This window comes from Gobius niger (genome assembly GCF_951799975.1).
Source record: "Gobius niger genome assembly, chromosome: 2".
In the NCBI taxonomy this organism is placed as follows: Eukaryota; Metazoa; Chordata; class Actinopteri; order Gobiiformes; family Gobiidae; genus Gobius; species Gobius niger.
Window position 1 is genome coordinate 14,141,123 of NC_136853.1, and position 235,358 is coordinate 14,376,480.

Below are 235,358 nucleotides of genomic sequence, written 5' to 3' on the forward strand. Positions count from 1 at the left end.
CTCCCACAGCTCATCCAATCTTGCAACTGAGATACGATTGACTGTGACGTCAGGCTGCTCATACTGCTTGTCCACTTGGCAATCTCCTCTGAGCGGACCATTCACCGTCCAACCCAGGATGGTCTTGATGGCATAAGGGCCCCCGTCCACTGCACGTACCACCTCCCAGGGCTCCAGCGCCTGAGGTACGTTAGTGCCAATAAGGAGATCCACATCTGCTTCAACCTCTGGTATTTTTATGTGCCTCAGATGCGGCCAACGTTGGAGGTCCTTTCTTTGTGGAATATTTCCTCGGTGGACAGGCATGCTCCTTTGCGTGAAGATCTCCGGCAAGTCGCAAAAGTTGTTTGAGTCCAGACCAGCCACTTCCAAATCTGTCAACATGTAGCTGTCCACAACTTTCTCTTGCCCCATCGTTCTGAGGAGGATCCCGAGCTTCCTTCCTGTGAGGTTGAGTCGATTCATCAGACGTTCGGTGCAAAATGAGGCCGTGCTCCCTGGATCCAAGAACGCATAAGTGATCAGAGTCTCTTGTCCCCTTTTGGACTTCACCTTCACGGGCAGTATTGACAGCGTACAGTCTTGCTTGCCGGCCCCAGTTACTCCACTGGACTGAACAGACACCACGACACCTTCTCTGGCACTCTCTGAACCACCATTAGCCTGTGTAGAACTTATTTGCCTTGTTTTGGAGTGGATATGCAACAACGTAGGATGCTTCAGGTTGCATACTCTGCACGTGAGACGCCTTTTGCAATCTCTGCTTCTGTGCCCAATGCACAAACAACCGAAACACATCTTGTTTTCCTTCAAAAAAGACATTTTTTCATCTTGAGTCCTTTTATCCAACAGAAGGCAAACATCCAAAGAATGTCCAGCTCCACAGAACAAGCACGACCTTTCAGGTAAGTTCTCTTCTCTTTTGTCTACAGGCTCCATTTTCTTCTCAGCAGGTGCTACATTGGTGGCAAAACTACTGCCTCGAGGTTTTGTACTTGTCCGGAAAGATCCAGGTGTTGACTCTTTTCTTCCAGTTCCAGGTGAGTCTTGTATATCTCCAAAGATAGGGTCACTTGCAATCTTAACTTGCCTCTCGATAAACTCCACAATGTCGTAGAATGTTGCTCTGCGATTAAACCTTTCTTGCAGATCGCAGGCCACACATCTCCACCGATCACGCAGCTTGTAAGGAAGCTTTTTTACGATAGTTTGCATGTTGGTGGGCACGTTCAGGTCACCCACAGAGTCTCCCATACAGTTGCAGCACTCACGCAGCAGTAGACTGTAGGCCTGCAAAGCCTTAAGGTCTTCTCCCTTTATCAAAGGCCACAACAGTACCTTGTCCATATAGGCGGAGGCTACTTTGAATGGATCTCCAAAATGCTCTTGTAGCAGAGCCTTCGCCTTAATGTACCCATGAGCAGCTGGCAGGTGTTGACAGCTTCGGACTAAATCCTGAGACTGGCCTCTAGTATACTGCTCGAGGTAGTACAAACAGTCTTTGTGGCTGTGAGTTCGGTCTTCAATGTTGTGTTCAAAAGCTCTTATGAAGGCTCGATACCGAAGAGGATCACCGTCAAATACTTGCAGGTCTCGTTTGGGTAACAGGTAAAGCGACTGTTGTTCAACTAGTAGAGATGTAATGTCATTCTGCTTCTCCAGCACTGTAATCAAACGCTGATCGGAAGTGTGCTTGGTTGTAGGTGAGATTTGGTCAAGCTGGATAGGAGGAATGGATTGATGGAGTGCAACTGATGTTAATGCTGGCAGGCCGGCCCCAGTCAGAGTAGAACGAAACTCAGTTTGGTAACTTGATTTGGGCTTAACTGACACATTGCCTGCAGGTATCATGTTCTTCGTGACCTCTGTTTGCGATGGCTGTGTGCTGTATGCAGGCACAAATGTAGGAGCATCCACGTTTAAGTGTGTATTTTTACTCTTTTGTAAATAAGAGTTCATCCCATCAGATTTAGCTGACACACGAGAACCTTCAGAAGCCTTTAGCACATTCACTTTAGCCAAAGAAGCCGCGAGTTCCATGTCCAAGTCCATCGCCTCCATGTTTCTCCGTAGCTGTTCTTGCTGTTCCTCCATTTTCCTCCGTAGCTGGTCTTGCTGTTCCTCCATTTTCTTCCGTAGCTGGTCTTGCTGTTCTTGCATAGCATGTTTTTCTTTCAACAGTTTTTGACGTGCCATAAGAGCAGCGGTTTCTGCTTCTGCTCTTATTCGGGCTGAAGAGGTACTTGAAACAGACTTGCTCACGACAGTACTGCGCTTGCTTGTTTTTCCATTAGATGCATTAGAAATACTGTCGATTGGTCCGATATCCACTGCAGTACTTTTCAGATCCATTACAGTTTTCAAAATGCTTGTTGTATCGTCATTGGAAACAGGATCTGCATGTGGGAGGCATTCTTGGTCGACAGCGCCCTCTGGTGGAATCTGTTGCGCATCAGTGACTGTAGGCAGTTCCAAGAGCCATTTATTTGCCTCTTCCACACAAGTAGATTTATGCTCTTCAACGTGGTCAAACCATGCATTCTGTTTTTCTTGTTCATCAGACGGCACCATAGGAATGACCACATCATGCAGTTGGCTTGCTTCATTAAACAGACTGGACATATTTTCAATACATGAGCGGACTTGTTCAGCATTCTCAGCACTTTTCATCAGCTCTGTTATTTCTTTCATTGCAATTTTTATCTGTTTTACTTTTGCTTTTCTTTCATTTTGAAGCTTTTCCAGTTTCTGTTCAAAAGCTTTAAACGTAAGCTTTCGTTGTCTCTTAAAAGTTTCATTTTCATTTGACTCGTCTTGATCTGACATATTTCTTTCACAAAAAATCCAGAAATCACAAAAATCTGCAGTACACACAGAACACAGCGCTTTATTTCCTTTTCCTTATTTTTCTTCTTATTTATTTTTGCTTTATCAAGGTACAACGACTTATTCTTCACCCCAACCATTCACGAGGCTTAAGCTCCACCCTCGTTTACTTTGCGTAGCGGTGGATGCTAAAGTCCCAATAACAAACAGCACTTCACCTTTTGTAAAAGCACCGTAGCGTTCAAAGGGGAATAGCACATTGACAAACAATCCAAAATGTTTACGAAAACATAGCGCGGCTTGTAGCCGAAGCGGCTGTGGCAAACAGCGTGTGCAGCGTAGCAGCAGATTTGTGAATGAATGGGCACTGCATAGGATCCATGCGCGTTCACGTCTATCGTTCACAACTTTGATAGCGATCGTAAACATCCAGAGTTGTTCGACACTACGTTGATACTGCGCTTCAACAATTGAGTTTTCTGTTGACAAAATGTTGTGGCGTATGACTCCAAACGTATCCAAAACGCCACGGTAGGCTAAGGCAAGGGGGTTGGAACACTGATGACGCGCAGTCAGAACAATTGCACAGCTTACGAGGGTTTATTCGGGTCAAAGCAGTAAAACAGGCACTTACTTTGATGATGTTGAATTGAAATGCCAAACCTCAATAAGACAGTGCAAATCTTTCTTTTGATGTGAAAATACTACAATACGGTCAACAGAAAGTTTCTCCCCAAGCTCACCCCACCGCCATGATGCAGGCCCAGCACAAACACACAGCCCAGGTGAGCGCGCGCACTATATAAACCACTCCCACGGTGCCACCAATCACCGTGGTGCAGAAGCACGTGACAAAGCGCGTGCACGTACTCACTCACGCGCCATTCATTCATTGGGGAAACCACCAAAACCTCTATATGGCTCCTACAGGTGGTCTTGTTTTAACGTGATGTGACCCGATTCATTCTTCTGCAGGCAGAACTTTGCATCTTTGCATGCATCAGTGATTTTGATATGCTTATGGTTGAATGGACATTTGACCTCAATAATGCCCTCACCACAGCAAGAACAAGAAATCAAACCATCAGGTGATGCACCTAAGTAGGGATACTTTGGGTTCACCTTAAACCCTGATTTGCTACAGTACCAATTATCGTGTACACTTAAAACAGTATCACAATAGAACTGAACAGCATTTTTCTCTTCTGTACAACCCCAAAATGTTGCCTCACTTGAAAATGTATGCACTTCGGGGTTGCAAATTTTAGACACAAGTGACACAGAAGGTTTCACAATACTTGTGTGACAAACAGCATAAACATTTGAGGCTGTGATTCGTCCAGATCGCTGTTGCATCCATAGTTTACTTTTTGATTGGTCTTTGGTAGCCTCTTCAATTAAATCACAGTCGGCCACTGTAATAGCCATATTATTAAAAACATTGTCACAAAATTTCTCTAGCTCTTCAGAGGACATAGTTCTATTTGAAGGATCATATAAATGGGAAAGAGGAAGAGGCAGTTTACAGTTACGAGGTTGGTACCTTTCTGCATGACCAGGAATAATGGATAAAATTGCTGCCTTGGTGGGTTTTTTCTCTGTTTTCTCTGTTTCCGCCAAGGCAGTGTACATCTGAGCCTCTTCCTCAGCTGACATAGTTGGAATTACACAGTCCGAAGTACTCATTTTACTTCTCTTTGGTGATGTGAACATCATGTCCTTCCCCTGTTTTGGTTCCACTGTTTTAATGGACGAAACACCAGACCAGGAACATGTCTTTGACGTGCACGATATGGATTTCCGGTGATCTGAAGCAGCCATCAGCACAAACAGGGTTGCGGCAACATGTGAGCAGCATTCGCCTAGACCAGCCATACAGTTACAGTGGGCTGTGCGGACTTGGCCATCCAGGTTGACAGCTATCCAAGGCCTGAGAGGTGGTTCGCTAGTCTTCATTGAATGCTTCACCTGAAAATACAGGATAACTACATTAATTTCAGTTGATAAAATATAGATGTACAATTCCACATTTTAGAGCATAGGGCCATAAATTTTCTTAGAGGCCAGGTCGAAAAGTTTTTGAAGTTGAAACTTTTCCACAAACACTTTCAATGAAAGTGCCATGGGAAGCACTTTATAATTTAGGTCTACTAATAAAGGAATCAGACTTGAAATCCAAAATATGACGTTTACATAACTCAAATTAGTGGTGTCAGAATTTCTCATGTCTTTACTCTTTTAATGGGGTCCAATTGTACTTTTCAATCGCATTTGCATATCATAAAATTATTAGCCAACTGAAAACTGTTGTAGCATATACGAATTTACTGTCAATGTAAGATTTACTGTTCGCTAATCTGTGAAAGATATCTTTACAACAAGATGGGTGTCCAATCCAATGTGTTTTACAGTATTATTAGCCTACTGGTTTAGCAAAGTGCTTACCTTACTCATGACAATGAGAATATCCTTTCCTTTTGGTCGCCATACAGTTGTATTTGATACCCATCCTGACTCAAAATATCTGTATGCAGAAAGGCTTTTATATGCTTTTAATGATTTTCCTGTGTATGAAGACGGAAAGTCTATCAAGTAGCTGTAAATATCGCCAAACTCGAGTGAAGGGATGTTGACCGAGAACTTCACGTCAGTAAATAACTCGGACGGAAGCTTGTATGGGTCTGTAATATCCAACAGTGACAGTTTGTTTGCGTATCGAAGTGCCGCATTTCCTTGTAAGTGAGTTGTAACAGATGGAGGTGAAAAAACACTGCATAATTGTGTTGAATCGCGATCGTTTTCTGTAGTATTCGCCATTTTTGTTTCCCTTCAAAATGTCGCGCGCTTACATTTCCAGTCACGTGACTGGGAGACACCTATAGATACAGACGGCATCTCGTCATAGAAGGGGGCGTGGCTTCGCCGAGGGGGAAAAAAGAATCTTCTAGGAAACACAATTTCCCACTCTTTTAAGCCATATTCTGGTGGAATATCAACTTATTTATCACACATAAATAAAGTCAAGTGTAAATCGGGCCCATATGGATATTTTGTCGCTCCAGATTGTTCAGTAGAAGTGAAAAAACGGCAGTTGTAGCAAGCGCTAGCTAACCGTTAGCATTAGCCCGATGCTAACATGTAGCATCAAGTTAGCATTCTCCGTATGGGCTGTTGAACCACTTTGCTCCTCCCTATGTCTTTGTATCATTATTTAGTAGAAAACTATGTTCATAATTCAGCATTTGTTAAAGTAGTTTTTGAATAATTAGAGAAAGTTTACATTAACTGTTTTAAAAAATGACCATATATGGGCTATTCCAGAGATGCCGTCTGTATTTCCTGTCTTTTTTTGCACACAAAGTGTTTCTTGAGAACTGATTTAACTTGTGAATTTCTCCACTGTGAGATCAATAAAGGATTATCTTATTTTAAATGGTTTGGCCTATGCTCTTCTGTTGTGAGCACTGTGGTGCATTTGCTTGATGTAGTAGGTTTGTGTAATTACGAGGTTATAACTTCGCATGTGTGTTGTATTTATGTAATTATGATTCCACATTGATGTTGTACAATATGTGGCAATGTGTTTTTGTTTCTCCCATTTGTCTCTCCCATTTTGCCATTGGAGCTGTTCCGCCAAGAGGGCATTGCTCGGAAATATAGAACACTAATGATTTTAGTGGTCTACTTTAACACCAATAATGTTACTTTTCATGTAGGAAATTGCAAAATAGGCTACAGACTAGGACTTACTCCTGTTATAGAAAGGAAGCAACAACTTCCGCGTTATTCTGGGTGTTGGCTTTTTGAGACATATGCAACGATCTGTGTGAAATAGATGCTTAAAGCAAGGATGACAATAATCCGAGCGGCCCTGAACGCCTCAGTGTACCGCGGTGACCTCCTCGGGAGAACACAGCGACGATAGCCGCGGTGATACAGCAGTAACCTGAGCTGCAAACGGTCATCAAGGTGCTGACATTTGCTCACTTTGTTCACTTTTTTGCGACTTCTTGACTTTTTTTTTGCACAGTGCTGGTCACTCAGGTGAGTTTGACTGTGCCCGCGGCGAAGGCTACCTGAATGTCGAAACTACCTGGAAATGCGGGCGTTACGGTGCTCGGCGACAAGTCTCTGGAGTTTTACCGTGACCCAGTGACTTTTTACCGGCAGAGGATGGACGCGCACCGTGTGTTCCAGAGCCGCGTCCTGAACCGGCCCACGGTCTTCGTGTGCTCCGTCCGTGGCGCGCGAGAGTTGCTGTACGGTACGTCGTAAGCACGTAAACACAACTCCTGCAGCTGTGCACGTGCGGAGCCTTTATATAATCAGGGGCGCAGATAGGTTTTTGAAACTGGGGGGGACAAAGCTGCTCAGGCATGACAACCTATCAAACTTAATTGCCCATCATTGCAAGACAATAATGCGTATTGGTACGGTTTCTAATCACTCACCAAGCATGCCACATGACGTATGAAAAAGCAGTTTTATTTAAACATGAACTGACTTTAAGTGCACAGATTCTTTATGTAAACCAAAATAGCAGGCTGTAAAAACACACAAACACAGATTCTATATGCCAACACTATTGTGTTGCTATGGGGGGCTTCCTGTCTGTAGCCTGTATATGAGTGTCAACCAGCATCATAGTAGAAACTTTTTTTCAAAATCTTCAAAATAATAAAATATATATTTTGTGTGGTGCATTTTTGTATATAATGGTCAGTAGGCCTAATGCCTACAAAGATCGATTCTGGACTATTTCAGGACTATTAGAAATATTCTGGAATAGCCTAATGTGTCTGCAAGATAATAAGCCAACAGGCTCAGTCATTCAAATTCAATGGAGGTTCAATAGGTAGGCTGGGCTAGGCCAAATGCCAACACTGATTCACCTTAAATTGAACACATGTCAGTCTAAATTATTTTATTAAATTTTATTAAATTATTTAGAGCGCAATGTGTTCAATTTAAGGTGAATCAGTGTTGGTGTTTGGTTAAGATAGCCTAATTATTATAGGCTATAAATAGGGCCTACTTAGACTAGGGTACGAAATACTACTAGGCCTACTATAAATACTACTTGTATAAAAATATTAACCATGTCAAGTTCAGCTAAGACCTCAGTCACGATATCTGAGTCTGACTGAGCGTTATAGTTAAAATTACTAAGTTAAAATGATCACGTTAGCGTCAGTGGCATTTGCAGACATGATTCCAATTTCCAAAAACTCATTTCAGGGAGATTCTTATCGACTGATACCCCCGACAAACAAAACAGCATTAGTGTTAAAACATTTGTATTTTCATGCCCTTTCATATTTTCTGCAGGGCGTCCTAGTAAGTGTGCTCGCGCAATCTTTGAAGTATTCCACGCATGTCGCACGAGTCCAACCAAAAATGACAACCAAAAATGCAAATTGATACCGTAATTAACAGTTTACTTACAGTTGTTACTTTTTGGAAAAAGGATGCAATTGTTTTTTGCTTCTTCGGCTTGGATGGCTTCATCATTCAGCGTTGGTGTTCTGAGAGCAGTCCCCCAACTGATGCCTGTCATGTAGGCTACGCGCCCTGGGTAACCGTGGAAACCATGCTCGAGACGTAAACGCCAGACCGGATTACTTTTAGACAAGATTAAAATAGAATATCTACAACGCAGGCAGCCTGCCCAGTTCAACAAAATGAGTGTCCGTTTATGATCTGGCTGTTTTATGTTGTTGCAAAGCAGTAGCCTATATTAGAACTAATCTTTTGATTTTCTCTGTGAGTTTCGCCTTTTAGAAAACTTTTTTTTTAATGAAAGTTGGGGGGGACGGATTGGAGCAAAGAAGGTGGATCCACCTTCTTTGATTGAGGGTCATTCGTAACTGTGTCAGAACCCTCCTGACGTAGGCTACACTGTCTGATAACCAACAGCTCGCGTTTCGCATTTTGACACACGCACAGCCCAGTCAACACAAACACATGAGCGCAATACCGTTTCTCGCCGCATATCAAAGTGAATGGTCAAGGGAGGCGCTGTTTCGCACATTGCAAAATGCTTGCAAGATATTTTTCTTCATAAAAGTGAGGGGGACGGATCCAGGTGAATGAAAATCTGGGTACGTCATGTCCCCCCCGTCCCCCCCGCTATCTGCGCCCATGTATATAATGAGTTCGTCTGTTCCACCAGGATGATTGTTATTGTTTCCAAGAATAGAAATAACGTTGATAGTTATCAGGCTCATAAATAATAGCCTTTTTTTCTTTTTTGTGTGCTTTTTTTAAGAAAATAAAACAAAAAACGACATGAGGCTTTGAGACAGTTGACTTTGTGTATTTTTGGCCTTATTCAAATTCCATTGATAAGCTTGTTCCCTTTTGCCCCAAGTATAATTCTTTAAATAGTCTTAATTGAGACTTCAAGAGAATAAATCCTACTATTAAATGGGAAACCATCAGAGGTGTTCTCAGTTTATTTATTTGTATATTTGTTTATTGCTTTGCCTTTCCTTCTTGGCATATCGGCTGTATTATTTTCATGGATAGACTTCTTTCCTGCTTTGGCTCGGTTCTGTGAGCATGTTCTCAAAAGACAATATCTTAAAATCAAGTCATCCAAAACATTTTCCATGCATCAACCTTTTCCCTTTTCTATATCTACTAGCTGAGACCCGGCCTTTGGCCGGGTCTCGCTAGTCTCCACATTTGATATTCTGAGATTATGAGTGATTACAAAGAAATGTCCAACCCGTCACACAGTTCAGCTGTAGACCAGTGGTTCCCAACCCATTCCAAAAACTATGGCCACTACAAATGTTTAAAATAATGAATGCTAAAAATAATTTCAAACAACCTGCAATTGGAGTGTTTGATGCACCCGTACTCTTTTCTTATATACTACAACGACAATATTTTCGCTAAACTCAGGGAATAGAATTCAAGAGACAGTGGAATAAGTATGGATAAATATTAGGGGTTCAGCTCTAACGGTTTGGTTCACGGTGCAGGACCCGTGGTTTGGTGCATCATGGTAGTGTGCAATCAAAAAAATAATGCGTAGGTTTTGAAATGAAATAGCCTAATGATCGTTGTTAGACAGTATTTATAACTTTACAATAAAATTGGCAATGCGTTCAAAGCTGCTTTAGAATAAAATGTACCTCTGGGCTCACAATACGTGAAAGCAAAATAGAAAACAAATGGTACAGCAGCAAAGAAAAAAAAAGAAAAAAACTACGCAGTGCAGGCCATGCGCTCGTTAAGTTGTAGTTTCATTTTCGCTGTTACTCACACGGAGGAGAAATCAGTCGGAGCAGCGCGTTTGATTAGAGGCTTTTGGGCAATGTTGTGCGTGTACTGTTTTTCGGAGACAAAGCTTTAGAGACGGAATACTGCCTGGATCTATAATGAACCACAGGCTCTGTCACTGCAGGAGAGACTTAAACAAAGACGCGCAGATGTCTTTTGGAGGATGTAACTGTACCTGTGCGGAGCTTCTGCAGGTTAGCGGTGAGTGACGATGACACACATCGCCCTGTTTGGATGCGCGCGCGCACACATACACGCGGGCGCACACACGCACACACACACCGCCCTGTTTGGATGCGCGCACACGCACGGCAGTGAGATCTCGTGCACTCGCGTTGTTGTGACGGCGGGTTGTCCTCGGACAGCAGCACCGCGGTCCATATGGACCCGTTGTCAATGGCCGCGGCTGGTGGGACCGTCACGTGGGGGCCGGCCGCGGATGTAATAATAAACGGTCTCCCATCCCAGTCCTAACCAGGCACTTCCCTGCTTAGCTTCAAAGTCGGTATGGGAAATAAACATGGCGGCGCCCAGGCGGCGGCCATTGAAATAGCGTTTTCTATAATAGATTGTAAATGTGGCGCTGAAAACTCCCCAAGGATTAGCCTGATCAGTCATGGGAGAAACTTGTGACCGCGCTGCAAAGTGTGGGTGTCTTTTGTAGTCAGTCATCTGCAAGAAAAGGGTTTGCGGTATGGAGGACCGTGGCTGCCAAAACTATAAATATATACATAAATAAATAAATAAATAAATAGATTTAAAAAAGATAAAATTTGCAAAGAAATGCGTGCAATTATGAGAATAAGTGCATTTATTTCTGTATTTATTTATTTATTTACATATTTATTTATTTTTGTATTTATTTATACATTTATTTCTGTATTTCTCTATTTATTTCTCTATTTCTGTATTTATTTTTGTATTTATTTATTTATATATTTATTTATTTATTTCTCTATTTATTTTTTTATTTATGCATTTATTTATTTATTTCTCTATTTATTTATTTATTTCTCTATTTATTTATTTATTTCTGTATTTATTTCTCTATTTATTTATTTATTTCTCTATTTATTTATTTATTTATTTTTGTATGTATTTATTTATTTATATATTTATTTATTTATTTCTCTATTTATTTTTTTATTTATGCATTTATTTATTTATTTCTCTATTTATTTATTTATTTATTTCTGTATTTATTTATTTATTTCTGTATTTATTTATTTATTTCTGTATTTATTTCTGTATTTATTTCTGTATTTCTCTTAATGAGATGCAAATCATGGGGTGGGTCGGGATGCCTCTGCTGTAAGCTCATTGGTCAATCTTTTTCCTTGCTCCAGAGCTTGTCCAGCATAGACGGCCATGTTGAGATCACTGTGTTCTCGCTATAGCCATGTCAGAACGAAAAAAAAAAAAAAGCATTCTTCCATATGCAGCAATTGCATTGTGTGTGTGTTTTTTAAACAAATCAGTAAATTATCCTTTGCTCTGGGTCGCTGAACAGCCTCCATTTTGGAGTGGTGAACGGTTGCATGTTGGACCTCAAGCATATCTAGTTGGGGACTGCTGTGCTATGTTCTAATGAGCTGAGAAGACTGGCGGACAGGAGAATCTGTAGTGTTGACTATATTATTTTCCGTTTGGATCAGTTACGTAAAGTCCCGTCGCCAGACGTCAGTCTTAAGGCGGCATTAGTATTACTATAAAGAACATATTTTTCGGTATTCGCGTAGCCCTGGCGCACACTGATCATTACATTAAACATAATCAACAGCAAATATGACCAGACCAACTACAGCTGTAACATCAGTCCTCGTGGCGGAAACGTCAGTAGGCCTACATGCATTAAATGCCGCCGGTCCTCTCTCTCCGTGAGGAGGAAATAGTTAGGTTACTTGTGGAGTTTGGGCTGGTCTAATCGGGCAGAAAGCGCGAAAGTAACACTGTGCAAATGAGTGATCTTTTCCCACTTTGTAGTGGTTATACAGCAGTTCTGCAGGCCTTCTCGTGGTTATACGGCGTATGTCTGCGTATCACGTAGTCTACTACACCACATCTGTGTCAGGGGGGGCGGGCATGGCCCCGTATGGCCAGCCCATAGCGACGGGTATAACCGCTAGAAAACATGCAGGATGGCCGGATAACCACGACAAACCGGGCCAAGATACGTATCACTCATGTGCGAAGTGTTACTTTGCGCTTTCAATCGGTTTAATACACCGCACGCGACGAGCTCTCGCGCAAAGTCCGTACATGTACATTACAGGCGTGCGCTGAGAAGCGCCATGCTGTCAAGATGCGTGTGCCCACTACAAACCACTACAAATTGGGCAAAGATCACTCAATTGCACAGTGTTACTTTCGCGCTTTCTGCCCGATTAGACCAGCCCAAACTCCACAACAAGTAGCCTAACTATTTCCTCCTCTAGCACGGAGGCGGCATTTCATCCCCCTCTCTCTTTCTCTGGCACGGTTCCTTCCAAGCTGCGCTCGTGCGCAATTGCGCACGGCTCCCGTGTTGTCTGGGCACAAAATAAAATATAGGTGATATGATAGAGGGGCATCAACGATCATCCTCCGCCCTGAGAGTCCACGATGCTCGTGAGAGGCAAAGGCAGTGACAGGTGCTCGTGTGTGTTTTACTACAAAGCGCTGAAGCCGAAAAGTCCCCGCGTTCGAAGTGTGCGTTTTACACTCAGACACTGGAGCTTTCAGTGAAGGCTGAGAGAGACTGAAAAGTGGACGCGGCCACAGCACTGACCGAGCCATATTCATGGTACAAACGGTGGCGCGAGTGTGGGGGTGTGTGGGGGGAGTGTGGAGGGGAGTGTAGGGGTGCAGGCGCTCGTTCTACAGCCCCAGAGTCCGGTCGTTTTCCACGCTCAGAAACGTGTTTTCGTTGCATCGGCGCAGTATTCTGCACAGACGCAAGGCCCAGCTCATTCAGCTGCTTTTGAAAAGGACCTCACTCATAAGTTCAAGTCTGAGTAGAAGGATGTGTTGATGAGGAGGCTCAGCTCGGAGAAACGCATGTAGGCCTACTGACGTTTCCGCCACGAGGACTGATGTTACAGCTGTAGTTGGTCTGGTCATATTTGCTGTTGATTATGTTTAATGTAATGATCAGTGTGCGCCAGGGCTACGCGAATACCGAAAAATATGTTCTTTATAGTAGTACTAATGCCGCCTTAAGACTGACGTCTGGCGACGGGACTTTACGTAACTGATCCAAACGGAAAATAATATAGTCAACACTACAGATTCTCCTGTCCGCCAGTCTTCTCAGCTCATTAGAACATAGCACAGCAGTTCCCAACTAGATATGCTTGAGGTCCAACATGCAACCGTTCACCACTCCAAAATGGAGGCTGTTCAGCGACCCAGAGCAAAGGATAATTTACTGATTTGTTTAAAAAACACACACACAATGCAATTGCTGCATATGGAAGAATGCTTTTTTTTTTTTTGTCGTTCTGACATGGCTATAGCGAGAACACAGTGATCTCAACATGGCCGTCTATGCTGGACAAGCTCTGGAGCAAGGAAAAAGATTGACCAATGAGCTTACAGCAGAGGCATCCCGACCCACCCCATGATTTGCATCTCATTAAGAGAAATACAGAAATAAATAAATAAATAAATAAATAGAGAAATAAATAAATAAATAGAGAAATAAATAAATAAATAGAGAAATAAATAAATAAATAGAGAAATAAATAAATAAATCCATAAATAAATAAATAAATAGAGAAATAAATAAATAAATAGAGAAATAAATAAATATATAAATAAATAAATAAATACAAAAATAAATACAGAAATAGAGAAATAAATAGAGAAATACAGAAATAAATGTATAAATAAATACAAAAATAAATAAATATGTAAATAAATAAATAAATACAGAAATAAATAAATATATAAATAAATAAATACAGAAATAAATGCACTTATTCTCATAATTGCACGCATTTCTTTGCAAATTTTATCTTTTTAAAATTTATTTATTTATTTATTTATGTATATATTTATAGTTTTGGCAGCCACGGTCCTCCATAATGCTTTTAGGTGCTGTGGGAAGTGCTTTGTCCAAGCAGAGTCACTCATGCTTTTATTATGTTCCAGAAAAGTCCAGTATTTTCCTGAAGGACCCCACTGATCTCATGACAAACATGTACGGGGACACCATTGTCACCACCAATGGTACAGTGTATTTCTCCTATTTTAATACGTAAATAACATTGTCACAAACATTGTAAACTATTGTACAATTTCAGGTGAAGAGGCAAGCCTCCTCCGTTTGTCATTTTCCAGTCTCTTCACAGGAAGTAGTTTGGAATCAATGAAGGAGCATATAACGGGGTAAGGATCAATGTACACTTTCTAATGATCTAATTTGTGATCTAATTTGTTCTTCTTCTCAGGGTATGTGAGCGCCATCTAAAGAACCTTTCAAGGTAAGCCATTCTCACAGTGGTTTTCAAATGTCTGCTCTTTTTTTAACCTACTTTAGTCCTGGTTAAAAAAGGGAAAAGTCCTTATGGTTTATATCTGTTTATCAAAGTTATTCCTAGTTTAGTCCGAGATGATCGTTTAGTTTCATTCTATTTTAGTCCTTCCCCCAAGTTATGACAACGACGCCATATTAGATGCATAATAACTGACATTTATCGACACTAACTTCTCAGCGGCCAGCCGGAGTGTGCTTATTCAGTTTTTAAGTCTTTGGGGACAGAGTTGGTACTTGGACTTTTCCTGAATGTTCGCCCAGAGGAGCAGCCTGAACTTTATGAAGAGATCTCTCAGCTTTGCACGCTGCACTGGCATGGTATGGATTATTTTACTGTTTAGAACAAGTCATCTGAGCACAAGAATAGCAACAGCAATGGTTTTACAATGTAGTGTTGCAACCTTTCTGGTTGGTTCCTGTAACAGTGAAGTGCCGCTTTCTTTTGCAGGTCTGATCTCAGCTCCTGTCAGCGTCAAGGTCCCCATGTGGTCATCGGGTTTCTCCATTGCACTCGACGCCCGACAAAAGCTCATGGCTATTATCAAAGACAAACTGCAAAATGACAAAGTTGGGTAAGCTACTATATATCCTTCATATACAATCTAATTTTGTACTTTATTTCATGTTTTGTCTCTTGAATCACTTCTATACATAACTGTACTGCATTAATCTGACTTTTCAAACAGTTAGTCAGTTCTCAACTAGAATTGTTCCCAATGTGTGTTTTATTTTCTATTTTTCTTGATGATTATTTGAGTTGCTGCTTGAGTAGAGTTATTTTAAAGTAGTCTTTCTGTTATTATTGGCCTCTCTACCAAGATCTGATTAGTTTTGTTTGTGGCATAACTATAACAAGGATTAATATATCAAATATTGTGCAACATTTCTAGTAGCTCGGTTTGTTGCCATTTTAGTACAACTTGCTTTTCCACATCTGCAGTTTTGTTGGTGCGCTGGGATCCTTGCCTTTGCCTGACTCTAGCTCGGCCTCTCAACATCTTCTGCTGTTCATCTCCGCTCTGATTCCCAAAGCTCTGGCATCGCTCCTCACCTCCTTCACACTGGCGCTCAGTGGCAATGAGCAGGTGGACGAAAAACAGCTACAGTATGTCTCTTGTGTAATTCAGTAATAATCACTAAGGCATGACCTGTTATTCCTTACAGGAAGAAATACGCAGAAAAGCGTTGAGAGACTGTGATTACTTGCATTCAGCTCTGCTGGAGGTCCAGAGACTGTGGCCCCCTTTTATCGGCGGACGCAGGATAGCTAGTGAGGTACTTTTAGAAATTACCTTCTGTTTTTTTCCTCTGCATTGCTTTTTGTTTGACCTACAATTCTGGTGGTTAGTACACTGCTGTCTTATGAAGCTTAATGTCGACCACACATTATGGTTTCTCCACTCATTCCTAAACGTACGAGCTATTACCTCAGAATATTCCTTTTAGATCTTTCAAACTGAAGTTTACTTGCATGTGATATTGTCCATATTGCAGTTTTATCTTGATACTGTGAAGTCCACTTGTAGTGTGTGGAAATATCTGTCACTTAACGTTTTCAGTGATTACTAAGTGACAGATAAGAAATTATAATGCAATCTTGCCATTCTAACAAATTTATCAACAGTTTGAACATTTTAAAGTTCAATAAGTTCCGCAAAAGCTTAATGCGTGATACCGCCCACGATGTTTATTAAAGCTGAAAGAAATAAAGCTGTCCCTCCGCTCAGCTGCGTGCAGCCACTCGCAGCAAAGTCAGATCCGAGATGAGTGTGAGGCAGCAAATTTACCAAATGAAAAGGATTTAATTGATCAGAAACGTCTGATCACGACGTCTGCGGAGAAGTTGCAGAGTTATGTAGTAGTTGCAAGGAAATTGTCGCTTATTTGTCCAGTTGCAGGATTCTTGGAGGGGCCGAAGTGATGAAAGTTTGCGATGCGCCCTGTTTGTGAAATGCGCTCCTGATGCTCTCACACTTACACACGTTGTTAATACAGTCTTTTCTCACTCTTTTGCATAACAAATGCAGCGCTCATATCAGCTGCTTGTATCCATCCATGGACATGAAAGTGTAAGAGCCCCTTAAAGGAGATTGAGCGAAGGGAATGCAGCAGCGCTCACTGAAGTCCGTGCTGCTTGTAGTACACGCCTCAGCCGACCCACTCTATTTCCAAAGTCTACCCACGAAAGCTCGAGCGCAAAGTAGTATATGCGCAAGATCCGAAACCTCCCTTTGACCAAGAATGTCCTTGCCAGGTACAAGATCTGGCCCTTTATTTTTCCTCCTTTCGTTTTTCTTCTTTTGTTGTGTTTTGTTTTTTGTACTGTGATTTTTGTTTTGTGTAGTATTGCAATTTTTTTAATTGAAAAAGCAACATAAATAAAACTTCCCAGTATCATCATATCTTACTGGAGTTTTGAGTAAGTCGTATAGTGAACAAACCATCAGTCAGCAAACCTACCCCTGTGAGGGAAACTGGCCATGTGTTCAACTATTTGTGATATGACAAATAGTTAATAGTAACAAATATGTGTAATCCTCATATAAAGATATTGAGTTAGAAATGCACTGCCTCTACATTGTGCGCACTGTGCTGCACAATTGGCCACTAGGTGGTGATAGAGAACTGCATTTGCATCTGTTGGGTGCCAAGTCTTGTTTTCTGTGGCAATGCTTACAGCACGACTTCCGACACAGTTTGAAAGCAACAAAACCTTAACACACATTTTGTCTGGTAATGTAGTTGCATTTCCCACCTCCCACAAAGAACAAACTCTACTTTCAATAGTGTTACTTACTTACTTACTTATTTACTTTTATACATGTGATATTTATTGACCTTTCCTCTTGTGTTAAATTGTTGTTGTACTAATGGCTTGTGGCTATCATGTGTTGGATGATGAGAATTTAAAAACATATATATAGCATAGAAATTTCGTATAAAAAATCTTTGGTTTCCTTTTCTTCACTCCATGTGTATCAGAGGAAACAATATAAAACAAAACAAATCTGATCAGCAGGTATTGTACTATACACTGGTGGCCTCTAGATCTAGTACCATCCTTTTTGATCCACGTTACCTCATCAGATAGACTTATGCAAGAGCTCAATCAGGGGCATTGATCCGGCCCAGTGATTGATTGGCTCAGGGCCCCGGAAGCGCAGCCACAGCCGGTTGTGGTGATGGTGGGGAGGGTGAGGGGTGGGGGGAGAGTGGATGCAGTAGTGACGCTGTTAAGCCAAGTGAAAAGTCATTTTATCACTTCCTGGAAAGGCACCAGCACACTTTTTATTACACATGACCTTCACTACTGAGTTCACTACTCGCTGCTGCACTTTGGTGCTGAACTTACGTGTCCTCCTCACACATCATCAGCTTCATATCTGCCTTCTTCTCAGCTTCTTCCCATGTAGTTTCCATTGTTGCAGGCCTTCTATTTGTGCACAGCATTGTTTTCTTCTTATCTGTCAGACAGGAGCTTTTCAGAATAACTTGTACTCCTCAAAAACGTTCCCTTTGAATAATGGTCTGCCCCAGGGCTCAATACTGGGACCTACGCTTTTCTCCTTTCATTTGCTCCCTTTGAACACAATATTAAAAAGCACAACATTTATTATCATTGTTTTGCTGTTGATATGCATATTTACCTGCCCCTCTCATCAAATGACTACTCCTCTGTCAAGCATCTTCAAAAATGCATAGAAGCTTTTTAAATCTAGACAAAAGCAAAAGCGGGATTGCTGTCTTTGGTGCCCCTACCATTTGACATGTCTTTGACAGTGTTATCGGCCCTTTCAGTGCCTTTGCTCAACCTGTCACCAAAGAAATACATCCCCCGAAGAGAACTTGAAAAAACAGTGCATGCCTTTACAACATCGAGATTGGACTATTGTAAATCACTTAATTATGAGTTTGACCAGTGCAGAACGCATGAGAGCAGTGCTCCAAAGAGACTGGGTTTTGTGTTGTTTGTGGACAATATAATATTGCTTCCTTCGCGATTTGTCGGGGGTGTCATTCCCAAGATAAATGGAGAGATGTGAAAAAATACAATGGTAATCACATTATGTTTTTTACCTTACCATTACCCTACCATTTTATAAATCAAATATTAGTAAGAAATCAAAGTCCAAGTCCAAATGTTTTTGTAATAGCAAAATTGTTCTGCACAATATGAAAATAAGTATAGCATAATATCTCTATTATGAGGGTATGACATGAGAACACGGCTAAAAGCTTAAAAAGAAGTTAATCAAACTCTGAGCTGAAAGAATGACACGTCTCCTTCCCACCGTCTGAGAAAAGCATCATTTACAAAAGGCAAAGCAGCAGGAAGCTGTGGTAATGTGTATGCGCAGGCAGTGGCAGATGATTAGTATTCACTATCAGGTGGAAAAGTTGAACTCTTTCAAGTGGAACTAAAAATGCACGAGTGTCACTGTGTGTTTGAAGAGGCTGAACTCAGCAAGGGTAAAGACACCTTTCAGTGTGGGCCACAAAGAAAAGAGATTTGTGAAGAGATTTTCCACTTCAGCAGAAAGGGTCTGAGAGAAAAATGAGAAAGAGGAGAAGAAAGCGAAATGGCAATTATGTACTCTGGCTGTGCATTAGAGCAGCGCATAATGGAAGGACTGAAAGAGTGGATAAACAGGGTAACAACTGCCTAAGTGCTTTTTTTGCCCCAAGGTGTCTGCTTTCACAGGCCTATGTGAAAAATGAAATCATAAATAAAAAAAATCATACTTTTTCTGTCCAATAGTACACTAAATCATATATTTATTAGAGTTTATTGTAATTTATAAACTAGTAAAACATGTTCACTTTTCAGCCTCGTGTACAGGCATCGAACAACAGAGGGTTAGGTTCATAAAGGATCCATAGACCCCTCGATTTATTCCTGTGTTATGTTGCAGTTAACACTGAAAATATTATTACTACTATTATTACAAACTAATACAAGCGAAGGAAACGATTCGTGGCGGCAAACGTGGGAACTTCCAGAATAAGGCGTACAATACAATTAGCATTCCGTCACTTTCCTGGATGACTGAGAGCTGACACAAGCAAACTAGAAGTGAGAACAATGGTCTGCAATTGTGCATTTGTGTCTGGACACTTTTGTATTTTAGTTTTTCTCTTATTTTTCTCTTATATTTTCAGATTTTTTTTAAATCTTCAGTTTCATTGTGAGATAATCAGAACAACATATGAGACACACTGATCATCAAAAACTATATGGGACACACTGAATAAAATTAAAAAGTGGGGAAAAAAACTTTCAGAACATGTTTGAATAGGCCACTGGCATAATAAGTTACTTTTAGAGAACATCATATCATATACCTGCAGTGTTTACGATTGGCTTATTGCCATTATTAAAGTTGCAGTTTTGATTTGATTTTGATAAACCTTGCAACACTAGCATAAAATGATCAAAGCGTCAAAGTGTTTCTGTTTCTCCTCTTGCAGGACTGTACCATCGCAGGCTTTCAAGTTCCTAAGAATTATGGTGCAATATATATCAGCCACGCAGTGCATCGGGACCCAGAGGTGTTTGAGCAGCCTGACAGCTTCCTGCCGGAGCGATGGAGCGGGAGGTGAGATTCAAACCCCTGCTGCCTCACAGAGCAGCCATCGCTAAGTGAGGAAACAAAGGCTTGGCTTTTAAGGTCTGTTATGCTGCATTTAGTAATGACGCCTCTTAATGTACTCTTTCAAATGTAATAAAAGTTTCACTTCATTATAGGGTATTATAAAAATAGGGTATTATAAAAACACATTTTGTATTAATGTGCTGCATTTTATAATGCACTCACATGTTGTTCTAGATTTGATGACTTCACACTATTAAGCATTTGCGATACATTGATAATGCTTCATAAAACAGCATACAGGTCTAATTATTGTAATAATTGATTAAAACAGTGCCTTAGTGACAATGTGCGTTATCCATGTGATTAATGGTTGAGGTTAGGAAAAGTCTTATATAATCATACTCCAAACATACTCATAAATGTTTTAGAAATCATGAAGTAAGTATTTACAAAAGGTAACTCAAATACTCATTCATAGTAATTTAAGGCTATGAACTCATCATGAGTAAATAATCATGATCATGATGAATTTGTTTGTGCTCCAGATACAAACAGGGACAAGGACCAAACTTTGTATAAACCTGCAAAATGTAGCTCATCATGAGTTCATTATGAACGTGCCTTAAACTAAATTATTAACTTAAACGTATATAAAGCTATGATTTAAGTGAGAAACTAAACTAAATCAATGGATTTAACACTTAGTTATGCTTTATCTAATGTGGTATAATCACAAATACCAAAAACAGAATTACCACTGAAACAAATATGATGCTTTAGATAAATGACAAAGGTGAGTAACATATGTAATGTAACAGTAATATGTAGCAAATTTGAACGATGACATGTGAGAGAATGCTCCTCAAATATAGTAATATTGTGTATTATTTGGCCTTTTTAAACTTCTTTGAACGCTTTAGCAGTGGTTAATATTAGGCCGTACAAGTTAAATATACAGATAGCAAGAAAACTTCCAGGACACCAAAATAATAATAATAATGATCTGTTCCTAATAATATGTTAAAAAGAGGAAAAAACAGGACATTTGTTCATTTTTGTGAATATTATGTAATGATATGAATATGCTTGAACATGTCTATGAAAAATTAGTAATTAATAAAATGATAATAATAACAATAATAATAGTAAAAATAATAATGCTGAAGGCTGACAACTAGAGCACCTGGTGCTCTCATCAACCCCACCTGGCTGCTCCTGTTTTCCTAATGCCAGCAGACAGGACCATTAAAGGTGAATACTGTCGTGGGAGTCTCTGGGGTGGGATGAGTCAGAGCCAGGCACAAAAGAGGCAGTAGTCACCACAGTAACAAGCCACACATTAAACCACTACTCTCCTAGATTTAACTGCAGCTGCACTCGGGAAGCTGTGATTTCTATTTTACTGAATAAGAAACGTTTTTTGTAGGAGGTTTTCGGAAGAGGTGCATTAATACATTGCATTATTGTCTTTTTGCAATTATATCAACAAATGTTACCTTTTTTTTTTTTTTTTAATGAAATCCATTTAAAATATTTGTATATATATATATTTTTATATGTATACGATGATGCCACTGTCAAGCATTGTCATAATAGGGATCAATACTAACTGATTATTTTGATCTATGTAACCCTTATTCACACTGAATGTCTAATTTGCAAGAAAAACAAAGCTGCCACTTCCTCCAAATCAATCAACAGAGTATGGCAATGAAAGTACATTTTTAGTCCTCTATCAAACAGTAACCATGTGTACGTGTGCTACGGTAAGCGCGTGGCTTCATGCTTTGCTGAGACGCATCATGTTTGTCTAGACAGCAGCTTTCAGAAATCACAGACAGTTATGGTTGTGTACACACGCCTAGTACATGATTGCTATGGAGATCGTTCCAGATAGATAAACAGTGCAGCACAAATCTCCCTCCATCAGTCAGTCAGCGCTGTCATTTCCACAATAGCCCACCCATTTAAAAACAACAATACACAGATTTCATTCATATATTTTCTCATTCAGGCTCATGACCCATTCAGGCTGCAGAGCGCTTGGTCACATGGAGGAGAGGAAAATCTATGAATGCATGCAGGTAGCCGTTGTCATGGCTACTGGTCACGTGAGCCAGTCTTTACCAATGGGGATTCCCTCTTTATCTGTGAGCGTGTTAGTGAGCAGGGGGGAAGCCATGATGCCCTGCGGTGCGTTAAGAGAGACACAGAAATGACTCATTCCCACCATCCTATCCTCTGTGTGTCATGTAATAGAAGAAGGTGATTCCTCAATAAAGAAATAGTCCCTTACATTGGAATTAGGAAAACCCCAGCAGGCAATTGATACTGGCATCACCATGAATTAGGAGATTTGTGGCAAGGCTGAAAATAAGTTTTAGTATGAATTTACACTATGCTTTCTAACCCAGTCCACAGTCCACAAATTCAGAGCAGTGCTTTGCAGGATGGTGACCTCTTTTACAGTGCTAGGTAGAAGCTAAATATATGTGTTGAAATATCTTTATTGCAACCATTTTGTAGCATCAGAAATTTGACAATATTTCATATTTAGTCAATGGGAGTTATGTGTGGTATGCAATAAATGAAGAGCTGATTCCAATGTCCCCGTGGCACCAGTTCACCAGCAGGGTTTCCCTTCTTACCTCAGTCTGTATTCTGCCAGCAGAAGAGTTTAGGATATGACTCATAAGATATTTTCTGTGCAACAACAGATTGCGTCATTGCAAATCTATTGGCTATAGGGGAACACATAAACTACTAGTCACTGTGACTTATGACTTTGTGTCTCTTTTGTTGGCTGCAGCAGGGGTTTTACTAGAAATAGGAAGATCAAAGATAATCTCACAAACAAAAGATCAGTGAGAACGTATTTGTCACAGACGTGCATTTTAGTCGTTGCAAAGTGAGCTTTATAATGTAGGGGCTTTATTGCACATTGCCACTGATAAAAGTGAAAGATTATACATTAAAAGTTGCAAGGACAGAGAAGAAAAAAGTTTATAATGGAACTTTATTGTCTGTTGCCATGGTAACCAGCCATCTCACACCCATTTTACCAATGGGGATTCCCTTCTTTTTTCATATTTGTGCTAGCGTGTGTGCTCTGCTGGAAAGGTTAAAGAAATGAGTCATATGGTATTTTTCTTTGAGACAGACTTCATAATCAGGAAATCGAGGTGGGAGATGACTACTGTGGAGTATATGTCAACAGTACAGCTCCATCCCTACAAACAGCGATCCTTGAGTGCCAGAACAACAACTAACTGTTTTAATTCATAACTTTAAAACAGACAATTATTCATTTTCTCAGACATGCAGGTCTGTGAGGTATAATAAAGCGTTTTATACACACATCTTGTATTTAAACAAAATAAATACAGTGTATTTCCTCCGGCTTTATTTATCTACTATTTCTTTTTCTATTCTGTATGAATGCCAGGAGAGGATGATTGTTGAAGTTATATTTTTCATGCATCACTGGTTTGCATCCACCCTTGGATGGTTGATTTTGCTGAGTGCAGTGATTACCCTGCTGTGGCCACATATCCGGATGCAGCTCTCACGGCACAGTTTCCGGCGTACACATAATGGTTTGCGGGTCGCACATTTACTGTGTTAATTGGGCCGTGTATCGATCTATCTGAAGTGTAAGTGGTTGTATGGGCGAGCGCGCTACAAGCTCATCACTGATTGTTGTTGGACATGTTCATCACAAGTGCATAGATTTCCCTGTGGATAAACAAATCACCTGCCGGTCTAACTACCCGTGTGTGTTTTGAATACGCTTGTTTATTTTCTGGCGCTGGGTTCCTTCCTCTCTTTCTCTGATCATCCATCTGGGGACTGCCACCTGCCTGTTTAAAATAATGGCTGCAGTCTTGTTATATAACCAATATTTTTGAGTCTCTGCATTCCCATCGCTTCTTGCACTTATCGGATCCACTGGGCTAGCGTGCACCTTCCAGGCAGACACCCACGCAGGCTCTGGACAGCAGATAAATGAATCGGAAACACAATCGGAAACAGAATAACAGCGTTCAGCCACTGGAGCAGGTGGACCGACTTTTACATAAATCCCAATGGAGCGGGGAGCGCTCTCTCTAGAGTCCAGACTCAATTGTCTGACTGGAAATTTTAGCTTGTTCATTCATCCAGATGTGAGACACTCAAGGTCACATTAAAATAAGATCTATAACATACTCTGCCACTCTCTTGTGCCTAAGTAGTTATCATTCATCGCACGGCCTTCAAACCACCACATCCCAGTCAAGCACAGCGAACAACCAACTGAAAACCCCATTATGGAAACTAATAATTGGATCATTTTGATTAGAATGTTTGTTTTGTCTTACATTTATATTATAACAATTACGCTGATTATGTGTTAAAGTACCCCTCCTGGAACCGCCACGATAACGTGGTGGAGGGGTTTGAGCACCCGAATGATCCTGGAGCTCTGTTGTCGGGGGCTTCGTGCCCCTGGGAGGGTCTCCCATGGCAAACAGGTGACGGGTCAGACAAAGAGCGGTTCAGAAGCTCCTTATGAGAGACCAACAGGCCCAGTTAATCGTGAGGTCGTCCTTCTGTGGACCCACCACCTGCAGGGGGAGCCATAGGGGCTGGTGCAATGTGATTTGGGCAGTTCGGACAGCGGGCCCCACGACCCGGAAATGGAAAAGTTGAAGAAAATGGATGGATGGATGTGTTAAAGTACTTGGATTATTTACAGCTTTATGAAAGTGTCCTGTTTCTTGAAGGCCTGTTCCCTGTTTTTTGTAGTAGTAGTAGTAGTTGTAGTAGTAGTGGAATTAAATTAGTATTTCCTCCGAAGTGAGCTGTGATCTAATTATAAAGCCTTTTTGCATCCAATCAGAAAGCAGAATGAGCCCCACACTTAGGTGACCCGATGGTGTGTCAAAACCAGCTTTAAAATTAACTGAAATGGACTTAGGGTCAGTGCAGGCCTCCAGTAGTTAAAGCTCAGTGACTGAACTCTGGAGGTTCTTAAGCTTCAAATGTTGTTCAGGTATGGTGTACACAGCTTCAGGCAACCCAGGCCTTTTTAAACCATCCTACAAACATTGCCCCTCTCAACATCTTTCATCATTGAGAGGGGCTTTGCAGACAGGGGTCTTTTTTATTATTACTGGGTTCACTGTTCTCCTGCTCTCTTACCACACAGTTTTGTGTGCATTACACCATACGCGGATGCTGCGGAGGACATTCTCAATATCTCCTCCTCTTCTAATGCTTCCTGTTTGACTTTAATCAGAGCTCAGGTATCAGGAAGACAGGATGCATTAGAGGACTGTTAGGAGGTTTGCATCAGTGCTATAACGGCTGGAAGGAGATGAGTAATGCCGGTTATAGATTATTGCTCCTACCCTATAAAAAGGAGCAGCACATCAGCACATCCCAAAGATTCTCAGTGGGGTAAAGACGATGGTTCCCCACTATCCTCTCAGTTTCAAATAACACCAATTTTCGTAGTTTCTGCAATCTCCTTAGTCTGCTTGATGCAAGGATTTGACCCTACTCAAACATACTCACATCTTTTCAATGACCATGGAATTTTTCATGGCTGTTTCAGAAATGAGAAGCCACTGACTGCATCCATTGGGGTCAGGTGAAAGACACCCATGCATCAGATCTCCATTGGGAGACTTGCTTAGTGAAATACAGGTGGCGACTTTACTTTTGTAGTGGTTTAGATGAGGAAATGGTGATCATTTATTGGAACTTAGAGGTTTTGAGGAACGTTGTCTATTTTCTGTATTTTACAGGAATGCTGGCCAGGAGCACCTTCTATGTTCTTTTGGAAATGGACCAAGAAGCTGTATAGGAGCTAAACTTGCCGATGTTTTCCTGAAGGTGACTCCTTTAGTGTTACACCGTCCCTCCAGGATTTTGCGATGTTGCAATCGCAACTATTAACACAAAATCAAGCAAACGCCACGAAGTCAAAAGGCTGCAACTTTTCCAGCAATTATTCCAATAATCTGCTATTTCCTTCGCAGCTATTCCTTAGCCCCGCAACTTTTGCAGAACTAAAGTGTGTTTTTGATCAGTTAAATCTAGTTTACTTCTTATATTTGCGAGTAGGAAGTGTCCAGCGCATCTACGAGTGTCATTCAGACTGACGTTATCGCAAGGGCTGCTTCTTCTGCTTCGTAGACAAAATAATTTTATTTGATTTGATCGATTCCCACGGACAGACAGTGCCACTATCTTTCAGATGTATCGGCAGTATAAATTATAATTCCTGTCTTGCTAATTGTGAGCAGCTGTTGATTTTCGCTTACTTTTCAATATTTATAGGAGGCCAAAGACATGGCCTCCTATAAATACAGGTACCTAGGCTTGTAGTCCTGGGACTTATTAACCTGTTTACATTCTAGCTTTTTTTTCTACTGCTGTTGTTTCTGTTATTGTGAGTTACTGTTTCTTTGAAAGCATGAAAGGTTACCTTTCTATTAGTGAATTCAAAAGTGTAGCTGGGAGGAGACAAAGTACATATGTATATTAAGTATAACTGAGCTGAACTTTTAGTCTTTCAGATATTATGAGCTGGTAGTCTCCGAACAACTTATTGCACTTGACGTAGCCCCCAGCTACTTCAGCGTGGCCAGGGACCCCCAGTGCTTGAAAATGTGTCTTAATATAAAACCAGACCAAGAAATCCCTCATCGTATTGCTTCTGTTAATCTTGCAAATGGTCTCAGATGTGCCCATGGATAAAAACTACAAATGTCACTTGAAGATTTCTAACTAATATTGGCTAGTTTCATCAATTCACATATTGCGTTGAAATAGTATTGACATTCCCATCTCTATCACTTTTCTGTGCTTTCTCCTGCACCCAGTGAACCTCATCTCACTTTGATAAATGCATAGCCCTCTCGTATACGTCTGTACTCGGCACGCTCTGATTGGCTGGTGACACGATGGCCACTGGCACATGCCGCCACATCCCTGGGCGGGACGTGACCAGGGTATAAAGTAAACCACTGGGATGTAGGTCAGAGGAGTGACTCATCCTCCGCTTCCTTCCTTTCTTCTGATCCTTCCTTCATAGTTATCCTTCCTCCCTTCTCTTATTCCCCCTCTGTTCATTGATCCTGCTCCCCTCCATCAGAAAACCCCCATTCACAAAATAAGATTGGCTTGGGAACTGCGTGCAAGCCCGTATTAGCTGGCTGAGAATGAGTGTTAAGCCAATGCCTTTTACATCACCAAGCTTATGGGTTTTGGCGGCAACCAGAACTAAAGATAAGACGACAGATAGTGCAGTCTATTCCTTATCATATGACTGAACCACTGAATGTTCTCAGTGGAAATGTTTTTATACCAAATTTGTTTGCACAGAATGTCTGTAATCCATCCATAGTTGATCATATGCTAATGTACTTTCTGTGCCACTTCAAAGCAAACTCTAGGGGTGCTTTCATGTGACAAAAAATGTATTAATCTTTTGAACATGGAAATTCATGCATATTCGGACAATGTTGAATTCCTAACACCATATTATTGATCAAACAGAATAATGTGGGTTTCCGAAGGATCCCAGAGGCTTAGCTTAAAACAGGTGCTCTTCAAAGACTGGGCGTAATAACTTTGATCAGTGATGAATTTGACTTAACTGACGTAGTAAAGCTACTGTGACCAGCAGTAAAGCAATCCAAAAAAAAGTATTCTATTGAAACATGGACTAGCCCAGTCGTTCTCAGCTGGTGGGTTGAAACCCAAAGGGCAGAGCCATTTTCAGTGAGTGGCACTGGCAAGCCTTTCCTTGGGAACATACTCTTCAAAATGTATCTACTAGGTATGCGTACACTTCCGGCCTCTGATAAAATAGCTGGTGCTGAGTTCTTTTGATTATGTGATTTCAGCTTGATAAATTATTTGATGTATACTTAACAATTATTTCTGGGGATTATTTACATTAAATATATACAAATTTGAGTCATGGCTTCTCATTCAATTCAAAGATTCAAGAGATTTTATTGTCAATTCATATGAGTCCAAATTTTCGTTTCTTGGGGAGAGGAAGCCTAGGGAGGGCAGGGAAGGGAGGGACGTCAGCTTCCCGATAGCCTGGTGGATAAAACTGTTCTTCAATCCTCTGATACTGGCCCGTGGATTCCGCAGTCTCCTCCCTGAAGGCATTACCTTAAAGAGACTGTGTGATGGGTGCGTAAGGTCCTTGATGATTCTGAAGGCTTTGTGGGTGAGACGGTGGAGTACATGTTCTTAATGGACTGGGGGAGAGGGGCTTCGCACATCTTCTCTGCCGCTCTCTCGATGCGCTGGAGGCTCCTGCGACAGGCTGCAGTGCTGGCGTCGTGCCACACAGTGATGGAGCTGGTCAGCTTGCTCTCTATAGTCCCTCTGTAGAAGTTGCACATAACGGAGGCTGGGACTCTGGCTCTTCTCAACTTGTGGAGAAAGTAGAGAGGCTGATTACTTTTCTTGACCAGTGATGTAGTGTGCATGGTCCAGGAGAGTTTCTCTGTGATGTGCACACCCAGGAACTTAGTGCTGGTCACCCTCTCCACTGCAGCACCGTTGATTATTAGAGGAGCATGCAGGACATGCGGTCTTCTCCTTTGGTTTCTCCACATTTAGAGAGAGATTGTTCTGTGTGCGCCACATGGCCACACTGCTCACCTCACTCCTGTAGTTTGACACGTCTCTGTTGCTGATGAAGCCCACCACTGTTGTGTCGTCTGCAAACTTGATGAAGAGGTTTGAGTCGTACTTTGGAGTGCAGTCATGGGTCACAAGAGTGAACAGGAGGGGGCTCAGCACACAGCCTTGGGGAGCCTCAGTGTTCAGTGTGATGGCTCTGGAGGACACATACAGCCTGTGGTCTCCCCGTCAGAAAGTCCAGCAGCCAGTTGCACAGTGATGTGTTGATCCCCAGGTGGAGCAGTTTGTGTATTAGCTGCTGTGGGATTATAGTGTTGAATGCTGAGCTAAAGTCTAAAAACAGCATTCTAACATAGGAGTCTTTTGTTTCAAGGTGAGTGAGGGCTGTATGAAGCGCAGTGGAGATGGCATCTTCATTGAGTGATTGGACCGATAAGCAAACTGGTCTGGGTCCAGGGTGGGAGGGAGAACAGACTTGATGTGGTCCATGATGAGCCGCGTGAAGCACTTCATAAGAGTGAATGCTACTGTGTGCAGTAGTTGTTAAAGCAGGAGGGAGGTGACGTTTTCAGTATCGGAATGATGGAGGTTGCTTTGAGGCCCAACCTGCTGCAGAGATGTTCTAAAAATGTCTGTGAAGACTTCAGTAAGTTCAACAGTTCTCACACTCTCTGGAGATAGCGTCAGCACCTGGTCTACTGGAAGAGGTGTTGACTTTTGTGCTGTCAAAGCGAGCAACTAATTCATTCAGCGCGTTCAACAGAGAGGTGTCACTGTCACAGGTATGTGGAGGAGGCTTGTAGTCTGTGAGGGTCTTTATCCCCTCTCACAGACTCAAAGTGTCTCTACTGTCTCTGAAGTGATCAGTTATGGTGGCTTTTGCCATACCAGTTGAGAACCATTGGACTAACATACACGTTTCGACACAGTGCTCCTGATCCAAACCACATCATTGATTTGAGAATCACATTCTTTACCGCTTAGTAATAACATGGTAATACACTGCCTGGTAAAAAAGCAGCTGCCATTATAAAGTAGGTCACACACTCAAGTATTTAATTGAACAACGTTTAGCTTTGATTACAGCTCGTATTCACTGTGGTGTGATTTCAATAAGCTTCAGCAAAGTTACAAGATATTTTTCCGTTCAGTGCTGTATTCATTTTTCACCAAGAGCTTGTATTGAAGGGAGAATCACACCACAACCACACATCCAAAGGATTCGAATGAGGTTAAGGTTTGGACTCTGTGGTGGCTAATCCATGTGTGAAAATGTTGTGTCACGCTCCCTATAGAGAAGGGGGGAAAAAACTAATAATGGAATAAATAAATATATGGTCATTCAGCACAGGTAGTCTGCTGACCTCTTTAATTGGCAACAACCCCAGACAATACAAATCCAGGTGGTGACTTTTTTGAGGGTTGGCAGTGTAGGAACTTGACTTGAGTTAATTTATTGAAAAATCATGAGCCGAAAGTATAAATAAAATGATCCACTATGATATTTGTTGTCCAAACGATTGTACTTTGTGTTTTGAGTGAGAAAGAAATCTTGAGTGAGACCGAGAGTGTAGATCTTTTTACTCCTCCACTTTAGTAATGTGCCAATGTCACATAACACTGATGAGACTACGAACCGTTTACAGTGGCTGGTGGCTGTTAAAAAACCCGAGAAGCATGGGTCTCTGCTCCTAAAAAGTACTTTGCTGCCTGGCCTTTTTGGAGAACTGTAAACAGAAACACAAGAATCGGTGCAGCTTTTCAGCGGAGGCGTGAGCTTTGGCAAGTGCCTTTCCACACCTACCGTTTGTTTTTCTACATATAAAATTAGTACGACACACACTCCCACCTGTGAATGTGTCATGCGGTCTAGCTTCGAACTGTGTTTGTTATCACGGCCGTTTCTCTGTATGTTATGAAACAGGGAGATGAAGTGCGCGGCTCGCATGTAAAAGTTGTAAGTGCTGATGTGTGGGCAGTGCTATTCCCAATCCTGGTAAACATTACATAAACAAAGTATCATGAAGGCAGCCTCTTCTGTAGGAGGGGAGTGCTCTCTACTTTATATTTAGAAGCATACACCCACATGGAGATGATCCCACCTCCTGAAGGTGCACACTGCCATTGTGTCCTTGGGCAAGACACTTCACCCATCTTGCCTCCAGTGTCTGCGTACATTGGTGTATGAATGAGAGTGTCTTATGTAGGTGGAAAAGCTCTATATAAGTTGAGACCTTTTATCATTTACCATCTGTCAGCTCCAAACCAAAACATTTATTTTTTGGTCATTTCTTTACAGATCCTGTTTTGTTTGCTTTTTCAGCGCTTTCTTGTCGTTTGTTTGTTGCATTTTTGTCTCTCTTTTGATGCCTTTTTTGCTGCGTTTTCATCCTCATTTAGGTCTCGTTTTTTTCAAGAAGCTTTTAGATTTAGGTAAAGTCAAACTGGAGAAAATGGTTAAATTACTGCGGCATTACATGGCGGCAGAGCGGTGTTGATCAGTGGCAAATCGTTTTTGAGCTTTTGACTCTGATATTATGGTGTATTTACTGATATTATGTACATTTGGTTTCACTCCTGCAAGTCTCCCTCCTCTGCAGTTGTTCTGATGATGTCCGTGTTCAAACCGTCTTTCTTGCATGTTAGCATGTTTGCTAACAAAGATACCAACATAATTCCAAGTTTCATTTTGCACTGCTTCCCTTTTCACCACAGCAATAGGATTAGATTACCATGTCTTGGAGTATTTCCTAGACATAGGATATTTTGAATTATACTACAAATAATACCGAGGTTCCCTAGTGTTGAAAGCCAGGAAGAAGCATAATATTGGATTTTTAACCGTACACAGTAGAACTGCATCGTGCATACAGACTACGCAGACTATTTGACTATTGAATATTGTGGAGTGAATGTTTTAGACATTAAAATATTATAGGATTATTTTAGATATTATGTTTGTTTGTTGTTTTTCAGGGCACGTGCACATACCTGTTAAAGCACTACAAGTGGTGTGTGGACCCCCCATCCCAGGACCTCCAGTACAAGTGGTTGCCTGTGTCCCGACCGGCCAACCGCCCCTCTCTCCTCTTCAGTCGCCTCGATGTGAGCAAACTTCCTGACGACAGCGCCGCATGATATGGAGGTCCAGTGTAGTTCGAGGTGAATTTGGAAGACCAGTCTTAGACCTGTTTTACATATCAGAAAGTAAATTGGCAGGTTATTTCTTTGATGCCTTCATCTAGTCTTATTCAGTTCTGCCAAGAAGTCACAATTGAGCAGTGTATTGACTTAAGCATGGACTTTGTTTACCATTTAGCCATGTGATCCGGTGCTCAGCATCTTTTTACAAGCCTTGGTATCAGGGCGTTACTCAGTGTCGGCAGCTATACCCAGAGCTGGAACGGATTAGAAAAAATGTTATCTGACCAACTCAGCTTTCAAATTCATATGAGTAAATCTATGGCATTAATGATTACATGCAAAAACCTCAGAGAATGTTTATAATAAATTTCTGTACTACAAATGATGGAAGTACTGGCATAATCCTTGTATATATTAAAATATATGAATAAACTATAACTACTTATACTAAATACCATCAAACAGGATATGTCAGTCGTTACCTCCAGAAAGCACATGGAGAGGTACGGCTTGAGATTCCTTCACAGTAACGGACCGCAGGACCTGTCTCCCCTCCCACTCCAACACCTAGCAACCAGTGCTTAGCAACAGTTCGTCATCTCCACGCTCCCTCATCCGTTTAGTATGCCAGTCTCATACACGCTCAGACCTGGTTATTTTTGAACGCACCCTCTCTCGCACGAGCTGGTGCCGATGAGCGCTCTCTTCCAGTGAATCACATGCGAACCCGGCCAGCGGGACTTTGAAGTACAGGCGCCTCCAGCTGACCCGTCCCCAACACTTTGTAGCATATGAATCACTGTGATTATTAATTAGAACGGAGATATTTAAATTCAGTCAGAAGTGCGTATGTGATGGGATGACTGCCATCGCGTTATTTCATCTGTAACGTCGCTCCAACAATCCTGACTCGTGCTGCTCTGTTTTGGTGTATACTTAATGCAAGATAGTTTGAGTGTAAAGTACAAATATATATCATTGTTATAAGTTTGGAAAGTTTTTGAAGGAGGAACTAAATGCACCAATGTTTAATGCAAATGCAAAATCTGTACGCGTGCACCTATGGCTCTCGGATAAGCTGAATTGTAGCATATTGCCGTACCCACTTTTACGCTCTCACAGGACACCAAACTGCTGTGTTTATCACTCTGTGAGTTAAACACTGTCCTGAGAGAGAGGGGGTATACTGATGGTCCCACTGTAGCGCTGCTATCAAACCACTGGGCTCTCCATGCCCATTAACCAAATTTAGCACGTTTCTGTTGGTTTGATTTATTAAGAGTTTTTGAAAAATGACCCCCAGAAATATGGTTATTTACTGTGTGTGGGCTAACCTCAGGTCTGAGAAGAGGTTAGCAGCGAGCGGAATCACCAGCTCATACTTATAGAGATGTTGCTTCTTTGCTTTGACTGCAGTTAGTTAAAGATTAGGTCTTATGGTCACAGACTGCTAAAATAGCATTGCTGAAGAATTGAATTTTACAACAGTTAAGCTGCTCTTGGGACACATTACCTGAAATGTCTTGCAGTGTGCCTTTCATTAGTAGCTGGTATAGTTTTTTCTTTTTTTACATACATAAGATGAAGATTTGTTTGATTTTAAAATATGTTTGAAATGATTTTGTATAGGATGTTATCGAGATTGATAATAATCAATAAAGCTCTTCAAAATGATGAGTTATGTTATTGTTGTTAACCAGTCACCACACTGGCTATGTTTACATGCAAACAAAAAATCTGATCATGATCTGATTTCTGGAGTTTTCAGATTAGTGAAGTGGCCTGTAAACAGAGTAATCTGATATACATCATCTTATATTGATATAATTTGATTGCTTTCTGATGTTTCACACGTGCATAAACTAACCAGGAAAATATAGTGAAACGGCCCATTTTTAGTTCAAGGACAACATTACATCGCTATTTATCATACTGGGTCAAGCTGTACAGTCGTACTATCTCTGTCATAACCTTGACTGTGAGGCTCAGGCGCCCACTCTCAGCCACAGAATGTTTGCTTGTGCATCAGTATGACGCTCTGAGAGGATATTTATCCCTTTTCTGTGGAAGCATAGACAGACTTGAATGGTAGGACGAGCGCAATGTCTCAAGTTCATGTCTCCGGGTCCAGCACTGATGGTAAATAAACATCTCCTGTATAAGACATCCAGACTGCTGCCTATCCTTCATCTCTTCTCGAACACCATTGTCAATTCTCTAACAACTACCATATATCATATCTAAGTCTCAAATGTTCACCTCTATGGTTAAGTCTTGGCTGATACATAGCATTGAGTCTGTGTGTAGGAACGAATGTGTTGTTGACTATGTTGTGGTCAATGTGTGTGATTGAAAAACTTGTAAATATGAATATTCTCTATTTTATTATTGTAAACTGTGTAGAACATGAGCTCCGAATGAACACAAGCTATAAGCTCTTTCTGCCTCGCATCAGCTGCAAACCTAAAATTTTACCTACAGTGCCTCTCGAAAGTATTCATACACCTTGAACTTTTGCACATTTTGTCATGTTTACAACCCTAAACATAAAGATTTTATTTTTATTTTTTTTACTGAACGTTCACACACAAGTAACCGACAACTGTGAAGTGAAAGCAAAATGATACATGATTCCGTTATTTTTCAAAAAATAGAAAAGGGAAAAGTGGGGCTTGCATAAGTATTCCTACAGCATGAGTGAATACTTTGTGGAACCCCCTTTTGCTGCAAAAACAGCACAAGTCTTTTGGGGTCTGACTCTACAAGATTTGCACATATAGAGACTGACATTTTAGTCCATTCCTCTTTACAAAACAACTCAAGCTCTGTCACATTAGAAGGAGAGCGTTTGTGAACAGCAGTTTTCAGATTATTCCACAGATTTTCAATAGGATTTTGGTCAGGACTTTGACTGGGCCATTCTAACACATTAATATGTTTATTGAACCATTCCATTGTAGATTTATCTTTGTGTTTAGTGTCATTGTCCTGCTGAAGGTGAATCTCCGCCCCAGCCTCAGTTCTCTTGCTGACTCCAGCAGGTTTTCCTCCAAAATGTCTCTGTATTTGGCTCCATCCATCTTCCCAACTATTCTTACAATCTCCCCAGTCCCCACTGAGGAAAAGCAGCCCCACAGCATGATGCTCCCCCCCGTATATTTGACACTGGGGATGGTGCACTCAGGACAATGAGCAGTGTTAGGTTTGCTCCATACATAACGTTTTGCATTTGGGCCAAAAAGTTCAATTTTTCTCTCATCTGGCCAAAGCTCCTTCTTCCACATGGAGCTGTGTCCTCCATATGACTTCTAGCAAACTTCAAACGGGATTTCTTATGGCCTCCTTTCAATAATGGCTTTCTTCTTCCACTCGTCCATGAAGGCCAGATTTGTGGAGAATACGACTTATAGTTGTCCCATGTACAGTTTCCCCCAGCTCAGCGGCAGGACTTCACAGCTCCTCCAGAGTTATCTTGGGGCACTTGGTTGTATTTCTTACCAGTGCTCTCCTTGTTCAGTTTGTTAGTGTACGTGAACAGCAGTGTCTTGGTAAGTCTGCAGTGGTGCTTTACTCTTTCCATTTCTGAATGATGGATTGAACAGTTGCTCCGGGAGATGTTTAAATCTTGGGAAATCTTTGTATAACTTAACGCTGCTTTAAACTTCTCCACAGCTTATCCCTGACCTCTCTGGTGCACCTTGACCTTCATGATGTTGTTTAGTGACCAATACACTCCGACCACAGCTCTGAGGGCCTAAAAGAACAGCTGAAATTATACTGAGAGTAGATCACACACAGGTGGCCTCTATTTAACCATTAGGCCAAGGTGTGAACATTCTGGAGTCATGAGGAATGTTATAAAGGCAATTTAATGCACTCAGAAAATGCTGTATGAATACTTATAAACGCCCCACTTTTCACTTTTCTATTTTTTGAAAAATAACGAAATCATGTATCATTTTGCTTTCACTTCACAGCTGACTGTTCAATAAAAAAAATCAAAATAAAATCTTTATGTTTAGGGTTGTAAACATGACAAAATGTGCAAAAGTTCAAGGTGTATGAATACTCATGAGAGGCACTGTATGTTGATTGCATTGCCCCAGATAAATAAATTGATAAATAAAACAAAAGTTATCCATGAAATAGATCCCAAAGTTGTTTGTGAGTTCAAGTCCTAAAGCGCTGATTATTTACTGAATTGTCAAAGTTAAAGCACTGTTTATGCTAATTGGGTTTTCATTTGCAGAGAAAAGCACAATTACTAAAGACAATAATAACAGTTAACTGGGTCTGAACCCTCGACCTTTGAGTTACTAATCCTGCGCTGTATCCACTGAGCTGATGCCACATGGAGCACTTTGGAGGTGCAATCATTGTTCGCCTGGTCCTGGTCCTGGTCCTGCTGATGGCTCTGATTGAAGGGAGGGGTTGCTCTCAAAACCCACATCTGCTCTGAATAGATTTCTGAAGTCAATATAAACGCACCAGATCTGATTATTGGGTTATCGGATTACTCCAGATTTTTCGGACCATGTAAACCTAGCCACTGATACAAGGACGTGCGTCATAAAGCGTTTTATTTACCATAGTTGGAACACTCATGCTTTGTATGCGGGTTCTGCTTGTCTAAGTGGGCAATGTGAAGAATGTATGGGATGCTGGGTAATTTGTCTCTGCCGTCTCCATTACACGCTATTAGGCAAATGTACAACAATAGCACTTTTGTCCTTCAGATTGCCTTGGCACAGGGATTCCGTGTTCTCAATGCAAAAAAGAACAAGTCCGAACATTATTCATCTTCAAATTGGTTCATTGTCTCCCTTTCAAACGCACTGTATGTCACACCAGGCCGTGCTGAAAACTGGGTAAAGAGCAGGCCGCGCTTCATGTCCATTAATCCAAGCAGTTACTCTCAACAATTCATGAAAAAAATCTTTGTTTTGTGGTGTGCACAAGGTCACATCAGCTTCATTTGCTTTCAGCTGATTTCTGCGTGTGGTTGAAATCATCTCTCTCGCTCGCCCCTCTCTTACCCCTATGATCCTATTTGACACCCTTTGAGGAGTAGATTGAATTTCTATATTCTGGATGCAGGAAGCAGAGGAGTTTATCAGTCGTGATGTAGTTATGGCAAGGGTGGAGATTATATTATCTGTCATGTACAGTACTGGAAAGGTTCTGTGTGCCTGGACAATGTTCAGCAGTTAATCCTGTAACAGCATGGGAGGATAAAGGTGGACTTTATTTCTACAATGTACAATGATGCAAAGATTTTTTAAATGTACTACATAATACACGAATGATAGTGTTCGTCAGCTCGTCAGCATTGTAAAGTGCAATACAGATCTCATTATAATGCAAGAAGCTGAATACAGCATGTGTTCGAAAAACATGGAACAATTCTTGTTTCCTTATGTTATAGTCACTCAAATTGTCTTTGTCAATATCATAATGATTTGAAATAGTAACTGATCCAGTATTGGTTTGTACTTCAGCAATTGCAAAAAAGCAGAAATACGAGTCACCTGCAAAAGAACATTTTAAGTTCAATTCCTAATGTGTTTCCTCAGGATACGGGGCTTCTCTGGCAATCTGACATTTTCTTTGTGAGAGGCTCATTCAGACACTGCTGATCCTTTTAAATTCTTTCCTTGGCGCAAGAGTTCTGTTTTATGTTTGCGATTCGCAAAGCACAAGATGATTGCAAGCTTAGCCTTGTCCTTCGGTGGCAGACTGTGGCACGCCGAGATGGCATTCAAGTCCAGGTAAATCTCCTTTTTTGAAATTCCACAACTTGCCCTTGTAGTGTTGGCTAATCTTCGGTCTCCGCATCTTTGCTTATATTTCTGCCGTCCTTTGGAGCTTTGGCATTAGAGCGGGGTTTGATGGTAAGGCCTGTAATTATTACATCTTCCACTCTGGTGTGCTGCTCTAGGTTGTCAATTCTTCTCTCGAGCTCATCAATGATTTTGTCTTTTTCTCTTATGGTGTGTTTGTGTTGTTTCCGTCAGCTTTGCCAGCTGTTGTCAGGTGTTACTGTAGTTAGCTCCCATATGACATATGATTGAGAGACTTTAAGCAAGAAAATTGTGTTTTTGATACTGAAGGCTTCAGCTCTTCACAGGGGGCAGCCATCTTTAAAAGGGTGAGATTGAAACACAGATCATATAAACTGCTCACTCACTGAACACCACCTGATCACCACCGGTCAGGTTTTTTGTAGGTTTTTTGTACCTCATGTTTAACTGAATCCTTTTACCAGGGCAGTACTGTAAGGTCAAATCAAATGATGCCAACTTTGTTCCATGGCACCAAGTTTTGCTGTACAGATTGTTGTCCGTAAACTTTGTACATTAATTGCTCAACATTTACTCTCTAAACCTTTCAGTAATGGCCCATTTAAGGGCAAGTAGTAGTTACTGTAGTTACTCATGTTGCACTCAGTGAGTTTTCAAACGCAAAAGCAAGGGGTCCTAACTTACCCCCATGGTCTTTAGAAAAGTCTGTGCCCCAAACCCCCATGACTTGCATCTACCTCCTAAAAAGGGGTGCTAGAAGTCTACATAGACGAGAACAGGAGTTATTAGAGCGATATTGAGCTTAAGAAAAAGTGTTTAAATCCAGAGCTCAGCTAACGGCTTTTTAGATGTTTTACCCATCCAGGGTTGAGAAGGTTATACCAAGCAATTCAAAGACTCAGCCATATTTTAAAACCTAGCATTAAAATGTCTACAGTATGAGGCAAAACCTGTCTGCAGCGTTTATACTGTTAGATGACTTGGATATAGTAGCTATAAGGACGACCCAAGGTCTTTATTGTCTAAAAAGCACACTACACTTAAAATCAGAATAGATTTAATTATATTGCATTCTAATTATCGGTAGTCGACCTCAATCAAAGGAGATGGAGGTGGACTGTGAAAGATCACCAATAAATAAAAACATGTGTTGCCAGTTTAAAAAAATGGCTGCTCAGAAGGACAACAGCACTTAGTCAAGTGTTTTGTAGAGTATGGAAGATATAAGCAGAACACAATGTGTACTAAAGCATGTCTGGGTCTGAGAAGGCTACAAAACATGCCTTGTTAATAGGTGAACATCTTTTTAGCCTGATGCCGGGAATAGCTGCTGGTGTTTTGTCGAGTTTATTTTCCCTTTTTCTCAGTGAATATACATTATTTTCAATTATAACATGTGAAATGCCAATGCTAATGGTCCAGAATCACTTTAAAAGCTCTTAATGGAGCATAATGTATTTGTCTCAAATTGCTCTTATTCTCTTTGCTTTTGTGGATGTGCACAAAGAAGTGACTCATTCACCGCTTTCTTGTTTGAACGAGAGATATCTATATTTATATCTATTTTTCTTCGATTTATATTGTTGCCTCTTAAAGTTATTATTCTTTGTATAGGATATCTTACTATAGCTTTATTATTGGATTACACACTTACCTTTGTTTTTTGACTGTACTGTCTGTCTGCATCTTAGAGCTGCGTGTGAGAATCTGAGAATCTATAAAAACTTTAAAGCAGTAAAAATATGAGGCCATGCATAAAAACAGATTAAGATAAAATATGGTAAAATTACAGTTAAACACAGAATAACAGCGTGAATGGATTTACAGCTGTGTGTGTGTGTTGGATCAGGGTTAACTTTTGTAGAAGTGAATGAAAAACATAAAGAAAAAGATATGTTTCTTTTTACAAATTAGATCTGTGTTGGACCGTCCACATTGAAGCCATAAAGAGCCAATTCTGTCACAAACATCCCATTACTGCAGGGAACAGCGCTGGACCTGCTCACAGCAAACAAGGTAAAGGCACAGTTTCAAGATGAGGAGGTGAGAGACCAACGGAGAGGGAAGGCATTTGGAGGAAGCATCCAATGAAAATTATAGGTGAAGTATTCTATTCATAATGGAATTTCATAATGTTAGACTCTTTTCAAAGGAGGATGAGGGCTTTTTATCTGGGTTTGGTGAGGGTTCAATATTGGGTTGTATGTGTCACAGCAAAGCAGGAATATTATTGTGCCATCGTGCCTGTCAAAATTAAGAAAAACTGTGTCAAGCAAAAGGTCCAGACCATAAAAGGTCTATTAATCCTGTAATCCTCATCAAATAGAAATTGTTTTGGCTTGATAAAACGTTTTCCTCCGTAATAGCATTTAGAGTTCACACACTGTTGCCAATGCAGCTCCAGACCTTGAGCCAGGATCTTGGAAAGGATTACCTAGCTGACCGTTTTATCCTACAGTGCATGAGCGGACTATAGGCAGCCTCACTTCCCACACAACCTTCGGAAAAAAGGGCAGGCGCTTCAGGCTTTCTGTTGAACGCCTAGTTATCCGCTTTACCCGTCTCCAACAGACCTGAGGGATGTCAGGACTGTTCAGGGTAGGCTGGGTATTGTATTATATTCTGAAGGAATTAGTTACATACTGTATATTGTGACAATAAAAGCATTAAACAAAGTTGCAGTGGATGTGTCAGGACCAAATTTCAGTCAATACAATATTTATAATCTTGAAAACAAAACATTACAAATCAATTGTTTTATAACCAAACTGCAAAGTAACAATGGTTGTTTCTCTCGTTATTAAGGGGTGCTTGTTAGTATTAATAGGGTATTAATATGAATTAGTAGTTGCTAGGCCATGAATAATATGCTTTTAAAGATATTAAAAAGCTTCTTATTATACCAACTAACCATGCTAGCCCTAAACCTTTACCCTTAACCATTTGGGACTTAATCCTAAACAAAAACCTTGGACCCAAAGGTAGCACTCATCCCAACCACATCTTAAATAACCCCAGCCCAGATCCTTGTCCTAACTGTATCCCAATATACTACTTACCTATAATACAAAACCTTTTTACCATGTTATAGTGTTATATTCTCATTAAAAACACACCTACAGTTGTGTTTTTTCATTAATTCCAGCACTTTCAGTCCATGTCCCTCTCCAGAGTTCAAATATACAGCTAGGAAAATTAGAATATTGTTAAGTGCATTCATTTCTGTTTTTCAGCTTAAAATGTGAAACTGATATATGATGGAGTGAGATATGTAGCCTTTATTTGTTATAATTTTAATTATTATGGCTCAGTTTGTAAAAAAAAAATAAAAATGCATGCATGTCATGAGTCTATATCATATATTAGTTTCACATTTTAAGTTGAATTACAGAAACAAATGAACTTTTGAACGATATTCTAATCTTAGTATTCAGATTAAACTTTTTTAAAAATCTGAAATTATTCCATGTATCCCAAGGTACCCTTACCCCTGGTTGGGAAACACTGAACTAAGGCATAGAGGTATTTTCTTGATATAGGAAATAGATCTACGAACATATTGTACATGTTTTTGTGGTAGGGGAAACCTGAGTACCTGGAGGAAGCACAGATATGGGGAGAACATGCAAACTGCACACTGACAGGTCCCGTCCAGGTGGATTTGAGTCCAATGTGAAAAATTCACGTAACCCTGCATGCCTGTGCAATAGACAACAGTTTCCTGGCTGTAGCTGGTGCAGCTATTCTCCGATAGGTCAGTTCGACCGTGGAGCGCTTTCTCTGCTGACCATGACTCACCTAAACTTGAGTGGTCAGTTTTAGCCAAACAAACAGACTGATGGTTTGCTGCTGAGTCATTACGTTATATCACATTTTACATAAGATTGAATATTTTAGAGCATCGAAAACGAAAGACAATATTTCAAAGTTTATGTTTCTAACTCAGTGTGATGGGATGAGGCCTGTGGTACGTGATGAAGCTTAAGCGTAAATTCAACCTGTAAGACCTGCAGCCCTCCATTCATCGTCCATCCACACCTCACCATCATCCTGTCATCGTTTCATTCCCAGCTGCACCTCCTCAGCTGCCAATCTCTGCAGCAGCAAAACTCTCGCCAATCATCGGCCAGGACTCCTGTCCTAGAATACGGCAAAAAAAAAAGATTGACTCAGGCCAGTCATTCTCATTCACACATTCGATTGCTTGAACCTGTCAAAGCTTTTTGTGATGGTCACTTCAAAACATTGACTGTTTTCTTTAAGCCACTTTGTAACCAGTATTGGCCATATCTTTTGGGTCATTGTCTATTTGGAAAATCCATCTGCGCCCAAGCTTTAACTTCCTGGCTGATGTCTTGAGATGTTGCTCCAATATTTCCATACAGAGTTCTTTCTTCATGATGTCATCTTTTTGTGAAGCGCACCAGTCCCTCCCGCAGCAAAACAACCCCACAGCATGATGCTGCCACCCCACTATTTCACAATTGGGATGGTGTTCTCAGGCTTGCAAGATTCCCCCCTTTTCCTCCAAAGGTGACAATGGTCATTATAGACAAAAAAAAAATTTTTTCCCGTCAGACCACAGGATATGTCTCCAAAAAAGAAAGTCTTTATCCTTTTTTTATTTGCAGACTCCAATCTGGCTTTTTTGTGTTTCTTTTGAAGTAAGAGCTTCTTCTACCCTCTTAGCCCGTTTTCAATACAGCACTGTGGATAATGACAAACTCTTGCCAGTTTGCATTGTCACCAGGTCTTTTGCATTTGTTCTTGGGTTGATATTCTCATTTCAGACACAGCACGTTCATCTCTGGGACACAGAACCCGCCTTCTTACTGATCTGTAAGAGGTCTGGTCATTTCTTTCATTGTTTGAATCAGTGGAAGTGGCACCTTCAAGTGTCTTGAAATTGCACCCAAGGATGAACCAGACTTGTGTTCAAGCACATGACATCATGATCTGGGCTTTCCCAAACTGTTTAAAGTTATAGTAATCTTAGTGTATGTAAACCTTTGGTTTTGTATAAAGTATTGAAACATTGTGTAGAAAATTCTACCTCTCATTCTTCTGGAATTTGACAAATAGAAATATTTTTAAAAATTCTAATTGACCTAAGAAAAATAAAGGTTCATCCTGGTTTTATGCCTGACAGTGAGGGAAAAAATGCAAATGTGTCTTTTTATGAAGAGTATGTAAACATATGGTTCTCACTGTACATTAGGCTCAAAGCACTTTACATCAAGGAACTACTCACCCATTCACACTCTCATTCACAGTGTGAAGTGTCTTGCACCTGCAGGAGCCGGTAATCTGCAAACCTTCTGGCTATGAAATGACGCGCTCTTCCCTCTGAACCAGTGTCGCAGCGTTTTGGCCTCTGGATTATTCCAACGCCCCTAGTTTTGCAAATCCACAATCTGATATTAAGAGCAGATTTTGTCAAATGAAAAGCATGCACACCCTTTCTCATATTTTAAAAAGAACAGAAGTGATATTGAATATTACGAGAATAAATTTTTTTTACTATGATGAAAGAGGATGATGCCCCGCGTGCCTCCGGGCGACACTTCCACTTTTTTTATGAGTCAGAGAGGATCTACTGCTTTCCCTGGAACAAACCAAACATCCATATGTGATTTTCAATAATGATGGCCTTAAATAAATACATGTGCCGGTCTTCCATGAAACTAGAGTACCCTGGTAAATGACATACAAAAAGGAGGGTGTCTCTTTAGCTAGAGTTATAGTCAATTCTAGCGCAAATAAAGCGAATAGATACAAAAATAACTTGCTCACTATCCAATGCTTAAACCATGGTCAAGTAAACGTTTTTTACTTGTGCGTCTGGCTCGGGTATCTCTGTTTACTTTTTACACCACCTGTTGAGATCTGGATCAGAAAACATCCCCATAATTTTGATCAGGCATTCACGTTCATAAATGAAGCTTTGCCTACACAGGTCTAGCAAATCTTCCACACAACACCCCAAGTACTTTAGGATGCCAATATTAGCCCATAACATACGTGAATATGAAAATAAAAATGCTTAACGATTGACTGGACATAGTAACATTTAGTATTGTTAAAAGCAGGGCCTGTGCAGTTCACTGGCCACTACCACAGTTAGTCAAATATCCTCAGGAGCAGGAAGTGACAGATTGTGGGGAGAAAATGTTCCAACGTGCACCAACAGCGTGATGATTTGTGTGCACAGTAACAGAGCGCACTCACACCTCTCCGCTCGTGTGTTTTGTAACTTAGTCTTGTTAGCTGTTGGGCTGTAGGCAATTGTCACAAACAGGAACGCCAGGGAGACACAAGACATTCAATCATGTGAATGTGTCACATTAACAAGGACACGGCACTTCCTCCAGACCCTCCCCCAGAGCTCATCCATCTCTGCTGAGCTGGCCCTCACCACATCTCCAGTGACTCTGCAGAACGTCATGTGACCCAGAGCGCCGCAAAACAGCAAAATAAACAGTACAAGGACAGGTCTGACAGCTTTGTATCAACTGCATGAATACAATCTGGCACCCAACCCTAAACAAGACTGTATTTCCTTATTTGCTCTTTCCTCTTGGGTTCACCAGTCACCTTTAAAGCCAGTTTTATGCAGTAAATGCAGTTTCTTCTTGAGAATTGGTATTGGGAGTTCACAGAGCCCACCAGCCATCACAAAAAAAATCATTATTGCGTTACAGTATTTCACAATGCTTTGCGATAAAACACCATAATGTGAAATAGCACAAAAGTACTTGGGTAGAGAACGAGGCCATCTACAGCACTATCATCCTCCACCACACATGGAGCTTGAATAGGGGAATTCAATTGACCTTTATTTCAAATTGGGTTTAAAATACAGAGAATTAAGATTAGTGCTGGCCAACAGACATGGTATTAATGTAAATGAAAGGACATCTTATTATGTGGAAGCTGTACAAGGTTTTGGAGGGTGTCCCGCAGTCATGAGAGGCGATCTTGGGACAGACAATTGTTGAGGATTTCAGCTTAGCACAGCCAGGCCTTGAGATGAGAGCACTGCTCCAGGAGAGAGGGCCACTCTCCTACCACTCTCTGGCTGTGTGGGGGTGTCAGCCCCAGATGGCTGTGTTGCGCAACCCACGTCCCATGGCCTTCATAATACGTAAAGATTCAGCATTCTGCGACTTTCGGTCAGTCTCTGCACAAAACTGGCCTGAATTTACGATCATCTGCCCACCAGTCCCGGGGTGAGTTTTGTCACTTGTCCCCAAACAGCTGTGTGCTCCGCCTTTACGCATCTTACCCACTCAGCGCCGGTCCCGCTGTGGCGCGGGTCGGCCCTCGTTCGGACGGAATTTTAAAAAAAGCACATGTTCACCCCCTATTCCCCGACAACCCCTTCCCGGCTGCTGAGTCTGGCAGGAGGAAAAGGGCAGCTGTACATGGGTGCCATGGGTGTTTCTCCACCCCACGTACTTAATGCGCTATTTGTCCTTAAAACAATATCTGACAAAAGTACAATATTTAAACTTTCTTGTTGTCTTTCTTGTTGTTTCTTTTACCTCAGCACATCGCTTTTGTCTTGACTGGTTTGCTGTTGCGGCTGTTGCCAAACTGATCATATGAGAGAAGCCAACCAAGTGTCTGAATGATGAAGATTCCTCCAGATACTTCATAGGTATTGTTTAGCAGAGTGTGCTCATGAGACCCGTACGTAGTATATTAGGTTGCAGATGTGGATTCAAAGGTTTGAACACGGTCTACTTCCTGTCTTTAATCCCTCAAACTGCCCCTCTTTGACCCACCCATAATCCTCTGCTGTCTTCATTCACAAACATGCTGCGACTGCTTGCTCACCATTTAGGAAACAAAAGCTATCTGTGGCCCTTTTACAGCAAAGAACACTTCTCACTTCAGGCAATGACTGTTCCTTTTTGACAAAACTAATATTAGTTTTGGGAGGCAGTGTTTTAACTTGAAGTAGCTGACTGAAATGACTCTGCATCTGTGCTACTATGTGCAGCATTAGGCAGTTGTAAATAAATAAAACGATCCGAAGAGTCATGTTTGATAGTAGATACGCAGTTACCAGGGCTTGACTTTAACCTAAGATCATTGTCTTCTGTTTTTCAATTATTAGCCAGTTGAAGTTTTTACAAGCCATAATTTTACTTTTGATAATAATAAACAAGTAATTAACTACTTTTGGAGGGGCCTTCCCTTCACACAAGCAAAACTGCAGAAACTCAGGGCAACTTCCATAATACCATATACTGAGCTACCGGTATATTTTACTTGCCAAAATACTTCTGTCCTCGCATTTGGCGTTGGTTGTTCATGTTAAGTATAGTCACCATAAAACAGTCATTCTCAACTTCATGGCTCAACAGTAGGGTTGTTCTCCACTCGTCCTCTGGGGGCACTAGATTTACCATAAAATCCTTTCATTTCTCAGCCGCTTGCACTTCCCTTTTCATGCATTCCGAATAATTAACTAATTAGTCCAGATCAAAGCTTTCCTTTGTAGTGTGGCTTTGGTTCAGGCGCGTGTCAGGCGCATCCCGACAGCAGCTCGAGATTGGGTGTGCGCCGGGGTGCTGATGGTCCTGTACTGTGCGGGACATTTGCCTTGTAAATTAACGTAGGATGGAGTACGCCGGCCGTGTCATTGCAGAAAAGAAAATGTTCTACTTCTTAGGTTCTGTCCTGTTCAAATCCCTTTCCAAGCGAAGACACACCGTGGCCGCCTTGGACATGGAACTATTAATCCATGTGCCCCCTGTGCTTAGAAAACGTGAAAATGGTCAGTCATTGTGAACAAACGAACAGAGCATGTTGAATAAAACTAAAATGTAATGGAAACAAACACAAAACAAACAAAAATGCTAAATATTTAACACATTTTGGCTGTGAAGTTAGGTTAATTTCAAAATCCTGTTAAAAAACTTCACTAAAATGAGTCGTTATTTCAGCCATTGTTCTGTATCCTGTTGCTAATGTTCTGCATCCAGTCTTGCCTAATAGTCGTTAGTTGCTTATGAAATATAAACAGCAACACGCAATATCATTTCACATTACATCTAAAGAGGATCTTCAGTTGTGACTGTTGACCAATGTTAGTTTTGGCAGGGCCCACAGGTTCAGCAGTTAGAAACATTATGAGTATGTTTGTGGACTCAAGACACAGTTTCATCCTATTTGAATATTCAAAACATGGACATTTGCGTATGTAAATACACGCACATCCCATACCTAACGCTTACTACAATCATGCACATGCTCATATCAATATCATTAATTCATGCCAGCAACGAGAACTTTGATTCCATTTTAAGAAGGGAATGAACTGCTGTGGAATCAATTAACGCTGTTAATTTTGCACATCAAAATCCCCCACATAAATTATAGCACTCGCCATAGTTTTCTGTGTACTTGGAAGTCACATGCCCTGCACTGTCATCACTCACTTGTGGACTGGTGGCTGGGGAGGAAGTAGAGGAGTCTGTGACCATATATGGAGTTCCTGCTTGGTCCCTGATAGGCCTTGTGAATGAGCAGAGAGAGCAGCAGTGCACTGAGGCGTATGTGGATAAGCAGTGGTTGACCCGTGCTTTTAATCTCTTATGAACAGTAGCGGCAAACGGGGCAGGCGTTTGCTGACCTCAATAGACCACTGGGTAAACTCACTGGGAGGAGTGCACAATATCACCACTGTAATTAGAAGAATTGCTAAACTATAACAAGAATTACAGTGCCTCTCGAAAGTATTCATACACCTTGAACCTTTGCACATTTTGTCATGTTTACAACCCTAAACATAAAGATTTTATTTTGTTTTTTTTACTGAACGTTCACACACAAGTAACCGACAACTGTGAAGTGAAAGAAAAATGATACATGATTCCGTTATTTTTCAAAAAATAGAAAAGTGAAAACTGGGGCTTGCATAAGTATTCATACAGCATTTTCTGAGTGCATTAAATTGCCTTTATAACATTCCTCATGACTCCAGAATGTTCACTCCTTGGCCTAACCATTAAATAGAGGCCACCTGTGTGTAATCTACTCTCAGTATAATTTCAGCTGTTCTTTTAGGCCCTCAGAGCTGTGGTCGGAGTGTATTGGTCACTAAACAACATCATGAAGGCCAAGGAGCACCAGAGAGGTCAGGGATAAAGCTGTGGAGAAGTTTAAAGCAGCGTTAAGTCATACAAAGATTTCCCAAGATTTAAACATCTCCCGGAGCAACTGTTCAATCCATCATTCAGAAATGGAAAGAGTAAAGCACCACTGCCAACTTACCAAGACGTGATCGTCCACCTAAACTAACAGACCGAACAAGAGAGCACTGGTAAGATATACAACCAAGTGCCCCAAGGTAACTCTGGAGGAGCTGTGAAGTCCTGCCGCTGAGCTGGGGGAATCTGTACATGGGACAACTATAAGTTGTATCTACACAAATCTGGCCTTCATGGACGAGTGGAAGAAGAAAGCCATTATTGAAAGGAGGCCATTAGAAATCCCGTTTGAAGTTTGCTAGAAGTCATATGGAGGACACAGCTCCATGTGGAAGAAGGAGCTTTGGTCAGATGAGACAAAAATTGAACTATTTGGCTCAAATGCAAAACGTTATGTATGGAGCAAACCTGACACTGCTCATCGTCCTGAGTGCACCATCCCCAGTGTCAAATATACGGGGGGGAGCATCATGCTGTGGGGCTGCTTTTCCTCAGTGGGGACTGGGGAGACTGTAAGAATAGTTGGGAACATAGATGGAGCCAAATACAGAGACATTTTGGAGGAAAACTTGCTGGAGTCAGCAAGAGAACTGAGGCTGGGGCGGAGATTCACCTTCAGCAGGACAATGACCCTAAACACAAAGATAAATCTACAATGGAATGGTTTAAAAATAAACATATTAATGTGTTAGAATGGCCCAGTCAAAGTCCTGACCTAAATCCTATTGAAAATCTGTGAAAAGATCTGAAAACTGCTGTTCACAAACGTTCTCCTTCAAATCTGACAGAGCTGGAGTTGTTTTATGAAGAGGAATGGGCTAAAATTTCAGTTTCTAGATGTGCTAATCTTGTAGAGTCAAACCCCCAAAAGAGTGCTGTTATTACAGCAAAAGGGGGTTCCACAAAATATTCATTCATGCTGTATGAATACTTATGCAAGCCCCACTTTTCGATTTTCTATTTTTTGAAAAATAACAGAATCATGTATCATTTTGCTTTCACTTCACAGTTGTCTGTTACTTGTGTTTGAACGTTCAGTAAAAAAATCAAAATAAAATGTTTATGTTTAGGGTTGTAAACATGACAACATGTACAAAAGTTGTGTGCAAAAGGTGTATGAATACTTTCGAGAGGCACTGTAGATGCATTTCCAAAAATGTGGGTCTAAACTGAACAGCAAGTTTGAACTGTAACAAGGCCTTGTGGTAGGGCGGGGTACAATACATTTATTTCCCAATACCAGTACTGAAACAATACTTGTTTCACGATACCATGGGTCAGACACTGTCACTTTAGCTGCAAAGATGAGGCCGAAATACATCTTTTTCTCACTTTTTTACTGTGACAAATGCAGCCACTCAACGAACCGTGCTCAAGGGGCTTTCCATGCTTGGGCCGGGTTTGGATGGACAAGTGTACGTGCGCCCTAGAGGAGATCGAGCAACAAGCACTCGTATGCATGCAAGCACTCGTAGAAGTCGGCGCTGCTTGTAGCACACGCCTCCCCCGACCCACTTTCTTCCCCTAATCGATGCCCTGCAGGCAACCGGCGAAAGCACTAGCGCAAGGTTGTGTGCGCACAAGATCGCCGCCTCGCCTTCACCAAGGCTGTCCTGCGCCGGGCGGAAGATCGGGCCCTATTTCTTCACATTTGTATCATTTAAACAACCAAGTAACTTTTGATACGTGTTGGGGTTTTTGTGTAGTACCTGAACTCTTTTTCCCATATCATACCGGTTTCGTTTAACAGTACCCGCCCTACCTTGTTGTGATGAGATATTTTGTTGTTTGCCGAAAGGTATTTGGTATTTTGCAGCCGCACTGCCTGGAGTGGGATGATAAAATTAGGCTTTGGGCTAATGATGGGGTTTTATGATCACTGTGTTAAAAAGGTAATTAGATTAATAATTGTGTTGTGAGTGGCTCCTGTGGTCAGGGCTCTTGTCTATCCAAAGTGGTTGAATCCTAGTGTCTGTGTTGTGTCACTTCAGTCCTCTGGCCAATGTTTGAATGAGGGATTGGTGGTGGTCAGAAAGGCAGATGCAGCTGAATGGCAGCCACACTTCCATCAATCTCTCACTCGTGTGTGTCAATGACTAATGCTTGAAATTAAACAGCAAAGAACTTTGACGGTCTATATCTGATTATGAATTTTCATCGTTATTAGCAGAGATATTGTTGCTGTTTGTAAGATTCAATGATTGAGCTACGTTGACAACGTAATCTCCCTCGTGGATCAATAAAGTTTGTCTCGGTCAAAGTTATACCCAAGTCTTTGATTTTTCACACCCTTCCTCCTTCACTGCCTCTCACATTGAGCATGTCAGTGTTGGCGACAGACTCATTCATAAAAACGCTGGGTGCTCAGTCCTGGTTTAAGCCCCGCTGGATTAGGGGATTACGGAGGAAGCAGATTTAAACTGGTGCACTGCACATGGACACGTTCACATTTCATATTCAGACTTATGTTTTCACATTATGTACTGTTTCAATTGTTCGGATGGTGGATTTTATTTGACCCACATGTTGCAGAGTAATTTGTTTTTAAACCATGGATAAAATTAGACAGACGGATAGAAGAATACTGTTTGGAGAACACTGTAGCCCAGGTGTTTAAATCACTGAGGAATAAATAATATATATATATATATATATATATATATATATATATATATATATATATTTATATACAATTTATAGATGCAGGCAGTTCCAGGAAACCACTTCTTCAGGAAACCAATCTTCAGTGAGTGGTGGATATCTGACCCATGTCCAGCCACTAGAATCAATACCTCTGTAGTAACTGGCAGGATCTCACAGCAGCCATTGTAACAGATATCCGATCGTCTTTGAGCCCTTGGATCAATACTGTCTGGCCAGTTTCCATGTTACATTCTTATTCCTTGAAACATATTGAATATCTCATTCCAATGTGTGAAAGTGAATGCAAATCATGCCTTATCTCTATAATGTATAATTACAAATACTTATGTCTACGTCTAGTATTTATAGTTTATATAGAGCCCCTTCACCTCCTTCTTCATCCTCCTCCTGCGCAGCTCCCTCCGCTCCACCACGGTCTTTCACCATCTTCTCCTAGTTCGTCGCTTTTTGTTTCCTGTAGCTGGTGCCTCTTCAGTGTTTCAGAATTTGTTGGTCTCAAATGTCTTTAGCTCGTATGCTAGCTAGTTTGTTGGTCCTTCGTGGCTATAGTACGGACTCTCTGCAGTAAAAAAAAAACACTCAACCTCACAAAAACACAGCAAAGATTAACAAAATCATCCAGTAAAGCAACGTGGAACACAGAAACTCCAAATGCAGTTCACAGACAAAGGCAAAAAACGCCGCTGTACCAAGAGAGAGGGAGGTTGCTGCTTGTCTGATGAAAGAAGTGACATAATTCGGGAGACAAAACATTACATACTGTGAAAATTAGATGTTATTTTATACAATGCTACATAAAAACATAGATAGATTAAATACTTTTAATGCAAGATACAATAATTTACAAACATTAGCTCCGCATTCATTCATCCATTTCTGCAGACGAACTCCCATCTGGGCCTGTCTGTCCATGGGAGCGAGATAGTTCACCTCAAGGTTTCTTTTGTCTCCCACAGGGTTTTAGAGTTTTCCTTGCTAAGGCCAAATATCATGTGCTTCGCTGCTGATTGATTATTTGGACATTCCATTTGTCTGAGTGATGAAACCAGCGTATTGAGTAAGATGTTTTTTTCAAAAATGACTCTTGTATTGTGAAAGGGACTAATTGGGAATACGCTGTGCCTCTGTCTCCTGTATACGTATAAGTTGAGTGTTGCTGCGTTCGCTCTCTGCCTCACATTAATAAACGGAGTGAACACATCATACTTCTCATCTCTCACCTGCTTGGTCCGCTACATATTGGTATATACTGTATATATATATTTTTGTCATTTTCATATTGAGGTTCAGCGGATTTTTATTACTGGAGCGAGTCCGTACAAGCCATTTAAGGAATAGGCCACCGTTTTTCCATACTGAGATATGTTCCTACCTTAGCTTTGACGAGTTCTTTAGGACCTGTCTGATCTTCACCCGTGCCTTCAATCACGTAAACACAGCGCAGCCTCTCCCCCTCTCCACTATAGCTCCAAAACAGGGCAAGATAGAAGCTACCAAGCTCTTCCACGTTTTCCCTATTTAAATATGGTTACGTGAAGTGTTCCACTACAAAACATAATTACACAAAATTAAACAATGTGGATTTTCTAAGCGGATAAAAGGGGGAACTATATTGTAAGGCGTAATAATACCAGGAGTAGGTCGAAATCCGTGCAGTAATCTTCACTTTACTGTGTGGATGCCAAATTACTCCTGGTATTATTACGCCTTACAATATAGTCCCCCCTTTTATCCGCTTAGAAAATCCACATTGTTTAATTTTGTGTAATTATACTTTGTAGTGGAACACTTCACGTAACCATATTTAAATAGGGAAAACGTGGAAGAGCTTGGTAGCTTCTATCTTGACCTGTTTTGGAGCTATAGTGGAGAGAGGGAGAGGCTAAATGCTAACGCCGTCTGTGCTGTGTTTACGTGACTGAAGGCACGGGGGAAGACCAGACAGGTCCTAAAGAACTCGTCAAAGCTAAGGTAAGAACATATCTCAGTATGTAAAAACGGTGGCCTATTCCTTTAAGGGCTGTGTTTAAAAGTAAACAAACAGCTAGTTTATGGGCTAAAGACATTTGAGTAAAAGTTGATGGAGGGCATGAGGCCCAAAACGTCACATACTATGTTGTAAGAAACAATCTAAAAATTGGGAAACTTCCACTGCTGTGCGGACCCCTACTTTCAACTTCTAAAGACATTTGAGACCTACAAATTTCTTTTTCTCAAACACTGAAGTGGTACCGAGAGCCCTCCACACCTGCAGAAACGAGGAGGTATCCGGGCAAGACTCACAAGGCACTTGTTCATGATGAGGACAGGGTTTTAAGTCAGTACTGTAAATATGGATTTTGTGCGCTCTCACTGTGTCCAGGTGGGTTTCCTATGGGGCCTCACAAATCCTGCAGCCAGGTACCCCTGATCATGGATCCCCGAATGCTGCACTGGGGGGGTCGTGACGGGTCGTGACTGAGGCATTGAAGGACTGATCAAATTTCCATACGACATAAAATAATGCGTTCATCTTTGCTTGTCAACATGGCTTTGGCGAGCACAGAGGCGGGATGGTCGATGCATTGGGATAATTAGGTTCAAGTGAGAGACGGCAGCTCAGGGGAAGATGGAGGTAGACAGAGGAGGGAAAATGAGAGGGCGCGGGGGGAGCAGGAACAGCCTACATCTACACAATTGACAAACTAACAAGGCAGACAGATGGACTCGAAGGGGCAACAGAGATATTTACCAACACACCTCCCTCCCTCCCGCACAGCTCTGCCTCGCTTGACAGATGACGACATGCAGTGTGGGCAAGGGAGGGGCCGACTTGACTGACGGGGCAAAAGTGGTGACATCAGTGCATAGTCAGCAGTCAGCCAATCGGCTCACGGCAACCCTAGATGCTGCCCCCGCCTCCCCGCACCGCTCCCTTGTTGCTACGGCAGCTGTTCCGTCCCGCTCTGGAGGGGCACTGACCGGATTCACGAGAGTAAGGTAGCGGGTTTAGGGGTTGCTTTATTGAGACCAGTGCATAGACAAGGCAACATAGACATTTCATACACAACACTTTGCAGAATAATCAAATATAGGTGAAATATTCTAAACTCCAATTATTTAAACTTTTAACATTGTAGCATTTAATGTAGCAACTAACAATGAAACATGAAAAAAAGAGTCATTTTCGTTCCAATGGATGGGTCAAATAACACAACTGTAAAGTCGATGTGCAACAGGAAATACAATATACCATACCATACATTTAAATCCATTTTTAGGATTTTATTGCTGAAACACTTGTTAAAGCCTACACTATTTCCTTCAAATTGATGTCTCTAATTTTTGTTTTTCGTGTTGAGATGTTTTGGCTCTCGTCTATTTCAGGTTGATCCCTCCTTCGCCCGGCTCTTTCTCTTTCCGACCCGTAACCATGACAACGGGATCAACATGCAAATGCTTAAGCACAGTGATAGAAGATGCAAATAGTGTTTCCGCTCGCACATTCTCACACACACGGCTGAGGAGGATGTGGGTACATACGTGCACACGCATACCCGAGTGCCCCCCCCACCTGTTCAGCCTCTTGTGTCAGGCTCTAACCACAACAACTTCAGGAGAAAAACATCTAACATGTACTTGTAAAGCAGTCTTTCATAATCACTAATACATTTGTTTTCATTTGAGTTAAGTGGTTGCATGCAAATAAATGGTAGCGAGATGCCTTTCCTCCGTGTGTGACCTTGGTGTGGGAGTGGCCTGTTTCATGCTCTGTTTAACACGTTTGTTTACTCGGGACTTCAATTCAATACTCATGTAGACTTAAAATATTGCGAGGACTTTGGCAGCTGGTTTAAAAATGCATTAAGTGACTCAATCTCATAAATATGTCGTTAATGCATGGAAGAATAACTGCAACCCACCTTGATGCCCAATCCTGCCCCGATAAGGAAAAGGAGAATCAAATGTATTAAAATTAAATAATTAAGGAAACACTGTGCATCATTCCAGGTCATATTTATTTCTCATAAGAAAATAATTGACTGGATTGACTGGATTGATAACCCCCCACCCATTTATTGTGTTCACTTAAACAGTTTCATTCATAAAAATAGTAGTTGTGTAGATGGAAAGATATTTAAGCTGAGGGACCTGATCTATTTCACACTGTATGGCTTCAAAGTTTTGTCTCCCACCTCTGTAGTGAGACCTGTGTACCCCCAACCTACAATGTTTCTCTACTTTGGCAGCTGAATTAATTCACGACAAGACTTCCAACTCCGCCTCCATTAGCCGTTTCCTGTAGCAGGTGGAGCGGGGCAGTTTTCCTGTAACACTATCTTTACCCGGGGGCTTGTACACCCTGAGGAGAAGGCTCTTAATTGCAGGTCTGACAGGCAACTACTCACTCCCACATTGTTTCACTTCCACCAGTTTACAGTCACCAATTCATGAGTCTTGGGACAGAGGAAGCTACCTGGAGAGACCCCATGTGACGGTGACGGACAGACATTGATGAGGTAAATTGGATTATCCGGGGTCAAACTAAACAGTAGCCTAGTGTCTTTCATTGTGTCGTTTCATTACCCCTCCGGTTCACCTGAAGGAAGCTTCTTTATAAATATAGGCTGCGTGCAAAAAAATGTGGTATTACCCCTTTTTTTCCCCCCTTCTTCCTTAGTTTTGGGGCAGGGGCGGACTGGGACTGAAAAACAGCCCTGGACTCTGACCAGCCTGGCCCAAATTAGAGTAATTGTGCACTTCCACAAATACATATTTTAACCTCTTACCACCCGCCTTAACACGAACAAGTGCATTTTCCCCAGTTCGGCTTTTTTAAATTATTTTTTTGACTGGTATCATGAGCAAAAAGAACGGGAAAGGTGGTCGCAGAAACAGAAGCAAAATCATTAATATAAATAATAAATAATAATGGTCCCAAAATCGAACCTTGTGGTACACCATACTCCACGGAATTCCTTTTAGATTCATGTTTTTTTTTATACTGGGCTTTACCCAAATCTAAAAGCTTCTCGATTGGAGAGCAACAATGTAACGCCTCATTTGAAAGCTAAGACCCACAAAAGTGATGGAAACTTTTCGTCACGTCGCCACATTTTTGTCATATTTTTGTTGTTGTTTTTTAAATTATTTTTTCCATCATTTTTTGTCTGTGTTTTTCTCATGTTTTTGTTGACTTTTCATCCTCTTTTTTTCTCGCTATTTTGATGCTTTTCTTTTTAGCTTTTAGATTTGGGTAAAGCTCGGTTGAGGCGGGAGTGGTGGCCCTAGAGCCAGTGGCCCTTCTGTGCTCTTCCAGAATGGACATATGGCCAGTCCGCCCCCTGTTTTGGGGTGTTATGGCTAAAAACGTAATCAGTAATCTATGCTATACAATTGAGGTATTTTGTTTTCTATCTGCAGGATTATCATGTTTTATTCCGCTGTTGTGAAGCTTCGAGCAGCAGATGACCGTATCTGCCCCCTCTGGACTTTGCTGGGCTCATTGATGTTTGCAAGTTTGTTTTATGAATGAGCGGCAGAGGGGACGAAAGGGGCACGGGGAACTGCGCGCTCTCCGATTGGCTCTGGGCGGTTGACGTCACCTCCGCTGTGACGCCATGCACCCATTCATGAAAAAAAAAAGAAAGGAAAGAAAGAAAGAAAGCAAGAGGAGAGAAACTGTACACAGTGAAAGGAGACAGAGGGCGAAGGCAGCCGAGATGCGCGGATAGAACCCCGAGACCGGACACAACGCAGTTCCCCTTCACGACGCGCCAATGGACGAGCTGTGCGAGATGGAGTGCCCGCTCCTCAAGAGGCTCCTGAAGGACGACGGGGGGAACAAGGTGCTGATTTTGGACTGCCGCTCGTTCCTCGCCTTCAGCGCGGGCCACATCCGGGGGGCCGTCAACGCGCGCTGCAACACGATCGTGCGCCGACGGGCCAAGGGGTCGGCGCTGAGCCTGGACCAGGTGCTGGCCGGGGACGAGGAGGTGCGCGCGCGGCTCCGCTCCGGGATGTACTCCGCGGCGGTGCTGTACGACGAGAGGACGCCCGACCTCGACGCGGTGAAGGAGGACAGCACGGTGACGCTCGTGCTCAACGCGCTGTGCAGGGACTCCGCGGGCACGCTCGTGTACCTGCTCAAAGGTAAAAACCAGACGTCAATGTTATTCCGAGCGAAAGGGGGATTTTACACTCTGTTTTTTTTCTTTTTTTTTCGTAAGGTCTTATGTCAACAACGCAACGCACCGCTTTTGTTGAGCAGATTCACTCCAAAACCTTGCCCACACATCCAAGGTCTTAATGGATGGAATTCGATTTTTTATTTTATTTTGATACCTTTAATTTATTTGTGTGCCACATTTCTGATTGTGATATTTTTTAGAACCTTTAAACAAGATGAACCAAAAAACATTGCATGATTTAAAGGGGTTTTGTAAGCAATACATTGAAATGATCCAAAACCAGAAGGATTAGGCCCTATAAATGAGAATAAAAACCAAAAAAAACAAAATATAATAAAGGCCTCCGACAATTTGCATGGTTGTCGAATGATTCACAAGAGTTTAGCCACATATAAACGTACTGTTATATTAAAGCCTGTATCATTCACCTTCTGGGACAAAGCCCCGGAAGATATGTATATACCCTATAATGCAATAAAAAAAAAAACATTATCTATACAATTGGAAACAGTATAACATGCTGTTCCACTGGGGCCTCGCAATATCTAAACCCCATTATCTTATCCTCCTCTTCCTCACCGGACATCCTTTCAAGAGCATCCATTTGACTCCCCAGCTTTTTACAACGCACTGGTGTAATGTGTTTTTTTTTTTTTTTTGGGTCCCACACACCCTATACTCACAATCTCGCGGGCCAATAGCAGCGAGCCCAGCGGATGAGGTAATGCTGATGCACATCGGGTGTCAAAAAAAAAAAAAAAACGCAGCTCCATCATTAACACCGAAGCCCAGAAATAATCTTTTGTCGATGCCGCAACAGAGTCAAATGATTTTTTCCTTTTGTTTTTTTCTACGGTCAATGTCACATTCTGTTATAGTAATGGGGTTCGGATGACGCACTTCTTGAGAGCGTTGTTGTGCAGCGCCGTTTGGAATTGCATAACAACTTTCTGGAGAGTTGGAGAAGTATTTTGGTTATATTGTGATCGAATAGTGATGAACGTGGATTCTGTCTTGGTGTTACAAAATGCGGCTCTAAACTGTAAACTGAAAGGCAAAGCAATTCAAAGTTCAGTTTATTAATCCGGCTGCAGACGGAGCAGACGTGGGTGTTTTTTTTCTTCTTCTTCCATAAGAGCATTTTGATTAAGCTGCACAGACGCGATAAGAGAGTCTAATATGGTTCTTATATTCTTACATGGTCTGTGTTGCAGGTGGCTATGACAGGTTTTACACGGAGTACCCGGAGTACTGCATAACCACCAAATCCTTATCCTCCCTCACCAGCCAGTCCAGTGTGGACTCGGCGTGTTCGTCGTGTGGGACGCCGCAGCACGACCAGGTGAGACAATGAAATGAATAGATATTGTGCCATTTTCAGTAATAGAATAGAAATATTGTGATTAAGGGGAGACACTACAGGCAAATCTCATTTTTTTCAGATTTCAGGTTTTGGGCCAAATTGGTCTCTGAACATATAAGCTTTCACCCGGAAACAGAAAATATGCCTAATCTTCACAACAACATGTTTAAATATTGCGCTGATTCAATGTTCCCCCATAGACTTATATGGGAGAACACAATTTCAAGGGCCTTTTTCTCAAAACACATTTTTCTGTCATAGTGGCGACACTATGTCCACTATGTCAGTAGGACCTAAAGACTTCACATTTTCCAGCCTTGGACTGAACAATATTTGGAAGATTTTTTCAGAGGGATGTTTTATTATTTAATCCCAAGCCCCATTTATTGAGTTTTGAATGTCAAAAAATAACGCGAAAATTAAATTTTTACAAAATTTTCCACTAAAAACAGCTTATTTTAAAACTAAGAAATCCAAAATCCCCTCTGAAAAAGTCTTGGTAACTCATTCATCAATAAAATGAAACCATAAATTTGAATGTAGCTCTATCCATTATTCAGATTACGTCGCCGAAAAGATGGGAAATTTGGGGCATTCCCCTCAGAACGCACAATACGCCGTCTGTGTGTCTTTGAGGGGAAATGGTTGACCATGGTGAGCGCGCTGCTCGCTGAACAGGCCGTGTCTTGTGCAGAACTGGATGCAACTGGAAAATACCAAATCTTATCATTGATAATTGAAATGATTAATCGGGAAGTTTATCTGTGTGGTTTATCGGGAGCATGAATTCAGTTGTTGTTAGCAGTAGAAGATATGATAAACAGCCTTACACTCTTTACACTCCTACACTGCAGCCATAACTACAATTGCAACTCTCCTTTCTACTTTTAGAACTTCTGTTTTCTGTTTTTATAACGACATCTATCACTATCTACTGGTTTTACTGCTCTAACACTATTGCAACTAATACTAGAACATACAACTAATACTAGGCCTGGTATTGCTTTTACTTCTACATTTATTTACTTATTTGGTGTCGTAGCCTAGACTTACGAAACACTGCAGATGTATTTAAAATCTTTTCTTGAACTATATGGCCTATTTCGAAAAACAGGACACAAACACAAAATACTCCAAATATAAATATTCACTTGACAAGACCCAAAAGGTTGTCTACTTGCAATTTAACACATCTGTACAAAGCAGGCTTACAGTGATATATGCTATTATTCAGGGCCTGTATGTGTTACATCCATCAGGCACATACTGAATGTTTGCACCAGTATCTTATTTGTGGTCATCAGTCGAAGGAAAGGGAAATCCCGTGACTACAGTTAGCCTAGGCTACGACCATCACCCTCCACCGTTCCCTCAGAAATCCAATGTTTTCTAAAGTAATAAATATGATTTTAAACCATACGTCTTGCACGGTCTGCACTGACAAAGTGTGTCTTGTTGTTATCCATGTCCTTTCCGTCTCAACCCCCCGCCTCCCTGTCCCCCCCCCTCCTCCTCACATTACATTTCTAAGCACTATCGATCATTTCCTGATGCCGTGTCAGTAGCACGCTCCTCGGCGGCAGTGACATAAGCGCTGGACTGAGGCCCCGTCAATAAATCTCACTGCCGGTATAGACTGTAGACCGCAAGGAGAGCGCCCGCCCCCCACCCCGCGCACATAATCACCCGAGCGCCCACGCGGCATCAGGGACACACGGACGCTTACATCACTGCTGACTTGAAAATGTAATTGAACACTTTGACAGTCTGATTCATAAGCTGCTGTTCTATCATTGAGCTCCTCGGCGCCACCAGGAAAATGTCACTGATCAGTCACACGATATTTTTCTGAATATTCGTCTGCAACGTTTTAGAGTAAAAAAAGATCTCTGCAGGATTTTCGAATGATCACACACTATTGCGCGTTTGTATTAGTGTCAAATATGAAATGATCTTAAATGCATGGGTGTCCTTGTTTTTTTTGTCTCAGGGTGGCCCGGTGGAGATTCTCCCCTTCCTGTACCTCGGCAGTGCCCTCCACGCCTCGAAGAAGGAGGTCCTGGACGCCATAGGAATCTCAGCCCTTCTAAACGTATCGTCCAACTGTCCCAACCACTTCGAGGGCACCTACCAGTACAAGTGCATCCCCGTGGAGGACAACCATAAGGAGGACATCAGCTGCTGGTTCCTCGATGCCATTGAGTTCATAGGTCAGTGGCTAAAGTCGTTTGCTCTAACAAGTGGTTAGATTTGTAAATATTCTTTTTGTAGTCAGAAGCATCTCTAGAAGCAGTGACCTTTGAGTGCACATAGAAATACGAATCACAAAACAAATAGTAAGAATGACTGTAGAGGTCACAGTTTGCACAGACACAGGCGGCATGTTTGGAGTCGCCCATATATGGTCATGTTCGAAGCAGCCAAAAGGGGAAAACTTTCCACCACTACTTGAACAAATTCTGAATAAATGTGTTTTTTTTTCTAAATAAAGATACAAAAAAACATGGATAGGAGCAAAAATGGTCGATGCTAACCAGGACGCTAGTTTAATTTTAGTTTATTATTTATTTAGTTAGTTTATTTGAGCAACAGATGCATCCAGGTATAGTAGACATATAACATACATAAATTATTCACAACATAAGAAGTATTAGTGAAGTATTAGTTATAACTTATAAGGCCCTACCCCCTCCAAGCTACCTTAGCTTCATGCTACATATGCTAAGTTTAGCAACGATTGCCGTTTTTCGCATCTACTGAACAGTTTGCTGTGAAGAAACCTCCATATTGGCCCAATTCTGACTTGACTTTATTGGTTTGTGATAAATATTTGTATTCTGTCAGAATACGGCTAAAAAGCAGGAAAAATTGAGAGGTTTTCTTCCCCCCTCGGCTCGGCCACGCCCCCTTAATTGTGTTGTATGTTTGCGTCTGTATCTATAGACCGAGTTTTTATGCATTGGGCTTTATATGTTGCAGCATCTAATTGCAGCATTTGCCTTTTGAGATAAATCAAATAGCAAGTAGGTAGATAGTCCTCAACATAATCAATGGTGTCAAGTTCCTGCAAAAAAAAAGGAAAGAAATCCCATTGTATGCATTGTAAACCTTTGGCGATCGCCTTCACAAGACAAAGACTTACTCCCCGCTCAAGCCAGATCAGCTTGCACGTCACGTACAGCCGGTACAGAGAGTCCAAAAAAATGATTCACCTGACATTTTCCCTACACAAATCTGCCGGTGTAATACGTTATGGATTATCTGCACGTTCCCGCAACGCCAATCACCGTCATCCATACGGAGGCTGAGCGGTGTCACCCGCCAAGGGAAGGCAGTGACACGGGACTTAAAGCGGGACACATCAAAGCGCTTGCATACGGGCGCCATGTGCAGAGGCATCGGGATGGGGTGGGGGGTGGGGGGGGGGGGTGCGTGTGCGTCAGAGCTGCTGTGGGACAGAGTCTGAGTCATCCATCCACTGTTCACTGTTGCCGGGAGAGTGGACGCCGACGCCGCGGAGCTACCTGAAATGTGTCCGCAATGCTGGAGGAGGAAGGAAAACACAACAGACCGGGCCAGGATTTCACATGATCATTTATGCTAAAACTGGGACGCCTGATTCTTCTTGTTTTCAGAGGGAGTTCAAATTGTTTCACAAAGAGCGGAAAATGTCCTGTCTCTCTGGAGGTCTTTTTCAAAACCGGCCAACCCTGTGTTTGGGAGCTTGCGATCACAAAAGTTGTCAGATAAATTGCAAACAGACATTTTATCCGAAGATTCTGCAGCCCCAGTGAGCAGAATGGATATACAGTGTTTAGTCGTGATTCCCGCTTACTACAAATGAAACGCATTTCGTTCAGTGAAATGTGACTGAAGTTAAGTTCTTTTAGGGAAAAAAAAGCTTTTTTTAGTCAGTAAATTCCCTTCTGGCCACGGCTCACACAGCCACACTAGGAGTATTGTTAAACTCATCACGCCGACGGAGCTCATTGGGGAAATTGAATTAGCGATAATAAATAAATAAGCTGGACTATTGCCTCGTGGAATGTTCTGCCTCAGCCCAAACACAGAGTGAGAGGAAGAGGCAATGGGATAGAAGAAACCCGTTTTTTTGTGTGTTTTTTTTACATTTTGCACTTGCGTCTGAATGTGATTTGCTGTTTTTCTCACTTGGAGCTTTGGTGCTGCTGGGAGAGGCAGAGAGGAGGAGGAGGAGGAGGGATGGGGGAAGTGTGATAAGGAAGGCATCAGTGTGCATTTGTACAAGCTATTTTAAAGGCGATATGTGCAGATATGCTCGACACTTTGGAAGAAAGCGAGAGGCGATGGCCTGGAATAGCAACAGCGCACGTAAACCCCTAGGTTTCCATGCTGTGTGCTGCGAGGCGGTGTAGTTCGACCGAGGTCACTTGGAGTGGGAAATCAACACTTCGAGCACTTAGCTTGTATGAAAGTCATGTGATTGGCTGTCACCTATCTGTCCAGTGCTGGGCATGTTCTATGATCACAGTCTCTCGCCTCCATCTTTGATCCAATTTCTGGGCTGTATCTCTCACCGCAGCAGAACCAACAGCAAACTCTCCACCTTCTCCTCTTCACCACCACTCATACCGCCCATACATTCACCCCCACTTATTTGTTTCTGGCAACTTTTCACATTCTAATTTGAATTGGTTTTACAGTAGGCTATAACTACTTGGCTTTAATGTGTGGGAGAAATATGAATAAGAAAAAAAAAAAGTCTGCGTATTGTTCTGACCTGTCGCTTTCCTTTGTGTCCCTCCAGACTCGGTACGGGACTCCAGCGGCCGCGTGCTGGTCCACTGCCAGGCCGGCATCTCCCGCTCGGCCACCATCTGCCTGGCCTACCTGATGAAGAGGAAGCGCGTGCGTCTGGACGAAGCCTTCGAGTTCGTCCGCAGGCGCCGCAGCATCATCTCCCCCAATTTCAGCTTCATGGGCCAGCTCCTGCAGTTCGAATCGCAGCTCCTGGCCACGTCCTGCGCCGCCGAGGCCGCCGCCACCGCCAGCCCGCTCCTCGCGCCCAAGTCCGCCAACCCCTCCGGCACGGCCACGCCCACCTCGCCGTTCATCTTCAACTTTCCGGTGTCCGTCGTGAACGCCGCCTACTTGCATCACAGCCCGATCACAACGTCCCCCGGCTGCTGATGGACGGATTGGACAGACACTTTTTTTTTTGCTCACAGCTTTTGGACGCGTTGGACAAGACTGAGCACACGCCGGGCTGTGATTGGCTGGTGATGTGGACAGCTACATCTTTCACTCGCCCAAAAGAACTTAACAAAAATGGCGGGAGAGTTTTGAAGCGTCATGGTGCCTGATTTACAGCCATAGACAGTAGTAGTGGACAGGGGGTCCCTCAATTCTAATGTTTAGTTCATCACATTTAATCACTACAGCTGTATGGGTCACATTACATGACAAAACAAACTGTTGGATAGTCAAGTTGATCTCTGGCAGCTATCTTACAGCTATTATGGTTTTTGTTCAGGACACAAACATGACTTCTGTTGTTTTGGGTCTTGTTTTCGCTGCCCTCCATTTTGAATCCATCTCAATTAGGCCAAAGAAGAACTACCCATTAGCGTTATTAGCTGTTTTTGGCTACACCCATTGCACTTTTACAACAGGTGACCCCCCCCCCCCCCCCCCGTCCACTGCCTCCTCTGTCTTAACGCTGACACTCAAAAACTTTGCGACGGCAGGCTGCACAAACTAGCCGCTCCTCCTTCTGTCCCACTGCAGCTTTTTGTTACGATAGACAAACAAACCCTGGCTTTAAGAAAAAGGAGAAAAAAAAGAAAAAGTATTTCTCTGGACCGGAGTGCTCCACCGACGCCTCCCCGACACCTCTCCGTCCCTTTCATTCATGCCGACCAAATGAATAAGCTCAGTATGGGGAGGGGTGGGGGTGGGGGTGGGGGGGGCTGTTGCTCCGGAGACGGCAGGAGATGGACACAGGAAGGAAGGAAGAATCTCAAGCACCCGAACTACACCCCACCCCCCCCTCCCCTCCGCTCGCCACCCAATCCCGCCTTCCCTCTCTTCCTCCCTCTGTTCGGTGACAAAAGAGGATGGATGAAGGAGTGATGGGGAGCGGTGACAGGTGCTCCGCTGGCTTCCTGTCTCCCCCTTCCTACACGTGATGTGTCCTTTTGTACACCTATTCCCCCGCCCTCTCCTCTCTCATCTTTCTCTCTCATCCCCCCCCCCCCCGAATAGAGGATACATAAATTATACAAGATGCCAAAAAAAAAAGAAGAAAAATGCTGCTTAAAGCCGCGCAGCAGAGCATTTCGATAACCTGCAACTTTACCGGGAGTGATTAGCGTCGAGCTGATCATTTGGAGGACCGTTCGGCACATGACTCCAAATGCTCTGCAGTGCGGCTTTAAGACCCAAAATGGCCTTGAAGGATTTACGAATCGTGTACTCTTTACCTGTGACCATTTCCTCAAAACACGCCGGATGTTTCACTTTTTTTTCTGCAAGTGGCTTTTTCAAACTACTTAGGGAGATGTTCAGAGTCAGTGGCCTCAACTGTGCACCGCCACTGGTTCACTAAGAGGTTTGTGCCTTGTTTTTAAAGGTATAACGCAGTTCAAAAGCGCCTCGGGTTGACTTTGGAGCCACAGCCGGGGTTAGCACACTTTCACGACAGTCTCGGTTTATGTCACGATACCTTATGGTGACAGATCTGTGCCGTGACTCCACAAATCATTACCTAACTAATGGCCAGCGGTCTATCAAAACAACAACAAAAAGGACCGTATTGTCTGTTATAGCAGCGCTGGTGGAGAGAAAAGATTTAGCAAATAATCAATCCCTAAGAATTTCTCTAAACCAATACTTTTGGCAGTGCTTTTCCAAATCTAACTGTGACATACAAAGGCTTCCCCAGCAAGTTGAATGGTCACAATCAGCAAATCAAGACCCCTTATGTTGGCCGTACATATCCTTTGCAAAAAAAACAACATTTTCAGTCTAAGTATGAGAGCTTCCTAAATAACCTTGAGTCTAATATAAATGTGAGATGAAAAAGGTAGGAAACCACTGGCCTACAGACTCATCTCATTAGTTCGACCTTCTGCCCACTTGGCGTTTGTCCGTATTTCTTTCCGTCGCACTTTGAACTGATGCCACACTGGATCAGGCTCGACAGAACGTGCTGCTGTTTGCTTTAGAGAAACGCCTGGCCTGACCGGCTCTCCAAAGTCCACCCAGGGGCGCTTTTCACTCAGTCCCCACCAGGTCAAACATACACAGACACAATGTCACAATAGAAACTCCACCTCGGTGTTGTTTTGGACAGTCGCCGGCACCTCTTTCTGTAGCACTTTGAAGTGATGCAATACTGTATTTATAATGAATGATCCGTGGAGAAGGTTGGCCGATGAGACGCAACACGATGGAACAATCAGAGGTGGGTAGAGTGTAGCCAGAATATTTACTCAAGTAAAGAGTAGCGGTAATTTATCGTCATTTGACCCCGAGTGGAAGTGAAAAGTAGTGACCCGAATCATGGCTCAAGTGTGATGAGTATATAAGTATGCGGTTTTAGTGTTAGTGTTGTCGTAAACGGACAGACAAAAACATCAGGTAACGCCATGAGGAACGTGAGAGAGAAATAAAATTGCAAAAAAGTTCCTCATGCGCAGGTACTTGAGTAAATGTTGCGACCCCGCCTCTGGGAATGATGAAGAAAAGAGCCAGTCAGTGGTAATCGACGCAATACTAAATGTCTCCGGTTTGTCCATGCGTGTCTGCGAGTCCGTCCACATGAGTGCTGTTCGACATCATGGCAATATTCCAATCACTGCTGGGACGTGTTCAAAGAGACTCCCTCACTTTTATTGTGGAATGAATGATCTGTGCATTTATTTATTACTGAGATTACAATGTTGAATAAAAAAATATTCTTAATGAAATCACTCTATGTCAGCGTTTTTGTTGTTGTTGTTGTTGCACCAATACCTTTACTGTACGGCCCGTTGTCTATGTGGGATAGCTGTAGTGTTGCAGACGTTTTGCCTCTCACTTAAATGAGCAGTTTCTCATAATGATGAAACGCAAGTTACGTATGTAACTATGGTTCTATGAATCCCGAATGACCGCCAGAGGCGGTGCTTCAAGCACTGAATGATCATCCTTGAGCATGCCCAGGTCGAGAAAATAATAACAACACAGTCACCTGTGACATCCGGTGACCTACGTGAGTCTATAAAGTCACGTGACACCGGAAACACAGTCCCACAATCTTCTCGCACAACGAGAGGATTCCGAGGGACTGAACGCTCTGGCGGTCATTCGGGATTCATAGAACCATAGTTACATACGTAACTTGCGTTCTATTTCATCCCTTCTGACCGCCAGAGGCGGTGCTTCAAGCACTGAATGACTAATGTCAACAAGGTCCCGAGGAATCCACGGACCCAAAAAAACACTCACCTCCCTCAAGAGCGGTGTTGACGGAGGACGCCCTCCAACGGATGTGGAGTAGCCACATTTACCCTGTAGAACCGGGCAAAGGTGCTCGCAGATGTCCACGAAGCCGCAGCACACACCGTTTCGAGTGGAACGCCCGTCATTACAGCCCAGGAAGTGGAGACGCCCCTGGTGGAATGACACCTCACTCCTGCAGGCAGTGGCCGACCACACTTCGCATACGCCTCCGCAATAACCCCGACGACCCATTGCGACAACCGTTGTTTAGACAGCGGATGACCCACTCGGGGTCCCGCAAAGCACACAAACAGTTGATCAGACTTACGTATCGCCGCGGTCGCCCTCACGTAAGCGGTCAGCGAGCGGACAGGGCACAGATGCTCGGAGTCGGACTCAAAACGGGCGAGGTTCAAGGGCCCGACAGGAGTTGCAGAGGGCACCTTGGGAACAAAAGAAGGATTAGGCCAAAGAGTGACCCCCGAACCATCCGGGTTCCATTGGCAGCAGGAGTCCTCAATAGAGAATGCCTGCAATTCACCCACCCGCTTTGCCGAGACCATCGCCAAGAGGAACGCAGTCTTCATTGACAACCACTTAAGGCTCACCTCTGACAACGGTTCAAACGGCGCAGACCGTAGGGCCTGGAGTACCACGTCCAGGTCCCACGAAGGCACTATGTGGCGTCTGGGAGGATGCAGTCTCCGGGCGCCCTTCAAAAACAAAGAGATCGCCTTATGACTGCCGACAGTCGCACCGTCTATGTCAACGTGCCAACATGAAATAGCCGCCACATATACCTTCAGGGTAGAAGGAGACCGCCCCTTATCGAGCAGGTCCTGCAGGAACAAAAGGATGTCCGGGACAGGACAGCGTACAGGGTCCAGCCTACGGTCACAGCACCATTCGTCAAACAGTTTCCACCTGTTGGCGTATAACAAGCGCGTGGACGGCGCCCGGGCGTTGCACATAGTGTGACCGACTGCACCCTCGAAGATGGAGAAGTCTATGCCGGGCCTAGCGGCCAGACCCAGAGCTGGAGGCGAGCGGGATCGGGGTGTAACACTCGGCCCCTCATTTGGGACAACAAGTCCGCCCTGCAAGGGAGACGCATTGGCAAGGCACAACAAAGCCTGCGCAGCAGTGGAAACCATGTCCTCCCCGGCCAGAATGGAGCCACCAGGAGGAGCCGGTGTCTCTCCTGAAGGACTCGGAGAAGCGTCGGGAAAACGAGCGGCAGCGGTGGGAAGGCGTACAGCAGCACTCTCGGCCAGTCGTGTGCCAGCGCGTCCTGGCCCATCGGACAGGAGGCATCCGCCAGCGAGAACCAGAGTGGGCAATGGTTCGCCTCTCTCGAGGCGAAGAGATCCACCCCTGCCCTGCCGAAGGATCTCCATATCCCGCTCACCACCTCCGGATGGAGCATCCACTCCCCGGCCGGCATCGAATGGCGGGACAGGAAATCGGCCACCTGATTTTGCGGTCCCGGTATATGGGTTGCCCGCAACCCCGCCAATCGAGGCCAAGCCCACGTGAGCAGCTGACCCGTCACCTGCGTCAACCTGACCGATCCGGTTCCCCCCATGTGGTTGATGTGGTAGACCACCGACGTGTTGTCCGACCGTATCAAAACATGTCGGCCCCGCAGATGCAGCAGGAAATGACGAAGAGCAAAATGCACCGCAAGCAGCTCCAAAACATTTATGTGTTCCCGCCTCAACTGAGGGGACCACACACCCTGCGCTATCCGGCCCTGCCACGTCGCACCCCAGCCTGTGGACGACGCATCTGTACATACAACTTCCCGCCGAGACGGACAATCCCCCAGTCGGACACCCTGTTCGAGCCAAAGCCTGTCCCTCCATGGAGCAAGAGCCGCCAGACATGGACGAGACACCAGCAACGGCACCCGCCGGTGTGAAAGCCGCGACGGATCCAGATGGCGATCGTTCAGCCATATTTGCAGGGGGCGCAGACGGAGCAGTCCCAATGGAACCACACTGGAAACCGACACCAGCTTGCCTAAGAGCCGCAGGTAGTTGATAAAAGGCAACCTGCTGGTCCCTTGAAACGCAGAGAGGGCCTCCATGATGCCGTCGACTCTCAGAGGGGAGGGTCGAGCGGTCATTGAGACCGTGTCTAGAGCAATCCCCAGAAAAACCGTGGCCTGGGTCGGAACCAAGTTGCTCTTGGGGAGATTCACTCTGAGCCCCAACTGGCATACGTGCGCAAGTACAGCCTCCGTGTCCCGAATAGCCTGTGCACGGGACGGTGCACAAACCAACCAATCGTCTATGTAGGGAAGTATCTTCAAACCCTGCGCCTGTAACGGTGCCAATGCCGCCGCCACAAATCTCGTGAACACACGGGGGGACAGCGAGAGACCGAACGGGAGAACCCTGAACTGATAATGGCGGCCTTGAAACGCGAAGCGCAGAAACCTCCAATGAGGAGGAGCAATCGGGACGTGAAAATACGCATCCTTCAGATCGATGCTGGTGAACCATTCGCCCCTCGCAATAGTGCGAAGCACTTCCGCGGTGCGCAACATGTGGAATGGTAAGACCTTTAAAAACATGTTGAGACCTCTCAGGTCCAACACGGGACGCAGATCCCCGGTCTTTTTCGGGACCAGGAAGTAGCGTGAATAAAAACCCCCCGGATCCCGCAGGGGATCCACAGGTACAATTGCGCCCTTGTCCAGCAAGGTCCCAATTTCCCGTTGTAGTGTCATGGCTTCGGCCGGGTCGCGGATGTGAGTGACCCGGACCGGGCCAGAAGCCGGAGGCCGGCGGCGGAACTGTAGCCTGTAACCCCCGGATAATGTGGTCAACACCCAGGCGTCCCGGGTGTGATCTGCCCAGTAACGGAGTTGTTCCGGGGTGAAACGACCGACCGCCGGCCTGCAGGTCTCACTGTCGACCCCCGCGGCCCCTAGCGGACCGGGAGGGTTGCCGAGACTGCTGCCCCGTGCGGGGCGGACGAGAAGCCTGCGTCCTAGGTCGATCGTCGCGAAACCGGTCAGATCTCGGAAATGGCCTCTGAGGAACAACAAAGGGGTCCTGCGAAGGAGGGAACGCCCTCCGAGACGGACCAGGAACAGACGTACGCGGAGGAACACGCCGGTGAAGGCCCGCCAACTGCTGACGCGTCTGGGTGGCCTGCACAGTCCGCTGTAGAGCCTCCAGCGCAGCCGAACCAAAGAGTTCCCCCGGACGGACCGGGAGACTGCGCAGAGTCCTCCTAGACGACTCAGTCAGAGGAGACTGGGCTAACCAGACCTGCCTACGAGCCTGCGTTAGACTGGAGAGCAGGCGGCCTAGTTCCCTGGACATGAAGGCAAAAGCCTGCAAGGACGTGTCCACCAGGCCTTGCGTCGGGGACTCCAGGCCGACGTCCTCCAAAGACGACGCCAGACCCAGCAGCAAATGGGATAAGGAGTTCCCGATGCGCCCCATGCGCGCACCGGCCTCGTATGCCTTGCACAATAGCTCATCAGTGGCGCGACACTGAGGACGTGGACACCTCGCATCAGACCTCAGGGCCTCATCCGGAGACACTATCAGTGAGGCCACCCCAGGTTCGACAGATGGCATGCGGTCCAGCCCAAACTTGGCCGCCTCCTGCATGGACGCAAGCGCCCTGCCGTCAGCCGTCGGCTTTGAAAAAGCCTTGGCCTCGGTCCAGCATGCCTGAAGCTGGCCGATGTATTCCATAGATGGGGGAACCAAAAAGGCAGCAGACGATGCCTGCCGCCGAAAAAAGGCACTGGGGGCAGCCGACTGCGCGGGTGGAACGTCCAGCTGCAAACGCGCAAGCGCGGTGCGCATAGCAGAAATCGCCGCGCCGTCAACGTCCCTGGCGGAGGAGTCAGAAGTACCGCTGCCAACTTCAGACGCCCCGTCCACGGGGTCAGGGGAACGTGGATCCACATCCCGAAATTGGGAGTCCGATGCTGCAACCGATAGGGCGTCATCGTCGTGAAGGGACGCCACATCCTCCTGCCGCAGCTCTCCCCCCTCTAGACGCGGACCCTCCCCGTGAAGGGCCTGAAGGAGAGCCTTCATCTGGGCCAGTTCAGACGACAAACTGTCGACCTTCATCGCCAACCCAGAAGGACGACCAACCTTGCATTTTTTCCGGGCAGAGGCCTCAGCTCCTGTAGCGGAGCGTTTTCGGCCAGCGGAGGTAGGAGCTCCAGCAGCGGAGCGCTCCACGTCCGCTGCCCGCTGAGCAGGAAGCAGAGAGGAGACCAGCCCCTGCGTCCACGTCTCCGCGCCCCCGCTTGCAGCCAGGCGAGCCTCACGGAGTGACAGCGGCATCACCCGGCAGTCCACGCAAGCGGCCTCGGTGAGGCCCTCCCGAAGGTGACCAACACCGAGGCACGAGGCGCATAGATCGTGCCCGTCGTCCAATGCCAGCGGGGCTACACAGTCCTTGCAACAAGGTGAGCCCAGCATGTCTCCGGGCCAATGCGGCCGTAAACGGCACTCACGACCCGTAAAAATAAATAAATAACGAAACAAATGAATACCACACGAGCGAGTACGCTACTGGTGTAGACAAAACAACGCGAGCAGGGGACAAACCACTGCCGATAAAGATATCACGAAGACAAACGAAAACAGGACAGCCGAACACGGCAGTGCTGTTCCGAAAGAAAAACAAGCCACAAAACTGGCCGCAATATAACGTCCCGCCGAAAACGGCACCAGACACAGAAAACACAGCCCAAACCGTAAACGGCAACAGGGATACTCACCGGGACGCACACCACGCGGCGACAACAGTCCACGCAGCCCAGGAGGGCGAGACACGCTCGCAGCTCCCACCACGGTGAAGGGGCCGAAAACAGCAGTGGAGTCAGAAGAAACGCAGCAGTGGAGTCCGTCAATCCGATAGCACTCGACCATGTGCGAGAAGAATGAAAGGGACTGTGTTTCCGGTGTCACGTGACTTTATAGACTCACGTAGGTCACCGGATGTCACAGGTGACTGTGTTGTTATTATTTTCTCGACCTGGGCATGCTCAAGGATGATCATTCAGTGCTTGAAGCACCGCCTCTGGCGGTCAGAAGGGATGAAATAGAACTCCCAGCGATGAGATGACTGCAAAGAGCATTGCATTGGAGAAGTTAAACAACAACTGCATTGAAGGATGTACCAACACCAGCAGAGCCCTCAGCCAGACGTCCATCTTAATGCCACCATACACTCCTTTGATCAAATTTTAGGCAAGGAGATGATCATTTGAAGGAGGGGTGAAGTAAAGAAAGAATGCAAGCGGCAACGGGTGTTAACACTTAAAGGGACTGTACAGAGTTTAAAAATGTTAAAAAATAGAAAAATCGTCACGTGACGCCACGACCAAGATGGCTGCTTAGACCTCTGGCTAAAAACGCCACTCCTTCATTTATCCTTAAAACGCGATTGTTTACCGGGATTTCTTCGATGAAGCAACTATTAAATAAGATTTGAACTGAGAAATGCCCAAAAAACCGAAGAAAACATCAAAGGATAAAGAACAACGAAGTACGAGGACCACACGAGCTACAGCTAAACACCTGGCCGGTATGTCTCATCAGGAAAGTGATTGCTCTGACTCGGATCTAACGCCAAAAGATATGGAGAGCGTCACTAATAAAAACCTCTTTGATATGCTGCAGAAAATGGCTGTGGACATGGAAGATTTAAAGACAATTAAGAAAACTACGTCCTCAGTGGAAGAGAAACTTTCCGGCCTCGTGAACAGAATCACTGAAGTTGAGGAGAGGGTAAGCGGGATTGAAGACACCCTCGCGAAACAGAAAGAAAATCCTGCTGTTTCTAAAGAAGAATGGCGCACGTTGCGAGACAAACTGGCCCTGATGGAAGACCGATCCAGGCGCAATAACTTGAGATTCGTTGGCTTCAACGAAGGATCTGAACAAAATGATACAGCTGGATTCCTGAACCGGTTCATCACTACGGCGCTGGGCATCACCGCCGCGGCATCCCATGGCGTCGAAATAGAAAGGGCGCACAGGATCCGAGCGCGGAAAGCTGGCACCAGCGAGAAACCAAGGACCATCATAGCCGCCTTCCTGCGACACCAGGATTGCCAAACTATCCTGCGGACCGCTCGAGAGAAGAAACGGATCATTTGGGAAGGGAAACACATAATGATCTTTCCTGACTACTCCCGAGAGACCCAGGAAAAACGCGACGCCTTTCGACCCTGCAAGAAAGCTCTGCATGAGAGAGGAATAAGGTTTAGCGTGTTGTACCCAGCCCTACTGGCGATCTACGAGGGAAGTAATCCGCCGCAAACCTTCTCAGAACCGCTAAAAGCCATGGACTTCATCGAGAGGCTGTAAACCTGCCTACAACAACTACAAGTAGTCAAATGGTTTATTATGATGTCGAGACTCATGTTGCCCTGTGCCCACGGAACGAGCAGGTAAATCTACGGTGACGCACAGTTCTAAAATGTAGAAGCTCGGTGTGTTTAAATGTACTGAGACCGCAAACACGCTACATAAAGTTATTGGTAGACTGTTTATGTCCACATAAGTGGTGTTTAAACAGACTGGGCAAGCCACTTGGCGTTAGAGTTACGGACATTGACTTTGGGAACATTAAGTCATGTGTGCTGCATCTGGGAGTGCGACACATGATGTAAATATAGATTGGGTACTCCTAAAAATTCCCCCTATTTTGTATGTCTGTGTGTGGATGTGTGTATGCGTGGGTTTGCGTGTGTGTCTGCATGTGATTCTTTGTTTTGTTGCTCCGTCTATGTTGTTTTTTTCTTATTTTTTCCTCTGCAATATAATAATAATAATATACCTTTGGACAATGATACAAATAGGCATGACACTCCCTTTAAGATTTTTGATTGGTTAGATGACAATACCTAAACAAAATAAACTAAACCTGACTACCTGGAACGTCAAAGGACTTGGAAATGTTGTCAAAAGAAAGAAAGTTCTTAGCTTTCTGAAATCTAAACACTTCGATATAGCGTTCTTGCAAGAGACCCATATAAAAAATGAGGAGGCCATCAAGCTATGTAAAGACTGGGTGGGGCACTCGTTTTCTAGCGAAGGGTCAAGTAACAGTCGAGGGGTAGTTACATTAATAAATAAACGCCTCCAATTTAGACTCATTAAGAAAATTACAGATGAAGAAGGCAGAATTCTGATTACACTAGCAGAGATTCAGGGGCAGGAATTAATGTTAATAAATATATATGCACCTAATGGTGACCATCCAGATTTCTTCATTAAACTTGAAAACATGATAAATGATGTAGGAGACTTTCCTCTTATCATTGGGGGTGATTTTAATATTACTTTAGATAATGTAGCAGATCGAAGCGGAACTACTTATTGTCGAATTACTAAATCTAGCCAAGTGGTTAAAGAGGTATGCTCTACACTAGCACTCGCCGATATATGGAGACTTTTATACCCAAGAGAGCGGAACTACACCTTTTTCTCTAGTGTGCATAATGTTTATTCAAGAATTGATCTATTTTTGATCTCAAAATCACTGATACCATCCATATCTTCATGTGACATTGGTAATATTATTATTTCTGACCATGCAAATGTATCATTAGAAATGCTCTTACAGTACAATAACCCTAGGACAAACAGATGGAGACTTTTAATAACTCCCTTCTCCAAGATAAAGATTTTGAGGATAAACTAAGGGAGGAAATACAATTTTATAAAGAAACCAACATCCCAACAGCGCCCTCTCTAAGAATGGCCTGGGATGCCATGAAGGCCTATCTTAGAGGATTTATTATTCAGTATGCCTCCCATAAAAAGAAACAAAATAACATTCACATGGCAAACCTGGAGAAAGCAATCCAAAAAGAAGAAGGCATGTTAAAGAAAACAATGACGCTTGGTAGACTAAAGAAATTAACCCAACTTAAAATGGAATATAATGAAATATTAACAAATAAGACTGAGTTTATGCTACACAGGGCAAGACAAAGTTACTTTGAATCTGGAGAAAAAGCAGGGAAGTTATTAAGTAACTACATCAAACAAAAACAATTCAATTCACTTATTCCAGCAATACAAACTAACGAAATGAGCTTAGTAACAGAGCCCGCAAAAATCAATCAGAGATTTAAAGAATACTATAAGGAATTATACAGCTCTGAATGTACCACAACGGATGAAGAAATTGAGGCCTTTCTAGATGTGGATCTGCCCAAGCTGGATGAAAAACAAAAACAGGCTCTGGATTCTCCTATTACCCTTAAGGAAATACAAAAAGCAATTCAGGAACTCCCACTAGGGAAAAGTCCAGGCCCGGACGGCTTTACAGCTGAATTCTTTAAATGTTACTCCGCTGAATTATCGCCATTCTTACTTGAACTATACATGGAAATGTTTAATGAGGAGAAGCTAGCACCCTCTTTGGATCAAGCTATTGTTACATTGATACTCAAACCAGGGAAAACCCCCACAGAATGCAAAAATTACCGTCCAATCAGCCTTATCCAAACTGATTGTAAGATTCTCTCTAAAATACTGGCAGTCAGACTAGATAAAGTGATTAGCAGTCTTATACATAAGGACCAAGTCGGGTTTATTTGTAAACGCAATTCATCAGAGAATATTAGAAGGCTAATAAATATTATTTGGGCTGTACGAGAATCAAACTCTCCAACAGCTGCTATCTCACTCGACGCGGAAAAAGCCTTTGACCGCGTCGAGTGGCAGTACATGTTTCGGGTCCTGAATAGGTTTGGGTTTGGACAAGTCTTCATGAGGTGGATAAAAATTTTATATACAAATCCTGTAGCAGCAGTACAGACAAATGGAATTATATCATCCTTCTTTAGTTTAGGCAGAGGAACGCGACAAGGATCAAGTCTATCCCCAGCCTTGTTCAATCTGGCATTGGAGCCCCTGGCACAGGCTATTCGTAAAAACTCACAATTCCCAGGAATAAAAATTGGTAGTACATCGCATAAATTGATTTTATATGCCGATGACATTTTATGTTTTGTCACTGATCCAATAACATCTATTCCTATTCTCCTGAATATTATCAACGCCTTCTCCAAAATATCAGGGTATAAAGTCAACTGGAATAAATCTGAGGCTTTGCCCCTCACTTCATACTGCCCTAAAACATTATTCCAAATGGGACAGTTTCAATGGCCTAGGGAAGGTATTCAATACTTGGGAATCCTGTTTCCACCCAAACTGGAGGAAATTATGGAGAAAAACTTGGACCCTCTCATAAAAAAAATTACTTTGGATGCTGACAGGTGGTCACTACTTAATTTATCTTTATGGGGAAAAGTAAACGTTATAAAAATGACCTGTATACCAAAATTTAACTACCTCTTCCAATCTCTCCCCCTACACACTCCAATGAAATACTTTAAAATGTTTGATGGATTGTGTAAAAAATTCTTTTGGGGAAATAAACGTCCGCGACTAAGAATGGATAAACTACAAGTCCCAGTAGATCAAGGAGGTATGGGCCTTCCAAAACTTTTATATTACTATTATGCATTTAATCTTAAACATTTAGCACACTGGTCTTTACCACCAGAGAGAGCACCTCCATGGTTAGAAATTGAAAGTGAAGCTAGTATGCCTCTCAAACCCTTAACATGTATGACCACTCGCTTGACCCCTAAGTTGAAGTCCCACCCAGTCTTTGCCCACTTACAAGATATATGGAAAAGCATAGCCAAAATGTTCAAAATTGATGCTTTCCTAAACTCAGAAGCAAGCATATGGCAAAACCCAGCTCTCCGTATTAATAAAGCTCCATTTATATGGAAAATCTGGTTAAATAGTGGTATCAAAACTTTTGGTGACCTATTCGAAAACGACATATTGAAGTCTTTTGAAGACTTAAAGCAGGAGTTTCACCTGCCTCAAAACTGCTTTTGGCAATACCTACAACTGAGACACTCATTGAATTCTGTGTTAAGCCACTCATCTGGTATACTAGACAAAACTACCCTGCTCAATGATATACTTAAAATGGCACAATCAAATCATTCAGTCTCCAAGTACTACTACAAAATTATTCAACAAAATTGTAATCTCCCATTCATCTTAAAGAGTATTTGGGAGAAGGACCTAAAGATTACATTCTCAGAGTTGAACTGGAAAAAAATCTGTCAAAATTTTAAAAAAATGTCTAGAGACATGAGGGTTAGGCTGATACAATTTAAAATTATGAATCGATATTATTGGACACCAATGCGGTTGCATAAGCTTGGCCTTAAAAATACTCCAAACTGTTGGAAATGCCAAAGCTTAGATGGCACACTGCTCCATGCATTGTGGCAATGCTCCAAAATTCAGGATTATTGGAATAAAATTCACAGTTGTATTGAGGAAATTACAGGAGATATCTTTGAGTTTTCTCCTAGGCTCTACGTGCTTGGAGATCCGGCCGTTGTAGAGTCCTGCCAAAACGCACAATTCATCCAGACGGCATTAATGATAGGTAGACAGGTTTTGTTAAGGGATTGGAAAAATCCCAGAAATGTTCCCTTTAAAGATTGGTTTTGCGAATTAGGACGTGTGGCTACATATGAACAACTTTTCTACAGGATAAATGATAAATGGAATGAATACGAGGACAAATGGAGAAAATATTATATGTACATTGGACATCAGCAGTAACTGAGTGCTGTTTAATATCCGAATGTGGCACTTGACTAGGGCTAGTCAGATATTCGATGCTGGCAGCAGACTTAGTGATACTACTGAACCATGACAGATAAATAAATGAAAAGAACTGATAGATAAATACTAGATTACGGCTGCACTTTACGTTCAGTAATGAACTAAACTACTACAGGAATTAACAGTTTGTCTCTTGAATAAACTATTTTGGCATCCTCTCCAGTCCACCTTTGCCCAGGTCTGGAAGCTTCTTGAGCCAGGCCAGTGTAAGACCTCGTTTAAAGTTGCAAAATTGATAACATATTAAAAAAAAATGTTTTTTATTTTCTTAATCCCCTTGCGTTCTTATCACTCTTTTTTGTAGCATCGTTTGCCCTTTTTTTCTTGCACTGTGCCTGCTCCGAATTTATTTTTATTTTTTTCTTAGTACTTGTTTATTTTTTTTTATTTTTTTTATTTTTTAGTCCCTTTTTGCCGATCTTGTCGTTTTTTTCAAAATTCAATTACATGTGTATATATATATATACATATATATATATGTGTGTATATGTATATATATATATTTTTTTTAGTTGAGATGTGTGGATAAACAATGCCTTTTACAAATATTTGTAATTGTTATATTGTTTTTTGTGTATTTTTTAAATTCTTTTTTGGTCTTTATTACTTTATTCATTTATATGATCTCTTTTTTTGTCAACCTTTATCTATATTATCTATTATGTATGTTAATGGATTTATTCCTTGACTACTTTTTTTTTGTCTTGATGGATTTACTATTATTATTATTTTTATTTTTTATTTTTTCTGTCATTGTTAGTTCTGATTGGTTACTACTTTTGGAATTATTTTATGTTTTGCTATGGATGTGCGCCTGTGAATGTGTGTGTGTGTGTGTGTGTGTGTGTATGTGTGTGTGTGGATGTGTGCATGGTATTTGTGTTACTCTTTTCTCCCCTGCCCCCCCTCCTTTTGTTTTTTGGAAACCCATTCTGAAAAGAAAAATACTGTAAAAGAAAGAAAGTTAAATAAAATTTAAGTCACAAAAAAAAATGTTAAAATTATGTATTTTCCTCCCCCTACATGTTCCAACAATGTCCTAATGTGTAGAATGAGCTCAGCCCTGTTCACAACTGCCACTAAAATCCTGCACTGCCACTCAAAAAGGTGTTACTTCGGGTCCAAATTGCCGTCATGCACGAGCTTAACATAGAAGGTGCAGTTACACGCATGACCTGAGGTGGCAGTAGTGAGTATAAAATGGCCAACTTGCATCTAGCCCCTTTAAACTCCAAACAAAGTAGAGGCTATAAAACTACTCACAAGTAGCTTGTTTTTAATAATATAGATGGATGGTACCAAGATTAAGGTGAACCCTAAGTGGACTGGTTGATATTCAGCCTGCTGCTTAAAGATCATTTGTTGCTGACAAAACCTTTCGAGGCGAGAGGCTTCTTTACCTGCTAAAAACAGTATTTTTTTACTGGGAATTCCTGTTACCTGTACAGTGCTTTTGTTCAGCATTCAGAGTAGAGCCAGAGTTCAACAGCTGTAATCTGAGCATAAGTACGCCCTTATATTTATGCATATTAAGTAGCCAATACAATAGAGCTGGAAAGACCTTTAGACGCCAACAGAGCTGAAATGTCACAGTGAGAGTTCAACTGTATCTGCTGCGGTTAAAAACATAAATAAAAAGGACTTCAAATGCTGTAATGTGATCAAAACTTGTATATATTGGCCTAGTTCTATTTGAGCAATGAGAGTAATGAATTTATGAATAAGGCTGCTGGTGGTGTGGGGCTCACCCAGAGGCCAAGCATCTCTGACAAATCTGGCCCAGTAAAAATATTTAATCTCGAATAGTCCTGACCTACACAAACATAGTTATGGTCTTCAGCTATTTCAGGCCTATAGTCGCCATTAAAAAATTACCAATAAAAAAAAAAAAAAATCAAGTTGCCTAAATAATAGTCATGAGAAAATAATGCAGTATAATATAATAATATATAAAAAAAAACTAAAACAATAATGAGTAACATTTATTCAAGAAACCATATCAGTGGTTTTAATAATTCATTTATGTGATATGTGTCATTTATGTGGCTCCTCACAGGTTTCCCCGTCCGCTTTGAAGCATGGGTCTAACGCAGGTGGGGTAGGCATGAATAAGCGTTGTTTGCTTCAGCCTTGTCCTTGTGTGTTTCTTACTTTTTGTCTAATAACTTGGAATTGCTCAAATGAATTAAACTAAACTAGAGGACACATTTCCCTACGGATACAATAAAGAACACCTTAACCTTGATAAAGCATGATAATATTGTGCAAAATACAGGTTTATTAATCAGGGTTTCGCGCACATTTTGAAGAAATCTTCCAAGTTCCAAGCGATGAAGTCAAACGTAAGGGAGCCACGCCCTCCAGTGGCCGTTTGCAGACATTACACAATGTCTGGGTGTATTTCCTCTTCTTTCAAATAAATCATTATATTTGTTACTTGTTTATCTGATTAATATCCCTTTGAACACTTATCCAACAGTAGTCTGCCCTAGATTAAAAAGCCAGTTATTTCATTTGACAGGAAAGTCTGTTGTTGTTGAACTGAATAAATGAAGGCCACATCGCACTGAAAAATCTCTAGTTAGTTTGAGTAAACCATTATTCAAAAGTATTTGTGTACGCGGTCTGCAGTAATGTAGTTTTCATGTGTACTCTGCAGTTAAAGTGTTGAACATGTCTGCTCTCATTGAGGGGCCCAGTTGTGCAACGTTTAGATCTCAGCCTGAGGTCCCGAGTCTGATCCGCAGCCTTTCTGTGCGAGGCGGACGCGAGACGATTTAATCCGACTTTTTGAGCACACATTCCTGAGTATGTAGGTAAAAAACAAAAACAAAACAATACGTCTCGAGCCCATTCCTGTGCGAAGTTATATATATATTTTTTCAAGGAAATCACAAGTATGCTCATTTCAGCCACTAGGGGGCATTCATTGGCAACTTAAAATTAAAAAAAGGAAAGAATTCCACACGTGTCCAGCAGAGGGCACTGACTTAATAAGAGATCAGGAAATAAACAACACATTAGGAACTTGAAATTGCTCAAATAAACTAAACTAAACTAAACTTATAGTCCCGTGGTAAATGGTCAGTCTGCCCCAGGGCAGCTGTGGCTCCAATACCATCACAGTGTGTGGAGTAAATGAATAATGACTAGAGTGTACTCTGAGAAACTTGTGACACAGTAAAGCGTAGTACAGGTGTAAGACATTATTATTCTTTATTATAAAACCACAGGAAACATGTTTTTTTATAGTATTATCATGTTAACATGCCTGTAATATGTGGCCCCCGACCCCCCGAGGAAGCTGGATTTCAGCCCACGACCCAAATGAGTTCGACACCCCTGGTGTATAGGATTCCTCCAGGTGCATCGGTTTCCCCCATACCACTAAAAACATGTACATTAGGTTGTGAGAGTGAGTGGTCGGAGGAACCTGAAGGCACAGATTAGCGGCCTCAATTCTATCAGTCTGCCTCAAGGCAACTGTGGCTACAAGCTTGCCTCCACCGAGTATGGAGTGAATGTAAATTGATCCATGTAAAGTGCTTTGTGACCATGTCCGTGAAAGACGATGAACAAATAAAGTCGGTCCTTCACCCAAAGCTTTGTGAGCAGCGTAAGTGCATGTTCAGAGTGTTAAGAATCACACAGGCCAGAGTCACAGTTGAGCAGATTTATTAAGGATTTGTTCTGTACAAGAGTTTTTGTTTTCACGTGTTCGCTGTCAGACTGTACAACTGTACACAAATACACAAAGGTCAACACAAGGAGGAGACGCCTTTATCACTTCTCACTGTGTGAGAAGCACATTCACAGCATTTCCCTCCAAATATTTATACAACCATGGCTGCCTGGTCCAACAAAACACAAACCAGATAACAACACAATTCAGAGATTTATCACATTGAAAAATAAACAAAATGTTCCATAAAAGACCCCAAAAGGCCTAACTGACAGATTATGTACAATATTAAAACAAACACTACTGCACATTGTTGTCATACTTTTGAACATGATCACGATTACATATGACATTGTTTTTTTGCTCTATCTTCACTTAAATTTACTGGCAACATCCTCCACACATTAGTACAATCTTAATGTATTTGCCAACTCCTTCCTGGTTGCTGCTTTGAGACATGGTTTCTTATGACAAAGCTAGAATGATCTTGTTCACATCATTTATTATAGGCACCCTGATCAATGATATAACTTAAAATGAAAACATACAAAACAAATGACGTCAGATCCAAATGATAGATTCAAGATAGTGCTCATATTAAGGCCATTCACTTTGAAATGAATAAGATGGAATCTACATAATAAACACTGTGGTCCATAAACAGTGCCATATGTACGGTATATGCTAATAAATAAATACATATGAAAAATCATGAAAAAAAAGAAAGAAAAGAAAAGTTAAATACCATAACTTTGATGTGGAGTATTGTTTTGTAAACATCCGTTTTTATCTACTGGCCATTCTCCATGTAACTTAAAAATCCCCCTGGTAACGTAAGAGGCATGCTTCACGTTCTGAAAACAATGTTAAAAAACAAAATAAGATATAAAATAACATAAATATGTGGTCGTCTTAAGCTTATTCCGTGTTACATCACTAGGAGGCAGCCACAAACAGGTTTTTGCAAAGGCAGCAGATCCATTACAAAAAAAAGAAGAAATGTAGTTTTAAATATAAACAGCATTAAAATGTAACATGAACCGACGAACCAAAATTAGAAAACGTTTTGTGGTCCCGGTTTTGGACAGTAAAATGCACTATTGGATTGTCATTTAGAAAAATTAAAAGTGGTAACATATACAGACTCTACTCCCTGCGACACTCATTTCTTTGATTTTGAATCTGAAGCAAAAACACTGTGGGAGGACAGGGCTCATTGAAATGAAAGGAAAAAAAAACATCAACATTGTTTTTGCTTTGTGGCCCCAGGGAGCTTTCAAAAATAAATTTAAAATGACAGGGAGTCTGAGCAATACAAAGGAATGTGTGTGTGTATGTGTGAATGTGTGTGTGTGTGTGTGTGTGTGTGTGTGTGTGTTTTTTTGCCTTAAAGGATGAACCGGTAATTCAAAACTCCTTTTTTAGGCTCATTTTCTTCACCTCTTGACCACCTCTTGACCTCGTGTGTTTCAAACTGCTCTTGAGTCCGTGGACTGCGGAGCTCTAGGACTTCTGTTCGGCAGAGGCAGCAGGTGTTGCGACACTCTCTGGCTTCACAATCTGGTATGTGATCAAGTATTCGGGATAAGCCTGTGGAGAGAGACAAGGGGCTGGTGAATGTCAGTGGGAGGGGTGTTCAAAGGCTGCAATCGCAATGTCAAAATCAATACTATAGTCGTCTTCAATCAAAACAGTGAATTGCAAGTTCCTGCATTGGCATCGTAGTTTTTTAATATTGCATGTGACACAAGTAATATAAACACACACTTATTTAAAGCTGCCTTAAGCTATTCTCTAGGAATATTTATTGTCAGTAGTGAACCCTGCTCCTCCCTCTCCTCACCTGACTTTCTCAGGCTGCACTGATCAGTATCTCACTACGGAGAAATTCACTTGTTACATTTAGCATTCAGTAAGATCCCTCAAAACAGACAGGAAATGTGCAGTTAAATAGTAGAAAGAAGAGGTATCTTACAGTGGTATGCAAAAGTTTGGGCACCGATTTAACTTATTTTGTCATACTATGGACCATAAACATATTACAATATAACATAAACAATATATTTAACTGAAATTTTATGTGAAATACACACACGAAGTGACACACAATCATGAAGTGAAATGAAATCTATACATGATTTTGATTTGTTTTAATAAATAAAAAACTGAAAAGTGTGGTGTGCAAAAGTAAAGGCCCCTCTTTCCTTTTAGCGCAAACAATTGCCTTCAGAAGTTGCCTGATGATTTCTGAATGATCACATGTTGACCCAATGACTGAATAGAGTCGACCTGTGTGTGATCTAATGTCAGTTCAAATACAGCTGCTCTGTGATGGTCTCAGAGGTCTGTTTAGAGACTATTGTGGAGCAGAAGCATCATGAAGTCCAAGAACACACCAGACAGGTCCGGGATGAAGTTATGGAGAAGTATAAAGCTGGGCTAGGTTATAAAAAGACTTCCAAAGCTTTGAACATCTCTCAAAGTACTGTTAAATCCACCATCCAGGAGTGGAAAGAGTCTGGCATTACTGCAAACCTACCAAGACCCGGCCGTCCTCCTAAACTTACTGACTGAACAAGGACAGCACTGACCACAGCTGTTACCAAGAAGCCTATGATGACCCTGGATGAACTGCAGAGAGCTACAGCTCAGGTGGGGGAAACTGTACACAGCACAACTATTAGTCGTACACGGCACAAATATGGCCTTTATGGCAGAGTGGCGAGAATAAGCCATTTTTGAAAGAAAACCATAAGAAGTCCCATTTCTGTTTGCCAGAGGCCACATGGCTTCTGGCAAACAGAAAAGGCCAGATTGGTGCAGTGCAGTTTGTCCAGTTGAGAATGCTGGGTTGGATCTAAACTACAGAGTTAGCCCCATTTATACATAATAATAATAAAATAACTGCAGATTTGTTTGCTAATTGTGACTTTGATTCCTCTTGGCGACTCTGTCAATAACACCAAACAGTGACATTTCATTATATTCCTGTCAAGTTCTTGCTGGTCATAGCGAGTGGATGGCACATACCTGCTCCCCTCTGTAGATGACGTACTCTGCGTAAGCCAGTCCGTTCACACTGGGACGTCCAATGACAGAGTGGTGACCCGGGGGGGCGTGGGCCATTTTCATTGCACTGAATTGAAGGAAGGACTTGCCCAGAGTCACTCGGCAGAACAGCATTTGTCTGAAACGCACATTTAAATGAATAGGATGTCAGTCGTGCCCAGTTATTGAAAGTCAGTCAGTCGTGTAAAACAAAGCAAATACACCTTCGCCCATTGAGTTGGAAAATACATTTTATGCACATCCATTCATCATGTGACAATGTTTTCAGCAGAAACAGATTCATCCATAACAAGAAGCAAACACAGAATTCATGCACTTTCCTTTTCCACTCAATGCATAAATGCAGACTGAACAGATTCATATTTCACTTGGAAGCAGGAGTGTACGAAGTGTTGAGTGTATGACTGATGGCGGCTGAAGAAGCCATTGGGGCAGTATGATAGATCCATGGGGCAGATTGGCAGGCGTGTTTCCAGCCAATCAGTAAGAGCTTATTGATATCTACAATGTCTATCAAGATTCCTAAAACCTAAGAAAATTAGAGATTAGAGAGTTTTTTAATGTCCATAGTAAAACAGCGTTGTTGAAAAACAAATTAAAAAAATGGTAAATGTATATGATTTACTTTGTAAAATGGAAATCAATGTGATTTATGAAGAAGAAGAAGAAGAAGAAGAAGAAGATCTTTATTTATATAGCGCCTTTCACAGACATATGGTCACAAAATGACAGGGCATTTTAGAATTGTTACATTGTAATTTTGTCTTTTCAATAAAAACGCTTACAAATATTATTTGTCTCTTTGGATCAAACACCCTAGATAAGAAATAGTAAATTTACAGACCAAACAAAAAATTATCTATACATTTGAATGAGCTCCAAGTGAGCATGGTCATGAAGCAGCATGACATTTTATGTGATGCCCTAAAACTAGACCAGATTTTCTACTTTTTAGCATCTCTAAACTTATATCCAATGGTAAATGGTCTCAACTTATATAGAGCTTTTACCCAAATCACTCTCATTCACACATCAACGTACGCACTGATAGAATTGTAAGCAAAAGTGACAATACTAATTAAATTTGACATTCAAACAGTAGCCTATGCTTCTTGTATGCAAGAAAATTGACCTTTAGAAACCCATAATCTTTTTGTTTTCGTGGTCATTGTATGCGCCAACGCCATCTACAGTACATCCTATTAAAGGGATTTTTCTTTCTAAATATACAGTGTCTTGCAATATAAAATGCACAAAGTCTGCCAAGGAAATATTATTCAACAACTGAGAGGAAAGACAAAAAAGTACCCACCCAGTTTATGTGGTATAATCTATAATCTCATACTGTATATTACAACAGCTTGTAGTTTTAAGTGTGCCGCACACTTCTAAACTTGTTTTAATGAACTAAATAGCATATGGCCAAAATGAAATCCAAAACAAGTGATGCTGCACAGTCCACAGAGGAGGAACACTTCAACAACAACACACTGTTATTCTACTATTCATTTCAAACCGCCATCTTCTCTCTGTCCACTCTGAATGCGCAGTAACATGTGTGAAACATCGCCTCACCTGTGGCACACGTAACAGGAGCGGTCCTTGTGGGTGGGACAGCCGGTGCCTCCACCGATCCCATACACATACTGGTTACTTTTGGATGAGTTCTCGGCGAAGTAAATGCCCGCTCCGAACATACCCCCGATGTAGGCATGGCGCTCATCGAAGCCTTTATGGATGATGGCGTTGATAAAGGGAGAACCTGGAAGGAGAGGGAGGGAGATGATGAGATGTTTGGAGATTATACATGTGGCTAAGTTTTGGGTCATTGTACAGTCATTGAGATCTATGGATATTGTTTAGTGATACCGCAGAATATTGTTGTTTTTGAGGGTGAATATGATTATTCTGCTGTGTAAAAAGTTTATTTCTAAAGCTAAAACTATATCAAATGTATGTATAAAACACTTTAAAGCAGAACTAAGTAACTCATGCCCATAGAGGCCATAAGCGCCACTGCAGGTGTCGTAGCATGTTGCGTTTTTTTTATCTGTGAGAGTAAATAATACACTGATAGAAAAGACAAAGGGAGAGGAGGATATTGTACATCCAATTACACAATGGAAATAATAGTTTTCACTCAAACTTGGCTGTAAATACTGTTTAAGTGGTGCTAGCCCGGAGTTAGCTTTGCCCGTTGGCCTGTTAGCTTCTTCTTCATGATTCCATTAGTGTGTATTGATGTGCAATGCAGCGAAGTTGCAATTGTGGTTTTCTTTCCAGAGACACCAGGGAGATATGAAAGACCCCCAATCATCTCATTAACACTTGTATTACCCCCAGAGGGACTACGAAAAGGATTTATTAAGGTAAACAAATTACTTAGTGCTGCTTTAAGAATACAGTTTATCATCAGTTTATGCCAGAAACAATTATAGCAACAAATAACAACAAAATATCTGAGCATGAAAAGAAATGGAATGTCTGTTTACTTGAGTTAGAGATATAGTTATTAGTTGCACTTTCTTAAAGCAGTACTAAGTAACTCTTCCCCCTAGAGGCCATAAGCGCAACTGCAGGTGTAGTAGCAAGTTACAATTTTTTAACTTATTAATTGTCTTGGAGAGTAAATACGAGGCTGACAGGAAAGGCGAAGGGAGAGAGGGTTACTGTGCATCCAATTATACAATGGAAATATTTTTTTTTCACTCAAACTTGGCTGTAAATACTGTTTAAAGTGACGTTAGCCCGCAGTTAGCTTTGCCCATTAGCATGTTAGCTTCTTCTTCGTGATTACATTAGTGTGTATTGCTTTCTCCGCACAGGTGGCAGTCAAGTTGCAAACATGGTTTTCTGGCCAGAGACACCAGGGAGAGATGAAAGACCCTCCAATCATCCCATAAACACTTGTATTACCCCCACAGGGACTACGAAAAGGATTTATTAAGGTAAACACGTTACTTAGTACTGCTTTAAAGGTGTGCCATTTGTTATACTGGTTTTGCTAATTGTGCTGTATTTTGTTAATTGATTTTTGATTAGTATTATTGATTTTACTGTATATTTCATTGTGTTATGTTATTAATTTTGGTTTGCTTTGTGCTCCTTTTCCTGAATCACAAGGCGACTGAATATTTGGTGCGTTTCCTAATTCAACTCCCCTCAGATATGATTTACTTACCATGAAAGAGCATGCGTTCATTGTGATGGTTGTGATTTTCATCGGCAATCTCCTTTTGCCTGTGCGTGTACCTTTCTCGCAGTTTCTTATTCACCACTTTCTGAATCTGTAGTGAAAACATGATCTCGTTACAAATATGATATTGCATTTGAAAGGATGCTGTTGGAAAGACTAATAAGACTGACCTTAATAATATTGTACCGACTGAAGACACCGCCAGCGTTGCCTCCATCTCGGTGCTCTCTGATCGTGCTCTGCAGCTGTTGGGGAAAACAATATCACAGATTAAACATTATGAACAATGATTGTAAAACATGGATGACTTGCGTTGAGCGATAAAGAATATATCGTTTAATCGTCCATCAGGAGGGGAAATTCAGCTGTCGTTCAGTAGTAAACACGGAGGAAAGACAATAGAAAGAATGAATAGTTCAAAACAATTAACCCCCTCTTTTTTTTTAACCCAAATTTAAAGTTTAAAGGCTTCTGGACTGAAGCTTACAGCCTATAGACCAGAGTAACCTCATTTGAAAGCTAAGATCTACAAAACTGATGATAACTTTTTGTCACATTTTTTTTTAAAGCGTTTTTGTCGTGTTTTCTTAGTTTTTTGGCTTTGTTTTGGTCACTTTTTTCATCACGTTTTCGTCACCTTTTTGTTGCCCCTTTTGGCATTCTTGTTGGTTTTTTGTCGCTTTTTCATCACTCTTTAGTCCTGATTTTGTCTCTTTTTTTGTTGTGTTATTGTCACTTTTTCATCACTCTTTAGTCCTGATTTTGTGTCTTTTTTTCGTCGTGTTATTGTCACTTTTTCATCACTCTTCACTCCTGATTTTGTCACTTTTTTGTTGTGTTATTGTCACTTTTTCATCCCTCTTTACTCCTGATTTTGTCACTTTTTTTGTCGTGGTATTGTCACTTTTTCATCACTCTTTTGCCCTATTTTTGACAAATTTTGGAAGTGTTTTTGTCGTGTTCTCATATAATTTTGATCACTTTATTGCACTTTTTAGGTGCTTTTTTCACCATTCTCAAGTCATGTTTTTGTCACTCTTTTGCTTCTAGATTTGGGTAAAGCCGAACTGGAGAAAATGTGCTCGGTTCAAGCGGAGATTAAGGGGTGAACAATAAGCATTATAAACTCTAATTGCAGCAGGGATGTTCCAGTCCAACTCCCGGATATTTGTATGTGTGCCCCCGTTCAATGTCCCGTCCATCTGAATAGTGCTCTTTTTCTTTCCAAAGTCAACGGTCATTTCTTTGGTCTTTTTTTGCATAAAGAATGGATGAATTCTTGATCAAGTCCCTGTTCTCTCCTCCCTGGTTGTTCTGGTCTGACAAGTATCGGACTTGACTTCTAAGGTAGGAAAAACATGGAAGAAAAAAAAGATGTACAGTAGACACAACAGGTTTGGTGAAGTACGGCTGATGCTACAACAGCCTCAACTGGAGCCAAAAACAATGCGCTCGAGCCGAACATCTAAAGACAGAACACGGCGGTCGCTCTCAGTTACGTTCAAAATGACAGTAAAGAAACGTCCTGTTAAGTGGGTGCTGAGCCTGACAGCGCTCATTAATTTTTAAGACATTCACATTGATAACCGCTGTCGCCTCCAATTACCCATTTCATTTACAAGACGCTGTACAGGCAGAGCCACGACACTCTGATATGGAACATGATTCGAGGACGACAAGACTAAGTGTTTTGACTGAAAGTTTAGCAGTTAAGTGTTTGAAAGGTTTGAGTATATATTTATATGTGATCCATCCTTCAATGTGGCAATCTGGCGAAAGCAGCGCAGTCAATGCCGAGGCACATTCGTGGTCTACCTAACAGGACGATAGGCCTATTGCACACAGAGGAATCCCACCCAGACACAAAAGCTACATTTAAAATCTTCTTCCTGAGAGATAACTACTCAGCCACTATGCCATGACACACACATATATTGATAGAAATTGGGTCCATACCTCCTCCTCCACGGACTGAAACTCCTTGTCGTCTGGAGACAGGTCGATAAGAACTGTGCCTTGGCTCGAACAGTGGAATGTCAAGTATGGGTTGGCACCTGCAGCACACAAAGGTTTTATAATTGTCACGTCTCTGGCTGAAGATACTGCACAGAACCCTCAAGCACTCAGGCCGCTGGTGGAGGACCCGAGCATGGAGGAAAAAAAGAGACCGCCCGCAGAGGGTGAGGAAGCAGCGTTATGTTTTTTTGTTTTTTTCACGGAATTACAGATGAACACTTTGCTCTTATTTTTTATTTAAACCAAAAAGAGAAGGAACAACCTTTCTCCTTTGCACATTTCCTATGCACATTTCTTACTGAACTTCTGGATTCAAATGATGGGCTGGAACACAAGTTTGGATATACATTCAAGGGGTCGGCCAATATGGCTTTTTCTAAGGCTAATTTTTGGGGATTGGTCAAAGCCAACATTTTCTCTGGTCTATAATCATAAGTGTATGAAGCTTCTCAACTGTAAAATGTGTCAGTGTTGACACTTTGACGCTTTATTAGGAGCATAGGGCTGATTTATTCAGGACATTTATGTTTATGAGGTACATCAGAGGGACAAAAAACGGTAAATCTCGATCTCTTATGGTTCTGAAATTATAAGTAAAAATCTGCAACATACGATTTATAAAATATGATCTGAGGTTTACAAATTTGTGACTGATTTTCAATGTGATTTTTCTCAGTTCCCCTGAGGAGGAGGTGGTGAGAGAGCTCATTTAAAGCTCTGACTGAGCTCTTTCTAATGCAAAAAAGTCTTTGTCACTTTTTGGTTACCGACATGCAGTATCGGCCTTTCATCAGCATTAGATGTGCAAAATACCAAAATATCGGCCTAATATCTCAGTCGACCTCTAGGAAATTCTATGTTGCACTAAAACATTAGTTCATAAATAGTGTAAAAAGAAGGGATGGGAGGCCAGACACAACAGAAAAGTGCCCCTTTTCTGACGACATGCTTGTGTGATGTAAGATCCTGACCTTGCTGGCCTCCCAGCAGCCTCTCGATGCCTTTGATGAGTTTGTGTCTGTGGCCGTAAGCGTTGATGCCAATCTCTTTGAGCTCCTCGTGCCCCATGTCCGCCAGAACGTCCAGAGAGATCTGCCCAGCAACAAAACACACACATTTTAAGTAAAACATAGTAAGTGAAAGAACTTTTATATTTTATTTTAATGAAGAAATGACAAATATTTTATACTGTGCAGTGTTTTCTATAGTAGTATAAATTCAATCTGAACAACAAATTTGCATTAGAAATGATACTTCTTCTATAATTATTGATTCTAATCATAATATAATCATCTTTTTTATATTTCTTAAACCGATAGTCGGAGCCCTTAACGGTTAATAATGGGTTAATCTCCGTACTTGAACCCTTTGCTAAAGTGTACTATCACCCAGGGGCTCGTTTAAGGAGCGCCTGGTGGTGATTCACGCACAAACTGCTCCACATTTCACTCCCGGAGTGCTCTAATGCAGCTGTTTGTCCAAGACAACAGTCCCATGTGGAGTCCTGCTGATGTCGGCGTGCACCCTGCACATCTCCATTCGCCCCCCCAAACACGTAACACCTTGAGTCACTTTTCTCTTGTTAGCTCAAGTGCGCCTTAGATTGAGGACATAAAGTGATAACATGAGCGTTATATCACCGTGACAGCGGCACGCTCCTCGTGTTTATGTGTAGATCCGATAAATTAAGCCTTTTTTCCCGATCGCACTTACTTTATGTGAACTGCACAGCAGGGCCTGACAGAGCCATGATGATCCATGCTCTTACATACATACTGTTACACACTGTATCACCATCGCCTCTGTGTGTATCCACTGTCATCATAACAATGTGCAATAACTTTATCCCGGGTCTGTTGTATTCTCGTTTCCACGCGGCTAAGCTTTACTCCCTTAAAAAATGTCGAGTTAATTAATCCAGCGCAATGTTAAAGTCGATCAGCCTGAACCCACGGGTGTGTGAGCAGAGTGGATGCCGACGGTCAGTCAGCGTCCACTCATTAGAAGAGTAAAAGTGTCGCCAAACTTCATCAATCTTGTAAAAAGGCTATAATAACGTAATAGGAATGTAAGAATGAAGCACCTCTGGGCAAGAATAAATCAGACGTGCACACAGCAGAGCAGACTCGCAGATAAGCGGACAAAGGGTTCTTAACCGGTTATGCAGATAACAGTTAATGGGTTAACCATGAACATCCCAATCATACACATATCACAAAGATTAAATAGGGTCAATAAGAGAAATTATGACTTCAAACGGTATTCAAAATATTTTAGTCTCAGCAGATAATTATAGGGAAGACTGTAAGAGATTAAGAGGTAAAAGCTTCAACATTCATGAGAGCAGCAGACTACGAGAAAGTCAATGAATGAATGACTATCAAACCACTGAAATGCTTAATGCAGACAATCAAAGCAGCCGAGCAACATTTCGATTCTATTCTCCTCTTAGATATCCTTATATTCAGGGTGATTCATATTTTGACTAGTTATCTGCCAAAGCCTCTAAAAAAGGTGGTTTTAATGCCTGCACTATGCCATGACATACCAAGCATCAGTACCTGCCTGTATTTTCAAACATGGTTGAAAAAGCTTCATATTTTTAGAGTTTGAGATGCGGTTTTAACATCGATGAGTCACCCAACTGCAAATCGACAGGGCTTTGTTTACCCCCGACGGTCTTTCTGTTAATCATCAATGTTTGGTACAGAAGGTTAGATGTCATTCGCAATTACTGAACTCATCTGCACCCAACACATTTATAGCCATTTGTTTCAGGTTTCCAATAGCTCATCTTTTGTTGTTGTTCTTCACTCTGCCTAGCTTTCCCACACTTTCTTTACTACTTTCTTGTTCTCTGTATCTGAACTCCCAGGCTGTAATCTAAAGTGCTGCCTAAAACTTCATGTATTACAAAATATGACTAGTTTGAAGTGCGTACCTGCTCTCTTTGGAAGATGTCCCGAAGGTGCTCCAGCCCCAAACTCTTCAAGAACTGGTTGATGGTCATGTCGAGCAACGCTGCACAAAGAAGCAAGTCACTCATTAAGAGAAAGAAGGCAAATCGTACAGTTTAGTTTAGTCATCATCTGATGGTCTGGTACTTTTAGTGTGAGCAGGACTGGTGGTGTAGACTGCCCATAAGAAGCTGTGAAAATCTGCATTGTTCTTTAGATTGTCTGGGAGCCCATTCCTTGGCGTCTTTATAGGAAACGGCTGATTGGGAGAAGGCAGACTTTCTTTTAGAGCTGAGAGTGCAGCTGTACATATGTTTTTAAAGGGGGTGGGGAAGCATTGTTAAGGATTTTATGTACCAAGCAAATATCAGAGTACTTGATCAGGTTGTCGAAGCTTAGTATACGGTATTTTTCAAGTGTATTGCAGTGGTGGTGTTTTTTTTCAAGGTCCGGTTATGTAATGATCTAAGGGGGGTCAGTTTGGCTTGAGACCATGATGACATACAGGACAAGATATGCGATATGATCGTTGCACTGAAATATGATTTTGCTGCTTCCAATGATAAAGAGCTCCTGATGTGCTGGAAGTTGGCAATGTTAAATTTCAGAGCATGGCAAACCTTTTTAACAGGCTTTTTTTTTTTAAATTAAGTGTAGGATCCAGGATCACACCAAGGTGTTTGACTTCTTCATCATTTTTGATCATAACTATCCACAGAGATATTTGGGAGAACACTTTGATGTCTTTTGTTTGAGAAATACATTGTGACAGTTTTCTCTGTGTTCAGTATAAAGCAGGACTTGTTCAGTCACTCTGTCGCTTTGTTCGTAGCCACAGTTAAATTTGCATCAGAGCCATGAGTAAAGAAAACAGTGTCGTCAGCGTACATCAAGACCTCCATGGCATTACAGATGGAAGGTAGGTCACTGATATACAAACTGAAGAGCAGCGGCCCCAGAATAGACCCTTGAGGTACCCCTGTAACACAGTAGCATTGGAGTAGTGGCCGGATATAATGTAATGTAATATAATCAACACTAACCCCTGACTCTACACTGCGTTCCGAAATATTATGCAAATGACATTTTTCTAAGATTTTCTAAGTTGTCAACTCAAATGAGAGTCAGCATAATTTTCAAGTCTTTCACTGGTAGAGGATCATTTAAATGTGGTTGAAAAAATCTCCCAGTGATAACAGTATTTTATTTTTTTATCTTAATCTGATGTGTTTGTCTGGCAGAAACCGTCCATATTGTGCCTTTAGCTGCACAAACCCGAGTGTGCTCTGAATCATCCACAAATCTCTTATCAGTATGATGATTAAGCTTAATCTTTCATGAAATATCGAAGGTTTTCATACCTAGACCAAGGCATTCAACTATTTGAAGCTTTTCATCAGCAGAGAGATCCTTTTTCTTTACCATATAGCTTGAAAATGATAATCTGCTTAATAATGTGGAACACCCTTTTTCCAGTAGTTTTTCCCTTAACTGAGCTTAACTTGACAACTAATTATCCCAGGTCTCTGAGATTAATGTCAGTGATTCATAGAGCCCCGAGACACGATACCACCAATGAGTTTCATTATTATTATTTTTTTTTAACCTTTTTGACACAAAAATACAATTTGCATAATGATTGGGAACGCAGTGTAAACCAAACCCTAACCCCCCGATCAGGGAGGCAAGTATCAGGCTAAGTGTCTTTGCTAGTTTTTTTGCGACTGCGACTCAACAAACACATTTGACAGTGTGGAGTTTATAGACAAAAAAAGTCTTTACTCTCTCCTTCCTTTCTGTCAGACCCGGACGCGCCGTCTCCAGTCCCTGTGGCCCCACCGACTGGGATGTCACTGAGAGGTGCGGTCAGGTTGTCTATGCTGCTGGCCGCTGACAGACAGGACGGGGAGGGGGAGGGAGAGATGACCACGCCCCCTGCTGCACCGGTGCTCACCACGTTGGCACTCACCTGAAGGGAACAAGAGAAATGTGTTGCCAAGAACTGTCACTGATCACAAAACATATTATGTAGTATAGAAGTAATGCACAGCTCACCACAGTGGCTTGCGGTTTGAGGCAGCTGGGCAGGGCATCAGGAGGCATGGCATCAATCAACAACGCTCTGATGTCATCGGCCTGGGAGACACAGTATAAAGTCAGTTTTAAAAGCACAGTTTAGCTCCCGAGATCATAGCTTACATGTAAAATAGGACTTGAAAAAGGCAATTATTTTCACCCTGTAAAAAGTGAATATTAACCAAGCAATTTGTTTCGTAGTAATTTAAAAACCTAATGAGATTAAAGCTCCTTTCACATCTTCGAGGGAGCAGAGTAACCCAGACGTTTAAAATATAAGCCTTCTCGTGGTTACAATCACTCAAAATACGCCTCAAATGCAATACAGTGGTTAAATCTGTTACCGTGGCCAGGTCCAGAGGCGTCTGTCCTTCCTGGTTCTTCATGGTGGGGTCTGCTCCGTGGGCCAATAGCAGAGCGCAGAGCTGAGTCCGGCCCTTCTGCGCCGCCTCGTGGATCGGAGTGAACGCCCACTTGTCTGTGGCGTTGACGCACGTATTGAACTTGATCAGCAGGGCGGCGATGTCGACGTGCTAGACAGAGGACGAGAGAAGAAGCGGAGGTGAGGACGAAACCGGGAGAGGATTTTAGAGATAAGCTAAGTAGAGTGTGATGAATTTTATCAGAATGGGTAAATTTAGACATTTTTCATCATTTTGAATGAACAAACAGTTTTATTTTATTAGATTCAGTGTCATGTTAACTTGAAAGAAAAAACATGGCATCAGTGCAAGTAATTAAACAAGTGAAAACATTGTTTTCGAGAAACACTTGGATGTTAATGAAAGACTCCTGCACAATCTGGAGTTCTCCCCATGTGTTCCATGTTATTCTCTGATTATTCATCTCTGGCTCTTGTGCATACTCCACTGTTTGTCCCTCAGCTCATCAACTTTTCATTCAGACATGTGTTCCACCACTACTGATGAAGACAAACCAAACAGCCAGGAAACGGCACACTTTTTCATGTTCGAGGCAGGTGGTGCCGATGTGGGGCAACGGTTGTTTGATGAATCTTTTATCGTTCATCTGTTGTTTAATGATTGAAACTTTTACTATACTAGGTCTGAAAATCATAGCTTCTCCTTTCTTACTGTAAAAATCTGCAACATGGAAGTTGTATTTTTTTGGTCAAAGATTTTCAAGTAAGACAAAGTCTTGAGAATTAGTTTCTGGGTCTGTATGTGTTTGCACTGACGTACAGGAGGAAGACATTTATGCACTTAGCACAGACAGTTCTCTGGTCTGCCACAGACGGAGGGATCTCTGTAAACCTTGTGGGAAAGGACCAAAGGTGCAGCAAAGGCAGAAACAGAATTGCTACCAACATGGAAGAGACTTATAGATTTATATTTCTTATTTTGTAAATGATAAGCGTATTATGTGCATCAAAACCACAGTTTTTAAAAAAGTTCCCTGTTTTTACCTCCAAAGTTTGCCCCATTTTTTTGCTTTATTAATTACTAATATTTTCCCCATTTCTTCCCAATTTCCCTCCATTTCCCCCCACATTATTCCCCATATTTCACACATTTCTTGTCATTGGAGATGAATCCGACATTTGAATATATTCTAAACATTATTATGTTTTCTGGTTCTAGATGAAAGATATTTTAGTAAAGGAATCAGAGAGAGTTTATTGTTCAGGTATCGGCATAAAAAAAAACAAGCATTGTTAAAGATGCACTATGTAACTTTTAATGTGAAAAAAAAAAAAAAAAACTTGATATTTGTGCGAATTGGACCTTTTAGTGACTTGGTGGTTTTATGGGTGCAGCTTGGCACCTTTGCTTTCCCTAACATCGGCCTCTAGGATTCTCCGGAATCGATTGTTTTGGGTTTCTGGTAAGTTTCTGGTACGAACCCCTAAAAAACATTGATCCTGGAGCGTCTTAAAGTCCACTGTGAGGGAAAGCAAAGTTGTCAAGCTGCTCCCATAAAGCCACTGAGTCACAAATACACACAAATATTACGATTTTTTTTCCACTTAAAAAATTGCATAGTGCAGCTTTAAAGTTCTGGTATTGAAAAAAGTAAAGGTACCCAGCTCTAGTTGTAGTGTTGCATGAATGCATTAGATAGAAGTTATTGGACGTGTTAAAATTGTAACTGTGGGGACTTAAAAATGAGTAAGTATAATAAATAGAAACTTTTATAGTAAAGACAATACTTGTTAGAACACTGATTAGATTTTATGTTTTTTTCATAGTAGCTGGATCACAGTCGTGTGTCTTACCCCATAGGACGCGGCGTTGTGCAGAGGTATGAGCCCTCCTTTGTCCTGTGCGTTCACATCGGCCCCGTGCTCCAGCAGATACTCAGCCACCTCCAGGTTGTTATATCCAGCTACAGCGGCAGGGGGTACACACAGCCACGAGCCAAAAGGAGGAAAAACAAGGGGAAAACAGAGGTAGGATTAGGCAGTGAATGAGGGAAGAAAATACAAAAAAAAATACGTCAGGCAAGATTGGGATGACAGCCTGTAATCATTTTTCCGGCAGAGAGAGTGTGGGAGTCTAAGTGGTCAGATAAAAGAAAAAGGATCAAAGAGCTTTTCTTTAAACATCGTCTTACCTTTAAAAGTACCTTTATTTTCAAAATCAAGTTTCACATCAAATATAGACAGGATTCAGCAGACGAAATGATTAAAGAGATATTGTAAAACATCTCTTACATCAGACATTTTTTACCACTTTGTTTTATGAAACTAAACCAACTCATCATAGTGAAACTTCTGAAAATGTGCCAACTACACATTATCTTCGTAGTAATGGGGGAAGCATGGATGAAATAGAAAATATACAATCAGTGTTGTGGGTGATCTAAAGTTACTCTTTTAAGCACCGTCATCAATGTTTTATATTACAAAAACCTAACAAAATTGTGCGCGGAAATCTGTGATCAGATCACACGCCCCTCGATTTGCCCTCATTCTTTTCCATCATGATAATTGGACAATTATGTTGATAAAAAGTATATTCCTGAGTGCTGATAACGCTTAATAACACGTTTATGTGAAGCCCCACAGCTCGGGTGCCACACATTTAAGTGACAATAATGACACACGTGTTGAAGGCATAGAATTAGCTCTAAAGACCTCATTTGCATTGATTTTTCCAACTATGATGATAGCATTCTTTTTTTAAATGTGCATCTTGTTCTTTCTTTTTTATTGACCTTTTTATTGTTAATCAATGCACACAAAAGAACCAAAATATGAAAATCAATCAACTTTAACATGATGCAAATGTTTGTAACTGTAGATTAACATGGCAATGACGGCAACGCTCCATATATTCAACACAAACAAGACTATAGTGCTAAAATTGAGACAAAAAAAAGGAATTAAAAAAAAGGTAAGAAATCATTATCTTCAGTTTCAGCTTAAGTCGCAGCCCATGGTTTCACTGACACAGTCTTGAAGCGCGTGTTGTTCGAGATGGTTATCAGCCACAACAGCTTTTGAATCTCATTATCTCGAAGCTGCGAGGTGCACGGGGCCCTATCCGAGCACGTGTCTGGCGCTGATGTTATCGAGATTAAACACGCTGAATATAAGGAGCTTAGCGCCGCTGCTATCAGAAATCTGCACTTAAGTTTTGTGCCCAAGGAAGCCAAGGTCAACCTAGTTACGAACACAGCCCTGCCGAGCAAAAAAAGTTTGTATCGCACGGGGAATGGTCTAAGTAAGCGTATTGATTGGAAACAGCCTCTGAAGAAATTCTCCTGAAGAAATAAAGTGTGCGCATTTGTTTAGAGTGCCGATATTTCTTGTGTCTGACAAAAAAAAATGTATAAAGTGGCTTCTGCAAGATCATTTGTTTCTGTTTCAGTGACATGACGCATGAGGGTCTACAGTACCTCCTTTTATTTTCTTCTTTTGCAATCCTGCCTATTTACTGGACTCCTTCATAACGTTAACAATACAATATCAAAACTGTAGAACCAAACCTTTTTCCCTTATATTAAAAAAAGAACTCACAAGAAAGGTTGCACGTGTCCGTCTGAGTTTGAAAACAGGACAAATCCTTCAGCCTTTACAACAGATCTGCCCTCGTTTTCCTCGTGTACCACATGTGCGTCCTCCCTTAGTGAGCCGTGTGCGCTGATGCCAAACTCCTGACACGCAATTGTGTACCTGCCAAATGTAGAGGAGTGGAGTTGCGGCCCTGGGTGTCTCTGCAGTTGATGTTGTCTGGGCTACAGAGCTTCTGCACTCGGGCCAGGCAGCCTTTCTTTGAAGCGTCCAGCAGGGCGGCGTCTCCCCTCAGCAGGTCCTGGATGTCCGTGTCCCCGTCTTTGACCAAGTCCAGGGGAGTGTTTCCATCGCGGTTTTTCTTGGTTGGATCTGCTCCGTGCTGAAATAAGAGCATCGCGTTGTTATCGCCAAGGGCCAGTTATTGAATGAAATAGGACATTTGTCAGGGGACGTAAGAGACATTATGTGTAATGTAAACTTTTCATTTTAGGGAATGAAGAAGATGTCCAGTAGGTAATGTACAGTAAGTTTATTGATACCATGCATTTCGTACACAAGGCAACTCGATGTGTACTTGTTGATTTACAGAAAAAAAAAGGATATCAATAAAGAGAGGGATGTTCAAAAGTACTGTCATGTGTTATTTGCATTAGGGCTGGGAAGTTAATCGAAAATCGAAATCGCAATCTCTACTTTGGCCAATCTCAATACTTTATAATCGATTTACAGCCAATTCTTTGACAGTAACAGCGCCACTTTTGGGGTTTGGAAATGTAACTGGAGGAAAGTGTTTGTTGCCGTTTGAGCCGGGTTTTTTTATAGAAGTGTCTAAGTTCATGAATCAGCTATGTATTTCTTATTATAAAATGGCCAAATCAAATCAAACATTGAGCTCCATCAAATGCTAAAAAAATCGTCATATCGTCCAGCCCTAATTTGCATGTACTACTGGGAATTAAAGTCGTCCTTCCAAACAAGTCCAGAGTTGTGTACCCAGAGCTCTTGTACAGTATACAGTGGTCTTGCACAGTGTTGAGTTTCATAGCTGACAAATGAACACATTACCGCACATGAAAGATGTGCAGGTACATGGTGTGTGCTGCTTTCAAAACATATTCTAATAATAAAGAAATGTTTCTGTTTTCAGTCTTTTTTCAAGTAACATATGCATTGGTGTAGAATACTGGAAGCTTGTAAAGAAATACATGTTTTTTATTCACAAACTATACTTTTTTTTCTTTCTTTTTTTTCCGAATTCTTCCATTGTACATATACTACTTACTACGCTGCATTCCATCCCTCTCTGGGTAATGTAATAACATGCAAAATGTGAAAAAAGTTTGGGTTTTTTGTTTATTGTGTGTGGCAATGCACCTCACTGTAATAAACTGGTGAGCATTTATAAGCCATCGCGAAGCCTAACTTTCAGCTTTGCTTTCTACGTAGACTTGGTTTAAAAAAAAAAAATTCGGCACCCCAGAATATTTACTCTTCATCTGCAAAATGCATATCTAAAACGTAGGGAAAGAAGCTTAGCTACCTCTTCTTTTTTTGACAACAAACCGTCACTACAAAAAATGTCCTCGCAGTGACTTGAATCTCAACTATCCCTCCTGAAAGTGCCCTTTTTTCCCTCTTCAAGCCCCAGTGGAAGTGTTTGACTGCATTTTGCGTTCAGTGATGACAAGTGACAAGTGAGAAGAAGATGAAGGTAATTCACAGGGGAGCGGGAGACGACTTGAAGAAGAGGCAGCGAGGTGAGGACAGCACAGTCAGCCTATAGTGGAAAACATCATGCAGCTTAGAGAGACGAGGGGGGAAAACAGACATTTTTATTACTGGACAGGTTATTTTTTTTACTATACTGTTTGAAATACAGTCATAGTATTTGATACCAGTGACCTGCTGTCAAGGCCTGCAAGCCTTCTCTGCTGGCCAAAACTATTTTATAATAACCCTAATGTATTTCATTACAGATCCTGATATTATTTGAAATAACTCTAACCCTATATTTTTTAACGTTATATCGTCAGACAATCCGATTTTTTCGCCATTGTGTACGCCTTCAGATTCACCTCTGCAGGCGCTCCTCCATGCAAAACAACAGGCAAATACAGCAGAGCATATAAGCGGAGCCCTCCAGCGAATCAGAAGCCCGGGAGCCATGGTGACGTTAATGTATTTCATATGAGCGATCGCGGTTATTGTTCACTTCCGTATTTTCCGGCACATGCGCAGTGTCCGTTAGGCAAGAGCTGCTGGGCTGACATGTGGCGCCGTTTGAATTGCACGACTGGCAGTTCACAATTTGTGTTCAAGCAGATGTTGGTGTCAGTATAACGGCTGGAAAAACATACGGTTTTGTAGTTCATGTACATGTTTAAAGGTTTTGTTCAGTCACATTTTAGTTCAGCTTCTATGTTTAGAGAGACTGATGAGAGCAACACTCCTGAGGTACTACAGCATAGTGAGAGCAAGGCAACACAAGTAAAGATTAAGTGTGCATAAACCTTTACTATGTAACTCCTTACTACCCATTCCGAGGTACTGCATTGAAGCTATTTCTCCAAAATTAAGAGCTAAACTTGTTTATACACAACTAATGTTTTACTGTTTGTATGATTCCACCATAATAAATATTACATTTTAAAACATGACTCATTAGTTCTTTTTAAGCACATAAATCAACTTGTAGAAATGAAAAGGTCATGTTGGTAAGTCTTCAAAAAAGTAGTCAAAAGTAAACAACTCAAAATCCGATGACAATCTTCCTTCTTAAAATGCTAACAACAACAACATGTGGAAATAGAAATGCATGGCTACATTTATTTGATGAGCTTTGGCAGCAGATTTGTCAAGGCTCCACAGCAGTGTTGATGGACATTTGGGGTCTTTGTTTGTGGTTTGTATTTTGCAGCTTCAGTGCTTTCACTCATGCCTTCCTTCTTTGTGGCTTTTTTATTTTATTTATTCATTTTTGCAAGGACAGTGCATATTAACATAACAGCTCAACTGTAAAATATGCCAGAGTTGGCCAAAAGGCTAGTTTTCATCTGTAGTCCTGGGCCAGATGTACATTAGGCACCCTGGAAATGGGTAGAACAAGTTGGCTCCAACGGCAGACGAAAGTAGCTCTTTTTGCAATTATTAGATTCCCGGTTAGTACAGTTTATGGCTATTATTATTGCTCGTGGTTGACTGTTATCTCGTGTTGTTTTGCCTACCGACCTTTACATCGCCCCGGATGTGATGTCATCGCGATCGCTCGTATTGGACGAAGCCATTGTCAATCAATCACACGACGACAGCCAACGCATAGTGTTTGAAATGAGGCACCTGCCAGAAACAACCAATAAAACTTTTGCTTTTATCTTTGAATGGCTGGACTGCTATGTGTAAAGAAGGAGATTTGTTTTATTGCGGTCACAGCCTGGATCATTGTGCTACCCACAGCAGGAGCTTGTCCATAATTTCAGCCCACGAAGCAAGAGCATCACCCGGGGCTTATCCACGTGATTCGAAAACTGATTCGAAAACTGAAGGACTTCATTTTGAGGACACAGCGCTGAAATACGGACTAGGGGGAACCTAACAGTACAGATTGGAGGACCACAGGATGAATGAATTTTGCAGGAGCGATGGTATTACGGCGGCGCCTGGGGTGAGTGACTGTGTCCATACCGGTGCTAGCTTGTCAGGCGTTGACCGATGATATAACGGAGTGGTGTCTTTTTAATGAGTTGTTGCCTGTGTGGTGCACTGTGAGGCACTGGCTGGTTTAACTGAATTGGCGACTAATTTGTTCTGCCTTCTGTTGCCACTCGTGTTTTTCGGTACCACAGACGTATTTGTCCCATGCTGCGCCATCACGCCCCACAGTGTCCGAGCATGGCCAAGAAAAGTTCATATATTTCAAAGAAAACCCACTCAAAGCTTTTGATGAAAATCTTTCTGTCACAGTTACAATGAAAGTGCACAACCCACTCTCTATTTCATAAATTGCGTATAAAAGGACAAGGGCAATTTACCACAAAAGCCCGTATGCACTTTGAGAAAAGAACACAGGTAATTGGTGTCTTTAGCTGAAATTTCCGTCAGAGTACGTTGGATTTCTAATCATTCTATTTTTATGGATTGATTTAAACCCCAGGGAAGCTAGATGTGAGGCAGTTATCCAACAAGACTAATCGGAATCTTTCTTCTGCAAGTTGTTAGTGGACAACAATGGTACCCCATTTTGGACCAAATTGCCTATTCTGTCTGTAACCATAGCAATATAATAATAATGTTCATATTGAGAGACTATTCCAGTTGATTTTTCATCATTTATTTGTGTTGGGACTTTCTAAAGTGCTGTTTGAGGACGCACAAAGAATCAAACTTGATTACAGAAGAATATTTCCAATAGCATAGTTATTTTTGGCACATTTAACTTATGTATGCTTAACAGTACAGTAGTGTACAGTAGAAATATAGCGGAGCAAGAAGACACTTTTTTTGGCGACTGAACTTCACATAATCTTCACGCAAAGTGCTAACAAGACACTTTTCCTCCATTAATTGAGCAGAACATGATTATGCTGCGGCTCTTTCCTCTTTTGCCAGTAAGTGTTTTGTACGTCTGAAGGAGAGATTGGGAGAATGTCGCAGTGGTGGCACTATTCTGAGCACAATCCCACACAAAAGAGGGACAATGGGAAGAGGCTTATGCAGAGAGAAAACATATGAACTTTGGGGGAGTTCATCTAGAAAGAACAGAAAGCGCGGTGGCTATGGTTTAAAATGACTTGACGTGCCAAGCTCAGCCATTTTACTCAATCCATTACAAAAATATATATGTACAATAGGTAATGAGAGTCCTACTATCAGTGGGACTTTTCTCGTGGCTTCCTGGTTGTTGTTACTGTAAGATGTCACTTTTGAATGAAATAAACAAATACAATGAAAATAAAATGAACTAAAGGTCAAATAAATAGAAAAGATCAAAGTATCATAGTATATGTATTTTGGACAGCATCCCCTTTATAGAAAATAGAAATTTCAGTATTTTTCTAAATTAAAGCAGTACTAAGTAACTCATGCCCCTAGGTGTCGTAGCATGTTGCCGTTTTTTTTACTCATTAATTGTCCGTGAGAGAAAATACTACACTGACAGAAAAGACAAAGGGAGAGAGGGATATTGTACATCCAATTACACAATGGAGATCTTTTTTTTTTCACTCAAACTTGGCTTTAAATACTGTTTAAGTGGTGCTAGCCCGCAGTTAGCTTTGCCTGTTAGCCTGCTAGCATCTTCTTTGTGATTCCATTAGTGTTTATTGCGCCTCTGGGTCGGAGTAGGGGAAGTTGCAGGTGTGGTTTTCTTGCCAGAGATACCAGGGGGAGATGAAAGACCCCCCCAATCATCCCATTAACACTTGTACAACCCCCAGCGGGACTACGGAAAGGATTTATTAAGATAAACAAGTTACTTATTTTCTGATACTGTGCTGAGGAAATGTTATTGTTTTTAACCAGGAAAATTCCACTTTTCACAGATTTAAGCATACAAGTCTTGCGTGGAAACCAGAGAACCCTGGGGAAACCTACGCGAACATGGGGGAGAACATGCAAGGACCCTGCCCTACATACGCATTTTTCATGCTGCTACTGTAATTATGTAATCTCAGGATGGAATACTTCTTTTGAATGACGGGAACAGTTCCTACCCGAGTACTGGGACATCTCAGGCTAGTGTGGGAGTTTATTAAAGTGGAAATGAATGTTCAGCTCGGCGAATGAACAGCAAAGATCCAAATATGAGCATATAAAGGCCCCCGTGCTCATGTCAATTGATCATGTATCCGCGCTATATGCGAGACGAGCTGGAAGCCAGATCGCTAAGTCGCGGCCTGGGGGAGTCTCTGAGATCCGAGATTAATCACCCCCGCTCAACCCCTGCGCTGACAGTGAGGAATTTGTTTCATCTAGCTCAACATTGCCGTGTTATGACAGTGCGAGGGATCAATGCTTCTCCCCAAACCAGCAAGTGCGGATGAAGAATGGCCCACCACCTGCTCAAAGCCTTGTGTTCAGACAACTTCATTCCGCATGGCTTCCACTTGAGATAATCAGATACTTTGCAGGCTGGGCGAAGATGCAAACAGTGCCTTGTCATAAATTCACGTTAAGTGGCGGTCCAAAACAAACAAAGATGCTCTGGCAGATGGTGGCCAACCATCTATGGGCTGAGGAGTCAATGAGCTGGGGAGAAATCACCTTGTTCGATTTTGGAAGTAGTGATCTGTGCAGAGACCGGCCCATAGCACCAAAAACATTAATTAACAGATGGTAAAGGAGAGAGCGAGAAACACCAACCTCGGATAGTGTTTACAGTTGAGCAATCCTTAGCCGCATAAGGCCTATTATATTGCTTAAGGGGTGAACACAAAATCTGTCTTTTTCATTACTGTGCAAGCTACGAGTCTCATTGTAGTAAATGCAACACAAAGCTACTAAAAAACTATTTGTCCCCTTTTTTGTCTGTGCTAATTCTAGTGTGGCCACAGCACATCATCTGCTTTCACTTAACTATTCTCTGCACCCCCTTTATTCACTGGCTTCAAATCCTCTTCTGCTCCGTCAATAAACATCTTTGGACTTCTTCCAGACCGACTCAAACGTCACCATCCATGCGATTACAATCCCAAAGCCATCTCAATCAGACTGAGAAAAAAAAAAGCCAACATTTCTATTTTTTGTTTCCATTCTTTAAACAGCTACACTGTGAGTAGTCACCAAAGAAGTGGAACATCACCAATTACCGCTTTTGCCCCCGTGCCCATCCATTCACCTGTCAGTGCTCTCCTTGTCTGCTTCGCTTACCTGACAGTATTGTTTCATTGCAAGCAACGCAGCGTGACCTTTTAATCAACACTTCCCTTCCAGCCCAACGCCCCCTTGCAGTCGTCAAGAGTTCACGCGTGTTTCAGCCCCTACTCCCAGCGGAGCCCTGTGCTTCGCATTTATTCAGCCCAAAACAGCTTTTCCCAAGGGCGGCCACCCCCACCGTCGCCCCCTGTCCCACTCCGCTCAGCTGTCGGCCAACTGCACCGCTTCGTTAAAGTTAAAGTGTGTGGAGCATGCAATGAAATACAAGCACTTCTTTAACTGTGGGGTTTTCTACTGATGAAAGAGGGAGTTTGTGTAGCATCAATGGCACGTCTAATGCCTTTTTCAAACAATTTCTTGGGACGATGAGCTACATATAACCAGGAACAGACAGGCTGTAATTGACTTCAAATCACTTCAAATCATAACAAGGCCGCCGAAGAAGTCACTTCCTGTTTCAATCCAACACGCCAAAATAAAAGCACACAGCTCGTCTCATTGATTAGGTCAGCAGGTACTTGCAACATTACAAGAATATAACTATATACACACATTTTAAGTGTTTTGTCTATTAATAGTTAGGCAGAAAGAAAGTTGAACTAATGAACAGCTGAACTAATGAATAAGATTAAGCTTTTATTTTGGTGTGCTGGATCGAAACAGGAAGTCACTGCTTGGGTGCTATGATTTGAAGTTATGCACAGAGTCGATTGTACACCAGGAGATTTTTGCAGCAATGATTCATCAAGGCATTTTTTTGCACTTTGTGTAAAAAATATAGATGCAAACAGCTGCTTATATGGCTGTAATTGAATACTTTACAATATACTTTACTATTAAATCTTACCAACTAAAAATGAATAAAGAAGGTGTCTTGGCAGTCAATGGGTTTGATATGAGAATTCTTTATAAAAGTTTCTAAAATATGCAGTTTTTAAATATTTACCAAGACCGGGGGCAAAAATAAATGTGTCTCTCCCAACTCCAGTCGCTGCATTCGATCATAAGTTTAATTTGCCATCTTGTAAAATGAAAATGTTTATATATACAACAAGGGAATGTGAAATTGTGTGCCCCTGGCCCGGTACTGGCGAACACAGCGGTGATGCGACACTGTCCGGAGGTGGGTATTGTGGCAAAAAACGCTGTGTTCTTGCAACATTTTACACAACCTATTTAAAGAAGAAGAATGGGAAAACTACATATTATATAGCATTTTCAAAAGCAGTTTTAAAGGGGGGGTATTAGGCAAAATCGATTTCTTCAAGCTTTACATCATGTTATTATGTCATTCCCTCATTAAAAACATGCCTGAAGTGTTGCCTTGGCACATTCACGTATTTTTGAGTAATCTGTAAAAACTCTGATGGCAGCCATTATAGGATGGGTTTGCCTGAGTCCTCCTAGGAACGCCCCCACCTCCTGGAGACGCCTCCGACTTTTCGTCACCAGCCGAGTAACCAACCACTGCTCCTCAGCAGAACCCCCTCCCCACTGATGCCACAGACAGCGTGTGGAGGGGGCGTGTCGGAAAGGCTCAGAGGTTCTTAAAGAGACAGAGGCCTATTTCAAGACATTTGCTACAGCCATTTTGAGAGAGCAATTTTATACAAGGCAGTTATTCTAATTTACTGCATTTACAGACCAACAGGAGGTTTCGTCATCATTGTAGTGTGCTGTAGACTGGTACTTTGTGATTGAAAAAAGCATAATACCACCTCTTTAAATAAAGTGAATTCAGTGCTTTTAGACCTTTCATTATCTCAATTCTACTGTATTATGTAGCGGTCTGACACTAAACTCCAAAAGTGTATTGCTGTATCAATTCATGGCCTTGGACACAGAAAGATGGAGCAGTTTATCGTCAGTGTACATCATCAAAATAGATGAACACCTCTTGACCTGACTGTACATGTTTGAGATAAATAGACGTAATATATTGTAAATCAGTTTCATATTTTCCATTTGCGATACACACAAGACATTGAAAAGGTTGAAATAATCCTCTTGTTTGGTACAGGTGAGACAAGTTGTAAGTATATGAACGGTCAATAATTGTTAGAGGCTTGTGCCAAGTGAAAAGTAACTCAACAGATTTTATGCTGTCAGAAAATAAAAGGAATAGTGTCTCAAAGAAAGCTCAGTACATTTTAAGTTAATTGGAATCTCACCACTTGAAAACATCATAAAAGGTTGCAAAGGAACTGCTTTCATAATGCACTTGAAACATTTTTCTTTGCAATCAGCACATCTAGTTAATAGCCCGTTGCATAAGTGGCACTGGTTTAAAAAGTCAGATGAGATTTCAAACTTATAATGGAAATATAATATCTTTTAAATGTCTTCCACAACTATTATACAAAAGAGAGATGCAGAAGAAGCAGCAAGTTAATGGCCACACAAATCTGTGAATGTGCGGTAATGTATCCACAAACAGCCCATGTAAAAAATGTAGCAATATGTCACAATTGTAAGAATGAACAATCGCAATCATTAAAAATAACATGTAATTGTTTGGGTTTTGGGGCATTTTATCACCAATTTAGGCAGAAATGTGAGAAATGCCAAAGCGTTCACATACATGTTCCTCCCACTGTGTGCATGTTTCTCCAATATGTACAGCTTTTGAGCGGTGGCATCTTCCATCGCTCAGTATTTAGGTGAAGACAAAGCATCTGAGGTGGGAAAAATAAATGTACACTAAAAGAGAAGTCAAGGTCCCCAGCTTTAAAACAGGCAATCAAAAGAGCCCTACTTTTGCCATGAAAAACATGTAAATATATCCAGTATTGCACAAACCGATCTCCCACTGACTTGATAAACAATTCTCTACAAAGACAGCTCATTACCAGCACCAAATGCATTAGTTACACAGTATGTTTTCGACTGCAAAAAGACTGTTGCACATACGGCAGAACTCTTGTTTTCTCAGCGTCGTGGTTTGTGTCTCGGCTCCGACAATGGCTAAATGTCTCCTCACTGACGGGGCTGTTTCACTCTATACTGTCCTATGGAATAAGCCTCAAAAATCCTAGAGTAATTTCTTCTATAATCCGGGACTGCGACAGTAAATGATTCAACGATGCCACTCTTAATCCAAACTGAACCGGGTGCAACACCGTGACAGTGGTCAAAAATAAAAGGCAATACATTTAACTGCTGTGATTTTAACGGTTGAATAAAAAGATTCTCACCTTCAGAAGCAGTTTGCAGATCTCGTATTTGCCTTTGGCTGCGGCCTCGTGAAGTGGGGTGAACTTCCACAGGTCCGCCACGTTTACCGAAGCTCCGTGCCTGACCAGCAGCTCCGCCACCTCATAGTGACCGTAGGAACAGGCGTTGTGGAGGGGAACCAGACCGCTGAGAAACGCACAGGTAACAGTTTTTTTTAACGTACAATAGATTCAGGAAGTATTCGTACTCCTCTATGATCATGATGAAGTCTGATAAGGAAAATATTCAAATGATCATACATTTTACACCACACTCAGGCTTGTAGAGGTAGCGGTAAGTGGACAGATTTTTTCCGGTGCATCGCTACACCCCTACAGGCTTTTGTAGACATTGTACTTTCTGCATCATGGGGAACTAATGTAATTTATGATAGACCTACCTATACTGTGGTTATATGCAAGGGAATTCTTTGGTGGTTTTAATTGCAAATTTGTATCACTTTTTATTTTATTTTCTAAACAAAGTCATCAAATCGCTGCATAAATGAAATATAAATAATTAAAAGGCATTTGAAATATCCACTTATGGGTGTTGATATCCGTGTATATCCTCCTTACCCTTTGTCTTTGGCGTGAACATCAGCCCCATGGTGGAGCAGATACTCCACCACTGAAACCCGGTTGTACCCAGCAGCAAAGTGAAGAGGCGTGGAGTGCCGTCCCTCCAAATCTCGACAATTCACATTTTGGGCTGTACAGAGTGACTGCATGAAGAAGAGACAAATAATGTGCATTAGAAAACAATGGTGGACTAAGAAGCGGGGGGGAATTGGCAAATACAGTCTAAAAATGTCCGGCTGATACAAAACAACCGAATGAGCGCTGTTACATAACGGCGGCTGAATCATCAAGCGTCGCAGAGCATTTTGGAGAAAAATGGGAAAATTCATAATGAACAGTTTGAGCTTCCAGTATCTGTACAAAAACGAACAAAGCACATTGTTTATGGATGTATACAACTTGTAATATGACAATATTCTGTGTGAACTTGAAACAGAACAAGAGTGCCATCTCAACACTTCTGAGGTAGGTTAGCAGCACTTACATGAAGCGGGTAAAGGAACATCTTTACTTTGAAGACAGATTGGGTGTATTTTTTATGTATTTTTTGTATGACTGAGTGAGTGAAGGTAGTTTTGGCAGGTGAAGGATTGAGTGTCTGAATCAATGTTGTGTGTATAAATAAAGAGTGATGTACTATTATTTTAGTCAGTGGATGCCTTTGTAATGATGAGTAACAGAGACAGGACTTGAAAATGCAGCTGAGAACTGTCTGCATTGTCCTTGTCTAACAAGCAAATAAAAGAATGAACAGCTTTGTCCCCATTCAATAGGGGATCGTGTTTGTTAATTATGCAGATACTATTCCATAGAGTTAACTAACTGTTGTTTGCACCAAGAGTTTCAGAGATTTACTAATTTTCAATCTATTAAATATGGACATAATAATACAACCCATGTTGTGTATCGTTTGGACTGCATGCCTGGTTGTTTTTATCTTAGTTTCACTAAAAGAAGACTCAGAGATCAACACAATAAGCCATTAGGACTGTTAATCCTCTTTTCCCTTGCTGTCATTATCCGTGAGCGTCATCTCCTGTATGTTTCCTTCTTCTTTCTATAATGTAATTTACAATTTTTGTGTCTATATGTCTGTATATTCTTTCGTGGGCGGTCACTTATGTCCATGTGACCATACACATATCAGGACCACCTGTGATGCACACGATCGGCATTCTGCGATGTCCCTGTAACAGTAAAGGATTTTTATCTAATTCAGAGTGCCTCGGATCACTTGTTGCATCAGGTCTAAAGAAAATGTGAAATAAAAGAAGTATATATGTATGCATGTTATGTACAATGAATAAAAATGCTAATTTTCAACATCTGCCCATAAAGGGGCTTTTAGATTCCAATAAATAAAACACATTTAACAAGTACGTTCATATTCACAAATGTAAATGTGGTAGAAATGTCAAGCTAACTGTGTTAATGACAATATTTGGGATTTGGTAATAATGTCAAATGCATCTTTATCACGATCTTACACTTTGTTAAAGATAATGCAATATTGAACAGCTGAAACAAAATAACCAGTAGTTTCACTTCCTGATCCTCAGTGTGTGCTAAATTAAGCCCCTCCCTCTCTGCCCTTCGCTGCACAGCTGCTTCAATAAAAAAAAAAAAAAGCACTTGGCAGAGAGAGTATGAAGCTTAACAACAGTTGGAAAGGTGAGGAAAGCATTTCCGTGCAAACGTGGGACCTAAGGAGGAGCTGTTTGGAAGCTGCCGCCGCGGTGCTACATGGGGCCACTGGTGGAATCAAAGATTACTCAAAGAGGCTACATCTCAAAGGACAACTCCAAGACAACTGTTCTTAATGAGAGATCAACATTGAACATGGTAAACAAGCTTTGTGGTTAGTGCATTTCACAGTTCACACAGTTAATGAGCAAAAATCATCAGTTGCAAGTTGCAGCATGCAACTTGTGATTTTAGCAGTTTAGAAATCAGGTACATCAATCAATTATATATATAATGTATTTATTTTTATGCTTTTGTGATCTATTAACCAAACTAAGGAATAAAACTGTCTGAAGGTGTCTTTATTGTATGTATTTATTAATGTATCTATTTATTTGTTTACTTTTAATGAAACCTTTTTTGTTGACTGACTAGGCTTTATAAAATGAATGAAATAAAGTGGACTGAAATCAGTTGGACAGTAGCTCCCTCGCCTGAGCATGAGTGCAGGTTAACAACAATAGACAGGCATCCTTCCCAGAGTTCATTTCATGCTCCAATACAATTCCCAAAGCCTTCCGCCCTGAGAGAACCTCATCTGAAAGAAGATCCGCTCGCGTACAAGCCCATTACTGTCTGTCTATTCTGATCTGCACTATACTGTCAGAAAATGAAAGAAATCGCCCAATCCTACGGGGCCATGACATCAGGTGGGCGGTTTCATCCGAGCTGTATAATAGTGGCATAAGCAGCGCCTCCATCTACAAAAACAAGGCCAGATGCAAGCCAAACTGCCAGCTCCTTTTCATCCTCTATTAAAAGAAACTTACAACCAGGATCCAGTGTGTGGCCTTCGATGAGAATGAATTCCTACCAAAATCAATAACAGAAGGCACAGGGTGGATATGGCGGATAAGGGCAACATGACATTTAGCCACAATAACTGCAGCTAGGTGTGTATTAGTGCAAGAACACAGCAGCAAAGGTCAAGACATTTTGTTGCATTTCGTATTCAGTATAAGGCAACAGTTAAGACTCACACACTTTAACTCTACAGGGAACTCTGAAATCCTCTCACTACTTTGATAGATATCTTTGTTCAAATCATTTTTTTATCTTAGTTCATGTACTGAAAGTAGGGGCCATAACTCTGCCTCTTCATGAAGGCGCAGATCTGGGTCAGGTGAGCTTCAGGAAACCTTTAATTCCTTGCTTATCAGGACAGCACATGTCAATGAACGGTGACTGTCATTCATCCTGGCCCCGAAGGGACCCTGTTTTTAATAGTAAAGTAAAAAAGGGGCACCCGGAGAACACCTAACCTAATGGGGAAATGATATAAACTCTAAACACAAAGGCCCCACCTCGTCCCGGGGAGTAGGACCTTCTTGCTGTGAGGTTGCTGTGTCCCTGTGCCGCCAAACCTGAACTCTCCGCTTCCCTGCCTCCTTTATCATGGGCTGTTTTGAAGGGGTTGAGAGAAATGCAATGTTGATGTTCTATACAGTGACATCTATAGAGCTGCGAACAGAGCTGTGAAGTGACAGCTCAAAGTGAAGTGCCATGTCTGGTAAACTTGTCGTACCCAAACCATCTGTGAAATATTCTAAAGAAAGTCTAAGTCTTTTTATTATTGACGGTACATTTGAACTCTTTTGAACTGAACATTAAGTTAAAGCAGAACTAGGTAACTCATGCCCCAAGAGGCCAGAAGCGCCACTGCAGGTGTCGTAGCATGTTGCAGTTTTTTTTTTTTTTACTTATTATTTGTCCGTGAGAGTAAATACTACACTGACAGAAAAGACAAAGGGACAGAGGGATATTGTACATTGTGCCACAACCCAATTACACAATGGAGATATTTTTTTTTCACTCAAACTTGGCTGTACACACTGCTAAAGTGGCGCTAGCCCGCAGTTAGCTTTGCCCGTTAGCCTGTTTGCTTCTTCTTCGTGATTCCATTAGTGTGTATTGGGTCGCTGGGTTGGAGCAGGGAAAGTTGCCAGCATGGTTTTCTGTCCAGAGACACCAGGGGGAGAAGAAAGACCCCACAATTATCCCATCAACACTTGTATTACCCCCAGAGGGACTATGAAAATGATGTATTACGGTAAACAACTTACTTACTAAGGGTACTACGTATCACACTGTTTTCTAATACACGTACCTTGACAGTGTCCAGGTCTCCAGCTTTAGCAGCTTCCAGTAGTCTGTAGTCCACATCTGAGTTTCTGACTGGGACATTCTCTGAGGGAAAAAAAACACAATGCAATGTTTTTTAGTCTCATAGACTTTGCATAGTGTTGACAGTGTTTGAATTAGAATTAAAGCAAACAAAAATATTTTCAAATTGTTCAAACATCTCTGTTTGGAACAGTTAAATCACTAATCACGTTCAGTCAATTACATTTTGTTTATTAAGAATATGTTTTTGTATTCACCCTTGTCAGCAGACTGTATTTATTTGCTTCATCAGTCAAACAGGCTTTAATTATTGTCCTGTCCTTACCACTGTGCAGGATGTGTGTCTCACTGATGCCCAAACACAGTTTTTAGAGAGGAAAAACATCAAAAATCACCATTGGAAACAATCGTATCTGGTTGGAGAGTTGCATGCAGCTGCCCGGCAACACAGAGCGCACAAAGGAAGCTTACCATTGAGTATTTGCTGAACGGCTTCATTTCCCATCTGAGCTGCGGTGAAGCCCTGCAGCGACACCAGCGAGGCATCGGCCCCGTATCCTAGCAACAGTCGGCAAGTCTGGAGGTGTCCGGCTAGAGCCGCGCGGTGCAGAGCCGTCTGACCCAGAGTGTCCAGAGCGTTTACCTGCAAATACAGCATATTTGTCTCACTACTATTGACAGCAGTTTAACTTGGACTTGCATTGTCCTCCTGCTAACGTTTAAGTACAGCACCAAAAGGAAAAGGGTAACGTCACACTGTACGAGGGGGTCTGAGGGGTCAAAGGTACCCATGTTCCCCAGACTTAAGCCTAGAGCTGGGGTCAGAGGTTAGTTTTATTAGTAGAATTGGGATCAGTGCCTTGATGTCATCCCCTGGCTGGGCTAAGGTTAGTGTCAGGATCTGGATGTGGGATGAGAGCCAGTGAGTATGTGGGGAGCACTTGTCTGGAATTAACCCTGTTCCCAGTACCGCTGTCCCAGGGTTAGACATAAAGGAGTGACATGAGCAGCCATGTGCGCTGTACTGTTGATACAATTGCAAAGGCTACGTTTAGTAAATTAAAACTGGCTTTATTTTAATTTGGAGCCAATTGTAACCACAGTTGTGTGTCTATGGGGATGATATGATCAGGAAGACGTGATCATGCGGGCAGTTTGTTGCACTTCCTCACCACTGTATCTCACTCAGAACACAATGGGTCTGATTTAGTGAGCCGGTAGTAATTAAAATGAGCAAGTGTTATTTTGTGTTGCACCTGATTTACATTCATTTGAAACTGTGCATATTATTAATTCACAACTCTGAAGTTATGATGGTTTAATGACAGGTTCCACTATTCATAATTATTCATTTAATTAAGAAAAAACGGCTTAAAATGATCATAGTTAATCAATCTTCTTAACGGAATCTGTCTGTGATTTGTGTGATGTATTCATTATATGTGTACATGCACGTAAAGGCACTGAAATTGGTGAAAAATGTACATCCTGTTGTTTCCAAGCAGAACAACTAGAATGCCATTTCTGAGAAGCTTTGAAAATCTGCTAACATAGCACCCACAAATGGACTATACAATTTATCACATCATGGCAAAGAAGGCACTTCGTAGTTAAAAACACTTCACTTCAAGGACTGAAAAGCTCTTCTGACTCGCAAATACGAGACTTCCTTTAGAATTTATCATTTGCTCAGTGTAGTGTGAATTCAAAACTGCTTATCTTTAGCGCCTACTCCTTTTCTTTGAGTGGTTGTCAGGGAAAAAAATGCAGGATCCAAAACTTAAGAACACTTAAAACAAAAAGCACCATTTGTGAAGGATGAAAACATTTTTATTCATGCACTCACTGGGGGGCATGTTGCAAAAGCGCAAGAAATATGTGTCCCATGTGTAATGTCAAGTATCAAGACATTTCACCCACATTCCAGTCGTCAATAATACTTTACCTTTGCTCCGTGTTTCTGCAGTACTTCCATGATATCGTTATGAGCCCGCTCTGCTGCCACGTGGAGAGGCGTCATAAAGCTGCACGCAGGAGAAGAAAGGTGGAAGCTAGATTAACATTTAATATTTCTTAGTATTAAACTAGAGATCAATTCATCAATCAATACATCACAGCGTATACTGATGTGGAGCGCGCAATGCTACGGCAGAATGTGCCTTTTACTTTACGCAGCAGGAACTGTATTTATTTGTATCTATATTATACAGTTCCATATGAAACAAAATGACACAGATATTAACTTGATCTCTCTCAACACAAAATAACAATGCTAACAATATGTTTTTTCAGTATGAACAGTGCCTTCATATATCACATCAACATGTGTGTAAGCAAACTTCTACAAATAATGCCAAAAGTTGGAAACTTTTCTTTTTCTACTGAAATTCTGCATAAACAAGAGAGAGAATAAAACAAGACTCACTCCTTATTCTTCTCATTAACGTTGGCACCTTTCCTCAGCAGCAGCTCTGTCACTTGCTTCCTTTTGGGGTGAGGTGACGCCACTGCACAGTGCTAACAAACACAGAACCATCATTACTGCTCTGCTCTGTGCACCATAGGCTTGTGGGGATTAGGGAGATGGCTTCAATTATTTTGAGAACATGTCCTCTGCAAAACATCTAGTCTCTATGTCTGATGTACAAAACCTGCTAACCTTGAAGACTTTAATAAACATGTTCTATAATTCAGGTATTTATTTTCTTTCTATTTTATATTCACATTTCATTCCAGTTTCATCTAAATGCTCCCAGACGAGTATAAAATGTGAAGTTGGATCTATATCTTGATATTAATATTATAATCATGCTTGAATGACATTTGCACTTAAACCATATTGATGATTGTTTTTGTTTTTGTTTTTGATGATGTTTTTGATTCCATCATCAAAAACATACCTGTCCCATCTTAATTCACGCAATTTATGTTAACTGAGACAGTTTTGTCTTTAGTTAAGGACTAACCCTAACCCTAACTTCAATAGAACTGGCGCGTCTGTGGAGGCGCAGTCATCAATAAAGGGTAAGTTGCCTGCAAGCTGAATTCTCTCAGTAGTTGTGCTTTTACAAACACACAAGAATCCATCTCCCACCACCTCTGTTCAAATCAAACCAAAGGTGGTTTGGGACAAATAGATAGAACCCCCCCCCCCCCCCCCCCCCCCCCCAAAAAAAAGGAAAAAAAAGGTATGCTGCAACACAAAACACAAACATATAACTTTTCTAAAACTAAATATTTAATGGATTTGCTTGATCAAATCAGCAGCAAATGCTGCACCACAGTGCGTCCTCTCTCCAAACAATTCCAGACAGAGTGATCCCAGACTGATATCAGGGCTAATGGTATTGGCACTGTAATATCAATCTGGCTCTTGCCAGGTTGCAGTTCGGAACTTCCTACATTTTATTAACGATTGTAAACCCTTAAATCAACCCTAGTTGCTCAAAAAGGATTCTAGGGTCTTGCACTCAAAATATTACCTGCGCCTTTTTGTCTTCAAAACAAATTCTGCTCTGACCACGCCCCTTAAATGTACCAACCATAACTGTATACCTTAACCTTAAGTATATTCGAAAATATAACACTAACAGAATAGAGCCAAATGAAAGAGCTCCAAAAAAATGTATGGTTATGTGGCTTTTACAGTGTGAGAGACTTTGGGGGGGAATGGACACCCAGCAGGAAGCCAAGGGGTCCCTTCCCCGGGGGAGATGATTTAAAATTCAGATAGGGTTTCCTATGGCTATGATTATTGCCTCTGTCTAATCAATTTATTCATTTTCTTTTTGCACTTTCCATTATAGCAAATGAAAGATAATAAACTTATCCAATTACAATGATTATAAGAACTGTATATTTACAAACTCATTGGTTTCACGGTCTAATCCTCATATAATCAACAACATTTATAGTTTGTGTCAACATAGGGGCTACAGTGACTGGGCTAATTCGGTCTTTTTAACCATGTCTAATTGGGTGTTTTATGAAATTATGCTGTCCCTTCTATAGATAAACTAATCTAAATGCCCAGGGTCATACACTAAAACACAATTCAGAAAATGATACCTTGAAGTCTGTTCGGTAATTAAAAAAAGCAAAAAGAGAGGGAGCAGAGTTCACTTTGAGCTTCGTACCAGAGCCGACTCGTGCGTGTGCGGGTGTTTGAAGTTGATGATCTCCAAAGCAAGTGACTTCTTTGCCTTGGCCATGTCGGCTTCTCGTGCGGCTTGGAGCAGCGAGTGGCCCTTGAACTCATCTGAAAACACACACAGACCTTCAGACTCAGAAAGAACAGGAGGAAATTACAATCAACAATGTGATGAGAGACCTACGCATCGACGAGAATTAATTAAAAGACATTTTATTTCATTTACAGCGACACCGGCTCGTTTTGACTCATGGGAATGTTCATCATAGTAAGTCAATCATTCACTTTACGAACAAAAAACATTCAGCCCTTCCATTGTCCCTGATTAAGAGAGACTTACCTGTATTAGCACTGATAAGTACTACGCTACTGACAATGCAAATCAAAACTACAAAGTTTCTCATATCTCTGTGCTAATAGTTGCAAAACGTTAAGCTGCTTTGCTGACACAATCCGCTGGTGTCGGCTTATGTCTGTTCAACGCTGCATAAGATTCAAAGCAAACTCACATTTAGCATTTAAAGAGAAGAAAACAAGAGCCCGATGACAATGTGACATTGTTTGAATTAATACATTTCATAATTATCTTGGTCTCAGAATCAGAGCTTATTATAACTGCTGATTTGTTTGTGCATACCAATAAATTAAACCATAACATTTTTACGTTTATGCCGAGTCAATCATAAACATACATTTACAATTAGGGCTGCAGCTAATGATTATGATGATATATGTGATGCTTTACAATGAAATAATGACCTATGATAATAAGAGAGAGACTCTGAGACATGGGATCTGGGCTGGTGAGGAGTTTCCCTGGAGCGCCCTCTACACACAGCAGTGGGAATAACTTTCAGTTTCAGCAAGCAAAGGACAGTTCTGTGTTTTTTCTATGACCCAATATATCCCAGGAAGTAGCGATCAGAGCGCCTCAGCACTAGAGGAAGAAACAACGTGAACAAGTGAACAGGATTACTAAAAACTACGCAAATGTGTGCAAAAGTAGATTTTGTAAAAGATTTGGTAAAAAAAAAGAAGAAGCAATGGAGAATCTTTTAAATTATGCTAATTTTATACTTTTGGTTTAATTGCGGTGTGTTTTTACAGACCTGATCAAATTTAGCATCTCAAAATGAGTCACCAATAACTTTTAAAACTTAATTACTCACAATGAAATCAAATAGTTGCCGCAGATGAGCTCCCAGTGCTTCTACATTAACTAGATGGGATTGGTCAATGAGGAAAACTTTTTATGAATGACATTTTTTGACTGACTTAAAACTTGCCAGACAAATTAACTCTTATTTCCGATTTCATAAACCTCCAATAACGGAGTCATCAGCAGCCGCACTCTAAATATCACAAATCATAACTATCTATTTTACATCCTGCTGATCATAATTTCATGCACTAGTCAACTTCAAAGATGTTTTTCGCTCTGAGAGCTAGCTAATAACATATGATGCAAGAGTCTGAGAGCTGAAGCGGAAACGAGTAATTATCCCCGGGGATCGAAAATTACAAAAAACAAACTACTTCTTCTCACATTTATTTAAGACGACATAAAAGAGAGAAGTGCGCACAAGCTCAGCACGTATCCAATGTCATTAATGAGAAAAACATGTGCTTCAAGTGTTTCAAGAAAACATACCGGTAGGCTGAATACTGTATAGTTGTAAAGGGTGTTCTATTGCTGGGTTTCAGGTGACATCACAGCGTTCTAAAGGCCTATAACAGCGGTAGGCAACGTCAGGCCCGGGGGCCAAATCCGGCCCTCCAGAACCTCTGGCCCCATTATGATTTTGAGAAACATTTTTATGCAAATAAGGGATCAAATACCTGTTAACGCACTCTAAAAATGCGAGAAATAGTGTCTTTTTATAGTGTATTTTTTAATGTCCTTGCATGGTCATATATAATGTAAAACAGTAATTCTCAACTGGTGGGTCGGGACTCAAATGTGGGTCACGAGCATAGATATAATATAATAAAGAGGGGCGGGTCCCATTCAGCCCCATTCATTGAAAAATGAGTGTCCTGTGCGAACCTTAATGGCCGCTCTATCTCCTCCTACACAGCCTGCTCCTTAAAAGGGCAAAAAGGCGGGAAGCCCTGTGCTCGAGGAGCAGGCGAAGCCTCCACGGAGCTCCATAGCTTGATTGACAGACTCTGGAGCCAGTCACTGCACTGAAAATGCTTCCAAATTTCGGGCTGATAAACAAAAACTAGAATGGTTAAAAATATTTCACCTCCCCGAGCGTGGTCACATGGGTCATAGCGATTTTCAGAAAGCGAAAAACTCTTTGGAGCCAGACTTTTATGCCGTTCTTGGGACGTTTTGAAGTCCCATTAGAATCAATGCCCCAAGTGTCTCTTGGAGTCGCACCTGGCCACCAGGGGGTGGTATTACAGCAATGTCAGCTCCCGCCATAAGGACCATACAGAAGCGCGTTCCTCGCCCATTGGTCACGAGCCTACAGGTAACTTTTTTTACTACACAGAAACACACTGGAGTCTGTTAAAAATAATACAGTAATTTCAGTATTAAAAGCAAATCTACGTCTTGTTCAATAAAAACATGCGGTAAATACAATATAATATACGATATATGACAAATGACAGTTTTATTTAGGTCGCAGCTTGTCATTAAGGTAATGGCGGGTCTCAGAGCCAGACCACTTTAAATCACTGATATAAAACATTGGCATTTGCAGAAAATAGTTCTTAACTTTCGGCTACAATAGTGAGGTTCGGCCCTTGGTGTTTTGGCTGTGATAAAAATCGGCCCTCCTTGACACAAACTTGCCTACCCCTGGCCTATAGTATAGATAGATATAGAGGTAAAACAATGTAGCTTTTGAGGAAAATTTTGTTCTTGTACAGAGAGATCATGATATTAATGATCATTTTTGTAATTCATATATTTTCTTTTTAAATACAACTTGTGAAAGTGTAATGCAGTTAATAGGAAAAACTGGCTCCTGTCGCCCACTGGGTCCTGTGACATCATCCCATTCTTGAACCTGGAACCCGGCAATACGAAAACTAAAAGATGCAATCAATATATTGCTACAAATGTAATTTACAGCGAGGCGATGGAGCGAGGCTTGTAGTGCACAGGCGAATGCGAAAAGTGTGTGTTTGCAGAGAAACTCCGCAGAGAAAGCATACAAGCTGTGAGAACAAATAGTCGTACCATTATTTATGTCGGTGTGGCGTCTTGTTGATACAATTTCAGAGGGGGAAATTCAACACAGTATGTCGCCTGCATTTATGCCTAAAATCAGATTATGACAGAAATCTATCGTGCTTAAGTGGGATCTCGTATGTCCCTTACCTAATCTAAGACTATATACAACGATATTCTATCTAATGTGGATCTGTGCTTTATAAGGAGATGAGGATCTATATACCAATAGGTTTGCCAATGATAATAATAATAATAATTAAAAATATATATATAATTTAATGCATGTAGACAATTAGTGCGATGAAATAAAGTGCGATGGAAAATGTATAGGTATCCGGGAATTCTGTTTGATATGAGACTATGCACAATGCACTAAAGCCTAACTGGAATATTAAGATAGCAATTCTTAAAATACATGAGATATGAAATATGGTTTGAAACGTACACATGAGCCTCTCCTTGAGCTCGGGAGTGGGGGCCATGTCCACGGAGCTCTTGCTGTGGCAGTTGAGTAGAGTGGGGTCGGCTCCGTGGCTCAGCAGCAGCGAGCACACCTCCACACGGTTCTTAGACGCTGCTTCATGAAGAGGAGTGAACTGCCACAAGTCCATGGCATTTACACAGGCTCCATGCTGGAAGAGAGGCAGAGCGGTAGATAAATATTGACAATGCATGCCGTGGCAGCACGTAGTGTCATTTCTGGAACAGCGATATAAATGCTCCTTGTCAAATACTGTTGCCGCATGAAGCTAGCTCAATGATGCTACTCAGCACAGCCCAAAATGTAGACCTTTGTCAACATGTTTCACGTCATAGACAGACTGTAAAATTAAAGGAATAGGCCACTGTTTTTGCACACTGAGATACCTTAGGAGCACTTCGATGTCTGCGCAGCAAAGTCGAAGCGCTCCTAAGGTATTATTGCGCCTTACAATAGAGAAAATCGATCATTTTGTGTAACTAGACTTGGATTGTGTAAACGCTCACAAGGTTCCATAGCGTTCAGCGAGGGCGAAAGTAAAAATAGTAAAAGTAAAAGAAAACTAATCAAAAAAAGCAATATCTAGATATTAATATATGAATATTGTCATTGAACCCTATTTTTCAGATGCTTAGTCTGAAATGGTATGCCAAAAATGATTTTCTGGTACAAAATAACAAAACAAACATTGGCGCACCAGTGCAACCATCCAAAAATGTAAGCCCGGAGTCCTGCCTCTAAACAATTCAGCCGTCGTTTCATTGTTCTCTGCGGAGACACTATGATATTAGTCCAGAGTAGTTTGTGCACTTACTGAAGAGGCCAATCATCGGCTATTATGTGTGGAACTTCAGCATGAAAAAGACATAATGGAGGAACATTGAAGTGACATGAACTAAAAACACTTTAGATATACTTTGGCTTGTAAAGATGCTGTCAATCAATGCATACTGTTCTTTTATATTGAGGTAAAAATAATACAGTAAGAAGTGGCCTTTCTTAGTTCACAGCTGGATCTCCGTTTCGCTTTGATGGTTGTACAGCTGGATATGCGCATACCAGTCCGGCTCATTATTTCCACTGCAGGTATTGCAAATCTAACATAAAAGGTTCACTAGTGACAATGACTGTTCCTCACTTGCTTGGAACAAAGATTCAGGGTCAAGAACAGCATTCTTTTGTTCCCACACACAGAAGGAAAGTTAAGGTGTTGTCTGAGAGTAGTTATGATTTAAGGCTCTAAAATTAAAGCTACACTGTGCAACATCACCCTAAAAATATAATACAATACAATCATTTATTTCAATACAAATGTCTCCAGCTCGTCTCCATGGAGATGTCGACTAAAGGCAGCCAAATATGAGTTTTAACCTCTTAACTCCCACCTGAACGGATCCCATTTTCTCCCGTTTGGCTTTACCCTAATCAAAAAGCTTCTTGGGGAAAAAAGCACCAAAATAGCCACAAAAAATGAGAAGAAAACAAGGATGTAAACCAACAAAAATGTGACAAAAATTCAACAAAAATGTGACAAAAACTTAACAAAAATTCAACAAAAAGTGACAAAAAACTCAACCAAAAAGTGACAAAAAATCAACAAAAACTTTGCAAAAACAACAAAAATGACTTACAAAAGGTGACACAACACAGCAACAACGCAAGGAAAAAGATCAGTTTTGTGGGTCTTAGCTTTCAAATGAGGTGTTACACAGCCAAAAGAGGACAGAATGCATTTGGTTTAGGCGGGTGGTAAGAGGTTAAATAGGTTTTTGATTACCCATTGCAAAAAATCCTATTTTCCGTGCCTAGCTGGTCATTAGGACCGTGTTTTGTATTGATGGCAAAAGTAGAATCTGAAAAGTTACACAGTGTGCCTTTAAGTAACGTAGAAAGATTTGTACACAAGACATATGACTTACTTGGGCTTCCTGCAGTGTTACTGTGAGACGTGAGCTAAAACCATTGTCTCACATCGCTAAAAGTAGGTAAATTAGAACATCTTTAAAAGCGTAAAAATGTGTCTCAAGCAACTTCCACAAAACACCAAGTGATTTCATGTGGGATCTGACCAGTTGCTTTCATTAGCACTGAAGAGCCGTGTATTAGAAGCTGAGCGCAAGTATAATCTTATTAATAATGAGACAATGGCACTGGGTCAGCACTGAGCAGAAGCAAGAGGAACAAGCTCAAGGCTGCCTGCCCACACTCGAATGTCATCTTAAAATGATGGGAAAGTGTGCGCCCCGTCATTAAATCACCCCACAGACAGGAGGTGTATGTTACCTTCAGCAGCAGCTCAGTAACTTCATAGTGTCCGTAGGAGCAGGCGTTGTGTAGAGGCACCAGTCCACTGTAACAAAGTAAAAACACATTATACTTTAACAGGGTTCATTTGGTCTATCCTGCAACCAATAATCCAGTTTGAGTTAAGCACAAAGCTAACAAGCTTACACTTTAAAAACCTTTGTCTGACAAAACATTCACACACTATCCAGTTTCATCTTCTATTTTGAACTGTAACATAACTCTGGATGGGAAACACTGCTCTATAGCGCAAATAAACCAGACCTTGAAGCTGCCTGTCTCTCCTCGTAAGTGCGAGAATGATATTATTATAATAAACCAACCCCTTGTCCTTGGCGTGTACATCTGCTCCGTGTTGTAGCAAGAGCTGCACAATCCGAACTCGGTTGTATCCGGCAGCCAAGTGGAGCGGCGTGGACTGAAAAAGACAAAAACATAATAGCCGTGTTAAATTAAAAGCCAATTACTACCTGCAACAATATAATAATGACTAATAATTGACCAGGTTTGGGTGAGAGATTAGTGATTTTGAATAGGAACACTGCAGCCAGTCACACACAATCGCAGGAGCAGCACGTGAGTAAAAGGGTTTCTGCTAGATTGGTGGAGGGAATGTGATTTTTTCCCACCACTGAACAAGTCTCGAGCAACAAAGCCTGTCTATATTTGCTGCAATCCTAATGAAATGCTTCAAAATGGCACAGAGATGGAATGGATTTGGCTGTGCGAGCGTTTTTTTTTTCCCCTTTCAGAGAAGGGCTATCAGTGGCACCAAAATGAGCGGAGAAATGTCGAGGCGCCGTGAACACGATGTTATACAGCCAGACCCGACTTGTTCCAAAGAAAGAGGTAATGAAAAATGTGCCTCTGAGCCAGCCTTGTAAAACCCCGCTCGATGCATTAAAGATCACATTGTGAAAAGGCCTGAGATTAAAAGGTATGACATGCAGCTGGCAGATATACTGAATTATACAAAATGTTCGTGTCGTTCCAGAAGTTGTTGGAACGAGCGGCATTGGAGGCAAAGGCGCTTCCTTTCATACGTGTGTTGTGGATAGAGGAATTTGCGGGCTTTGAAGTGGCAAGTGAAAAATGTATGCATTGCTTTAATTCTGTAAGGCTGTGTGTTTGGTGGCCAGTGGCTTTTGAGGTTGTGCAGAAAAATGTACTTGAGAAACACTTTACATCATGTTTAGCATATTTTAATGCTAAAAAATGAAAATGTTCTTGTACTCATTACACATAACTGATTCTTAAAACCTTGCCATGTTTCAATGGTAATGATCAGTGCAACATATTACTTACACAAAATGCTGGAACATATTAGTCATTACTATTTAAGCAACTCAAGCTACAATTGCCTTTAAATGGGTTGTATTGATCTACGAACGAAAAACTACCAAACTCCCCCAAATGACGGACACTGGTGTATAAGATATGCAGTTGTGTGTAGCTAACGTGGTCAAAACAAAACACAAGAGACTGAGGGAAAGAGAAGGAAAAGGAAATCTTTGATTGCAGTTTTGCTTACTCAAAAGTAACTCAAAAGTAACTTAAAAGTAACTCAAAGTAGTGTAATGCTACATTTGAAACAATAAGATTTAATACAAACATATAACATTTTTATAGCTGTAACTACTAACAGAAATAGAAAATATTACAGTTTTAAAGTAACTTGCCCAACACTGGTAACGACGTCCCAAACAGTGAACTGGGACAATGGGCCTATCGGTTTTCTCACACCTGCATAGTGTAACTAAGGTGTCAGGAAGGAGATGGTCTTTTCAACAACTGCTCCAGGTAAGAAGACAGTGCCAGAAAATAATTAATGTATATAATTTCCGTAGGGACGGGGAAATGATCACATTAACAATATGGGTCTAAATGGTGAATTGATTGCATTGAAATGAAATATTCATAGGGAGTAATCACTCTCAGCAGCCATTCCTTTAAAAAGACAGGGCTTGTGATCTCCGCTGCACTGTAAAGCTGCCGTCTTGACACCGCACGGCAACGTTAAAAACTATTCCTGACTATTGCTGACAGAACAAGAAAGCGTGACATGAAATGTGTCACTCTGACATGAATCCATTCACCACTATAGGAAAGTCAGTCTCCCTTTGGTCGAGACCAGCCCTCCACGACCCTCTCAAGCGGGTGCAAATCTGTTGATGTAAAAACTCTCCACGCAGGTTTCTGCGCTTTGAGAAACAGAGTGCCCTGGCCATGACTTCTATCTTTTCTGCCGTGACTTTATTTTGACATCTGACCTTTGAATTCTTAAGCTTTATAGCATACGACACGCAGTATGAGAATAGTCAAACCACCGCAGTCCTTCAGCAATTTCAAACGCGTACTGCAAAACACGAAACACCTCGCATTATTTAAACATGCACCCGAGTGAACATGGTGTAAAGAGGTGATTGTCGTGCTGATGATCTGGGAGGATGAAGGCAGTCACAGGCTCTGGGTGCTTTAAAGGCAACATGACCTCACAGTAAAGCTCTGTTAAACTTCAATCACAACCAACTTATCTGCAGTTGAAGGAAGAACAACTGACTGGTGCTAGAAGTACATGTTACTACACATCAACAGAAGAGAGCTCTGGCAATTGTGTTTGTGCAGTCTAAAGATTCAAGTCGCGTCTGTACACAGGCTTATGACAAATATTCCAATCACTTTGCCATCCAGTTTGTTTTTCAGAAGTTGTGTTCATTAATCGGGACGAGAACATTCAAGCCAAGAGCAGCCATTTCCATGAGTGATGATGATGCGAAACATTTGAAACAGCCAAACTTTACAAAAATGTCCCTAAATAAAAAGGAAAGTACATCTCTGCGTTATTCTGCGCCATTGAGCAAGTCTCCTCTCATCTTAATGCATCTCAAGTGACCACTCCAGATGAGATCCAATTTCCCTGCACGATATACGCAAATAAACAGGCTCATCTAAAAGCCTAAAACAACACTCTGCCGCCTGTCTCTTCAACTAGAATAATTAAGGTGGAAGGAATTGTTCAGTTTAGAGTTCTGTCTTAAGGCTACCATCAATCAAATACTCATTTCCCAAAAAAAAATCAATACCGATACTCGATCTGGACTCAAGTTCAATTCAAGAGGATTTACAGATCAGGTATTTGCACGGGATATCTGACCCTGAGCAGAAACCAACTACGAAATACATTGAGATATACATTAAATATATATTGAGAACACAGGCTTTAGCACTTACTCAGGACATGCAGTAGCTCATTTTTAAAGTCAAAACCTCCTTGTGATTGAGGCAGGTGCTTGGATTTTGGTAGCAGGTAATTAGGCCTCATCATTGTCATTGGTAAAAATAAAACTCAATCAAAGTCCGTCAAGATCCGTCATAGATCAGTGTTTGGATATAATTTGGGACTGACAAACAATTGGCATTAGGTTAAAAAACATTCACAGGATGAATCAAAACCAGTATTTTGAATTTTGGTTTGCGCACCCATTATTGTAATATTTTAACAAAAGGGTGCTTGGCGACGTGTAAACAGGCAGCCACCTCCCTCTCTCTCGGTACGGCTGCATTGTTTGCCTTTTTCTTCGAACTGCCTTTGTGGTTTCTGTTCCACATTGTTCTACTGGATACTTTTTACGTCCCTGCTGTGTTTTTGTGGGGTAAATGGCAAATGGACTCAACTTACGTAGCGCTTTTCTACCTTTATCAGGCCCAGAGCGCTTTACAGCAAGGAACCAGTCACCCATTCACACTCTCATTCATACACCAGTGCACGCAGACACTGGAGGCAAGCAGGGTGAAGTGTCTTGCCCAAGGACACAACGACAGTGCACATTTTCTTTGTTTCTTTGGTGGATTTTTTTTTTTACTGCAGAGAGTCCATAATGGTCTTGAAGAAAGCAGCTTTTTACAATTAAGCAGCTAGCTTATCAGCTAAACCCTTGAGACCAACAAATTTCTTCTTCTGAGACACTAAAGAGCCCCCCACACCTGCAGCACGGTGGAGGCGTCACAAGAGGAGCTACATGAAACAAGGAAGGGACAAACAAGGAGGTGTCCGGGCGAGACTCACAGCTAAGTCACACATGCCTGGACGCCTGTTTCAGACACCACGCTCCGAAACGGGGAATAACCCAGGACGCACTGCCCCACTTCACACTTGCGCAATGACAAATAAAGCACTTACTTGATAGGATATGAAAGTGATATTGCAATAAATGCCAAATCTCATATTTCTATGGCACAGTGACAATATGGTGGCACCATTCACGATCTGATGCGAGATTGTTTGAACAAATACGATACGACAAAATTGAAGTTTGGAGTTGCACCAAAAAAATGACCTTCAGTTTAGAAATTATGAAAACTTTCTCCAGATAAATCCATTTTGAGATTCGTAAATGTGAAGTTGGAAAGGTTGGTTTTCACGAAGATGACTGTGCACCTGCCAAAACGGCCATATTCACAACGCATGTGAAGGTGAGATTAAATCCAGCCCCGAACCATTAAATCCTATATTGAGCGTTATAAATAGTGATGAATCGCTGTCACTCCAGTGGGCGGTATATCTCTCAACATGCGGCCCAGCCTGTAGTGAGCTCTGGGGTGCTAAGGCAGAGCAGGACAGATGGGACACTTACAGGAAGTGACAGTATCGTTTGAGAGGAGAGGCGCATAGTACACACAGTCATCATCCTCCTTTCCTATGCAGTGTTTTGGCAGTGCATCATGTGCCAGTGTGCTAGTTGTTACATAAAGTTCAAACAGTGCAATTAGAACCGTGGAAAAAAGTTCTTGAACTGTCATAATTATACATTTTGCCTCTCATCTAAGAAGCTTTGTCAGCGACTCAGCCTTATTTGGCAGCAGGTTTCATTTGTTTATTCTTAAAACCTACTTTGTAAGTGTTTGTAACTTTTTAGAACAAAGTTGAGAGTAGCTTAAGTGTTGTAACTGCTACATCGACGCATTGGACATTTACTGAGGGTAAAGCGGATTGAACTGCTAACCTAAGTGATCAAACATCTCAACAAAGATACAGCGGTAGAAAATGGATAGTATGCTTTTGTAACAGTTTTCATTTCTTGAATCAAATTGTTTTTTCATTTACATACAACAGAAAACGATAGAAAATTCCTTCTTTCATTTCTTCTACCCATTGATGACTTTTGTCCACCTTTGAATACTTATGAAGGAGATCTTTCGTGAGAGCCCATTATGATAGAAAGCTCCGAACTGCTCTTGGCCGTCACATGCACTCCTTGGGCTGCCTCACTGTTGGCGTAGACTGGGTAGATTAGGCCCCGCCCATGCAATCTGTCATCTCAGTAGGAACGTTGACCGTGCCATCTCTACCTCTCTCGGTCGCTTATTGGATTCTTCACACGACCTGATGGGCTCTCATAAAAAAAAGAAACACCTCCACCGGAAACTTTAATTACAACCGGAGAGCTTAGCGTCACCCACCTGACCTTTGCCAATCAGTCCTCACCCCATGTTCCATTTTATATGCAAATAGATGGTAATGAACAAATAAGGCTGGGGCGATGATGTCGTTTAAACTATGGCTTTGTGCGTTGCGATTTGTGTTTGGTATCAGTAAACCCGACTAGCTTTAACCACAGAAAGCGTGGTGCTCTTTCTGCTTTCCAATTGGATAACGCTCTCAAGAACCAAAGCAAAAATCTAAGCAGCTTTCGATGAAGCGTACATGTTTGTGAAGGAATCAACATTAGCATCTATACAACTGGGGGCACAGGCAGGTCATGTTTATGTCTGTTTCCAACCTACCCGACCTTTAATGTGGCTTTTATTATAATGTAACCCTAAAGCGTGCGATAAAAGGCTGAACAACAACCATTGTGCACATTTTATTTCATTGCAACAGCACTGAGGAGAGGTTTTTTCTTGCTTTATTTTTATTAAACTCTTCTAATGGAACGGTTGGACATAGGCTAAGAGCGAATGAGCAAAAGAAAAAGGGGACGTGGTTGAATTACTGGAGCCTGGGTCCTTGGTGCAATCGGGGGGATCCTCTGGTTTGGACTGCTCGTAAATCCTGTTGGAGGACAGTCTTTACGGGAAGAGAAAATGGCTGGAACTGCAATGGGCAAAAATGTTCTCGGAGGTATTTCCACTGTTTATGCTTTTACTCTTTCACGCGTGAATGATTTGGATAATGCAGGTTCAAAGAGGATGCAAATAGTTTTTTTTGTTTTGTTTTTGAGAGCCAGCCAAATTGAAATGTTCTAGTATGTAGCCACTTCTGCCTTTCCCACAGATGTTTCATCATACATGAGTATTGCTTAGCGGAATTGTATCGTCCAAATCCTTTTCAACAAAGATCTACAGATGAGTGTGCACGTGACTGAAGTGGAAACCCAAGTGAGGTCCATATTTCACAGCTGTGCAATCAGCCCTTGAGACTGGGAGAGAACACTGGTGAACAAAGGCTATAAAAAAAAATACCCTCCTCTGTTGTTTTTAATCATCTAAAAGCCCTTCAGTGAGCTGCGGGCCAGTCCGGAACGGAAAAGGGGAATAAGGTAGCAATCTATGGGAGTGAGTAAGAGGCGAGGAGGAGGAAGCGGAGAGCGGAGAGGGGCGAAGGTACAGTTCAATGCGGGATCTAAAATACTAGTCTAAAATTATACTTTTGTAAGACTTATCTTTATTGATTCACGAAGTATGGCATAAAAGACATCCACAAAAATGAATCCTCAGAAAGGGTGTTTACTGTTCTGCTATCCTACCTTTCCCAACTGTTTACTGCCAATAAGTACCAAAGGAATCACTACAACCACAAGTTATTCTGCACCAAATACAGCAACATCTGAAGAGCATAATAACTGGTTAGCATGAACTGACTGCACAATTACAAAAGCCAAAATGACCCATGAAAGTAAATATTCTTATAGATCGGACCTTTCCTCAGCAAAAAACAAAAACAAAACAAAACAAAAAAAGCAGCCAGGATTCTCCACCTTTGAGTATTTTCCTTTTTGCCTTCACTTCCTCTTCTCTTTACAAGCCTGTCAAGCTGTTCCCATGACAACGGTGACTGCTGGCTGTCAGCAGTTGCCATGGTAACAAGACAGGACAGTAGCAGTGAGGGTGTAGCGTGTCCATGTTCGGACTGTATTGTTTGGAGTGTTGGGGGATTAGACTTTATTGATATTTTAGACGACATGCAAGAGACCAAACAGGAAGAGACAAAAACACAGATTAGAGCATATAATCTGTGCATGCTACGCTCATTGTTTATTCCGTTTTAAGTAAAAAATACTGATATCAAAGTGCTTATTTCTATTTCTAAAAGCTTAATTATTAAAATACTAAATCGCTAAATCAGAAAAGTTTGAGGGATATTTTAATTTTGAGTGACTGGGGGGCTCCTGTTGTGAAAGAGCACAGCGCGTGGATCCAGCAGGTGTATGCGTGCAGAAAGTTAGCATATGAAATCCTGTGATTGTTAGGTCAAATTCCGTTGACGACACAAAAATATTAGAAAGTGGCTCGTCAGACGTTCACAACCCGGGCCTGACCCAGAGAGGAGTCGCCTGAAAGTCACGGGACTCGCACACATGCGCCCTCCCTCTCCGGCGCTCCAGTCTGAAGGCACGACTGACAGCGACGTAGCAGGAACATTGTCTTTTCTCAGGACAGTGTTTTTTCTAACTTAGATACAGTAGCGGTATAATTAAGCATGTTGGTGAACTAATGTAGAGACGGCGCTGTTAATAAACAATCTTGAAGCGATGAGGAGAGCGGCCGCTGCAGAGCTCAACAGTCCCACCCACTTCTGGTCACGTGTTGGTCTCCGGAAGTAAAAAAAAAAATCCTATTCATATCAAGTAATGACTTTTTGAAAAAAAATTAACCTCAAGAGTTTAAAGCAGTACTAAATAACTCTTCCTCCAAGAGGCCATAAGCGCAACTGCAGGTGTAGTAGCAAGTTACGATTTTTTAACTTATCAATTGTCTTGGAGAGTAAATACGAGGCTGACAGGAAAGGCGAAGAGAGAGAGGGTTACTGTGCATCCAATTATACAATGGAAATATTTTTTTTCACTCAAACTTGGCTGTAAATACTGTTTAAAGTGACGTTAGCCCGCAGTTAGCTTTGCCCGTTAGCATGTTAGCTTCTTCTTCGTGATTTCATTAGTGTGTATTGCTTTCTCCGGACCGGTGGCAGACAAGTTGCAAACATGGTTTTCTGTCCAGAGACACCAGGGGGAGATGAAAGACCCTCCAATCATCCCATAAACACTTGTATTACCCCCACAGGGACTACGAAAAGGATTTATTAAGGTAAACACGTTACTTAGTACTGCTTTAAAAGCATATCAACTAACTCAGACATAAAACACACAATTTTAATTCATTTCTGTTATTCAACGTAAAGTGTGAAACTATGATAGACTCACCGCCTGCAAAGTGAGATATATATAGCCTTTGGTTGTTATAACTTTGATGATTATGGCTCAGCTTGACATATTTCATAATTAACTTTTGAACGATATTCTAATTTTCCAAGTTTCACCTGTATGTTGGCTCCAGTTGTTTTAAACAAAATCAATCACAAATGGGGCAACAATAGCAAATGTATGTTTAGCCCAAAGACTGTGAAGAGGCGGGTTTTTCCTCCCTCGTTCTCTGCTCCTTTTTTCTTTTCTCTCGCAATGAACACCGGCTTCAGAAAACACTACAGGCTGCTAACTTTCTGTCGGGGTATCTGAACTTATATTTGCTGATGATTGTATATTGGAGGATAACCCCCCACGTGCTGGAAAACTAATGAAATCAGTTTATCCCGTCTGAATACAACGTGGTCATCCATTTTGCATTTTGCACGTTTAACATGTCGATTGTTTCTCGTTGCCGTCTCCGTTTCTCACCACTGATCCTTTCTGGTAGTATATCAAAACAAAGCAGTTGCTTAAAAAAGTTGTTTTTAGCAGTATTTGTTTCCAGTGTATAGCTCGTAAAAATGTCATTTTGAATTTTGAGCTTTTCCAATTCTATTCCAAAATGAGAAACACAATAAAACAACCAGAAATGCGATCTTTCAGATTTTTGAAACAGAATAACCAATGATCAAAAGGTACACTGATTTGCATTGTACTTTTCAACTCTTAATATTTTAATTCTTCAAAAAGTTGACTGTTGAGCTCCAAACGCAAAAGCCACGTTCACTATCATGACACTTCTGCCCATTGTCTGTCAAAAGCTTGATACAACCTGTCAACCTTCATTCCTATTTTCAATACTAATTTCCAATACTTAAAAATGTAATTGTGGAAAATGTTTATACTATGTTTTAATCGAAACTGACTAAAACTTGTCTATAATCCAACCATCAACCTGGCACAGAACATGCAGAAGACATGTTTCTCTATGGGGACAATAAAGTACACCTTCCCCATAACCTTTTATTGCCCCGATATATTGGTCGGCCGATATATCGATCAACTTCTACTCTTAAAGTCTTAAATCACCAAAACTCAGCTCAGCTCTCAAAATAACTTACGAATACTTCAAAACAGTGGAGTAAATACACTTCGAAGAACTCAGATCAGCCTTGCAGGTGCAGTGAAGACAAAGACAGACGGCCCAATCAATAAACATAATCCAATTTATGCACCATTCCACAGACAGCGCACGTGCAGGGAGATAGGGCAGTCGACAGCTCTGCCCAACCAACACCGTCAAGATGAATAGCCTAATGCTCCTCATCTCCAGCTCACACTCACCCGGAGTCCCACACGGCAATCTGCAGCATCAGTCCGTCTGCTCGGCCTGGCATATGCAAACACTCACGTCTCTCCCAGGAAAGGGCAGAGGCTCAGCAGTACTGCACAAAGTAACTTCAGGAGAGAGCCCTAACAACACCCAAAAGTGTAGCTGTACTTAACACAGAATCATGGATCAAGGATAGGGATACTCTACGTCAAATATCTGGTGGTCAATTGGTTTAACTAGTTCAACCTACTGATTTTGATTTGGTGTGAAAAAGGAAACACGCTCCTTTCATGTCAGCACTTTCACAGCCCCTGTCAAGATAATCTCACTAATAAACATGTCTTTGTTTATATTGCTCAACTTCAATATTTCATTAGTGTGCATATTTTAGAACAAACACCCAAATGCCGAATAAATACCACATTGCAAAAGTCACAAAATACTTTTATGAATACATTCACTTTTAGGCTTGTTTCTTTTTCTATTTTGCTTTTTCCTTTGATCACAGAACTTGAGGAAAATTATTGTCAATCCTTGATTCAAACCTAGAGGAAATTATGTGGGAATCATGAAAATCTTTCTGAGAGTGTGTCTCCTGAGAACACCTCATTTTCTCGGAGAAGATGAAAAGTAAACTGCACTTTCCTGACATCTTCTACTATCATGTAAATATCGGAAGGTAATAATTATGCATCCTTTATGTAAATTTATTTGAGCAGCAGCATTCTCTAAAGAAAATTGGCAAGAAAGTGTTATTGTCATTGGTTAAAATGCCACTTTCTTTTCAAATCTCCTCTCCTGAATAAAGGGAAGAAAGCTGACCGCTTTCAAAGTAAAAGTGCAGATGCAAATAGGCGTCAAATCAGATGCGGTGGTATACAGCATGGACTGAGAATCAAGCTACAGCTGCATCTCAATGAGTCGCAATGAATTATGTGTTCGTTTGAGAAGTGACAGCTCTTGCCACCAGAGTATTCAAGTTTAAGATGGTGCACTTTTATTTACATACAGTACGCTCTGTGGATTCTCAGTAAAGTACGTGGAAATGAAACGTCGCTAAGCAAAATGCAGATTACTTTTAATTGGTACGGCAGCACATTAAGCACATACATTTATAATCAATATTTAAAATGTAGGTATTATTATATCAGACCGAAAGAAACTGAAATCTCAGTGTAGAAAACTTTTGGCACGTCAGTACTGGAATTTCACAATTATAACTTTTGTGTTAAAAAATGTACATACCCTAACATCATTTATCGATATTTTTTTGGGGCATTTTTTCAGAGAATATGAATGATAGCACAATTTATTTTTTTACTCATAGTTAGTGGTTGTGCGAAGCCAGTTATGGTCAAATAACTTGTTATTTTTAAATCCTTCATACTGTGTATTTCCTTCTTTAACATCAATGACAGCTTGGATTCTTTTGTGGTAGATGTGGATGGGCCTCTTTATTTCCTCTGATGGTAAAACTGGCCATTCTTTATGGCAAAAAGCCTCCAGTTCCTGTAAATTCCTGCATGAACAGCACGTTTGCGATGATATTGTGATTGGGGGACTGAGACGGCCACTCCAGAACCTTCACTTTATTCTTCTGTAGCCAATGAGAGGTCAGCAGGACCTTGTGCTTTGGATCGTTGTCATGTTGGAACGTCTAAGTGCGTCCCATACACAGCTTCCAGGCTGATGAGTGTCAATTTCCCTTCAGTATTCTTTAATAACATGCTGCATTCATCCTGAAATACATTTTCACCAAGTTCCCTCTAGCTCACACATCCGCAAACATGAGTGATCCACCTCCATGTTTCACTGTAGGAATGGTGCACCGTTCATCACAGGCCTGGTTGATTCCTCCAAATGTAACGTTTATGGTCATGGCCAAAAATGTCCATTTTGGTTTCATCATTCCAAATGACATTGTTTCAGAAATGTTGGGGCTTGTCTCTGTGCTGTTTGGCATATTGTAAGCGGAGACTTTGTGGTAGAGGCCAATATTTGGAGATTTTACAATATCGGCTGTCGGCCGATCTACTGATAAAAAAACAATATCACCGGGACCGAAAGTGATATAGACTTTCTCCCACAACTAGGGGAACAGAGAAAAATTTTGATGAAAATTGGTTTGCTACAAGTTTGTTAAATAAATGCTGTATGTCATTTCAAAGCAATTGTTGAGTTAGTTTTAACCTCTGGAATTGGATTTTGGAACGCAGCGCAAGCAACAGCATGCTAATGCTAACAGCAGCTAATCAAAGCTGGGACAGAAACTACGATTGAATCACCTAAAGTAACCAAATAAAATTGGCCACTGCTTTACAACCAAGCATTTATGTTTTTATAGGATTATAGACCAGAAATTTGGAAAAATCTGCAAAATTATCCCATCGGTCGACCTCTACTTTGTGGCATTTGCGAACTAATGGCTTTCTTTTGGCGACTTGGCCATGCAGTCAGTTTTATTATTGTGGATCTTAAGGCATCTGCGCCACAGTCCTGTACTACAGCTTCGCACAACCACTAACTGAGTGAAAAAAAAGTTTTTGTGTTATCATTTGTATTCTATGAAAAATAGAAAAAAAAAGTAGAGTTGAACGCGCCATCAGCACACCGGAAATACAGGACTTTTCTCAATGCATTAAAATGTTTTGATAGCCTACAGGAATAATTTAGTTAAAAGTGCGTCCAAAAAAGCTTAAAAGTTTATAATTCGGTTAGATTATTCTTTTAACCCGCGTGTGATCAGTCAGACAAAAGTGCTGCCTGCAGACTTAGAGCATCCCTCCTCAGCCTGTCTGCGCAGACTGCCCCAGGAGCTTCGCGGTGCTCGGAGCCACTCTGAGTGTGGCAGAGCTGGGTCTGTGGGGAATCGTTCGAGACTTTTAATGAATTTAGCCTGTGCTTCGCTTTGTCCCTCCATATTATTTCAGCAGTGAGAAAATTAATTGCATTTTATTTGCACCCAAAGCCACGTTACCAGTGTGGGAGGGACAGCGATAGAGTTGCCACTTGTCCGAGTTATTGTGCAGAACAGTTGGGTACGTCTGAAAGGAACCGCGTGATACCTGCTGCTCTCCATTGTCTCCATGCGCACAACTTTATGTTTCGGATTTGGCGCTGTCATTGCATCTTTCTCACGTCTCCTTAGAAATAGCCGAGTGTTTTTTGACCGAAGTGCATTGTTACTGATATCATGACCCAAAAACTTGTTTAGCAAAGTATCGATACCTGCTTTTGCATCAAAGGGGTGTTGGATTCATTGTAAAACATCATAGTGTCCCAGCCCAAATAAGAACTGCAAACCAATATAATTTACACATCCGGCTGCAGTGAAAAATGTGCTGTCAGGCAGAACTTGCGGCAGATGCACTGACCTTGTGCATAATGCTGGCATTTGTAAACAGGAGAGCACACACGTCAAGACAAGCACTGTACCGTCCTCCACGCTGATATGCACACACTCATAGGCTGCCACACAAACACCACAAACCAGAGCTCAATGTCCGAGGAGAGCGGCTGGGAATGACCGTCTGACAAAGGACATCAGTGTGGAAATCACCAGGGACTTGCAGGTGGAAGGGCAAGACATCTTTAAAGTAAAATAACAGAATATAAGAATGTTTTTTTGCGGCCGGTTGGTAACCACTGATTTAAGCCATCTCTGTTTCACAATAAAATGATGTGGTGATGTGTGCCAATTCAACAAGAATCCTGAGGGCCGCAGTTGGCTCTTTGGCCCACCTGCTGTCCACCACAATCTAATAGATATCAGTCCATTTTAAAGTGGACATGTTGCTTCATGCATAATTGGGTGCTTAAAACATTCAAGGATTTTTTACATTTTATAATCAAGGGAATACAGGTACAAACCTTCACATGTAACAAATGGCATGCTATCAAATCAATGGTACTATGATGGTAAATCAAAGAGCGCTATGAAGACATGAAGGGTGTGGCGATATTTTATGGACTTGAAAATGTGGAGGACGGTGTTGAATTCCATTTATTATGCAACAAAATCCAAGTAACACAGATTTGAACGCTTCAGCAGTAAGAAGACGTGAACAAATGAAAGAGGATTAACTCAAAGCTAAAGTGTGAATGAAGTGAAGCACTAGGTATATTTTCAACAAGGAGGAGTCAATAGCATAAATGGTCAATTTCCTGCATACGTCCTATTTAACTACATTCATATTGACACTCAACACTCCAAATCTTTATTTTTTTTAAGTCATTCGAGATTACAGAACTGTTTTTTGTTTTGTTTTTGTTTTAACAGGTCAGCGTAAGAGCTGTTTTCCGTGAGACAGCAGTGTGTGGGAGATACCGGCGTTTCAATCGAGCCAGAAAGATGAGGCTCTGCACTCAGCTGGTTTAATAATATCGCACTGCAATGGATTGGCTTCCCAATCATCTGAGCATGTGCTGACGCAAAAGATTCATCAAAAAGTACTAGTTAATTTTCAGCTTTTGGGTTGCACTATGGAGGAAAAATGTGTCAATGTATAAGTAATGTGGGCACGATTCGAGTTGCAATTTGTGCTTCAATGTTGGATCTTCATATTCAGTCCTTAAATACTGCATCTTATTTTCCTTAAATCTAAACTAGACACCATTCTATTTGATCTCCCGAAGTAAAATTATGTATTTTCGTCAGCAAAGTCGTCCAATTTAATTACTGTCTGCGAGCCTATATTAATGTAACAACAGACAAGAGCCCTGTCCTGAAATCTGTCTCCAAGCAGCACAGGAGCTCACGGGTAAACCAGTAGTTACAGGAACACTTGGATTTGTGTGATCGACGGGGGGAATCTCTGCAGGACCCTCTGAAATAGTACATGGATTATTTACCCCCATAACTGAGAGAAGGGGTCAACCTGTATAAGAAGCAAGCTGATGCATATTTATGTATATAAAGCCATGAAATGAAACAGTCTTGGTAGTTGTTGTACAATATCATAATGTACCAGCAATGTACCAGACAATACAGAAAACATTTATTCTATTTGAGTCTATACAGGAAATGTTCTTGTTTTAATATTTATCTTTTATAAAGCGGCATGACTCACTCAGTTCATTGTATTATATTATATTAGCAGAGTCCCTGGTTCGACTTTGGTCTCTTGGGAAAAATAACAAAGAACACAAAGGCAAGGCAACTTTATTTATACCGTGCATTTCGTACGCAAGGCAACTCAATGCGCCCCAAAGCACTTACAGACATTAAATTATTGTTGGTGAAACTATAAAATGGTTTCCCTAGAATTACATCCCAACAAAAGCATCAGTACTTGATTATGGAAAGTGAACATCGCCTGTCTGTCGCTTATCCAAACATTAGATAGTTTTATGAGAAGCCCAATCAAGGATTTGCATGTGATTTGGAACAATTACATCAATATCCACACGTCAATCCCTCTAATCATGCTTCTTTAACCTTTCCCTCATCAATTTATGATGAATAAAAAATATACATAATACATGGTTAAATGCATGTCTTTTTTCACAGAGATAATAAAGTTTTAATGACAGCGGTGAAGGCTACATTCTGACTACACCTCCAGCAATTTAAAGCAAAGGCTATTGCAAAATACCAGATCCTTAAAAAATCATTCCAGAGGAGCCGCACTATGGGCACCGCTCTCTAAATAAAACGTCCATTAACTTATTCATCTTCAAACAGGCAGGCTGTAGAGTGAGTAAAGCAGGGCTCTCCAACTTTATGCACCCCATGAGATGCTTTCGCAAAAATGTAACAATTTAAATAGCAGAGAGCTACTGATGTGTTGTATAATTGTGCTGCTTGCGTGGGGTTCACCTGCACCCAAGATGATATTTCCACACAATTACAGAAAATGACTTGAGTTTCTTCTCGATACTTTTCAACATTTGAGTAAATGTTTGTAAAGCCTTTGGAGAGCTACTTTGAAAGGGCTGGCGGGCTCCTGAGCTGCTGGCTAGAGAACCCTCGTCTGGAACAGGGATGGGACGATAATGAAATTTGGGGTCACGATTATCTTGGCCAAAATAATTGTGATTAACAATATTATCACAATATTTGCCTATGGTTTAAAAAATCCCTGAAACTACAGAAATTATTGGGAAATTATGAAATATTCCTCTTCATTGTCTGCTGTAAATGTCATACTGAGTGAGACATAAAGTAAGTATTTAATTCACACTGTGCAACATTTTGGATTATACCGTATGTTCCGGACTATAAGTCACACTTTTTTTATAGTTGGAAGGTGCATCTTATACTCCGGAGTGACTCATATGTGATTTTTGTTTTTGTTTTTGAAATTCAAATAATAATTTCTCATGCCACTAGAGGTTACTGCGGGATCATCGAGCAGCAGAAGAAGAAAGAGAGAAGAAAACATAACTAATCACGGGCTAAAAGCTCGATGGCCACAGCTAGAGAAACAAGTTCACAAATGAGAGCTTGAAAAACATGCTGTTGGGAGAGGCTTGTCAACGGTGCAGTTACGCCTCCGTGTCCAGGTAGTTGCCAGGGCGATTGTTCAGAAGTGACACCGAGGATGAAGATTTCAATAGTTTTAGTGATTTGGAGTGAGATCGAGAGTTTAAACGTTCTTTAAGCTATAGTTAAATAACTGTTTATGTGACGCTAACATACCAGACACCTATTTAGTTGTTTATGTTTCATGTAGCAAACCATCAATGTGTTACGTTAGCAAACCGCACACCTATTCAGCCTGTTGTTTTTTTCTTCATTAGGCATGTTTTTGGCTTATACTCCGGAGCGACTTATAGTCTGGAAAATACAAAACATGCAGCTCATGAGCAGCTCGACACAGAAAATGCTATTTCTGCAGTGGGTAATCAAAGAATGGATTTGGATGAGGAACTAACCTACTGAAATCTTAAATACTGCTGACTTTTGTCACATCTCCATGGAGACGTACCCACTCCCGGTAAAGTTACCGGCACTGGTTGTCTGATGGATTTAGCGATTATCTTCCAGCACGAAAATCCAAAAATGTGGCGATCGATTAATCACTTTTTATTGCAATTAACAATATTACTGTTTATCGTCCCATCCCTAGTCTGGAACAGCCCATCACTAATGATAAAGATCACATATAGTCAAGATGTTGAGTTTGATTTTATGTTCAACTACTGAAAACAGTAATGGAACAACTGACAGAAAACAAGTATGTGATAAAAATGTGATACAGTAATTTTCCAGCAGGACCCACAAAAAACTACTAGTGGCCCTTTAAGCAAACAAAAGAAAAATCCATTCATATTTCTAATTTTGTTGTTGTCTAAAACATCTGTGACCGTCATTTCAAGTGGAAAACAACACGCCGGTATGCTCAACCCTGTATGGTGCGGTCTCAACTTCACAGGTTCTGACTGATGTTGTGTGTTTGGAAAAAAACAACTTGGCAGTAAGAATATCTCCCTCACCATGTCTCTGCTCCCAGAATTAATTGGCTACTCAGTCAATAACTTCAGCTGCTTTAAATGTATTCCAAATCACGGCATTAAATTATTGATCATGACAAGGATGACACTGGCGCCAAAATATACCCCATCAACCATGCTCGACTGCTCTCCATGTGAGCAATTACACAGCACTGCTGACAGACGGGGAAGCCGGGGTCGTTTGACTATAGTCGGGAAGTTTCACATTTGCAATATTGTTGTATTTATCCACTCATGGATCATTAAGTCTTAAATAGCCACTAATCTATTGTGTTGGTTGTGGGCATCTCCGAAAGGATTTGAGATGACATGCTTCCCCCGGGGGTAGCTCAGCGCCGATGAGCCACCTGCGCTTATAATCGCCGGCGGATGTTCCCCCACAATTATGAGAAGGACAGTGATATGATGGATATAAGCCACAGCAGAGCATCGTCAACAGCCCTGAAGTGGCGTAATTACAGGAGAGCCTCTCCAAGGCTGTTAGCGCCTTTCTGTGAGAGGAACCAAGCAGGCAGGCTTCAGTCCCCCTTTCATGCTGCAGACCGCCAAGGAGTCTGCAGCAGTAAAATAAAGCAGAGGACCTCAAATCAAAACAGCAAAATCTCCATGGAGATGAGCTGATGAGTCACGCCTCATTTACGAGGAGTATGTTATGTCCACGAGCTGCTTTACGCGGGGCTACCATAACAATAGAAATTAAACCAAAATAATCACGCCTTCAGCTCAACGGCAGGAATACGATCTATTTTTGATGGATGCCATAGCGTCATCAGGGCTTTTTTTTTTTTTTTTTACTTACAATGCAGTAGTTTTTTTTATCAAGCATAATGAGCCATGCGTTTCTGTGGAGCAACAAACAAATAATAATAATGGCTTATACTTGTATTGCACTTTTACAAGCCTGCATTACCAAGTTTGTCAAAGCGCCACACTGAAAAATAAAGCTAAAATCTAGGAAATAGATATAAGCCAAGCTATACTGTCTTTACGTGACAGATTAAAGACACTGTGTAAACTAGAGTGCGTGAAACGGGCCGTGGCAATAACGTACTCCATGTAAATGAGGCGGAGAGGCGAGCCCGCGCTCTGTAAAGTGTGGTTTCTTCAGGAGGTTTACTCTCGGCCGCAGACAGACAACAGCCTTGCAAGTTTGCCGTAAAGCAGAAGTTCACTTAACTTAAGTGCCAAAGCGTTCCCTATTCTCCCAAACAGCACGTTGTCAAGTCAAATGTGTAGCCAAACACGAGGAGCTTTAGCCTCTCTACTGAACCACTTCTGCTCTGAAAACACTGAGAGACTATATTTATCTATAGAGGTCTTGGGAACTATTCAACAGCCCATTCGCAGCTTAGGTCATTGCTTCATTCTTTTGCTTATTTTAGGATAGAAACACACTAAAGGGAGTACTTCGACACGGGCTAAAAACAAGAAAAAAAACGGGTAACGCTGTCTTTTCTCTGCAGGCAGTTACCGCTCAACGTACTCCTGGACTCCCCCAGGACACATGACCAAGTGCAACCCAAACTAAATCATTTTTATGAAGTGAACAGAATCCAATGTGGCCTTTTCCCATTACCCTGCGTCACCTCATATTTCATTTAGCATGCCCAACCTTTTTCATGCCGTCTCCTCCTTAATGAGACCAAGAATAGCTTTGTGCTTTAGCTTCAGTTTGCTGTAAAAAAAACCCTCTAATTACTGCTACTCTCGAGCAACACCCGAGTAATTACCAGCCAGTTAGACCAACATATGCGAGTATAGGGAGCAGCAATTTGTCCCCATTCTACTTCACTTACCCCCCCCCTTCACTGCGCTTCACTCTACTGTGTATGCATCGGAGCACAGGAAATAAATGCACACTTGGGTGGGTCTTAATTAAGAGGTCTTTTCCGCCAAACACCCACGAACGCATCGCCATCACTGGAGCTGTTTTTAATCCTATGATCAAAGTTCTCCGGGCGACTTTCCGGTTCCTGCACATATTAAGCTCAACAAGAAAACGAAGGCGGTGGAAGTGCATTAAAAGAACCTTTGATTTCCTCCCAACGCATCAGACACTGTGGACAATGTTGGTCCAAGCATGGGGAAAATGTTGCTGCCTTATCTACAAATTAGTTCAGTTGCTTGTTTTCATGTTAGAAGCTTGAAAAATATACCATTTTCTTTCTTATATCACGCAGCCTTTATTGCGGCTCAAATCTGGAACTATCTGGCCGGTTAGTCAGTTCTCCTTCACTAAGTAATGGCTCTCACTTCAATGCCGTAAACACCAACAAAAGTGTGATAGCTACGTTGAAGGAAAGTGCATTTTATTGCAGCTAAGTAGCCATTTTTTCCAAAGGCACCTCTTACTAATACCCGTCTGTGCCTCTGGTGCAGAAACGTTCGGATTACAGAGCTAACCACCGCTTGTTCTAAAATTATCCAGGCTCGCAGCCGATGGTAGAGCCCGGAAGGTCATTTGAAAAACTTGTGCCTGTGTGTGAAGGCATCTCCAGTGACGCTCAAAGGCATTGGATGCATTGAAACCAGGGGTAGCGAGACAAGCTGCTGGTGTCGCTGGCAGATGTGCTTATCGTCTCTTTACAGATGTGACAGGGCGCGCACATCTGCCAGCAAACACAATCAATGCACCTTAATATCCTGCCAATACAAGTTTTCAACCATTACACATCAGCAACTAGAACACAAATAAGTTGAGCAAGAAAAAAAAACTATAGGAGCAACATTAGATGCTCTATAGAAAAGCAAAAAATTAAGATGGTGAGTTAAAGTCCCTCGTGGATGAGCCGAGATTGATTTAACAATTGAGACGCATCATCTCGTTTTCAAGAGGGTCCCCAAACATCTCCAAAGAAAGCAGAGCACAGAAACAGATTCAGCAGTACAGGCATGGAACCAAAAGACACAAGACAAAACAAACAAATAACTTTATTTTACAGTACCTCCTTGATACATTGTACCTAAGTAAATTTAGCACAATGTAATGTACTCTGTAGCAATCTGTAATAACTTGTACTTATGGGATACATATACAATGGAATAATGTGTATTAGCACTTTAGTACTTTGGAGGTACATAATGTAATAGGACATAAGACCCTTGGTGTTAGGGCTTAAAGGGATGTTTCAGGATTTTTGTCATAGGGCCTCATTTCCTAGTTGTACAGAGTGTTGTTGATTTCTGGATTTTTTAATTGTATCTAATTCATGCAGTGCGTATATTTGAAGAGTTTAGGGGCGCTAGGCTAGTGCATGTCTATGGTAACTAGTAGCCTGCATTAAAAACCTCATAATCAGGTAGTCCTCCAAACGTTGCCATATCTGATTTGTAGAAAGCTCCTTTGTTTATTGGTGTATTTGGTCGGGACAGTGCATGTTAATGAACACGCCACACCGGATTGAAGCCTTGGGCTAATTTACATCCGTCGTCCCCAATGCGCACTCTCAAACATCCTGGTCTATTGTACATGTTTTTAGTGGTAGGAGGAAACCTACACAGACATAGGGAGAACATGCAAACTCCAAACAGAAAGGGACCTGGGACCCGGGACCTTCTAGCTGTGAAGCACGAGAGCTAACCGCTGTACTACTGTGCCGTACTGTAGATCCGGTAACCTAGCAGATCACTCCACCGCTGCGTAGCAGGAAGCTGATGCTGCTCAAATATAAGTTCTTTTAAATGCAAAATGGTTATATTGAAAAAAAAAAAATTCAGTCAACGCAGACATTTACATCGGTAGTCTGGTGTTATAAGTGATTTGCCTCAGGTGCACTGTGCTTGGGTCAGACTGTTTTTAATGCAGGCTACTAGTTACCATAGACATGCACTAGCCTAGCACCACTAAACTCTTCAAATATAAGGACTGCATGAATTAAAATGTATATATATATATATCTAGAAATCAACAACACTCTGGATAACTAGGAAATGAGGCCTTATGTCAATAATATTTCTTTAAGGTTAGAGTTATATCTTATTACCTTTATGTACCTGCAAAACTACAAATACATACAATACATTACATTGTGTAACTAACTCATAGGTACACGTTATTACAACTTGTTACAGAGCACATTACATTGTACTAACTTTTATTAGGTACAATGTATCAAGGGAAGTGTAAAATAAAGTCTTTCCTAAATGAAAACTGTAATGCCATTTGAAATATTCTGAGCTGTGATGAGCTCTACAGAAACAGAAAACGCTACAAGCAGAAGAACTGATTTTATTTAAGAATTTTTTTATTTTTTTATTTTGAAAGGGAGTGGATGACTCTTGGTGGCCTATGTGCAAAACTATTTCCTTATTTGTAATTATGGTGGTGAGCCATAATCAATTGTTGACAGAAATTCCTTTTTCAGAACTCACCACTCCATTGTGTGATGCCACGTGAGGATATTTTTATTTCCAATTGTGATACATAAAACAACACAAAAGATGCCGAATGGCAGGAGGCTATTTTTCTACAGTTACCATTCACAGAGAGCAGCCTTCGCCTCATCGTCGGCTGAAAGAGCTGTCCTTGAGCTTGACAACATTTCATGTGTCGCCACGCACTGCCATTGTTCAGCTTTGAGTGCCAGTTCATTTGCTGGGGTTTGCGTATCTATATTTTTAAAAGACAGCCGCGATAGGCCACTAATGCCAGAGAGACAAGAGAAGAGAATTGTTTCCGAGAGCCAAGACCCCCAAAGGTACCCCACAATTGTTTAAAGTTCTTCAAGATGCAGCCTGACTTAGGAGGAGGGAGATCTGTAAACCTTTGGTGCCTACCTTTCGGCCATCACTTGCGTGGCAGTTGACATTTAGGGGCGTGAGCAAGGCCATTAGCTTCTCCTCGTTTCCGCTCCTGCAAAGACACACACATTAAACACTTTTTGAAGAAACTGACCAAGAGGATTAGTACTTCTCCACAGCAAAAGTATATAGAGAAGACAATGAGGGACAAAGATAATAAATGTGAGACCGGCGGAGAAGAAGCAAGGTATAGCTGAGAAAATTCATTTGTCATTTCAAATTGACAAAGATTTGTTGAGTGGGAGGTTGAGACTATCCTTCTGTGTTTGATTTGGGATAAATCAACAAGCAACAAGCTTTTAAGAGTGGGTTTCAAAGAGCACACGGCTCCCTGTAGATATTGGATTATTAAACAAACAACATGGACATTTTATAAGGATTTCAGCAGCATCAGAACAGGTCGGTGAGATGTTTGTCAGTTCACAGTCTTTTGTAAACTTCTGTCTGTCTGCTTCTGCGGGACAACGATGTTTCGAAGGTGGCGCGTCTAGCGATGCAATGTGGGAATGCCACCGTGCCTTATGGTGTAGTAAGAGGCTGGTAAAAACAAACAAAAAGGAAAAATGCATAAGTCATCTGACTCAATGGACTATTAAACAGAAGATGACACAAAAAGGTTGAGTAATGGTTAAATATCTAACTTTCCTTATCCTAGCTTCAACAGAGGTGTGTGTGGGAACCAGATGTTTACATACACTTCATAAAAACACACATTTGCATTTTTTTCTCAGTGTCTGACAAACCAGAATTAACTTTAGGTCAATTAGAATTTCAAAAAATATTTCTATTTGCTAAATGCCAGAAGAATGAGGGATAGATTTTTTTTGTTATTGTTTTACTTTACATACACTAAGATTACTATACTTTTAAACAATTTGGGGAAGTCCAGATGATGATGTCATGTCCTTGAACACAAGTCTGGTTCATCTTTGGGTGCAATTTCAAGACATTTGAAGGTTGAGGTTCATTGGTTTAATCAATGATGGAATCACACAGTCGTCACACAGATCAGAAAGAAGGCGGGTTTTGTGTCTGTGCCAGAGATGAACGTGCTGTGTCTGAAATGTGAATATCAACCCAAGAACAAATGCAAAAGACCTGGTGAAGATGCTGAAACTGGTAAGAGTTTGTCATTATCCAGAGTGAAACAAGTACGGTTTGGAGTTTGAAAATAAAAAAAGGCTAAAGAACTGTTTTAGTAAAAAAAAAAAAAAAAAAAAACATCATCCCGTTTGGAGGGGAAAGGGGGAATGCAATTGCAAGCCTGAGAACACCATCCCAACTGTGAAATGTGGGGGGGATGACATCATGAAGAAAGAACACTACGTGGAAATAGCAACATCTCAATCAGCCAGGAAGTTAAAGCTTGGGCGCAGATGGGTTTTCCAAATGGACAATGACCCAAAGCAAACTGCCAAACTGGTTACAAAGTGGCTTAAGGAAAACAGTCAATGTTTTGAAGTGACCGTCACAAAGTCCTGATCTCAATCCAGTGGAAAATGTTTGGGCAGAGCTGAAAAGGCATCCAAGGTGGCTCAGTTACACAAGTTCTGTTTGGAGGAATGGACCAAAACTCATCCAACTATTGTGAGAAGTTTGTGGAAGGAAATCCAAAACGCAAAGTTGTACAATTTAAAGGCAATTCTACTAAATATCAATGAATGTATGTAATGTTTTGGCTTTGTAAAAGTGATATAAAACCATGTATAGAATTCTGTCTCTAATTCTTCTGGCATTTAGCAAATAGAAATATGTTTTAAAATTCTCATTGACCTAAAACAAGGAAAAGTAAATTCTGGTTTCATGTCAGACAGTGAGAAAAAAAAGGCACCAGTGTCTTTTTATGAAGTGTATAAACATCTGGTTCCCTCTGTATGGGAGAGCTTGACAGTTAATGGTTTAGTAGTTAGTTAGCTTACAAGATAGTCTTTAAATGGCCCATTCATCTACTAAAGATAAGGACCATTTCATCACATCTCTTTTTGGTCTGGATTCAAAATGCTGAATATTTGATCTGGTTTAAGGTTAAAATCTCTGTAATGGCTGAACCTATTATAATAATGTCTTCTTTCTCAGCACATCTGAACTAAGGTCAAATTACTGTCTCATACAGCCGCCTAAAAAAAGACAATATTCTGAATTAAGTGCTAGATGTTAGTCTGATGAAAGGACTTTCAGCCCACGACTTCTGCTTTCATTTCTGTACAGTGTTGAAACTAATGTTTTTTGCACCATGCACTTAATAAAAGCGTTTCTCTATTATAACTTACTCTATTAAAATTAAATTCCATCAAACTGAAGAGTGGACTGTGAGCTCTGCACACGCCTGATCCCCGTGAATATTGTGAGCACATTGGAGCAGCAGCAGCTTGTGTCGCTCTGTCACAGAGGTGAGAGGAAAATGAATCACCGTATTTTATTAGTGATCTTAAAATTTACGTACAGGTTAATTCTTCATTGATGCTGTGCATGTCCTGATTATTGCTTACACTGACATGAGTTGGTTCATGGGAGTGACGAAACTCGGACAAGGAACCATATTTATTCGCACCCGTGAAATAATTAGCCGTATAAATATATTGGTTGCACTTTGGAGCCCCATAGCAATTACAACATTCAATCCCAAACTCTTTACATATCACTGAATCACTCACACAAATGATTAACACAGACATTTCGTGAGTGACAGCTCCGTATTGGCCTGGAAAAACCCATAAATATTTATTAATGACTCAAATATGCGCTGCCAACGTATAATTACACCTTGTCTATCAATCTATTCGAATGGGTTCTGTTAGGATTGGTGTGTGTATACTGTCAAGTGAAGTAGAATACACCAGGCCTGACGGGCTTGTTTGTCGTGGGTTAATTGTCAGCCGCAGTGACAGCCCTCTGCCTTACTGGACGGAAACCCTTTGGCAGCGGCCGTGCATTTGGCTTCTGTAATAAAACCGCTGTCGGAAAAATTAACGATTATGTATTTTTCCAGTCAATGCTTAGACTTAGCGCAAATGCAGTTTAGAATACAGCTATACTGCCGTGTGGACGGAAGAATTAAAACCAAATTAGAGAAGACATCTATAGAGGAGAAACAGTAATGTCTACTTTATGCCATGTATGGAAGACATATGTGGATGGACAGAGGAACCAGAGTAAATATAAAGCTTTATTGCTTTGCTTCAATAGACTATATTTAAACAAAAAACAAAGGCAATGTACACTGCAAAAAGTGGATTCTAAGCAAGTAAAAAATGTCTTACTTTAAGAAATAAGTTTTTATTTTTTCCCTAAAAAGTAATATCTTGTGTAGCAAAGTTTTCTTAAGAAAAACAAATCTTATTTTAGGAAATAAAATCTAGTTATTTCTTGTTCAGATATATTTGCTAAAAAACATGCTAGCTTTTCTTGTAACAAGAAAGTAAGACTTTTTGAATCTTCTTCAGCTTTAGCTCGAAGGTCCTGGGTTCAATTCCCACCAGGGACGGGGCCTTTCTGTGTGGAGCATGTTCTCCCTGTGTCTGTGTAGGTTTCCCCAGCACTAAAAACATGTACAATAGGTGAATCCTCCAGCCAGGTGATTCTGACCATCAGCCTGGCTCCACATCATGGAGATAGTATTTATTAAGAACATTTAGCTAAAAAAAATTGCGTAATTTTACTTAAATCAAGCAACATTTAAGTAAAATACCTCAATTTCTCACTAATTAGGAATCATTTCCTTAAATTATTCCATTTTCTGAGGACATTTTGCTTAATTCTAGTCATTTATTTGCTTAAATTTAGTGTTTCTTTCTTGTTTTATGATAAGAAAAATATTCTAGAAATAAGAATTCTTAGCAAGAAAAAAATGCTGACCCCATTGGCAGAATTTTTTCCTTCAAACAAGACAAAACGTCTTATTTTAAGATTTTTTTCCTTCTTTTTAGAAGGGTACTTTTTGCAGTGTAATCTCAATCTAAATTATGGGTGAAATCCATTGCCAGCATGGGATCTTTGAATGAACAGGTCTATTGACTTGTTCAGTGTTTCTTGAACTTGTGTCTTTGGAGTCTCATACAGAAGACATTGATCGAGTTTTATCATTTCTTTATTGATGAAACCCCTAACTCATAAACCGCAAAAAGTAATTAACTAGATCAGTATAAACATCTCAATTTGAGCATAATAATCCAAATTTGAGTTGTTTTGACTAGTTAAGAAGTTGTTGGGCTTTTGTCCTAGATTATTTCACTTGTTCTGAGATGTTTCTGACTCGTTTCAATACATTTCGTCCTTATTTCAGGCCATTTTCTTTGCCAATGGGGTGAGTGGAGTGAGATTTACCTTAGAGCTGGTCTGAAATGTCCTCAAACAAGCAAAGTAAACTAGGTCCGAACAGAAAAAGTGTCTAAATTAGTGAAAACCGACAAAAACAGGATACATTTCCTCAATTCAAGTCATTTAAGCCAATGCTTGATATTTACTTTTTGCAGTGCACAGATTAATGCAATTGCATTTTTGCAATCTGAAACATATTATTAAACATTTTGGCAGACCCCTGAGTCACAGTTTGAACACAGGAGAAATGTGTGTGGGGACGATAATGGGGCAACGAACATCCACCAAGTGATGTGTGGGAGTCTTTTGAGAGCTAAAAAAGGCAAAGACTCAAATGAAAAAGTGAGGAAAAATAAGACTGGTCAAAACTCCAGGCATCTCCTCAGCTGTGAGTGGCACAGCGAGTTCACAGTTCTGACTAAAAATGGCCCCTGACCCTGCAACACACTGCTGAGCTAGTGCTGGGCCAGCTGCCTCCCCTGCCACGGAGAGGGATAGAAGAACAAGAGAGGCTGTTGAGGCAGCCAGAGCTTAGCCACCCACATGAAATAACAAACGGGAGCGCTGCCATTTCCATGTTGGAGATAGGGGGGGGGGAAACGAAAACACACACACACACACACACACACACACACACACACACAGGCATCTCAACTGAGCCCACGTGCATCACAGCAACAGAACGATGCCTCAGAAAGAGACCGCAGGATATGGGTCGATATGTTTGCCGCTGCGCATCAAAATGAACAGAACAAGAAATAATCACATCCAGAGAAGGGGGAAAATAAGATGAAGCGGCTAAGGATGATCCGTTCAGACTTTGATGTAGGATTTTGAGGCCAATGAATATAGTTAAATTTTCACCATGCGTCATTTTGGATGTTGTCTTTGAACATTCCCATTGCAATAGACCTTTGCATAAATTATATTACGGTGCAAATGTGAATAAAATGCCAGCCCTAGATATCAGCATAGGAATTCTCTGTTTCGATTACTACAATAAAAGGTTAAGGATAGTCTCACTTCAAGGCTTTGTCGGCAACTAACTATCTTTTAATCGGCTATCTGCCATTTTAGGGTTATTTTTTCCAATTATGCATAGCCAAATCTCAAAGCCTATATGCCAGTGTGATAACTCATTTGAAATCCAAAACCGTTTATAGTTTCTACAACTATGTGTAAGATCTGTGTGAGAGAAACACAATTTACATCACATTTGCCGTCCCTAACCTTAAAGTAACAGGCCGCCGTTTTTCCCATACTGAGATATGTTCTTACCTGAGTTTAGACGACTTGATGTGTACCTGTCTGGTTGTTGTGCGTGCCCTCAGTCACGCACATAGACCAAAGATGTTGTTAGCATTTGGCCTCCCCCAGCGTATTCCTATAGCTCCAGGGGGGTGAAGTTGGAAGCTGCCACGCTCTGCCACGGGCACAAAGACCAGACAGGTACGTATCAACTCGTCTAAGCTCACGTAAGAACATGTCTCAGTATGGGAAAACGGTGGCCTGTTCCTTTAATCATAACCCTAACCCCGGACTCTAAACCGTACCCCAGCTCCCTGATCAGGGAGACAGTGAGTAACAGTTTAACAGCAGGTTGAAGATACTTATGTAGAGGGGAGGGGTTTATTGTTATTGGTACCACACATTTTTTTATATAGAAATGCTCAACTCTATTGTATAATATCAGCATTGGCATCAACAGCTGTTGACAGTGACCTGGTGTCAGCTTGTTAAGGCAAGACACTGCAGGTGAATAGGGAACAGTTTTACATTTACAGATTTGAAACTTTTGCTGTAGTTACTGGCATAAAGTACTACAGTACATCCAGAACGCTGCTGCTCGAGTCCTGACAAGAACCAGGAAATACGACCATATTAGTCCAGTGCTCCAGTCTCTGCACTGGCTTCCTGTCACTCAGAGAATAGACTTTAAAACAGCTCTGCTTGTGTACAAGTCATTTCATGGTTTAGCTCCAAAGTACATCTCTGACATGTTAGAGCCGTATGAACCATCTCGGGCCCTGAGAACCTCAGGGAGGGGCCTCCTGGTGGTTCCCAGAGTCAATAATAAACACGGTGAGGCTGCGTTTCAGTTTCATGCAGCTAAAATCTGGAACAGTCTTCACGAGGATGTGAGACAGGCCTCAACTCTGACAATGTTCAAATCCAGGCTGAAAACAGTTCTGTTTGCCCGTGTATATAACTGAAAGTATTTTATCTGCACTCTCGTCTTTTACTGTAATTGATTAATTTTATATTGATGTCCAGAGGAGAAGGAGCGACAAAAACAGAGGTTAGGTAACTTACTTTTGAACGAGCAACAAAAATAGTGCTCAAGACAGAGCGAAATAGTGCTCAAGACAGAGCGAAATAGTGCTCAAGACAGAGCGAGTCAAAACAAGACTTAAAAATGGTGCTCAAGACAGAGCGAGTCACAACAAGAATTAAAAATAGAGCTCAAGACAGAGCGAAATAGTGCTCAAGACAGAGCGAGTCCAAACACGACTTAAAAATAGTGCTCAAGACAGAGCGAAATAGTGCTCAAGACAGAGCGAGTCAAAACAAGACTTAAAAATAGTGCTCAAGACAGAGCGAAATAGTGCTCAAGACAGAGCGAGTCAAAACAAGACTTAAAAATAGTGCTCAAGACAGAGCGAAATAGTGCTCAAGACAGAGCAAGTCAAAACAAGACTTAAAAATAGTGCTCAAGACAGAGCGAAATAGTGCTCAAGACAGAGCGAGTCAAAACAAGACTTAAAAATAGTGCTCAAGACAGAGCGAATCAAAACAAGACTTAAAAATGCATATAACTGAAAGTATTTTATCTACACTCTTGCCTCTTACTGTAATTGATTAATTCTATGTTGATGTTTTATTGATTGTATTTGTTTTCTTATATTTATGCAACTGTGAAGCACTTTGAATTGCCTTGTGTATGAATTGTGCTCTACAAATAAACTTGCCTTGCCTTGCCTTGCCTAAATGTGAAAAGTTTTCTGTCATTTGATGTTTCATATGAAAACAAGGTGTTTTTTGTCTAAAAATGCCCACAATTTCCCATCTTTTCTGCGGCGAAATCTGAATAACGGATTAAGCCAGATGATGAGCTACCAAGACTTTTTCAGAGGGGATTTTGGATATGTTGTTTAGTTTTAAAATAAGCTGTTGTTTAGTGGAAAAATCAGTAGCATTTAATTTTCACCTTATTTTTTGACATTCAAAACTCATAAATCAGGCTAGGAATTAAAAATCCCTCTGAAAAACTCTTATAATACATATATAATATAATATAAAAATATTATTCAGTCCGAGGCTGGAAAATTTCAAGTCTTTAGGTGCTACTGACGTGGAGATACTGTTGCCACAATGAGAGAAAAATGCGCTTTGAGAAAAAGGAAATTACAATTTCCTATATAATCTATGGGTAAAAATTAAATCAGTGCAATATTTAAACATGTTATTTTGACGATTATTTCTTTCTATTCTATTCTATTCTATTCTATTCTATTATTATGCTGTGTCTCAAACCCACTAGGATCACAGGACCTTTGAAGCTGGGACTTGGTGAAGACCACTGTAAATAGAGGACTTGTCATGTGACCACTCTCAACACTAATACAACCCAGTACAGATGATGGATTAAGCCTTTTTCTACAATGGGATACAGCTGAGAGCGTACCCAATAATAACAAATGACTGTGTGTTTGGTGGTTTTATAAAGATTTAGTTTAATTTGTAAAATATCAGAAGTAGTTGTGCACTATATCACTATAATGTCATTGATTGAACTGTGTAGTAAGGATTGTGCTGCGGTATCTTGTGGTACCCTGCGATTCATGGCCCAATCAAGAATATAATAGTCAGTATACAGCCTGTTGCAATATTACTGTAGCTCATGCATAGTTGGTTTAACTCCCCATCTGCCTTCAGAAGTCAGGAGAAGGCAATGTATGTTGCCCAAGGACACAACAACAGCCTGGACTGGATCAAGCCAAGCCTCAGTTAGAGCAAGCTCAACAGACAATGAGTTATCCGGCTCATTATTAACTGAACATTGTTTTTATTTTTTGTTTGCACTTTTTCAACTTGTGCTGCTTAAGCGAATCTGAGCATATAATGAGCATCATTAAATCTGAAGAATACTTTATCCCATCTTTACCATAACACAGGCAACATTGTTAGGCCTGAACAGTGCTACACATATTTTTTTCCTCCATAAAGTCAAAGTCCATTGCACAATGAAACAAAAAACATACGTCGTTAGAAGGAGGAGCCGGGTCAGTGTGTTTGTTGTTGTGGAAGTAAAGCCAAACGGAGCGCAAAATAATTAGCCCTAGACTGGAGGGGTGCAGCTCTGTGCCTAAAAGGGCCTCTAAAGGCGAAAGGATGAGCAACGGTGAAGAAAGCCAAAGAGGGAAGACAGGAAGCAAGAGGGATAGTAAACATGAAATCAAGGGAGCAGTGGGATTAGGCAGAGCAGACACACGGAATGAGCAAGAGGAGGGAAAGGATATGGGTCGGTGTAATTACAAGAGCAATGGGGAAGGAAGGAGGGCGCCGGAAATGAAGAGAGAGACGAGCACAAACAGGAGGACAGAAGACCGCTGACGCAATTTAAGAATTATAGCCAAGTGGCAAGTCCAATGCAAGCAGTGTTCTGAAGTGTGCATCTATGGTTGAGCCGCTTTAGGAATTTTCACTTCCATTCATTTTTGACCAAAGCGCTGTGCTAGCTCCATTGATGGCATCTTGAAAATATAAATCCAATCTTTGCATTGCATGTCCCTGACAGGAAATAAGTTGACACTGAGGCGGTTTGGGCAGCTGAATTCTTTTGGCGGTAACTAACTGTCAAAATGCGGATTTCTAGCCTTAGTTAATTGCTAATTTCTGAATAATTTCTGGGCCTATATGCACAAGTTCAATGTATTCTCTGTCTGCACATGAATGTGTAATTGCTCTCTCATGAAGGTGTCCAAGAGTGGTGGCAATATTCTTAAACAAGTGCATGATATTGGTCAGTAGAAAGGACTTTCAGCCATAAGGTTATTGCGGCAGGTTTCTGAATCCAAGCACTTCCAAATAATGATCCAGTTTACCATTTGTTTGGCGATTGGGCGACCGCAATGCAACGCCCGGGGACCCATCTCCAGACGTGGAGCCAGGCGAATGGTCAGAATCACCTGGCTGGAGGATTGACCTCAGGTGTGTGTTTGGAGGTCCCTGGGAACAAAGAGAGCCACCTACAGCTCGGTCCCCACCTCAGTCCACCTGTTAGCGGGCTGATTGCTACACCGGGCTGCAGCTCGCTCTATTATAGGCCTTTTGTTTTGAATCTATCGAACAGGGAGCTTGACTGTAATAGATGAACACAAACATGTGCGATGTTCTATTGTGCCTGCCCTGGTGCTTTCTGGAAATGTCTGTGATTGTAAACAACAACAATGTAAATCTCTTTCTTTAGAGAGTGTGCCCAACTTGAAGCCAAAGCCTCCACAGAATAGTTCCATTTAAGTCCTTTATAGTGTTAGGTCTCCAAGCTGTTGTTTTTACAGGGAAACCTTTTCAACTTAAGTTATACAATTGAATTCCGTCATCATAGCTTACATGTTTACCTATCAACTGCGCATATCAGTGCTGTACTGTGCCCGAATTAAGCTCAAGGAGAAATTTGGAGCGTAGAAATGTGCCAATACCTTCTAGTAACCCCATCAAAAAGTGAACTCCAGAATCAGGCAGAAGGAGACGACGATGAAGCAACAAGGACAGGTGTCACAAAGTGTGCAAGGCAATGGGGAGACACGGAAACAAAGCCGAGCTGTGTTTTAGAGCGGGCGCATCATCAGCAGAAGGCGAGATGAAAGGCGGTAAATGGCAGAGGGACGGGGAGTCTAAGCGGGTAACAGCGGGGAGATGAGGGACGCACACGGAGGAGAGGAGGAGGAGGGAAGAAAACAGACACACATCCACAAACAAAAAGCAGTTTGGTACTCACCTCGCCGCCTCCAGCAGCTCATCCTTCTTGTATTCACCTAGACGGTTACAGAAGAGCATGGTGTCAGACAACTGGCTGCTTATGCACACCGACCACACACACACGCACATGATCGAACACAAAACGCTGCTCAACGCGATCCGCCAGCTCGCAGCTCAGCCATCTATCCGCGTCTCTGTGTTATCGTCTCCTCCTAGTCCTCTCCTCTACATCCCTGCTCGCTGTGTGCGCACCCCTCTGGCTCCGGTTGCCGTGACGATGCGTTGCCGGCAGCGGCCACAGCGCGCTCATTGTTTGGGCGACGGGCACATGCGCTCGCTCTGCCTCCACCCGTTTTGTCCCTCCTCTTTCCTCGCTCCTGTCACAATGCTAATGCTCATCCGCTGTTTGGACGCTTGCAATGCGGGCCTTTCATTTGCCTTTCTGCTTTCTCAACATTTTTCTTTCACTAAAACCCCATCTTGCGAATCAGAAAGCACAACAGAAATAAACAAACCCCTCCCCCCCTTTGCTTTGCCTCCCCACTGGCTCGGCCCTGCCCCCCCCCCCCCCCCACTGCCACAGTCACAACACACACCTTCACGTATGTGAGTGTGGGAAGAGAGACAGATGCCACCTCTATTCCATCAATTCTGTTCTGAAGAGGTTTTGCCTCGTAAACATACAAGACACAGATTGTCAGAACTGCATCTGACAATCAATGGTCAAGACATTGCACAAGTCAAAGAAGTTCAATACTTGGCCCAATATTGGACTCGCATTTATCATTCAAAAGTCACGTTAAAAAGATCACTAGAACAGCTAAGCTTTAAGTGTTTGCCATTCTGTGCAGCAAAAGCATTTATGCAATGAACATTCAGATCATTAACAATGATTTACAACAGAGCATTACAAAAGCTAGACAAAACAAATCTGTCAGAACACATCATTGTGGAGCGTTGCATGGGTGAAATGTCCTTGTTCATTTAAAATGAATAAAATAAATGTTTACATAACCAAGCCCCTGATGGCCTCAGAGGCTCCTCGTCCCACTCAGAGCAGTGTGCTCCATCACACGAGGAGCCGCCAATGTAAATGTGGAAAAAAAAAAAACTTTGGACAGTCAGCCTTTACTTACCTAGATTTGGGGGCTGAAGCGCGTTTTAAAAAGAGACCAAGTGTGCAATCATTTTTAGATTGCATTGAAATGCACTGCCTTTGTCTGCTGAGCCCTCACAGCCAGTACTTAAGCTGCTCTGAGCGCTAGCCACGGCGCAGTATCTTGGTCCTCTTGTACAAAACATACACAATATTTGCAATTATCGCGATATTACGTAACATGATGCATGTGATTTTGGTTCATGTTGCTGACGGCTGTCGTCCATAGATGTGAATGGAGCGGCGACAGATGGTGGCGCGCGCTCCACCATGTGGAGTCTAGTTAAGGTGTGTGCTAGATTATGCACATACTGTGAGAATGTCAGCGTTTAGAATGCAGCCACTGTGAAGGACTAGTGCTGTTGTTGCATTTGCTTTATTTCTTTAACCATTTGGCAAAAACAAATAATATTCTATAATACTGTACAACACCCCTGATACATTGTACCAGCCACATTAAAGGTATAGTGGAGGATGTTCTATTTCCGGGTGGATCATCAAGACGATTGGTCCTCCTAATTGTCAATCATTCTGGTGATTTGCCTACGTAAGGCCATCGTGCATGCTCGCCCCTTGTTAATTTCTGCGCATGCGCACTTTCAAGCCTATGTGAGTTACGCTGTTAGCCATTCATTGCTGCTCGCAGAATGCACCGAGTCGTTTGAAAATGGCAGAGGGTCGCAAGAGAAAAAGTGTCTTCGAAGTGTATGAGAAGAAGAGAAAGGCTTCCGAAGAGAGAAACAAGACCAGAGTGTTTTTGGGAGATTCTTCCTCCTCGGAGGCAGGTAGAGTGTTGCGCATGCGCATTTTTTTAAAAAGTGGAGAGGGCGGTTCTTTCCTAAAATTCGGGAAAATCCTCCTGTATACCTTTAAGTACAACGTAATGTGCTGTGTAACTTGTAACCTATGGAAAAATATGTATTAATAGTTTGGAAATAAAGTGCAACCTATGTAGACCTCCGCCAAGGCGCTGACTCAATCTGACAAGAGCAAAGATGCTGAAAACAGGAAAAGACAGCATCAAGTTCCAGAGGAAAAGCATTTCATTATGTTTTCAAGAACCTTCCATCAAAGCCTGAATATTGATCTCCAGTTGCTCAGCCTCACTCACACTAACAACGCAAGAGCAAAAAAAAATCTAATTTACATAGGCCTATTGTTAAATATAATATGTCAAATAGTATATTTTTGTTTTACTGATTTCAAGCTAAGAAAAGATTTACAAAAATGCAACGGTAACAGGTATCCCCCAAATTCAGGATTTACTTTTATTTTGCTAGTATTAAAACCTTTGCAAGGCTAAAGAAGAGTAACAAAAGAGAATATTCTCGCTCCTGCCTGCACAGCCAACCAAGGACATTGTGGTCATTGTGCACATTCCTTATGGATAACTCCTTTTCTGCATGCTGTCTCACAGAAGCTAGGGCTGTGCAATTAATCGAAATTCGATTACGATTTCGATTACAACAGTAAACTATTACAAAATAAGCATAATCGCAATAAAAGTATATACATTTTTTATTTTTTTGCAAAGCAGACTTGCGTTATGTCAGGCCACTGGGATTATTTCCCCTTCACTTTTCACGCGCCGTGGCTTATGCTTTTGTCTGACATAAAAACAAACAGCGCTGTGTGATGATGTCATCAGGCCGCGCTGCTCGGTTTACTTGCGCAGGTGTGAGGGCTGGCCAACAGGGGGCAGGTGTGAAACAGGGACCTCTCTTTAATCAAGGCGTACTTGAAATTTGTACTTTTATGACTGTCCAGAAAACAAAGTGTAGTGTAGTGTTTTGATTAATAAATAAATAAAATAAAGATAGACTTTTTTTTAAAGGCAACAAATAATCGTTTGAATAATCGTGATTTCAATTATGACTAAAATCATTGTGATTATTATTTTTTCAATAATCTAGAGGCCCTAACAGAAGCATTTCGCTACACAAGAGTTCACCTGGGCTGGTTGCATACTCATAACAAATAAACGTCTCCTGACATACACATACATACATTCAATACAGAAACTTGCATTTCTCCAACAAAATAACAGAAACAGAGGAAAGATGTGCAGAACCGCCACTACTGTACTTGTTCTGACCACTCAACTATGCCTTATTTCTGAGAATCACATTATACATGATACAATTCAATTTGCAGTACCCGGCCCACATAACAAGAATATAACATAATAACGATTTATGAGACATTCTTGCACTATACCTGAAGCTAAGTTGGGCATAAAAAAGTCAAAGTACATTTTAATGTGATTATCTACGTACATTGAAAAAATGCAATATCAGTCTGCGATGGACGCCCCCAATATTTGGTCATAAAAACAATGAAAACAACAGAGGGACCTTGGCTTTGCACTGCCCTCATGTTAAGTCTCAGCGGCAACGAACAGTGTGTCTATTTTCTGAATGCAATAGGGAACTGCGGTAATTACTCTCGACTTGGACAGCTTATTATTTCGGCGCTAAGGGAGCTTTCAATAGCTTTAGAAAATACATAGGAATTGCTAGAAAACACCTGATATCTGGGTCGAGGTGATATTCTTGTATAGAAAACATTGCCGGACACTGCTTGGCCAGGCTACTTATAATTTCCATTGCGGGACAATAGATAACGAAGGAGCTTATATCAATACACGGCAAGAAATATAGGGTTATGAAATGAAACCTTAAAGTAATAAATGAGGTATGTGGCACAGATAAAGGGTAAGTGTGGACATTGACGTAGCAGACGCTGTGCCGGGGTGGGGCGAGCGGCACACAAGAAGGTTTACAGCCAGGGAGAGGGGGAGGAGGGAGGAACAAAGGGTCTGCAGATGAAAGAGAGAAAGGATGATTAGGGATCTGCAAACTGACATGCATGGATTTGACACAGTGTAATTGGTGTTAGCGGGGATGAAGCGGAAGCACAAGAGCAAGAAAAACGGGAGGGCTGGAGAGAGAGACGCACACAAAAACAATATCCATACAAAGACATGGAGTGCAACTCAGGACTCGATCAAAACTAGAAGAAATGAAAACGCTGCATGTTTCCAGCTTGGTACTGAAAGTGGACTGAGATTTTACACAATTATTCTGAATTGTATTAAATTAATTAAGCTATCCCCTCGTGGAGCCGCCACCTTAACGTGGTGGAGGGGTTTGAGCACTCGAATGATCCCGGGGGCTCTGTTGCCGGGGACTTTGTGCCTCTGGTAGGGTCTCCCATGGCAAACAGGTCCGAGTTGACAGGTGAGACCAAGAGCAGTTCAGAAGCCCCTTATGAGAGACCAACAGGCCCGTCTGATCGTGAGACCGTCCTCTGGTGGACCCACCACCTGCAGGAGGAGCCAGGGATGGACGATATGGCAAAAAAAACATCGATTTTTTTCCCCCCTCATATTGATTAAAATTAGGGCTGCACAATATATCGCGAAAAAAGATCGTATCGCGATATTAGCTGATGCAATATCCGTATCGCCAGAAGCCACAATATATCGCAACATTTTTTTGCAAACTCGTAACTCATGCATTGAAGTCATGTGGAAAAGTTCAGTTTTAGCTTAACATTTACTAGCTTTGTTAAATTCTTCCCTTGTTTTGGTCCTGATGGGGTGTTTTTTTTAAAGTCTTCTTTTGACACAATTTGCTGAAAAAAATGGAACATATCATGTTTGGTGAAATATCGCAATAATAGCGTTATCGCGATATTGCACAGCCGTATTGCATATCGCAAGTCACTTCAATATCGTGCAGCCCTAATTAAAATTGTTCATAATAAAATAAATACATGTAGCTGATTCATGAACTTGGATACACATTTTATTCAAATGTCAGATCAAACAAAACAAATGCTTGTCCTCCAGTTTCATTTAACACAAAATTCTTGCATTGTCTCATTCAAACCCCAAATCTAGGTTCTGTTCTGTTCTGTTGGCTGTAAACATGACGGTTATAAAGCTTCATGACAATTATTGAGATTGAGAAAGTAGAGATTTGCCCTTCATGTATAGAGCCCGGTCGTCACACATTTTTGGGTTGTAATAATAACCATGATATTTTGAAAAATTGTGATACAGTATCAAGACCCGTAATATCGTCACAATGAATTGAATCCCCAGCCTCTATGTTGAAAGCACTGATTTCTTGCTGGAGCATAGACCCCGGTCCTATTGCTTTGCACTGCAGACTTTGATGTTTTTACAATCTGCACCCCCCTGTGTGTTCTTAAGAGCTGCTGTGGTAAGTGAAATTCACCATTGTGAGATCAATAAAGTCGTATCTTATCTTTCATCTTGTAAATAACAGCAATTCCAACACACTGGCAACAACGGCAACAATAACAACAAACATTTCAAACCTTACTGGCAAGGATTATAGTAACTAGAAAAGGCTACACTTTGCCAACACCAGTAGCCTCCCATATAGGATGCTCATACCAGGATATTTGGATATTGTAGTTATTGTGTGCACCTCAAGTAGTTTTAAAACACTGCTGCTCTTCCTAATGAGTAATGACACCTCGAAAATGCACCTTGAATAATGTCAGGGGTGATGTGGTGGTGCATTTCAATGGTCAGTCATATCTCCCTGTGCTTCTAGATAAAAGCAGACAGCGCTTTCTTTACAAGTCCACTTTGCGAACTTCATAAAACAGTGATTGTTTTTTCCTCTCAGTGCGAAAAGATTAGAAGCGGTGTTTTAAGTCTTTGTGTTTTCAGCTTTCTAAAGAGGTCAAAACACTTTGAACTAGGCCAGTTATCAACAGCGCCAGACTCTTTTCAAAAATGATTTCAGACAGTTGAGGTCACAGATCAGATTATCTTCTCTGTGCAAATCTGAGGTTGCTAATAGACACATACATTTGCAAATCTTCCTGTCTACCTAATTTATGAGCATTTTAAAACCACAGACCCAGCGGTGATCCAATATCGACTTTCAGCCTCTGAAGTTAAGCAGCCTTGTGCAAAATATACACAGCAGATTTTCACAAGGTTGAAAAATTCCAAAATTTGTATGATTAAAGACACTTTTTTTTTTTTAATCAAATGCATTTTTGTCCACTCCTGCTTTGAGATCTAAACCAAGCATGACTCAGCACTTCAATTAGCTGCACAAATCAAGCCCAAAACACACTCTCATCTGTCTTGCTTAATGTCCCCGAACAAGTCGTTAGCAGTGGTTCAGTCTGCTCAGCCTCTGCATACCCAGATCTGTGACTAAAGCTCAGTCTGTGGTCACACTATAGTCTGGTCACGAACTACATGACCACGGGGTAGACGTCCACTCCAGGAGGGAGGGGGTCCAGGGATTTCCATTTGCCTGGAGCATACCCACATACTCAGGCACCTAATAAAGGAAGCCTAAAAGTGCAAGGGAAACTTAACAGTTACGTTAGATCTTTCCATTGCAAACGGGTCACTGATGCTCTTTCAAAGATGAGCAGGTCAGCAAAGTAGGTATAACAACAAGGACGGACCACAAATATAGATTCTGTGGTTAGGCAGAGCACTCAAATGAGCTGAAATATATCATTGGATGTCAGGCACCAGAAAGAGGCACAGAGGGATAGATCTAGTATGTTGAGTTAATAACCCCAAGAGCATGGACTAGATGGAAACTTCAAAGGAGGGAAGTTCCATGGTCAGTCCCGGCGCAAATAGGGTGCATTGCAACCTCATTTTGAAATGCTTTTCCTCAGTTTTAGTGGCATCTCAATATATTCTTAATGGCAAGAATCTCTAGTTGCACCCTGTTGAAACTCTAATGCACCCTCAGTCAGTTTGTTCTGGAGCTGGTGCTGTTCATCGTACGAGCTCTGGAGGCTGATGCACCTCATAAACACTCCTAATCACTGCTTAAAAGCCTGCCTGGTTTATTTTATTCCAAAAAATGCTGTGACGCGTGTGACAATCTGGATTACGTATCATGTTCTTAACCACGTTGGTTTTAGTTCTGTAGAATTAAAAAGTCAGAGTCTTTGATTGACGGGTCCTGGGGCACTATGGAAGCTCGTAGCTGGGCCGGAGCCTGCGAAAAAGCCCAGGTCAGCATATTTCAAGGTGCTCAAGGGTGGGAACTGAGATTAGAAATTCCATTGTTCACACCAACTTGAGACAGCTAGAACAAGCGGAAAAGATCATCTTTGCTGAGTTGACAATCCCATGGGAATAAGGTTGGGGCAAGCCCCACGAGAGGAAGGCCCAATAATACCAATACCTCATCATGGAGTGCAAGGATAATTAAAAAAAAAAAAGTGGCAGACATATTCCCAGTGGAAGTGGGCTGTAGGGGGGGCCCTCTGTGGTCACCACTCACTGCTTTTGGAGTACCATAATGAACGGAAGACATCTGTTCACAGGATTGGAAAGGCAGCAGAGAGGGCCTCTTGTTGGTTGTGGTATAAAAGAAGGATGGAAGTCTGGGGCTGAGCATTGACTGGCCACCACTGCTGACCGGCCAACCACGTTCAAGGGTTGAAACACCTGGTGACAGCTGGGTACAGTCTAACAAAATCAGCTCCAGGCTAAAAGTGCCTGTTGTGTGAAGAGCAACTGTATAAGAGGCATCTTCTGAAGTTCAACAAGATATCTTTGATTACCTTGACAGTGATAAAATTGGTCTCTAAAGTTTTTCTCCCAAAAGCCCCTGAGCATTAGGGTTTTAATTCCATGGCTAAAGGACTCCCTCTGTCATTATTGGAAGTCAATTGGGGGTAAATCCATCTGAATTTTGGAGACTCACAAGGTCAATGCCGGGGGCACTTCACTTTCTAGAATGTTAATGGCAGATCAGCCAAGTGCATAAAAACCAATGGCCGTTGGTTGCGCTGCTTTACGACCACGACGCTAGGGGCCGACATTGCTGAAATACCTCCACATAGAGGCGGCAGAACAAGCTAGTCTTCCATAAGAAAACGTTGTACTTTTGAAACGTTAAAAACAACTTAAAGTATGGTGCCTAATTTTCCTAAACTTCCTACAGCTGGATATTTCTCCTGTGATAACGCTGGGTTAGGCACAATTACATGGACCATGCGAGTTTTCGTAAGGAACATTTTAGAAATCCCGTATACCAATGAGGCCGCTAGCACGAAAGCAAATGGCAAGGGCACGGCTACGACCGAACTAACCAAACCTGAGGGCCGAGTCTACAGTGAAGATCCCGCCCTTATGCCTTTTTTAGGACATGCTACTGCAGAGTTGGGTAGGAGGAGTCTGTAAATCTGTCATGATTTCCCCCTCGAACACAGTTATTCAGGCAAACTGGGAGGAGTGAGGAGACGGAGTCTATTAATATTATGTCTACGATAAAAACACTTTCTGTTTTTGAAACCAATAGAGCAGAGGCTGATTTGCTTAACATGCACCCATACAAGGACATGGCTAGGAGTAAAGCATTGAGTACCCACATACAATTATAGATACTGCTCTTTTTGACAAGTCTGTTGTGGAATTTGTGTGATCATTTGGGCTGAATCCTCGGTTGTTTTCATTCCATCAAATTACACCACTGAGTTTGTGTTCATTTGTTTTAATATTTTGATTCGGAAGCCTTAGTAGCACACTGCTTCAGTTATGCTCACATTAGGTCATTTTACATCATACATTAATTTCGATATTTCATACTGGTATTTTACCTTACTTAAATAATATTATAATAAAATCATACCAGATATAACAACACTTACTAATACTACTGAGGTTTATGACTTTTCAAGCATGTAAAATTCCCTCGAGATGGCACAGGCCCCAATAGAAACCTTGAATGAGGATGTTGTGTGCCTACCGGCCGTCTGACTCTAAACAGTGGAGACGAGGAAGGGTTACAGAGAGGACATGCCCGCCGCCTCCTGAATGACAATATCATGTGTGCCCCGGTGCTGCTGTGAGAGTCAGCAGAGTGCTCCAATATGCCCTTTGTGTCACTCCTGACAATGCATTAGACACCACAGCCACCAGTTGAATTTTAATTGTGAAACTTGGTATTCATGGAAACCCTGGGAGGAGCCATTATTGGTGCCACAAAAGTCATACTTAAGTCAATGACATGCAGCTACGGCCTAGTGTTCTCTATATTTTAACAATGACGCTGCCAGTTCTTATAACATACTGTACGGCATCTCTAACTCTCAAATAAGCTCAATATGTATTTTCTGCTTAAAGTTAAACTAATTTATAGACCCCATTCCTGATCTGAAACAATGACAGAGGAACCAAGTCAAGTTTAAACTGTTAACTTTCCAAAGGGATGTTTAATAATACAATTTGTGATAACTTATAACATTATACTTAGAACTTTTTTGTGCTCCAAACTCTTTAAGAGCATAATTGAAAATGTAGAAATGCAACAAAAACAAAATAACAGGAAAGAAAATAAAATACACTTTACTGTATATATAATCACATTTATTTCTCTTACTTCTTCCCAAAAGGATAACGTCGTTACCAAGTTACAATATGTACAAAAAAAGCTCTTCGCCTCTTGTTAAAGTCAACATAAGCCTGCTTTAGCGACATCATTATCCTCATAATCAAAGCTCTCAGAACCAGCGTTTACTTTCAGTCTGTATAACCAACCAGAGCTCAGCCACACAAACAACTGTACAGCCGCCCTGGGACAGACTGAACATGTGCCACATGGCTATAAAGTTTATATCCTGATCTCTTATTGTGTCAGTGCCCTCTGCTGGACACATGTGGAATTCCTTAATGTTTTTAAATTTAAGCTGCCCCCTAGTGGCTGGAATGTGCATTCTGGTTATTTCTTAAAAAAAATAATCCCCCCATAAAAAATCCCAAACTTTTTTTTTACATACTCAGAAATTCCTACTCTACAAAGGGCCACAATCATCTCGCAGGCCGCATTTGACACATTTGCAGTAAAGCAACTGACATGACGACGTGTGATATCAGAACGTATCCAGACTAGTTCAACGTCAGTATAAATAAATAAAGCGTAAGTAAGTAAACATCACTCCACTCACTGCAAACTCACCAGCACCTCTGTGGTCGCCAGCAATGAAATAATGAATTATTAAAAAAAACACTTGTGTCAGGAACTAGCATTAGTTTTGGTTTTAGAAGAGACAGAGCAACTAGGCCCTGTGGTTCTTAAACCAATGAATGTGTCAGGACACACGTTTCTTGCCCAACACCTCCTCTGATTGGTACAGTCAGTCACTCTTTCTGTTGGCCACTCATCGTCACCACTGCTTCAGTCGTGCTCTTTCTAACTTCCAAAAACACTGAACTATCATTTTTATATAATATTATGGGGTCGCACAGGTATAATGTTGGGCACATATGCAACCAAATTGGTCACAATTTCAATCCCTGCACAGAGTCATAATGAAAACATGTTTTTATTTCAAGTTCAAGTTGTATCATGTATGGAGTTGTTTATATGAACCCTTTTACTCAGTGATCCTAAGTAATATTTTGCCTTAATCAAGGTTTTTAACAGGTTCTCCGGAAACAAATTACCCCATATTGCATCAAACGTTCTGATGATTTGCAGAATATGGCAGTTTTCTCTGAGTTATTAATGATCTTTTTTTTTAACCTTGTTTTAGTTTACAATATGGTTGGATATTACCATTTGGAGCCACTGTGTGATTCTATATATTGAGAACATGCACTGGTCAATGCAGTTAGTGGTGCAGAAGTCCCAGCCGTGATGATGCTGAGTGAAAGTGACTCGCGGCTCAGCTGTTTACCAGCGTGTGTGTGTTTGTGTGAGTGTCGTCATCATATCATCAGCGAGTCGCTTTTTATCCAGCATTACACAACTACTGGCTTTAAGTCAAGAGCGGCTCCATCCACTGATAACTGCAAAAACGGAGTACAAAAAAAGAAAGAAAACAAATTAATGTGGATTGAAACCTCCACAGGGCAGTGTGGGGACATATTTGCATCATTAAGCCTTGATGCTAAAAACATGTTCTCATCATTTTAACATTCTGACACTTCTGTGTTAAATGTAGTACTCTGTTGCGGTTGATAAAATATTTAGATGACACATCATGGCAAACTTTGGTTATAACAACATTGTCACAAACATACTAGTAGTATTTCACTTCATTCACACAGTTTTGAGTAATACCCTTCACTTTGGTCATTTCTTCTTCTACTGTTGACATGACCAATCTGTATTGTGTGGATCTTGTTCTTGCACCAAAGCGAAAAAAAAAACATCACCAAAGCCATTTTGAGCCGTTCTGGACTGCTTTTGTCACATTACCATCACTATGTCAGCTAAACATGGCGCACCCCAAAATGTGCAATATGAAAAGGAGCGGGCGTAATGCATGTGTTTATATTACAAAATGTGAAATATCAATGTTGGGCGCCAGAAAGCAGGTTTATAAACCACAATAATGCATAATATGTGCATAATTTCACATATTCTTGGTGTCGATGGACAAAATAAATCCGAACAGGGCTTTCCAAGTCACATCCATTGCTTTCTTTTTTTAATTGAGCAAACTGAATCCTTGGAATCAGTCTGCAAAAGCAAAGTGGTTGCACTGCTGTAGGATATGTACAGTATTGGATATCACAGCATGGCAACAGAGCAGAAGCTAAACACGTGTCTATTGAGATCTGAACGTTGTTGTTATTTGTTCTGACACTCGGTCCAGAAGGCTGAAGGTTATGTTTAGAATGTAAATGATGCCAGTGCATACCCTGTAATAGACCTCAGCCTAATCACACCGTCTACCACTTGCACTGTGTGATTAATGGATTCAAACAGTGCGCCACAGTCAACGCCTCTGGATTAATTGCTTTTTTGGCGACCTATCCGCACAGCAACCACCACTCTTTTTGCTGAGTTCTGAATATCTATAAAGGAAGAAAGAAGCAGCAGTGTTTGTCAGAGGAGACTTTTGTAAGTCACTGTGAGACAGCATCAGTATTTTGACCTCAAGTTGGAGAGTATTACTTAAACGCGGTGTTATTACTGATGTCCTTGCTTCATTGCTTGACAGCATTTTGGCAAAAGTCTGGGTCAGTTTGATTGGGCTTTAGACTGTTATGATTTACTGTTTCCTCCCTGCAATAAGAGCAGCAGCAGCTTCGAAACAAGATGTTTTGCAACTGAAATGTAAAGCACACGATCGAATAATACAATACATTTTCTTAACGTTGATGTAGCAAACGAACTATGAATTTGACTGTCTTTGCTCCAGTTTGGTTCCATTTGTGTTTGAAAGATAAGAGTATGCAAATTGAAAAAATAATATTTCATAAACACAACCTATGTCTCCCCAGATATGGTAAATGTTAATAGTAAATAGACTCTGTTAGTTCTTCTCCACCTACATAAGACATTCAAGCCCTTTACCCTTACCCTTTCACATGGTCCATCATACACCAGTGTATGCAGACAGTGGTGTCATGGTGGGTGTCTTGCCCAATGACACAGCAACATTTGATCATAATAATAAGGTGGAATCTTCATCTAGACATTATCTGTAGTTGCAGATTAAACGTGCACAACGATCATCAGGGTGAATCTTGGACCATTGCTCTTTAGAAAACTGTTGCAGTTCAGTGAGATTCCTGGGCCTGTGTCTGGAGTGAATGGTTTTCTTGAGGTCATTCCACAGCATCTCAATCGGGCTTAGGTCAGGACTTTGACTGGGCCATTGCAGAACGTGCATTTTTTTCTCCTGAAACTATTCTGAAGTGGATTTGCTTTTTGTTGCAGCACCCATTCTGTTTTGAGCTTCAACAGTTGGACAGATGGCCTGAAGCCTTTCTGCAGAATGTTGTGTTTTTCAGTGCCCAGGGCAGCTTTAAGCCACAGCCCAGTGATTGGACTTCAGGTTGACTCACACCTGACGCTAAATGTCTGCATAAATTTGTCTAATTATCTCTTGGAGGATCCTTAACCAGGAGGTGTACTCACTTATTCCTCGCTGTCCTGTGAATGTTTACATGTTGTGGCCGATAAAAATATAATGAAATGTAAATGGTATTAGTTTAAGCAGACACTGTTTACACATTCTTGTGATTTTAACACGCTCCTATGTACAAACCAGTATTAATCAGATTAAAGTTACTTATCCAAGACACGAATGGTACTTTACATCTGAGCAATGGGACACAGGAGGGTTTCTGAAGCTCTTGTTATCAACAAACACCATTGTTGGAAGTATGAGAATTAATTTCCGTAAGCACTGCCAAACCTTTTCCGCTGGGCATTTCACATTATTACAAAAGATGTGTCGGTGGTTTCATTTCTTTGTGTGTAAATGATTTGGGTTGTAATCAATATTTGGTAAAAAAAATAAAATAAACAGTATGATTGCAGCCGTAGAAATAGGAAAGCCAACCACGAAGACGATAAGCCTGTACCAGGAAGACATAAAAAGTCTTTGTTCAATCTTGAATGAATTGATTCCATATTTTTATGAACTTGAGTCAAACGGTGTGGACTCACTAAGGCTCTTTGTTGTGGGGCTGAGCAGCCATGTGGAAAACTAAGCAATTCTGAGCAAACCCTGAGAGACACTGCCCAAAGTAAAAAACAAAAAATGAAAAAAAAAAACCCACACATTGCTTTGCCCCTTTTTGGCCGGTTCACTTATTTGTCCTTCTAATGGGAAGAGAGCAATATGGCGTGGAGGATTGCTGGCTGAAGGAAAGAAAGCGTCAGCTCGTTTATCACAGGAGACCAATCTAAGTGCAGTCATCACGGTAATCAATGAGCATGTCCCTGATAAGAGGGGAGAAAGCTTCGCACTTGGCCTTGCACACAAAGGAAAATCTGCCACAAGCATCCCCTACAGTCCGCCAGGTGCGAGATTGCCCTACCATTAGAAGCCTAAAGCCTTCAGACGCTCTTTGTCACCGTGATTGGGCCGTTAACACACATCCCGGCCCGCTCTCGCTTTCAATGCGTCCTTTTGATTTTGTGTCGAGTCATTTCTCCATTCGCGCTGTCCATCTGTCAGCGCGGGCACTCAGCATCTCCATCCGTCGTGTCAATGTCGCCGGCTCTTTATTCTGCCACTGCACATTTGTTTACCTCACTTTCATCCATCACTTTCCTCTACCCTTTTCCTGCTTTTAACCCTCATCCATCGACTTTCTCTCCATCTCAAACCTCCTTTAATACCTAATCATTTTCCCAAAGCCCTCTGGAGAAAACACTGGCTAATTTTCTGCTGTGTTAAAGCCGGCCTTCCCATTGAGGATCCATCTTCCCATTGAGGATCCATCTTCAAAAGGAGCCATTTTATTTTACAACAGACTAGAAAGCGCTCAGTGACAGCCGTCTTCTGCGCTAACATCTAATGGCACAACTCCTCCTGTTCATAAACAAGAGGAGTTGTGCTGCAACCGTCCAGGCGCCGAAAAAATGCCCCTCACATTGAGCCACAAAGTACTAAAGGAAAAGGTACAAATGTTTTGGAAAGACAGCGAGCAAGGCAGGCTTAAGCAAAAGCCCAGGGAGGATGAGGCCCCTAATTGATTTCAACGGATGAAAACCTGTCGCGCCGTAGAGAAATCCGATTAGCACCGGCTCCCGTTATGACAACTTGACAGGGATACCGTAAAAAAAGTCATTTTATTCTCAGTAGATACATTTTTCCTAACAGAATATCCATGCAGCCGCTGTGTCTTTGTGGATGACAGCCTATTATTGCTCTCTGTAAGTCATTCCTATAATGAAAAGCTCACTGTGGCATGGTGACAAGTGGGAAGTTTCACATAAAAAAAGTTGTTTAAAGCAGCAATCATTCTTTCACAGTGTATTCTGAATATTTTACCAGTCTATTTTAGGGAGGGGAAAAAAGGACAGCTAAAAGGTCATGGAAGCTGCATCATCAGTCAAGAGTCAAAAGTTACAACTTTGGAGAAAACTGGAGTCTTAGAACAAGCGGTTTTACCAAGAACAGACAAAGATTGCCTTTTTGTCTCTTCACAATGCATGATAATTTATAATAAATCACATTCATTTTGCACCGTAAGCCCCATTACAGGCACAGGAGGGTGTCCTCCAGCCCCCGCCCCGGTGTGCAGCGAACATCGCAAACAGAGATGAAGAAAGACAGGGATAAGTCTTGCGACCAGTCTGGGTTAGGGTGCAGATGAGTGGGTTAGGGTGCAGATGAGTGGGTTAGGGTGCAGATGAGTGGGTTAGGGTGCAGATGAGTGGGTTAGGGTGCAGATGAGTGGGGTACGTCGGAAAGGAACAGCGTGACTCTTGCAGCTGTCCATTGTCTCCACATGCACAGCTTTATGTTTGGAATTGGAGCTGTCGGAGGTCTTTTATGAGAAAAAAACAGCTTTCTAGATTCGCTCACTCGCATTAAAGCACTTGTGTAGCGCTATTGGTATTGTTGATAACATTGTTGTTGTTAAAAAAAGTCTAGTTGAACCTCTGTTTATTGACACAATGTTAAAACTAATATCAAATGGTCAACTGCATTTGAATGATTATCTTTGACTTTGCAAGTTGATGATGATCATCATCACTTTGCTCAAAATAAATTCAATCTAGCACACGATTTAAATGTTACCACGATTCACGTGCACTTCGTGGCCTTTGAGAGGTAATTACAGCATCTGCTGATTCTGAAAGTTCAGAATTCACTCGGAGCATGATGGCAGGAGCGAGTTTACAGCATGTTTGGATATTCAATAAACATAAAACACAATCTCTATAAATATAAAATATCACCATCATTTCTTTACAAGCCCCTAATACAGCTTAAGCATTTTTAAACAAGTTTCAACTTTCAAAGCATCTTTTTGAGCCCAAACTACACGTATTCTAGCCTGACTCCTACTCGACAAGTCAAATCGTCAACGTGAAATAAAATATTAATTCTATTTAGGAGAATGACTTGCAGAGCCAAATCATTCAATTCACCAACTTGGAAGCAGACAAACTTGGACTTCACTCCGCCAGTACATAGCGCCAAATCCCTGTGGGCTCTAGTGTGAAGCCGCACCTTTAGCTGTCTGTCAGAAGTGATGTGCTAAAAGGTCTAGTAGAAATAGCCTTCTCTGACCCTTCTCTTCAGCTTTCACCGTCGGCGCCAGAGAAAAGAGGGTTTCAGATCAAAGGAGGACTGCACTTCACCGCTGGATCTGGGCTGGCTTTATTTGATTGCTTCAGAGAAAGTCAGTGTACACAGTGAAAAACCTTGTCTATTCCAATTGAAAGGGGTCAATTTTCCAAAAACAAAAAGCTAAAAGTTAGCAATTGATTTAGTCATGTCATTATTTGAAGATTAAATGGATATAAAATTGGTCGTAAAAGAGTTTCACAAAAGAGAATGTTGGAATTGTTCTGCAAAGCATGTCATCAACGTTACCTGGTTTCCTATCCAGATGTGGCTTTGAACAAAATACATTCATTCATTCATTCCAGCTGATAGCATTAAACAATAGGGTCCGTGCACGGAATGATGACATGATTACCAGCTTATATTTTACCCCGGCCACCGATAAATTTTATTAAAGAACTTTATTTCCCATAAGCCCCGGTGCTGCTCTCGCTTCCTCCCCACGCCGTAGTGGTGTGACACAAATTGCCTCCAAATAGAAGAGAAGACATGGGCAATGCTGGGAAAAATATGATATCAGGTATTGGCTACAAATATTCGATACTGAACCGATAGTTTTGGGTCTCACTAGTGATGGGCTAAACGAGCCTAGGTATCGACACTTGTATCAAGCAGAGAAAGCAACATCTCGGCCAAGCTGTGTTACAAGTAGGGTTGTTCCGATGGACCCCTCCAGAAACATGCACTGATCTTCCGTAGGCCTAGTAAACCTACAAACTTTGCAGGGATTGCACTGTAAATGAAATCACGAATATAACTAATATGCATGCTAGTTTAAGTTGCCTGCCATAGACATGATGTGCTAGCCGTAATTAAAATAAAGATGCAGCGCTGATATTTTTCTGACCATGCGGGGCTCTCTCTCTAAGCAGCTTCACTGTTTAACATCGCCTGGTTTTGCTTTGCTTTTCGGACGGAAACTAATCAGCTTTAAAGTGGATATCACATCGGAGCTGAGAGCGCATGGGTTTGCATAAACACACGAAGGACCGAGAGAGGAGAGAGGGAAGAGAGAGGAGAGAAAGAGGCGCAGTGCAGGAGGTACGAGCACATGGCGGCGCATGGAGCAGCTCCAAAAACATAGGCTACGATGCAAACTGCAACACTCACTGTTTCTTAAACATTACGTTAAAATTGGGAAAATGCAAATAAGAAGATCTGATTTACATTTGTATAAGTGTAATATGAGCCGAACATAACTAATATGCAGCCTATAGGCTCTGTAAAAGTCTTTAAAAAATGCTTATAATGAGATGATTCACTGTAAACATCGTCAACTGCCACTTCAGGGGACATCGCCCAACCCTAGTTACGAGCATATAATTTTAAGAAAAGTCACATGACCAACACTGTGTCATTTTGTATTATGTAGTGTCATACGTAACGTGTAGCAGCGAGCAGCAGGGCAGAGAGCAACACCTGGCTCATTCTGTCATTTGGGATTTATGCACTGGGCACCGATCCCGTCGGCGTCGCAGCGCTAGAGTGCCCATCGCTGGTCGTCCAAATCTTTGGGCACGAAGCGAATCTGCCCTGATAACAACAGGATTCAATAGATAGAGCACAAGAGCATCTCTTTTCTTCGCTTTCACGTCCATATTGAAGCGCAGCGCAAAAACATAGATATAGGCTAGAGGCTAGTATATATATAAGTGCTAAACCGTCCGTGTAGCTCTGTAAGGAGAGCGCCCGGTGTGTAATCAGAGGTCGTGAGTTCAAGTCATTATCCAGAGCAGTTTTGCTCTTTCTAAATATTCACTGCTGTTAAATGGCTCAGTCCTGGCGATTAGGTTCACATTTCTCAACGAGAATAAATGAGCTCAGTCAGTGTTGACTTGGCTACTTTCAGGCTCACTGCTGCAATGCTTTTCCACAAGATGGCACCTGTAAGCCTACCAACACAGTGCGATATGGTGTGACACGATTTTATCATCTACACATCACTAGTTCTCACCGCTTTAAAAACACGACTCTCACCAACTAAATCTCAGTGAATACGGGCATGCTGTACCTCATTTTGAAGAGCAGAACCTGGATTGCTGGGTTAGTTCTAACATCCGCAAACGTATTCTTGATTGCCGCAGTGTAATGATTTTCCATTAGTTTATAAATAGACATAATTGTCATTGATCTGTACCATCTCATTTGCAAGAAAAGATTAGACTTTATTGATCTTTATTGAAAAGAAGGATATTTATATTTATAGATATTTTTCATTCAGCTTCTTTTAAGAAAATCTCCTGGTATTGGTTAATATCGGATATCGGCAGATACTGAAACCCCCAGTATCGGTTTCAGAAACAAAAAAAGCATCTCTACTTTTACGGTGGCTCCTGGCTTTTTAAACTAAATGGAAAAAGAAGACAGCCATAGCAGAAGTTTCTGAAACAAGGTGGGAGTGAAACTTTCTTTGTTCAGCTTATCATGTGCACTGAAGCTGACACTTCAGACGTCCCCCTCTCCCTCATTTGCTAACAACATAAGGAGCACAATGTTATGTTAAGAACAGACAGGACACTATGCTTCGACTTGGACGCACTGATGAGTCCTGTGGAAGAGGAAACATTATATGTCTTGAACTGAAAAGCAGCAGCACAGTGAGCCACATAACAAGCGACTGATGAAAAACCCAGTCTAATGCAGGACACTGTGTCATTATTAGTAATACATGAATTAGCCAACACGCGCCTATTACAAAAATGCAAATTGTCTGAGTTTTTGGACAATGGGTTGTTATTTCAAACAAAGTGCAACGAATAGTAGCCTTATGAAAACCTGTGGAATCTTAAATTGTGGATAGGCAATGTACAGTCTATCAAACAGCACATCATATAAAACAAAACGTAGTAGAATTAGTATTGCCCAATCAAAAAAGGCTTACCCTGCTTCTGCCCCAACCAACAACTGACTTGCACCCGCACTTGAGAGTTGTACATCCGATGGATATTAGTGCCCCGCTATTAACTAAACATGTCACGCTTCGACGGTCCAGTGAGCAAAGATTAGAAATGTCCCAGTGAAAGCCAAAATGGAATGGCCCTCTGATTTGTGCTATTGATGAAAGCAGGTGTACCAGCTTTAAAGCCCAAAAAAGGCCAAGCAAATGAGCGTGTAGTATCGTGAGTCTTATGTGTGTGTGCGACTGTGTATGTGTGTGTTTGTCGTCGACGGTCCAGAGAATTGATCTCCCTGGCTCAGAGGCAGTGAGTCTGAATACCAATCAGCAGTAATTAATAGCTGCTAATGGACTGTGTTTCTCACACTCCCGATCTCTTTTCTTTCTGGGTTTGTCCCCTTAGGCGCTTATTTTTGAGTTATTCTTGTGCCCACATGAACTGGAAAAAAATGAACTCAAAGTCAAAACAGCTAAAAGTTTTGTAATGGAAAGCTCAATAACACTCAGGGATTACAGAGAGTGGGTTCAATCGCATTTGCTGTAGGGGTATGGCACAAATGATCAGAGTTTGAACAGCGTATAATAGTTGATGCTGGCCAACATCAAGCAGAAAGTACCAATGATGTTTTGCCAATTGCAATTTGAAGTGGAGACAAACTACATTAACATTTGGCAAGAAAACAGAGCACTAGAGATATCTGCCACTTTTCCTTGCACTTATGGCAGAAAAACAGCAAAGTTGCAATTTGAGTGGTTGCACTTAGCAAATCGCAAAGGCTGCAAAATGCGAATGTGATTTTATTTTTTGCCATTTTTCAAGTGGTGAACTTTTGATCGAGAGTGTATCACCAGAATATCATTTCCTCTGCACACTTATAATGTAAAAGCTGTGAACCCTGTACTACATTCCCACAAAATGATTCCGCCCAAAAACATTTTGGACAGCACCAATGAGGCGGTGCCGACTGGTCCTCAGTGACACACATGAGTGACATTTGCTCTGATCATATCTATATTTCATGTCAGAGGTGGCAGACACATTCAGCTGGTCAGTTTTTTGAAATATGGAGCTGGATGTTGTGCCAAGGGTTTGGCATCATTAATTGCACCCTGAGGCAATTTGGCCAGTCTGACAGCTCCCGGAATCCTGTGGTCCATTTTGGGGGCAAATGGTAATGTTCCAGAAATTCATATTTTTTTCGTTTAACAGATTTTGTGCGGCTGAGGTATTTTAAGTACATGTAAGATACAGCATCATTGAAAATGTAAATCTCTTACATGTTTTGAGCTCAGTTCAGTTAAAGACAAGGTGATGCCAATGTTTGGAAATATTTTCATTGGTACGGCAGCGGTAAATGCACGTGTTTCACAGGAATGCAGGTTTCCGCCTTGGTACTCCACCACTAAAAACATGTACCATAGTTCATGAATGATGTGTGCATGTGAAAGAATGGTCAAACACTCAATACCAAAACATCTTCCATAAACTTCAATGTTTCGAACAGTAGCACCATGAGTCCGATCACAATATTGAAATTCTCACCTTTGCGCAGGTAGCCCACGCACCCGTCACTCATTCTAATGAACTGTCAAACCTTGAGGTAGAGAAGCTGCATCCATTTACCAATACATGTGCTTGCACCCGGCGAGACAGCTGCAAGAACAACATGGAAAGATAGGAATAATTTAAGTATACCAAACCACTTTTTTGCTCCTACAACTGCTGAACCCAGTTGTGATACAGTGCCTCTATTATTGCTGCTATTATAACCAACCAGCACTGTTATAACTGCTACAACTATACTTTGAAACTTTTTATGCGAATTAAGGCTTCTAAATGACAAATTCGGTTTCCATCGCTTCATATGCTGATTAATGCTCCTGTACATGTCCCAGTCAAATAAATAAATGTAGTAATTTACAGGCTATGAGGCACCAATGACTGTGGTGTAAGGCATTGAAAGTAGAGAAAATGTCTCACCGAATGGAAACGCAGTTTAGGTCGGCTAGTCTGGCAATGACTTTGCAACATGTATTTTCTACTTGCGGAGTAATTTGTCCAACCATTGCCCGGATCAAAAGCAAAAACATTCAAACGGTGGGCGCATCAGATCTAGCCTTTGGAACAATACTTAAGTTTTGGGAAAGACAAAAGCCATGTCTGCCATGTTACTGAACTACTACTGAGGAAAATGAACAGTTCCATCCGTCACGCTGTTTCTACAAGTGCAGCTGCTTTAGCATCTGCTGATACTAAGCCACACAGTAGAAGTTCTAAATATCAGAGGTACCACAGCACACACGAATTAGTTGACTGTCTAGTCACTGGCTGTGGTGGAGCTAGGTAGAATGGCTGAAAATAATACATTTTAACTTGTAAGCAATGGGAATAAGAGTTCAAGTTGCACTCGCCTCCACTTCAAGATGCACACTCTCCTCCCCGCGCTCCTCACTTCGAGATGTTCAGCCCATTGTAGAAAGTTTGTACAATCCATCTCACGTTTGTGTTTTTGTAGTACAGGTTATGAGTATGATACAGTTGGAGGTAAATGGTTCTTTACATGTTTCACAAAACAGCAAGTTGTAGCTTGACAAGCTACTGATGCAGGTTAATTAGCTACGCACCTGGATATCAGCTTTGAGATGACTTGCAGACATTTTACTGACAGAGTTTCAAACTGGAACAAGCTGATCATTTGAATAGAAAGACATTGAGGAGCGTGAGCGAGAGACAGCAGGGGGCAAGAGGACAAAGTGAGATCAAAATGACACCGCAACTGATGCGAGGATGAAAGGTGGGGTACGCCGTGAACTTGCTAGCTCATTAAACAGCGTTGTTATTGATGGGTGAGTGACAAAAGACTGGCGTCGAGCGGAAAGTAAGACAGAGAGTTGGTGGTCATGGTCAAGGGCAAAAACAACTTGATGAAAGTGCTCTAATAAGTGCTTTACAGAGAGCGAATAACAAGAGAGAACAATGAGCAGACTCCACGACATGGATGTATATGACATTAAGTCAAGTGAAGCTAAAAAACCTCTGTTGATTAAAAACTAACTGGGAAGAAGAATCTAGGTTAACTGTAAATACGCCATTTGCTTTCTCACTTATTTCTTATTTCTCACTTCGTGTATTATTCATGATTTACACCTTGGTGGTGATGAGCTTCTATTGTAGCCACGGCTGCCTTGGGCTAGAGGCTAGACTGACGGAACCGAGGCTGCCAATCTGCGCCATTGGCCCCTCAGACCACCACCGACCACTCACTCACACACTAACACCCAGGCTTCCTGGTGTTCCCTGGTGGCCTCCCATTCCAGCACCAACCAGGCCCTACCTGCTGAGCTGAGGTCTGACGGGACCGGCAAAGCATCAGCCTGTACACATTTATAGCACGTTTGCACTTTTTTTTTCAAAACATGTAATTCCCTGTGCAGAAAAATATTGTGTTTAAACTATAAACTGCAACTTCCCACAATCTGGTTCACCGCTTGCATTTATATCTAATAGGCATAATTTTCCGTGTTTCAGCGACCACTCCATGGATCATGGCTCAACTCTCAAGTGATCAAATATGGAACAGGACGTTAGCGGACGTCGTCATGTTATCCACCTCCAGTTATTTATTCATGCACGTTTTAGAAAATGAATCTCATTGACTCCTTTGCAAAAAGATGTCCTGGCAGGTAATTTATACCAAATTCAGAGAGGAAAAGATGAGTTCTCTTATCTAATCAAACTCATGTACACTGTCTGAAAATACAGCATGCTCCAGAGCAACGCTATATTTAACATAGAATCAATCTAGTCCACAGGAAAACGACACCATCAGGCCGCTACCCCATGAGAATACTGTCTTTCTTGTAGATGATAATAAATTACAAGTTGCAGGAGAAATATAATTGTGATTTGTCCAACAAAAACACCAACAAATAGGGCTGGGCCAAAGGAGAATAAAAATTTCATTGCAAACTATTAGGCGCATTGAGTTGCCTTGTGTATGAAATGTGCAGGATAAATAAAAATGCCTTGCCTATTTGGTGATTGAAGTTAAATGCAGCTCTGTGTTCAAACAGGAACCTTTCTCATGTTCGTTACGGACGATTACACACCGACACATTTGAGAGTGGAGGGAGACTGATCGAATGCAGGATCACTGACACATAAACCCCACTAGCTATCGTCACATGGTTCAAAGCAAAAAAATAATAATAATAATAATTCACAAAATGAGCCTGTGCATTAAATAAAAAATCATTTTCACAAACTGCATTTCTGCAGCCTCAAGATCAGCTCTGAAGTTTAAATTCAGCTTAAAGTCCCCTGTGTTTTCTCTTCCATCTGCAGCTAACCGGGCTCAGAGAGGCTCGGTCATTTTTCAGTGTGATGTGTTGGATGTGGCAGCGCGGTGGAGCTAATTTATGGGTCAATATACACTTCCATCACCAAAGACTGGAGTGTGGAGCTGGCGGTGTGCAGCAGAGATGAATAAAAGCACAGAAGCTTTAAATCGCAAAAACACATAGGAGACGCAGAGAAATGCTGTACACAGTACAAAGGAGCGGTGCTTCAAGTTGCCTTAAGCTATTCTCTAGGAATTTTTTTGTCTGTAGCGGTAAGTAGTGAACCCTGCTCTATTCCGTCCCTCCGCTCACCTGGCTTTCCCCCTCTCACCCACACCTCACTCAACGCCACATGCTGCCCTGGAGGTGCATTCAAAGGAAAAGGGAAATTTCATTAATCTTGTGTGCTACACATATTTATAAGCAGAATGAATAAGATATGAAGCAAAATAAACATTTTTGGTACTTTGTTGTCATTATGTTTTGTTTTTATGTTTGTATTGATCTAAACCTCTTTCATAAGGCTAAACTCTGACGCCAACTGTTGCTGCTTCAAACCATTCCACTTATTTTTCTATCTCTGCCCTTGTTTGTGTTGGTGGCAGGTAGATATGCTGGACAAAGTTAACACGCTGTTTCAAAGGTGGGAATGCAACAGTTCCAGGGTGGCTGCTTTAATGGCTTGTATAAAGTTCTAAAAAAAAAAAATGCTGGACCAAAAAAATATTTGTAGTATTATCCAATGCCATTTTTTTCCATAGATAGATATTTCTGTTTTCTTTGTTCTAGTAGTGAAAACTCGAACAGCCTTGTCCTGCAGTACAGTGTAAATGCAGCCATTCGTGTGCTGTCCATCTAATAATAGAGCTTTTTATCAATTGTCAGCCAGCAGACTGGTTTCTATTCTTTACATTTCTATGACAGCATTGTTCGCAGGAAGGTGTGAAATGGGTTTACAAAGTCCTCTCTGTGAAGAAATAGGATGTTGGAAATGCTTTAAGGAAGGATTTGAACCACGGCTAACAATTTAAAATTAATGTTCAGCCTCTGTTGTCATTGCAAACCAAACTATACATCTTCCCACCAACCAGCAAACTCTCTTTAGGCTCTCTGTGCAGTCTGCTTCACTCAGCACTGCTTCTAATCAAAAGATATATTGTTGAAGGGAATTTTCTTGGTAAGATTCAAAATAGTAAACATCTTACAACGCATCTAATTTTATTGTAATAATAAAAATGTCTGAGAGTGATTAGACTTTGATTAAACCTTAATTAGAATAACAAAAGTGGCTTCACGCTGGTGAAAGGTAATTAGTATCTGCCATTTACGACATATTTCACGTTTCTGACAAGATGCAGTGAATTTGTCAGCAGCAGCAAAAGCAAGAACCTGACAAATCACAAGTCGGAGGTGGAAGAGGATGATAATGAAGCCCATGGCGGTGCCAGTGAGGAGCGACAGGCTGGTGACAAACACGGCACTTGTTCTGGCAGCTTTGATTGGTATGGGGATGCGGCAAATCATTTGGCTGTACACGATAATTGAACCCCAAGACGCCAGCGACAGAAAAAAACATGGTGAGTAATTGTCATTTCATGGTTCAGTTTTCAAAAAGTTAAAGGTCCTATATCATGCAACGTCAACTTTTTTGAGCTTTTAGCCATGTTGTAATGCATTTCCTGATCAAAAACACCTCCAGAGTGTTTTTTGGATTCATGTTCATTGGATTCACACAGTTCTCAGCAATCCTCCTGCTCCGCCCTCTGCTGGAAAACCACTGACAAACAAGAAGAGCCCGACGTCTGTAATGTAATGCCTTTCGACTTGATTTTCATTTATAAAAGAGCTTTTTCTTTATTTCTGTTGTAACAAAGAAATAAAGAAATAATAAAATAAAAATTAATTCCAAAAAAAGGAAGTGCCCGAGGCGTCCGCACTGCCTCTGCGGGGAAAACAAACGCACCCCTGAGCGTCTGAACAGATGTCATCATGTTTGCACTAAAAGTTTTGAAGAAGGAGCTCTTTCTAACCTACTCTGGACACCCCTGTTCTTTTTTCTTACTTAACACTAATGTCATGGAGAAAATGCGCGTTTGAGAGGTGCAGGACTTTATTCAACCTTCCTAAAGAAGAGGACACTCGCCAGAAGTTGGAATTTCTTTCAGGGATTCAGCGACTATCAGCCAAAACAGTGTTCCTCTGTGCCTGAAGGATGCTTGGTGAACCTTCGCCACAATCAAAGTGGATTCACTTTAATAACCAACACGAGTCCCATATCGTAAACACCCGATGAAGCGGCCAGGACAGAGCAGTGAGTCAAAATGCGCGTTAGCTTGTGTGTTTATGAAGCTGTGTTGCAGATGTCAACTCCTTATAACTGCATTGTGAGGAAACTTCACTTATTGCTGTGATATTTATATTTATTTTACTGCTAATAATGCATGGGCAGATCAGCTCGGAGAGAGGGGGCGGAGTTAACTGAATCGAAGCGTCTTGTCTTCCGGGTTTGGAAAATACCCCCCCGAAAATACTTATTTCTCACAAAAATGAGTACTGCATAGTAGTAGAGGTACAACATATCATATACCTATAGTTTACTTTGGGATGGCTAAAATAGCATGATACAGATCACTTAACTTAATCACTTAATTTGATTTTTTTTTTTTTTTATCATTATGACCCTAATGTAATTTGTCTTCCAAGCCAGTAAAGGCAAGATCAGCTACGGTTTCCACAAGGCATTCCCTCCGGTGACAGGGTTTCTACATGCAGTAATGCAAATATTATAGTTGAGCAATGCTGTCATTTTCCCCCCAAAATAGACTGAATGCAAGTTCGAACTGACTTTAATGCTTTTTAATGACTTTTAAAGCCCCAATTTTGTCACAATTCATTTAAAGACTTTTAATTATTTTTAAAGAGGGGGTATTATGCTTTTTTCAATCACATAGCACCAGTCTATATCACACTACAATGAAAACGAAACCTTCTGTTGGTCTGTGCCACGAGGTACAGCGTAACACAGAAAGTAGTCGCGTGCAACTGACTTTTCCACAGTGCAATAAGTGATAATGACGAACCGACATGGATATGATGCTGAAAAGAACACTTCTCCTCTTCCTTCACTGTGCATTGTCAGGGCGTGGTTGTGGAATGATTCTGCTTTTCCGATCGCAGTTTGAAGCTCTACTTTCATAGAGACTTCCACCGCAAAAAAACAACAACAAACAGGCGGCATTCATTGTTTAGCGATGAGGGGGAGCACACACGAGGTTAAGAAGGTTTTAGACCAGAAAAGTGCAAACAAGTTTACTTTAAAATCGCAACATTAAACATTCTTTATATTAGACTTCTGGCTAACTCATAAAATTATACAAGACAATCAAGAGGAAAAGATGTCAAGAGTAAGAATCAATATGAAAATGCATTGCTGCAGTTGTGCCAATCCTAAATCCTCAATAAGACTCATTATGCTGATGCCTCCTGTCACCTGTCTCTTGTTTTCTATTACCCTTTTGCTTTTGGGACATCTGCAGTGATTCTGTGGGCACCTGTAAAAATAATAAGAGGAAGATGTAGCCGTCGTGGAGCACAGCCAGTTGTCAAATGTATGATGACATGGCCATCTGTTTCATTTTTGAAACCTTTTTTCTAGTCCTCATTGTTCGAGTCTGAATCTTGTTTGTTTTCTTACCATTATCCGTGCACACTCAATGGAACCGCCAATGAATTCATTGAAATTCATGAAAGCATTTACCTAAAGCCTTCATTTAAAGAAGGGGCATTCTGCTTTTTGCAGGTACTTGGTAAACATTTCAAACACATCTTTATTACCATCTCATACTTTGTTGGTTAGAAAATGGAATATTGATCTCAAATCCAGTAGTTTGATTTACAGATGATCCTCCAAAAAAGGGAGAGCATTTAGGAGCTGGCACAGCGATGCTAAAAATAGCCACTGCAGAAGATCCAGAGATTACTGAAAGATGCGTTATCGGCTCGAAACACAACTCCAGGTTTGTTATTTTATGAGAAAACATTTTAACCATTTTAATCATTTTAACATGGTCAAAAGCTCTAAAAGGTAGATTTTGCATAATTACCTTCCTTTACGGAATAACTAAGTAACTTGTTTACCTTAATAAATCCTTTTCGTAGCCCCTCTGGGGGTAATACTTTCCATGGTCCAGGTCGGCGGTGCAATACACACTAATGGAATCACGAAGAAGAAGCTAACAGGCTAACAGGCAAAGCTAATTGCGTGTTAGCCCCGTGAAAAAAATTACCTCCATTGTGTAATTGGATGTACAATATCCCACTCTCCCTTCGTCTTTTCTGTCAGCGTAGTATTTACTCTCACGGACATGAGTAAAAAACTGCAACATGCTACGACACCTGCAGTGGCGCTTATGGCCTCTAGGGGCATGAGTTACTTAGTTCTGCTTTAAAGTCTTTTTTTGCACAATTCCAAGTCTCAATCCATTTGATCATTTTGTATGGGACAAGATGGAGTTATCATGAAGAATTCAACAAGGAGAACGTCCCGACATGCCAAGGACAACTGCATGTTTACGAGCAGAACGCTTGGGAGAGCGCAGCATCGACGGACGAAGTCATTTGACATTTTCAGTTGTTGCAACGGTCCTCGTCCTCGTTTCTTTCTTGTTGACACATTTCCTGTTTCCCTGAAGCCATCCACCCACAATAACATCAATTTGCGATCAGGAATTGCGAAGCGATGACAGAATGGCCTTCAGGAAAATCCACTAAAGCGCTGGTTCCTCACAAGAAACAAGGGTGGACAGAAACCTCCCATCCAGCCTCTTCCATTGGGTCCTCTCCCATACCCCACGGACATTTACTCTATTCTAACGGTATTTTAGAATGCCAACGTAATTACATGGGCTAAGATATGGTAAACGTGCTCTTCATTTTGCCACGAGTAAAAGATATGTACAACAAAAAATACAATAATCATGTCGGAAGATATCTAGTACCAACGGTGCAGCTGTTCTAATATGCATGGATAACTCCCATTTTCCAAAACTGTATGCAAATACAGCAGTGTGCAATGATAAACATGCACTAAAGTTTGCCAGCGCAGAGTTTGAGGTTGTTTACACCATTTACACAAGCATTTGACTGACGACTGTTAAGAATAATTGCGGTGGCAGAGAACAAAAAACATATCCATAGCCCCACACCTTTCTCTTTTCCATAATAGCCACTCTGCCAGGATACACAAGCTTGACTATATCCGTCGGTCAGACATGCAATCTAAATTCGAACAAGCAAGAACATAATTTCTCTCACCATTTGTGTCCGGACACAGCGCGTGTGTCTCTCCAGTTATTTTGTGCGGCTGATCTAATTTAGCAGCAAGGCCACGCAGGGAGAGCCGCTGATGTAACTGCGTGTAAACACTCAAAAGTGATGGTGAGAAAAAGTGATTTGGAGGCGGCACCGATATCCCCGGAGAGATTATAAGCGATAGTGAGTCCGGAGATGATTTGAACTGAACGCACGCAAAAAAGACGCATTAAGACAATTACCTGACAGTGCATGGACACTCTAATAAGCGCGGTACCTGTTGAAATTTAAAAAAAAACAAAATCGAGCTTTGAAACGCATTTAGGCAATGTTAAGGCAGAGTCGGTGTATTGACTAGGGTCTTGTAAGAAAGGGGCATATTTTGGTTGGCCCGACAACAATGTCTCGAGGTAGTGCTCACTTCAAACTGAAGAGGGATCTCAAATAAATTGCTCTAAAAGGCAAGCAAAGATTCTTCTCATATTGATTGATCTTGATTTTCTCTTCAATTGTGTTTTTCATAATAAAAACACATGTTGCCGATTCATGAACTTAGATATATCTTTTATACAAACCTCAGCTCAAACAATAACAAATGCAAAAAACTTCCATTGTCTCATTTAAACTCCAAAAATAGGAGCGGTTTCTGCCAAAGAAATGGCTGTAACCCTGACGACTATAAAGTCCCATGATTAAATTTCGATTAATCGTCCAGCCCTAACGGATGTGTACGACAACACATCTCCAGGCTCCAGAGCGCGACTGTGCAAACAAATGAGACGGAGGCAACGAAATATTTATCTTTGGTCGCAAAGGTACACCTGGCCCTTGTCATGATGACACAAAAAGATGGACCATTACCATAGCAACCAAGAACCCAGAGCAGAGCATTTCATCCTGTCAGGACGATGTCATATGACTCTGTTTATTGAATAAAAAAAGACAATATAAAAAAAAGAAGGAAAAAACTGATGTGACCTAAACACATTCATACTGTACATGTTATTTTTTTTATTGTTATAAAATTATGATTTTACACTATATGTATACAGTTTTGTGTGTACATTACAAGAAAAAAAAGAAATAAGTGGTAATCATTAAGCAAAGTTCTGTTGTTTCACTCAAGCCATAAAAACTCTTGAGTCAGTTACAGGCAAATCCCATTTCTTACTAATTCAAAACTATTACTATATAATACTGCATCTAAAGTAATCAATTTCAGGTCAACATAAATCCTTCAAGATTTACATTAAAAAAAACATTAACAAACATAGCAAAACCCTGTGTTTTTTAAACACGGCTTACATGATTATAAGTAAATAACTACATGTGAATACCACAGGCGACATTGCAGGAGTTTTACAGCTGTTCTTGCCTTTTGTCCATGACACCACCACCGCGTACACAAGCCGCACTCTGTGACTCATCGTGCACTGAAAGGATACAATCAGACTGCTGGCCAGAAGCTACTGGCATTTACATTCCAGCTTTGGTACAGTGTAACAGATTGATTCTAACTTAAATTAACAGAGAAAATTGGCCCTGTTCACAGCAACACATAGCTACAAAAATGTATTGTTCTTTGATTTACAACTGACGACAAAATGGGTTCAGAAAGTTGCTTGTTTTATTCTTATCTGAATCTTTTTCAAAAATCTTCTATAAATCTGTAATACAGTAAAAATGTATATTTTCAAGGTTAAAGAATATATATGCTATAGAATATCCTAAAATGTCATTGTGACACAATATTTCAGACCCTGTACATCATGTGCAGACCCATTCCTGTACAAAACCTTTCCCACAAAGTACCACCTCATAAACTATTTGACCTTTCATGTACCACCAGGCTTTGATCAACATCAAATCAGGGCTGTATGTCTTAATACAGTTTAAAACAGACCTGAATTGGACTAAATGATGTTTAAATTGTGTTTAAACAGTCTGAACCAGAAAAAAACAATTCATTTTAATGCACTAATAGCCAAAAATGATATGCAATTTAAATAAGATCAGTTATAGATAAAGTAATAGAGAAAGATAAAGTTATAAAACTTTACGTCTGTGGTCATTTCCTTTCGTGTTTCATTGTCTCTGACCATTTTAACTTTTAGAAGACTTCAACATAATCATTTGGAATAGATACTTCCTGAACCCAATGAGACATTATCTACGACAATATAGTTCATACACTCCTCTCTGCTGTAAAAAGCTCATTTTCCGCATTCCATTTATAATAGAACCTGTGTTTGTGTTCTACATGCTTCATGTTTTCCCCCAAAGAATGACTCAATTTTACATGCAGACTTGGGTCTCCACTTTCACTACTCTCAACTTTCTTGTGTCTGCCGAGTTACTGACAATGTTCTCTGATGTCATCGTTTTTGATGGCCTTTTTTTTCCTTGCCCAGTCTCTATTGCTATTTTATTATCTAAATATAGTTTTTTTTTCTCGGGATTGCATTTGTCACTTGATCTTGGTCACATGAGTCATGCTCACTTTAAATGTGACAAACTCCTGTGATGCGTAATCAACCCTGAAGAACACTTTTTAGTCAAAACATCGGTTTATAATAAATGTTCCTGCATATTCAGAGGGCCTCAGCTCCGTCTTGCTTTTCTACCTTATAGCGCATATGTTGAGAATAATAGTAAAGGAATACTTGGAAAAGAGACAGCTAGAAATCCATTGTAATGGCAAAAAGTCATATTTTGGAGGAAAAAAATCATTACAAACTGTATTCCCATTCGTCCAAATGCAAGGCATGTCCCAGGGCAAATCAAGGCCCAAGGTCAGATTTTTTTCAGCCCTCAGCGTGTGCCTTAAAATGAATTATTCATAGCTTCAGCGCTGTCAAACTGAATTAATAAATCATGTGGGTTCAAAATGCGATCCCACTGAGACAGAGAAGATACTTAAAAACACTAAATTGGCAACACTATTTGAAATTTCACTAAACATGCAGTCTTTGAAGAAAATCTTGGTGAGACGCTGATTTATTGCTTCAGGATTACTTGTCCTTAAAGTGATTTAGGGCAGGAAATCACAAAAGCTGCCGTTATTAAGGCAATAAAATGTCTTCTCTGTATTCTGTTTCTCCATAGAGTCCTCGTATTACACCTGCTAAGCTGCTAAAAGATTAACCATCATTATAGCACTTTGTCATCAACATTATTTAAGACCCCTCCCATGCCCTACACTCCGCTCCCATCCACACGACGCTATAGAGTTCCAGTTAAAAACAAGAAGACATACATCCCTGTCATTTCAGTTAATCTCCTGAACTCAGGCTAAAGAAAAGCGCGGTGATGTGTATGTGCGAACTATGTTTACTCACTAAGTCATGCCCCTAGAGGCCATAAGCGCCACTGCAGGCGTCGTAGCATGTTGCGTTTTTGACTCATTAATTGTCCGTGACATCAAATACTACGCTGACAGAAAAGACAAAGGGAGAGGGATATTGTACATCCAATTACACAATAGAGATAATATTTTTCACTCAAACTTGGCATTAAATACTGTTTAAGTGGCGCTAGCCCACAGTTAGCTTTGTCCGTTAGCCTGTTAGCTTCTTCTTCGTGATTCCATTAGTGTGTATTGCTTTCTCCGGACCGGTGGCAAGTCAAGTTGCAAACATGGTTTTCTGGCCAGAGACACCAGGGGGAGATGAAAGACCCTCCAATCATCCCATAAACACTTGTATTACCCCCACAGGGACTACGAAACGGATTTATTAAGGTAAACACGTTACTTAGTACTGCTTTAATAGTATTGTCATTACGTCATGGTAATTTTTATGTGTCAGCCTGTGTGCCCAAGACAACTTTCCATCGGGACAAATAAAGAAATCTTGAATCTTCTTGAACCCTAAACACACCCTAATAATTGAAAAATATTAACCCTGGGCGTAGGTCGTCTAAGGCGCCATCTGCTGGAGGGGGTACCGAATTGCGCTTTAATTTTTGAACACCCTTGAGGTCCATGCTCCCACCATGTGCAACATCCCCGACACAACTTCGGAACAGAAAGTGGAAAAGGCTTGCGGTGTTTTTTTTTATTTTGTAGGAAACGAAACATTTCAAGCTTTCGAACGACCCCTCGCAGGTCAGGAAAAAATGAGGGAAAAGTGATGTAGGGTGTGGGCCGGTGTAAAGAGCTGCAAAAGGAGATAGATGGACAGGGAAAAGTTGCCCGCAGCGTTTGAAGAAGATTGGACTGCGAGGTGGGAACAAGGTGTGCCGAAGCGTGTTGGCAAAGATATGAGAATGTTGTTTTTTTCTCCAAATTTTTCAATCATTAGGGTGTGTTTATCGCTTGGTAGACATCTGGACGTGTTATTTTTTTTCTTATGCCAGACTCGCTCAGAATCGAGAATTCAGCCAGCCCTAAATACTGTCTTGGTGAAAAAGACATGATGTGCATATAAAAAAATGAAAGAGGCTGCCCGAGGATTTTATATTGTTACTTATAGTCCAAACTCATCTCATTGAGTTTATCCAAGACATTTCATCCCATCTCAATATAGGGATGACTTTGTACAATCACAACGTTGATTGTCACGATAATAAACAACACGCTGTAGATGCTAGTTCACGATCGGTATAAAACAGCTTCATAGTTGGATGCACACTGCACAGGTGTTTTTTTTTTTTCCCACAGATGCGTTCACAGTTCTATATAGAAAACACATTTTATTCCACCTCTAGTACTTTTATGGCAATTTCTCTCACCTGGATTTTTGGGCTCTTTTATGCTATTAAAACACCTCCTTTATAATAGACCATTTGTTTCATTATAGACATGCTGTAGTGGGTTCATATGTACCTTATAAACCTAAATGAAACCAGAAATACAGATGAAGTAATTAATACATTTCACAAACTTCTCATGCTGAAATGAATTAAGCATCACTGACTATTTGAACAAGTCTCATGGACAAGGAGCCAGAAAATTAAGGCTACTTTTCAATTTATTATCAGTATTAGTAGGGATGCCACCGACCTGATGACCAAACACACAAAACTTTAGAAAAACTAAACATCCTAAACCCACCTCAGCTACACGTAGTTTCTAGACACAAGCAAATAAGTGGATAAGAATCACACTGACCTGTGAGCACAGCCTTGGCGGAGGGTTCGGCCAGGTCCAGCGCTGACTTGCCGTCCGTGTTGCGGATGTTGGGGTCGGCTCCATGCTGCAGCAGCACTGTACAACAACAGGGCAGACACAGACAGTAGCTGAGCTCTTGCACGGACACACAAACTCCTCTGTACACCCCGAGTCCTCTTCCAGCGGCTGTCCTGCCACCACGTCCCCGGGTGGTCCCGCGCGCTGCCACCAAGCTGCCCTGACCTCCTTCTCTCCCCTCATCTGCGCTCTCTTTGTCCTGTGGCTCCTCCGGCTCTCCGGCACTGGCGCTGCTCCCTACCCTGCCTGCCACGCTGCTGATGTAAACAGACATGCCACGGCGGGAGCGAGTGGCTGCTCCCGCTACACAGCGCGGTGACGGTGACAGCGACAGTGCGGAGATGTGCGCAGCTTAGGACGCATTATGATGAGCTTCAACACAGACCATTGCAAAAAAAAAAAAAAAGAAAAGGAAAAAAAAAAAAGGAAAGAACAACAACAAAGAGGAGGGAAGAGGCAAGCAGAGCAGCGAGAAATCAGGCAGCCAGTGTTAGGAGAGACTCGCGCCTCTCCGGCTGACTGAGCGATGCAACGCAGAGGGGAGAGGAGAGGGAGGAATGAGGGGAGAGAGAGCAGAGGGGAGAGGAGAGACAGGAATGAGGGGAGAGAGAGCAGAGGGGAGAGGAGAGACAGGAATGAGGGGAGAGAGAGCAGAGAGGAGAGAGGAGAGAGAACAGAGGGGAGAGGGGGAGAGAGAGCAGAGAGGAGACTACGAGAGAGAGCAGAGGAGAGATAATTGAGAGGAAAGAGAGAAGAGTGGAGAGCAGAGAGGAGAGAGAGCAGAGGGGAGAAAGGAGAGAGAATTGAGAGGTGAGAGAGCAGAGTGGAGACAGGAGAGAGAGCAGAGGGGAGAAAGGAGTGAGAACAGAGGGGAGAGGAGGAGAGAGAATTGAGAGGATAGCGAGCAGAGGGGAGAGAGAGCAGAGGGAAGACTAGGAGAGAGAGCAGAGGGGAGAGGAGAGAGAAATGAGGGGAGAGAGGAGAGAGAGCAGAGGGGAGAGAGGAGACAGAACTGAGCGGAGAGGAGAGAAAACAGACGGAGAGAGAACAGAGGGAAGAAGGAGAACAAAGGGGAGAGAGGAAAGAGAATAGAGGGGAGAGAGGAGAAAACACACGGGAGAGAGAGAGAGCGGAGGAAAGAGAGATCAGAGGGGCCGGAGGAGAGAGGGGGAGAGAACAGAGTGGAGAGAGAGAGTGCATATAGGGGAGAGTGAGAGAGAAGGGAGAGAGGAGGGAGAGCAAAGGGGAGAGAGAGAACAGAGGGGAGAGTGAGCAAGGAGAGCGAGAACAGAGGGGAGAGAGAGCAGAGGGGAGAGTCGCACTGAACTGCACAGGTATGAGTGAAATAACAAAGTGTGCCTGCGTATCACTTCTGCTCTAGATGAGCTCCATCGAGGGCACTAATGTCAACACTCCGCCTGTTGTCGCTCTGTCAGTGAGTCTGAGATGCAAGTAAAGAATTCAAATAGCTGCCTTAGTCTGACAATCACTGCAACTGCTCTGACTGTTCATGGACTGTCACACATTTGCACACATTTATTGTTCTTATGGAGAAAATTATTATCATTATGCGGTCACTCCATACTCGGTGCTGCCCTGGGGTAGACTGACTGAAGCGAGGCAACCAGTCTGCGCCATCGGCCCCTCTGACCACCACCACCAAGTACTACTATATTAAAGCAGTACTAAGTAACTCTTCCCCCTAGAGGCCATAAGCGCAACTGCAGGTGTCGTAGCAAGTTACGATTTTTTAACTTATTAATTGTCTTGGAGAGTAAATCCTACGGAAGGGAGTGAGGGTCACTGTGCATCCAATTATACAATGGAAATATTTTTTTTCACTCAAACTTGGCTGTAAATACTGTTTAAAGTGACGTTAGCCCGTAGTTAGCTTTGCCCGTTAGCATGTTAGCTTCTTCTTCGTGATTCCATTAGTGTGTATTGCTTTCTCCGCACCGGTGGCAGTCAAGTTGCAAACATGGTTTCCTGGCCAGAGACACCGGGGGAGATGAAAGACCTTCCAATCGTCCCATAAACACTTGTATTACCCCGACAGGGACGACGGAAAGGATTTATTAAGGTAAACACGTTACTTAGTACTGCTTTAAACTGCAGGATTTTTTTAAGATGAGATATCCAAAGTTGGGGGTTGGTCTGTGGGAAAATAACAGACTGAGTGTCAATTAGTTAATGTAAACCTTCACACAGGAGCCAATGAAGAAAATGGTTTTGGCGTCAAGTCAAAGGACAGTAATGAGAGTGTGTCATCCTTCAAAAGAGTTCGTCATCACCAATATTAATCCTTACTCCCATTCACTGCAGTGATAGTGTGATTCAAGAGGACAGGTCTACAGCATCTCAAACTTTTCAGGTCTTTGCAGCTAAAATATCGATGCAAACAACTGGTGAGTCTCATTATTCGATGTAATTGACCTAGAATTATTTGTTTAAATTTCAAAAACACACAAATACAATGTTGTTATTTTTGAAAATGTTATCTTGAAATAATCTCCTCACTTCAGGTAACCGTGGTTTAGAGATTACAAGAGGATACAGCTGAGTTTAAAGCTGCTATAGGCATCATCAGGCAAACTTTTTAAAATCTCATGGATTTGGATTTAAAGTCTAATTAATATTTAAACGCCACAAAATTCAAAATATATATATTTTAAATGCTCCAGTCTATGTACAAAATTACTGGGACAGCATTTTAAGGATGGGGGCCCGGGGGGGGCAACTTAAAAAAAGAATGAAACAGAGTATTTTAAACATGAGCTGCTTTCCCCTGCAGTCAGAGAGATAAATACAAAATAATATCTTTTATTTTTGTTTGTTTCTGGCAGTCTTTCAGTCAGTGGTTCCCCTGTAATGCCCCAGCCCCTGCATACTCGGATTCGCCCCTGCTCAAAATAGATTCCACGTAGCCTTCAGTCCCGCTGTCACTGGGCTGTGTGCGGATGCGTAAAAGAGCCTCTAAATGCTGCAAACTTTGTGTGAAGCCAAGCTGCCCTGACCCAAATAAAGAATAACTATAAAGTCACAGCAAGTCATTGAGAGTCATTGGCCTCAAGTCCAAGTTAAGTCTCGAGTCACAAACAGCAAGTCCCAAGTCAAGTCAAGTCCCGAAAATTGCGACTCCAGTTTGGCTCGAGTGTCCCACCTCTGTCATCAGGGCATGTCATGTTCCCTTACACAATCCATCGTAGGTACAGTCCTAGGCTCCATGCAAAACAAGTGGAGAAAAAACGCAGCACAGGCACAAGTGAACAAACAGCCTCACTGTTCATCATCGACTGGTGTTTTTCCCCCGTGGCTCAACATCAACGTTGTCAATTAAGAACTTGCAATGTTGACAATGTCTGTATTCAAACAATAATTTATGTTTATGGTACCAAATTATAGGCTGCATTTTAGTCTTCCTGAAGATACGAGACAGAACAAAACTCTAACAGTGTTCAGATCCAGGCTGAAACGATTCTATTTAGCTGTGCATAAGACGACTGGTTTGTTTTTATACAGACACAACTATCAATATTCTTGTTTTATTGATTTTATTTGCATGTCATTTTTCTTGTTTTATTTATTTTTTATTACTTTTGACCATGTTTGACCATGTTACATCAAAAACACAGTTTACTAAAGGCGTCTTATTGAGATTCATTTCAATAAATGCCGCGGGAAAAAAGTGTAGGTGACGTCATTGCCTCTGGAGAAGTGGAGCTCCACTGATCACGTAACAGCAGGGGTCTCAAACTCATTTGGAGCGGGGTCCAAAAATGCAAACCCAGTGTTGGTCGGCGGCCGCAAGAGATTTAGCCTTTTTTAGTAAGCCAATTATGATTTAGCACCTTTTTATTGTTTGCTGCTCTAATATATCTTAAAATAAACTGTACATTACCTATCTGCACATTTTTGCCTATTTAGAAAGAAATGCAAAATGTACTTCAGATGTAATTTTAATGTAGTGTAGAAAGGCCCAACCAAGGACTGGAGTTGAAAATCGGCGACAGACTTGTTTTGTACTGTGTTTATTTACAATTACCCTTTCAAATAAATATAATAAATGCCATTATACAAAACCCTCACTGACCTCAGGCTTTTGTCTTACCTACAGTTAAAGAATTGATGGGTCTTATATTTTTTACTGTTAATGTTGCTGTAATTATTTGCAGTATTTGTTATACATTTCCATATTCTCTATTTTTAATTTAACTATGGATCATGTGGCCGAAGCGCCGCATCACCTTCCCCTGTCTGATGTTGTCATTCTCACGTCCGCACGGTCCACTATGCTACTCAATGGAGTGAAGAGCAGCATTGGCGATACCCGCGCGGTGCCTCATGGGAAATGTAGTTCTAACGTGTTCAATGCAATTTACTGGGGGGCCGCATATAATATAAATAAGTAATCATCTTGCGGGCCACAAAAAAATACCTCGCGGGCCGCATTTGGCCCCCGGGCAGTATGTCTGAGATGTCTGCTCTTGAGAATATCACAAAAACTACTGGATATTTTTAGATCAATTATCATTTTCTAGATTTTGACATGTGTATTGAGATTAGCACAAAAATTCACAAAACACCCCCTCCTTTAATCTAGTTTTAAATCTGACCCTGCGATCAAACTGTTAGGATTTGTAAGATCCTCTTATTTGCTGTGTGGGTTTCTCCAGACCTGGGATCCGGTAATGAAAGATTATTTCTTCTACTGAGCTCATCCTGGCAGCAGAGAGGTAGAACACATGTCAAGATAACAGTTACAGTCAGAGGATTTTCCTATTCCTAAACCTGTTAGAAAGACAGAAACTCGTCTCCCATGTGACTTGTTCTTTTGCTTTTGCTATAGGACGAGACGAAAACTGTAAAAACGCATCAGCTTTACCGCGCTACAGTGGAGTTGTTTTTTCAATAGCCTAGAACTGAATAAAAAGTATTAGTAGTGCTTGATGTCTCTCCATATCTCATCCTCAACATCATACAACAACAAAAACTCCTAAACGGATCCGGAGGGAAATCAATGATCTCTGCAGTAGCAGCGCATGACCACACTGTGTCACTGTGAGTGCAATAATAATCAAAATAACAATAACTACTAAATACTGAAACTCAGATAAAAACTGCTAATAGCAAAAATGTATTCAAAGGATCTATTCTGTTTATTGAGCAACCATTTAAAAGCAAACAGAAAACCTGCAACAGAAACACCGGTACAAATACAAAAAGGAGGAAGTCATACGAGTGGTTGCAGAAGGAAGGGCATCCTATGTAAAAAAAAAAAAAAAAAAAAAAAATCATGCAATCAATTGTGGTGACTTCTGAATGGAGTGGGAGCAGCCTCAGTAACAATGTTAAATGAAAACTACCATCATGTGTAAACAAGCTCTACTGCAGGAGAACCGGTTCTCTATTTTTTTTATTTGATTTAAAAACTGAGTTGGTAAATCATATTATATTTTGAGGAGATTTTTTTTTTTCATAGATTGTTGATGAACTTTAACAACTGTTTATTTGTAGTTATTTTGTTTTAAATGGGAGGGAATGTAATCTAATCGTGAATCGGGTTTTAATAAAAAAGAAAAAGAAAATCAAGGCTTCTTACAGGCACAATTGCTCCACAAAATCAAACAAATCAAACAATCTGAACCGCTAGGTGCAATCCTGTGTAAATGAAAGAGTTCACTAAAGTTTCAATGTCATAAAATACCAAAACGCTTCTTTTAAAAAACATAATGGAGTCAGAAAGTACTTACAGCTCTATTCCTGTTTTAATGCGGACATATTTTTTGTTCTTGAAAGAAATCTATATTAGCTTGGAGGCTGGATCTTTTAGTATTATGGGCAATGAATGAAACTTACCAAAGACTTAAACCAGGAAAGTACGACTGGTTAAGTTAAGTTAGGTTATACAGAGAATCTGGTCATGTTCGCAGTACAAAAACACCAGCAAAAGGGGCTTCATCAGAGCAGCCACAACAATTTTCACCATGGAGGATTACTGAATGACGCACGAAATACAGTGTGAAATTAGCAGCATTTGGATGTTTCAAAAGCGATGAAAAATAATTGTATTCAAGAAGTGGGAAAACTGTCTGACTAGTCTGCCATCTATGCATTTCCTTCAAATTGATATCCATGCAAAGGAGAGCATCTGCATTCTAATATACCGGTGAAAAACAAATATTCCAACCTGTACTAGATCTGCATGTCTTTCAAAAATAACGCCTGACAACAAAAATGGGAAAACAAGAGCGAAGCAAGGCCTCCATACGGTCATGTTCTTTGCAACCCTTTCAGCTCAAAGCCAATGCACACGGTCAGCTGTTATTGAGCAGTTCTATCGAGATCGCCAAGATCACGGCACGAGTAAACTCAGCCACGACACGAGTGCCTTTGATTTTTCCTTTGCCACTTTAGATTAAGCAGGACAGAAGCACTGGCCTTTCTTGGCTCAAAACACACTGTGGTTTCACTTAAATTAAAGTCAAGCTGGAGGCAGGGGGGTCACACGTCGGAGGAGAAAGCAATAAATAGCTCGGTCAGAGTCAAAGAAATGAGTTGTGCACCATGGTTTGTGATTTGTAAGCGATTTTCTCTCTTGTGATGGAAATTGTTTTATGGTTTTCGACAATTGATGAGGACCAAACTGCTATTAAACAGTAACAGAGGAGAAAATGGAATTTGTGTTCTCATTTCACATCCCAATTCTTCCGGTGTTTTCAAAATCTGACCCGGCAAAAAAATGTTAAAATCGGGACAACAAAATCACAGCACATCAGCGTCACAGTTCAACGGAAAAAGCACCACTCCTCAGCACAGTCAGCAGTCGAGTGGTTAAGGCTGCAGCCATGTCAGCGTAGTGGACCGAGACCCGGCTCTGACAATTTGCTGAATGTCTCTCCCCTCTCTTCAGCCCCTTTCACCCTGACCTGTCCTGTCCGATAAAGCCGGGTCCAAAATCTGTCTCTCTCGACTGCAAGAAAATAAATGTCCCGGTCGCTCCGAGGCAGGAGACACTTTCTAATACTCACCTATGCAGACGTCAATCTTGCCCTTGATGGCCGCCTCGTGTAGTGGAGTGTAGTTCCAGTTGTCTCTTGCATTGGGATCGGCGCCCTGACACAGCAACAAGGACACCACCTGACAACCACATACAGCAGAAGTGTTACGGCCTCCTCTCTGTCTGCCCATGTCCACAAAAGGGACTGGGAACAATTATTGAGAGAACAAACATTGTGACTGTATGGTCTTTTTTTCTCCATCTTCCTCTTACACTGTTTTTAAAAGTGTTTTTTTTTTTTTTGCCTTCCCATGACAGGCATTAAAACATTTGTGTGGGTTTCATTGTTTCATTATCAACACATTTCAGATTAAGCATTGTATGTTTCCTCATGCCATGCCTCAAGTTAGCTATAGCCCACTTCCTTTTCATTCTAAGCAGAGCTCACATGGTTCCAAACTCATAACAAAACAAATAGTCACAGGTGCAGACTGTCATTGTACCCTGGGGCAAGACACTTCGCCCACCACCTGTGTGAATATCGTGTGTGTGAGCGAGTGGTTAGCGGTGATCGTTGCGGCCGATGGCGTAGATTGGCAGTCTTGCTTCTGTCAGTCTACCCCAGGGCAGCTGGGGCTACAATAGTAGCCTACCACCACCGAGTATGGAATGAATGAATAATGACCACAGTGCAGCACCTCGACAGACTTGTGAAACAGGCTTGTAACGTGCAATACAAGTGTGAGCCATTAGTACAAACAAAGTACAATTGACATGCAATTGACATTGTTGCGATGCTGTGAAATCACACACAAAGCAAATGTTTTGCACAGAGGGTGTGAGAGTTTGGAAGAATTATCTGTGTACATTAGCACTGGGCGATTCGATTCGATTCGATCCCCCCCTGCTGACTGTAAATAAATACAAATATTTCTTTTTTTTTAGGACAAAGTGCATCAACAAACCTTGGCACTCACTGTAAAAATCAGAAAAGTCACTGAGCAGTGTGCAGTAACAAAATATTTTAAACATACAAATGATTAATTTATTTATAAAAAAAACTAAAAACATTTTTTTTAAAATATAAATCAATTTGACATATTTCAGGATTTCTGACATAGGGCCTCATTTCCTAGTTGTCCAGAGTGTTGTTGATTTTTTAATTCATGCAGTCCTTATATTTGAAGAGTTTGGTGGTGCTAGGCTAGTGCAAGGCAAAACAGTCTGACCCAAGCACAGTGCACCTGAGGCAAATCACTAATAACGCCAGACAATCAATATAAATGTCTGTGTTGAACTGACCTTGCATCACATGAATCAGCGCATTTTGAGGGACTATTTTCTAGCAGATCACTCCGCCGCTTACAACCACCACGTTATTTTAAATGCAAAATGGTGTGTCAGACTGTTTAATGCAGGCTGGTTGTTACTGTAGAAATGCGTACCGTAGCCTAGCGCCACTGAACTCTTCAAATATATGGACTGCAATGAATTAAAAAATATATATCTCCAGAAATCAACAACACTCTGGATAACTAGGAAATAAGGCCCTATGTCAAAAATCCTGAAGTATCCCTTTAACTCAAAGTGTACAAACACAAAATAATTCAAAATAAAGTTGATTTGACAGCAGGATTTTGGCCTAAGCTTCACTAAACAGAACAAAGGTGAAAGGAGGTAAAAAGCCGGGTGAGGCCATCGACAAATTGCCATACCTGGGACTAGCAAAGCAGAAGCCAGAACCTTGTTTTGTATAACGCAGTAATAGTAATCACAATTGAAGAGATTAGCAGAATGCCTCGTTTCTTACAATTCAGACCAACAGTTGAAAGATCACGTTTTCTACTCAATCCACCTTTGACAATATTTGATAAAAGAAATCAATTCTGGATTATTTGTGGACAATTGAGATTCATTAGAGACAGAAGTATCAATATCTAGGCTAAACATTGATTAGTACTTGGGTATTAGTTTTGACAGCCATAGTAGCAAGTTCTTTGTGCTGGCTAAACTATCCAAAACAGTTCTCACCTCTGAGTGTCCAAAGGAGCAGGCATTATGAAGTGGGATGAGGCCGCCGTCGTCTCGAGCGTGTACATTGGCACCTGTCTGAAGTAGATGATCCACTACATCTCTCCTCCCAAAGCCTATGTAGCAAAATGAAAACAAAATATCAAGTGAAAGAACGCATATAATTTAACAAAAATGCAAAGAAAAACAAGTTGGATAAAAATGAATTGTATTTTATGTCTAAGCACTCACATTCTAAGCTAAGCCTCTTGGATGAGAAGCAAATGGGCTTTCATTCTCAAAGAAACCTTTTGTAATTAAATAGATTAATGAAACCACTTTGCATATTTGGTAAGAAAACAAAACAAAACTCCTGCCATAACAGGCAGATGCAAAACTGTAACAAATGAACTGTGTTCTAAACCAGGTTATTGTTACACTGGCTGTTCGGTTTGTTTTGTTTTCTTCTTACAGTTTTGAGCCATATACGGGATGGTTTTGTGTTCTAGACATAAGGATTGGCATTACTGGGATAATGGCAAGAACAATATAACCGATGATCATTTGTAAAAACGTGAACAAAAGGCACTGTGTTTGTTTTAAACCAACCCGCAGCAAAGTGCAGAGGGGTGGACTTGCGTCCTGCCATGTCTTTGGCGTTCACGTTCACCGCATCCACCAGCTTCTTCACCCTGGACACGTCCCCGTTTCGACAAGCTTCAAACAGCTCCCGAAAAGCCCCGTTAGCGTTGGTGCCCGTGGCCCCGCTGCTGCCCGTGGCAGCGCTGCCCGAGTCCGGGGTGGACACGGCGCTGGTCTCGGTGGTGCTGGGGGAGCTAGCGCTGCTGCTACTGCTGCTACTGGAGCTGCTGCTGCTGGAGAGAGCCGGAGCGGGGCTGGTGGGAGAGGCCGGGCTCACCTCTCCGTCTGCCCGGTTATCCACCACCGTCACCTGCGAACCTGAGCCAGCATCGTCAGCTGCAGGCGGCGGGGAGGCTGGAGGACTGGCGGGGAGAGAAGCGCTGCGGAACGGGGTTGACAGCACCGGGCTCGGTTGTTGCTGTTGAGAGGAGCGACGAGGCGTCGCCATTTTCACAACACAACTGTACCCACTGGCAACAACAACACTGACAGCTTCCTGTGAGGAGGGCACACTTCCGCTGGGGTTACTCAAGCAGAGAGGGGCCTCCCCATACATTAGGGGCCAGACAGTCTATGGGGGCCAAAGAGCCATGTGATCTGATCAATAACAAGATCAAAACATATCTAGGCCTACAGCGTGACATGCTCTTTACTACACTGTACCAGACATCTGCACCCTGTGGTTCTATTTAGAGCCACATACTACTGAAGTTGTACATCAGCAAAGACGGAGCTCTGCAGCCCAGTGTGGGCGTAGTGTATTACAAAAGTAAAGAGTTACCAAAAAAAATATATTAGGCCTACTATTTTTTACAGTAACTAGGAATATAAAACAAACATGTCAATATATTCGTCATTAAGTGCATTTAAATGTATGAACGAAAAACATTTGTGAAATGGCTGGTTTCTGCCATGCACACCAGCAGCATAAAGGACAGACAGAATAAACTGGATCAAATCGTAAGTGGCAGACAACAGTGTGTGAGAATAAAAAACACCCTTTCTCCACCTAATTACACCACAGGAGTGCCGCAAGGCTCCATCTTGGGACCTTTGCTTTTTAGTATCTACATCAACGACCTCCCCTCTGTCTGCTCGGCCAATGTCATCATGTACGCAGATGATACAGTACTGTTCTCTCATGGAAAAAATGAAAGTGATGTGGCAACAACATTAACTGATCAAATGCAAAAAGTATCTGACTGGCTGAGTCAAAACTGTCTGTCATTAAATAGTGACAATGTCGCAATGTACTTTACAAATTGAGGTAAACGTGTAAATTATCCAACTATTTTTATTGATGGCAATAAAATAAAAAATGTTGATGAATTCACCTACTTAGGCGTAACCCTGGACCCAACTCTGACTTTCAAAAATCATGTATAAAAAACTTTAAATTTAACTTGTCCAACTTTAGATACATACGGGGGTCCCTTACCACAGAGGCGTCCCATTTGTACCTGAACTCGATGATCTTGTCACACTTTATGTATTGTATATCGAGTTGGTCACAAGGCTGTAAAACGGTTCTGGGGCCTCTTGAGTCATTGTATAAATATGCACTCAAGATCCATGATAAGAAACGCAGGCGCTATCACCATTGTCAAATACTAAATAAGTATGGAATTCTGAATTTAAAAACCTAATATTCTACTCTAATGTTTGCTTACTTTTTAAAATCATCCATGGAGTCACTGCACCTGAGAAAATGTGTAACTCTATGTACTGATAAAATGACTCGAGCTACTAGATCCACTTCTAGAGGAGAATGCAGCGTCACAACATGTAAAACTGCCTTCGCTAAATCTGCCTTCTCTGTGATCGCAATGGGTCAGTGGAACACACGCCAACAGAGATTATTGCAAGTACGACAATCAAAAGATTTGCGCAGTTGACTAAAAAATGGCTTCTAGAAAAACAAACTTGCACTCATGACCTGTAACGAAGCCATCAAGGAGCGACCGTTCACCCAGAAAAAGGACCAGTAGAAAATGTTCTAATGTTCCAATCTTGTTTAAACTAAATGTATGTTTTTAATGATGTCAAATGGTATAAATCCATGGTCAAGTATTCATACATTTAAAATCAGTTTTTGTACTGCAACATCAACCTGCCCAGGGACTACAGGTGGAAATTAGCATTTTTGTTTTAACCTGGCACAATGCATCTTTCCTTTTGGTCAATGTTAAATTGTGCACTGTCCCTGTTTAAATAAAAAACATACCACACCATACAGCACACAAGGATGTGTACTGTTACTATAACCAAGGTCTTCAGATTCTCAACTGGTTTATCACATTCATTGACTAGGGCTGGCTGGACAGCAAGGATTTTAAGCCCTCACAGATCCCATATATTTACTGGGCTGTATTATATTAAAGATTGATTTTACTAAATGTGGAAATGTGCTTTACGAAGTAGATCTTTTTTCTGAAGAAAGAGCGTAAATTGAGTTTTTGCCTGAAATAGCTGCAAATCTCCATAAAAACATCTACAGCAGTTAAAACAGAATATGACTTGTTAAATGTGTTGCAAAACATTGCAACACATTTAACAAGTCATATTCTGTCTCATCAGCATACAGCAGGATGTCTACTGTGACACTGTCATAGCCTGGCTTATAGACTACTCTGTCTATTCGACAGAGAGTAGTCTGGACAAGCAGCAGTTTAAGCATTTTTGCAGGGCAGGCCTGTGAACTGTTTGAACCACGGCGTATATGTGAGCAGAACGCTGTAGTCCAACTATGTTAGCCAGGGTATGCTCTCCAGTGTAGTAGTCATCTGTTAAGTCTGCATCGATGCTGATTCGCTGTGAACAAGCTTATAACTGCAGAGAGAGATTACCGGCACTGTCTCTGGTTTGTTTTGGACTAAAACGTCTTTGACCTCAACAGTGCGGCACAATGAGTGATGATATCTTGGGAGTTCCGTATGACTGCTGTGATTGCTACAGCCGCCAAATAGAAACCTGTCATCTGTGTGTGTCCACCCCCTTGACAACGTCCTCCACCCAAATGTTGGGCCTTTAAACAAACTGCTTTGGGTCCAGGGTTAGCGCTTGTGCTTCATCTATCTATCTATCTATCTATCTATCTATCTATCTATCTATCTATCTATCTATCTATCTATCTATCTATCTATCTATCTATCTATCTATCTATCTATCTATCTATCTATCTATCTATCTATCTATCTATCTATCTATCCATCCATCCATCCATCCATCCATCCATCCATCCATCTATCTATCTGGTGTGGTGTGTTTACATGCATGGTTGTTCCTGAACATGCACTGTTCCGACACATAAAACCAAAAAGAAAACGTTTTGGTCAGGAATTGGCTCTTGGATCCAAAGGTCATAAACCCCCAAGTAATCATCAATATTTGCACACAATCATAGATTTTTAATTTTCTATAGAAAAAGGGACCGGGGTTTTTGAGCTTGGTCACAAGAGCTTGGTCGCTTCTAACTTTACCCCCGTGTGGGTCCATAGAGGAGAGGAGAGGCTAAATGCTGACGTCTTCAGTCTGCTTGTGTGACTGAAAGCACGCGTAAAGACGCACGAACTCGCCAAAGCTAAGGTAAGAACATATGCAAAAACGGTGGCCTGTTACTTTAAAAAATATATATATATTAATTATTAAAATACTGTATGTCGCTTTGTAGTTTACACCAAAAGCCAGCAGAGGGTGCACTTCTGTGTATCTCATTTATTTATTTATTCATAATGCATGTCTTTTCTCTTCATGACACCTTTCAAAACAGGCTATTTATTTATAAAGCCAAAGGACTCATTTCCATCTGTGGTCCCAGGACAGATGCTACAGATGTGTCGTCCTGTAAGAGGGTAAAATTGCAGTTATAAACATGACAAAACAAATGTTGATAAAGACTTGTGAAGAGACTGTTACACTCACACACTCAAAGCAACATCATAGAAATCTGTTTGACATACGGACGAATGGAACAGGACTGAATGTGCAGGATTACTGAAACTCACAACAGAAATGTTTTGACGAGGGTTGAACATAACGTGGTAAATATGAAACATACACCAGAGTTTGTTCGGGCGAAATAAAAAAAAAATAAAAAAAAGGCCTAATCTTGATGATCTTCGGGATGAAGGCCATAGTTAGCTAAATAATAAGAAGTGGTGGATGAACAAATAAGCTGTAAATTCCAGGTAGCAAGGCCTGTCGGGGAAAAAATGCATTTGTTCCAGCAATGGTCATTCACTTGTAGTATAACAGCGCCTCCATTTGGTGAGACGCAAGAATGCAAGACACTTGCAGAAACAGGCTGAGGCTCAATCCCAATTCCTGGGTCCTGATCCTCGCTCCTGATCCTTGATCACGTGATAAGGTCAACTGTAAAGTCTCTATCATAGACTGTATATATGCAGTTAGGAACAAGAGCTTCAGCCGCGTTTGGACACTCCGACCATCCTCCTCACTCAGCAATAGAAACAACAGAAGTTATGTTTCATACCTGGCTACAAAAATGGTCCGATTAACCTGACTTACATGACATGAATTTCAATTTCAATTATTCTAAACATGCATAATTTTATCACACTGCTGCTGTGTTCAACAAACATCTCTTTATAAACCCCACAGACTGTAGTCTACATCTGCACTGGCTCAGAACATTTCAAACATGAATCACCATAATGATATGAAGTCACACAGAAAACACAATCATAAAAAAACTGCCTCAGGGCAATTCCTCCGCAGCTTCAGCCCTCAGTCACAGAAATAGGTTAAACGTGCTCTCGTCAAACATTCCATCAAATCCTGTTCTTTGGTTCATCCAGAGAAAGACAGCTGCATTAACTGCTCTGAGTGCTGCAGCACAGTATGCAAATTAGCCACGTGGCCTAAGTTTTTGTTTTAAATGAAAACAGTAGCCAAACTGCCTTCATTTTAGGGCCATTTACCCACAATAACCTTCCAAACAATGAAATGGACTTGAGACTTTTCACACAGAAGCTGAAACTCTGGCTAAAGAACAAACAAAAGTGTAAGCATTGAACTGTATGGGTGAACTGTATGGATGTGAGTATACCTTGAAAAGCCTAACAAGGGACGGGGGCTGAGGTTGAGGCTGCGCTTTATGTACATAACATCTGCCACCTAGCAATGTTTTCTTGTACTGGCCCTGTCAAATAAACAAGCATTTACTTTGTCACTTTTGTTAAGTTTGGCTTGTGCAGATCATGACGTACGCTCACGGACATCCGGTTTTGGTTTTGGCTTTGACCCATTTCTCCATTTCGGATTGAGCCATAGGCCTACTCTGAGTGCAATTTTTTTATACAGTAGGGCATAAATAAAGACAATCTAAAATGTGTCTAACTTGCTATTTCTCTCAATGAATGCATTTTAAGGTAGGGCTATTGCACAGATATGTGTCACCTGCAATTGACCCAGACACAAGAACACAGCTCAACACCGAGTTTTATCCATACAAATATTTACAATGCCTTACGAGTCTATCATTTGGGATATTTCAGAATTTTTGTGTTAAATAAAAAATGAGCACTTCCATGAAAGTCATACCCAATAAAACCTTACAGCACATTGGGCATGTACACACACTATAACCAACAAGGGAATAAGGGGCAAGATTTTTGTTTTGTTTTCCTGGAAGATCAAATTTCATTTTACCCATATGTTTTTGCCCGAGAGGAAACCCTGAAGAAATTTAGCACAAGCCTGGAGGAGTGTAATGTTGAAGTGTCAGAGATGTCAACAAAGAATGCTGCATCTATTGTGGACTCATGCACAACTACATTCCTGACAGGAGCAGTAACCACAGAAATCCAGTGTGGCACTTTTCCCAGACATCTCCAAATACAATTTTTCTTTTCAAAGTGTCTCGTGGAAAAGCTGACAATTTACTTGATGAATTCACATGATTTCATACTTTGTTACTGCATCATTGTAAATGTTCAGCACATATTCACTGATGTCCAGTTATGTAAAATACCTAAACTGATTGGTTGATAGGAGCGTAGAGTCGAAACCTCCACTCCCGTCTCGCTCCTCAAGGCTGCACGTGCACTACAGGTACATGACACGCCTTTCCTATTTGGAGACTAACGCAAAGGTGAAGCCACACCCCTATCTCCAGTCAGACTCGTTTGTTGGCACCGGTAAAGTCTTTGGTCAAAGCGGGCACATTGACAGTCACAGTAGCGGCGCCATGCCAGACCAACAGGAGTGGATCCGCCGGTCTCTGCGGACTCCGGGCATCCTCATCTTCGGCCTGATCCTGTCTCCATGCGGCTGGGTGCTGGACCTCGTCGCCACTGTGGCTCCGAACTGGCGCACGCTCCACAACCTCCCAAACAGTGCCTCTGGGTTCATGGTGCTGCAGGGCATCTGGGACATTTGCACCACCACGTCTGCGACCTCAAGTGTTTTTGACTGCGGACAAGAGGACTCGGCTTACTCTAACCACCAGATCATTGAAATAGCACAGGGGCTGATGGTGGCCTCCCTCGTGGTCACTCTGGTGGGCTTAGCTGTAGCCATCCCTGGGGTCCGCTGCTGGAAGAACACTCCCAACTGGACACTTGCTGGTGTGGGGGGGCTGCTCATCTTCTGCTCTGGAGTCATGACTATCATCCCCATCGCTTGGTACACACACATCCTGGAAACTGTCACCACTGTCCCCCCGGATGTCCGCATTGAAGTGGGATACTGCATCATCCTGGGATACATCGGCGGCATAATGGAAGTGCTGGCGGGATTTGTCATGTTTATAGGCATATGCAGGTGCTGTGGGGGCAAGAACAGAGGCGAGGAGCGTGTGGAGCGTGCCGTCCCCCGAGTGAACAGGCAAAGAGAACCACCAAGGCGCCGAGATGTGCCTAGTCTGAGCCGGCCACGCAGCGAGGCCAGTCGTGTGGCCTATTCCAAAGACGATGATGATGTGTCTTTTCCCAGAGCCAAGAGTGCAGTGCCATCCGTCAACACCATGGTCAGCAGCAAACCCTACGATGTCGACTTGTGAAACAACAAAGGACATGAGTGGATTGATTTGCAAGCAGCATGAGGACATTATGTATTGATTGTAATTATCTATAATATTGACAGAAATGATCTTAATTCAAGTAATAAAATCTAAGATGAAACTGCATTTTCCCAGTGAACGTGCGCATATGGATTATAAATGGTTCATGTTCTCGTGCCGGATTATTTTGTTTTACTAAATTGAGCTGTTTAAAGTAAAAAAATAAATAAAAGGTCCACAATAGAACTTTCATCCTATCCATAACAAACTAATGGATGCAATAGCGTGTGGTTTGTCAGCATAGTAAAGCTACAACATTCAAGCAAAAGGAAAGTCTGAGAAATGCAGCTAATCTGGTGCACAATGAAATATCATACTTTATAATTAGCACTGCTGCACACAAATAGACCTATGCAAGCAAAAAAAAAAGGTCAAAATTTTAGCAAATTTTTAGCTCAAAAATTTTAAGCTCAAATCGGATGGTTTTGCAGATACATGGGTCAAGGGGGATTTAAGTTGTCTGCTGAGGAAAACTAGTAATTTAAATACAAAATATGTTCACGGACACTATCAATTGTGTGTTATTTAATAAACTTACAAATCAAGTTTGAGACTTTTTGTATGAGGGCGCAAACATGGTGGACAGAGGTGTATGTTTGGTTTGGGAGGTGGGAGTGTTCGTGTCAAAGAGACAGTGGGGGTGACTGTGTGAGGGAAATAAAGTCATATGTGAAATAAAGCTAAAAAATCCCAAAATGTTAGAGCTGCCCATTCAAATGAATGAGACTATATGAAACTTTAAAATTGAGTCGATATGAAGAGACCGCACAACACTGGGGTTTGACGTTGAAATTAGGGGCATCATTTCCACAGTCACAATGAAGTTAAAGGGCTTACTGCCGGTCAGTTGGGGGTCACTCCCAGGGAATCTGGGTGAAACTTCCTCATCAAAAGTCGCTTGATTGCTTTTGTAGATATGCAAGCATGCCCTCATTATGTTCAGGCTGTCTGTGCTGCATCCAGGTGAATACAACCACGTAAGCCCAAGTGCGTGCAGTAATTCCTGCACAACTGCATTCCTGATCAAAGCAGTTCTCACACAAAACAAAACAAAAAAACATTTGCCCTAGAAACAATCTTTGAAACAAAAAAAGCTGACAAATTAGATTCATGCAAATGACCAAACAATTAGGTGTTTTAAGTCTATCACAGAAGGTTCAGTGAAAACAGGACTAAAGCAGGCTGTATAACAAAAACAAAATCATCAATTGACTACAGAAAGATTGTAAAAGTCTACTCATGAATCTTATAGTCATAATAAAATAGGCCTTCGCTGCATGCACTGATCAACAAAACAGGCCAACACTGAAAAACAAAACACAAAAGGCCTAATGCATAACAAAAAAGGCCTTCACTACATGCACTGTATGAAACCGCGCCCCTCCCCATCCCTCCCTCCCTCTTGTGCCTAACACGCGACACACCTGTCCTATTTGGGGACTGAGACAGAGGTGAAGCCACTCCTCTTTTCAGGTTTCAGTCGGACTTGTTTTGGGGCAAGAAGCTGTCAAAAAGCTCCGTGCCGGCGAGGACGCGGACACACCGACATCATCAGCAGCAGCAGCAGCAGCAGCAGGGAGGCAGACAGACGAGAGAGAAGCAGCATGCCTAACCGCCGCGTGCATGACTGGATCCGCATGTCTCAGCGGACTCCAGGTATCCTCATCTTCGGCATGGTCCTGGCACCATGCGGGTGGATCCTGGACCTCACCTCTACCGTGGCCCCGAACTGGCGCACGCTCCACACGGTCTCCAACCAGCCGGCTGATTATGTCTTGCAGCAGGGCATCTGGGACATCTGCGCCACCACCACGTCCTCGACTCGAAACGAATGCGGCCAAAGCGACACGCTGTACTTCGCAAATCAGATAATCGAAATTGCGCAGGGTATGATGGTGGCCTCGCTCGTGGTCACGCTGATCGGCCTGGCTGTTGCCATCCCCGGGGTCCGCTGCTGGAAGGACACCCCGAACTGGGTGGTCGCCGGTCTGGGGGGGCTGCTCATCTTCTGCTCCGGGGTTTTGACCATCATCCCCATCGCTTGGTACACACACATCATGAACGAGCTCAACACGAGCACAACGGCGGTCGAGATCCGCGTGGGCTACTGCATCATCCTGGGATACATCGGCGGCATATTCGAAGTGTTGGCGGGGTTCGTTATGTTTATTGGCATATGCCGGTGCTGTAAGGGGAAAAACAGGGGCGAGGTGCGCGCGGACCGGGCGGTGGCCAGGTTCAACCACCAGAAAGATCCGCCCCGACGCCTGGACGTGCCGAGCCTGAGCCGGCCACGCAGCGCGGCCAGCAGCGTGCCCTACACCAAAGAGTCCATCGATGACGACGTGTCTTTCCCCAGAGCCAAGAGCCCGGCCCGGTCCGTCAACAGCCTGGACAGTGGCAAGCCTTATGACGCAGACCTGTGAGGAGGCCCGGAGGACACAAGTGGACTGACTTGGACTCTAAAGCAACACATCAGTCGCTTACTACCACTACTGTATTTGACTGTTTAAGTATTGAGGAAATATTTTGTACGTAGATTGTAAAGTTATCCAAAGTGCCAGTAATGCGTAAGATCAATGCCTTTCAGAATAAGTACATCCATTTTTAAAGAAGCTACAATTAAAGTGAAGGGAAGGAAGTTTGTCCTTGTTTTTAAGTTTTGTAAATATATATCTTTATAAAAAGAACAATTGTAAATAATTTGTGCACTTTTAAAGTTTGAACACAAAGAACTTAAGTGCTGTGAAATAAATGTGCACTGTTCTTTACACGAATTGCCTGCTGACTCTGAATATGGCTGTTTTGTTTTGTTAACTTGCTATAATTCATCGTCACTGACTCAGTGACAGGCGCCCAATGTAAATGTTGCTGGACAGGTTTGCTTCCTTTCAGGCCTTTTATTTACCTGTCAGACAACATATCCTCTGTGTTTTAACTGGCTTTTCAGGTTGCTAAACAGTGGCGTGACTTGCACACTCTAAATATAGGCTAGGACTAGAACTTAACTAGAAATCTCATGTGATTTCATTTATCTATATTCATCATGGACATCAGCTTCCTGAATTCTGTCCTGAGAATTTGCAAAGCTAATGTAAGCAAAAGGAGCTGGAGTTAAATATATCACATTCCTGTCACGTGACAAGAATTTGTGCCTATTTCATTTAGACCAGGAGTATCCAAAATGTAAACAAAGTCACTATTTGAGACCTTAACGTCGGGGTTGATACCAAAATTGTAAAAACCAAAAAACTTTGATTTGGTAGTTTTTTCCTACCAGGTGTCTTTCACAAACCCTAAAGTTGAATTTCAGATGAATCACGTAACTGCTTGGTGACATTCTTCTTAATGCAACAATGTGGTAAACAGTGAACATGATCCGATTGTATCAGCAGCGAAGCCTTCATCCTCAGGCCAACGTGTTTGCAGTAAACAGTCTGTTATGGAGGAAAGTGATGAATGGATCAAGCAGAAACAAAGGCATCAACACTGGACAGAACACTTAAGAAATTTAAGCTAAACCAGATCACAATATTTGCAAGATGGGTTTTGAAAAAGTGCTTCCTTCACCTTATTTGGCAGGTCCCATTAGAACAGGGACCATTGTACATACTTGGCCATGTTTTAGGACTTAGTCTTGTGTAATGTACAACATAATGTAATGAACAACATAGTGCATTGACACATTGTGTCATTTTCATTCAAACACAAGACAGACGTATTACGCATTTAAGACAATTTATTAATCTTTTCAGTAACAATAGGGGTAAAAAAAAAAAAGCACAAGTGTGCAGTTTCAATCAAAAGTTCCAAGCTAAGACTGTCTATACAGGTGCGCATCATATAACTGAAATATCATGATAGTGCATTTACTTCTGTTATTCAACTTAAAATGTGAAACTAATATGACACTCATTGCATGCAAAGTGAGATGTATGGCCTTTATTTGTTATCAGATTATGGCTCACAGCTTGTAGAAACCCCAAATTAAAAAATCTCATATAGTAGTTTAAAAATGGACTAAGCCATAAATCAAAATTATAACAAAGGCTTGACATGTCACTTTGTATTGAGCATCATATATTAGCTTCACAGTTTAAGTTGAACAGAAGTGTATGCACTTTTTCATGATATTCTAATTATACGACGGGCACCTGTATAACTAAAAGCTAAACATTGCAAAAATATATTTACAAAACTGCACCAGAAAAGTGCAAGTTCAGTGACAAGCTCAACAGGAAGATGAAAACAAAGTGCATTGCTCTTGAGTATTGTCAAAGTTTAAGAAATGTCCCACCAGGCACCGGTTCTAAGGTGTGCCTATAACACTACTCTGCGCCCCATTAAAACATCATTCACTGACAGTTATTACACATTCAGTCATTTGAACATACTCTTCCTTTCAATAAAGTACAAATTAATGCGTTTTTAGAGTTTGCCAACTTGTTGCAATGGACACGATTGAACAGCCACTTACGAAGTCCAGGACATCCAGGACAAATAAATAATAATCTACTCTGTAAAATAAGGAGACATTCCTTTGAATAGCCAAAATTACATAAAAAGCAACATCTAGCTATGACACTAGGCTAAATACTTGTATAAAGCAGTACGTTTTTGCATATAAATGTATTTTTCATTTTTGTAGATACGCTTTGGGGCCTTGTAGGGCCTGCTTGTAGTGCCTCTGAGGCCCCCACAGGAATAGATTCACCATGAAACTGGCTTTGTCCTTGTTAATCTGCAAAAAAATTAAATTAGACAGTTTAGAAGCAATTACTATTTAAACACATTTAAATCTTTGCTTACAAATGTGATCATAAAAAGTAAAGCTTTCGACCCTAGTCTACTCTTGATTATCCAAAGCTCAGTATGTATTAAAAATACCTGCAATGTTTGAGATGTATCATTACACAGCAATGTTGTAGCCTTGTCTCGTTGCAAATTGCCGCCTGTTGAAAACAGAAACACATATTTTGCTTTGGTTTCACAAATCAAAACAGACGAGTGACGAGCACATGCCATTCATTCATAAACACAAACTCATGCTACCTTGTGTTTCCAAGGATGTTAAATTATGTTCTGACACACTGATGGTTCAAGTATTTAGGTTAAGGATTCACATTTTTGGATATAATATTCTACCTCAGTCATGATCAAAGCAGAAGTGATTAGTCAGTACCATCCACTATTGACAGGGCACCAACTCTAATTCCCCATTGTGGAACAGTAAAGATACTTCCATTTTATTTTTTAAATCTAAGTCATTGGATGTGTCTGAAGAATGGTGCCTACAGCCTTCGGTAAGAAACCATGTGCATAAAAAGGCAAATCACACATAAAATAGCCAATAGATTATGTTCAAAAATTCATGATTTTTCATAGTACTTGAAATGAATGTCCATGTTTCCTATCCCTCCAAATTCACATTCCTTGTACTTTCAACTGGTCATTTATACACTGGGGTCATATTAAGACGAGGCCTAAATTTGCCATTTGAAACAACCTATAATAATACAGTATTATGGCCCGAATTACAGTATGATATGTAAATGAGAGAATGCTGTGAGGAACAAAATTCATTTGACTGAAACTTGGTTGCTGATCTACTTTTGCACATGACCAAACACTTGGCACATGACCCTGTGTGCACAATGATGCCCGCGAGTTATGTCACACTTCCACACAAATGCGAAAATGGTGTTGATCAATAGTTGTCATTGGCAATGTCTTTGAGCACTGAACTCTGACACTTCAGGTTTGTCACAGCGGCTGAAATTGACAGTAGCTACTGGTAGATAATGGACAAATTGATGTGAAGCCACCAGGAATCCGAGACTTTGATGGTTACTTTGCCTCTTGTGACCCTGTTAGCAAGTGACAAAACATTTAAAAAGTTAAGAAATGTTAAAAGCTTGTCAGAGGCGCTCTTTAAAAGAATCAAAGTTTGTCAGGACATCTCTTCCTTCCCATTTTTTGTCACGGAAACGGCCGCATAACAACTCTTTAAAAAGAAGTCTATTTTCTGTTATTTTTGAAAGGTACCTGCGACTTTTCTTCTGCCTTTGCCTGATCTTGGCGACGATGAAGGCCAGAATGAGAACGCCAAGGATGATGGCAATCACACTGACAGTGAGCGGCACACTGAGCGCCCCATTCACTGTGTCTTCACAGAACTGTCCCCGGTATCCCAGCGCGCACTCACACACCAGCCCCGTGCCACCCCCTGAGGGAGGCACGCATGTCCCATGACCATGGCACAGAGTCTCTCCACAGGTGGGCAGGCTGTAGTCGATGCCTCGAGGCTGAGGAGCAACGGGAGCAGAAGAGGTGGACATGTTTGAGTCTATAACAAAAACAAAAATACATGACATAAAACATTCATGAAAGATATTCACAAGTGGAACATTGTTGTCCAAAGTGCAAATAGTTCCTAAACCAAATGAACCAAAAACAGACAATTTTGTAAGACACCTTTCCCCTTTCCCTGCCATCTCTCCATTTACTTGCATTCACAAAGTTCCCCAATCCCAGCCCCAAGACACACAACTTTGTGTGTATAATTTTAGACATAGCAGTATCATTTACGATTTTACATAGTATCCTTCTATATTCTGTTTGTAACTGTGGTGGATTTGAAAATAAGACTTTGAGCTCCTACATGGTAACTGAGTTTCTAGTTTAAAAAAAAAAAGTGCTAATATAAACACTATGTAAATGTAATCCACTTTTAGAGCTTGTACTAGACTACTTTACTGTTCATTTTACTTTCAAATCACCTCAAATGATCAACTACAGGAAGTGAAATGTATTTCCAGTAGCCAATGCTGTACATGTTTACTATTAAACACTCCGAGCTAAAGAAAACAAGTACGTAGATTAAGACACAGGAGCATGAAACACTGTTAGACACTGACAAAGTGTCCTGAGATCGTGTTAGACATACAGATGGAGGCTGATAGAGGTCGTGCTGTTCAACACAAGCATCCAGTCACACAGGTTTGAAAACAAAGACTCCAGGGCGGGTTTTTTTTCCCACATACCACTCAAAGCAAACGCAACAAGATGAACATTTTTAACTTACCAACAACTTATTGCGGATTGTTCTTTAAGTTTCCAAGCTGTTCCAAGAGGTTTTATGTAGAAACTCCACTTCAGGGAAGCTGTTCTTCCCCTCTCAGAAAAGCTGAAACAATGGGTAGGAGGGAAGGGGAAGAAAGTTGAGACCTGTAAATACCTGCCTGTTTTTTTCCATAGGACAGTAAAGTCACCTCCACCCACTCGTCTTACCTTGCATGATCCGTCATATTCAACATGTTTGACGCAACCAATAATCCAAGATCGGAATCAAGTAAAGGACATTTCACAAGACACTTGGTTTCCCAAGACTCAAAGGAACAATGCAAAAATAGCCAACATAAATAATTAAAAAGGTTTATGAAAAGAGAAATGAAATACGGCTGAAATATTATACTTAAAGGGGAACCCACTAAACTAGTTAGAATAAAGACTAGACTCAGATGAGCTGCCATGCCAACAACACTTGTGTGAAAATATGCGCCGTGGTTGAGGACTTTGGAGTGACATAGGTGCGTTTCTGGGAAGAGTTGGGGGTGGGAAGAAAAGGCGAGTTAGAACAGGACTCATGGCAAAGCTGAAATGCAAATCTGTACAAGATGGGTGTACGACAGGGTTTATTTACAGTTCGGGTGGGAGAACCGTGTTACTGTTAAAACGCTTCTTGATTGTCCAACAGTCTCATTGTGTAAAAAGACAAGATTACAACACGTACAATTCGTGTTGCTCTTTTATTGCAACATGAGTCTACACCCAGGGAGGATTTAAAGCACTTTTATTGCATCACAAGTTTGCACCCAGACAAGACGAGTCAGTTGTAACCAGCGTTGACTGCATAGATAAAAGATCTTTAGAGTTCTAAAAGTTTGCATGCAAACCAGTTCATCGCTTTAACTGCAGTGACTCAAGGGTTAAACCAGGACTTTCTCCATCCACTGGAGAGTCAAGCTCCTAAAAGTAGAAGAAATTGATTTTTTAAAATCAAAATCAAAACATCCCTTCAACACAAACACCGTCTTACCTCAGTGACATAGTCGTTCTGTTCTGAAGGCAAGCCGATGTCGGACAAAAGCGTTTCCTTCTCTCTCGTGGTGCTGAAGGATAAAGCCAACTCTCTCCTGGAGAAAAGCGAATCGCATGTGTTGACTCAAGACCTTTTTTTTTTTACAAATTGTGGAAACTTCTTTTTTACAAACCTTTTTATATAGATGAAAACTGCAGCAATCACAAGTACACACAGAAAAAGCAGCCCCAGTACTACAGCTGCTCGACTGTGGGACGTTTCTGCCACTTGACAAAACTCCCCTTTGTAGCCGTCCACGCACTGACAGCGGCTGACTGTGTCATCAGTTATGCAGGTGCCACGGCCATTACACTGCAGGTCACATGATGCGCCAGATTCCTTTATGCCGTTTGTGTCAGAAGGGGTGAGTGGAGACATGAGGGCTGAGCTTTTGTTGCTTTTGGTGCCAGAAAGGCTCATGTCTGTGAATTGACCTGGGGAGAAAAAGACCAGAGCTTATTATCAGTCTGTTTTGATACAGTTAACACCTCAAACTATCTGGCCTCCCACGTAACAGAAAGTAAAGAAGACGTTTGGTTAGTCCAACAGGTGCTTGGACATGGGCTAAATGTAATGTGTAAAATAGTGTGTAAACCTGTCCCAAACCTTCCAAAATACTCTGGATACAATTTCATTTGATTTGAATGACTTCAAGTATTCTAATAATATCCAATCAAAATAATGTCAGTACCACCAGTAGAAGCCATAGTACCAATTTGTGGTTCACCGTCTCTAGACCAGAGATCTCTAACCAGTAGCTCTCCAAAGACTTTTATATGTGCTAGATTCTACAGTTTTGGATGCATTTTCTGATTGTTATGAATTATGCTGAACACAGTCTGCGAATAGTTTCTTCAATAAGTGTAAGGACTAAACTGAAGAATTCTCTTTGAAATCCATCTTAGCAACTAACTTGGCGCAGATGTGTGTAGCTGCACTTCTATCCTGAACACCGCTGTGTGTAGAGTGAATGTAAACTGTCCTTGAAGTAAAGCGCTTTGTGACCATATCTGTGAAAGGTGCTATACAAACAAAGTTATTCCTTCCTATGGAAAAACTCAACTTACAATCTTGTTCATCAGAGCCATCCTCACAGTCCACATGAGCGTCGCAGAACTGGCTGCTGCTGATACACTTGCTCCCATCGGGGCACGGCTGTCGGTCTGTGGGACAGGAGGGGAAGGGGGCGCAGGAGGTGGTGTTAACTGTGTAGAAGCCCTGTCCACAGCGGCATGTGTGTCCGCCTGGGAACGGCAGACACAGGTGAGCACATCCGCCATTGTTGTAGGAGCAGCTGTTGTTTCCTAGAGAGACAAGAGCACATTTCAGACAAGATAAAATATCAAACTGTTCCACAAAAGGAAACTCGAATATTTATTATTATAATATATTTCATATTTCATTTTTTGCTTGAAATGACAACAAATGGCAGTTTCATTTCATTGCAGGTTCCCAGGTTATACAGTGGGGCAATAAATCCAGTATTTGGCCTAAATCCAAAAGGAAGTCTATGGGGAACTGATCATACTTTTTTTTACCCCACTGTATATGCATGGTTATTTTGGGATCCTGGCCTTAAAAAAGTTTGGCTATTCCTGACCTTGACTGTTCCGAACCACCAAACACCCCCCAAAAAATAAGTGTTTAATAATGTCCCTACAAACCGATAAAAACAAGACAAAACATTGTTTATTATGTGGTGGTAAAGCTTGTGCCGTGTTGGGATCAAGAATAAAAAGGGAGTGGTGATCCAAGAACTCCATTCAACACTGCCTTTCCCCACTGACGAACAGTTAACAGGCTTCACTCTGAGCACCAGGCCTCGTCCCAGAGCAAGTATCACATCACTGCCATTCATTTAGCCTCAACTGAGGAGCTCTTTCATGGCACCCAGTGTCTGATAACACTGCATCAGCATTCTAACCCCAGCGAGCCGCCAATATGAACTACACCAGTAAATACCAACAAAGAATGGTTTTAGAAAAGTGTTAAACATGGTCGCAGATAAGAGGAAGTGTGACAGAGCCTGTTTGATTATAATACCGAATTGTTGTTGACAGAATTGTTCATCATTGATACTTAAAAAAAAGAAAAAAAGAAAGAAAATATTTATTGAAAATATATATATGGAATTTAACGCTTTCATTTATCTTTTGACACCGTTTTATCAGCACCAACCTTTAATTTTTGTGACATGCCTTGTCTGCCATCTAGTGGTCAAAAGCTATGTGTATTTTCAGCTTTATTTTATATTCACCAAACCATTGGGTGACAAATGCAGTTAAAAAAAAAAAAGCTTGAACGTTTTTTTTGGACAGCACAGGTAACACAAAGGGAGTGAAGAGCAGGACTGTGCCTTCCCACCAGGACACAATTCCATGATGCTCATAACAGAACAGTATTCCCACCATACTAGACCATCAGCTTTTTCTTTCATTTAATAGAATATTTCATTTATTGACGCAATATAACAATAAAGCTACGTTTTAAAACCTTTGTCGTCATTTGTTTAGCAAATAAAAACCACATACCAGACTGGGTGTTTTTGCTGTAAGCCTTGAGTTCTATCAAGCTGATCTTCGTCTCAAACCACAGATGTTTCGGCTGCAGGCCATCACTATACCACACTCTGGTTATATCTGTACAAGAAAAAAGACATATACAAATGGCCATAGAAATTAGCCTAAAATAAGCTCCAACTCCAGTCTTACCTTTATCAAGGGTCATCCAGAGCATGAAGTTCTCAATAAAGGTGAAAGCGATAAGAAAGCTAGGCCCTGTATTGTACTTATTAAATCCTGATCCATCCACTCCAATTGTACAGATGACGCCTTCTCCTTAAGTTAAGAGTACTTAACTGTTACAATAGCTAATAGTAAACACAATAAACATTTCCTTCTGTTCTCACCAGTGTCAGCCCAGTAGATTATGGTGCCTTTATCAGAAAACACAAGTGAGGTGGGAACACTGGCCTTTCTCCATAGCACTGTCTTTTTCTGCCCATCCATCCAGGCACAGCTTACTTCTGCCCGAATACTGCCCAACAAACCCACAGATGTGTAGCACAGTCGACCTGATGGCGGATGCACAGCAATGGACGTAGTGCCCTAAACACAAAGGATAAAAACGTAAGTAAAACAAAATACAATTGTCCTCTAGCGGTTACCTTCATGGATGCTTTGAGGAGTGACGTAGTGTGGTGTTCAGCAGAAGTCACATGGAGGTTGGGTCTCTTGACACTGCTCCAGTAAAGATTGGAGGTCACCCAGTCCACAGCAAGTGCAGCGATCGAATCATCCTAGAAGTAAAAACAGCAATGGTAAAACTTGTGCTGGTAAATTCGTACATAAGTCATTTCATACCTGATTCAACTTTAGGATTTGTCCATCAGCAGTCAGTGCTTGTCCAGACTTAGAGCCACTCAGTTTTAGTTTATCAACTGTTGCTAGTACTGCATCAGCAACATACAAGGAAAGCCCAGGAATAGAAGCATCCATTGAAACGGCCTCACTAACTCCAGTGAGAGCCAGTGCTCGTCCATCAGGAATTTTCTTCAAGCCGACTCCCTCGCTATATATGGAACGCAAGTGCACCTACACAGAGCAAAGAAATCAAGCAAATATATAATTCAAAGCAAATCGATTTTGTTGTTCCCAGAGTAGATTACCTGATACACCGTTTGCAGAGACAGCAGCATGATGAAGCTAGATTCTATGGGTGCTGTGCATTTGAGGTTATTTCTTGAGAGCAGTAGTCCCTTTGGACATCTGCAGACTGCAGTGAGACCCTTAATGGCCCCAGAGCCTCCACTCTGACCCCTCACTGCTGGAGCTAAAAGGCAGACATGGGAGCAAGGCAACTGCTCACAAGGGTTGGACACTGATGGTTGTGAAAGGGCATGTATTATCTAAAACAGAAAACACGCTTAATGCAAATGCCTTTTAAACAGTTTTACTCATACAAAAGTACAATTTACCTTCAGTCCAAAGGGCTGCCCTGGTCTTTTAATCAGAACTTTTTGATCTTTCCCAGTTCTTTTGTCAGCCGAGCGAATGCTTCTTTTTTTAGTGTCTGACCAGAAGACTCTGTCATTAAACACAGCCACTGAGAAAGGGCTTGGAGTTTCAGCCAACTGAAGGATCTAGTATATAAAATGATATTTAATTGTGTATAGCTTTAGCAGGTACATTTTGTAAACATTTAGAGTTTGACCTTGAGATTATCTCCATCCATGGAGGCAGAGCCAATGCATCGCAGCTTCTCGTCTGCCCAGTAAATCCTGTTGTCCAGATCATCAAAGGCCAAGCTCACAGGCCAACTCAAACCCCGACTCACCACCACCCTCCTCTTCGACCCATCCATACCAGCCTGCTCAATCTGAGGAGTGCTGCCGATCTCTGACCAAAACATCAACCTGGACAGAAGAGCAAAGTCATAAAGACGCTATGAAAGTCATTTGAAAATCATTTGGAATGGTTTCTTACCCCTTGTGTGAAACCAAAAGAAGTGAACTAGGCTGCTCCAAATCCACTCCAAGGACAACTGTATAGTCTTGCGCTTTCACAGTGACATCACTGAGCTTCACTGCCAGAATCTGTCCGAGCAGCCCATCAACCCAATAAAGATTCTTACCAACCCAGTCCACTGCGATAAAATCGGACTTCACTCCTGAAAAAGCAGTTTACAGCTTGTTTGACCTCTAATTTGACAGGAACGTTTCAAATAATGGCCAGAAACATTGCTAGATACAGAGTACAAACCTTTGATCAGAGTGCCTTTGGTATTTTTGTTGTCTATGTCAGCCCAACGAATGCTCTGGTAGTTGGAGCTTAGCCAGTAAATCCTTTTTTTAGCCCAGTGATAATCCATAGAAAAGACGGGTCGATTACCTGATGACAACACACGCAGGGTGCCACTGTGGACCCCTCGGATTACCATCTCAGACTGAACAGAAGCCAGAAGTAAGGGCTCAACTGAAACAAAGTTTTGAGTATGCAATTATAAGGTGAACACTTTATCTTACAAGTTACTAAGATTATTAAAAACAGGAGAAATGGTTGGCAGTACCTTCAGTTTTGCAGCTTCTGTTGTCTGGTTCAAGGTAAAACCCAGGATGACAACGGCAGACATAAGAGCCTAGAGTGTTCTGGCAGATGTGTTTGCAAACACCAGAAGAAACTGTGTTGCATTCATCAATGTCAACACAAGACAAATCACTGCTGTGTGTTCGGAAACCTGCAGCACAGAAGCATCTCTGCAAAAATGTGAATGTACTGTTAAAATATTATTTTATCATGTCAGCGCCAACAAAACCATCAAACAGTTTTCTCTTTAAATAACTTGAAAAATGTATCGTTGAGGTAACATTAAATAACAGGAATCCGAACATGTCTCATCACCGCATTAAATAGTACATGGAACTTACTGGACCATTGGGTGTGCTAACACAGTGGTGGCCACATCGCGGAGCAGAAGAACTGGAGCAGTTTCTCTGGCTACATCCAGGACCTTCGTCTGAGTGGTCAGCACAGTTAGTAACACCATTACACACGTTCCACGGATCCAAGCATTCACCACTCCCACATGTGTACAGATGGGGAGCGCATTTCTTTTCACCTTTAAAAAAAACAATTGTGACGGCAAACTTTACAAATCTGCCAGACTTCTTGACTGGCTGATAAAATAACTGGCCTACATTGGTCTTCATCCTTTCCATTCTCGCAGTCTTCCTTCCCGTCACACTTCCATGACAAAGGGATGCACTGATTGGCCCCACACTGCCACTGATAGTCTTTACAATTTACTGATGCACTTTTGCAGGTCTAAATATAAATAAAACAGTCAGGCACCATTTCATAACTTAATATGCTCAATAATTATCTTACCAACCTTTTCATCAGCCCCATCAGGACAATCGTTTTCTCCATCACAGACCCACTCCTTCTGGAGGCACTGATGACCATTGGGGCAGCGGAGAGCTTTGGGACAGCGTGGTGGCTTAGAACAGTCCTTCTCATCTGAACGATCTCCACAATCAGCATAACCATCACACCTCATAGACTGAGACACGCACTGACCACTTCTGCAGCGATACTGGTCGGAAGCACAAGTCTTCAAACCTGAAAGACGAGCCAGTATATTACACCGACAGTAGAACTCAAGTAAATGTTGTATATTACCTACCACACTTGTTCTCATCTGAGCCATCAGCACAGTCCCTCTCCCCATCGCAGAGAAAGGTGTCTGGGATGCAGCGCGTGTTGCGGTCACACCAGTGGTGGCAGCCTTCCCCCAGATTCCTGCAGTTCGCTTCATCGGACTGGTCCTGGCAGTCATCGTGACCGTCACACCTCTGCCCCTTTGGGATGCACCTCTTGCCATGACCACACTGGAACTCCTCTAGAGCACGGATGAGAAGAGACATGAAAGTGAGTCAATTTTCCAGACTCTAAAGAGCATGCGCCAACTTTATGGTCTGAGGGACAACTTAATACCACGACTTGAATGAAAACATTAGGGTTCAGGACCTGTAATATAACAGAAGGCAAATTACAGAAAAGAAAATACACAGACCTGCTTTACATTTCGTCACACAATCCGCTTCATCCGATCCATCTTTACAATCCACCTGTCCATCGCACACGTGGCTGTTCATAATACACTCCAGGCCATCTTTGCACAGCTTAAAACCGTACCGACATTTTAAAGGTGGTGACGTAGAAGTTGGTGTCCTAGTTGAGGCTAAAACACAAAAGAAAAATATTCACAAATCCAATAAAGATGTTTTCGTAAATGCTTTGTTGCAAATAGTGTGTGAAGTTAATATTTTAATTACTTACTTGTACACTGCTTTTCATCTGAGCTGTCAAAACAGTGAGCACGTCCATCACACACTTTAGTTTGTGGGATGCATTTTCTTCTATCCCGACACAAAAAATCAGCTAAGCTCAAACAGAAAGTACCGTTAATTTTGCAGTGTTTCCATGTGCATGTGGTTCAACTTATTTTGCCACCTGGGTTTTCACAAACAAGGACACAATCACGCTCATCAAAACCATCAGGGCAGTCTTTCATCGCGTCACAAAGTTGGCTTTGAGAAACACACACTGTTGAACCTGGGCAGAGAACTGATGGAGCCGGGCAGGATGGAGATGTGCCAACTTCCACAGAGGCCGTTGCTTTGTAAAAAATATATGTATATATAAAACATCTTGCCCCGTTGGATTACAATGAATGGTTTTCTACAGTGATAAACTTACCACAGCCCTCCTCATCAGAGGCATCTTCACAGTCCTTCTCTCCATCACACAGGAACTTTTTGGGAAGGCAACGTTTGCGATCACGACAGTGGAATTCACAGCTCTTTGTTCGTTCCAGGCAATCCATTTCATCAGAATGATCGAGACAGTGGATTTTTCCATCGCACACATGAGAAGTTGGGATGCACATTTTTCCGTGAGCGCACTGGAATTCACCTTTAGCAGAAACAAATTAGAGTCACCATATCTTATTTCATTAAACATTAGACACATGAAGCTTGATAGAGACCTGGTCTGCAGGAATTTGGGCATTTCAGTTCATCAGATCCATCTGAGCAGTCCTCTTCTCCGTCACATATGTGGCTCAACAAAACACACTTTGAACCATCGTTGCAAGGCTTTGAGGTACTGGGGCACTGGCGACCACCAGATGGAGTAGTCGTAGGAGCAGTGTTTGCACAATTCAACTCATCAGATCCATCACGACAGTCACTGCGGCCATTACACACCTGACTTTTTGACACGCAACTCAGATCGTCTTCACAAAGGAAGTCATCTGTAAAAACAAAGTGTAAACTTCATTATTTGAGGACCTACTCAAAGTCATAATAGACAAGATTAGCTATCATAATCCATTTAATTTAATCAATTATCACCTATTTGAGGGCATGTTGTTCCACAGTTCTCATCAGATCCATCAGGACAATCCTCCTTGCCGTCACAGAACTGGGTTGGAAGAATGCAGCGTGATGATTCGGGACACAGTAAAGATAGACTAGGGCATGACCGCTGCAGTTCTTTTGAGCTGGTTGCAGCATTTGCTTCGTCATCTGAAAATCGGAAGAACTTCCATAATACAAAATACAGTGTACTCACAATTTCAAGTCCAAATGTACATTTACAGTAGATTAAGTCAGTGGCTCGTGAGTCTTCACCCATTGTTTGGATATTTTTATAACTGTAAATAATCCACAATAATGTTAGCTTCCAGCAATGCAATTCTGGAAAAAGTGTCCCAAGGGGGGACACTTGGGATACTTGTCCCCCTAGGTTAGGTGTGACATCACATCTCTCTCACCTGTCTGCGCACACCCTGTTCGCCTGATGTATCGGTAATATCCCGAATTCTCAATTAACACAGGAATACAACCGGATTACAACAGTGGTAATGAAATGATTACAATAAAATGATTTTATGCCTCTGCGACCAGGTTCTGCACATTGAATGACATTACAAAGGGTTTGGTTCACCCCTGCTGGGTGACTCACACGTAGGGACCTATGTGGTCTTTACAAGCCACTTGGGGTGCAATGGATCAAAAAACTCAAGGTTCGGATCGTTCCTCGGATCAGAGTCAGGGATCGGATCATTTTTCGGATCAGCAAAATAAATTTAAAAAAGATAAACAAGTTTTATGTTTTTCATTAAACTTTTAAAATATCAAATTAAAATATCTAAAATCAACAGATTCTTTTTAATAAAGTGCAACATAAAGGCATCAATTGGGGAGAAAAGAATAAAAAGGTAAATAATGCCAACAAACCTATCAAATCACAACTCTAAGATTCAAAATGCAATTACTTGTAAAGTTTAAACTCAGTATGAAAATAACAGCATTAAACTGTGTTCAGTAATGTGATCTTTTGACATTCATTCTGTTACAAACGATAAGAAAATGGTATGATTTTCAGCTGTGCAGATTTTTCTATCCCTCTATGAACTAATTAAACCAGGGGTCACTTTGTTAATTACTTTAACATTGTGGATTAGTTAACTTGTACAATTTATATGGTTGCAGGCCCTGCACATATTATCACAAAAATTGGTCAAAAACTAGAATTGTGTTGGTTGAAATGAAGTAGAATATTTTGACAAACTCACCACACCCAGCTTCATCTGATCCGTCAGTGCAGTCCCACTGTCCATCGCACACATGACTGTAGACCACACACGCCGACCCGTCAGTACATAATTTGGAGCCATGCCGACACTTCAGGACGATGGGTGAGGCCGTGGGAGGCTCTAAACTTGGACAGTTCTTCTCATCTGAGGCATCCAGACAATGAGACCGACCATCACAAACCAGAGCCTGTGAGATACAGCTCCTGCGATCTTTACACAGGAAGTCATCTATGGCAAAATAAAAGGCAGGGAATTATTCAGTTTTCAAAGTCATGTAAGCTTAATTACATACTTTTGTAAGGACATCTTTTGACACATTTCTCATCAAATCCATCCGGACAGTCCCTCCTCCCATCACAGAACTGGGTTTGACGGATGCACACAGATGAACCAGGGCACAGGACCGATGGGCTCCGACAGGGCAGTTGGGTTGGAGTCTGGGTAAACTGTCTCAATGATTTCGTCTTATCTGGAAATTTAGTGGTGGTTTTAATAGCCTCTGTAAATAAACAAATACCAGTAATTGGCCAACATGTACCATCTGAAAAACAAAAAAGCATGTATGAATACAAAATAAAGTCTTACCACAGCCCTCCTCATCAGAGGCATCTTCACAGTCCTTCTCTCCATCACACAAGAACTTTTTGGGAAGGCAACGTTTGCGATCACGACAGTGGAATTCACAGCTCTTTGTTCGTTCCAGGCAATTCATTTCATCAGAATGATCGAGACAGTGGATTTTTCCATCGCACACATGAGAAGTTGGGATGCACATTTTTCCGTGAGCGCACTGGAATTCACCTTTAGCAGAAACAAATTAGATTCACCATTTCTTATTTCATTAAACATTAGACACATGAAGCTTGATAGAGACCTGGTCTGCAGGAATTTGGGCATTTCAGTTCATCAGATCCATCTGAGCAGTCCTCTTCTCCGTCACATATGTGGCTCAACAACACACACTTTGAACCATCGTTGCAAGGCTTTGAGGTACTGGGGCACTGGCGACCACCAGATGGAGTAGTCGTAGGAGCAGTGTTTGCACAATTCAACTCATCAGATCCATCAGGGCAATCTTTCTTGCCATCACAGAACTGAACTGGACGAATGCAGCTTGATGATTCAGCACATGGTACAGATGGACTAGGACAAGGCCTCTTTTCTTCTTTCATATTTTCAGCACCGCCTTTATCATCTGGGGAGAAAAAATGGTCACTCTTAGTTGGACCACTTTTAGCTTCTATTATGGCACAGAAACATTGCAGCATTGTTTTGATAACCTCGCAACTTAGATTGTTTTTAGAGACTAATCGAGGCATCAGTAGCAATCAGTTATTCTTAGCAAGTTGTATTTTTTGTAAAGACTTTGGCCTGCTAATTTGGATGTTTTTTCTTCTCCGAATGAATAAAGTGACTAAACTTTAATTGTTGGCTACCTCCAAACCAAATCATCCATCATTGACCCTTGTTGTAATTGCATTTTTCAGTTGCATTGTTCTGTGAGACAAATAATATATTCACATAAGTCACATTTGCTGCACCTGCGTGATCATAAGAGCTTAAACCTCTGAAAGGAAGCCTTTTGGCCAATGTTGCCAATGTGAAAAGCTATAACGGTGTGAGAGTGACGAAAAGCATTTTCAGCCGAGCAGATTTTTCTATCCCTTTTCACATAAATGAACCAAACTAATTAAAGCTACACATCGTAGAATTTTACCCAATAAACTAAATTGCCATAAAATAAATGCTTGCATTTCAGATATTTTCCATCATTGAAAAACACCTCATAAATGTACAGACTAACATATGCCTTTGCTGTGAGCGCCTCAGCTCTACAAAGAGATGACCAACTTTATCAGGAGAGGGTACATCTACTCAAGCCAGCAGTATGAGATTTAAACAAGTTAGGTCCTCATCCAAATCCATTCTTTACCCACTGCAGTAATGGCATTTTCTGTGTTGAGCTGGTCTTTGGGATCATGTTTTGTACTGATGGCAACAGTATAGTTCAAAATGTTAACACAGTGTCTCTTTACAGCCAGAGGTAGCTTTGTAAATTACTAAATTGTGTGTTGATGTAGTGGATATGTTCACTTGCACTTCCAGGCACTGCACAAATTATATATTTTCAAAAACACTAGAAAAGTGTAATTGATTAAATGTTTAAGCAGAAGAATATTTTGACAAATTTAAACTCACCACATCCATCTTCATCTGATCCGTCAGTGCAGTCCCGCTGTCCATCACACACATGACTGTAGACCACACACGCCGACCCGTCAGTACATAATCTGGAGCCATGGCGACATTTAAGTGTGCTTTGTGTAGAGGCTGGTTCAGAGAAACTTTGACAGTTCATTTCATCCGAGGCATCAAAGCAATGAGACCGACCATCACAAACTAGAGTTTGTGACACACACTTTCTGCGATCTTTGCACAGGAAGTCAGCTTGGAAACAAATTTAGAATTACTATAGTGCAAAAAAAAAAAAGGGGAAAATATTGGTCTGTCCACTTACTCATTTGTGGACATCGTTTGACACACTTCTCATCTGAGCCATCAGGACAGTCCCTCCTCCCATCACAAAGCTGTGTTTGGAGGAGGCACACAGATGAACCAGGGCAGAGGACCGATGGGCTCTTGCAGGGCAGTTGGGTTGGAGGCTGAGTGAATGGTGTGGTTTTAACTTCTCCTGTACTTCTGGAAGCCGTTTCCAGAGCATCTGTACAGAAAACAAAAGATCAAACAGATGAATACATTTGAGATACCGGTAAATATAATTTAAGGAACTTGCATACAAAAAGAAATTGTAAACTCACCACATCCAGCTTCGTCTGATCCGTCAGTGCAGTCCCACTGTCCATCACACACATGACTGTAGACCACACACGCCGACCCGTCGGTGCATAATTTGGAGCCATGGCGACACTTCAGGACGATGGGTGGGGCTGTAGGAGGCTCTAAACTTGGACAGTTCTTCTCATCTGAGGCATCCAGACAATGAGACCGACCATCACAAACCAGAGCCTGTGAGACACAGCTCCTGCGATCTTTACACAGGAAGTCATCTAGAGAAGTAAAAGGCACACATTTAAAATCAAAGACATTAAAAGAAAAGAAACAAGAAACTTACTTATTGAGGCACATCTTTTGACACAATTATTTTCATCGAATCCATCAGGACAGTCGTTGACCCCGTTGCAAATTTGACTTGGGGAAATGCATATGAAAACAGAGGACTGTGGACAGAGTATTGAAGGGATTCTGCAGGTTGGTCCCGTCACTGGTTGCGGTGATGAAGTGGGTTCAAGGAACAGCTTGGATGGACTGGCGTTCTGATCTGTTGGCTCTAAAAGGTAAACATGAGCATTAGTTTACTTCATGTTACTGGACTGACCGTAATGAAAAGTTAAGATATTTTAACCTCCATCAAGGCCTTTCAGTGCACCCATAACACCGAGCACTTGGCTTTGCACAGTTATGGACTTTATGCGTCTTCCATTCCGGCGATCCCAAAGGGTCATTATGTTGTCCGAAACAGACAAAAGAAAAGGCTCCAACGCAAAAACTACAGATCCAGCTATGTTCCAACGTTTACCAAAAATATGGCGTCTGTCCCAGAACAAACTCATAGTTACCAAACCTATAAGAAACAAAAAATACTGTAAATATTTGTGAGTTTAGGTATAGGATATATAAAGACCTTGTAATGCTGGCTTGTACCAACACAATACACACACTTAACCATGTTATACCTGCTGGATTTGAGTTCCAGAGAAGACTGTTAGCCCTCAGGTCAAAAGCTGGCTTCCCTACAACTCCTGCCCCCAGGCGGACGAGACTCAAAGGTTTACCTCCCATCATGCTCATGGTAAATATCTGACCACGTTCCAGCCAGAGAATCCCACCCCTCAGCCAATCCAAGTACAGGTCCTCGATGAGTCCCTGCGAGTTGTAAAGTTTCTGGGTGACTCGACGGTCAGCAGTGATCACATTTATGCTCTTTTGATCACATGACACCCAATAGAGGTTTCCACTTCTGTGATCCACCTTCATCAGGCACACTAAAAAATGAGACGGTTATGATGAGCAAGTCAGTGCTTCTCTAAACAGTTAGGTTGCCTAACCTGGTGAAGGTGTTGGCATTATTTCAGTCTTGACGGGTGTGCGGCGTTTCAAATTTCCAGTTTGGTTGGCCCAATATAACCAGCCTCTGTGCCAGTCCACATCAAATGACTGAATGCCCTGAACTGTTGTAAACAGCTGGATTGTAGATGCCTCTTTTTCTTTAAACTCCACAAAGTTGATAGAGTGGGCAGTCGCATAAACCACTCTCGGATCTAAAAACAAAACAATCTGAATTTTAAGCATTTCAAGTTTGAGCAATTATAAAACCAAGCAAGTAAAGGCAAGGCAACCTACATTGACACATGCCATTAGGCAGAAGTACTTTAGAGTTTGGGCAAGTACATGTGAATCCCACAGCAGTGGCTTGAGTGAGCAGGCAGAGGTCACACCGAGTCACAGCACACGGACTGGAAACTAAAGGCAAGATTATTCCAATTTGATCTTTTCCAGAAGTTAAGATTGATACACTTCATAAAAAAATTAATACTCCCAAATTCCAATTTCCAGTCAACTTGAAAACAATGCAGTTGAATTCATTTGGTTCATTGGTTTACATATTGATTTATTTTTCTAATTTGTTTATTTCTTCCATGTTTTCATTCCAGAGTACAATGAGGCAGTAAACCGCACTGGAAAAATCTGGGTGCTCTAAAACTTTTGCCTTTAGTGGGCAAATACTATAAACTTATTACCTTGGGATTGTTGCAGTTCATGGTAGACACTTATGAAAGGAAGAGGATCTTTCCAGATTAGCTTCTTCTGCTTTGGTTTGATCTTTGAAGCCTGCCATAATCCTTTTTCATCACTCCAGTAGAAGAACCGTTCAAACACAGCGAAGCTGCGAACAGGTCCCTGGCTAAATACTCCAAGAAAGGAATAACGGCCTTTACCATCCACCATCACCGTCTCTATAGACTGGACAAATCAAACAATTGGCCAGTGGAAAACAAGTACGTGGAGTTTTGCACTTTTTTTTACTGTTCAGACATTTTGGTTAAAGGAAAAGTGTGAAAATATACACATTCTCCGATTTGCATCTCATCTACCACATTATTGAGACTGTGGATGTGCATGTCTATTCTTTTATAAATTAGTATGCAAGAAGCAGTTTTTGAAGTGGATGTGTGCAAAACCAAAACACAGACATGTCTTTAGCTTTTGTTCTTCACAGTCGTACTCTTCATTCCTCTGACCTTCTTTGATTCACTGATCCAGTAGAGTCTCCTGGCAGCGACGTCAGCAGTGAGACCGTGAGCAGTCTGAGCAGTGAGGACAGCCAAAGAGCTTCTGTCCGAGCCATCCATCCAGGATTTCTCTATCGTTACCCTGTCCCCTGGTCCAGTGTTGATCCAGAACATCAAACTGCAACAATTTTCAGAAATGCTGCCCTTATTAGCAAAACCTTAACATTCCGTTTGCAGTCTTAATCAGGGGGAGGATAAAAAGCCATGACTGTTGTAGTAAGGGCCAATTTTTGCTTGAATCATGTGCAAATAGAATGTTTAAAAATACATACCTCTCAATAGGCAACAGTACCAAGTCAGATGGGTTGATGTTTTTGCTTAAAACAGTGGTGTAACTTTTTCCATCTGGTCCCTGCATATAGATGGTCTTTGTTACGTCATTGGTCCAGTAGAGTTGTCCGTTCAGCCAGTCACAAGCTAAACTTGTGATACCGGCTTCACCTAAAAATATCAACATTGCATTATTATGAATTAGCAACTACAGAGCACCACCAGAATATTAGATCCATACATACCAGCATAGACAACCATGGTCTGCCGCCCATCAGCTTTGTGAATTCTTCCATGGCCATCAGCCCAGTAGTACAGGGCTCGAGTGAGGTCATACGCCAAGGACGTTGGCTCATACACGGCAAACTGAACGACTTGTATGTGCCGAGATTTTACATCCAAAAGGCCTAACCCATTTTTATGCACTGTCAGAAGCCTTGTAACATTGCCTGCATACATTTCAAAGAACCACAGAAGAAATGCACAAAATGCTGTTTTATTAAAGTCCCAAAGAAAAGCAGCTTCTGACTAGAATTTAAATCATTCCTTGTTTTACACCTGTATGAGCCTACCTGTGGCTAGACACATGAAGCCTTTAGACTTTGTGAATCCTTCTCTGCACTGGCAAACATAGGAGCCTCCAGTATTAATGCAAGTGTGCATGCAGGGGACAGAAGACAGGGAGCACTCATCCACATCTGAAGACAAATTAGTCTAATGTCTTCTAGTTTTGCATATCAAGTGAAGAAATCAAGTAAAAGCTTGACAAACCTTTACAAGTGGCTCCATCTGAAGATAGCTCATAACCTACGGGACAAGAACACAAGGCTCCCCAAGGTTCATCTGCGCAAGAATGACTACAGCCACCATTGTTAATGGAACAAATCCGTCCTAGAAGACAGGGGTAAAATGGATAAAAGCTTTGAGAAACCCATCCAGCCCTTAAAAGGAACAGGCCTCCATTTTTACATACCGAGATATGTTCTTACCCGAGCTTAGAAGAGTTTATGCGAACCTGTCTGGTCTCTGTGCGTGCTCAGTCACGCACAACGACCCAAGATGTTGTTAGTATTTGGCCTCTCCCAGCATATTCCTATAGCTCCAAACTGGGGTGAAGATTGAAGTGACCACGCTCTTCCATGGGCACGCACAAAGTCCAGACAGTTACGCATCAACTTGTCTAAGCTCCGGTAAGAACATAACGATCCTACTAACATCTCTAATAATCGCCCAATTGCAGCCCTCTTAACCATTTTCTAAATTACTTGGAAAAACCACGAAACAATCAAATTGTGGATTTTCTTGAGACTAACAACCTACTCACAGACTCTCAACATAGTTTCCGACCCCAGCGGTCGACCATGTCCTCACTGCTCTTGTTCACTGAACGGGCTTCCCTGAACAAGGGACACACCATGGGAGCAGTGTACATAGATTTCCGCAAAGCTTTCGACGCGGTCCATCACCTAATTCTCTAAAATAAGCTTCACTCTCTCAATTTCTCATCACATGCCATAGATTTGATAATGTCTTACCTAAAGGACAGAACACAGCTCGTAAAGATAGGGTCAGTAAAATCCAGGCCGCTGGGCTGCTCTATGAGAGTACCACAAGGCAGTATTCTGGGCCCCTTGCTGTTCCTCATGAATATAAATGATCTCCCGAATACAGTAAACCACTCACAAACGCTGCTCTATGCAGACGAGACAGTGATCTTTGCATCTGGCCCAAACACAGAGGTTGATCAAAAACTCAGATTGGGGGGCTTTGACTTTCCAGAACTACGCCCTGAGCCATGGGATCAAGCTCTATTTCCATCTGCTCAACAACTGCCCAACGGCCTCACTGTCTGCTCTGGTCCCAAGACCCAGCTCTCAATCCGCACGTTCAACCAGATCCACCACAAACCAAATCTTACCCACACCTCACCTATGGACAAAAGTCATTTTTCTGTGACCTCACCAGAGCCTGGAACAAGATCCCCCTCACCATAAGAACCACACTGTCTACCGGACTTTAAAAAAAACTATGCTGAAACATCTGACTGACAGCTACTGTTGTGAACACCAGTGACGGACACTATAGCCTCACCCCAGTGTGTTCCTCCTATTGTCCGTTTTGTGTGTTCTGCAGAGCAGGAACCTGCTGAAAATCCGTTTGTACTGTTTTTTAAAATCTTTCCTGCCTAATAAATAAAATGAATTAATGAATCATCGTATAAAAAGAACTGTGTGCCCTCAGTCACGGAAAAAGACGCAAAGAACATCTCAGTATGGCCTGTTCCTTTAAAGCATGTTATGTTTTTTTTTTAATGAGTCTCACCACATGTAATGGGTTCATCTCTTCCATCATCACAGTCCACTGTGCCATCACACCTCTTCTCAGGAGAAAGACACGTCCCTTCAGAACACCTTATGCCTCTGTTGCATCGACCTGTGTGAACGCAGTCAAGATCCATCAATCGCCAAAGTCTTGATAGCAGCATCCATTTTGTGAAATATTACAGAAACAACTTTTAGGTTTGCTGCTTACTGGGTTTTGGCATCTAATCTGGCAACCCAAACCATGACGCTCATTCTGCTTTCTGATTGAATTATCGGTTTCAGAACCAAAAACAAACAAACATACATTGTTTACATTCTGTATTGTGGGCGAAACATATTTGTGATCAGTAAAATATTTGTCATCTGTAAAATCCGGTGAGTAGACTAACCAAAACATTTTTTCAAGCGAGAGAAAAGTTAAAAGTACTTTGTGAAAATGCTTCTTGAGTACTGAGTTATTGTTGTAAATTGGCAGCTCTTACTCAAACACAAAATGAAATGCAAAAATCTAGATTTTTCCATAGAATACCCCATAAAATTAGATAAAAGATTTCTGAAGAAGATTCACCCAAGTTTTATTTAGGCGTAACTTCAACTCCAAACGTCAGATGAAGCTTTTGTCACTTACAGTTTTACTCACGGCAGAAACAGTCCCCAAATGTACATCAACTGTAAAGTGCTCACCACAGTTCTGCTCATCAGAATTATCCAAACAGTCATTCTCTCCATTGCAGCGCAGCTCTTTGGCGATACACATGCTGTTACTGCAAGTCCACTCCGAGTCCAGACAGCCAAACGTGTGCTCACAGTTCTCCTCGTCGTAACCTGTGGGACACTGTTTCTTCCCATCGCAGCGAGCAGACATGTCCACGCAGTTCAGGGAGTCAACACAAGCAAACTGGCCCCGGGGACAAGCGCGAGAGCCTGCAAAAAAAACCACATACACAAATAGTACTTCCACCAAGTATTTATTGCAACTTAACCACAAGTGAAATCGTTCTTAAGTATTGCTACCCTCAACTTCAGTAAATATTTTTGGCTACTCCGGAATCCGCCACCGGATTTTACCCACCGTCACAGTCCATCTCATCTGATCCATCCAGACAATCCCCTTCACCATCACACCTCCCAAGGCTAGAGATGCAGCTTCCATCATCGCACTGCCACTGTCTAGGATGGCACGCAAGAAGCTGGCCCACTGTGGAGATGGGAGGGAGAAAAAGGGCACCAAATCATGCTTAATGCCCCACAATGAATCTGGGGAGATCAGCACAGTGATTTGCCATGTCAACCTTACAACAGCCTTCTAAACAAACACACAACAATGACTAGTTTGGTCTTGACAGTCATGGAAGCCTATGTAGAAAAGTATAGTTGCTACTTGGAAAAGGGGGAGGGACTGTGAGAGCCAGATCAACGCACATCCCCAGCGACGCGTTGTGGCCCCCTCAAGCAAATATGCACTTCATAAAGACAATGGTTAAACGATGGGTGCTTTTCCCCCCCTTGCGAGAGTCTGACCTTAAAAACACACTTAGGCCGAAGAGCAACGTTCTTACCCGCGTAAAGCCTCAGCCCGGTTAAAAAGAGCAAACAAAGGCAGTGCCGTAGGTCCATGTCGGCCCAGGCTCATCAGGTCAAACTCTGGCAGCTGGAGCCACGGCTCTAATCAAGGGTGAGGTGAAGAACCCTCAGTCACGTGACCTCTGTTTCACCTGACTGTTCATAGGCTGCTACTACTACAGGGCAAAAGATCTTTAACCACTTAAACCCACGCCTGAACCGAGCATATTTTGTCCAGTTTTGTATTACCCGACTTTTAGTAAAAAAAAAAAAAAAAAAGCATCGAAATAGGCACAAAAAACGAGACGAAAACGAGAATGAAAGAAGAAAAAACATGGAAGAAGAAGAAGAAGAAGAAGAAGAAGAAGTGGCAAATGTGACAAAAACGCAATTTAAAAAAGTGACAAAAACACAACAAAGTGACGACGACGCGTTTGGATTGGTTTTGTAGGTAAATGAGCCGTTACACTTGGGTCCGTGTAGCTTTTGAGTTCATTGTATTTTCGATTTTAAAAGCAATATGCACAGTCAAAAATGTAGTTTTTACATATTGTGTACTGTTGCAATGTAAAAATACTGCCTTTTCCCCCATATGTCTATGTAAGACAATAAACTTGATAATACACACTGCCAGCAAAGAAAATACAACAATTAACCTTTATTGATTACGTTGAATCCTTTACTCCTTTCCTGCGTCAACTCGAATACCCGGAAGTGAAACGGTCTTGATTAGGAGAACAGCGCAAATACATTTTTAGTAGATCTGATTGGATAAAAGATCAATTCCAAACGCTATTGACTAGCGATCAGCATCTGGCGTTCGCTCTGCCCATGTTCACAAACACTTCGTGCACTCTGGCCATGTGACGTCCCGTTTACGCGCGGTTATTCCAGGAGCGCATCATGTTTGCGCTCAGTGCACAGCGCGTTCTGTGGACATAGCGCGGCTCGTGTATTGTGCGCACACAGACTTGGTGTTCGAGGACAATACCAGACTGGTAGGTGAATCCTCCTGCCAGGTGATTCTGACCGTCAGCCTGGCTCCACATCATGGAGATGGGTCCCCGGGCGCGGCACGGCCGTCGACCACTCCTTACGGGTTGCCCCAGCGGCATCGAAGGATGGGTTAAATGCAGAGGACAAATTTCCCTACGGGGACAATAAAGCTTTAAATGAGAAATGAGAAAAATGGCATAAACAGATGCGTAAAGATGCCCATGGTACAAGTGCCCGAGTCGACCTTTTGCTATCCAAAGCCAGCAGTGGCTGAGTGTAGTGTTCGTTCTGTTAACTGTTACCTGTTGTTAACTGCGCTGTCCAGCCTGCCGATGCCATATCTGCCTCATTACCCAGCGACATATCGGCTGCTCGCCAGTTTGTTGTGCCCATAGTGAGGATGAAGTCACAGACTGGACAGCCACAATGATACCCTCTCGTTCTCCAGCAAAGAGAGAATCTACCATTTGTAAAACATGGAAATTCACGAGGAGCACAATGTTTATGCAACAGTGGCCGCACGCCGCATACACTTTTTTAGCTCAAGGTTTAAAAAGCCTTTAATACCTTGAAGCCTTGAGTTGTGGGATGTGTCTTTTATATGTGTCTAGTTTAACACGTATGTCTGTGCGATGAGCATGTGCGGACAGAGACGGCGACCGGTGCAGGTATAGACGGTACAGTGTATTGTAGTCAGCCAACATAATAAAAGCACCCAAGCTCTAAGGCAAGACGGCCTGTGTTTTTGCATGCCCAGTTGCCCACATCAAAATTAACAGCGTGAGGTTTAGGAAGTTAACCCCGGGAAGAGAACTACCCGGCCCTGGAGAAGAGGATCTCCCCTGTGTCTCCCAACCAAGGTGGACAAAAGCAGGAACGGTTAACACTTGTGTTATGCACAAACACCCCTCCAGCCCATGCTTTGACACGCTTTACGCATCTGTGGTCCACAGCACCGCTTTTAAGGCTCTCAGACCCCAGACACACTAGCCACGTTCTCTGCGCGTTTATAAACCTGCTCTGCGCAAACGCATGGCCTTTTTGGCGCGTTTTGACATTGACATGATTTCATTGGAAGTGAGTTGGAGCGGCCACACTGTGCGTAACGCGCGCCAGGGGAAACCATTCCTCAAAATAGAACCAATCCTATTATTTCGCCAGTGTGTTTGACCACTCCACCACAGCCTGTCAGGAGTTTATCTCACAATCTAAAGAATTAGATGTAATAGGCCTACGTTGTTATCAATAGGCTATAAGCTTCATTATTGTATTTTCCTTTTTTGTGTACTCGATTATGAATATTGTCTGATACAGGGAAATGTAAAAAACAATATACATATATATATATATATATATATATATATATATATATATATATATATATATATATATATATATATATATATATATATATATATATATATATATATATATATATATATATATATCGTTGATTTTGCATTTTCCTTTAAAAATCTAAAATATAAT

General features: G+C 41.6%; 7 protein-coding genes across 7 annotated transcripts; 4 read left to right on the forward strand and 3 right to left on the reverse strand.

Moving 5' to 3' along the window:
* Positions 1-6,906: 6,906 nt before the first annotated feature.
* Positions 6,907-32,084, forward strand: LOC306983112 (putative cytochrome P450 120; the record flags this gene model as incomplete). Its single annotated transcript, XM_079582841.1, has 11 exons — positions 6,907-7,090; positions 14,248-14,325; positions 14,400-14,484; positions 14,547-14,579; positions 14,811-14,950; positions 15,081-15,204; positions 15,573-15,717; positions 15,797-15,907; positions 20,102-20,229; positions 26,016-26,103; positions 31,858-32,084. The coding sequence occupies 11 exons, from the start codon at positions 6,907-6,909 to the stop codon at positions 32,017-32,019; spliced, it is 1,278 nt and encodes a 425-aa protein (XP_079438967.1). The 3' UTR covers positions 32,020-32,084.
* A 24,266-nt stretch (positions 32,085-56,350) lies between these two features.
* Positions 56,351-63,412, forward strand: dusp4 (dual specificity phosphatase 4; the record flags this gene model as incomplete). Its single annotated transcript, XM_079552323.1, has 4 exons — positions 56,351-56,842; positions 58,095-58,222; positions 60,234-60,453; positions 63,030-63,412. The coding sequence occupies exons 1-4, from the start codon at positions 56,470-56,472 to the stop codon at positions 63,410-63,412; spliced, it is 1,104 nt and encodes a 367-aa protein (XP_079408449.1). The 5' UTR covers positions 56,351-56,469.
* Positions 63,413-82,570: 19,158 nt separating this feature from the next.
* Positions 82,571-199,442, reverse strand: LOC306982664 (poly [ADP-ribose] polymerase tankyrase-1-like). Its single transcript, XM_079582556.1, has 29 exons — positions 198,930-199,442; positions 198,342-198,457; positions 196,342-196,450; positions 189,236-189,331; positions 155,370-155,406; positions 145,028-145,103; positions 123,385-123,479; positions 123,041-123,107; positions 120,722-120,908; positions 117,073-117,194; positions 115,362-115,453; positions 114,882-114,960; positions 113,408-113,579; positions 112,920-112,999; positions 109,067-109,212; positions 108,470-108,635; positions 98,565-98,784; positions 96,663-96,772; positions 94,771-94,959; positions 94,406-94,486; positions 94,133-94,319; positions 92,335-92,414; positions 90,365-90,485; positions 89,334-89,431; positions 87,548-87,622; positions 87,363-87,468; positions 85,757-85,943; positions 84,143-84,299; positions 82,571-82,702 (listed from the first exon to the last, which is right to left on the reverse strand). Exons 1-29 carry the CDS (start codon positions 199,408-199,410, stop codon positions 82,616-82,618), a joined length of 3,819 nt encoding a protein of 1,272 aa, XP_079438682.1. The 5' UTR covers positions 199,411-199,442; the 3' UTR covers positions 82,571-82,615.
* Positions 199,443-205,170: 5,728 nt separating this feature from the next.
* LOC306959841 (claudin-23-like) lies at positions 205,171-205,983 on the forward strand (the record flags this gene model as incomplete). Its single annotated transcript, XM_079552069.1, has 1 exon — positions 205,171-205,983. One exon carries the CDS (start codon positions 205,171-205,173, stop codon positions 205,981-205,983), a length of 813 nt encoding a protein of 270 aa, XP_079408195.1.
* Positions 205,984-207,428: 1,445 nt separating this feature from the next.
* Positions 207,429-208,651, forward strand: LOC306959840 (claudin-23-like). Its single transcript, XM_079552068.1, has one exon. The coding sequence runs from the start codon at positions 207,648-207,650 to the stop codon at positions 208,467-208,469; it is 822 nt and encodes a 273-aa protein (XP_079408194.1). The 5' UTR covers positions 207,429-207,647; the 3' UTR covers positions 208,470-208,651.
* Positions 208,652-210,930: 2,279 nt separating this feature from the next.
* Positions 210,931-212,381, reverse strand: LOC306959723 (uncharacterized protein; the record flags this gene model as incomplete). The annotated part of the gene is made up of 2 exons (XM_079551905.1): positions 210,931-210,995; positions 212,089-212,381. The coding sequence occupies 2 exons, from the start codon at positions 212,379-212,381 to the stop codon at positions 210,953-210,955; spliced, it is 336 nt and encodes a 111-aa protein (XP_079408031.1). The 3' UTR covers positions 210,931-210,952.
* Positions 212,382-213,813: 1,432 nt separating this feature from the next.
* On the reverse strand, positions 213,814-217,880 carry LOC306959982 (low-density lipoprotein receptor-related protein 6-like; the record flags this gene model as incomplete). The annotated part of the gene is made up of 8 exons (XM_079552240.1): positions 213,814-214,071; positions 214,142-214,238; positions 214,317-214,617; positions 215,251-215,487; positions 216,715-216,822; positions 217,092-217,290; positions 217,350-217,481; positions 217,851-217,880. 8 exons carry the CDS (start codon positions 217,878-217,880, stop codon positions 214,003-214,005), a joined length of 1,173 nt encoding a protein of 390 aa, XP_079408366.1. The 3' UTR covers positions 213,814-214,002.
* Between the last annotated feature and the right edge of the window lie 17,478 nt (positions 217,881-235,358).

Bases quoted from the DNA above. Each gene is read 5' to 3' on its own strand.
- LOC306982664 (XM_079582556.1), bottom strand. From the start codon at position 199,410: ATGGCGACGCCTCGTCGCTCCTCTCAACAGCAACAACCGAGCCCGGTG. The intron at 120,909-123,040 runs GTAACATACACC...CCTCTCTTCCAG, and splicing joins TTACTGAGCTGCTGCTGAAG to CATGGAGCCTGTGTAAATGC. The intron at 84,300-85,756 runs GTGAGGCGATGT...TGTGCGTTTCAG, and splicing joins TCCTGTTACGTGTGCCACAG to ACAAATGCTGTTCTGCCGAG.
- LOC306959840 (XM_079552068.1), top strand. From the start codon at position 207,648: ATGCCTAACCGCCGCGTGCATGACTGGATCCGCATGTCTCAGCGGACT.